This window comes from Lynx canadensis, chromosome D4 (genome assembly GCF_007474595.2).
Source record: "Lynx canadensis isolate LIC74 chromosome D4, mLynCan4.pri.v2, whole genome shotgun sequence".
Classification (NCBI taxonomy): Eukaryota; Metazoa; Chordata; class Mammalia; order Carnivora; family Felidae; genus Lynx; species Lynx canadensis.
This window is the reverse complement of record NC_044315.2, coordinates 20,835,008-21,123,365: the sequence shown is the minus strand read 5'-3', so window position 1 is coordinate 21,123,365 and position 288,358 is coordinate 20,835,008. Positions and strand designations below refer to the sequence as shown.

Sequence of the window (288,358 nt, the reverse complement as noted above, 5' to 3'; positions counted from 1 at the left end):
ACTGATAGGTAAAATGTAAAGCATTTTACAAATGTAAAGCATTAATACCAACATCAACAAAAACACGTCACAATGAACCTAAGAAGAATCCCATAAGGGACCTTTCTACATCATGAGTAAACACCCCACCAGCGGTGAAGATAGTTTTCCAGCTACCCTTTTTTAGTTAAGCGGGAATTTGCTGACCAGCTTCCAAACGACCACGAGAATAGTCAGATTGTCTCAGAGAAGTTAATTACTTCAGAATACTTGCACTTGTTATAGACAAGACTTTTTGCAAGAGCAAAAGTGAATTCTGAGTCCCTTAACTCTTTGGTATTTTCCTGCAAATATAGTGACCTTCAGTCCAGTGTTGCAGTCTCCCGTATGGGAGCCACCAGCCACATGCTCCTACTTAAATGGAAATTCATTAAAATTAAATAACATTAAATCTTCAATTGCTCAGTCATACTAACTGCATTTTAAGTGCTCAATAGCCCCAGGTGGCTAGTGGCTACAGTATTGGTTAGCACATATAGAGAACATTTGCATCACAGAAAGTTCTACTGGACAGTGCTATTACAGCATAAAAAATGAAAGGCTTTACTCGAAGGCAAGTGGAAAAGTGAAGATAGCCTGTGCTTTCAAGTTCAAGCTTTGACTCAACTCTGCCTTTTCTTGGCCAAATGGCTTAAAACGCCCCCTAAGACTCAGGTTTCTCCATCTGTAAAATGGGGACAATAATAGTACGGTTTGATAGAGTAACTGAAAATTAAGGGAAATAATACAGGTAAAGTATCTAGCATATTACACACGCTCTACAAATGTTATTTGTTACTGTATTTCAGCGAGTCTGAGATGCAGAACTTTTCACATTTTAACATATCTCAAATTCGTATGTAATTTATAGTCGGTGCCAAAACAAATTTGGCAGAGGAGTGAGTTGTGACATAGATGTCAATGCCTGCACATGTGCAAATTAGCATGTGGATGGGAGGTTATAGATTCATCTGAGTCTCACCTAAGCTGAGATATGAGCCTTGTTAGCATGACATGTAGTTGAACCTCAGTTTAAATCTGGGCCCTAACTGTCATTTAAAATGTCTTTTAAAAGAACCTATTAAAATTTAACAGGGAAACAAATAATAATTATCTTTGCAGAATAGAGTCATGCTCTACACAATACAATTAAAGGCAATAAAAATTGCCAAATGTCTCGGCATGGCTTTCTCAAAACTATAAAAATTCAGTGATGTCTGCTCTTGAATCCCAAACAGCTACCACTCTGGTACCAGCACCCATCTATCAGAAATCCCCAGTTGAGGGGCGCCTGGGTGGCTCAGTCGGTTAAGCGTCCGACTTTGGCTCAGGTCATGATCTCGCGGTCCGTGAGTTCGAGCCCCACGTCGGGCTCTGTGCTGACAGCTCAGAGCCTGGAGCCCGTTTCAGATTCTGTGTCTCCCTCTCTCTCTGACCCTCCCCCATTCATGCTCTGTCTCTCTCTGTCTCAAAAATAAATAAATGTTAAAAAAAAAAAAGAAATCCCCAGTTGATTCTTAAGAACTGTTTAATGTCCAATATATAATTCGGTGAAGGGGGAACATATAATCATGATTTTAACCACATAGGAACTGTTAATCCGGCCTGGAATACTGTGATACGCCTTTTGTTCTGAAATATGCTAAAGAGAACCAGATGATAAAAGAAGGGCCTGAGGTACAGTGGAGAGGTCACCATGACACTATGGGTGGTCTTCAAAATAGACCTAGGAGAACATTTGGATTTTGAATGTGAAAAAGCATAGGTTCAAATCAAACTTACGAATTGAGGAATACGTCTGGGGCACCTGGGGGGCTCGGTTGGTTAAGCATCTGACTTCAGCGTAAGTCATGATATCACAGTTGGTGAGTTCGAGCCTCACATCGGGTTCTCTGCTGTCAGCACACAGCCCGCCTTGGATCCTCTGTCTCCCTCGCTTTCTGCCCCCCCCACTCGTTCTCTCCCTCTCTCTCTTTCTCTCTCTCTCCCAAAAATAAATAAACGTTAAAAATAGATCTACATATATTGAAGAACATACGTCTATCAGAAAAAGAAAAGGGCAGCTGGATGGCTCAGGTAATTAAGTGTTCGACTTTGGTTCAGGTCATGATCTCACTGTGGGACGGTTCAAGTCCCTGTGGCAGGCTCTGCACTAAAGCACGGAGCCTGCATGGGATTCTCTCTTTCCTTCTCTCTCTGCCCCTCCCCTGCTCACATTCTCTCTCAATAAACAAACAAACAAACAAACATTTAAAAAAGAGAAAGGGCTGGGTGAATTTATGGGTGCCTCTTTTTCCTGAAAAGCTATGATAAAATTCACGGGGTATCCAACAACCTATGGTGTCTGGTGTAAAGGAAGTGTGGGAGTACCTGTTTCGCCCACCATCCAAAAAGAAAGCATCTCTCTGAAACCTTTGGTAAGCTGAAACGGCATAAAAAGAGCATCCTTCCCCTTTCCACGGTTTGCCACTTGGCTGACCCAAAAGACTTGCATCAGCACAGTAATGGCTTTTTTCCGTAAATCAAAAATCCGCTTCGAATTTCTTTCACTCAGTGAAAAGGAGGTACTAAGGTAGGTCTTTTCATACAAATGAAGTGCGTGTAGCGAACTTCCGAAAACCAGGGGACACCTGAATTAACTGTATGAGAAGAGCTGTACGAGGAGAGAAGAAAGAGACAAATCCCTGTATCTCCCGAACTTAGCTCTAGAGGATAGTTTTTTGAGTTTATTTTCCCCAGTGTCATTGTTGGTAGTATATGTCATCAAATCGAATAATTTAGTTGAAAAACACCATTATTTTAAAAGCCACTAAGAAAAAAAAAAACCTACCAATTAAACTGATAAAAGTACCTTCTTATCAGTTAGAATTTTAGGTGTAATATTAATACCATGATGACATTTAAAAAAAAAAAGCCCTTATCTTTTAGGGTTACATGTTGAAATATTTACAGAAAAGATAATATGAAATCTGGGATTTGCTTCAAAATAATGTGGGAGGGTAGACGTGAAGGGGGGGGTATGTATGTGTAATAGGCAGACTTCTAAAATAGTCCCCAACGATCCTCACCTTGGTAGTTACACCCTTATGTAATTCCCTCCCCTTGAGTGTGGGCTGGACCTAATGACTTATTCCCAAAGAACAGAATTTGGCAAGGATGGTAGGATGCCTCTTTTATGATTAGGTTACAAAACACTGTGACTTCCCTTTTAGCTCACAAGCTGTCATGTTGTGAGATGCTCTACAGAGATGTCCACGTGGAAAGGAACAGAGAGAGGCATCCCTTCAACAGCTCGTGAGCCAATGACTCCTGTCAACAACCACTTGAGTAAGCTAGGAAATGGGTCCCTCCCACGTGGGATTTGAGGTGACTGCAGCCTTGTGAGATAAGCCAGAGGATCCAAATAAGCCCTATCCAGAGACCTAATCCACAGAAACTGTGAGATAATAAATATGCAGTGTTTTAGGCCAGTGTTTTAGGGTAATTCATTTTGCCCCAATGGATAATATAGTATGCTACAAGATTGACCGTGGTCTGATGACTTTGGGGGTGAAAAGTGTACGGAGGTTCACTTTTTATTCTTTCTACTCTTGTATATGTTTGAGATTCTCCATAACAGTGAGTACTTCATGGGGCGCCTGGGTGGCGCAGTCGGTTAAGCGTCCGACTTCAGCCAGGTCACGATCTCGCGGTCCGGGAGTTCAGCCCCGCGTCAGCTCTGGGCTGACGGCTCGGAGCCTGGAGCCTGTTTTCCGATTCTGTGTCTCCCTCTCTCCCTGCCCCTCCCTTCATGCTCTGTCTCTCTCTGTCCCAAAAATAAATAAACGTTGAAAAAAATTTAAAAAAAATAAAAAAAAATAAAAAAAAAACAGTGAGTACTTCAAAAGCAATGAGTGAGATATGGTAATAACAATTCATTGCCTTTCCTGTCTTCCACCACTTAATGGCAGTACAGATATTTTCCATATGGCTAGGTTTTGTCTGTATCTTCTGTTATGATACGTTTCCTACTCTGATTTGTCTACCGGGCTCCATAAGACAATAAATATTTAGGGTCTGCTAAGTACTAATGAAAAAGACCTCACGCACCAGTTTAAAAAGCAAAAAAAAAACCTAAAAGACTCTTCTTCCATTTGTGATCACTTTGGAAAATGGCAACAGCATAAATGAAGTGATGATTAAAAGGATACGTAAATAAAGAAGGGGGAGGGGGGGGGAGGAAGGCGCTCTGGCATGGGACTAAGAAAACAAAGATGAAGGCAAATTTGTTAGTTCATTTCCCAGGCTGTGCATTAATTGGTGTCTCTGCTTTTGTTTTGTTTTGTTTTGTTCAATCTGCCTGACTTTAGACTATTACATTAGTTCTTAAATCTCTACCAGCAGGGCAAAAGGGAAAAAAAATGTAATGCAGCATTCGATATTCCCCTTGTCAACACATGTAGAAAATGTTAGAGGTGATGGAAACAAATAGCAAAGCTTAAACATTAAGTTAATTAACACAAATTAAATATGGAGTGGGGATTTGAATTCCTACTGATCATGCAGCTTGCCGATACATTCGTCTTAAGTTTATAAGGTCACATCTCGATAAAATTTAACAAGTGTTTTAGAAGAGATATAAAATGTTTTTTATCAAACCCACGCGCAATTTTCTTATCTTCTTTTGACAGGGATAATTTTGAATTAGCTATTTGCCACTTTGTTCTCATAAAATGATTATAGGATGTGACTCACTGAGGCCTAAATTATGTGAATGTGCTAGAAAGAAATCTGCTGAGCGTCAGCAGGGGACGAGTAACAGTTTAGTCCTTGGGTGCCGATTCTCTTCTGTTGTGATCTAGTCCCTATAGGGAGAAACTGTAAGTAGTTCAACATACAAATTCTTGGTGGGGCCACCTGGATTTAAATACAAGCTCTGTTACTAACTAAGGATATAAGCATAGGCAGGTCCTGTAAATGCTCTAAGTTTTAATGTACCCATCTTATCAGATGGTATGGTATTATCAGTATGATAATGTAGTTAACTTCTCTATTTGTTATAAGGGTCAAATGAAATTGTGCATGTAAGTGACACAGCCCAGGGTGGGACACCATAATTGTCCCTCAATAAATGAGAGCTATTATTGCTATTATTACCAAAACCAGCAGAAGACAATCTTAGACCCTCGGCCACCCAAACTCATAGTCTTAGGACGTGTGAGTGTAAATTATGGTACAGAGTGCCATAAACCTCCTACTCCTTTTCAGTTGATATTTTGATGTTAAAATTTGGTAGAAGGAAGTTAGGAGGATGGATTTATGCACATAATTTGCTTCCTTATGTTATTACAATGTAAGATACTTCTAGGATCATAGTATACCCCTAATTCAGTGGTTTTCAGCTGGGGGCAATTGTGCCCCCTAGTGGGTCCCATGGACAACTGGCACTTTGGGACGTCTGAAGACATTTTTTATTGTCATGAGTGGGAAGGTGTTGCCGGCCTCCAGTGGTAGAGACCAGGGATTGCTACTGAAAATCCTACAATGCACAGGACAGCCCCACCTCCACCACCACCACGAAGAATTATCCAATCCAAAATGTCAAAGGTGCCAAGGTTGAGAAACTCTACCCTAGCTAAAGCCAAAAGAACAGAACTGTCCTTTAGTTGGCCTTTAAAGGTTGGAGCACTTATTTAACAATAGCTAAGATGGCTTTTAAGCGCTTCTTACTTTCAGCCAATGGAAATCCTCATGACTCTTTAATCTACTGACGAGATTTCAGAAGGGCCTCTTCCTGATGCTGTTAATTAAACAGACTTTACTTCTTGAGAAGAAAGAAGAAAAGAATAGATATGCCACAAATAAGCAAAACTGTCATATTGTTCCTCATTATTGTGACCTAGAAAAACTGATACATATTATATTGTATATGTTATAAATATATGTGAGAGAAATAATTAGCATGGACCATCTTATACTTCCCTATACCAAGAGTTTGTGGACCAACCGACCCAACACTGTTGTATGTTAAGGGTGGGTAGGAGAAGGTAGCAATTGAGGCCCTGCAAGATTTCTTCAGTAGCTCTCATCTTCCAACCAACCTCCTCTCCACTCCAATCAAACACTTCTAACAGTCTCTGTGGAAATTCTCCACTAACAACGAACAACAGATCCCCACCACCATCGGCTACCACGGCATTTCACCCACCTATCATTATTAGAGCTTGAAACCAGGAGCCCGATTTTCCACACTGAAAAATATTGAATGGGCTGTCAAAAGACAGAAATACGCCCCATCCAACAGCAACAAACCCTGTGCAAACAAATCAATGGTGCAGAAATCCTTTTGCACAAGATGATAGGGTAAGGCCTCCATGCTGACACTGTAGGCGAGCCAAGTTTTCATGTACTTGGATGGCTGACCTCCAACTTCTGACATATTCATTATATTCCAGCATGTCGGCTGCAGATGCATTGAAGTGATGACAGCTACAAGACAGCCAACGAGGAATATGGCCATACTGGCAAACAGGTGGCCTTTCACTTGTACTGGGAAAGTTAATCTAGTTTATCATCAAAGTATATTATGTTCAAGGAGTGTCATGTTTTGAGAGCTCGAGTGACAGATCAAATAGAGAAAGCATTCTTCCGTGGAACGTGACATTTTGGGGAGACCAACCCTTTCAAACCACTTCATTGTTATGCTTGATTCAGGCTGTTAAGCTACTCCATTGTCTCAAGGTTTACATTATAGTTTCCAGCTTATGGATTGTGTTCCCCATCAAAGGCTGATGGAGGTGTCCACAATCTCACTTTTAATAATCAAATGCCCGGACTGCAAGGAATTTTCAATGGCCCTAATTTGTCAGTAGAAAAAAGTATACATGTTGAAGAAAAGGCCAGCAGCAAAGGTGTATTCGTATCCACGCAAAGTGACCATCATATTTCCTGGTGAATTTTCAAGTTACAGACATTCAAAACCAGCCTTGCGTACCCCCCTTCAGAATACAATTGTTAAAAATAATCATTGAATGAAATCATGTTCAAGGCTCATAATGGGAAACAATGGCCCCTGGAGGGTACTAACTTCTCTTCAGGTTTAACCTTGGATTTTGGCAGGAAAATTCCTCCCCAACCTCTCTCCCATTCCCACTAGAGTTGGAGATAAATGATACTAGATGGTAATATTTATTCAATCATCCCATTCCATGGCTGCCCTCCAAGTTGGATGATTATGTTTTGCTGCACTTTGGACCCTCATTTGAAAAACTCTTAGTACTTCTAAAACATGGGGAGGCAATCAACATTCTCATTTGCCTTGTGGAAAATAATTTTGATTTTCTTGAAAGTTCTTCTAGGCAATCTGGCGACTCTTTATGAAGAGTCTTTATGGAAGAAAGAACAGGGTAACACTCTTTATATTTTTTTCATTCTATGTGAACCTCCTTTTGCCCAGGACCAGTCAAGACATTTAATCTCTAAAAGCAAATTAGTCTCTTTAAGGTCCACAACTACTTCTCAGCATTCACAAGGATGGCAATGGTCCCATAAACATATATAGAGAAGCTATCTATTCATAATACTCTCTCATGTTCCTTGGACCGCACTCAAGGATCGAAGAGTAGGCATTACCTGACTCATCTCAGATGTTGATGATTCTGAAGCATGAACATTCCATCCTAGCAATCTGCAAGTACCGCTTTGGGGATTAGTCAAATTGAGCACACTTTGGACCAACAATCTCAGAACATGCGATTCTTCTGGATACTGAACACTTCAGAGAAAACAAAATATTGCCAAATGTGAGGAAACAAAAGTGACATGTTTAGTTTTATTCTATGACCATTCCAGCCACCTGTTACTTAAATATGGATTAAATACTTTGTTTAAATTCAAGAATCACTTACATAGCATTTAGTATGTAATAGACATGGTTCTCAGTACTTTCATAGACATTAAAGTATTCATCCTCATAAAAATCCCATCATGTAGATACTATCATTACTTTTTTATAGGTGAGAAAACTAAGGTGCAAGGGCATAAGTGATTTCTCCAGACCACAGACCTAGTGACAGTGCAGGGTTGAATCTAGTCAGCCTTAATCCAGAGTCCACGATATTACCACCATATTGTAACTGTCTCTACCAGCAACATAACAGTATGAATAACCCACAAAATTTAATGAGCCACACTAACACTGTGCATGTTATATTTAATCCTTACTAAAGCCATTGAGAAGGGTCCAATTGTCATCCCCATTTACACATGAGAAAACTGAGGAAGGAAGATTCATCATATTGTCCAAAAACTCACAGAACCAGCCAGGGGTGGAGCTTGGGCTAGATATGTGGAGGTAAAGAGATGACATAGAATATAATTTTGTTTTCAGGGGCCTGAGTGGCTCAGTCGGTTAAGCGTCTGACTTCAGCTCAGTCATGATCTAAGGAGTTCGAGCCCCACGTCAGGCTCTGTGCTGACAGCTCAGAGCCTGGAGCCTGTTCAGATTCTGTGTCTCCCTCTCTCTCTCTGCACCTCTCCTACACTCTCTCTCTCTCTCTCTCTCCCTCAAAAATAATAAACATTAAATTTTTTTCAAAAAAAAAAAAAGAAAAGAATTCTGTTTCTCTGGTTTCTAATAGTTTATAAAAGTAGATGCTCATTGGTCTGGAAGCATGGGGACATTTTTAGAAGTATAATCTTTCCTTTTCGTAGAAACAGAACATGACCCTCAAATTCTGGTTTGCTGGCCTTCCTCAGACATTATAGGTTATAATCCTAAAGAATTTGGGGATTTAGTTGTTACTTCATTAGTTTAATAAAACCCTAAATCTCAAAAATAACCCAAAGCTAATTCACTTATAAAAGGAAAATTTTTTAATTGAATCCTTTCACGAATATAAAATTATATTGCCTTTAAGAATCTCAGCATTTGTAATTCTTCTCTTTAAAAAATAATAATTAGAAACGCAAGATGTTGTCTTTAGAAGATGAAATGATGTCAAGAGATAAACCATTCTAGTAAATGTCATTGTTTTATCAGGAAGAACACAAGGTCTTAGGGGGAAAAACAACGCAAATTAAAAACAGAATAAAATATTAAGTTTAAAGACCACACATATGGTGAAATATTATGCAATCATTTAAAATTGTATTTTTATGGGCCTAGAATAATGTTTATTTATGTCAAGGGATAGAGCAGCATAAAATCTGAGTGTAAAGTACAATACAATTCTTTTTTTAAAAATTTATTCATTTAGTCATTTATATGCATATAATTTCAGGTAGTAAATGTACCAAAATATTAACAAAGGGTACCCCTCAAGGGTAGGATTCTGAGTGGCATTTTTCCCCTTATACTCTATTTTTAAACTTGCTACAATTCAATATATGTTTATAGTCAAAATAATAAAATAACCATTATTAGAAAACTATGGGATAACTAACTGCCCCATCTACACCGATCCCCATCTCCAGCATCCACAGCCCAGGTCACGGCAGACGAGACCAGTTCTCAAACTGGATTGAAATAAAGCCTATATAACTGAGGAAACACATGATATAAAGCAACATGGAAGTCATTGCTAAAAGAGCCAGAAAAACAAATGAAGTCAATTGATGGATGTGACGTCAATCACATGTGGAATCATATGTGGGAACCCAATAGTATCTACCTCGTGGGATACATGGAGCAAAGCCTGAAGCCTGGAAGAACAGAAACGGAAGAAGAGAGCTGAAGCAGAGTGAAAATAAGTTCAGAAAGAGGACAAGCATTGCAGACTCTGCTCAGTTCTGCTTCCCGAACACAGCCATGTGAGCCACCCCGCAGGAGGGAAGTACAAGACCAGGATAACCCAAGGACCGCCCTGTTCCCTGCAATAACATTAAATTCAGGGCAGATCTAGCCTCCCAAGGAGCCCCCCACCACCAGATTCAGGTGTGACCAGAACAAACATGGCGGGCCCAACAGTCATAGCTACTTTCGGGATGCTGAAATGACAGCGATTTTAAGACAACTAAAGGAAGAAAAGAATATCTTGAGATTTAGACATTCCCAGGAAAGAGTCACCCTTAAGTAATTTGCATTACATGCAGGAGTCTGTATGTTTCTATGAAATAAAACTTTTAAACTGCATTGTTTAAATCTTTTATACCCTGTTTTTTTGGCTACTCAGTCAATCCATTGATTTATCGGGGGAAACGTACTACCATCCACACAATGCCTACTAAATTATCCCTGCTCCTTGAAATTATTTCATGTCTTCTCTCTTAGGTTTTCATGTCCAACTTCCAATTTCCTGCTTCTACTGTGATCTTCCCCATCTCAGCGACCGACAACATTTATTTTTCCATTTCTCAAACTGGAGAACATGGGGCCATTTTTGACTCTTCGTTTTCTTCTGCATCAGACCCATGGGCTCTGTTTTTGAAATTACACCAAACTCTCATTCTCATCCTCTCTAGTGGTCCAAAGCATAGTCACCCTGCATGCAGATTATTGCAACAGCATACAAACTGGTCTTCCTGTTTATTTCCTTGCTCTCCTACAGTCTAAACTCTGCACCACAGCCCGAGTGATCCTTTCATTTTTTAAGCTTATTTATTTATTTTGAGGGAGAGGTGGGGCAGAGAGAGAGAGAGAGAGAGAGAGCTAATCCCAAGCAGGCTCCAAGCTATCAGCGCAGAGCCTGTCACTGGGCTTGATCCAGGAACCATGAGATCATGACCTGAGCCAAAATCAAGAGCCAGACACTTAACTCAGTGAGCCATCCAGGTGACCCCAGAGTGATCGTTTTAAAACAAAAGTATATCATGTCACATCTCTGCTCAAGGATATCCCGTCTCACCTGAAAAAAAAATCCAAAGTCACTGCACTGGCCATCAAGGTCCACACGACCTGACGAATTATTACCTTTCTGACATCATCTCCTGCCACTTTCTCCATTGCTCACTCCACTCCTATCACACTGGCCCCCTTGCTTTCCACAGACACATTAAGCATGGTCTTGCTCAAGGTCTTTGCTTGTGCTAATTCAATTCCCTGCTTTGAAAGCTCTTCCCCTATAAACCCATATTTATTATTCCTTCACTTCCTTTGGGTCTGAACTCAAACGTTATTTTTTTTTAATTTCCCCTTACCCCCTATCAAAAATAATATTCCCATATTGTTTCTCTTTCTCCCCTTACAATATTTTACTATTTTTCATAGTTCATATTACCTCTCCAAATGTGTTTCTTGGCTTAGTGCCTAATTATCTAACCCCTGCTCCCAAAGAAATTAGACTGTAAGTTTCATGACAGCAGAAATTTTTGTCTGTTTTATTCACCAGTGTGTTCCCCAGCACCTAGAACAGAGTCTGGCATAGGATGGCTTTCAGTTAATATTAAATAAATGAATGAGTGAAATTTTGAGAACTCTAAGAGAATACGGTATCGAATCACAGACTTCCTGGTGAGTTAAAATGGTAATGGTTATGTAGAAATCTCTTTAACCCTAAAGATGCTTTTGCCCTTAAATTTATTTTGTCCGGATTAAATATAGCTATGCTAACCTACGTTAGGTTAGTATTTCTGTGATGTAACTTCTCCCATTGTTTCCATTCACCTTATTTTTTTTAAGCCTTTTATTTAAATTTCAGTGTAATGTTAGTTTCAGGTGTGCAATATACTGATTCGACACTTCCATACATCACCGGGTGCTCATTACAAATGTACTCCTTAATCCTCATCATCTATTTCACACCTCCCGTCTGTCCATTCATCTTAAGTTTTAAAGATCATTTGTAAACAGCTCATACCTAGTTTGATATTTCTAGTGCAATCAATTAAATTCACACCATTTACGTTCATTTATTGGTATATTATTTATTTATTTATTTTGTATTTATTTATTTACTTATGCTTTCTATCTGTAATGCTTTTCCTGAATGTCTTCTACTGGTGCTTTTCAAAAAGTTTGCTGACCTTGCGTCACTACTTTTTAAGTAATATGTTTTTTTCTTTCTGGCTGCTTTTAAGATCTTTCCTTTGAAGTTCATGTTTTGTGTGTCTTACGGTGTTTCATTATGAAGTATCCTGGTGTGGGTTATATTTTAGTCATTCTAAAGTCACTTATTTTAAAATCTCCTTTTGCTGATTCCATTCCCTCAAATTCTTCAAAGTTTAATTCAGCTGTTTGTTGAATCTGCTGATTCTTATTGGGGGGGGGTGGTTTTTGCTTTTCATGTTTCATAATTTTGAATCATAAATTCATGTTCACTTAGACTTTATAGGTGGGACTGCTGAAGACATAGGCTGATGCTATATCCCTCTGGAAATAGTCTCTGTTGCTTCTGTCAGGCCACCCAAAGAAATTACCAGAAACAAACAAAATTTTGGAGGGGATGCTACCTTATAAAATTCTTGGTTTACAGATTACCAAATCATACAAGTAGTATAACAAACCCATGTGGGCTCAGATTCATAATTATCGTATCACCAGGAAGACTTTTCCTCCAACCGGGAACCCAAGTCAAAGAGACAGATAAGATCCGCCACCCACCCCCCCGCCCCGCCCTCCCCACCTTGCTAGTAAGTGACTTTTGGTACGATGTTCATTTGTTTGCATCCATACCTCCCATACTAATGTCAGGGTAATTTCTTTTAAGATCCTATATATGGGGGTTGGGGTAGAGTCAGTTTCTTTTCTAAGTCTTCTCATCACCCAGACCAGAGATTCCATTTCTATTTTCTGCCTGATGACCATTAAAGTGTTTGCCCACGGTCTTCAGACCCAGCACCCACCTCCATCACAAGGCAGATACAAGTTAACTCCCACGTCCAGCTGAAGTTCTCAGTTTCCTCTCCATCTTCGGCCCCTAGGATTTCTTTAACTATTCTGAAGGTTCAGCTCTCCATTTAGAAATGTGTCTGTTATATTTTACTAAGCCGATTCAGCTGTTTTGTTTCAGTCAAGATTTTATTGTTTTATGTCATTAGGCTCCATATATTTCCAGAAATTGAAATCTCAGTCACCTCTCCTTAAAATATAATATACCCGGGGTGCCTGGGTGGCTCAGTCAATTAAGCGCCCAACTCTTGACTTCGTCTCAGGTCATGATCTCATGACCTGAGTTCAAGCTTGCTTGGAATTCTCTCTCTCTCTCTCTCTCTCTCTCTCTCTCTCTCTCTCCCCTCCTTGCACTTGCAAGCTCTTTCTCTAAAAATAAGAATAAAAAATATAGTATACCCCTCCCTTTATAATCTTTTGTTACTGAAAATTCAAGCACCCTTTCACACGTAATTTACTATCAATCTCACCGTGGTTGGAGCTGGATCTTCTCAGAGGTGCACTGGGGTCTGGGACTCTCTTCCAGACCAGTGTTCCTTCCCTCCTTTTCTCCATCTTAAGTGTCAAACCCTTATTATGGTCTGAAGGCTTCTCCACCTAATCTGCTTCCTATCCTTTCACCATTCACAACATCTCCCCCAACAGGTCTCCAGTACATTCAATTCTGCCTTAGGGTCTGCTTCTCAGAGTCAAACCAGCACTCTCAGTAAAGATGAAGTCTGCCTTTACCATATTTTTGCATATCTTTGTCTCATAAAGTTCATGGTACTTTTGCCTAAATTGCAACAGGCTCTTTGAAGTTTCTGTCTCTCTGTGAAGGTGGCCTACCATTGTTATTACCCACTAACTAGACCACCACACTTCAAACTCTGATCTGAAGAAACCGGAGATCCTAAAAGACTTGTGACTGGTATGATGTCTGTGGGATAATCTTCCTGAATACTTGTCAACCTCATTTCAGAATTACCAGACTACAGGAATGTTCTAGAACCATCTATGGCCCAGTAAAATGAAAAGTCATTCGGGCAGAACACCATTCATGGTCTGTCCACATAGAAGAGTTGTGTTCTATACATTCCTCCCAGAAATTCTCCACACAGCCAGTGCTTAGGGAAATTTCGATAGGATAAAAATCTCTTTGCTTTCAGGAATTTTCTCTGACTTACTCTCAAAGCAGTTAGGGTGTTTCTCTCACAAATAACCTCTGGAAAAATTTCTCTGCATACATTATTTCTTTATCAAGTTATGTCTCATCACAGAAATTTGATTAAAAATTTGGAATTGAGGTAGTGTTACTTATTACACTCAAATAGTCCACCATCCCACAATTAAATCAGGGTTCAAAAAAAATAAATCAATCAAGGGACACCTGAGTGGCTCAGTCAACTGAGTGCCTGACTTTGGCTCAGGTCATGATCTCACAGTTTGTGAGTTCAGAGCCCTGCGTTGGGCTCACTGCCATCTGCACAAAGTCTGCTTAGGATCCTCTGTCCCCTCTCTCTGCCCCTCCCTGACTGAAGTGCGTGCGTGCTCTCTCTCCATCTCTCTCTCTCTCTCTCTCCCTCCCTCTCTCTCTCTCCTCTCTCTCAAAAGTAAATAAACATAAAAAAAAAAAAAAAAAAAAGAGGGGCGCCTGGGTGGCTCAGTCGGTTAAGCGTCTGACTTCAGCTCAGGTCAGGATCTTTCGGTCCGTGAGTTCGAGCCCCGCGTCGGGCTCTGGGCTGACGGCTCAGAGCCTGGAGCCTGCTTCCGATTCTGTGTCTCCCTCTCTCTCTGCCCCTCCCCCGTTCATGCTCTGTCCCTCTCTGTCTCAAAAATAAATAAATGTTAAAAAAAAAATTAAAAAAAAAAGAAAATAGTCACTTAAAAAAAAATCAATCAATCAGGTTCATATAAAAGATTCAACTTTTTTGTGTTTATGCCCTGCACTTTTCATTTAAATTGTTCTTTGAATGCTGTGAACTTATTTTGTATTTCTTTGTATCCCATACGACACAGATGATCATTCAATAATATATGAGATGTCAAATTAAAACCTAAAAAGGATTTACTTTCTCAGTGAATTACTATACCCTAGAGTTATTTATGGCTTGAAAGATTTATCAAAAACTTAACTAATTTTTTTAAAGTAATATATGGGGATTAAAGCATTTTTACTTAAAATATTCATGGATATCAACAAGTTCTGAAATACTGAAATAATTATTTTATAGATGATTCAAAATACAATCCTTATTTTTATTTTTATACAAATCAGTTTATATTTGAAATTACTGATAGATGTGGTGATCTTTGGGAAAAAATTAATCCAATATCTATTAGTTAAAAGTTCAGAAATTATATTCAATAAAATGATCAGTGATCACATAATTCCATTTATTTCTTCAAATTAAGGCATTTTTCCATTAAGGTCCCATATTACCTGACTACTCTTCAATTAAAAGAATGCATTTTTAATTGAGTAAACAAGAAATTCAGTTTCACCAACGTGCTCTATTAAATAGTAACACTATGGGGCGCCTGGGTGGCGCAGTCGGCAGTCCGACTTCAGCCAGGTCACGATCTCGCGGTCCGTGAGTTCGAGCCCCGCGTCAGGCTCTGGGCGGATGGCTCGGAGCCTGGAGCCTGTTTCCGATTCTGTGTCTCCCTCTCTCTCTGCCCCTCCCCCGTTCATGCTCTGTCTCTCTCTGTCCCAAAAATAAATAAAAACGTTGAAGAAAAAAAAAAATTAAATAGTAACACTATACACAAACAAAACAACAAGATGAAAGGAGTAAGTATTCATTAACCTTAAGTGTTATAATGAAGCAAATATTAGTTGGATTTTTAATATCATAACACCAAAAAAAGATTTATGTAGTTTTTTTAATTAACAAAAAGGAAATGATAAAAGGACTATGTGTTGGCAAAGCCTCTATTTGTAGAAAACTCTTCCTCTTAAATTCAGAAAAACTATGCACCAAGATGTTCACATCAGTCTTATTTATAATAATTTGACTACAACCTAAATATTAGCTGTGGCTTGAAACATTCAGCAAATTACTTAACATGGATGGAATGGAATTTAATGAGAAAAAAACATCTTAATTATATTCTAACCTACAAAATACAATCAGTGCTACATTTGTGGGATAACCTTCCTAAAACTCCCGGAACCTCTTTTCAGAATTACCAGGCTAAAGCAGCACTCTAGAACCTTCCATGACTTGGGAAAATGAGAAACTGATTTAGACCGGGCATTCTTTGCGGTCTGTCCATGTAGGAAAGCTTTGCTCTATAAATTCTCAGAGCAGGGAGAGTACAAATGCTCTCTTATCATAATAGGATCAAGGTCAGGATTATTAGTTCACATTGAAATAAGTAAAAATATTGAAAAAGAAGAAAGAAAATTTGTCAAGTAGACCCTAGGGAAGTTTTGCAAATTAAATAAATTTGGACTGTCATCCAAAGAGTCAAAAGCTCGTCTTCCTTCTCATCTCTGTCCTCCTTGAGCCCTCTGCAGAGCAAGCAGCAATCAGTCGAGATGGGGATTTTTGACATTCATTGGCAGGTAAAGCTTGTAAAATTGGCAAAGTCCAAGAGAGTTCTCTGAACTTCACTATTTCTATATTAAGGAGTAGTCTGTTCTGGGAAAACACAGGAGATGGGGAGAGAGAATCCTTGGCACCACAGATGAACCAGCTATGGGTTGGGGAAAGCAAAGGAGAGAAGGGGCAAACTCAGAGAAGAAAAGTACAGGGAACTGTGGAATGTTTTATTAGGTGCTGCCTTGAGGTGACACTTGCCTTTTGGTATTAAGACTGATGACCCAGACTGAATAGAAGCCAGCTATGTATTGACTCAGGTGACAAACATGTCAGAAGGTCCTTCTGGATCTGTGCATAACAAAAGATCAATTCACTCAAGGAATTTTCACTCTCTGTCTCCAATCCAGTCTTCCCATCTAGTGCTTTAGTTCTAGAGGTTCTTGTGTCATACAGGGTAACTAGATTAGGGTGTAATACTTGCCTTACCATCCACCTTCATCCTGCCCCACTCAATCTCTACAGGGTTTCAGTAATTACTAACTAAATCACTGCTTTTGGGGAAATGCTGATGGAGGAAATATCTGGCCCATGGAGAAGAATGGTCCCCTTTCTCCATGGTAACAGATAGATGTTAACCACACCTGTGGAGAGGCATTCATTTCTGTGAAGACCTATGGTCCTCTGGGTGTTGAGAAGTCTCTATCCATGGTTGGTTGACAAACCCACAGCAAATACAGTAAATGCAACATTTCTGAACTCCTACTTATCATATCTTCATAACTCAATAGCTAGAAATAACCCTGAGGGACAAGGGGGGCAGGGGACTAAATGAATTACAAATGTCAACAAAATTCATACTGTTCAAAGACATCAGGTTCAATCAAATAGCACAATATGTTTATTTATAAGCATGGTATGTCTTCCCACATAACAGAAGTATTTTCAGGTACACCCTTCCTGTATCAGTGCACAACTCACTCTCTTCTTTTGTGTAATATCAGGCTACTCAGCTTCACGGTCAGTGCCACTGAGGAGATGCTGGGGGAGAAGATAGGACCCAGAGGCCTAATAGAATGTGTATATATCTTTGTTGACCTATATAACTAAATGGTTAGTTGGTTAGTTACGCCATTTCCCCTCAATTTCTTCTGAGTCTAAAGGTTGGGGAATAGGAGTACAGCAGCAGGGCTCCTGGGTGACTCAGTCGATTGGGCATCCAACTTTGGCTCAGGTCATGATCTCACACTTTGTGGGTTCAAGCCCCACTTCGGGCTCAGAGCCTGGAGCCCGCTTCAAATTCTGTGTGTATGTCTCTCTCTCTCTCTCAGTCCCTCCCCCACTAGCTTTCTATCTTTCTCTCTCTCAAAAACAAATAAACATTAAAAAAAATTTTTAAGAAGCACCGCAGCACAATTGAATGTGATTTTCCAGTAGGTGAATTGCCACCTTCTCCCTTTATTTTACTACTGGAGACAGATTAGGAACATAAAATAAATACAGCAGAATTGCAGGGAGCTCCTCACAATTTCACAATTTTTCCTCAAATGTTTTTTTTTTTTACTTAAAAAAAAATTTTTTTTTTTAAGTTTGTTCATTTTTGAGAGAGAGAGAGACAGAGTGTGAGCTGGAGAGGGGCAGTGAGAGACGGAGGCACAGAATCCAAAGCAGGCTCCAGGCTCTGAGCCATTAGCACAGAGCCTGATGCGGGGCTTGAACTCATGAACTGAGAGATCATGACCTGAGCTGAAGTAGGCACTTAACTGACTGAGCCACCCAGGTGCCCCTTTTTTACTTTTTAAACAAACCACTCTGTTTAAGTTTGAACAAGACATGAGCAAGAAGACAAAAAACAAATCTCAGAAGAACAATATGGCTCTACCTACATATTATTTTAAAATTCTGTACCTACAGGGGCGCCTGGGTGGCTCGGTCAGTTAAGCGTCTGACTTCGGCTCAGGTCATGATCTCACGGTCCGTGGGTTCGAGCCCCGCGTCGGGCTCTGTGCCAACAGCTCAGAGCCTGGAGCCTGTTTTGGATTCTGTGTCTCCCTCTCTCTGTGACCCTCCCCCATTCATGCTCTGTCTCTCTCTGTTTCAAAAATAAATAAACGTTAAAAAAAATTAAAATAAAATAAAATAAAATTCTGTACCTAGAAAGAAAAAAGACTGGAAGGAAATACAACCAGATAACATTGGTTTTCTTTGAGGTTTTCTTTGTGTTTTAGGACTCTGGGTGACCTTTATGTCTTCTTTTCATTGTTCTGTTTGTCCTAAATTCCCTATGATGAATAAGTCTTACTCAAGGCATTTAATATTTTTAATAAAATGTAATAAACACTTGTTTAGAAACTAGCCTATGTGGTGCTTTCCAGTCCTTTTAATCTTTTTTTTTTTGAGAGAGAGAGAACATATGTGAGCAGGGGAGAGGGGCAGATGGAGAGGGAGAGAGAATCTTAAGCAGGTTCCTTACTGAGTGTGGAGCCCAATGGAGAGCTCGATCCCACGACCCTGGTATCATGACCTAAGCTGAAATCAAATGTCAGACACTCAACCAGCTGAACCACCTAGGCACCTCTACAGTCTTTTAAAATTGGTATTTTTAAGACCGTTTTTCTTTCAGGTGCCTGGGTGGCTCAGTTGGTTAAGCATCCAACTCTTGGTTTTGGCTCATGTCATGATCTCATGGTCCATGAGATCAAGCCCCATGTGGGGCTCTGCACTGAGCACAGCGCCTGCTTGGGATTCCCTCTCACCCTCTGCCCCACCTCTCAAAAAAAATGTTTTTCTTTATTAATAAGCAATCTCATTTTCATCACAATCTCATACATGTACTCTGAGAAGAATTCTGCCTCTTGGAATGAACACCTTTGCAATTTAAACTGGGCATTTCTAATGGAAAATACTGAAATTTTTTTTAGCAACCTTGTTCTATCTTGTATATATGTGTACAATATAGTGAAAGAGTTGCTGGGATTACATGAGAAAGCGTCCTTTCTGAGAATGAAAGTGTAAGTGGGATTCTAATGGCCTTATAGACCAATAGTGGCAGTGAACTATTCATGAAACGCCACAGCTTCACCATAGAATGTTCTTTTTTTTTTTTTTTGAGGGGGGCAGAGGGGCAGAGAGAGATGGAGAGAGAGAATCTTAAGCAGATTCCACAACTCATAAACCGGGAGATCATGATCTGAGCCAAAATCTAGAGTCAGATGCTTAACCAACTGAGCCACCCAGAAGCCCCAGCCATAGAATGTTCTTAAGAGTGCAACCTCCAGGAGTCCTGACCTACATGTTTCTCAAGTGTCACTGTTCATGGGAGCAAATGCTTTTTCACAGTTTGTTATAGGCAGCATATTAAATACCCAATCTCTGGAATACTAATTTAATACTGTGTGGCCCCGAGATTGTATATTGGCTTTGCCTTAAGTTTCTTTTTTGTTCTTCTTGGTGTAATTTTAATTCTCGGAGGTGTTAAGGGGATTCAATAAAGCCAAGGATATGTTTTTTTTAATGGTAGAGAGAAAATATAATTTTTTTTAGAAAGATCCCAGAGACCTCCAGGAGCACAGCCTCTCCCTTTTTAGATGTAGATCCACAATCCCAAAGGCTGGAAAGAATAGCATACTCCCAGAAGTATCCAGAGCAGTGATTTCGGCACTATTGTCTTTATTTTGCAACATTCAGGAGGCAGAATGGAAGGATCCTCCAATTATCTTAAGTCATGTCATAGAATTTTCGATAAATTATCAGAAAAGTGCAATAGCTCAGAGTGCATTTTTAAGAGGAGTGGTAAAAGGAACGCTCTAAATAGCCAGTACGAGACTAAATATACAAATGGAAAGTGGCCAGATCACATGTAAAAATGGTACTCTGAACTCTGACCTACAACCTTCAGAAACCCTGCCCAGGAAACCGAGCCCTCATCTTCAGAAAACAGCCCAGGAAACCAGCCTACTATGAGACTTGCCGGAAGTCGGACTGCTACCTCTAGTAACAATCCAGGAAGCTAAACAATAACTTCTGTAACAATCAGCCCCAAATGGCCAGATACTGATTAATAACTGACAGCTTCCCTAATTGCTGTCCCTGCTTCCAGTTTAGGAACAACCAGAGAAAGTCAAATATGCACCCCTAACCGGTCACATAGGATGCCCGCCTTCTGATTATCCTGCCTCTGGCTCCCCCACGCCAGCAGCCTCCAAGCAGGGCACACCCAAAGCCTTTTCTTTTTTCCGCTCTAAAGAGTTCCCACTCCTCTGCCTGCCTTTGAGTCTCTGCCAAACACAAGTGATGGTGGTTGACTTCCTTGCTAAAACATGCCCTAAATAAATAGCCTCAGCTCTTCTCATCTGATTGGTCTTCATTAATTTCCACACCATGAAAGAACAGGGAAAATGCCGTGACCAACTTGCAGAAGAATTCATAAAAAAGCAAAGCAAGTTAGTTACTGCAAAGTGTGTATCGTGGAATTTATACCTAAATATGACATGCATGGCAATAAGCAGTCAAGCATTAGAGAGCACCCCCTTTGAGAACCTCCATGGCATTTTTTTCCTAATATACCCGCTCACACACAGTGATCTCCAAGCATTCTTAATTCTGTACACCATTAATAAATGTTTGCAAGCATTCCCAAAATATAGATACCTATTTGTGCATTTTATACATGTAGAAAATTTAGACAATTTGAAGAATGATAGCAAGTGAAATAAAACTACTTTTAAACATTCTGCGAGGGGTGCCTGGGTGGTTCAGTCGGTTAAGCATTCAACTCTTGATTTCAGCTCAGGTCATGATCTCACAGTTTGTGAGTTCGAGCCTCTGCACTGTCAGTGCAGAGCCTGCTTGGGATTCTCTCTCTCCCTCTCTCTCTCTTCCCCTGCCTTGCTCATGTATGTGTTCTCTCTCTCTCAAATAAAATTTTTAAAAACTTCTGGAAATCATGATGACTTCACACTGTCAGTAGCTAATCCCTATGTGGCGAATTCATATGTGAAAATTGGTAAGTTTCAAGCTTTATATCCACTAGTCACTTGAGTAAATTGCTATTGTTTTTACCTCTTGAATGGCTAACCACACACATTAGGAATAGGTCTCTCTGCCATGTTCTTGATGTTTGTCTCTGCTTAATCATAGATACTATTTTATCTGTAGTGTCTTTCCAGGAATCTTTTTAGTTCACTTTCCTTTGAAAGATCGAGATTCAAGCAAGACACTACCTTCTATAAAACCACACAAACAGACCCATATAGGCTATAAAAAGTTTGCAGGAAGCTCGAAAACAAGCAAATGGTCAACCATCTACCAACGTCCAATCTTTTTGGAGTGGAACACTCCAAAATAAGGATGCAGGGTCAATCGATAAATTAAATATTCATAAGGCTAATTTATTTCTCACTTTAGATAATATGTTTGTAGGATTAGAAAATTAATAAATAAATAGAATTTCTAATATTTTCCTCCCACATCTCAATAGATACTTCTGTGGAGACCCGCTTTATAGACTAGACATTCTACTATATTATTTCACAGAGTTTGATCAACGAATGAACAATTATTTTTTTTCTTTTCTGGAATTATTTGGAGGGGAATAAAGGTGAGGAGGAAATGAGGTGGTATGTGTGCTTACATTTTGTTATCGTAAATTTACATCAGATAAGGGATTGTGCACAGTGTTTTGTGACTACTGGCCTTCTGAGCTATAGGAGAAGGATGGCCAATCTGAAGAATAAAATCATAGAAACCTTAAATTCTTGTGATTCCAGTTTCCCTGCTTTCCTTCTTTGAAAAGTGGCAATTCTAGAGTTCAGCGCATTTAGAGATTTAGTTCACGTTAAATCCGCACAATTATCTTATAAAAATTACGCATAAGTGGTTTGGTAAGCACATTAGCTGATCCTCACATACTCAAGAGGAGGCATGTCAACCAGATGTGCTGATATATATAACTTCAAATTTTCCAAGTACAGTCACTTACCTGCATTTTTAGTAGCCATGTTTGCAATTTTATTATTTATTAGTGATCTGAAATTCCCTTCTTTATGTCTCCTAGTAATGACAGTTTAAACACCAATATTTCAACCATTATAGAGTCATTCATAGGATGCCTATCTCTACTGATGACTGAACTTTTTAAAAACTTTTATCTACTTCTTCTCTGATATATTTGTGAAAGTCCCATTATCATTATCTCCCTCTGCCAACAAACTCCATTTGCTTTTTGGCTATTATCTTTTCCTTGTCAGTCATAACTAATGGGGCAGAATCTTGTTTAATTTTTTTTTTCATCTGTTCTATTCCTGTCACGTTTTTATTTCCCCCTACATATAGATCTTAAAATAAGTCAAAGGAACCAGTTCATTAAAAAATTATTTGAATGCTTCTCACAGCACACAGGCTTTCATTTGGGTGTCAGTTTAAATTCCTCATTTCATTCTTATTCTCCCAACTGGATCTTTCTCCCAGCACAGAATACAAGGAAACTCTTTAAAATAATCATTCTTACAATCTGATATCCAATGTTACGATCTGTAAAACCAATTTGAATGATAGTCGGCCTTCAGTTGGCCATGGTAACTGGGGAAATGTTGGCCTGTTATAATTAATTGAAGGCCCTTGAAAGGAGCCAGAATTCATGGAAGGCACAGCTGTTCACCAAACCTGCTCCAAATTATATGCATTTGAGAGGAGATATCCCAAACTTTCCCATCTATTTTCAGCAGGCATGATAATACACATTAAATTAATTGAAGGCAAAGGGTTAGCAACAATAGCCAAAAGAGCAATACAGAAAACTGACACCAATTCTTAAAAGTGATTACTTCTTGAAAGGCACGCATGCTGATTGGGGGAGAAAAAAGTTGAAGGGGCACTCCAGTTCTATGTACCCCCTTGTGTACCACCTTAATATTTTAGGGCAAAGCATGTACTTTCAATAGATTAAAATAATATAAAGAAAAAGAAGGAATCATATGAAAATTAAGCACCTGCTTGAGGGGCACCTGGGCGGCTCAGTCAGTTAAGTATCCGACTCTTGAGTTCAGCTCGGGTCATGAGCTCACAGTAGTGAGATCAGCCACGCTCAGCGTGGAGCCTGCTTAAGATTCTGTCTCCCTCTCCCTCTGCCCCTCCCCTGCTTGCACGTGCGCGCACACACACACACACACACTCTCTCTCTCTCTCAAAAAAAAAAAAAATTAAAAAATCACCTATTTAAGTGAACTGCTATAAAAACGCATTAATTAATTGCCTATATAATTAGCTATTTCCAGCAAACACAATATATTCTGAAGTTATGGTTAAAGTACAATTTGTTTCTGTGAATTAAATACAGCTATAATATATTTAAAATATATTAAATTTACATTTGTAATATGTAAAGTATACTTAAAATAATATATTAAAATGTATGTGTTTGTGAGGTGTTTTTTTTTTTTTTTAATTTATTTATTTTTGAGAGAGTGCAAGCAGAGGCGGGCAGGGAACCTGAAACAGACTCTGCACCATCAGCTCAAAGCGGGACTCAAGGCTCAGACCCACCAACCGTGAGATCATGACCTGAGCCAAAGTCGAATGCTCAACGGACTGAGCCACCCAGCGCCCCTAAAATGTATGTTTTTAAGTCAATTATATATTTTATATACATTGCATGTTATGTTTTAGGACCTTTTACGGTTGTGGTCTGAATAGGCAGTCGTCAGATTTCCAGATGCCCGTTCTAGACGTTCGATTCCCACCTGCTCCATCTGGGAAAGAATGGATAGGTTTATCCAGCTCATGTACACCAGCTCTGGACTTAGAAGTCCCAGGCTGAGCTGATCACTGGGATCATGCAGGAAATTGAAAAGACGGAGATGACAGTGAAAATGTACAGACAAAACAGTGATCTTCTGGTTGCCTTTCAGAACGCTGGCAGGCAGACTCGTAACCTGCACCCACGTTAGCAAAACATTGGAGAAATTTAGATGACCCAGCGAAAAGAGTTGGAGAACACACCCCCCCCCCGCCCCGCCCCGCTGCGAGGGCCACCATTGACAAAGCCCCACCACACCTGCGAAGCTGCCATTGACCTTGAGTGCCTTGTTCTCAAATATGACAGTTCAGCCAGAGATCACCAGGGTTCACCAAGAACAAATGTGAAAACCCAAGATCAATAAACAAATAAGAAAAAAAAAATTTTTTTTCTGCCAAAAAGTAAAGAACCCTTAAATAATTATAATACATTTTCAGGACATTAGAAAAATTCATACACATAGAACAAAAACAGAAGATGCTGTTTAAAAAGGACATGGATGGGGCACCTGGGTGGCGCAGTCGGTTAAGCGTCCGGCTTCAGCCAGGTCACGATCTCGCGGTCCGGGAGTTCGAGCCCCGCGTCGGGCTCTGGGCTGATGGCTCAGAGCCTGGAGCCTGTTTCCGATTCTGTGTCTCCCTCTCTCTCTGCCCCTCCCCCGTTCATGCTCTGTCTCTCTCTGTCCCAAAAATAAATAAACGTTGAAAAAAAAAATTTAAAAAGGACATGGAGAGAACTTTTTTAATGTTACAAATTAAAAACATGACAGGAAAAAAAAATGAATGATCTAAAAAACTTAACCTCCTGTGCTCATTTATTCAGAAATCAAGCAGATGATGTATTCCACCAAAATGAAGAAATAAACTAAAAATGAGAAATACCTGTCAGATCATCCATCTTTGTCCTGATTTACATGTATCTATCTATCTATCCATCTATCTATATATCCCTCTATCTTCTATCATCTTATTTTACATACTATCTTGTGGGAATGATGTTATACTTTCTATTCTGTTTTTTTTTTTATTTTTTTTAACGTGTATTTATTTTTGAGACAGAGAGAGACAGAGCATGAATGGGGGAGGGTCAGAGAGAGAAGGAGACACAGAATCTGAAACAGGCTCCAGGCTCTGAGCGGTCAGCACAGAGCCCGACGTGGGGCTCGAACTCATGGACCGCGAGATCATGGCCTGAGCTGAAGTCGGACGCTCAACCGACTGAGCCACCCAGGCGCCCCTCTATACTGTTTTAAAACTCATTCTCTCACAAAATAACACACCAACATCCTCTCGTGGCACTAAGTACAGATTTACAGGTTCTCATCATTATGTGAAACCCTGTCCAGTAAGGCCTATAAGCATCATTGCATTTTATGAATCCCAATTTCATCTATGCACATGAAAAAATGATATCAATATACATCATGGAGATGTTTTTAATTGGGCCTCCTGATGGATGTGAATGTGTGGGGACACAGGAATCATGGCGATCCCTCTGCTCTGTGATTTCTATGGCCACACATTGGAAACTACAACCTTGCAGGGAAAAACAAGCCCCTTAGCAGTGGGTAGGGATAAAAGTGCGTATGATGAAAGCAGCGTATGTCATGTCACTTACTCATTTATCAAATATTCATTGTGAACCTACTATGTGTCCCAGCACAGTGCACCTGAAGGCGGTAGGATCCACAGGACAGTCAGGTACCGTGAGCGGCTGGGGGCCGATGGAAGGGGCGGGAAAAGGAAGAAAAGAGCTAAAATAATAACCAAACCATAACTGTGTCAAACTTTTGTGATTTTGACATTTTACTAAGGGCCAGCTCTGCTTGAGACTGGCCACGTGGCCACCCAAATGACGTGATATTTCCTAGACTTTCTTCCTTCCTCAGAGGAGACAGGCATACTTTTGGACCAAACCCAGTGGAACATGTGCTACTTGTTATCTTTTTTTTTTAATTTTTTTACTGTTTATTTATTTTTGAGAGAGAGTGTATGTGTGTGTGTGTGTGTGTGTGAGAGAGAGAGAGAGAGAGAGAAAGAGTGGGGGAGTGGCAGAGAAAGGGAGAGAGAGAATCCCAAGCGGCTCTGCACTGTCAGCACAGAACCCGACACAGAGACCAATCTCATGAACCATGAGATCATGACCTGAGTCTAAATCAAGAGTCAGATGCTGAACCGACTGAGGCACCCAGGCGCCCCCATGCTACTGCTTATCTTCATGAGACCCTGCACCTGCATGGACTCAAGTCAGGATGTCTACAGTTCTTCTGGGAATATTTTATGGGCCGTTGGTATAACCACCAATATCCTAGAAGGAATTTTTTTTTTTTAATATCATAGAAGGAATTTTTAAAATATTTCCCCAGATGTCGCAATTCCCTTCTTCGGAAAAATTTTACAAAGCAAATTCAGCTGGGGGGAGACAATCAGGGGAAAGGGGCAATCAGAGAACCTCTCCTACTGTTAGTTGAGTTTTTGGAAAATGTTGAGTCAGACCTGGCCACAGTCCCGAGACAACATGTTTTGCGTATTTCTCAGCAACATAAAATAACAAGAACAAAACCTAAGTCAGAAATACGTGGAGCAAAGAGGGAGGCACTCCTCCTTCACTCAAAAAAAAAAAAAAAAAAAAGAAAGAAAGAAAAAAATTAAGCTCTGGCAATTCTGTAAATCCATCCTGAAAATGACATCCTTATTTTGATGAGTGACAAATAACATCTTATGACTTAGAGCAGAAATTTATGTATATGTTCCCAGGATTAAATCACTCAGGATACAGCATTTGAGAATTAAAAAAATTGCATCTCAGCCCCGTGCTCCTTATTAATTGCGTTGCTAAGTTTGACATCAGTGTGCCTTAATGTTCTTCAGTGATGAAGGGGAAATTACACTGAGGTGCATCAGGAAAAGTGTTGGCCTACTCTGATGGATATCAAATAGAAATTAGAACAATGTCGTCCAAGCCGTAATCAAAAAAAAAAAAAAAAAATCCTGCCTTTCCAATTGAGTTTCCCGAGAAAAAGACACTCTGATGATGAGAGCAGTTATTTAAAGACTGACTGACTGGAGGGGTTGGGAGCAGATACCATTTGATCTTTTGAACTGAGATGATTCGAGTAAAACTATCTGGCCAATGGGATCTTAGCCTGGTGCCTGCGTTTCTGTTTTGGTCAATCGATCAGTCAACATACCCTACGCCAAGCGTTCCATTTAATCCTTACAAACGAACCTATAAGCCAGGTTTAGTATCCCCACTTGCAAAATGAGGAGAATAAAACCAGAGAATTTAAATAAGTTATTGAATGGGACAAATTTAAGAAAGAGCCCTTAAATACTACCAACTTTCCCTTCCCTGACCCTTGACAATATTTGAGGCAGATTCCATAGCTTTCCAGTCATTTTTAGGCATTAAAAGAGTTTCGATTTCAGGTGTTAAGTCCAACCCGGTCCAAATCAAAAGGTCAATACTCAGGCTCCTGGGTGGCTCAGACGGTTAAGCGTCCGACTTGGGCTCAGGTCATGATCCCATGGTTCATGAGTTCGAGCCCCACATCAGGGTCTCTGGTGTCAGAGCAGAGCCTGCTTCAGATCCTTCGTCCTCCTCTCTCTCTGCTCCCTGCCCCCCCCCCCCCCACTTCTTGTGCTCTCTCTCTCTCTCTCTCAAAAATAAGTAAACTTAAAAAAAATTAAATAAAAAGGTCAATATCTCAACTTTCAATCTCTCAAAATGTCCCTCCCCCACCCCCCCACCCCCACCCCACAGAGATCACAACAATGGTCATTTTACTCTTCATGCATTTTAAGTGAAAATTCTAAGTGAAAGAAACCTGGCCATTGTAGGGAGTTGGGAAAGACTGAACTGTTTGGCAAACTTTTGGAGCAAATGCAGGCATGAAGCGGAGAGGTATTGGAGACATTTAAGAACTTCTCGCCTCCTGCACCACTAATCCTAACCCACGATTTTACAGACATGAGTGAAGAGGGAAGAGAGCATGCTCTCTTTTCCTCTCTTTAATCTAGCTCCTCACTTATTCATGGTCACCTCACCTCCTCCAAGGTCAAGAGAACTAACTAGAATAAGTGGTAAGGGACTAAAAGCTTCTTCTTTTTTTTTTTTAAATTGGTGCTTTTTACAGTTGTCTTTTATGTCTAATGGTCTTTGCAAAGCAGTCATCAAATTCTGGCCCTTCTATGGGGTTCACCGTCAGTTTTTCCAGGTCCTTCTCGGAGGCCTCCCATTGGACCAATCCTCAGGGCGGGGAGTGAAATTTCAAGCTGACCTCCTTAACTCCAGCTCTATTCCAGCCTCTGTCGGTACACCTCATGCGATCTCTTAATGTCAGGGCTGCTTCACCCCAGCAGACCGTCCTCCAGGACTGTATCCTTCCAACAGGGTTCACTCCTGGCTATCCTGCTCTGAGTCAACGTGGCCTCCGGGAAACTCTGGATGCTTGTCTAGCAAACAATGGAAATACAAGTCCCTCCCTGTCTTAGCCTAGGTTCCGCAAAAGTAGGGCCGGACCCAGAGGCTGGCATACGGGTAGTTCATGGACGGTCATGATGCCAGGGAGCCAGAGAGCTGGAGAACAAGAGAGCAACAGAGGGAGGAAATGCCTATACAGCTGCGGTTCATCAAGTTGGCCCCCGCGAAGGACAAAGATGTGCCTCCTGTGAGGACAGACCACGGACCTTTATGAAATGCATCTCGGAGCTGGGGGTGGGGGAAACTGAGGAAAATAGGAAGCATCTATCAATTGTCTCTCATCACCCACTGGCCAAGTGTGACCCCCACCGGTATCAACTCTCCAGTATCCCAAGATAAGCACAATGAATTCATGGCCATTATATCAGAGAAGCCCCAGGGCAGGTAGAGAAGGCTGTGCAGGGCGGGCCTGAGGCCAGGCCTTATCTCCCGCTACCTGCAGAAAACAGAGGAGACTGGAGCCAAGACTATCCCAAAGGGATTCGGGAAAGGTGCTCAGCACGCGTCCTCTAGTGCTCTCTCTCCTCTCCTGGGCGTTAAAGGACAAAATCACCACTCTTAACGCAAACCTAAAATGAACATTTGTCAAAAATGGTCCTTAACTCATTAATTAATGAGGGAACACTGAAGACATTAGAACCAGTTCATAGGAGTATCAAAAGTGCAGTTACATACGCAGCTCCCCAGAAATCTGGAATGAAAGGAATTTGCAGAATGGTTCTAAAACTGGTGTCTTTGGAGAAAAGACCAGGGAGCCAATTGAATACCCGTCAGACAAAATTCACTTGCATCTCTATGGACAGAAATCATTTGTATTACTACTAGTCAGTTTCCTGTAATTGACAGAAACTATAGAATTAAATGAGAACACAAATATATAATATAAATTAAATTATAAAGAGAAATTTTCTCTTTATAACTTAAAGAGAATGAAAACTTCAGATCCCAGAGAATCATATAACCTGGGAGAGTGTTCCAGACGATGCCTGGCTTCCATTTCAAAAGACTCAGTTATCTTTTCTGCCCATTTCAAGTCTTCCACAACTTTTCCTAACCAGTCCGTTATGGGATACTCTGGTCTTTATTTTCTCATATGCCCATCAGACACTCTACCAGAAATTCACTTGTGATCCAACCCAAACTAATAGGTAAATCTCTACATCAGGGTCCACACACTACAACCCACAGGCCAAATATGACCAGTAGATGTTTAAAGATGAAGTTTTATTGGAATACAGCCACATTTACCTATTGTCTAGGACTCCCATCCCTCTATAATGGCAGAGTGGAATTGTTGCAACTGGCACCATGTGGCCCATAACGCCTAAAATATTTACTATTTGGTTCTGTGTAGAAAAAAACGTGTCCATCGCTGTTCTAGGTCATCAAGCAAATAGCAGGATTGTGAATGTCAATTTTCCTTTCCATCAGTTGGCCCCTGTCTTTAACAATGATGTTCCAGGGTTTGAGGCCAAGAAGGAAGCCAGCATTTTCTAATCCCTCGTGGGGGAGAAAAACCCAGCATTTTCTAATCCCACGTGGACTCTTCAGAGAATTCTCCTGTTCTCTACCACATCAGCTCATTTTTCTCTTGCATAGACTGGAGCTGGGCAATGGGGACAGAGTTCAGAGACTAGTTTTACTACTTCCTAAAATATCTACAAAGAAATGTCTAGACCTTCCTTACAAAGCCTGGGCACCCATCATCTTCAATCCGTGAGCCTTAATTAAAATTCCAAGATCACAGGAAAGGTGATGCAGAACAAGTTGTGTCCTGTAAGTATCCAAAGACAAAACTGCTTATAAACCATTAGGGCTGAGATTCAAATCCAGGTCTGACCCGGCCCCAACGTTTCTCTGCTCCTGGGATAGGCATGACTCACAAGCTTAGAGTCCACGCCATCTACTTCCAGAGCCATTTTGCTGTTATTTTAAAAGACACTGGATGTGGCAAGAGCATTGGGGTGAGAAAAAAATGTTTCAGGCAGAATGTTTGATATCTCCTCGCTGCTTCCCCCGTCGTTCAGATGGGGAAGGAAACACGGGTCGGCTTCCACACCAGCCTGGCGGTGCAAACGGACATCTGTCTCAGGACGGGATTTCTTACTCTTGATGGCAGCCAGGAGTGCTTTCTGATCCAAAAGAAAAACTGTGCCCGAGCTAAGAAATATGAGATTAAAATTCAAGCATATTGAAACTCAACTTTGAATTAAGTTTCTTTCTTTAAAAAGACAAAACACACACACACACACACACACACACAACCCTGCCTCACAACAACAGAAAAAAATCTTCATCTTGCTAAAGCACCAGGTGGGATGTTCCTAAGTAGGTGTTGGACGGAAAGCATTCCGAAGCCAATGAGTGGAAGGTGAGAGGCGAACCACGCCATCGAGATGCCGCAACCTTACAACCAGCCACTTTTTTCTTTCTTTTCATCCACGCAGAAAACCACAACACGCTTCCTTGTTTCTCTAGTTCTACCAAGACAATAAGAGGCTCAGCTTTTCAGCTGGTTGTCTGATGCCACAGATGAGGACTGTCAATCTGTGTGTTAAGACTGTTTCTTGGGCTGATGTCTGGAGACCGTAAATGGTTTTCCTAATTTTCCGTGAAGGTCATTCATCCAAGTGTTTTCACTTAGGGAGGTGAGATGTCACATTGCCAGCAATTACAAGGACACTTTGGCCCACTCTTTCTTGACGCATCATGAAATCAGTCAATGGGTAGCATGCATCATTTGGGATTCGTGGTGTGCTGGAAAAATGCAAGGCTTCTGGCTTCAGATTTGGGTTCAAATCCCAGCCCCGTCATTTACGAGCTGGGTGATCTGGTGCAGATTGTCTCACATCTTTGAACTTGCACTTTCTCGTCTGTGAGTTAGGGATGATAATCACTCCCTAATTTTGTTGCGAGATGTGAATAAGAAAGGTTAGGAAAACCTTTGCACAGAGACTGACACATGCTAGGTGTTTTGATGTGTTCCCTCCTTCCTACTTCACTGTGCTTTACTCAGCAGTTACCATGCCTCAAAGAAATTTTATGAGTTTTGATATTGCTCCTACCCAAACATGCCCTCCACTGTGTTATTAATTTCTCCTGCCTATTTTCTATCCCATCCCTATCACAGATGCATTTGTGTTTCTCATCAGTTTAACTGGAAACTTCTTGACCAAGCAAAATAAAAGGAAACTCAAAGTAGCTGCCTGCAATAAAACCCGTCACTATGGTTGGGTGTGATTTAATAATTGGCCTAAAGGTCTTTGGTATTAAAATACCAGAGAGTACCTCAGGAGACACAGTTGAAGATGCTTAGTCCTGACTGGCGTTAGAGAACAGCAGAACGGGGATAGAAGAAGAGGATGGGAAGCTTTGTAAAAGTTAAGCACCTCTTTGTGTTTAACAGACCACCAGCTGCTTTGGTGGAAAACAATTTCAGAACAAAGCCGTTTGGTGTCTTGAGTTCAAAAGGAAGAAGAGTCCTAAACAGCATGCCAATAAAAGATAAAAAACAGGGGTGCCCGGGTCGCTCAGTCAGTTAAGCGTCTGACTCTTGATTTCAGCTCAGGTCATGATCTTACAGTTCGTGGGTTCAAGCCCCATATCAGGCTCTGTGCTGACAGCATGGAGTCTGCTTGAGATTCGCTGTCTCCCCCTCTCTCTGTCCCTCCTGCACATGCTCTCTTTCTCTCTCTCAAAATAAGTAAATAAACTCATAAAAGAAAAAGAAAAAGAAAAAACACCAAAAAGTCTAGAAGCAAATAGTCTAGGAAAAGATGTTGGCTGTTTGTTTTGATTTTGATGGACCTTTTTTTTTTTTTAAAGATGAACTGTTTTGCATTTTTTTTAATTTCATGTTGATTTTTAAGCTCCTCAATGGATCGAAAGTAAAAACTACGTGACAATTTAAAATTTGCTTTTCCACGTCTTTCCAAACCAAATAATTTTGCAAATTACATTAGGGTTAGAATTCTGGAAGCCAAGAATGTCTTTATACATAACCCAAAATAAGGCACAGTCTCTCTGCCCAATATAAATATCACCAAAGATGTCTGCTTTCAACTGCATGAATGGTTTTATGCTATTTTTCCTAGTTATTCCTCTGGAAAGTCCCTGTGAACATTACCAAATAACTCCAGTCCAAGAAAGAAGTCAATCAAGATAATCTAAAGTCCAGAAACCTGGCCCGCAGGGATCTGGTACAATCCACAACATGCGAGAGCCAAGTAGACCAGAGTAAAAGATGACACTTCCTAGTTCTTTCCCTCCTGGCATCTGCCTCAAACAGGTTTTCTGCCATTAATAGCTGTCATCACAGGGGACTTCCCAACTGCATCCTACCCCGTGCAATATGTGTCAAAAAGGGAAAATTATTTTCTCATCAATCATGCTACCTTAATACCAAGGATAAACAGATACTCTTTCCAAGTTAAGAGGTAGGAAAAAGTCTGCTGGCTCAAGCTGTTAACCAGTTTCTCAGTTTTTCCTAAACATTCGTCGTCTTCAGAACACATATTTTATGTTAATGTAAATTTATACAATAATATTTGAATTTCTGCGATGATCATTGCCAGTTGAAAATAAAATTCACAAGCATAAAACCACTAAAAAATGTTAAGCTATAACTGTATCCCTGGCTCTCAGAAGAATGCCTGGCACACAGAAGGCACTCAATAAATGCTTGTGGAGTTAATGACAATCCGCAAGAAATAGTAATTAAGCCCAGAGAGAGGATAAGATCACCCTTGGAGCGTGGGGAGGGAGAAAGGGAAAATATGGGAAGAAAAAGGAATAAACAGGAAGGAAAAGAGGGCCTAGGGAGTAACCATGGAAACCAGCAATAAGTAAGGGATGGACAGAGCAAAAAGTGGCAACAAAAAGACTGAGCCTGAGAAACCAGAGAGATAGAGAAAAGCCTCAAGACATAAGATTGTGGAGGCATAAACATTAACTTCGTTTAGGACGGGGCACAACATTGCCCTTGTCCACCAGTCTTTTTCTTTCTGTACAGTCTTTTTTTTTTCTTTTTTTTTTTTAATGCTTATTTATTTTGATAGAGAGAGAGAGAGAGAGAGAGAATGGGGGAGGGGCAGAGAGAGACAGAGAATCCCAAGCAAGCTCAGCACTGTCCGCATAGAGCCTGACTCAGGGCTCCAACTCACGAACTGTGAGATCATGACCTGAGCGGAAATCAAGAGTCAGACACTTAACCAACTGAGCCGCCCAGGGGCCCCTGTGCAGTCTTCTTAATAAACAAACAGATCTATTTTCAACTTCAACTTTTATTTCTGACCCTGTGTATAAACAAATTTAACATATCCATAATGTGACTCCAATAGAAAAGAAAGAAAAAGAAAGAAAGAGTAAAATAGAACTAATGTAGAAACATTTTCTCTCATATTAAGAGAGATAAATGATAGATGGATAGATGATTAGATAGATGATAGCTAGACAGATAATAGAGATCATGAGAGAGAAGAGATACGTAAATGGTTCATCCTTGAAGTATTGATGTTATTTTTTATGGAAAGTAGCCCGAATAAAGTAAAAGCGTCCCAGCAAACAATGCTGTCTACCTTTTTGCAACCAGCCCTGGAAATCACAGCATCCCTTTTAAATACTCTATTGTTTAAGGCAGTCACAAGTTCACCCAAATTCCAGGGAAGAATTAGACTCATCCTCTCGATAGTGGAACAGAAGGTCATACTGTTAAGGAGCATGGGGAACAAAGGCCATCGCTGTGGCCATCTCTGGAAAATACCATCTGCCACAATGACGGTCTGAAGCTTCAGGTGGGGGCAAAGGCTGGAGTCATCGTTACCTCTACAGGCTTTACCCCTCCTGCCTTTCACTGGGAGCGCCCCTTACACCCAGACCATGAATTCCTCAATTGCCGCAGACTTTCTTGCTCAGCTGGAGTGGCCGCGTTCAATACCATCAATTCAATTCCTCAATCGCTCAGTTTCCTGACCACGGGGGAAACAAGCACAACAAAAACACTTACTCTTCTTTTTTTTTTTTTTAAACATTTATTATTGAGAGACAGAGAGAGACAGAGCATGAGAAGGGGAGGGGCAGAGAGAGGAGGAGACACAGAATTGGAAGCAGGCTCCAGGCTCTGAGCTGTCAGCACAGAGCCCGGCGCGGGGCTGGAACTCACAGACTGAGTGATCATGACCTGAGCCCACGTCAGACGGTTAAGCTTAACCGACTGAGCCACCCAGGTGCCCCAAACACTTCCTCCTCTATGTTCAGGCCTTGTGGAAGAGAAAAACTACCATGGACCAAAACTCCTTCTTGTAATGACGGGAGCTTACGCTCTTCCCTGCTCCCAATCCCGACAGAATTAGGCCCCCCCTTCCCTTGCACCCTCATTCTGCAGCTCCTATCCTGGTCCTTACCAAACCGTACCGCAAAGCATGCTTTGATTGGTCTCCCAGTGAACTTCCCAACGAGCCCTTGAAAACAGGGATGATGTCTCATTCATCTTTGTGTGTCCAGGCCTCACCCCTAAGTAACCACTTCTGTCTTAGAAGTCATAACGCTGTAACATAAAAAGTCAGGACTTAGCGGCAGAAAACCTGGATTCCTATCCTACTTCTCCAGTGTACCAGGATGACACTGGCCAATTCACCCAACCTCTCTGAGCTTCAGTTTTCTCATCGTGGACATGGGGATACGGCTACCTCACTGCCTATATCACACGAGGGTTATTTTGAGAATCAACTAGATGATACGCTATAAAATTACAAGGCATTATTTTCCAATATTAGTTTCTAAATGAATATAGATCTTTACCCTTTATTGTCAAAGCTTACAAAATGTCAGTACTTTGCACTACATAGTCTCTGACACGCTGTTGACTTTAAGTGTTTAGGGTCATAAGTCCAAGCTACACAAAAACTCTTAGAAATGAATTTTAATGAACTGATCAAGAGGGTAATACAGATATATAAAGTGGTTTCTCCACAGAGTATTTCCATTTAAAGCAGGAAAAAGAAAAATAGATAAAGTATTTCTATCTATAAATAGATAAAGGATTTCTAAGGAGCACAGACAAAATGGAAAAGATACAGTGAGCCACTATGAACACACTGAAGAAATATGCAGCTTCTTCCCAAGAATTTGCTTGGCATTTTACAATCAGAGATAGTCTTTTGTTTTTTTAATTTTTTTAAAACGTTTATTTACTTTTGAGAGAGAGAGAGAGAGAGAGAGACAGAGCACCAGCAGGGGAGGGTCAGAGAGAGGGAGACACAGAATCCGAAGCAGGCTTCCAGGCTCTGAGCTGTCAGCACAGAGCTCGACGCGGGGCTGGAACTCACAGACCAAGAGATCATGACCTGAGCCGAAGCCGGACGCTCAACCGACTGAGCCACCCAGACACGCCCAGAAATAGTCTTCTTAAGGGGCACCTGGGTGGCTCAGTCGGTTGAGCGTCCGGCTTCGGTTCAGGTCCTGATCTCACGATTCATGAGTTAGACACCGCGTCGGGCTCTGTGCTGACAGTTCAGAGCCTGGAGCCTGCTTCGGATTCTGTGTCTCCCTCTCTCTCTCCCCTCCCCCGCTGGTGCTCTGTCTGTCTCTCAAAACTAGACATTAAAAAAAAAAAAATTTGTTTTTAAAGAAAAGAAATAGCCTTCTTAAAAGTACTTGCCAAGAAAACACATCATCGGCCGTCACTCGTGTACTACAGTTTTTCAGAGAAATAATTTGTCTGCAAGTCAATGAACATTTGCTACTCCAAAAGCAATAAAATTAAATCATGCTAATAGCTACTCCCTCTTCTTCCAGTCCTCACATCATACTGTTTTAACAAAACAAATACTTAAATATCAGAAAAATTCTGACTATTCCACACTAACACCGAACCGGTACGCTATCTCTCTGGGGGAATGCGCAAGGCAAAAATGTAAGCAAATATATGAAAAGTCAAACACAACTTTTGTAATCATTATCTCTAATGCAGAGAGATAGTGGCCATTAAATTAATGAAATACAGCTGAGAAAAAGAGTTTAACTAAGAATTACGTGCAATTAGTTTTCTCGGAGGGAGGTTTCCAGCCAATCTTAATTCCATCAAAGGGTATGATCCCACTAACACTGACATGGAGAAAACCTGAGGAACTGGATTTCTATCTCTAAGATTGATAAAGACTAGGCGTCCCCAGTCCTCACAGGGACCTAAGGAATGTAGAATATCACCAGGTGATTCGGGTGGTTAAGCAGGCTTGGAAACCATGACCTGAGTTACAAGCTCGTTGCCAGCTTCTTCCTGCCACCCCTTGGCTCTGTCTTCCAAAGTCTGTAGCCCCCATTTGGCTCTGTGCCTCTTTCTTCCCTCTCACTTGTCGTTCTTACTCACCAGTGATCCTGGCACCATAATACCCTGATATTGTCAGAGTTCACAGTTACCGTTTTTGACTCTTTGGGACCAAAAGGACCAAAAGTGATGAAATTCATCACGGTGCCAAAGAAGGACTTTGAATCATCTGTTTGCAAAGCTTTTGCGAGGGCAGGAGTCACTGTAGCAAGGGAGTATGGCCACTTACAAAGTCAATGTCAACTGTAAGCAACGCAGGTGAAGAGACCATGAGGGAGACCACTATAAATATGACTGTCCTTAGCCAGAAAGACAAAAGTTTATAGAAAAGCCCAGGGGGTAGGTTGATTGCATTTCTAGCCATCCCTACGTCCTTGCCCTTTGCCAGGTAACTGCAAGGCTTTCTGCTGTGGGCAGGGCGATCTGCCCTGGCCCTCCCCTTTGGGCTCAGCCACAGGACTTATCTGGGCCAGTAGAATGAAATATAGGGTTGCCAGATTTGGCAAATAAGAAATACAGGATGTCCAAGTTGAAAATAAGAGTGCCAGGAGCACCTGGGTGGCTCAGTCGGTCAAGCATCCGATGGGCTCAGGTCATGATCTCACGGTTCATCAGTTCGAGTCCCACATCAGGCTGTATGCTGACAATGCAGAGCCTGCTTGGGATTTCATGTCTCTTCCTCTCTCTTTCTGCCTCTGTCTCTGTCTCTCTCTCTCCCTCTCTCTGTCTCAAAAATAAATAAACTTGAAAAGAAAAGAAAGAAAAGAAAAGAAAAGAAAAGAGTGCCAGTTCCAAGAACTCGGCCTCAAGAGTTCCTGCAGATTTCCACCCACTTTTGCACCTGTATCTGCCCAAGCTAGCCTGCTATAGGAGAAGATTTATGTGAAACAGAGCCAGATCTCCTCCTGTCAGTCCCAGCCGAGGTGGGCCTAGATTGGCCAGCATTCACTCAACCTCCATTCAAGAGTGAGCCCAGCCAGATCAGCAGAACCATCTGGCCAATCCCCAGGGGAACTCTCTGACATATACATAAACAGCAGACATTGCCTCATAGAGGCCCCTGAGCTTGTGGTTGTTTGTAATGTAGCATGATGATGTTAACAGAGAGCACGGTAGCCCACAAAGTGAAGTATGCCACAGTGGGATTTGTGACCTGGCTGACTGGGGGTTGTGATTCGTTACCGGGGTGACCAGTGAGTTCCCTGTAAATGCCAAGGAATATGCACCTCTCCCTTCCCACCTCACCCTGTACATTGAAACACTGGGGCCAAAAAAGATAAAAATTAATTTCTCTTCCTCCCCTCAATGAGCTGAAACCCCCTACCCGCTCATGACCCAACCTGTTAGAAGTGCTGGCCTTGTCTAGGACAATATAAATATAAATAAAAAGGACTGGTCCCAACAGGCTTATTCTTCTGTGGCTCTGAGGTTGGCAGGCCCAAATCGTGTACCTCATGTCCCTGGGCAGGGGCAGAAAAGAGGCTCATATCTAGTTGAGGAGAACTACTTGGGATAATACGCACGACAGCGTGTTAGCGTTGAATTCTTCCAGCCTCTGCTTCTACAGGGTGATACAACGGATGTAATATGTCAAAGTGGAAGCAAGGTAAGACCTTCAGCTTCACATACAACCATTTGGAAAGGCCTCGAAAACTTGTCCCATGAATCTTGAAGCTTTCAGTCAGATCAAAAGTATAAAAGGAGACCAAGGAATTAGCAAGGTTTTTCCTTCTCTTTCCGTTTTTCTTTTCCTTTTCGCAAGAAGTGCTACCGTCTTGTGAACGCCCATCCTCTTTATCTGGGAGAGTGGCAGGGGTACCATCTTCCACCCTGAAGGGTGTAGAGCGAGAGGCTGCTAGAGAGTTTCGAGGACCCCTCAGAAAATTTGGAAATGGCAACGGCTATACAGCAAGGACCAGTTCCCAACTCATGACTAAGAATGCCAGGATGAAGCGTTACCTAAGGCCTGCCTTCTGCAGGGGCAATGTGTCCAAAGAGCAAGGAGCTGCCTCACTCTTCTGGTGCTAACGCTGGGAGAGTGCTCTGTGATGGGGTCAGCCCGCATCCTCAGGGCTGGCGGGGCAGAGGATCCGGCAAGGTGATGTGAGCCATGCCAGAGAGAGACCCAGCCCATCTGGCTGCCTACGGTAAGAACATCCCAGCAGGAGTTCACTGGACAGCCAGCAGCTAAGGGGAGATTCCACATGGCCCACTGGAACAGAGGTGAATCCACACGGGGAACGGAAGCTATGGGAGAAGAGCTCAGCGGAGTACTTCAAAGAGCCCAAAGACGTAGCCACGGAGGAAAGGTCTGTGTTAATCATTGGCAACCTGATTAGGGACGGTAGCTTCAGGCCCAGGGATAACTAAGCTCCCCTCCCTCCCTCCCTCTCCTCTCTTTGGTGTTCACAAAAGTATACATGGAGGAAGAGGTGAGCAAGGAGGGCAAGGTGAGCAAGGGAGGTGATCAGGGAGGGGGTGAGGAGGAAGGGAGATGAAGAGGGAGGAGATAAGACCAGAGGAGAGCAGGGAGGGGAGCAGAGAGAGGGTCAGGAGGTAGGGGAGGAGGCAGGGAGTAAGTGGGGAGGAGGGGTGAGGAGGGAAAAGAATGAGGAGAGAGGAAGGAGGAGGGAGGGGTGAATGGGGGGTGAGGAGGGACAGGAGTGAGCAGGGAGGGGAGTGAGCAGGGGGGTGAGGAAGGAGGGGAGTGAGTAGGGGTGAGGAGGGAGGGAAGTGACAAAGGGATAAACAGGGAGGGGAGGAAGGAGGGAGAGAGTGAGGAAGGAGGAGAACGAGAAGGGAGGGAGGTGAGCAGGGGGGTGAGCAGGGAGGGGATGAGTAAGGAGGGAATGGGAAGGGAGGGAGGTGAGCAGAGAGTGAGTAGGGAGGGGATGAAGGAAGGGGGGAGGGAAGAGAGGGAGGAAGGAGGTCTGGGAGGTGATCAGAGAGGTGAGTGAGCAGGAGGTTGAACAGGGAGGAGGTAAGGAGGGGAATGGGAAGGGAGGGGAGTGAGCAGGGGGTGAGTAGGGAGAGGAGGAAGGATGTGGGAGGGAGGGCTGGGAGGTGAGCGGAGAGATGAGTGAACGGAGGTTGAACAGGGAAGGGGTGAGGAGGGAGGGGAGTGAGGAACGAGGGGTGTGAGAGGTAGGGAAATGAGCAGGGATGAGTAGAAAAGGGAGGGAGGAAGAAAGAGAAGGAGGAGGGAGGGAGTGAAGAGGGAGGAGAGGAAAGGGGGAGGGAGGTAAGCAGGGAGGGGAGTGAGTAGGGGCTTGAGCAAGGAGGGGGTGAGGAGGGAGGAGAGGAGGGAGGGAGTGAACAGGGAGGGGTGGAGACAAGAGGACCACGCCTGAAGCAGGTCAGAACTGAAGGAAGTCAGACAATTGGATGCCTTCGCGTTCAAAGTTTTGATTAACATCTGCGCCATGACATTCTAATTACTGAATGGAGATTGTGTTTGTAACCTAAAGTGACCTTGGAGTATCTTTTATATAAGACTGGAGGCAAAAGCAGTAAAATGTGCCCGAGTTCACATCCCCGGGCAGGAGACAATTAATCCCACTGAATCAAGCTTAAAGGTTTGTTGGGGGAAAGACTGTCATGCTGTGTTTTGTTTATGTCACAAGCAGTCTTGTTACACTCACCAGTTACATATGGTTGAAGCTGTGTTTTCTACTCTTGATGATTTACACATGCTCTTTCCAGTGTCTTGCCCGCGCTCAGGAGTAAGTGAAATTCCTTTGTTTCCAGTCATTGGATCCGGGCGGCGATCAGAAAGAGCCTGTAGAAGATGAGAATTGTTGGGATCTAAACTGCACCCAGTGGACTGTAAGGACTAGGGGACATCTCACACCTCCGCCCATGTCTTTACGCCCTTTACGTCTTTCTCTGCCCACGTGGACTGAATGAGTCCTATCTGCTCTGGCCACCTACTTCCAAAGACCTCTCTTCTTCTGTGTCTTCCACAACCCACATGGCCCAGCTGGGTTCCCAGCAGCTGAGGAAAAACCCTTGCACCCAAGCCCTTATTTTTCATCTCCATGTGTTTTTATAAGATTTACGTACTACAAGAATTCCATTGAATAGGCAAAAGCCAGGCTTTCTTGAGAAAGTAGAGATGAAAATTGGTATCCGGATCTAGAGACTGCCATTTAACTAGGGGCCCTTCCAGATATGGAACATTCCATAGATCTTAAAACAAATGGCCAGAAATAATGAGAATACTAAGATAGAGAAGAATCACTTATTTTTGAACTATTGAGTCTTACCCTTAACATATACCAAATGATCATAGGTTAGTATTCTAAAACAGCAATGAGGGATGCCTGGGTGGCTCAGTCAATTGAGTGTCAGACTTCAGCTCAAGTCATGATCTCATGTCCATGAGTTCAAGCCCCGCGTCGGGCTCTGTGCTGACAGCTCAGAGCCTGAAGCCTGCTTCAGATTCTGTGCCTCTCTCTCTCTCTCTCTCTCTCTCTCTCTCTTACTCCCCACCCTCGCTTGTGTTCTCTCTCAAAAATAAATAAACTTAAAACAATTAAAGAAAACTTTTCCCCTGGAAATTGCCACCTTCAAGTCAATAACCACAAACCAAAAACAATTTCTAGCAAAGAGGACACAAAGAAAGCTACACCTCCCTTTGCCTCAGCGGGGATAAAAGTGGTGCCCGCCTCTGGAGGTGCTGTGAGGAATTAATGAGTTAAGACCAGCAGAGTGCTAAAAAATACTGTGTGGCACACAATAGGCGCTCGGTAAACGTGCACACAGGACGGCTGGATAAGAGGCCAGCCAGCCATCCCTCTGCGGTAGCCTCTGATTCAGAATTGACACCCAGAACGCTGCAGAATGGCCCGCCTGGGCGGCATGGGGCCGCTGCACGGGACCCAAGTCCCACCTCTCTGCTGCTAACCCAAAGCACACACCAAGAGAGACGGGAGGGCTTTCTAAAGAAGGAATTCCTCTGCAATAGCACGTCAGCCCCCCTTTGCACCCACAGCCACCTCTCGGAGCCATTGTAGTCGTGGTCACAGGTGTGGTCATGTGGCTTCGTAAACGACCACAGGTCGCACCGGTCTTCTCCTTGGCTTAACAGGCGCCTTAGGTGCGCCCACGCTCCCTTGCCTGGGATCACAGTGGAGGAGTTTGGAGAAGCTGTATGTGGATCCACTTGTGCACCTGCTGTGCTCACTCCTGAACAGAATGAGATCAGGGGGATTTGACTTTACCCTTTCTGCTTCAAGGGAACACATGTCCAGAAGGCTGCTCTGTAAAAGAAAACCCATGGGGCATCGGGGTGGCTCAGTTAAGCGTACCACTTCAGCTCAGGTCATGATCTCACCGCTCATGAGTTTGAGCCCCACATCGGGCTCTATGCTGATAGCTCGGAGCCTGGAGCCTGCTTTGGATTCTGTGTGTGTGTGTCTCTCTCTGCCCCTCTGTCTCTCTCTCTCTCTCTTTCTCAAAAATAAATAAACAAACAAACAAACAAACATTAAAAAAAAAAAAAAAAAAAGGAAAGAAACCCAATATTCCAAATGCCTTCCTGGGCATTTGATACTTTTCCCTTTCTCTTCCCTGGTTTCCTAGAAACTTCTGTTCCAGATCTGGAGATGAAAATGTGTCGTAAGGAAGAGAGAAGAGGGCCCACCTGTGGGGCCTCCACCAGGCACCCAGCACTGTTTTCTATCAAGTAATTCAATTAAACAGCACAACACATTATTAGAAATTCTCCAGATCTTCATGTCAGCTTCAGTTTCTACTTTCTTTTTTTTTTTTAAGTTTATTTATTTATTTTGAGAGAGAGACAGAGCAAGCAGGGGAGGGGCAAAGATAGAGGGAGAGAGAGAGAGAGAGAGAGAGAGAGAGAGAGAGAGAGAGAGAATCCCAAGCAGGCTCCACGCTGTCACCACGAAGCCGGAATTGGTGCCCAATCTCACGAACCGTAAGATCATGACCTGAGACGAAATCAAGAGTCAGACGCTTACCCGACTGAGTCACCGAGGCTCCCCTATTTCTACTTTCTTAAAGGAGTCTGGTTCTTAGCTCTTAAGCAGAATACATGCGATAAATCTTTAAATACATATATATGGAGACTAGGTCTGAGGGGAAATCTCTGGGGAAGGAGTTTCTGTTGGCCCCTGGTGACTGAGCAGGAGCACGTGGATGTCCATGTTACAGATGAAGAAACTGAGTCTCAGTGAGGTTAAATGACAACTAAAGGTCACACAGACACTAAGGCCTCAGGCCGGGAGGATTAGAACGGCTATGACCTCAAGTTCAGAGCTCTCTCCTTTCCACTCCACTGTTCTCCACTCTCAACCAGCATCTATGGTACGGGCAGGAAGTAAACAAAAGGCAGAACAGAAAGTGGCTACCAGAGCTCGTGTCCAGGGGTCCGCCAGGCAGAAGAGTGCAGGCCGGCAGCACCTGGCCTGTGGGTAGGTGGTCACTCCTGAAGCAGAGAGAGGGACTGTTTGAATTTTTCTCAGGTCTGCTTTGTGCAGTGTAAAGATAGACGGAGACAGGAGGTGAGCCAGCAACTCAAAGGCAAGACAAAACAGCAAAGTGACACTTCAGTGGTGAATCTGAATGGGGGTTCTCCGCGTCTTTCCTCCAGGCGGGGTGCACTATAATTCAGCCAGCACCACGGGGAAGCCCAAAACCGGGCGAGCCAAAACCCCGAGGCGGACGTCCGCTGGAGTCTTGGAGAAGTCTCCAGAAGGTCCGGCCAGGATAAAGCTGAACGTGTAAACCCCCGAGTGGGGCAGCTTCCGATGAGGCCTGGAAAGGGGAGGGCCGCCTGCTGCCCAGAGGCAGAGTGAGGTGAACGGGCCTTACGGCAGATATTCTAGGCAGAAAAGAGCTTATAGGTGTAAGAGTTGTGGGTATAGTCCTACCTCGTCTGTATCTACATATGGTTTTCCCTCTGCTAATTGAATTTCTTTCTGTAAACTTGCATTTAGAGTGCTGATACGTTTTCCCATCCCTGCTTATCTGTAGAAGATACTCCCTGGGAACGGGAGAGAAGATAATAAACCAGAGAGCGGTTCTGAACGGTTCACTTCTCCTGGCCTAATCCGGTGGAGCTGGTACTCAACGCTCTTTGCAAACTTTGATTTTCTTGCTTGGTGTGCGGCCTTGGACAGCTGCCAGGGCCTTCCCTCCCCCACGAAGAGGCAGCTGGAGCTGCAAATGGAAGCTGTGGCTCCAAAGCTGATGAGGGACATAATTGCTCACAACAAGTGGACTTTTCCAGGATTCATGAGTGTAAAAAGATGCAGCCGTCACATCCAGAAAAGTGTGCTTCCTGGAGAAAAGTGAGATAATAGATCATTAAAGCAGGTTTTTGTTTCTTTTGTTGTTGTTATCGTTAAGTTTATGTATTTATTTTGAAAGATAAAGAGGGAGGAGGAGGAGGAGGGAGAGGAGGGAATGAGTGGGGGAGGGGCAGAGGGGGAGAGAGAGAATCTTAAGCAGACTCCATGCTCAGAGCCAGACTCAGGGCTCAATCTCACAGCCCTGGGATCATGACCTGAGCAGACATCAAGAGTTAGATGTTCAGCTGACTAAGCCACCCAGGCACCCTTAAAGCAGTTTTATATATATATATTTTTTTTCTTTTCTAAAAACTCATAATGAGAGACAGCCCCGATGAAAATCTTGGTTTCCCCTTCCAGGCACTTTTTCTATTTATTTCCCTGTGTTATTAGAAGTTCAAGCTGTTGTGTATGAAGGCTGGAGGTCTTGCCTTAAAGGATCATAATTAAGTGAGTTCCACCCTTCTGTGGTATCATAGCTACAGCGTGAGAAGGGAAATTGCCTAGAGTTGAGACTTTTTAAATGACATTAAAAATATACACAGTATAAACTATCAAGTACAGACAGTATAAACTCTGAAAGGTAGTGGAGGGCAGGGAAAGTGCCCAAACTGTGATAAAACATAACGGGAAGAAATGTGAATTCTTGTCTTGTATAGATTGGACCACCATCTTTATTCCTTCACTGTTAGGTAATATTTCCTTACTGTTCCTTCCTGGTTTTCTTTCTTGCTGTTACTGCCAGAGCAGTAACATTGGAAAAACAACATCACATGGATGAATTTTCAACTATTGTATTTGGACCCAACATGGCTATTTGGGCTGGGTATCTCATTTTGCGTAACAGATGGATTATGTGAACATTCGAGGTAATTTGGACACAATATTATAAATGTGTAAGGAGGGGAGCCTGGGTGGCTCAGTCAGTTAAGCGCCTGACTTCGGCTCAGGTCATGATCTCACGGCTTGTGAGTTCGAGTCCCGCGTCGGGCTCTGTGCTGACAGCTCAGAGCCTGGAGCCTGCTTCGGATTCTGTGTCTCCCTCTCTCTCTGCCCCTCCCCAGGTTACACTCTGTCTCTCTCTCAAAAATAAATGAAGATTTAAAAAAAAAATGTGTCAGGCAGTGTCACTATTTAAAAGTATTTAGATACTCAGCAAATTATTAGGTGGACCCACCTCTTACTCTGCTTATTTTATAAAGGAATCAATCTTTTTGTATAGGCATTATCACTTTAAATATATCTGAATTTTCACATACCGAGATTTCCTACAGCAAGGCAGGACTGTGTTTTATAATCTCGTTACTTCTGATTGGCCTGATATTGTTTAAGAATCTTGTACAATTTGTATTGCTAGTATAAGATGTTAAGTATATGGGGCCTGACCCTGTAAGTGAGAAGAGAATAAATTGGAAGCCACTGGGGTACAATTTGGTATATTAACTCACCCCTGATCTAAATTTTAGCATAATAGAATGAAGTCACAGCTGGGTGGAGAGAATAGTCCCCCGCCAGTCAGGGTAGTGGCTTGAGAGAGAGGGACCACTCACCCCCCGGGGGGTAATAATATGGACACAGGGTAAAAGTTTCTGCAGCTTACACGTGGCCACACTCAGGCACACCAGCCCGATTGCATCCCTTAGGATATAGATCTACTTATAGATAACAAAGATCCAAAATAATGCACATTTTAAGAAAGAAATTTATTTCTCACACATAAATGGGTAATTCACGCCTGCCTGGTAGCTCTGGGGGTGCCCTGGTGGCTCAGTCGGTTAAGCATCCAACTTCGGCTTAGTTCATGATCTCACAGCTTGTGGGTTCGAGCCCCGCATCGGGCTCTGGGCTGACAGCTCAGAGCCTGGAGCCTGCTTTGGATTCCGTGTCTCCCTCTCTCTCTCTCCTCTTCCCCTGCTCACAATGGCGCCATTACCCCAGCCTTGCACGGCCCATTAAGATTTTTACAGGAGACAGAAATAAATTTTCTAGCTTTCCAGCCTCTGTCACTGGAGTCTCTGTTAAATGCTGATGCCACTACAACCCACCTAATACCCACATCTTACGGGAGCTTTCATGGGGGCTGGGGCAAGTTCAGTATTTTAATTACTAAGGTTCAGCGATTAGCCCCGAAGACTCACCACTGGCCCTTAGCATGTGCACTTTCAATAGCTATTTATCTAGCCTCCCATCTTCCCAACAGGGCTCCAGGCCCTTAGGGCGATGCGAAATGAATGTGCTCTGCTCTTTCCCTCAAGGAACGTCGTATCAAATTGAGGAAGGAATGAAGGGAGCAAATGTTACTGAATGCTACGAACATGCCAGGCATGGCTGTCGTTGTTTTCCCGTGTGGTAGATCACCTCACTTGCCCCCAACAAAATTTCTGTGGAGTTTCACATCGTAGATGTGGGTGCTGAAGCTGAGGGTTGTGGAATGTTGCCCAGAGCTGCACTTACAACAAGCAACGGGATGGAGATCTAGGTTTTGGCTCCTGACTCATGAGTCAAGCAGTCACCAGGCTGCTTCGGGGACATGCATATGTGGAACAAGAATGCAAGGCTCTGTGTGACAAGGGCCAAGCACTTGAGATGCTTGACCTGGCGTGTCCCTAACTCTTCTTGGGAGGCCACCCGCCATTACAGTTTTCTCAAGGTTCTATGGGACCATGAATAAGCAAGGAAGAGTAAGCCTCTTAAACATGATAGCGTTTACACCTGCATCATGGGCACGAGAGTGTCACCTTGCGGGTCTTATAACAATGACTACAATCCTCATTTTCTTTTCTTATTGGAAAAAATATATATATATTCGATGGACAACTTCCCTTCTGACCATCATCTTGCCTGCTTATCTACTCTGGACTCCAGCCTTTTTCACTCTGGGCATTTCCCTCTCCACATTCCACAAACATAAAGTAGCATTTGGAACCTGTATCCTCCTTCATTCAATGGGCTTATTATGCCTAACTGACCCTAAAGCATATAAAGTAGCCTGTCCAGAAATTTACAGAATTCTTATATCATCTCTTAAATCATATCACACCTTCTGCTAAAAAATACCCAGCTCTTAAATCATTTGCAGAGGTAAGCCAAGGTTCAAAATCCCAGACAACCATAAAGTCTGAATGGAAAGAAAAATTTAAAATCAGTTGAAGCATTTATATGTGCTCAAATTATAATTTTAACTCTGAATGATCACCTACACATGAGCAGGCCTGGCTTGCCTACCCATTTTGAGAGTAGTAAAAAAAAAAAGATGGCAAGCCTCTCTTATATACCAGGAGAACTCGTTCCAGAGAAGTATCTGAATTCAGCCCAGCAGAGGTCTTTGCCAGCAGTAGCTTTGCAGAAAGGGGCTGTGGTCCCTTACATTATTTATAGTGAAGGAACACTAGTTGATGAAACTAAAAACCCCCAGATCCTACTGGCTTCGTGAAATAAAGGCTTATTTATTTCTCATATCATCATCCTCTTGGGTTTTCAGCGGCCAGCCTTCACTGAGGTGATTTGAGGACCCGGGCTCCTACCATCCGCTTGCCTCCTCAGAACGGTTCCTCTGCTTTGGGCCCAAAGCCAAGGGAAGTCACAAAGGATGAGATACTGGGCTGCTCTTTTACGGCCAGGTCTGGACATCACATCATGTCCACCAGGATCCAGAATCCAGAATCCAGATTCCCTGACCCAAACCTAACTGCAGGGGAGGCTGGGGAACTCTGCCCCACCCCTGGGGGCAAGACTTTGGCAGCTGGCCTCACCACCCATGTCTCATGGGTGATATGTATTTTCTCACTCTGATTGCCTGGATGCAGGTGTGTCTGACATCTATGAGGCACTGGAATTCTGACACAAAGGAAGGGGCAGATCTTGGCCATGAATTTGTAACTACTAGTGGCTACCTTTTCAAATAAGCATGGGTTTCTGTTGGTATCCCTACCCACCATCCTCTACCCACCTTTACTGCCACCACAGCCTGACTTTCCCCAGTTCTGGGAAGTGGACCACTGACTATCTTTCCCTTCGGCCTCCACAACGAGCAGAGAAGGCCCACAGATAAGAGGTTTTACTCCAAGTATATTGCTTTCGTTTGGAATAAAAGCATCCTATCTCCAGAAGGGATTCTCTCTTAAGACCATCGAGAAAGACCCCTTTCCGGGGGCATTTGGGTAGTTTAATCGGTTAAGGGTCCAACTTCAGCTCAGGTCATAATCTCACAGTTTATGAGTTTGAGCCCCACAGTTTATGAGTCTGTGCCGACAGCCCAGCACCTGCTTCGGATCCTCTGTCCCTTTCTCCTTCTGCCGCTCCCCCCTCTCTAAAATAAATAAACATTTGGGGCACCAGGGTGGCTCAGTCGGTTAAGCATCCAACTCTTGATTTCGGCTCAGGTCATGATCTCACAGTTCGTGAGTTCGAGCCCCAAGTTGGCATCTGTGCTGACAGTGTGGAGCCTGCTTGGGATTCTCTGTCTCCCTCTCTCCCGCTCTGCTCCTCCCCCACTTGTGCCCTCTCTCTCAAATAAATAAAAATTTTCGATAAGTAAATAAACAAGCAAACATTAAAAAAAAAAACGAAGGCAAGAAGCGTTCCCAATTCGGCACTTTGTATCCTCATCAGAGGTAGACTGGCAACCAGGCCTTAACTGTGTGTTCTTCTGTGGCTCTGGACGGGAGAAACAGCGATGAACTCAAAATTTGGCCGTTGTCATACGGAAGTCATTAGGGTCATTGGGTCTGCTCACAAACATTCAGGTGCTCTTTCCAGAGACCCGGTACGATTGCACTTTCCTAACCACTTTGGTGGGTGTTAGCAGGGCCGCAGGGTTTCGCTTGGTCAATAAAGATGTGTTACTTCGACACACCACTTCCAGGTAGGAATTGGAGGAGCCAGGGCGTGACTTACTGTGTTGCTTTTCCCCTCCCCCCATCCCCTTAGTAGGCGATGATCGGGCGATAATTTTTCCCAAAGACATTACTCATAAGGCCCTTCCCATAGCAGCTCTGTCAGCCTGGGTCCCTCAGTCACCACAATAATCAGGAGTATCTGATGACTCTTGTTGGACACATAGCTGTGAAAGAAAAATAAACCTTGCTTCACTAAGCCAGTGTGAATTAGAGATGGCTTGTTACCCAGAATAACCTAATGGGACCTAACAGATACAGCGCTCGTGATTTCTTTCTAGGACATACCCTTTTTCCGGTTACTTTTACGGTGTTATGAAAAATTTCATGCTTGCAAATTATATATATACCACCTCTGTCTGATTTTTCACATGCACTCGTGTAAACATCATCCAGTTTCAGAAATAAAACATGACCAGTTCCTTCCAGCTCCCCCATGTGACTCTCCATTGATTACTCCCTTCTTCCACACCCACCCCTCCCCCGGCCCCCAAAAGACGACAGTTATCTTTTTCTTTCTGTTAATAATTCACTTGTGTTTCTTGATCATTTTATCTCTCATGCATATTGCTTAGCTTTGCATATTAGGTAACTTCATTCGACTGAAATCTTACTGTCAGAATTTTTCTGGAACTTGCTCTTTTGCCTAATGTTATGTGTTTAAGATGCATCCGTGCAGATGCGTGGAGCTCTATTTTACTCACTTTTGCTGCAGTTGTGTGAATATAACAATATGAATTCGCCCCTTCTCCCGGTAGATGGCTTTGAATGTCCCGTTCGGAATTTTTGCCGTTAGAAACTACGCTGATAAAAATATTCTTGTGTATATCCCAGTGCACATGTGCGAGAATATCTGTAGGATGTACACCAGGAAGGAGAATGCTCTATTTTACTCCATAAGATCACATTGTTTTCCAAAGTAGCTGTTGCAATTCATACCCCCACCAGCTTGTGTGAGAGCTCCGTGTATGACATTCCCACCAACACTTGTTACTGATGGCCTTTTTCTTTGTTTCACCACTGTGGTGGCTGTAAATGGTAACTTATCATGGTTTTAAATTTCTTTAAGGCATACTTTCATCACAGGTGATTTCAAGAAACCAAGATGAGAAACTGTTCAAAACAGCTTGTCATAGATATGTTTATATGTTTATATATATATATAGAGAGAGAGAGAGATTTATTTTTTAAGTTTATTTATTTATTTGGAGTAGGGGGAAGCGCAGAGAGGGGCAGAGACAGAATCCCAAACAGGCTTCATGCTGTCAGCACAGAGCCCGACATGGGGCTCAATCCCACAAACCGAGAGATCACGACCTGAGCCAAAATCAAGACGGAGCTTAACTGACTGAGCCACCCAGGCGCCCCGCCATAGGTATGTAGAAAAATTGGATAAACTTCATACATTAGGTCCCTTCTTATAGAAGAGGTCAAATAGCTGGAAAAGGCCCCATCGTTCATTTTTGGACATTAGAAAATACCAAAGGGTTTATGCTACTGTTTGCGTTGTAGGTTAAACAGCTATTTCTTAAATGGTTCCTTTTAGAGGGCTAACAGTATTATCTAAAGCCATGGGAGAAACAAATACATTTCAGGGAAATTATAAACATCTCTTTTATCTTACCAGATAAAGAGATTTAGTATAAATCCTAATGTACCCACTTGGCTGTACACAATTTATAGCAGATGAAGAGTTTGAAACACTTTTATGTAAACAATCATAAATTTTTTTTGAAGGTTGCTAAAAGGCTGTGTGACACTCTTTGTAAGTGGGGAGCATCTCAGAATAAGAGCCGGTTCTGGATAATATCAGAATTCATTTCCCGCTAGCAAAGCATCTCCATTAAGCACTTTCTTCATCTCTGAAACCTTTACTTTTATGTAATGTTTACATCATTGACACCTCCTCTTACTGAATCCCTAATATAAACAAGAGATGTAATAAGCCCTAATGTACTTTAACAAGATTTTAAGAGATGTGGCTATGAGATGACGATAACCAAATGGGGTGCAAAGTAAAGCGAAATTTTTATAACACCTCAAGCCCATCTGACATTGACAACTCTGAAAGTTAAGTCCAGGAGAGAAACATTGTCCCTGTGTTTACTCATCAGTTAGAATTTGACGAACTCCAAATGTTATCTGGCCAGCCAAGTTCTGTAACACAGCCTTTAAGCAGAAAATTAGAAACTCAGTCCTATTTGGAAGACAGACGTGAAAATAAATTTACTTTGCTCCATATCTATGTACTCAGGGCAACTGTGAGTTTCATGAACCACAACAGTAATGCATGAAAAGCAAACCTTTGTAATTCACCATCTTAATCCCATAATGTAAGAAGGCAATCCATCCAAGACTAAAATTTTGCCTGGTCTGTTTTAGCTGAAAAGCGTTCTTTGAAAGTGAGCTTAGTAACTGACCAGCCTAGGTAGAAGGTGTAGGGGTGGTGGGGGGGGGGGGGGCGGTGTCTGGTCAGCAATCATCTCTATGATTCTATTCTCTTCTTACAAGATCGGAGGTATTCCGTGGCAGAGGTCCGTAAGGTCCAGGCAGCAACAGCGATCGTTCCAGACTGAGGAAGGCCAGTGTACTGGTTTACATGAGTGACACTCAAAGTGTGGTCTGTGGAGGGGTGCAACCCTATGCAGCCTCCAATAAGAAAGGTAGAGAAGTTGAGAGTAAGCATCTAAAACTTGTATAGCGATGGACGCCCCTGCAACAGCATAGCAGGGAGAGCTGAATTTGTCTTGCTGAACAAGATGTTTTACAAAATAACGGGCTAGTGACAAATTTCTAAAAGTAGGAAAACAAAACACTTGCCTTTCATCACGGGTAGTTTGAGACGCACGGGTCTCAGGGTATTGTTAAAACTCAGACTCTCGATCGCCAATCCCAGAGATTCTGATTCAGGGATTTGAGGTGAGATCCGCGAACCTGCATTTCTAACAAGGACCGAGGTGGTGCCGATACTGCTGGTCAGGACCACATTTTATGTGGCGATGGTCTAGATCAGTCTTAATACCAACTGCTCCCCACTCTTCGTCACTGCTGACTCACAAACCTGGACATTTTAATTTTGTGGTCCCAGAAGGTAAGACCTTTCAGATGTTTCTATTTGGCACCTTCTGTGTGTTCAGGAGAGTGTGGGAGTTACCATTTGTCACGCTCCCAGTGTTCTGCTCTTCAAGACTTTTCCATGTCATCCCCTTCTACCCTCTCAGAACTGGCATTACGGTGACATTCTCCTGAATTTTTAGAGCTTCCTCTTTCGCTGTTTGAAAGCTTTGCCAATGTGTTAACAGCATACACATGCTGGGTCTCATAACCAGAGCAGGCAATGCCTTCTGGAAATAGGGATTATAACTGGCATCAGTACTGACCTGAATTTTAAGACAGACTCATAAAAGAAAGGAAAGGCTTGCTCTCCGGGACTGAAAACCCACAGTGCCTACCACCCAAGCTCCTCAAGTAATCTTTGAGGACTCGCCTGAGTCTCTTTGCTGCTGCTTCTAGAACATCAGCCAATCTAAGTTCTCTTCCGAATGAACAGAGCCTAGCACTTAGGAAATTAACTGTCTCTGAAGGCAGTTAGTCACCTTTTCTCCTGTGAATTTATAGGAAGAACAACTGGGAGCCCTTCCTGGGCCCTTCAAGACTTCCATCAGCACCCCTGCCATAGAAATGCAGGGGCTTTCTGCAGTGCAATTCTACAGCTCAATTATCACAGGGTGTGGCAGGCTTTTAGAGAGATTAAACTACCCTTTCTACCAGAAGAAAATGATGAATTCTCAAATGAGACCCCTGTAATAATAATCCATTTGCTCGGCTACGTTTACTCCTATTGGCCAATTATCTAGCTCGATCCCCATTGTTTGAACAGATGCCTTGGAATTCTGGGAAAGATGCACAATTCGGAGAGCCGCTTGTGCGTGCGAAAGGGGGCTGCGTCCTTAGAAGAGAACGTTCTCCAGAGTCTGAGAGATTGAAAGCAAATCTGTAAAGAGAAGCCATTTCAAGGAAGTTCTGAAAGAGCACGCTTTAAATTCTGAGTATATCCGAATTATGACAGTTTCTTTACTTTGACGTAGCTGCTACTAAATATCCACTGATGCCCCTCTGTGCTTCCACCTCATCTGTAAAATGGGGATAATGGTAGTACCTACACCATGGGGTTGTGGCAAGGACTAAGCGAATTCATATATATCAAGGCTTGAAAATAGTCCTTGGTGCCAAGTAAAGGCTGCATAAACTTTCCCGGGATCTCACCGTTATCAAGGGTCTTAATAACTTGGTGCACTTGGACCTCAGCCCACCCCACCCCATACCCACTCCTGGTAACTTGTGTCTCCTAGTCTAAATACTGATATTATCCAGGCTGGTATACACTGCTAAGACCATAGACCAACTCCTTCCAACAGAAATATAATATGAGTCCTACATGTAATGTTCATATTTTTTAAAAGCTAAAAGGGGTGGAATTCATTTTAACATTTAAAAATATAATAGGGGCGCCTGGCTGGCTCAGTCGGTTGAGCATCTGACTTCGGCTTAGGTCACGATCTTACGGTCCGTGAGTCTGAGCCCCGCATCGGGCTCTGTGATGACAGCTCGGAGCCTGGAGCCCGTTTCGGATTCTGTGTCTCCCTCTCTCTCTACCCCTCCCCCGCTCACACTCTGTGTCTCTCTCTCTCTCTCAAAATTAAAAAAACCTAAAAAATTTTGTGTATTTGCTAAGCAGGTAGAGCTCATCAAATGTTCAGTTGAAGAAGTAGTTTCACTGACCCGAGTTGTTACAAACATACTTGACACTTTTCCAGTATCTGAAGGGAGTTTTCCAATCACTGAATTCAGTATCAGTTTTTTTACGTTTAAACTGAATAAAATTATACATTCAGTTCCTCAGTCACACTAGCCGTATTTCAAATGCTCACAAGCTACCTGTGGTGAGTAGGTATCATCTTAGGTAACATGGGTGTAGACTTTGAAAACAAACAGGTCTCCCACTTCATGATACGGTCCTGGACAAGTCATAGGACTTTTCTTCTTTCTTATTTACAACTTACAAATCTACTAATTTGCAATAGAAGAAAATATAATCGGGGCGCCTGGGTGGCACAGTCGGTTAAGCGTCCGACTTCAGCCAGGTCACGATCTCGCGGTCCGTGAGTTCGAGCCCCGCGTCAGGCTCTGGGCTGATGGCTCGGAGCCTGGAGCCTGTTTCCGATTCTGTGTCTCCCTCTCTCTCTGTCCCTCCCCCGTTCATGCTCTGTCTCTCTCCCAAAAATAAATAAACGTTGAAAAAAAAAAAAAAAGAAGAAAATATAATCAATAAGTATATTAATACATTTATTCTCTTTAGTATTAGAGAGGTTAATATATCTAAAACGCATAGCACAGTGACAAACAGACTGTAATAGGGACTATCAGTAAATAGGGACTATTTTTTTCCTTAACATTTTATTAAGGAAAAATTGAAATGTCAGAAATGCTAAAATTGTACAGGGAATCCCCACATACCCACCCCCTCGATTCTATTAATTGTTAACATTTGGTTATGTTGCTTTATCACATGTTTATGATACCTCCATTTTGACCTCAAACTTTCTAATTGAGTAAGTTCTTTCCAGCTTATCTCTCAACTCAGGCAAAGACCTTACAGGCAAAAGCACACCCTGATGGGAACCAAAATTACTCCCTCCAACAGTAGGGACTGCCCTGAGCCAGCAAGCTCCTGTGTTATTAACCCCAAGACAGTGATCGACCTGACCTTTACTACCTACACACTCACCAACCTTCATCGCACAATCTCCTTAAGTAAACCTAGAAGTACCTTCAGTGCTTTGGAAACAGTCTTTGAAACATTGGTCTGCTGTCTTCCCCGTGTTGGCCTCACTGAAATAAAGTCCTTTCCTGTTTCGCCAGCACTGTCTGTCTGCCTTTGGATTTTTGTCAGCAGCGATTGGCCAAGCCTGGTCTGTTTGGGACCCCGGCACCGGGTGCTCTTGCCCCCCTGTGCCCCAGCTACATCTAGCTATGCATTCGTCAGCCAGCCTTACTTCTCATGTATCTCAAAGTAAATGCAGACATCAGTATCTTCCATTCTACAGTTCCAGCTTGTGTGTCATTAACTATTTTCTCTTTCCTCTCTCCCTCCCCACCCTTCCCGCCTCCCTTTTTCTGTGATTCCCTGTCTTCCTGCCTTATTTATTTTTAGGTGAAAATACACATAGTGAAATGCACCATTGAATGAATGCTGACAGCGCATATACCTGTGTAAACCAAATCACTATCAAGATACAGAACATGTACATTATCCCAGAAAGTTCCCTCACACCCCTTCCTCCTTAATCCTAGCCCTTCCTGTCCTGCTCCCTTCCCCAGGCAATCATTGTTCTGCTTACCCCCTACAGATTAGTTTTGCCTAATCTAGAATTTCAATCATACAAGATGTAGTCTTGTTTAAGGCTTCTTTCATGTAGCATAATGTTTTTGAGATTCATCCATGTTGTTATATATTTACTCCTTTTTATTATTGAGTACTAATTGTGGCTATTTTTTTTTATTTTTTTAATGTTTTACTTATTTTTGAGACAGAGAGAGACAGAGCATAAGCAGGGGAGGAGCAGAGAGAGAGGGAGACACAGAATCCAATGCAGGCTCCAGGCTCTGAGCCGTCAGCACAGAGCGCGATGCGGGGCCTGAACCCATGAACCCTGAGATCATGACCTGAGCCCAAATAGGATGCTCAACCGACCGAGCCACCCAGGTGCCCCTAATTGTGGCTATTTTTAATCAATAGAGCTCTTGACCTGACCCACTCCTCCAAGCAAATCATTCCATTCTTTTACAACTTAAAAAGTCTGCATCCTGTCAATCCAACATGGACCTCTCTAAGGCTTTTAATTTTTGATACTCAACCCCTTAGACTTCATGAAAGAAAGTCTTCTTCATATGACAGCCTTTAAAATGTATGTATAGTTGGGAGGTCTGAGCCTTCTATGGAGAAGGCAAAACCTTCCTAATTCCTTCAATTCTATGTACAATGATGTTTTAGTTTCTTTCAATGTCCTGGCCATTCTCTTGTGTTCACTCTCTTGGCATAATTCGTGATTCATATGTATTTGTTTTCTTGTTTATTGAATCTCTTCCCTAAGGAGCTGTAAGTTCCACTGGACAACATCTTGTCTATTTTATGCACCTGGATACACCCAGCACCTGGTACAACACCCGGTATTTAGAAGGCCCTTGACAAGTATTTTTTTAATGAGTAAGTGAATATATAAAGAAGGAATTCTCCCATAAGCATGTTTAATTTTTTCTATACGTTAAGTATATATGGGGACAGTAGACAGGCGTTATGGGGGGGGGGGGTGAACACTGGAGCTTGACGAAAACACAAATTTCCAAGAGCCATCCCTCAGGGAACGTGCCAGACAAGGGCACTGACTCCATTCCTGGCTGGAAGTATTGATGGGATTTTGGAGTGATGGGGGGGTTCGGAGGCAACTGGCCAAGAAAGAAGTCTTGAAGACATCTTTGGTACAAAAAGTTGATTTTATTAAAGCATGGGGATAAGACCTGTGGGTAGAAAGAGCTGCACTGGGGTTGTGAAGAGTGACTGCTTGTATACTGTGGAGTTGGGGGAGGTGAGGTCAAGAGGAAGTTTCTTGAAAGGATTTCCATATGCTAAAGAGGGTTTACAGATTACTGGAGGCCTAGCTATTGTCAAGCTAAGGTTGTTTTTCCCTCTAGCAAAGCATTATCATGAAGATAGTAGGGAATTCCTGGAGATTGGACTAGTGATAAGATTGCCCTTTTCTTGTAATATTACTAAGATATTTGTAAACTGATGGAGATTCTACAGTTTAACCATTTGTTTTCTGTCCTTTGCTTTGTGCTTAGGCAGCCAGGAGTGCCTGAGGAATGTCACACATATCCCATCTGGGTTGGGGCGGGGTGGGGGTGGTGATGGGTTGGGGGGTGGGTGCTAGCTTGTGCTTGGCCCTCAGCTTATGGCCCCTCATCAGTATGCCCTTGAGTCCCTGTCTCCATCTCTTCTCCAGTGAGCTGAATGGATAGCCTGAAACTCCCCTTAAAACCTAAACTCAGTCATAATTAGCTGGGCCCTTACTTTTATTTTCCAAGCCTCTGTAGGTCCCCAGCATTAAGCATATGCTGTGCTCTTTTCCTCATGCCCCAAGTCCAACTGTGTGAGATAATTTTTTAAAATATTAATTGGTTTTTGCCATTCTTGTATTTTTCTTTCCCCTCTTCCAAGCAGATAGCCAAGATGCTGTGTTCAGCTCCTTGCTTTAGAGGAGTTTGTGATTCATAAAAGCAGACATTGCCTTTAGACATCGTGATCCTCTGGCTTGTTTTTCCAGAAGCATAGGATTCCTGAAGGAGTCATCTGGGGGTGGGGAGAGAGGGGGGAATCTTGGACTGTTGCTAAAGGAAGCAGAGATGTTTCCCCCAGACTGGAAAGGGGTTGGGGTTGGTAGACCCCTCAAAGAGTATGACCCACACCCAGCTCTCCCAGCACCCTGGAGGGGGCAGCACCCCAGAAGGGAAAGGCTGTGGTGCCCTGGAGAGCCTAGACTTCAACCACCAGGCTCCCATGAGCAATGCTGACACTGGGTTCCTGCTTTGCAACGAAGAAGCTGCAGAACTGCCTGCCTAGCTTGGATCACCTAGCTTGGGTTGCCAGACGTCAGTCGTCAATGTGATGTCTGAGTGAGAGGGCCCTCTGATGCTGTGTAAGCTTTCCGATTTGATAAATGGCCCTAGAGAAAGAGAAGGTGGGAGAACATTCCATCTTTACACCCTTCTCCATAATAACAAAGATTGGATTTCTTGCCAGTGAGGAGAGATGAAGATTCAGGCATGCATTTGATTTGCTCTCAAAAAAATAAAGACTGCACTTTTTAAGCACTTGAGATTGTGCATAAGATTTCTATGAAGAGGAGAGAAGAGAGGAATAAGAGGGAGAAATTAGGCTGTATCAAAGGGAGGAGAACAGAAAAGTAGGGAGAAAACGAGGGGACAGAAGGCAAAATATGGCAAGAGTTCAAATGGAAGCCCATATGCCATAGATCTCAATAATTATAAGATATAAAGCAAGTTAACGAACTATTAAAGAATACATATTGTATCCTCTTCCTTGACAAGTAAGTATTCACAATGATAGAATGAAAATTCTTTAGAAGCTATGGTTTTTACATGACTGAAAGTCAACAAACTCTCAAAGACTGGATTTAATTATATTGTACATGTCTGAGTGTTTCCTTGATGGGCTAGTGATGTTTGATAAGTAATAAAATAACTCTCACTAATTCACAAATATATTCCATACAAATTTGCTTTTCTTGCCTTTGTTTCGCTAAAACACTAATTATGTTGTAATCCACACTTTCATGTATTTGTATTCTATTGACAGTAATGGTAAAATAGATACATTTCTTGAAATATTATAGTTCTAAGGTAATTTCTTTATTATTAATTTCTGTTTGGAGAACATTCACTCTGCTAAAGCAGTAATAACTGGAGTTGTTAACAAAATTCCTTAATCTATCATGCGCAACCATGATATTTGGATTGTGTCCAATAGATTATTGTTACTACAAAAATTAGAAATTTTTTTTAGCATTTATTTATTTTTGAGACAGAGAGAGACAGAGCATGAACAGGGGAGGGGCAGAGAGAGAGGGAGACACAGAATCCAAAGCAGGCTCCAGGCTCTCAGCTGTCAGCACAGAGCCCGATGCGGGGCTCGAACTCACAAACGGTGAAATCATGACCTGAGCCGAAGTCGGACGCTTAACTGACTGAGTCACCCAGGCGCCCCAGAAAAAATTTTTTTTTAATACTTATTTATTTCTGGGAGAGAGTAAGTCGGGGAGGGGCAGAGACAGAGGGGGACAGAGGATCCAAAGCAGGATCTGAGCTATCAAGCTGGCAGCAGCGAGCCCCACGTGGGGCTCGAACCCACGAACCATGAGATCATGACCTGAGCTGAAGTCGGTCGCTCAACGGACTCAGCCACCCAGGAGCCCCAAAACACTATATCATATTTTAATTTCAATATATTAATCGTCATATCATGGTTTTCACCATCTTTTTTTTTTTTTTTAATTTTTTTTTTTCAACGTTTATTTATTTTTGGGACAGAGAGAGACAGAGCATGAACGGGGGGAGGGGCAGAGAGAGAGGGAGACACAGAATCGGAAACAGGCTCCAGGCTCTGAGCCATCAGCCCAGAGCCCGACGCGGGGCTCGAACTCACGGACCGCGATATCGTGACCTGGCTGAAGTCGGACGCTTAACCGACTGTGCCACCCAGGCGCCCCGGTTTTCACCATCTTTTAAAGCAATATCTAGAACCATGTAATAATGTAAAGAAAAATACTTCTCACATTTTATCTACCTCTACATCTATACAGATGTAGTAGTAATTTGGATTATTTAACTTTCAGAAAATGTTCCACAGACTCTATGTGCTAGTGCTCTGAACACTGTGCTAATTTGTAAATACCTCTGGAACCACAAAGAGGAATAAGAGAGTGGATGCTCGGCACTAATGGGAAATGATATTTGATCGCATGAGACGCTATCACACTCATGCTATCAGAGAACAATAATTTGACAAGTGAATTAATTTGTCTTTTCTCTTACCTAAGTGCTTCTGCCATTCAAATCTTGTCACCAGGTGCAATGCAATGTTTGTTTCCGATGTATCAGCAGTACAGCCCGGAGGTCTTTATGGCATTTTGATGGAGTCCTCTTTATCATTTTAAGGGCATAGGGCAAAGATGGGAGGTATTTCCCGGGGCCTGAATGGTGTTAATACTGAGGGTGGATGTTCAGGCTTATGCTGACCCAGCACTGGACACGGGATCCCAAATGACAGAGGTGCCCCCGTGTTCTTTAATTCACTTATGTCTCTTTGAGACAAGTAGGGCTTTCTAAAGGGCGAGGCCCGAGAAGGACCACTTTGTTCTGGTGTAAGCTCAGTACTGATAAGGAGAAGGGAGAATGAAGAGAAGGGAGGAGACACAAGAAAGAAAGGAAAACAGGTGAGAAAATAGATGAGGAGGCCACCTCTCCCATCTCCAAGAAATTAAAGCCTCCCTCTGACTCAGTCGAAAATATTCCTATGTGCTAAGAGCATCCAGTGAAAACTCTTCAGCTCACCTCCATTCGAGAGCCTCTCTAAATAAATGCACATAAATATGTAAATACATATTCTCTGTAATTTTTACAAAGTACATATAATACATGATGTATTTTCTTCTTGTTTTTCTACAGCAAGTGGGGTTATTTTCTTCTTCCCAATTTTTCTTCTGCTTTCCCCTTCCGCCTAAGACTCTCTCCACTGATGGAGTTTGGGAGATGCGGGTGTAGGGTGGTGGAGACAAAAAACATTGTACGTGGCATTGCTGGTGGTTTCCAGAATCAGGATTTCAGGGAACAGTAGGAATTTGACCATTTGCCGAGGGGGAAGGGTAAAATAGGCCTTTAAAAATAAATACCAACCCTCTGTAATGTCCATCAGTTCCTGAGAAAGACATTTCTTTTTTTGTAAGTTTGTTTAATGCTTATTTATTTTTGAGAAAGAGAGAGAGAGAGAGTGAGGGAGAGCACAAGTCAGGGAGGGGCAGATAGAAAGGGAAACAGAGGATCTGAAGTGGGCTCTGTGCTGACAGCAACGAGCCCCACGTGGGGCTGGCACTCACCAAGTGCAAGATCATGACCTGAGCCGACGTTGGAAGCTTAACCGACTAAGCCACCCAGGCGCCCAGAGAAAGACATTTCTAACACAGATACACACAGGCATGAAGAACGTACACTTAGACGAAAGACTACATCTTTAAACTGGTTAGTTTTTTGTTTTTGTTTTTGTTTTAACTCATTTATTGCATCTGTGTATTCATCTGTGTGTGTGTTCAAAATCTGGTGGAAGCTTCTTCGGGAACATGAGCTGGTCCTCGGACTGACTTCGGGACCCAGTGCCTACATGTGTGCAAATGAGCCGAGTGAGAGAAGCCCTTGCAGGATCTCCACCGAAAGACCCCACAGAGGGTCTGATACCGCAGGACGCATCGTTCGTGCCCAGGTTGGTGAGATTATTGCCAAACTGATCAAAGTCTGGAAATCACCCAATATTATTCCTGGCATTGGCTTCTAAACATCCCTATGATGGTGGTTCCTGGAACGTCAAGCCATCAAGATGCGTTTGGCTTATTGAGGCTTTAAGCATAAGAAAAACAGCAGTGTACCCATCTCAGTGGAACCAGAGACTAGGAAAGACACACACACACACACACACACACAGCGGTCGCTGTGAGAAATATGGCCAGGGAAATAGCACAAACTCTCACCCTCTAAGGGTCCGAATGAGAGCTGGACGACGGCAGTCCCGGAAGAATAAACAAACACTTTTCGCCCACCCTGAAAATTGATAGGCTCGGACAGCGTTGACAAACGGCTTCTCTCCCCTCTGTAAAGCGGGTCTGGTGCCCAACTCTACAGCAGGTGGCTCTGGACAGAACTGCCAGCGGGTGGCTGGCTGCAGACTCCACCACTTCTCTGTACAGGTGCAGAGACGAAAGCCATACCCCCGGCTACGTGGCAAAGGCTCACTGGTCCCCTGGGATGATTAGACTCTCGGGGCAACCCCCAGGTGTGCTGACCGTGGGCTGGTGAGCTCCAGTTGGGTAGACTGGTCACACCAGCTCCTGGCTACAAACTTCGGGCCGATCATGTCACTTCCCCGAAGCTCCATTTCCCCGCCTTTCCGTTGGGCTGATACCGCCTATATGACTATGTTACTGTGGGCATTAAGTAAAAGGTCGTAAACGCAGTAACTTCTTCAGCAGACACTCCTACCTCTTTTCTAATGACATTATTTTCCTACCTCACCGTGAGTATCCCACAATTCTCCCCAAATTTCTATCGGCCCATCATCCCATGAAATGGCTACCACCGTCCAAAAATAAGGAGGAAGAGAATGCCTGTCATCTGGGAGGATGTGTTGTTGCCAAAAACTCACGGGGAGGGCTCCGAAGCCCTGTGACCTTCCAGAGCTCCCGGGCCTCCTCCCCGCACCCTCTCGCCAACCCCACAACCCTAGCCCAAGGATGAGGATTATTGCGATGGGCACATCCCCGCTCTTCAAGGAGCACGTTCAGAGGGTGGCTATTTGCTTGGCCCCTTCCTTCCTGCCGTCGCTACTTGCCAGCTCACGACAGCTGAGGTGTCCCGTCGAATACCCAGTGACCGCCTTCACACTCACGCGAAAAATCACACGGAAGCCCCCGCCTCTGCGGCATGAACCAGATTCCTTCTATTTATAAGCAGCAGCCCCGCGGGCAGGCTTCATTCTGTAACTTGCGGTTCTCAGCAAGCTGCACCAGAATAGAGATGTGTTCATACTTTCCAGTCACCCAGATTGCCACTTCAAAAAGAGAGTGATAGACAAATATGGTGCAACCCGTTTATAACATTTTCCCATGTTTAACTTCCAAATCTGAGAGTCTTGAGCACAGTTGCCAAAAGCGATTTTTTTTCTAAATGCAATATATATATATTTTTTCTTGGGCTCTTAAATGGTAACTGAGCTTTCCCCCTCCCCTCCCACCCCCCCCCAAGCCCCCTACTGTTTCTTCTTAGAGGCCAAGAGTTTTTCAATCTCGGTCTGCAATACCTTGCCTGGGCTATCACCCAAATGGCTTTCACACTTAAAGCGAGAAAGAATTAAGTGCTTCTGCGGTTGAAAAATGGTTCTGTCTGCCTTGGAGTCACAGAGCTCTCTTTACTGAACTATCGCTTTGAGGCTCCAAAGCCGAGTGTGCCAGTGAGCCCACGACGGTGCCAAGAAAGTACCCAGAGAATAAAGACAATCCCATTGTTTGTCCATCCGGAGCACATCCGGGTAGGTTCACCTCATTTTCACCCCCCCGATGTGTAGAGAAAGGCATTGTTCACAGCTGTTCTTTGGTTTTCCTACAGGGAGTCTAGTGCAAAACTCAAAAGCTCCCGTCTTCACATCATTTCCACACGGTAAGGACAAGCTGGCTGCTGACCACATTTTCCTAGTGAGTTAGTTACAAGGAGATCTCACCTGTGCTTCTAACATGACGATGAACTTATTTTTTTTTTTTTAATTTGATAGAGAGACGGAGAGAGAGAGCATGTGCACACGCACTCGTGGTGGAGAGGAGCAGAGGGAAAGAGAGAGAGATAGAGGGAGAGAGAAGAATCTTAATCAGACTCGATGCTCAGCGGGGAACCTGATGCGGGGCTCTATCCCACGACCCTGGGAATGCGACATGAACTGAAATCAAGAGTCAGACATTCACCTGACTGAACCATCCAGGCATCCCAACGCTGAACATATTTTAATGGCAGGAAAAAGCAGTCATACTGATCTCCATCAATGATTATTCCCTTTGGAAGGCTAAACCAGTCTCTTCATATCTCGAAAGTATATATTATCTGGTCATCCGCGTATATCTTTCATGAAACAAGCTTGCCAAGGGGAATAATTATTTGAATCAATTGGCCTTAAAATCTTTAACTATTTCACTAAGTGTTACTTATTGTTATGCCCCTGTAATGGTAACCTTATAAATTCTAAGTTTTGTTTAAGGTCAACCTTAGGGCTGCAGAAGGTGCCTTACTTGTAAGAAACTCCAAATTTCACTTCTTTGTTGCCGTGTTTTCTTTTTTAAAAATTAACTGTAAGTGTTCCAGTAATCATTTCCTTTAAGTGTTTCCCCTTACAGAACTACTAAGCAAGCTTAATGATGTTTTCCAAAAGCAACTTAAAAAATTCAACAGGGATTAGTGAGACCATTAAACAGTAAAAGAAGAAGAAGAAGAAGAAGAACAAGAACAAGAAGAACAAGAAGAACAAGAAGAAGAAGGAAAGAAAAAAAAAGTAGAGATCAGATCTATATTTGAAACTGAGAAAGGGACAGCCCTGAAAATCATAGAGTAGTCAGCTTAGTGTTCATACCTGGAAAAATACTAGAACAAATCATCAAAAAATAAATTTGCAAACACCTATCCGATCACAGAACACTAGGTAATAATCAACATTGCTTTGTAAAGAACAGTCTTGTCAGAACCATCTAATTTCCTTCTAAAACAGAGTGACAGGCCTGTTGGATCAGAGGAATCAAATAGGTGTAAGAGACCTTGAATTTCACAAAGCTCTTGATTCTGTCTTCCATGATACGCTCATCGACAGATGACTTCAAACCAGAAGAAATTTGCTGCACAGGTTTACTAAAAAAGCACAGCTCTTAGTGTTTCTGTACCAAATGGGGGGCGGGGGGGGGGTGGTTGGGCAGGGGATGTTGGGCACAGGATTGAGTGGCTCCTGGACACTTTAATATGCTCACCCGTCCCAAGCACAGCCCTAGCAACTCACAATGGAAGAAGGACGTGTCTCATGGCTGCTGCTTGGTGCATTATCATGACTCTCAAAGGAATGGATGGTCAGAGACCAGCATATTAGAGAAGACCACCTCCCTCTCCCTACGAAGAACCAGTTCCCTAAGAACAATATTAGGTAAGGGATTGACGTTGTTTGAGAAAGATTTCGTTACAAATGACTCTGAAGGTTTTATAAATATGCAAAAATAATGGTATACATTTCATTTTGGAGATCAAACTACATAAACTCAAACCTTAGAAAATGCAAAAGGAGTGGTCTATGAAATGCAGGGCAAGTGAAAAACATGTCATATTCTTGAAATATCTCTGGGGTAAAATTTTGAGAAAGATGAGGAGCCAGAACCCAGCAGTCAGGGTTTGAGAAGTGACTTGGCTATTTACTAATTATACAATGTTGGGTAAGTTATTTACTGTTTCTTGGACTTCCATGTCCTTCTATGTAAAACGGACCTCCTAAATCTTCCAGAGTTGAAATCATAAAGGAAATTTCATCGTATCTTATATATACAAGATATGAATATATAAATATATATTCATATATACAATGTGTTTAGATATTTAGGTATATAGGTACTTTCTCCAGAGTTAGGCATACCAGAGGCATGTAATAAATATTAGTTCTTCCATTCACATGCTGGATAACCCACCTCGAGAAACTAACTTATAGTAGTAGATTCAGTGAGATACATATCAACTTCTTATCTTCTGCCACCAATCTCAAGTGGCCAATGGCCATTTGATGTTTACCCCATGATTCTCATACTTCACCCCCAGTTTCCATATTTTAGATAACATACTCCACCTAGTGTTTGGCTTATCATATGGAAAAACCCCCAAATTTCCAGGGGATATCTATGGAGTTGCCTGCCCAATCACTATACCCTTCCCCTTTCTCCAAAGCCACATGACCATGACAGAAATGTATTATATCCTTGGCATCTTGACCACACCAACTCATCTGAATTGGGTATATGCATCAATATAGGCTAATCCTCACCACTGCAATTGACGATTCCATTGGTGAGTTTCTGAATGGGCCTTCAGAGTCTTTCTGCAGAATTGGATTTGAACTAGAACTCAGAGAATTTCAGATTAGTCAGCCTCTTCTTTGCTGATGATGTCTATTGGGCCAATGGAGGTGTTTCCCACCGCAAGAAAAATCCAGTGTGTCCTAAAAATAAGAGAATACTCTGAGAACAGCAAAGAAGACTGACAGGACAAGACCCGTCAACATTTAAACCCTGATTCTGGTTGTTGCAATTGTATCCCTGCCTTCCATAACTCAGTTCTTCTAACTTTTGGATTCCCTTAGCCAATAAGCTCTCTGTTTCTACTTATGCCTTTTTAGGTTGGGTTTCTTTCATTTTGTAACCAGATTTCAAAAATCACTGTAACTAAAATCCTTTAAAATTTTTTTTATTATAAATAAATAAAAACGTTGAAAAAAAAATTAAAAAAAATTTTTATTATACTGTCAGATATTTATGTAGAGTAAAATCAAAGAAATTGTAGTTTTGAGTCAAGGTTTATATATACTATCAAGATTATTTAAGCACATTTCCAAAAAGTCTTTCAGAAAAACTTCATTAATTTCAACTCCCCAACATATGAGAATATGTTATCTATATGTTCCTACCATTGGATTGAAAAAAATATATATGGTTTCCCAGTATGAAAGGTGAAGAATGGCATCTTTGTTTCATTTTTATTTGTTCAGTTGTAAGTGCTAATGATAGCTATTTACTTCTCATATTTGCAGAACGTTCATTTGTGTCATTTGCCCAATTTTCTATTAGTATGCTCTCTAACTGATTTGTAAAATCCATTTATATAGAGAGAGAAATATTAAAGCTTCGTCATCAATGTTGCAAACATGTCATGCTATTTTGTTATTTGCCTGGATACCTGTGCTTTTCTCCATTAAGGGTGAGTTGAAGGTTAAATAAAGACCTACAATACCCATTCCTTTTTTGAGAAATAATACTATAATTGCTCTTTCAGGGGATTCTCCAAAGCAACGATACCCACCAAGTTTTACATATATTAATTAATTTATTTATTTACTTATTTTTAATTTTTTTTTAAGTAGGCTTCACGCCCAGCATGGAGCCCGATGTGAGGCTTGAACTCACGACTCTGAGATCAAGATCTCAGGTGAGATCAAGAGTCAGAGACTTAACCGACTGAGCCATCCAGGTGCCCCTACATATCTTTAAATCATTTGAATATGATCAGAATATAATCAACACCTTAAAGTTTTCATTAGCCACTTAAAATCTCCAGATTTCTTTTCACTTCCACTCTCCCAGGGAAAAATAATGCAGTTGCCTTTTAAGAGCTGACCATTTTTCCATAAAGGAAAAGCTCCCATACCATTAGCAGGTTCTATCCAATCTTGACATCTTTCCTTCCTGACAATTGTTCTTCTTTCTTTCTAGCAGGTCAATTTCTTTGGTCCTCTTTCTTTCTGCATTGTAACTAAAGAAGGTCTCGTTTGTATAGCTTAGTCCTTTGATGTTAAAAAATCTATTTAACCAATAAAAATTCTAAGAAGTTACAGCTATAGGACTATTACCATTACAGAGAAAAAATAAACAAATTTGGCTAGAAATGAACAAGTGACCCTGAAAGTCATTATTGGTTTCATAACCGTTTGCAGGGAGATTAGAAATAAAATGCTATGTGAAGAAAACTGAATAATAGAGCTGAATTAATGTCAGAGGAAAAACATTGACAAGATCCAAGTTCCCCAACTCACACCTGTCAGAATGGCTGAAATCAAAAACACAAGAAACAGGAAGTGTTGGTGAGGATGCGGAGAAAAAGGAACCTTTCGTGCACTGTCGGTGGGAATGCAAACTGGTGCAGCCACTTTAGAAAACAGTATGGGGGTTCTTCAAAAATATTAAAAACAGAGTTATCCTATAATCCAGTAATTCCACTACTGGGTATTTACCCAAAGGGTACAAAAAACACTAATTCAAAAGGATATAAGCACTATTTTTATCGCAGCATTATTTACAATAGCCAAATGATGGAAGTAACCCAAGTGTCCATCAACAGGTGAATGGATAAAGATGTGATATAACATATCCAATGGAATATTACTCAGCCATAAAAAAGAATGAAATCTTGCCATTGGCTATAACATGGATGGAACTAGAGAACATAATGCTAAGTCAAATAAGTCAGTCCGAGAAAGACAAATGCCTTATGATTTCACTCATATGTAGACTTTAAGAAACAAAAGGGAAAGACAAAGGGACAAATCCCCAAACAGACTCTTAACTATAGAGAACAAACAGATGGTTGCCAGAGGGGAGGGAAGTGGGGGGATGAGTGAAATAAGTGAAAGGGATTAAAAGTATACTTACCTCGGGGCGCCTGGATGGTTCAGTGGGTTAAGTGCCTGACTCTTGGTTGTAGCTCAGGTCGTGATCTCATGGTCCGTAAGTTCAAGCCTGCGTGGGGCTCTGTGCTGACAGCATGGAACCTGTTTGGGATTCTCTCTCTCCCTCTCTCTCTGCCCCTCCCCCTCTTGTGCTTGCTCTCAAAATAAATTAATAAACTTAAAAAAAAAGTACACTTACCTTGGCAAGCACACCTGAAACTAACATAACACTGTAGGTTCACTATGCTGGAATTGAAATTTGTTTAAAAATCCAGGTTACAGAGAGCTTTGTGCTTAGTATCTCTTGCTGTACGACAGGTTACCTCAAAACTCTGTGGTTTAAAACAGCAAAAAGTTATTATCTCACCATATCTGTGGTCATAAATCTAGGAGCAGCTCAGCCAGGTGATTTTGCTTCGGGATCTGTCATGAATCCCCCAGCAATGTGTGACCTGGGGCTGTAGTCACCTGGGCTTACCCAGGACTGGAGCGCCTGCCTCCAATCTCAGTCACATGGCAGTTGGCCAAAGGCCTGAACTGCTCATCGCATGGGCCTCTCGATGGGGCACTCACAACATGTCAGTGGGCGGAGGGAGAGATCCACGAGGGAGGGAGAGAGAAAAACAAAAGCCACCGTGTCCTATAACCTAAAATGCCATCCTGTCTGCACATCCTGTTGGTGACGCGCATCAATTCCAGTACCATGGGGGAGAGCACCCACACACGGGTGTGAATACCAGGAGGTGGGGACCACTGGCCACCATCTCCAAAGCTGGCAACACCAGCCTGGGTCAAACTTATTTTACCTCTGTTTCCTCTTAGATCTGCCCGTGTTAATTCCGAAGATTCTGTCCAAGCTTGTCTTCCCTCTCATACTACACACTCTCCTTATACCCTCTTCTCCATCATCATGGATTCTACGACCATGTGAGTACCGAGGACTATCTCCTCAGCCTAGATATTGTTCTCTTGGTTCAGACATGGATTTTCACTCTCCTGCAGACCTCTTCATGTGTGTGTTTGATATGAAATGCCACTCCCCACTCCTCTCTTCAAACCTGCCCCTTTTCCTGTCTCAGGCGATGACGCCCTCATCCACCCACTTGCCCAGGTTGCGGACCTGGGCCTAAAGTTTCATTCCTCTCCCTGCCCCCTTCCATACTGTTGGGGCTACTGCTATGGTTGGCCCTCCTCCTTCCAGGTCACTGGTAAAAGAATATACCAACCCTGGCTGCTTGGGTTTTAGAGATGGGCTCTATGCTGGCCCATTCAGATTTCCTTTCCTGGGACTTTGAATTCTTTTTTTTTTTTTTTTAAGTATAACTTATTGTCAAGTTGGCTAACATACAGCGTATACAGTGTGCTCTTGGTTTTGGAGGTAGATTCCCGTGATTCATCGCTTACATAAAACACCCAGTGCTCATCTCAACAAGTGCCCTCCTCAATGCCCATCACCCATTTTCCCCTCTCCCTTCCCCTCCCCTCCCCATGAACCCTCAGTTTGTTCTCTGTATTTAAGAATCTCATGATTTGCCTCCCTCTCTCTCTGTAACTACTTTGTGCCCCTTCCCTTCCCCTATGGTCTTCTGTTAAGTTTCTCAAGATCCACATATGAGTGGAAACATATGATATCTGTCTTTCTCTGACTGACTTATTTCACTTAGCATAATACCTTCCAGTTCCATCCACGTTGCTGCAAAAGGCAGGATTTCATTCTTTCTCATTGCCAAGTAGTATTCCATTGTATATATAAACCACACCTTTTTTTATCCATTGTCAGTTGATGGACATTTAGGCTCTTTCCATAGTTTGGCTATTGTTGAAAGCGCTGCTATAAACATTGGGGTACATGTGCCCCTATGCATCAGCACTCTTGTATTCCATTGGATAAATACCTAGTAGTGCTATTACTGGGTTGTAGGGTAATTCTATTTTTAATTTTTTGAGGAACCTCCACACTGTTTTCCAGAGCAACTGTACCAGTTTGCATTCCCACCAACAGCGCAAGAGGGCTCCCGTTTCTCCACATCCTCGCCAGCATCTGTTGTTTCCTGAGTTGTTAATTTTAGCCACTCTGGTGTGAGGTGGTATCTCAGGGTGGTTTTGATTTCTATTTCCCTGATGAGGAGTGATGTTGAGCATCTTTTCATGTATCTGTTGGCCATCTGGATCTGAGACTTTGAATTCTGAGTGAATATACTTGATAAGTCAGAGATGATTGGAACCAACCCATTTTATGGCAGCACTCCAAAAAAAAAAAAAAAAAAAAAAAAGGCTCCTTGGGCTTTTGAAGATTCTGAAGAGTCAAAGCGCTCTGTTTCTTGGATCCCCAGACTGCTTGTTTAGCTCGCTCTTCTTCTGGTGACCTATACTGAGAGCCTTCCCAGAAATCGCATTTTTGCTTTAGTTGGTCAAAGACACTTTCTGTCGCTTGCCCAGTAGAACAGAAAAACAAACATAAAGACCTCATTCAGCATGCATGAAGTCACCCAGTCCTGGCCAGCTCCATCAATGACATCTCCAATGTCTCTAGAGCCCATTGACATCTCCATTGTCACTCTCTCTGTTCAGGTCACCATTGTCTCTTCCTTGAATCACCCCACTTTCCAAAGCAGTCCCTGACTACAGTCCACTGTCTTTCTTGTCTATTCTCTTCATTTCATAGATCCTCATTGCCCTTAGTGGAAAGTTGTAAGTGCTTACGTTGCTCACAAGGGGCTTCATGGTCTAACTGCCCTTGGATTTGAAGCACAGCAGCCATGCCAAAGGGCTTCTGAGTTCTTTGACGTCTCCATGATGTCACCTCTGGGGATTTCCACTTATTTCTTCTGCATTGAGTGTTCACTCATATATGTGAATTCCTTATCTGACCAATCCCTATGTGTTCTTCAGGTTTGGGCTTATATGCCACTTCTTCTGGAAGCCTATGCTTATCCTAACTTCCAGAATCTTACCCTGACCCTGTAAGTCTGGGCTATGTTCCCTTCCATGCGATCCTAGAGTGTTCTGAGTGTCCCCGGCATACTATCCATCCAACTACGTGGTAATCACAGAATGACTTACTTGAAGTTCTATTTCATTCCTAAGCTCAGTGAGGTCAGGGACCATCTCTTTTCTGTCCATTTCTGTATCTCCAGGGTCTAGCTCAGTTCCTCAAAACGTGGTGCAGCTATGTAATAAACATTTGTTGAATAAATGCGCAATAGGATTTTAACAACTCAGTTTCAGCAAACTTTATGTTTTAAAGTAAGATGTAATTTGAGCCACAAACATAATGCTAAAAGAGAGAAGCATCTCTTGTAAAGATATGTAGCAAAGAGGGTGACCTCTGAGTGAAAGACGCAAGTTTTTCCATCAATATCCCTTTAATATTGGGAGCTACACACATCTGATGGGGGGGAGGGGTGCATTTGCTTGGACATCAAGGTATGATCCTAGTGGAATAAAACCCAAGGTTTCATTTTTTAAAAATTTGTTAAAAAATGTTTGTTTTTTGAGGGAGAGAGAGTGTGGGTGTGCTAGCGGGGAAGGGGCACAGAGAGAGGAAGACAGAGAATCCAAAGCAGGCTCTGTGCCACCAGCGCAAAGCCCCAGGTGGGGCTTGAATTGCAAGATCATAACCTGAGCCGAAGTTGGACCCTCAGTCGAGCCACCCGGGCGCCCCAACCCAAGTTTTCTTTTAAAAAACTCTCCTCCATCTGCATTGTAAAAAGTTGTACAAATATATTTTTTTCAACACCGTTGCCAAACGGCTTGATTAGTGCCACATTTTGCGTGGTCACTTCTATACGTATAAGTTAAATCATAGCCCTGAGAGCAAACATCCACCGAAAAGGCTGTCTTATCACAGCATGAGGGAAGGTGGGTGATGCAAGGGGAGAGCTAACATTTACTGCCTCCTGCTGTGCCTGTCACTGGCATGGGATGCGATACATTATCTCCAAAGAGAGAAGCGAGCAAGGCATCTGTGTTCAGTTCCGGACGTAGCGATACCTCCCTGGACTGTTGGAGATTTCAGGGAGGATTTTTCAGAGACCACAGATGAACAGGATTATAGTTTTGCCACATCCCTAAAAGACGATCCTGAAAATACTTAAAACACTCATAGCTGCCCCGTTCTCCTCCAGGGAACCAATTATGCCCTTATCCAAACAGCTGTGCGTTTCCGCACTGGCCCTCCAGCAGCTCTTGTTTTTCACCGGAAAGCAATGCGGAGAGTACCTTAACCGGTCCAAGTTCTGTGATGAAATCTTAATTAAAACTCTGCAAAATCATCTCCCCGAATTCCCCAAGAATTCCTTTCTTGGAGGTCGAGAGCATTGACCTTTTTAATACAGGTGTGTGATATCCAGCACTCAAGAGTACATAGTCAAACTGTCCCCAGACTAGAGCAATAGATCAAAATGCCTTTTTGGGTCCAGAAGAGCGGCTCCTAGGATTTCAAGCAACGTGTGTCCTTTGCCCCGCAGTTCAATCTGTCCTGTGAGCACGACGCCTGTTATCTCAGTACAATTTTAACATGAACGTAAACAATTCTGCTTTAACTACCATGGTTGGGCCTTTATGAGCCCATGAATCAAAACACACACCAGTAATCAAAGAAAATCTTCCCATGTGGTCCATCTTTCAAACAAGACTATTGTGCATACCACAAAGTGCTTTCCAAAAATAAAAGAGGGGCACCTGGGTGGCTCAGTCAGTTAAGCCTCCGACTTCAGCTTAGGTCATGATGTCACAGTTCGTGAGTTCAAGCCCCATGTCGGGCTCTGTGCTGACAGTTCAGAGCCCGGAATCTGCTTCAGATTCTGTCTCCCTCTCTTTCTACCCCTCCCCTGCTCATTCTCTCTCTCTCTCAAAAATAAACATTTAAAAAAATTTTTAAAAATAAAACAGGGGCGCCTGGGTGGCTCAGTCGGTTAAGTGTCCGACTTCGGCTCAGGTCATGATCTCACAGTCCAGGAGTTTGAGCCCCACATCGGGGCTCCCTCTCTCTCTGCCCCTCCCCTGTTCATGCTCTGTCTCTCTCTGTCTCAAAAATAAATAAACGTTAAAAAAAAATTAAAAAAAAAATAAAAGAAACAAGGCAAAAAAAAAAAAAAAGGGAAAACCCACAATATTATATCAAGAGTAATACATAAGAATAACATCAAAAGTAAAAAAAGAAAAGTTTAACGTTTGGAAGAGAAAAAAAACCCAAACATGGTTTAGGACATTTCCATCAGAAAATTTGAAAGGTGCTTTTGACATCACATGCTTTTTGCTGATGCTTTTGTTACCATTAAAGTGGACCGCTTTTAACAATGCCTCTTGTCTAAAGATCAGACTTTTAGTCACATAGAAAATAGCATCAAAGCAAGAAGCAAACTTCTCAGAGCTAAGAGCACTAGAGCAAAGCCCAGGCCTCTCTCCACCCTTTTGTTTTGTTTTGTTTTGTTTTGTTTTTAAGAAAAAGTATGGGATTTTTCTCGGGCTTAATGAAAGTAGTTTTCAGTAACTGATCTGAAGAAAGGATGCAGAGAGCATGTAGAAGTAGCCTAACCCAGGGAACATTCTGGGCAACCTTGTTCCGGTCCCTGACGTGCTAACAGTGGGGAGACGTGAAGGACACTGGCTCTGGTGTCATTCAAGCCACTTAACCTCTGTGGATCTGATTTCTCATCTGTGAAATGGGGATAATAGGCCCACAAATCCCTTATTTACAATTCCAAGATGGAACATTCAAAGAATATCAGAATTTTTTTGTGATGCATTTGGAGCAAAACTGCCGTGAACAGAGTTGTGGGTGTTCATAGTCCTCACTTAACTCCGCTTGGTAGGAACATTCACGTTACCCTTAGAAATACGAGTGGGCTTCACCATGGAGCGCTGCTCATATGATGTCCTATATGATGCATGTAACATCTGACCTTTTCAAAATCCCAAACCAATCTCTATTCTCAAATATATGTGGACCCAAGGATTTCCAGGAAGTTTTGAGAACTCATGCCTTTGCTTCGTGGGGTTGTTCTGCAGATAAAAATGGGGTTCTGTGAATAAAGCCATTAGCTTCGTGGTTGGCCATGTGGTAAGAGATTCACGTCACTTGCTCTAGTTTTCAGTAAAGAAAATAAAAGCATAGATGCCACATACAGCACAGCAAGGTAAGTCTTCTTTTGACTTTCTGCCACCAGGAAAGTTTCTAGCATCTTTTGGGGCACCTGGGTGGCTCAGTCGGTTAAGTGTTGGACTCTCTCATGGTTCGTGGGATGGAGCCCCACGTTGGGCTCTCTGCGGGCAGCACAAAGCCTGCTTGGGATTCTCTGTGCCCCCCTCTCTTTGCCCCTCCCCGTTTACAACATGTGCACTTTCTCTCTCTCTCTCTCAAAATAAATAAACATTAAAAAAAGTAAAGTTTATAGCATCTTTTGAAGGCAATTAAAGGCAAAAGAGAAGTTCAATAGTTTTGGACATTTGCCCGTCTAAAAGGTTTTTCTTTTGAGTTTTGGTTCTTGAGTAAACTTCAGTTATTTGGAAAATTAAATAGCACGGACTTTTTCATTTTCTAAAATGCCAGGTAAATCACGATGCATTAAATCACTCACAGCCCAAAATGGAGAAATGTTAACGTTTTTGAAAAGATAAAGCTTGGGAGGGTGATGTCAGCGAGGTGGCCGAATATGTCCTTCACTTGTGTCCCACCCTCAACAACAACAGCTAGGCATCTATCCACAGACGGAAGTGCCTTTGTGGGGGCTTTGAGGTCCAGGTAGGAGCCTGGGAAACCCCGGAGCCGCCCAAGATCGAGGAGGACCGTCTTGAGAAGGCAGGTCGGCACCCAGAGGACTGCCGGGCCCATGGGGAGTCCTGGCAGCAGAATCAGCGGCAGCTACAGCCCCATTTGGCTTTGGTTCGGTCCCAGCGCCACCCAGCGACCCGGGAGGAGTTACGCCCACCTGTGCATCGGGTGATAGGCACGTAGACCTCGGGAAGTGGCCTGCGAACCAGCTCCAGCCACTTGGCTGGAGCCCAGGAACCCTTGGAGATAAGCCCACCCAACTTACTAGAATCTGAAAGGGCCCTGTAACTGGGCTGCATGAATAGTCCGGCTGCACCCCTGAAGGGCCTCATACAAAACTACCAGAGTATCCAGCAATCCTACTCCTGGGTATATGTCCAAAGGAGATGAGTCACTACATTTTTTTAATGTTTATTTTTGAGAGACAGAGAGACAGAGTATGAGAAGGGAAGGGGCACAGAGAGAGAGAGGGAGACACAGAATCCGAAGCACAACTCCAGGCTCTGAGCTGTCAGCACAGACTCTGATGCGGGGCTCAAACTCACGAACCATGAGATCATGACCTGAGCCGAAGTCAGATGCTTAACTGACTGAGCCCCCCAGGTGCCCCAAGATGAATCACTGTCTTAAAGAGACATCTGCAACTCCATTTTTATTGCAGCATTATTTATAATACCCAAGAAATAGAAACAACCTAAATGTCTGTCCATCCACACATGAATGGATAAAAGATGTGGTTTATATACACAATGGAGTATTATTTGGCCTTTACCAAGAAGGAAATTCTGCCGTTTGCAACAACATGGATGGGCCTCGAGGGCATTATTCTAAGTGAAACCAGTCAGGTGGAAAAAGACATATGCTGAACGATCTCACCTATATGTGGAATTTCCAAAAGGCCAAACTCATGGAAAAGAGTATAGAATAATGGTTGCCAGGGGCTGAGGGCAGGGTGTTGGTGGAAATGGGGAGATACTGGTCAAAGGGTACAAACAACTAATTAAAAGGTGAAGAAGGTCTGGGGACCCTACTATTCAGCATGGTGACTATAGGTGACAACACTGTCACGTACTTGAAAATGTGTCACGAGAGTAGATCTTATGTGTTTTCATCACACACACACACACACACACGCACGCACCCCATTGTAACTAGGTGAGGGTGATGTGTTAACTAACCTTATTGTGGTGGTCACCCCCTAATACATGCATGTATCAACTCATCAAGTTGTAGATCTTCAACGTACACAATGTTATAGGTCAATTATATTGCAACATAAGTCGGGAGGAGGGTAAGATGAACCTATATAAGCTCCAACACCAACCTGCCTTATCTTATTCGACCCTGCAGCTCTGGGATCAGGTTACAAGCTCCTATGAGTCTTACAAACCAAACGGCAATCAGTGTGGGAAAGACTCCGTAATAACACTGTTGTTCTCTGTTAACTCCCAGGAAAACAAATCTCCGGCGCGAAAAGCACAGATTCAAGCAAACACAAAATGCTGGGGGCTGGAGATGCCGTCTGCCAAAAGTCCGGAGGAGTTGAACTCAAGTCCGTTTGGACTCCAGCTCAAAGCTGCCCACACGGGGGGATGTCTGCAGAGCCACATGGGCCCAGACCAAGCACCTCTCAAGGGGAAAAGCAAGTCCGCCCCTGAGGAATCATCGCCAAATCCTTCACTTTTGGTCAGCCTGCGTCACCACTAAAGCTCCCATTGGGGGCACTTTCTGCCTTGTTTTTGAAGACCACAGCTCGGGAACGAGTGTCCGTGAACCAGGGCCTTTGTCCTCAGAGTAACTTTCACAGCCGATTTGTGCCCAAGAGGCTGTTCGTGTTCCACTAAAACACTGAGGCCTGCGGATGTCGTGCGCAGTGGCATTGACTGATTCTCAGCGTGGAAACTTGTGACTTTGAATTTCCTGACTCAGCCGTAAAGCCTGAAATCACATTTTGTTAACAGTGACTGGTCTACTTGGAGGAAAAACAAAAGGGGCTATTAATATCTGGAGGAGATTTAAGAACAAAATTGAACGGATGGTTTCTTCACTTACTCCAGAGACCATCTCGTCTTCGTTCACCTGGCAAAGACCAACTGGCTCTGGGGGAAGGTGCTTCCTTCTCAGCAGCACTAGGCTTTTCTGCATTAGATGCATGATGCTAAAAACTTGACTTCATAGACGTTGAAGTGAATAGTATTTGTTTAAGCTAAACTCTTGAGGCCAAGAGGCATCCAACTGAAGTTCTTCCAAAAACAGGAAGTTGTCCTAAGGAAAACTCCTTTGCTGGATGCCTGGCGGTCCAGGGGTCTCGCTCCAATCCCCGATGATGGTTCCTGCCAGTGTCTTTTCCTGTCCCTGTGCTGCTGGCCTTGCGAGGAGGAAGGGCACACGCTCGGCCTGTTTTCTGTGCTGGAGCCCTCGCGAGAGGGCCAGCAGCCTTCTCTTTGACTAAGATCCCACCATGACTCATTCTCTTGCTACTTTTCAGCCTCCTGGGAACACAAAATCTCTAGTTCAACTCACGCTTCCGGCCACATGACACAAGGGAGAGCCAGCGTGTGACCTCTGGTGGTTTCTTTTAGAAGCAGCTGTGGAGGTATCTGGTAGGTTGGGAAAAAGCCAGTGAGGTCTACCTAGGTCTGTGGAGAAACGCTGGGCCACTGAAAACCATTTGGGCATTAGTTTGAACTCCACCTCAATAGAGTTCAAAAATTTACTGCCTAAATTCTCAAAATTCAAATAGAACTCACTGGTACCTTCTGGTGTGTGTGTTAGTGTCGCTGGGCTCAAGTCAGTTTACGTCTTCCTCCGAGGTAACATAAAGCTTGTTAGTTATGAATGTTCTCATCAAGCCATGATGTCACCTTAATGGTGACGCCCAGGCTCAACAAGGTCATGAGGGTTGCCCTTGGGAAAGTCTACTCAGCCACAAGTGGGCTTTTGTCTTGCATGTACCACTCTCCACAGTAGGCACACACGTCCTAGGGACTCCAAAGATGATTTATGATTAAGGTTTTTTTTAATGTTTATTTATTTTTGAGAGACAGAGAGGGAGGGAGAGAGAGACACAGAGCATGAGTGAGGGAGGGGCAGGAAGAGAGAGGGAGACAGAATCTGAAGCAGGCTCCAGGCTCTAGCTGTCAGCACAGAGCCCGACACGGGGCTTGAACTTCCGAACCGTGAGATCATGACCTAAGCCCAAGTCAGATGCTTAACTGCTTAACAGACTGAGCCACCCAGGCGCCCCTGTGATGAAGTTTTCAAGAGATTCTGCGATGCCTAAATCCCAAGCCAGCTAGCTTGCGGGAAACTTGAAGGGCAGAGAGCAGCAGGTGGGTGGAGGACTCCGAATCTGCCACGCTGGGCAAATGGCACAGACTTCCAACTCCACGTCTGGAGCCTTGGGGTGGAGGTCGGCTTGCCCTCCTTGGGAGACAGGGGATTTGGACAAATTGTCTTCTTCTGCTTCTCTGGGTACTTTTGTGTAAATCCCGTACTCTGGCACCCAGCCTGTCGAGGCCGTTGTGAGGTCAGAAGGAACAATTTTTGTCAAAACGCTTGTACTCTTGGTTCTCCTCTGGGCTAAAGGCAGCCCTAGGAATTCTCCTTCCCTGCAGGCCAAACACGTAAGACCCAGCAGAGGATCTCCTTCCCGGGGGACCGGAGACATCCCCCTACTAATTCCTATCTGGGACCCAAAAGATGGTCACTTGCTGCCAAAAACCCAAACGAAAAGGAAACTGAAGTTTTGGATAGCAGCTTATAACGAGAGTTGGTTCGCACCATCAGGATAGCACTGTTGTTAAAATGTAACACGTTAGTGAGAGGTTTTCTGATGTGCTCGGGTTACCAAAACTAAGCCATTTCCATGGTCAGTCCTGAATCAAAGCTGACACCGAAAGGCAAATAAATACAATTAGCTCAGAAGAGGTATGGTTGGGCCCCGCTGCTTCTACTGCCGATGCCCCGGCGAGAAGTGACCCGGAGCTTGTGGGACGCCGCTCCACGGATTGCTCAGGAGCTGGAGGGCTACAGAAATGAGCCTTCAAAAGTATCGAGGCTTTTGTTTTGTTTTGGTACCGTTTTTATAACTGTAATTTCTCACTTAATGCTGGGCAAGGAACTCTACACATTTCCTTACAGCTGCCAAAAACACCCAAAGACAAATACTCTAAGTCGCATCTTTTGTTTCTGGGTTATACAGCTCCAGCGGAAGATCATCCATTTGAGGATGCAAATGGCCCGTGATAATGGAGGGGACCACCGATGGTCTAGCTGCTTACGTGGGCACGGCCTCTCTGCCCAGAATGCCAATGCCACCGTATGACCGTGGGGCATCAATTTCCCCTGCCCGTGGCTGTGATGTCCCGGGTTTCGTGGCTACGTGAGACGGTTTAAAGCTGAGTTTCTTGAGATCTCATGGCTTACAGGGCTGCAAGTTAGTGTCGGCACACACCCTCCAGAACAAGGCCAGACCTTTAGCAGCTTGTTGGACACGAAACCGCCTTGCTAAGAAGGGGCCCAAGAGTGAGGTGTTTCTCTGTAAAAACTTGAAAGATCTTGGACTTTGTCACGGCACGCTTTATCTGCCAATCTCGGGACAAAGTCTTGATGGCTTCTTCAGTCTGAGTTTCTATTTCTTGCTATTTCTACGTGAGTCAGCCTTCCAGTCCCACACCACTGTTCTTTCCCTGGAACCAAGTTTTCTCTGGTTCCGGGGGTTTCCCATCTCAGTAGTTCTTCAGACTGCCAGACCATACTCGGAACGAAAACCAACGTAAACCAAGGTGTAATTACAACATCAACATTTTTGTGTAGATCAATCCAGGCCTGAGATTTCTATCGAAGCCATAAAAATCTAATCTGATAAAACCTGGGCAAAGAGAGGAAGCTGATGTTCATTAAGTTTCAAAGGCTGAGGCTATATGTATGCATCCACCTCAACTTTTAATCCAGTAGAGAACAAGCCAGTATTTTGGATCTCCCTAAAGAGACAATTGACGAGCAGCAGACTTCACCACCCGACACCAAAGGGGAAATTCTACCTCCTTGAGGCAGTACTTTCTCCTTCTAGAGGCATAAACATGGTATTGTCATAGTCCTTGGACTCGAGGGATTTTTTAAAAACTCCGGACCTCTATACTTTTTAAAAAAATTTTTTTTTTAACGTTTATTTATTTTTGAGACAGAGAGAGACAGAGCATGAACGGGGGAGGGGCAGAGAGAGAGGGAGACACAGAATCGGAAGCAGGCTCCAGGCTCTGAGCCATCAGCCCAGAGCCCAATGTGGGGCTCGAACTTGCGGACCGCGAGATCGTGACCTGAGCTGAAGTCGGACGCTTAACCGACTGAGCCACCCAGGCGCCCCCGGACCTCTATACTTTTAAAGAAATCTTAGTAAGGCTGCACAGAAATGGGAGCTAAGAATCCTTTAAAATGTTATCATCTGATGCGGTAGCACTCACAGTACCCGCACTCCGAAGCAATGCTTCCAACCGCGTGGGGGAACACTGCTGAAATCTGGCACCTGAAGAGTCCGTCTGGGTCACAGGTGATCACTGAGCCCACTCCAGTCCACGGTGCGGCCTCCAACCCCAGCCTTCCTTCTACCCAGCGGATCCCTAAAATGCCAGGTTTTTGTGCCTCAGGAATTTAGAATTCTCTAAGCCCCTCCTCATGTCCAATGTTCACATGCCCCACTAGCGGCAGCCCGTAGGGCCTCATGCTTTCAACGACTCCCGTGTGTTACACCAGAAATGTTTCCCAAACCCAAGTGGCTAGACATGGTATGTGGGGGCTAAATCGAACAGTCCAATATGGTAGCCGTTAGCCATGTGCAGCTACTGGATCCTTCAAATGCAGTTAGTGTGACTAATAAACTTACACCCCCCCCCCCACCCAAAATTGATTTCAATGGAGTGAAATTTAGCCACAAACGGCTAGTGGAACCATACCGAACAGCGCAGCTCTAAAGCATTCGAGTAACACTGACAACGTTTCGAGAGACCGTATTTGTACAAACCAAGGAGACACTCAATAATTGTTTGGTAGCAACATGTCCTCGCTAACGTCCATCTGCTCTCCCCTCCCGTTCTTGTCAAGTGAAAATAAAAACAGAACTAAGACGGCGGTAACAATAAAGCCCACGCGACCCCAGTCTCCCTTGAATCAAACTAGTTAATTTTTAGCATATAGGAGTGGCAAAGTCACAGACAAAAAACAAACCAAAGTCAGCAAAACAAAGAATTAGAAATAAGCGTCCTAGAAGTTATTTTATGTTTAATGCTTAAAAGTCTGAATGCACAAACAATCTACCGTTATAGAAGTACTGGTGGTCAATACGATGCATTAGAACTATGTACAATGCACAGTTTAGTATCAAAATCTTTCTACACTGTAGAGTTTTACGAAACTGTTAATGACATCAAACACTAAGCACTTAAGACACCATTTTTTTTTTCTGCTACCACATTAGGAACGTCAATGGACAGTCCATTTCAACTTGCAGCATCCATCCATTTCTAGTATGAAATTAAGTAATTTTCTACTTGTACAATAAAGTTTATCTACACAGTTCTCTTGATTTTGATCCATAGCAGCAAAGGCACTGTACATCAGCAGATCCACAGACTTAAAAGATTTTTAAAGCATTCAAACAAAAAATAAAAAAAAAAAAAAAAAGGAGTCACATATCATAGTTGAACAGCAACAACAACAACATAAAAGATAACACAATGTTTCTGGCACAATGGCACAGCCCGCGTCCATTTCGGGGACATCCAACTAAGACAGGGAAAGAACCGGAGGTAAAGAAAGCAAGTCCTCCTCCCAGGTGAGAGTCCATTCTTTCTGGTTTTCAGAGGGAGGTCCTTGCAAATCTCCTCTGCTGTCCTCGTTTTGTAAAAGACTTGCCTTGCACAGCAGGAGGAATCCTCCCCTGAGTCTGTGCAGTTCCCGAAGAACATGCCAAAAAATAGCCCATAATTTCTCGTTAATGACAAAATTGCCCAAAGGTATACATCTCCCTTTGCAAAGAAACGTGGCAAAAATATCCGGAAGGGATTAAGTTCTCTCTTTAGGCCAGATTTAATTTGTTCATCTGTCTATAATACAATAAAAAAAGGAATTAAAAACTTATTACAAAGACACTTGTCAACGAGTCAAAAAAGAAAAAGGAGAAGTCCAATTACTTTTATCAAATAGAATCTAAAGCTATAGATATATTTGTTAAAGTTGTCCAAATAGACTCAAATGAATACGACGTGGCCTGTCAGGTTCTAATCGTTCAAATTTCCAAACATTTAAAGTAGAAAACAAAAACAAAAACAAAAATCTAACAACACAGCAACATATTGCTTCCATATGTAATTATACATTTCACGTCTCTATACAGTCCTTAGTCTACATTTAGTGACATTTTTAATCAATTATTTTAAACCTTCCTTTCCCCTCCTTTGCCAAAAAAAGGAGGGGAGGGGTATCAAATACAACGCATCTTCATTATCAATGCAGGAGCAGACAGCTTTATTCAGTCAAAGTTAGAAAGCCTTCTTTAAACAAAATAAATATATTACAGATATAATACATAATTCAAGATTCCGTCACGGTTAAGTATGGTTCTTCCATGTTCTTCCGAGTAGAGAGCTGAAGATTTGGTATCACAGGTTCTTAATGGGTATTCACAATTCAACAGCGAGGAGAAGTGGGGGTAAGAGGCGGGATCAAACCCCACAGCTGCAGCCAGCGTGTGGAATCCTTGGTTTTAGATGCAGGGGAAGAGGAGGACAGAACAAAGTGCTACAGGGAGAAGGGGTCCAGTTCGCATGAAGATTTGTCCTTAATAAATAACTTCATAAACCGTGGCCTTCTTGTCCCCAGAGCCAGTGACAATGTATTTGTCATCCACAGAGATGTCACAGCTAAGCACCGATGAGGATTCTTTGGACTAGGAAGGAAACAGACACAAAGGTCAGGTACTGAAGGACAAACCCACGAGGCAGGACTAGAAAACACATGGCGGAAGAGTGTGACACGTCCCGCTGTCCCGACGGGAGTGCCAAGGCAGGAAAGACGGGCCGGGCACCTCCTTAAATGGCAGGGCCAGGGGCACTTCTCGGGACACCGCCCCGTGCTAGGCTCCTGCACTGGGGCCGTGGGGCAGCAGGCAGGCCGGGTGTACGCACGGCGGAGCCGAAGAAGCCACGCCCGGTTCCCGATCCTGTGCTCCACACGGTCAAGGGTGGAAAACCCTCAACCTCAGTCAGTCGGCTTGGACTCAGGTCGAGCTGTGGAACACCGGACAAGTCACTCGACCCGTCTGAGCCTCCTTCCCTGACAAGCAGGTAAAGACATCTTGCCTGCCCGCCACCTCAGAGGGTTGCCTCAGAGTTCAAGTGGAAAATGGCATCAAAAACACCACATCTTTTGACATCGGGAACGTAAAAATATTTGTAATAGAAAGTCTCATTTTCTCCTGTGTGAAAAAACAATGCCAACTGTACATACTTAAGAGTTCTGGATACCGTCTTCAACTACACTACCTTCAAGGAGTTCAATGTCAACTTTGAACTGAACTGTGCTAAACAAAACCCCACAAGATTTTATTTTTTTTTTTAAGTTTATTTGAGAGAGAGAGAGCGAGCGAGCATATGGGGGAGGTGAGAAGGGGCAGATAAAGAAGGGATGGAGAGGGAGAATCCCAAGCAGGCTCTGTGCTGTCAGTGTGGAGCCCAACAAGGGGCTCAATCTCACGAACTGTGAGATCATGACCTGAGCTGAAATCAAGAGTCAGACACCGAACCGACTGAGCCACCCAGGCGCCCCTAAACTTCACAGAATTTTAACCAGAACTCTGAACACACACACACACACACACACACACACACTCTGACATGCAGATGCTAACCCATTATCAGTGTTTCTCAAACTTTTTGGACTGTAATCTGTAATAAATCCGTTTTACTTCACAACCCATTATACACATAAGATATTCACACACTTGTAAAAGATCCAGGCGCCTGGGAGGCTCAGTCGGTTAAGTGTCCGACTTCGGCTCAGGTCATGATCTTGCGGTTCGTGAGTTCAAGCCCCGCGTCGGGTCTGTGCTGACAGCTCAGAGCCTGGTGCCTGTTTCAGATTCTGTGTCTCCCTCTCTCTCTCTGACCCTCCCCCATTCATGCTGTCTCTCTCTGTCTCAAAAATAAATAAACGTTAAAAAAAAAAAAAAAAAGATCCACTCTAAGATTTTATAGATACACACATACACATATACACACACATACATATACACATACATGTACATATATTTAAGTCCTGGTTGGGACCACCAGAAAGGGTTTAACCCATAATACAAAAAAAACCATTGTATTAAATTATAAACTTCATGGCAGCAAGAACTAGCTGTTTTTGTCCTGTTGATTATCTTGCACAGTATTTTCACTCAATATATATATTTTTGGATTCAACTGCATTGATCTACTCTATGATGACTTAATACTACTCGTTCGAGAAAACTGCAAATGTTTCTATTCCTAACAAAAAAAAAAAAAAAAAATTCGAAGTACAGGTTAAAAAAAGGTGGTCTTCTTTAACTTGTCTATGAGAGTCACACGTAACAGCCAGAGAGCAGCGAGACCGTGCGTGAGCACACGGGGTACCATGCCTACCATTTGGTCCTCCTATAAATAATTTCACACTCTACACCAAGGACCACTGATTCAATAAGGATACACATTTATGAAATTAATCAAGATTTACTAAACTTTTCCGGAACACTCTTCTTTGGGGAAAAAAGCCCAAAGAAATAACAATACTAATAGAAGTATTCAAGCAATACGCTCAAACTTTTTAAATGTAAGCATTTTAAAGATGTAACCCCCACACGAAAATCACAGAAGACGTAAAACCTCTACTCTCGTGTATAAACGGGACTGAGGTGTGAAGAGTTAGCGAATCAGGCACGGTGTCTCGGCTCTGGGCTCACAGAGAACTGGAGACCATCCCCGCCCTCCACGTCTTGTGGCTAGGACACTAGCCTCCCTCACGCAGAGTATTCTGGTCTGTACGACAGGTGAATCACAACACCTGCCTCTTAGAACACTGAGGGGCCTTATTAACCTGACAGAACGCACAGAGCGAGCTTGGGTGAACCACTGCCATGCAGCGAGCACACAGAAGTGGGAGCTAAACAAGTTAATGTTACCTGGAATATACTGGCTCCATAAGGTGTTCTCCAGGCATTCAGAAGGTTGTCCTTTCCAGTGCTTACAAACCATTTGCCTACAGAAAGAGGGGTTTTGTTCATGTGATGTCATCAGATACCAGAGATGTGCTTTATATAGAGCACCCAACCATTCACAGAAAACCCATCTCATTTGCAACAAAAGTTTCTTTTCACGGGAAAAATAAAGCTCACTCTCCTAGATTTAGTGAGTTATTTATACTTACAAGAAGGGTAAAGTGGATTAGTACACAGCGTTAGAGACATAGCAAGTATGTATAAGAAAGTAATGTAATTTTGAAGAGGGACACGTTAATAAACTAAAGGGGTGGAGTAAAACGCATCAGCAGGAGGGCAGAAGGAGGGGACTACTCACCACAATGGGCAAACTTGAGCGACAGCACACAGCTCTCATGGAGATGTAGCTGGTATTTGTCTGGCTTGGTGACATGTAGCACTTCCACGTTACTGTTCTCCATCCCCACTGCGAGCCACTCTCCAGTTGGGCAGTAGCCGAGAGAAAAGATCTAGAATTAAAACAGGTGATAGTGACGGTGACTAGGGAAGAGCACCTCCTTTAACCGGGAGGTACTGTTTCTTCTGGGGATAGATACTACTCCAATTATGAAAGACATCAAGATAATTTGAATTGTATGGGAAGAAATCACAGCCAAATCCTAAGGTAATGCAATACATCTCCACAACAGAACTTATTAGCCATTTATGTAAAATCCAATATATTAATCCTTTAATAAAATATACACTATGGTATTTTGACAGAAAACAATGAAATTTTCAGTTATCTAACCTAGAGTCAAAAATGACTTCATCACCTGGTAAATGACTTAAACCTTAAGCATGTCCTATATTTCACAAGACCATGGCGTCTAAAAGGTCACGGGCACAAGACCAGACCTGTGAGGTGAAGTCATGCTGCTGTAGCTGCCGCCCTTCGCGCAGGTCCCAGGACCTGACCGTGTTGTCCAGGCCGCCCGTCCAGAGCTTGGTGCCATCATTAGAAATGTCAATACAGCTGGCCCCATCTGTGTGGCCCTGGAATTGCCTGAAAATGTCAAAATGGAGTGAAAACCCCTGAAAAGTTAGTTTTTAGGTGAACTGAACTCAGAGTTTGAAAAGTTAGTTTTTAGGTGAACTCAACTCAGGAGTTCGTCAGTGCAGCCACTGTGGAAAACAGTACGGAGCTTCCTCAAAAAATTAGAAGTAGAAACAGCATATGATTCAGTACTTCTACTACTACTGGTATTTACCCAAGGAAACACCAATTCAAAAAGATGTATTTGAATTGCAAATTCATCTGCAATGTTGATTGCAGCATTATTTGTAATAGCCAAGATACGGAAGCAGCCCAAGTGTCCACTGATAAATGGATACGATGTGGTATAGATACACAGTGGAGTATTACTCAGCCATAAAAAAGTCCTTACCATTTGCAACAGCATGGATAGAGCTAGAGTGTAATGCTAAGTGAAATAAGTCAAAGAAAGATAAACACCTTATGATTTCACTCATATGTAGAATTTAAGAAACAAATGAATGAACAAAGAAAAAAAAAAGGATGAACAAAAACCAGACTCCCCTCGCCAGAGGGGAGGTGGGAGAGGGGACAGATAAGCAAAGATGACTAAGAGTACACTTACATGATAAGCACTTAGTAACTGGTGAATCATTATTTTGCATATTGAAACCAATATAACACTGAATGTTAATTATACTTCAATAAAAAAATTTAGAATTCCTCAGCGATCAATATCATTGCCAGTCTTATAGATTTCATTTGGATTTACTGTATTTTCTAATTATTCAAAGTAATAATAAAGCATATACATAGATTGAAGTTTAGTTAAGATGTTGTATTTCCTGCACTTTTTATTTCTGAATACTTAGGAAGTACTCTTCATACCAAAAAACGATTAATATAACCAATGGGAAAAAAAATCTCCAACAGAAGTAAACAAAAGAAAACACAGAGCTACATGTATATGCACTAACCAAAAATACTTTAAGACCTATTATATCATTGTGATATGAAGGAAAGAATTAAAAAAAATTTTGTTAACATTTGTTTATTTTTGAGAGAGAAAGAGACAGAGCATGAGCAGGGGTAGGGGCAGAGAGATAGACAGGGAGACACAGAACCCGAAGCAGGCTCCAGGCTCTGAGCTGTCAGCATGGAGCCCAACGGGGGGCTCGAACTCACAAACCGTGAGATCGTGACCTGAGCTGAAGGTGGATGCTTAACCGACTGAGCCACCCAGGCACCCCTAAAGGAAAGAATTTAAGAAGTCAGGAACATCTTCCCTTCTACAAAAGCTATGAGGAGGGCAAGGGAGCAGCAGAGCGAATTTTGCCAGGGCACAACAACGCAACTGTACGAGGCTACGTAAGAAAAAACGGCCGTGCTCTCAGATAAGGCACATGGAAAGAAACGCAGTGTGGTTCAGCTGCCCCAGGAGCTGGTGGAATGTACAAAAGACACTGGGGGAAGGAGAGATTAGAAGCAATTTCTTGTAAGAGCCTTACCCAAGATGAAACAAATGACGACTACTTTGTTTTTGGAATCATACTTAGAGCTCAGTCCTGCAAAATATCTGACGGATGGACAGTGGAGGCCTCTTCTCCTGACACACTCCCTCGAACTCACGGCTAGGCTTGATTACAATCCTCTCACACCCTTCGGCGGATCACACCTCTTGCTTCCTGCTCTTGTGGGTGCTGACATCTGGAGACTCATTTCAGGGCTTTACCTATCAACGCCAACCCTATACAATTTCACTTCTTAAAACAGACATCTCAGTGCATCTATCCATCCTCAAACGTGGGACTACAGATAATCTAGACCATTTCAGAGCAAGTAGCACAAAGCCTGGGCCCACGGTAGGTGTTCGATGGTTATCCGCTGAACGAATGAATGTGTGGGCTACACGTGGCACAAAGGACAGTGCCATGTGCTGTGAATCTTCTCAGTGAGTGTCTATCCACAATAATGGCTGGTTAGCGAGCACAGATGGCAAATTACAGATGTCTAACGAGCTCGTGAGGTCATGGGAACATTATGTACATTAATTATGTAAAAATGACCTCATTTTTTAAAAACCCAACTTGGTGATGCTCAGGATAACATCCAAAAAAAGCAAAGAAAGAAAACAAGCCCTCATTTTTTAAGATCAGAAGTGTAGAAAATAAGATTCTACATTACTAATTTGTTTCCAGCATCTTAAAAGAGGCCTGTTCCTAACACTTTTTAGTACGATAATTGTTATTTCATCTTTTTAGATGCACACAGCTCTTTGGCCCAGAGTGGTAAAATCGGCTCCCCTCGTGCCCTGGTAAGGGATCTTGCCGACTCACCTCACCAGCGTCTGGTTGTGCAGGTCCCAGACCGCGATGTTGCCGTCACTGCAGCACGAGAAGCAGACCTTGGAGTCGGGGCTGATGGCCAGGGCGTAGCACGCAGGGGCCGAGGACGTCAGCTCCGCCTTGATGCGCGGGGTCGGAGCCGCCAGGTCCCAGATGGACAGAGTGCTGGCTTCCCCTCCCACGATGAGGGTGCGACCGTCAGGGAGCAATCGGCAGGAACGGATGTAGTTATCCCTGTTCTGTAGAGACAAAAACCATCAAGAGATCACTCATGAGGAAAGGAAAACAGCATTAACATGAGAGCAGAAATCCATAAAAGTATTGTGTTCCCTCCTGGTTTTAATGAGCCATTTTTACTTATGACAATGATAAAGTGGATTAATGCTAGAAAATTACATGAAATTAGGGAAGTACTTAAACTTGATCTACAAATTTAGTGCTGAGATATTTAATCTTAATTAGCATGAAAATGCAAAGATCTAGACCCAACTCCCACCACCACCAAATCACCCAGCTGCCTCAGTCATTTGCACACAAAGACACATGCACACAATGCGGGGGCCCTCACAATCCCGGAGCAGCCACATCTGGGGACCTGGGTCTCCTGGCACACTCGACCTGGCCAGTGAAATGTCCTCCTGCCACCGCCAGAGGGTCAGGGGTCAGAGACGTGGAGTCTCCTCCCTTCCGGCCTGCGTTAGCTGGCTGACGGGCGGCCGGGGCTGATCAAGCATCATCAACCGGGGGCAAGACTCCATCAAGGACTGTTAAGGGACAGGAAAAAAAGGCCCCTTCCAGCTAGTTAGGCTCTGGGAATGCTGTGTGCGTCAGGCATGTGAGGCGGACCTAACACTGCGCTGCGGCGAGAGCGCTACCGCCGGTCTAAGGAAGAACGTCCAAGTGAGGTTTCAAACACAACACAGGGACAGGTGTCCAGGAGACAGCTAAGGGGGTACTCTAGTCTCGTCTCACAATGTGACAGACTGAGAGAGCCAGGAGCATGCTCACAGAAACCCTCCCGGGCTTCGACTTTTCCTCACCTCCCTTACCAGACAGGAAAGCAGGTGGCGGGTCGGTGCCCGTGCACTGGGCCAGGTGAATGGAAGCTGCCCTGGGGCACGTGCCACCAAGACCTGCTGACTCTGCCCCGGGGAACTGAAAGATGCCTCCTCAGCAGCACTCTGAACCTCCACGCGAAAGGCCACCAAGCGGTGAGGACAACTACCCACTTGAGATCAACTCCGTGTGCTGCTTGTACACCCAAGTCTCTCACTGTCCCATCCTATTTCTGCATCAAGTTCGCTCACCAGACAGTCGAGCTGAGACACGGGGCTCTTGTTGCCGGGGTGGCTGATGTCCCAGACCTTGACGCAGCCCTTCCCGCCCGTGTACACGTGTCTCGTGGGGTTGCTGATGGTCACCGCGCACACCACCTCCCCGTGGTTCAGGGTGTTGATCTGGCGCGCGTGGCGGGGGATGCCGGGTCCGATGAGGGCGTCGGGGGGGAAAGGGACGGGCTGCATCTGACCGTCCGCGGTGACGTGGAAGGAGTATGCTCTATGGTAGTGGGGAGGAGAAAAAAATAGGAAGAGGGGAATGCAAAAAATGTTACTTAACTGATCGGCGTAACGAGATGAAAAATAAAACATTTGTGGTGCTACTTGTGATTTGCAAAGAAATCAAATTTACCTACTATAGTAGAAAGAACATCATTTTCAGAGTCACAGAGCTAGCTCTATGATCAAATTCTCAGGCCGACCTTTCACTAGCTGCTGTGTGACCTAAGTAGTTACTTAGCCTTTCTGAACCTCAGTTTTAAACTTCAAAAGGGGGAGCATGCTACCCACACTTCCTGGAGAATTAAACAGGACAGCCAACGTCTAGCATAACACCTACTCCTTCAGGGTGCTCAGCAAACCTGCACTGCTTTCTGCTATGGGTCATTCAGAAGCCTGTGAGAAGATTCTGCCTGTCTCTCAATTCGATCAAGTGGTTTATTAATGGGGATCAATAAGCCCAAGTTATCAAGCTTTAAGGAGTTAAGAGCATCTAGGCCTACGTTGTGAAATGACCGACGTGCCCTACACACAAACCACAGACTTGACCATCACTAATTCAAGTAATTCCCAAGGGAGCTGGAACCTGAAAAGGCACCCTGTGTGACCACCACAGAGGCCGACCTTGTGAGCACCTATCGGCAGCTCCTTTTCTAGTTCATTTCCAGGAAAAGCTCTATATGGGAAAGCATTTGGTTCCAAAATGCAACTTAAGTTAGAACATCTCCCTCACCCCTGTTTCTAGGGTACAGAGGTGAGGAAGGGCGCCTCAGTGAGGCTACTGTGAAGCAGGGGCTGGGGGGAGAGGGCTGGACCCATCCTCTACCACAGGCGATAGCTCATTTTGGAAATTATGTCATTCTACTTTGGCGTGAAGCTTTGGAATGCGCTCTGTTTATACAAAGAAGTTAACGAAAGACGTACCCAGGGAAAGCGTCTGTGGGTACACAAAGGATTGGAGCTTGGACCGATCAGGGAAGTTTTAGAATCAAGCCAGTTTATGGTTCCTCAATGCAAAAATCTACAGGCTAGTCACCTAAATTCATCAAAATGCAGCCCATTACTGAGGGGCCCGGAGTGTCCTCAGAAAGGATGATGCGAACATGTGGCCGTGGAAGATGTGGTGCCAGGTAGTGGAGGGCTTTTTCTTTCTCTGTAAACAACAGAGAAAGGCACAGGACTGGGTTGTAGAAGAAAAGTAGTAGGTCAGATTGCTGAGGGGGAAGGAAGCAGGAAACTAGGAAGACAAGAGACAGAAGACATTGCCTTGTCAAATCAAAAGGACTTGGGAGATACATAGGATGTGCAACCCGAGAGAGAAGTACTGAGGAGGGCTCTAAAGCTTGGAACCCAGATGACTTAGGTAGCCCACGATACATCAGTCAAGTGTCAGGGAATCATGACTGAAAGGTATGCACGCAGGGAGGAAAATGGTTTGGTTTTCTCTAACGGGAGGGCAGTCAGGAACCCTAACAACTCAGAAGGAAGTCAAGTAATGTGATTCAGGAGAGAGGTTAGGTTAGAAGGACAACACGTTAAGTTTTTTTTTTAGTATTTTTGAGAGAGAGAGAGAGACAGAGCGCAAGCAGGGCAGGAGCAGAGACAGAGGGAGACACAATCTGAAGCAGGCTCCAGGCTCGGAACTGTCAGCCCAGAGCCCTAAGTGGGGCTTGAACCCACGAACTGTGAGCCCATGACCTGAGATGAAGTCAGACGCTTAACCAACTGAGCCACCCGGGCGCCCCTGTGTGTGCTTATCGACTAAAAGTGACAGTTGAAACTAAGGGAACAGAAACAATAATCTTGCGGCAGATTACACAGTCAACAGACTACATGCGGGATCTAAGGGAATGCTTCCGTCTACAGAACCTTGACCAGCAAGAGCAGTCAGAGACGTGGATAACTGAGAGAGATGATCAAGGTCGGGGAGGAGAGGATGGTCAATCAAAGAGATTCAACCATTCAACACGGACTTTTTAAGTTTCTTTAATTTGAGAGAGACAAAATTCCAAGCAGGCTCTGTACCGTCAGCACGGAGCCTGACATGGGGCTCAAACTCAGGAACCACGAGATCATGACCTAAGCTGAGACCAAGAGTTGGATGCTTAACCAACCGAGACACCCAGGAGCCCCTCAACTCGTACTTCTTGCGTACCCCAGCACACCAAGCACCATGCTGGCCGGACTGGGGTTACAACAGAAAGAAAAAAGCCATATCCCCGGTTCTCCTGAGGTTACAGCCTGTGGAGAGTGGGCGGCAGGTAGGCAGAGGGGCAGGTTCATTAATGAGATATTCACATAAATAAGTATTAAAATGTTAGATGGTCAATGCTATGAACAGTGGAAGTGCATGGTACCGTGACAATCTGACAGAGTGAGGAAATGGTGTAAAGAAGACGGTGTGAGGAGGTGTGTGACAAACATGAAGGCCAGAGTGAGACCGAATGCTTATTATCTACTCGGAAACTATTAATTAAGTGCCTAGTATGAACCAGGTGCTATCAGGTGCTGGGGAATCAGAGGTGAATAAAGTAGACCAAGTCCCTATCCTCCAGGCCCACATCTAGAATGGAAAGCAGACATCATGTATAAGGAGATAAATCAGTAACCTCAGACTCCATCAGATGCCGACACACACACACACACACACACACACGAGCTGCACAGGTCTGGGGCAGCGTACAAGCACAGACATGAAGGAAGGACACAGGCCCTGTACACATCGAGGGGGGAACGTGCCAGGAAGAGAAACAAGACACAGTCCCTGAAGCAGAACCAAGTGGGAATGCTCGCATGTACTCAGTGGAGAGGGGCAGGCTGGAGACGGGAGGGCAGCGTTAAAAAGGGCCCGGCAGGCTGTGAAGAGGAGTGTGGGTGTTATTCTGGGCAGAAGGGGAAGTCACAGGAGACTCAGGGACAGGAGTGACAGGATTCAGTTAATGTTTTCAAGTGCCGTTCTGGCTGCTGGGTGAGGAGCGGATTGTAGGGGGCACAATAGAAAAAGGGAAACCAGACAGGAGTTCTGTGCAGTGATCTAAGGGACAAGCCAGTGGCTAGGGTGTGGGAGACAGTGAGACAGCTGGGAACAGATCTGCAACGCAAAAGACCACTCTGGCCAGGTGGAGGTAGAGAAGGGTGTGCTGGATGGGACACTCGGACTCCGGAGATGACACAGGGAGGGGCAGGGACGACATCTTCCTTGTGACCCTATAAGTAGGTAACTGAACTCAAAGGGAGAAGCTAGAGGGGACATGGTCCAAGCCACGAGACAAGGTTACTGGGGGTTGACCTTGTGAACACCAGAGTCACCTGGGATGATGGCAGGTTCCGAGTGGAGGAAGACCCTAAGCCAAGGGTCCAGTCTTTAATAAACTGGGAAAATCCTCCAACAAGGTGGAAGGGGGGGAGGGTACAATCCAATGGCACAAGCCTGAAAGGGTTAGAGTTTTCCCAAAAAGGTAAAGGAGTTCGGTTCTAGAACACACTGCAAGGGGTGCGGGGTGATGACAGCCTTTATTACCCCACCACTGGCCCTGAGGATTTTGGGATATGAAACAAATGAAGGCGCATCCCCTCAGAGAGGCTCCCCTTGGGAGAAAGCTGGGTGTCAATCAGGCAAGGAGGGAAAGGCAGCAATACTTGGAGAGAAAGGCTGAGATTCTGAGGGATGACGAAGGAGGAAAAGGCTAATTGATTTAGCAATTAAAGAGGTCATGAAGACTAAATCTTAAAAGAAGGCAGGGGAAGGTTATTCCAAGTTTAGATGGTGTTATACATTCTTAATGATAATTTACTTGAAAAGCCATCCCTTCTCTCCTCTCTAGTATCACTAAATGGTTTTTAAAGAGCTTTGAGAATTAAAATAGTTAAGAAACTAGGCACACAACTTCTTTTGAGGTTTTTGATAGGACATTCTTCAACTCAACCGCGACCACTCTGTGAGCACCTACTATGTTCCTGGAGATCCTTTAATAAGAATTTCAAGAACCTACTTGTGTTAAGGATATAATGTGGTCCTCTGTTTGCTGTTAGCACACGTAAGATACTCAAGACTGGAAACGATAAAACTCTAGTACACACTTATCAGATTTCAGCAAACTCTTTGATGTGTAGCTAGCAAAGTGTACTGAAATGTGTACTGAAAGCCAATCTTTCTAAAACTCAGAGAAACCCAGGCTTGAAGCACTATTCTTTCTCTGTCTCATTAATTTCATCAGTAAGGACCTTTTAGCCACATGCTTGGATACAGACATCATGCTAAGAATACAAAATCAGGGAAGGCACTGGTCTTGCCCACTAGGGGCTTCTAATCTAGGAAGTATGATGAGAAAAGCATAGAAGTGACCACAATACCAGGCGGAAGATAAGAAATACGAGGTTTTGTGGTGGTTCAAAAAGAAAAGACAAAGCTGACATTTCAATAGTGACACGGTAGTAGAGATGGGTTTTGTGGAATGGAAGGATCTCACCAAAGAGGGAGGAAGACAGAAAAACAATTCCAGGGGGTGGAAATAGCAGAGAGCAAGGGCTCTGAAAGGATAAGGTACAATGATGGAAATTCCTGGACTGGTTTTAACCCAAGGATTCATTTATTTAATAATGATTACACAGAGGAGTGGTTGAGGGAGCTGGCCAGAGTGCAGTCTGATCAAATGTGTACATACATGTATATATATTGATATGTATCTATATGTATAGAAACTCAATGTATCGACACCTAACGCTATAAAGGGGAGGGCCTAGAATGCCAGTCTGACAACTCGACAAACAGGATTCACTAAATTCTTTTTTTTTTTTTTTTTTGAAGTTCATTTTTTATTTTGAGAGAGAGGGAAAGAGAAAATCCCAAGCAGGCTCCATGCTCTGCACTGGGCCCAACACAGGGCTTGCTCTCAACCACCGTGAGATCATGACCTGAGCCAAAATCAAGAGTTGGACGCTTACCCGATGGAGTCACCCAGGCGCCCTTCACCACAGGGTTTTTGGAGCGAGAACAGGTAGGACATCACTGGGGCAACTGACAGAATAAATCTGATAGCAAGGAACACATGGGTAGGAGAAGTAAGAGACAATTATTCCAATAATCTAGATGCAAGGCAGTGGGGGACCTGAACTAGGCTAGGCTAAGGAAGCCACACTAAAAGTAACAGCGGATATAAAATTCTGTAGGACATAATGAATGAGATGTGAGGAAGGAGCCAATAACTGAGTTTCTGAGCTTAGGAAACAAGAACCAGAATGCCAGTAGTCCTGATGGGCAATTCGGGAGGAAGACCCAGTGTGGAGAAGCATCATGATACGATGGACTTGAAGTGCAAATAACACACTCAAGATGTCGGAGATGTCCGGCCATTAAGTAGCAACGTAGGGCCGGAGGGAGAGGGTACAGGGCACCAGAGAATACGGTGACCCGCACTCTTCCAAAACACACACACACGCATACACACATGTGTGCGCAGCAGGCAAAAGCACTAAGGACTAAGAATGGCTAAGGAAGACTGTAAGGAGAACAGAAGCAGCTTGGACTTTCTGACAGAACAATATACTTCGAATAATCAAGGCATCTGCAAATGGCTCTTTTTAAGACTTGTGCACTGAAGATGCTATTTAATCCGAATCACTACCTTTCTAGGAAAAAGCAGCATATTTAAAGAAGGTCCCTGGCCTTCCCACCCCCACCTCCCTGACCCTCTCTAAAAGGCCCAGTTCTGTAACGGCGCACTTATCTTTCTCATACTTTGCAACACTTCAAGTTTCCAAGGTCTCACAAGACAGGACTAGGCCTTGAATTCACAACAAAAGGTCTGGCCACTGAACTTTATGAAGTATGACAGAAAATCAGGTTCTAAGTAGCATATGAACCCACTAGTACGTTAGCCGACCAACAAATACTTGTTGGTGGCTTACTGTGTGTCAAGCATTGTTCCTATCTTGAAAAAGCCTGCTTTTATAAAAACAAACAAATACAACAACAGGGAAAGATTTCTGAGTTGTGAGCAGCCTAAAACCCATAAACCTGAGGTCTTCTGTCACCGCTACATTCACATGCCATAACTCATGATATAATTAGTACTATGGTTTTGACTGAATAGTTGTATGTATTTACAGATGTCTCCTTCAAGTAGCAGGTGAGGGAAAAAGTCCGTTTTGGGCTTATGTTGAAATTAAACTATGTTGTCGTTCTAATTACATATTGAGTGGAACTCCTGCGAATTCACCAGAATAGACAAGAGGACCCAATGTGAATTATTCGAGAAAAGCTACTTTATTCATTAGTTTGGAACATGCATTTAATTATAACTTTTGATAACATCTAGCAACTCATTCTGTAAAAATAATTAGGATAGAGATACACGACTGTTTTAAGTCTGTCTGGAGAAAGGCCATTTACTTTGTGTGTGTGGTAGGGGAAAAGCCTTTAGGTGATTTATTATGTTTTGTGCTCTAGCACAAAAATATGAGCTGCTTCTGTTGAAAAATAAGCACAAAACAAAGTTTCACAATTCTGTACCTTAAGATCTGAAGAGCCACCTAATTGTTACAATCATTTCTTCGGTAAAAAATCTGTATTAAAAATTTATTATCTCTATATGCATAAATGAACGTGAATTTACATGTCTTGACGCCCTCTTGTATAAAGAGGCACCAACTGACAGGGATGTGGAGTCTAATTTACTCAATCTAATCATCTTGGGCCACTTCTGCCTGCTACAATATGTTCTATTGCAGAAGCCGCTGAGAAACTGATAATACCCTGGGGCAAAGCTAACCAGGAAATGATGCCGCAACTGACTGAACAGCGGCCCTATACCAAACACGGTGCTAAACATACAACATCTTATCTTATTCCATCCTTACGCCCTGCCTGTCAGGGAGGTGCCACCCCTGGTTTACAGATGAGCTCACAAAGTTAACCAACTATCCCAAGGTTGCCCACTGGCAGAGTAAGAATTCAAATTTTCATCTGTCACACTCTACAACTCGCTCTGCTGACCACACCTTGCTCTCTCTGGGACTCCTAATGTCATTTGCCAATTGCATTAGATGTGGCTCTATCACCCCCAGGAACAAAACTTCACAACCATCCTCAAACCCATCAATCTGCCCCAAAGGATCCCAACAATTGTACAATGCTAAGAATCAAAATGAGGGGAAGGAAAGGAGCCCAGCTTAAGGCTCCGAAGTGCCTCCTCAATCAGATTAGCTCTAACTCGACAGTGGTTCCAACGGCCCAAACCTAAACCAAGACGGTCATCTTCTTTCTATACTCCTGACACACCTCTGTCTCCCTGCCATGGCCCCTGGGCAGCAGCTGAGCCAAGAAGAACCAGCTCTTCTGTTCCCATGGTGATACTCCAGCTCCGGTGCAACAGCTAGTTAACTAAGTGGTGACTGTGCGGTACTTGAACCTGGGATCACACCTTTTCCCTACAAAAACCTCTCCCATCTCCATGGGTTCATATGGAACTCATAGGTACTGGAGTTATTTGATTAATCCTATGACCCTGTTATTTAGTCACTGCTTGAAATACACCAAATTTTCACCTTCAAATACATCAGAGTTCTTAGTCAACAAGACTTGTAAGTCAGTCAACAACTATTTGCAGAACACAGGCAGGCACACAGAATTTTATGGTAATGGGTATTTATACCTTCGATTCTCAGGGAACTCAAAGTCTAATTTGCTTTGCCTCCCTTATTAATCAGTCAAATATTTACGGAGCAACTTGGCTATGGAGCCAGCATTGTGTCTGATGCAACAGGGAAGTTTAGCACAGATCTGGACAGAAGTAAATTATGCATGGGAAACAACAAGGTGTAAACTAAGTGCCTGAGTGTACAGGAGTGAATAAAGAAGCAATGGGAGATCAGAGAAGAAAGAGACCGGCTGGCCCACTTGTGCACTCTCTCTCCCCCGCACCCCCATTCATTCACTCATTTAAAAACTATATACTGTGAACACCAACTAGGAACCAGGTACCATTTCAGGCACTGGAGCTACTTCCGTAACTGAAGAGTAAAGCGTTCTGCTCTGCTCTCACGGAACTTCCATTCAAGCAGGGAGAGGCAGATGATGCCTACAGACAAGCATAAAAAAGGCAAGCAGTTGAAAAGAACAGTGATGGGGAGAGTAAGGGAGCGATGGATGCTATTTTAGATAGGGCTGTCAGGGCAGAACGCTCTAATAAGTGACATTTCAGCAGACACTTGAAGTTGAGACCATAAGCCACAGAAAAAGCACTGCAGGCCTTCCAGTAAGAGCAAATGCCCCGAGGCAGGCAAGCCACGAGGCAAGCCTCTGGGAGAAGGGACTTAGCTGCTACGGAGGGTCACGTGTGGACAGGAGAGGGCTGTGAGAAAGCAGCAGCCTGGGGAAGCAGCGTGTGCACGGCGTGGAGCGTCAGAGAGGCGGCCAACGGAAAGAGCCGTGAGAGTAAATACACACATGTGACTGATAAGGCGGGGAGGGTCCGCGGGGATGCTTCCCAAAGAGAGGACGGAGGAAGCAGGCTGCGATTTTAAGGAAGGAGCCAGTGTCATTTCACAGTAAAGTCTCTGTACCGGGAAGACGAAGCCAGAGAGCAGAGAGGTAGTGGTGCACAGGTAGTAAGAAAAAGCTACGCTGGACTGAAATGAAGGACGTGGAATGAGATAAGGCGAGAGAGTGGAACATACAAGAGGCCGGAAAAACCGATGTGTGCGTTTTGCCTTCGTAACTCAAGGGGCCTGTGAATACGGATGCTACAAATACCTCGCTCACGGGACAAGAAGCCAAATGAGCGAGCCACCTTTTCCACAAACACAACTGAGCATAAGACCACACTTCTCTCTTTTCACAGCCTTTGAAGTTTGGCACATCTTTTCCCAACACGCTCAAATTGTGAGCATCCAGGTTTGCACATAAGACGCTTTTTTTCAAGGCAACAAAAGAATTCAGTAACAGACGTGGAGAAGACCTGACTGCTGGAGATGCTTCGGTAATTTGCATTTCCATATTAGAAGCTCCAGATTTTAAATTGAAAATACAAAACCCCACCTCATTACTGCTTTCCTTGGGTGAAGAGAAAATGGAAAATTCTTCGCAAAAGCGTGAGCCTCAAGAACTCCCCCACACTGCCTAGCAGTGCTCAGTCTGAAGGGCAGGCAGGGGCCCGGGGCCCAGTGGGCACGAGGCACAGGGGTACTCACGGTTTTCCTCCCGGAATGCCGGTCAGGTTTGGAGGTATTGCTGGCACGCGCATGTGATGGTGTGGGTCAAACCCAACCTGCAATTTTCCCAGGCAAGACAACAAAAACAAGCACAGTTACATTAACTCATCTCAGCCTACCCGCTACCTCCCTAAATCCTGGGAGAACACAGCCTTTAAAATAGGATTTTAAAAATATATATGCAGCAACATCTACTGGGGAGAAGAGAGGATGTTTATGATTTTAGTGGTAATGTATCGGGGGGGCGGGGGGGTGAACCATACAATGAAAAAAAATTATTTGTGTAAGCTTTGAAGCTTATGATGGAAACAAAGGGTTCACTGCATTCATTATTATTTGCTCTGCTCTTGAGGGTTTAAAATTAAAAGAAAACATAAAATAACAAAGACAGTTCCTCACCTTAGGAAAGAAAATGGATCTCACGACAGAACTGCATGTAGTTTAATTTACAAGTATGACAGGTCCCCTTACAAATACCTCCACTTATATAGACCACGTTCACAAATCTGTCTGGCAATCCTAAGGGCTGAGGAAGAGCCTGATTCTGTAAGGGCCACACGCGTACCACTGGGGATCTCCCGTAGGCGGCGGCGGCGGCGGCAGCAGCGGCCGCCGCGCTCATCTGCGGAGAAATGTTGTGCAGCCCAGCATAGGCGGCGCCTGGGCTGGTCAGCTCCCCATTCATCCCAGCGTGGGGCACGATCCCAAACGGGGTTGGGTATGGACAAGGGACTGCCATCGGGGTCCTTAGGCTTGAGGCTACAGACCGAAACGGAAGGAGGGAAGAGAAAAACCAAGAACACAGATAACAGTAAGTTAGTAAAATGTTAATACACACGTTAAAGGAGCCAGGATTCTGTAATATTCTCAAAAACCAAAAGGCATCAAGGTTCAGATTAAATAATTCTAACAACCTTACAATGCTGGTCATTACTGCTCTGAAGGTACTGCACTCTTTAAATTGCTTTAACTTCTTTAAAAACAAGAAGCATAAATATACAGAAAACCTTTCTTCTTACTAACCCAGGGGGTCGACTCCTGGTGGTTTTCCAGGCACAGGCCTCAATCCGGGAGTGGAGTTACTGCCTGGTGTGGGTGCATCGGTTCGTGGAGTAGGGGTATTGGATTTTGAAACAGGAGTGGTAGATTTTTCATTCTAACAAGAGATGGAATAGAATATAGTGGCAATTAGAGCACAGTTTTAACAATGATGTTAAACATTTAAAAAGGCAAATCAGAAGGAAGAAAGAAATGGAAAAGGTTCTTCAGGTTGGGCCTTCACTTTCATAATTAAAAGGAGCAAACCAACAAACAAAAAACCACAAAACCTCACAAAACCAACGTTCAGGAGGACGTAAACTGAAGGCGAATTTAGGGCAGAGTAGATGATTTCTAGGAAACTGGTCTGAGCCAGACAGACGCTGACAAATCATGATGTCCTGACTGTGACCGACCACTTGCTGGTTGCTCTGATTTAAAGCTGGTTGAGCTGGGTTCCTGGTGGACTGCTCACGTCACAAGGTTTCCTGGCTAACGGGTCCCGTTAAAACAGACCCAAGCCTGAACTGTCACAGAGATCAGCACAGAGGAGTTGCCAATACAAGAAGGCCAGAAGGCCAAGAGGAAACAACAGAAAAAAAGAACTTAATATAGCCCTGTGCCAGACACATCCCCTAGGTTGCGGACACACTGAGGAATTTTCTTTCCTTTAGCTGTAAACTCAGAGGTTAGATGAAAACTGAATTTGTCTTTTTTTTTTTTTTAATGTTATGTTACAAGGAAATAACTGGTGAGGAAAAAGGAAGACATACTACACAAAAAATGCAATTAACTACACAGCCACAGAAGAAGGGGGTACGGAGAGATTATCCTGACTTGCAAGCAGTTTCATTTTTGCATCCATGATTTGTGGTGTGAGTCAAGGTAGACTTTTGTAAATGACAGATTACTTCTTAGATAGGAAGGGAAAATTATTGCAGTCGTATATAGCTTGGTAATTCAAACAAAGCTAGCAACAAAATCACATCTAAGCCAAAAACGAAATTTACCGTAAACCATAGGTGACAAAACCATCCCTGTAACCCCAGAGTGTATTTCTTCATCTTCCCTAAGACATGTTTCACTCAATTTCCCCATATCCCTCCCCTATCCTTGCAAAAAGAGTCATAAAACACACATCTATCACTGGTAAGTCAGTAAACCCATTCTGCTCCAAAAGTACTTTTGTCGATTAAATTTGAATACCCGGTAGAAAAAAAAAAAATCTATGTATGTTTATATATATATGTATATATGTGTACATATATATACACATATATACATATATATATATATATACACAGATATATACATATATGTTTAGAAATAAGAGTCCTATAGAAAAATATGAAAAATAGAAAATTTTCAAAATAATCAAAGCCAACCATCTTGAAAGAGGCAACGCCGAGAAAGATGACGAAGACCAGCTTACAAGGCTAAGCTCTTTGGATTTGGAGGAAGGAGTGCTGCTGGAGGATGCGATAGACGCTGGACTGATGGGGGCATCTTTCTTGAGCAGGCGCGTCTTGTCCAGACCATTCTCCCTCGGGGAATGTGCTGGGCTCCCTCGAGGGGAAGATGGATCCTACAAAGGAACATCAAGGGCATTAATGCAGGACGGCACATTTACAAGGCTGGAGTACTTGGGTGTGGACGTCTCTAGCGGAGAGCATGGGGAAGTGCACAATGTTCTGTAATAGATAATAAAAGACTCACCAAGTTGCTCAAGAAAACCTGGAACTGAGCTCAAAGAAAATACAAGATTTATAGTACAGTCACCCCTTGAACAACATGGGGGCAGATCTGTGCGGGTCCACTTATATGCAGATTTTTTTTTTGATAAATAACGGTACAGTACTATAAACGCATTTTCTCTTCCTTATGATTTTCTTAACATTTTTTTCCTCTGGCTTCTTTATGGTAGGAATACAGTATGTAACACATATAACACACAAAATATGTGTTAATCGACTGTTTATGTTATCAGTAAGGCTGCAGGTCAAAAGCAGGCTAAGTTTTGGGGGAACCAAAGTTCTACATGGCAGCATCATGTGTAGACTAATTGAATCACTACGTGGTACACCTGAAACTAATAGAACACTGTGGGCTAACTATATACTTAAATTAAAAAAAAAAAAAAAAAGGCAAGTTATATGTGGACTTTTAATATGCGGGAGGCTGGCACCCCTGAACACCCTCTCCACCACCTGCATTGTCCCCGGGTCAGCTGTACTTATTGAAAACAAGAATCAGTACCCTACACATCTGCAAGCTGCCTGTCCGCGAGACCTGCAGGCTGACCACAGAGGTCTGGTGTGCATTCATGGTGATAGCAAAAGGCACTGATACTTCATGGAAAAGAATAGCAATACAAAAAGGATTAAGACAGAAAACTAGTAATGCATAAATTTTTCACGTAAACAAAAAGCGGGTCCCTTTAAAAACTAGGCACACACTCTGCACAAGTCACTGGGACAGCGGGTGAGAGCAGGAGGTTGAACATACCTCATTGGAAACGTCGACCACCAAGTTGTCGTCGCTCTTCTCAGCGTCGCTGTCCTGCATTGACAATGGACAAGCATTACCTCCTTCCCCAGTGCCCAGGCACAAAGGACAGATTTACCCTAGATGAGTCCAGACTAATTCCTCACATTTTACAAAAATGAACGGCGCCAAACGGGGCTAAACACTTAACGACGTACTATGTTCTTTAATCCTCATGGTGATGTTATAAGGGAGGTAATATGATGATTCCGCTTCACAGGTAAAAAAACAAAAAAAACAAAACAACACACAACAAACTGAAGCTTATGGCTTGCTTGTTACTCCAGAGCAGAAGTTAGCACGGCCGGCTAAATCCAGCCTATAGTTGTGTGTGATTTGTTCTCTCAGTGTTTTTGTGGGTAAGTAGCTACTCTTTTAAAATTGGGATTTCATTCTTACTCGTTGCCAAATAGTATTCCATCGTGTATATATATACACATCTTCTTTATCCATTCATCAGTTGATGGACATTTGGGCTCTTTCCATAATTTGGCTATTGTTGAAAGTGCTGCTATAAACACTGGGGTACATATGCCCCTATGAATCAGCACTCCCGTATCCTCTGGATAAATTCCTAGTAGTGCTATTGCTGGGTCACAGGGTAGTTTTACTTTTAAGTTTTTGAGGAACCTCCACACTGTGGATGGAACTGGAGTATTATGCTGAGTGAAATAAGTCCGCCAGAGAAAGATATCAAATGTTTTCACTCATGTGGAACTTGAGAAACTCATCAGAAGACCATGGGGGAAGGGAAGGGGAAAAAATAGTTACAAACAGAGAGGAAGGCAAACAATAGGAGACTCTTAAATACAGAGAACAAACTGAGGGTTGATTGCGGGGGAGGGGGAAAATGGGTGATGGGAATGGAGGAGGGCACTTGTTGGGATGAGCACTGGGGGTTGTACCTAAGCGATGAATCACGGGAATCTACCTCCAAAACCAAGAGCACACTGTATATGCTGTATGTTAGCCAACTTGACAATAAATTATATTTAAATAAATAAATAAATAAATAAATAAATAATAAAATTGGGAGATGTCACATGAGAATTCAAGCTTGCAGCCTTGTCTTGAGGCCTACAGTCTTGCAGGGCAGCTCCACAGTGGGCAGAGAGGGGACTGCCTGCATCCGCCCCAGTGCCATCCAGCTTGTTCCCTTCACTATGTGCCCTGGAGGGCCAGTCACCGAAGAAAACTGAGCTTCACCCATGCTGGACACACATTTGGGTGCCTCTGCAAGTTATAGTCAACAAAACCTGCTTTATTCCTTAGCCACAAGTTCATTTTAGGCATTTTACCAGGTTTTCTATGATTTTATATTTTTCCTTAACATTTCTAGTTGACCAGAGAAAATCCAGCCACCTTGAAATACACAGAGGGAAGTAAATACATCTATAGAAATGATATTATGGAACACCTAAGATGTCTTCTATTAGCTTCCAGATAAAGCACTGTGTTCACTCACGACACGTGTGCACGGACCTGCACGCACAGAGGACTTCAGCTAGCCCACTGAGATCCAGCTATAAATGCAATCACTAGCTTCTTCTCCTAGTAGATGTTTTTTTTCTCTTGTGTTCTAATTGTGGTTGATAACAGTCAACGGGTAAAATAGCTGCTGATAAAAAGCGGAATAAACTGGCCTCCCCCAAAGCAAAGGTGAATGAACCTACATAACGAGCTGCGATTTCCTTTTCTTCAGTTTTCTGCTTTTTGCTATCAGAGGAGTAGTCAGTGGAGTTTCTGTGCTTCTCGGCACCTCGGAAACTGGCTGATGGGGATACTGAAGAACTCTGGAGTTAGAAAAGAAAGCAGCTTTCAGAAATGACCATCCCTTTAACAGTGAGTTCTTCAGTCACTTAAGACTTAATGTTCCTCTTCTTCATTAGTATACACTTGCAAAACTGTTAGGAGGAGACAGGAGAGAAGGCAGGAGGTGAAAGGAAGAAGGCAACAGAGGTGTAGAGAGAAAACCAAGGAGAAATGGAAAAGGGAATGAGGGATAAAAGGAACGAACCGTGTAGAGACGTGGCAGAGGGAGCCAAGGAATAAAAAAAAGGAGGCAGGGACAGCAAATCCAGAAGACAGAAGGGGTCTGGTCCAAAGGAGATGTTGATTACACTGGCAAAGCATCTTTAGAAAAGTGAGAAAGGAAGCGGATAGGGAAAAAAAAGAAAAAAGGAATGGGGCACCTGGGTGGCTCAGTTGGTTAAGCATCTGACTCTTGATTTCAGCTCAGGTCATGATCTCACAGTTCCTGACTTTGAGCCCCGCATCGGGCTCTGTGCTGACAGTTAGGAGCTTGCTTGAGATTCTCTGTCTCCCTCTCTGCCCCTCCCCTACTTGTACTCTCTTTCTCAAAATAAATAAACAAACAGTAAAAAAAGAAGAAGAAGAAAAGGAAGGAAGAAAAAGGCAAGCCACCCCCCCAACCCCACCAAGTTTGCTGGCTGATGGGAAGCCAGTATCTTAAGCCATTACAGATACAGTAAATACATTAGAGTTCAACCTGGAGAAAAATTAGTACATCTTCAAAGAAAAGGGAAGAGAGGTACTCTTTGGGAACTTGAGCACCCAAAAATGGTGATCATGTGACACTAAGGTCCTATTTACAGAATTTTGCCTCGTCCCTTGTCTCGTGGGCATGGAAGATTCAGAGTGGCAAGTAATAAGAACAGAAACAAAACATCTGCAAAAATGTTCACTTTGTTCCTTTCTGACTCCTACAGTTTTCATAAGCCTGCTCTTTTTTTTTTTTAAATCTCTGGAAACCCTGGAACCCCCATTAGGACCAGGTAACAGAGAAAGACAGTCCCTCCCTCTTGGGAACACGGTCGGGAGAGACCCGTATGGGTTCAGGTGATGTCCGTCATTTCTGCCCTTCCAAAGAGGTCCCAGGTGGAGGAGGCCCACACGCCAAAAATAAGCACTGAAAGCACAGAGAATGGATGTGTCTGCCATTGAGGCCAGGTGGCTACTGGGAGGCATATTTAGATAGTATGACAGCCTAAAACCAGATATGAAGAAATGAAGAAAGTGTCAATGGAACCGGGAAGCAACCTTACAAACTGGCTAGTGACTCCGCTCCAGACAGACCAAACAGGAGCTAGCTAGACGTGAAGGTGAGGTGTGAGAGAGGGAGCAGGGCTGACCTGTGGAGGGGTAGGTCGCAAAGGCCAGAGAAGCCAAGTCCTTCATCAGGGCACCAGCACAGGGCTCTGTGCGCTAGACTAACCCAGGCTGGACGGTGGAAAGAACATTTGGAGTTAAGAAAACAAGTTTTAGGAACAGCAAACAATCTCCACCAGAATATCTCCGCCTTGCCATCTGAATCAATTCAGGGAACTGTTCCGTAAAGCTCTTCCTCACTGATAACTTTTACTCTTCTCATATAAAACTAACCTTTGTACTTTTTTTTTCTCCTTTATCTTAGTCTGATGGTATTATAAAGATGCACAACACTGGAGCGCCTGTCAGCATGGAGCCTGCTTGGGATTCTCTCTCTCTCCCTCTCTCTTTGCCCGTCCCCCAGCTCATGCACTCTCTCAAAATACATAAACTTAAAAAGAAAAAAAGATACACATTTATAAGGGCTTTTAAATTAACTATGGGAGAGGGAGTGTGATATCCAGAACTTGTGGCCCTGTATTCCATTTCACTTCCTCCGAACCTTAACGCCACATTTTCTTCTGTGGCTAAACTTGCAAAGTGTGTTGTTAGAGGAAAACCAATTAACTTCCTCCCCCCCCCCCCCCCCCCCCCCCCCCCCCCCGCCAGTATCTCTACCAAGACACCACCCCCTAGTGGTCAGCTGTGCTGATGGCAACTCCACCACCAGCTTCAAAGGCAGGAAGGAGAGGGGGTAGGGGTTTGGTGGCAAAGGAAGACGAGAAGGACAGTGAGTGGGTTCCCAACGACAGGGCTGGGTATCTCTAAACCCTTCCTTCCTTTGGCATTCTCTCTCAGCGTTTTCAATGAATGCAATAAATTGTAGGCATCAAACCCTGTAACTATCCCTATTCATTCACCCTTAAGCTTAATGGCAGAAAAGATGGCACGCGTTACTCAGTAAGGCGGAAGGCTGAAACAAAACATTAGAAGCCAAATAATTTTTAAAACTGGACTGCTTCATTTTCACGTATTTCCACTCAGTTCCAACCCTCATTCCTAAGCTGTAAAGACTAGGTTCAATGCTTCTGCTTTATTTTCACACCATGACTAGGTTTTTATGACCATTACTCCACTAAAATCATGCCCGCAAACATCATCTGTGAGCCTCTACCTACCATATTTAATGTCAGAACCCCATATCTAGTTCCCCTGTCTCCAGTCAATCCTCCACATTTCTGGGGTTCGTATTTCCCCAAAGAGAGATTCAACCACTTCTTGGTCTTCCTTAAAAACAACAAATGGTTTCCCACTATCCTTAGGGGAAAACAAAAATCCCATATCTGAGCGTGGCTGTTTCCAAAGCCCTTCAGTCCATGCCCTAAACCAGAGCCCTGGCCTTAGAGCTCAGCGCCACGAGCTTGGTGTTGCCCAGTGCTCTGTGCATTTTCATTGTATCTGTAGCCTTTTTTCCTGGTTTATGAGAATGCCCATTTTCCCTCGGTATCTTTCTGTTGAAATCCTCATTCTTAAGAACCAGCTCTAATGTCACCTTTTAAAGCTCGCTCAGACACTGGCAGGCAGAATTAATCACTCAATTCCTCTTTGTTCCCTTAACACTTTGTTCACCCAGTGAGTAGAGCCCTCGCAATCAATATGTGGCTATTTGTTTACAAGGTTACTTCCCACCACGGTCTGTGGGTTACTTGGGGGTGGGGGCCCCCGGCACAGTGAGCAGCAGAGAACTGCCCAGAAATGTTTTTGAACATCAATGAGCAAATATCACTTTTGTGCTCCTCAATCTTAACCTAAAATTCAAGTGACACATTCCCTTTCAGAAGACCACTAGGCTGGACGGCTCCACAAGAAACCATTCATTGCAGTGAGAGCTGAGCAGTGACGCCCCTTGGAATTAGCAGCAGGGAAGTTCTGTGTCTCCTTCATCTCTACTCCTCTACCTACTCCCACATGCCTTCATCCGACTCATGTGATATCTTACAAAAAAAAAAGAAAGAAAAAAAACTCTACGTGTGCATGATTATCAACAATCTGAGTCTTTTGATTCTGAGACCCTCTACTGATAAAGTCATTTCCACTTTGTCCGAAAGGAAAAATTGATTTTTAAACAATTATGAAATGCTTTCTTAAAAATCAATACTTAAATGGTAATGTTTATTTATCTTTATGCTTTATACTTACTTATTGACATACATGTACAGACAGCTTTACTTAACTGGCTGGTTTCTGGCTCTGTGGGCAGTATTTTATTTGTGAATTTTACTGCAGAACAGAGTTATATGTTGGAGTCTCCTGGTAGAAGGATAAAGTAGTTAATTATCACTAGCATTTAAAGGTTAAGCTACACAATGGGCACCGGAGCAATCCGCGATGTCCCAATAACATAATTGCTCTGGAATCAAATTGGACTTGGCACAGACCGCCATCACGAATCTTACACCACCGTTCTGCCACTGGAAGGCCTCTTGGATCTTTGCTGAGCATGTGAACAGGAGGAATTAAATAAATACTTGCAAAGACAAAGTCATGCTTTCACTACGAAGTACTTCTGTTTCTCTATCACTACTTTACAAGCTTACCTACATTAGATTTCCCCTAGCTTGCTACACAGGAAACTTACTGGAGCTGCATCATGACTCTGTATAAATCTACAAACTCAGAAACATTTTCTCATTACTGTTTGATCATGTGAATGTATCAGCAAATTCATTAAGGAGGGTCATAACAATCAGAAAAAGTGGCCTTTTTGCCTCTCAGGCAAAATACCTTAAATGTGAATGCTTACTAAAAAGCTCTGTGTTCTTAATTTTTTAAAAAATCTTTATTTATTTTTGACAGAGAGACAGAGCACAAGCGGGGGAGGAACAGAGAGAGAGAGACACAGAATCTGAAGCCGGCTCCAGGCTCCAAGCTGTCAGCACAGAGCCTGACGTGGGGCTCGAACTCATCAACTGTGAGATCATGACCTGAGCTGAAGTCGGACACTTAACCGAACGAGCCACCCAGGCGTCCCAAAAGCTCTGTATTTTTAAAAACAAAACACTTGTGTTGGGATATTAAAAAGAACAATGTAGATGTTTAAGGAAAGAAAAGGAAGGGGGCAAACAAAAAACCAGGGGAAAAAATAATAAAAATCTGTAAGTCTTATGATATGGAGATCCCAATTGCTTTGGAAGCAAAAGGTAAGCTTTACAAGAGTTACTCCTAACATTATAAATCATATTTTATCCTCAAATGACAAAAATGATAGATCCTGGTTTGAAACCCAACCAAGACTTTACTAAGGTTATTACTGACCAAGTCAGATGGAAAACAGACACGTCCCTCAATTGAAATGGATGGCCCCGTCCCTTCACCTTTACTCCTCTGCCACTTCAAGGACGACCATGTATGACAAAGAGTTCTATAAAGCACACCACCGCCCCCCCCAAAACCCCACGAAATAGTGTTGTTACAATTAGCTAATTTTAATAACAGGTAGCACAGATTTTACTAGCAGGCAATAGCATCTGTCTGGAGTCAGACTGCCTGTCTGGATTTGAGTCTAGAGTTTTCCACTTAATAGCTGTGTAGCCCTGGGGATGCTGCCCAGTTTGTCTCTCTGTGGTCTGGGACAAGAACACCCCACCCATTTCCTCACTGGGCTGCGCTGAGGTCTAGGAGAAAGAACCTACGTAAAGAAGTACAAGGCAAGGTCCCAGACAGAGAACTGAGCCCCTCAGCAGCAGCAACTCGGCACTATGACGGAGAACTGCATGCTATTTACTACAGAGCTGGTGTGGACCTTCTATTTGGAGCCTCACATAAGGATTATTCTTGGCATCTGTGTAGCACTAGCCCTCAGCACAGATATACAGATGGTAATGATAGGGTTTCAATAGACTGCTATGAACCAAAACACATCTCCTTTCAACAAAGTAAAGGTTTTGGTTTGATACTGCAGGCAGGACTAGAAATACCACGTCCACGTCGGACTTTCTAATTTGATTTCAAACGCACATCAAGCCAAGGCTGCTTGCCATTCACGAAGTGCAGTGGGTGTATGTCCCTGCCCGCTTACAAGATTCCAACCAGAAGGAATGGTTGAAGAACCATGATCAAAAACTCTCAAACACATTTGATATGGTCTGTTCATTAGCTACAGCCTTCGAACACCCCATCTACTTGGTACCAAAGAGTAAAACCATCAGATAAAGGGGATAATGATGGGACAAGAGGGTACCATGAAAATCCGGCTGGGGTTTTGCCCCTACCTTACAACTGCTGTCCAGGCCTCCTCTACTCTCAAAACCAGCCCAGTTTAGACCATTAATTATACTGTTAGTCTGACTGTAGTTCATTCAGTATGGGAATTAGTTTAGATCAGGGACAATTCAGAGGAAGTCTGTTAATGGCAGTGGGGGAGGGAAAGATGGAGAAGTCAGGCTCAAGAGGCTGGCTGACCCTTCACTGGTGCCATAACTAAAGTCCTCAAGCATCATTTCCTCTGCCAAAAACAAAAGCAAAAAAACAAACCCTAGATGACTAAAACAGACATGAATATTGTTGACTTTCTTGAGTTGAGAAAGGCCAAGGTACTGCTGGAGATCAGCAGGGACTCTGCCCACCCCGCATCCTAAGCAGAAGGGCCTTCAGGAGGAGCCCTTCAATCATGAGTCACCCTGCCATCGATATGTTCACTAGTCCTCAAAGCATTTCAGAGTTATGAAATACTTTAAGTTCTGAAGTGAAAGTAGTATCCTGAATCACCTATATTTACCAAACACAGTACCATACCCCAGTGAATTCCTGACTGAGGTTTTATTGAACAGTATTACACAAAATGCTTATTATTTACATTCATACAGCTCTTTAAAACGGATACAACATTGTAACATTGATTATCCCACCCATTAGAAAAACAACCAGAAGAGATGGAGAAAATAATCCTCAATTTGGAAAAATTAAAACATAAAAAATATTTGGCTAAAATATACACATCTTACATACTGACTCATAACACATGCAAATTTATGTAAATTAGCTTAAAATTTATAGCATGCTGCTGGTGAAAGACCTGAATATGGTGGGGTTCTAAGCCAGTCACCGGTGTCAGTTTACTGCTCATTACAGTAAGACTTTTTTAAAATAACCTGCTTGATTAAGGAAGTCATTAAAAACACAATCTGTATATAACCCTCACAGAACTTGCTTTTTTCAAATTAGCATAAATCAAAATTCACCTTCAAAAATGACTGGGACTTTCTGAAGACCTGCCCTTGTTAAAGTATAATCTCCATATAAAGTAATGAGTCTGTTCTTAATAAATGTTTCACCTTCCACAACACGACAAGAGCAACACATTCCTTAAAATGTTCTATTGTTGTCTTTGCCTTTCTGCTTCTCTCCTGGTAAGAGATACCTGGGTCAAGATAAATGTCTCTGGCAGATAATCAAAACTCGATCAAACAAGGAGCTGAAAGAGGAAAGATTAACAAGAGAGGCGGTGTCCACAGTGGGTACGGAATGGGTCCTAGAGTCAGCGCAGGTGGGCCAAACCAGGCTGTACCGCCCGCTGTGTGACCTTGGACAAGTTAATGAACGTCTCTAAGCTTCAGTTTCCCAGTGGGCAAACCAAGGCTGAGTGGAGTCCTTGCTGGGAAGGCTGCTGCCAAGATGAAAGGAGAGTGCATGTTGTGAACGCAGTAGCTAGCCTGTGAAGGGCCGCTACTCCTATGCTAATGTGGAACCACCACACAAGGTCAGTGTGCTCATGGACTCTTTCGGCAAGTATCTGCTGAATACCCACTAAGCACGGACAAACAAAGATGGATGAAACCTACACCTTGCCCTCCAGTAAGGCCCCGGGAGTTAAAAATACTTAGAATACAAAAGTCCCACATATCTTTTCCTTTATGCAGTAAAATACACAGCACTTCCATATTCAGTCATTCATGTTTTGTTTCCATGGCCTCAGCATTATGTATTACTTGGTCAGGATAAAACGCTATAATAATTTATAAGGTATCAATAGAATTGATTTTAAATTAGGACATTATCTTAATGTCCTCCTGGGTTTTCTTGAATGTGATTTCCTCTTCCTGGAATAAAGCTGTTGGCTCCACCCCAGAAATTTCATTAAACACAGTTACTTTAGCTGGCGAGCTGAGCTGCTGCTGCTGTGTGATGCTCTGACACCAAAGACACAGGTCTGGTCCTTGTGTGGCCACCTCAGCTTCTCTCTCCGGACAGCCACTGTCTGCCCGTGGGCCAAACTGTGGGTTACATGAGGAAGCAACTGGGAGAATGAGAGGGGACAGGAGAAGTGAGCCCACAGATACTGCTCAGAAGTCCCATCTCTGATCCGGGCTGATCGCCCCAGAGCCGCCGCATGCCGTTCAATCCAATGGGCCTCCTCAAAGTTCACAAGACCTAACATTCTTACGCGCGCCTGTCCTCCGTCAAGAGTTCCCTTCCCTCGTAAACAGACAAGATTTATAATCTTGTACGCGCTCTGTAAACTACAGTCACAAGCACCTGCCACCTTCCTCTGGGAATTTTTTTTTTTTTTTTTTTAGTACCGCACCCACAAAATACATCCTAGATCATTCATTCACTGCTGCCTTATAATCAATGTTACCAAGTCGCGCTGACAACTACGACACGATACGTGAGTCTGACTGCCCTAAAAACAAAAAGGGGGGACTGGCAAAAATTTCCTTCCTACATTTTCTGGGAAGGTGACTGACTTTGGACCTACACTTGCACTGTGTTCTGTTCCTGAATCCAAATATCAACCGACTTCTACCAGCTGCTTTGAAAGAAGCTGAAGTAGAGCAGCTGCTCCGAGAAAAGAAGTGACTCAGCTCGAAGACTTGGCAAAAGCTATGTCTTAATGGACCAGAATCCTCATTTTAGTAACTATTAAAATTTATTGGAAAAGAAAGCCTTTTCATGTTGCTATTTTTTCCAGTAAACTGTTTTAATCTATTTCAAAGACTAAACCTTTTTTTCTTCCAAAGAGTGTTAACTCCACAGAGCCTCCTATATATCCTTATGTATTACGGATGCAAATATTCTCTACAACATCGGAAGGTAGTTCAGCAGGAACACGGAAGGAAACAACAGTGTATCAATTCAAAGGCAGGCTGCCTAACAGTTTTGAGGGGGCTAATCAGAAACTCCAGGTCTTTGTCTGCCACCTCAATACGGCAAAACAGTTTTCAGTGATGACTCAATTTGGCCGTAAGGTCCTTCACTAAAACACTCAAGTGTGTGCTCTAGAACAGACCCAACAAACATAAACATCATGTGAGCCACATACGTATTTAGACCTTTTCTAGTAGCCAGATTTTTAAGAATTGGAAACAGTAAAATTAGTTTTAGTCATACACCTAGTTAAACCGCTATATCCCCAAATACCATTCAACGTACAATCCATATCAAAACCAGCACTGAGACATTTTACGTGATTTTTTTAGTATGAGGTCTTCAAAATCTGGCACACGTTTCACACTTGCACCAGTCTCGATTTGGACTGGCCACGTTTCCAGGGCTTTAACAGCCACGTGTGGCTTGTGGCTACCATACTGGATGACAGAGGTCTCAAAGATCCTAAAGCCACAATGGGAATCATGCCAATTAATATAAGAATCTGGCACTTTACAGAAGTACAACAGGCCTGACCCGGCCACTGCCTCCCTTCTCCAATCTGAGCTCAGAGTCTCTTTGTCAGAGAGCTGGACATCCCATACTCTTTCATCCCACAGCATGGGCTTCTGCCAAGAACTCTTCCCCAGTCCAAGTGGCTGGCGTTTTTCACCTTTTATGTCTCAGCTTAAATGCCACTTTCTCTGAAAGGTCTTGTTGGTGATATTACCCAAGAAGATCTCTCCTGGAAATCTCTATCATAGCCCCTTATTTACTTCCATCCTAGCATTTATACTACAGCCACTATTTTCTTATTATTTTCTTGTCCCTTCTTATTTTGACTCGAGTTCCACGAAGGCAGGGACCATCCCCCTGGTTTGGTGCCTCAATGAATAGCTGCTGAACAAATCAGTGAGTACAAAACTTGATCTGTTCCTGTATCAACACGCATGCCTACGTTTGCTTGTTCCCATATTATTTTCGTGTTACCTGGAGAGAAGAAGTTGTGCGTTACCAAAGGGCAAAAGCTACTGTGCCTTATTACTTTGTGTTCTCAGCACTCAGTATAATGACTGTCACAGCCAGAAGAGCAGCTGCCTGGGGCCGGGGGGCGGGGGGACGCCAGTGCAGGTGTGGTGTGTGTAGGCACACCAAAGGAAGGAGGCAGCCCTTCAAAAGTCAAAAGTGGTAATTCTGAAAGTGATACAGTGACAAGACAATTTTCAGGATTATGCTGTAAAACTACTAACAGGAAGCAGTACAAAAATTAAAACTGGGACAGAGGGCGGAATGATGCCAGGTGGAAAGAGGGTCAAAGGTGGTAGCTTTACCCTGGTTATTCCCCACCAGCAAGGGTGCAGGATCTGACCTCTGGGTGAACACACAGGAAGTATTTGTTGTTGCATAAACGTGACACTATCAAGGCCACCAATTTTTCTTATTCTGAAAGAGATAAATCTTCTACACCAGGGAGACATTTTTCAACTGGCTCTCCTTCGTCTTTCATCATGTACTCATCACCTGCCTGTGACCAGGGAGAAACAAATCTTATTCAAGTCTGACCACTGAAAAGGCAGGATTTAAATGAATCCTGCCTGACAGACCGACCACAAGAAGAATGCAGGCATCAGCAGTTTTTCTGTGGCTGCTCATTTAGAGAATAGTGATCCCTGGGGATCTCCTAGAAATGTTTATCTCCCAAGGAGGGATGTGGTAAAAGGAAGGGGAAAAAAAACCACCTTCAGTCCTCATGTTTTTTTAATGGATAGTAAGTCACCACACACAGGTGATGAAAGAAACAGCCCCGTATAGGGCAGACAGACATAATACTTGTTTTTTTAAAAAGAGCTTTACAGTGGCTGATTGTTCAGTCACAGATGACTAGAGTTTTATGTAAATTTTTAGCATGTAAAGCAACATACAGCATGAGTATCAATCAGCTTAACAAAGTGATTTCAGTATACTGACGAATGAAAACAAAAGAGACACAGACACTCGGAGATACAATTTCCAATCTTTCCCAAGAAATGATTTCAAGCAGCGGCTTTCATTTGACAAGCAGATCTAAAGATGCAGGGCTGACAAAATACATAAAACACTGGAGAAACAGGTTGATTCGCCAAGTGTGTGCCAAGCAAGATGAGTCTGGTCTAACCAGGAAACCACACTCCTTCCACTAACCAGCGCTGAGATGCCGGTCGAATCCCACCCCCTCCCACCACTCGATCATAGGTCAGAGAGCAAAACTGTAAAGGGCCTTACAGAACACGTCTCAGAGGTGTCCACTTGCCACCGCAAACAACTGTGGGTGCTGGACCCCGGCTCCTGTTCTCTGACCTTGACTTTTCCTTCCCTCCCACTCCTCACCTGGTCCCTGCCCTGCCATCAACACCTCTGTCAACGCTTAGTCTTGCTGGTGGCAGCGTGGGCTAAAGAGGTTGTTGACCCTTATTCTAACATGTCCTTTTAGGTTAATTACTTTTGTATACTCGGTGTACCCAGTGACATTTAATCACTACGGCACTACTCGAGTAAACAGAAGTGAATGGAGCCAACTGCAATTTGGCATCGAGCTAAATGGTGCGGTAATAGCAGCTTGCTGAAAACGGACCGCGAGAAAATGCTCTCACTCACCACGGTGAGAAATGAGGTGGACACCATTTGATCAATCGCTATTTTATTAAAAAGCAAGCACACTAGCCCAGTGGTAGGCTTTTGCTATTTAATACTAAATACGGCTTAAAGGAATCCTGCACTTTGTAACATATGGACGGTCCAGTAAGTGCCTGCTGACTGCCTGGATGACGACAAAAGTAACTCAGAGTGTGGGTGTGACTTTCACGGTATGGATGTGCCCCGTCTCCCCTCCACAGGCACCCACGCATACACTCAAGCACATGTGTCCCGTGGCAGGATAGCCCTCTGCTAACACAGTCAACCGTCTATCCTCTTGCTAGCGTTTGGGTTTGTAAATACCCGGGGCACAGAAGTTAGATGCAGAATGTCCTAGAACTCTGCATATACATCAAAGCATCCAGTACTAGATTAATCAAATGTCATGCCATAGACCGTGAGCCACTGAAAGTCTGCGAAAACACATGGCCAAGGACTTCTACTGGGAACGGAGAGTGGGTCAGAGAGGCCATCCGCAGCCCTGAACGGAACCAGCCAGAGCAGAGGGACGGAGGGTGATTTTGTCGAAGTGCTTTCAATACTGGCTGGCAGATGAAAACATGAGGCCTTACTCCTCTATCTAAGGAACAACAAAGACTTCGCAAGCACAGTCTCATGTAGCGATGCCAGTAAAATCCCACAACGTTAACCGAATGCTCCTTCTGTACCGGCAGTGTGGTGAGACACTGGGGACACGAAGTGAAGACGGCACCAGTGCTTCGGTGCTGTCGAGTCGAGGGAAGGGGATGGAATGGAATAATCACAAGCTGGACAGAGAGAGTGCTCTGGTTTCAAATCTCAGCTCCAGCAACTTATTAGCTGTGTGATTCTGGCAAACTAACCCCGAGGCCTCAATTTTCATCCCTGTAAAATAAAGATACCTGTCCTACCAGATTGTCATGAAGATGAAATGAGATAGCCACATGAAATGGCAAGCATACTGACCTTTCTTTCATGAGTATTTCTGGCATCTGCCCGAGAAGCCACAGGCCAAGGCTTCGCCAGCAGCCCAAGCAGGCAACGGGAGGCCTGGAGCGTGGCCGCACTGTCTCCTACTGGCCTGCCTTTGACAGAGGCAAATGGGCAGTTCTTCAGGTTCTGGGCAAAGGCCACCCCACTACTTGCCCAGATTCAAACATTTCAGCCAGCAGATTCTCTAGTTTGGGCATCTACCTGCCCTACTGGCTTGGTGCCCTCTTCAGAAGTTCTGCTCTTTTCTCTCATTCGTAGGATTCATGTCGAGCACACCTTCTGACATGACGTTGAGCCGGGGTAGTAGAATAAAGTCTACACTTGCAACCCCAACCTCACCAAAGTTTGACAAATGACCCTAAGGTGAGTAAGGCGTCGGGACTGATGGGGTGGGGTGCGCCAGGCACTCTGCTGGACTGTAAGGCACTGACTGAGCACACATTACCCCTCAGAGCACCCCTGTTGTAGTAGGGGGCATCAAAATAAACTCACTGATATAGTAATAAAAAATTAGTAAGTGCCAACGGCAACATGTTACAAAGGAGATAAACAGGATGCTAACCTTCAGCGTCCTGACAGGGTGGCCAGGGACTGGTTCTCAGAGAGATGACATTCAGCTGACAGTGGGAGCAGAAGCTGGAGCCAACCATGTGGACGGCCAGGAGAACGCTGTGGACAGAGAGGCAGGAGGCCTGGGTGCCGACCCTGGAGGGACAGCATGAGGGGCTGGTGCCGGACAGCGGGAGGGCTGGGCTGTGCGGGGCTCAGCAGGCCATGGGGAAGTCTGTTTAATTCTGAGTGCCACTGAGGAGAATGGGGGGATGACACATGTTCTCAAAATCAGTCAGATCTCTGGAAAGTTCTATGTTAGAGGGGGACCAGAGTTAAGACTTTTCAGAGCACTTAAAATCGGAAAAGACCACCTTGCTTACTTACCTCCACCCCCTGGTAATTAAAAATAAAAACAATACTAGGTGCACAACATAAACCTTGCAATTATACTAAAATTAAAACAACAGCATTTTGCTTCAGATCATCAAAACTGAGCTTTCATCACTTCTGTGTCCCTGCTTTTACCAACCCAGTTAGCAGGGAGGCAGTGATCTAGGGCAGATGCAGGTGATTCGGACTGGAGGGGGCACTGGAGAAGGGGTGAAGAGGATGGATGAGAGAGATGGGGAGGTATGACCCGGCGACTCACTTCACGCGATCGTGTATGTGTGGCACGCAGAAGTATGTGTATGTTGCAGGGTGTGTGTAGGTATATATATGTATTTATAGAATCAGAATGGAAATCCAGCTTGTCCACATACTTCACTCATCTTCACTGTGATATAGGTTTGTACTGGAAAAACAAAGAGCTCCTGTCCTTTCCCAGGTATCCCACAAGAATGCGCTTAACCTTAAGGTGCTCATGGGACGACGGGGAAACATGTGAATGGCGTCCTCCAGGTTGATCACGGAAGGGGGGTGGGGTGGGAACACACAATTGATCTAATCAACCAGAATTACATTTCCACAAAGCGTTACACTAGATATTTGAGAGAGACGCTGCAGAATAAATGCTGATCGCTACTCAAAGAAACTTAGAAAGAAGGAAGACCTGTATCTGTGATGAACAGAAAACCGGATTATAAGAGCATGTGAGACATTTTGGGGGGTGAGATCTACCCACTGAGACTCCTATGGGAGAGTAGGCCAGGCACTGCCTGGAAGGAGGAGACAGTGCTGCCAGGGTCCACACCTGGGCTGAGGGGATTTCAGGCATGGGGGGAAGGCGAGGCTAAGTCCAGGAGGAAGAGGAGGAGAGTAAGACACAGAGCAGCGAGGACAGAAAGGTGCCCTTTCTCTGGGATAGTGTCACAGGATGAGACAAGCGGGTGGGGGGCAATTCAAGGACTAGGCAGTGGTTCTCACCCTGGCCTCATGACCGACTTGCCCAAAGAGCTTAAAAAAAAAAAAAAAAAAAAGCCTCACCTGTGCCCTGCCCTGGAGCAAAAGAGTCAGAATGGGGAGTGGGCCTGGCCAATTTTACAAGCCCCCCGGGTGGGTGGCTCTATCTTTGAGAACCTCTGACCTCAGGCGTATTCAGATAATCAGCAGTGCTGCGACTGCTGTCAACTAGTACTCCTAATCAACTAGAACCACCTACCTATTAATACCAAGTCACCTCCAGCCCTTTCAGAGGGCACAATTAGCCCAGCGGCAGCAACAGCATCCCAGACTTTATCTCCCTGTGGCTGTTCTTGCCGGGATGACCCACATTTAACCGGTAAGAAATAACATATTTCAAAATCATAGTTTGGAGCTGGGAGAGAGAAAACAATCACAACTGTGTCACAAGATGAGGCGACATGCTCTTTACCCATTTCTGAACGCCTGAATGTGGTGTTCCCATGCATGACTCTACAATGCTGACAAAGTGATGTATTTTGAGTGCCATAATTAAAACGATAATCTCAATAAAGTGGGCATTATGAGATAATTGGCCATCCTCAGGTATTAAGTAAACTGTGGTAAAAGCCAAGGATACTCATCGCCAAGGTCAATTACAATAATTGCTAATCTGAATCACATTATGCTATTGTAAACCCCGCTTGATTTAAAACACACACACACACACACACACACACACACACACACACACACACACACACCAAAAACTGATTTAACACACACCACAGGGAAATGACCTGAGAAGGAGTTCTTGTTGTTCTTGTTGCCTGACTACTGGTCACTGAAGAATTCGTATAACCAACTTTGTAGGGTCCCCACTTACATCCTATCCCTTTAAACCACACCTGTTTCCTCAGCTCTGCAGTCTGAGCTCATTAAGGAAATGTGCCTCTCAGACGTTAGGTGGCTCAGAACGGTAACATACAGGAAGATAGAGTGGCTCTAAATTCATAATAAAATTAGTCCAACAGAAAAACAAATACCCATTACTCCTTGAGAGTAATTTTCCCTGCCTCAGCACGTTACAGGAAGTCTTCACTGACTTCTGCAGAAACCGAGTCTCTCAGATATGATGGGTTTTAGCTTGTGGGAAGTTATTTCACCCTCCACATGCCACTGTCAGCTTGCCTAGTAGACCAACACTCAGGCTCAAGTAACCAATGGTCAACCAGAAGTCAGGAAAAGCCCGGAAGACAAGAGGGAAAACAGAATGTGTGACCTTCCTTCGGCTAATTGGAATGTGTTTGGCAATCGAAGAGTATAAAACTTCTTTTTTAAGCTGTGATTAAACATCAAGACTTTGATGTTTTATACGGCATTCTTCCCCAGTAATTAACTGCACTAATGAAGTTAATTAGTGGGGAAGAATGCCGTATAAAACATCAAACTCTTGATGTTTAGTGTCACCATCAGTTCAACTAAACAGTAATAAAGAAATAATTTCTTAAAGCGCATTTATGCATGCTCAGCACTTCGGTTTACAAGCTCCGATTGTAGGATAGGAACATTTTTCAAAATATCCAAAGATGCTATCCACGATGCAATCCAACTGCACTGACAGCAACAACATACCATTTAATGTAGTGTAATTAAGTGGCCAAGAACGCCACATAAAGCAAAAGAATTGAGACATTTAATCATAGTTATGAGGACAGTTATAAATCTACCATTACTGTGAGATGAAGGAATGGGGAAACCCAAGGCGAACAGCCACACGAAGAACTATGCAACCTGAAGGCTGATGCTAATTAAGCAGTGGATAGTGGGTTTACACAAGGGATCAAGACCCCATGGAGAGTGGGTCTAGACAAGGGATCAAGCTATCAAACAAGATGTGCAGACAGCAGGTCCTTTCAAGCACTCCTGGATGGCACCTCATGTCCTCTGCCCTTTGGTGGAACACAGTGAGCGGGGATAGCAACACTGGGATGTGAAGTCCACCGTGGGCCTCCTCCACGTGAGGCTCACGGCCGCGACAGGCTCTACCGAACAAGGCTGGTAAGTGCTCCTCTTTAGGGGACATCATCTAGTCCCCTACTATCTTAAGTATGGCCCACTGTCCAGCACCGTGGAGATCCCCTTTGAGAGTCTGTCCCAAATACACTCCTGACGGCCCTGCCCTGTATCTAACTAAATCTGCAGTTAACTCACATGTCTGTTTACCCTCATTAAAATATTTGACAAGCACCTGTCTACTTCAACCTCCCCCTCATCTCCTTATACAGGAAGAAACTTGAATCCCTAAGATGAAGGAGCTCAAACTAACAGGGAAGATACTGAAAGACGACCCTCTGATTTTAATAGGAGGCCCAGGAAATGGTGCATGTGTGCTGCGTCAAAAGAAACCAACCTGTATACAGAGCAACAAGGCATCATCAATAAAAGAGGACAGAAGGAGTCAAGAGAATGACAAAGGGGATTGCTTCATTAGGTAGGACAGGTCTGGGTTCAAATCTATTCTACTTGGGCCAAGCAGTCTATGAAACAAGTATGAAGTGAAAATTTACAAATTCTAGAAATATAAAAGATGAAAAGGACATTAAAATGTGTATTGGGAAAGAAAAGCTCTAGAGAAGGAAAAGTTGTGGAGTCTCCACTTTACTTTTTTGAAGGGCGATGGAGACATAAGAGGAAACGTGGCATCTGCGGGGCCACCACACAGGACTGTGGAGAAAGCGGATGGACCACCCCGGGCACCATGAATTGTGCTCCTGCACAACCGTACGTCGCCACACAAACTCACGAGGCGATGACAAGGACGCGCAGATTGTCGCATCACCTAAGGCTGCATTCTTTTTTTTTTTTTTTTTTTAAATTTTGTTTAAGGTTTATTTTTGAGACAGAGAGAGACAGAGCATGGGCAGGGGAGGGGCAGAGAGAGAGGGAGGCACAGAAGCGGAAGCAGGCTCCAGGCTCCGAGCTGTCAGCACAGAGCCCGACGCGGGGCTCGAACTCACGAACTGTGAGATCGTGACCTGAGCCGAAGTCGGACGCTTAACCGACTGAGCCACCCAGGCGCCCCCCTAAGGCTGCATTCTAAAGGTCAATCAGGATTCTAGACAATGACAAAAAAAAAAAAAAAAAAAAAAAAAAAAAAAAAAAAAAAAAAAAGAACAAGAAGGCAGGCTACATAAAAGTCACTGAGGCAATTTCATCATTAATCATAGAATGAATGTCTCTCTCCCCAGTGAAATGTGAGCTCCGTGAGGGTGGATACTGGTCTTTTTCAATACTATATCCCCAGAGCCTAAGTACGGTGCCTGTCCTTGGCTAGCCACTGAAGAGCAAAATTTTAACAACATTTAACAAAGAACAGTCCTGAGGCTTATTATGTGGAGATGCTCACTGTATTAAGCATCATCTAGCAGTTGCTACACTGAGTGATGGGACAAAACTGACAGATAAACTTAACTCTTGGAGGCTACATTAGTTTCCTAAGGCTGCTGTACGAATTCCCACAAACTGGATGGCTTAAAACAACAGAAATGGGGGCGCCTGGGTGGCTCAGTCGGCTGAGCGTCCGACTTCGGCTCAGGTCATGATCTCGCGGTTCATGGGTTCGAGCCCCGCATCGGGCTCTGTGCTGACAGCTCAGAGCCTGGAGCCTGTTTCGGATTCTGCATCTCCCTCTCTCTCTGCCCCTCCCTCACTCATGCTCTGTCTCTCTCTGTCTCTAAAATAAACATTAAAAAAAAAAAAAAAAAAAAAGAAAAAACCCACCACCAACAACTGAAATGTCTTCTCTCATGGAGGGGGAGGCTAGAAGTCATGGTCAAGGTGTCAGCAGGGCCATGCTCCCATTGAAGTCTCTAAGGAAGAATCCTTTGCCACTCCAGCTTCTGGTGGTTGCTGGCAATCCTTAGTACTGCTCTATCTGTGGCTGCGTAACTCCAATCTCTGCTCGTCTTCATATGGCCTTCTTCTCTCTCAGTTTTTGTACTTCCCTGCCCCCACCCTCTGGAACAGTGGCAATGTCACTGAAATGTCTCAGGAACTATCCTGTCTAGATGACTTTCTCACCACAAGCACGTGGTCTCAGTGTCAAGGCAGAGGCACTGGCTTTTTAAAGGTTTCCCACCTCCTCCTAATTTCTTTCAGAGTCTTGCCTCATCTCCAGCATTTTAAAGTACTAAGGAATTCAACCTGTAGCATTTCTCCAAAGGAACAATATTTATATTGCAAAATGATGAACTTGGCCCTCCAAAACATCCTCTTACTCAAGAACTTGAATGAATGAGGGCAGCAGCAGACAAGATGCAACAGACCCATAAAAACACTCCTCGTGTGATGCAGACACAGGGCTACTGGGTTGAGGGTGAACTAAGAACGTATGAGCCTTTTCCTTTAAAAAAAAGTTTTTAAAAGATTAATGATATGTCTAAATAACTGACTGATATAGAAACTTCCTGGGGCGCCTGGGTGGCGCAGTCGGTTAAGCGTCCGACTTCAGCCAGGTCACGATCTCGCGGTCCGTGAGTTCGAGCCCCGCGTCGGGCTCCGGGCTGATGGCTCGGAGCCTGGAGCCTGTTTCCGATTCTGTGTCTCCCTCTCACTCTGCCCCTCCCCCGTTCATGCTCTGTCTCTCTCTGTCCCAAAAATAAATAAACATTGAAAAAAAAAATTAAAAAAAAAAAAAGAAACTTCCTAACAACGTGGAAGCCAATAGCTCAAATCAATAAAGTCTCAATCTCTGAGATCCTTTGGACTTGAAAATACTTTCTGGTAAGTAATAAGCAAACTCATTTTTAATTCAAGCCAAAGAAGCAAAAAACCAGAAATCATGCTCCCTTACATCCTAATATGCTGCCAAGTAGTTAAGTGTGATAACTGACATTCAGACATATGACCTTCTGTTCAATTCAAATAAGTTATCTTTAGATGTTTTGTGACGACTATTCTTGTGATTTAAGCACCTCATAATAAAATCCATCTTTCATTTTGCTTTTGTTTAGGAAAGGCTTGAATAATACCCTTACAACAGTGTTCTGGCAAACACTTTTAAATTATGTAATTCACCAGGTTCAACTCTGCTGGTACAATCACTTTCAAAGAAGATGGTTATAATACATTATCATTACAGCTAGCTATACAATCCAAGTTGAATTTTCCTTGGCTGAATTCCTAACATTTTAATGCTGAAATTGATCTGTTTTAAAAACATCATGTGAAGGGTTTTTAAATACCATACATGCCCAAGCTCTTTATTTTAAATGCTTTAGAAATGAGCTTGCATAAACAGAAGAAAAAAAAAAATCTGTTCTCTAATCTAGCATTAAGCATATTTTAAAGAACAACAGGCATGTTTCCAAACAAACTACTGTAGTATACAAATTACCCAGCAGGGATGAGGATAACAATGCTTCTTATGTGGGTTTAGAACCTAGAGAAAGCTGACATTTCATCAAAGTTGTCTTGGAAACAATATTCTTTGTATTATTTAAAACACATGAGGTGCGCATTTGGGCGTGGGCTATTTCTTGCAAAGCAGATTGTGAGGCTGCCAAGTTTCTAGTACAGTGACGAGGAAGAGGAGTTTGTAAGCACTGAAATTATGTAAGAGGTTCACAAGAACACAGGACCGCCAGGACTCTCGCGTGCTATACTCTCTGGTTCCCACTCGGGAAGATTTTCCTTCACCGTTAAGACCACTGTGCAGACGTGACTGCAGTACTGGCCACAGCTTTCGTACCTCCTCGTATCCACATTTGGTAGTGCCTTGTCATACTGATGCTAGATTCGGTCGTGTGAATTGCTTTGGTCAAGAGCACAGTATCAAACTTGATGCAAAGAACCCTACTCCTGCCAGAAAAAGAAGAAAAAAAAAAAAAAAAAAAGAACAAGGCTTGGCTAGCCTCCTGGATGGCTACAGGCGACATATGGGGAGCACCAGGTTATCTCAGCTGAAGACATTCTGGACCACCCAGCTGACTTCAGACACAAGAGCAAATTTGGACAAGCTCAGCAGACCAGCCAAGCCCGGCCAGGGTGGAAGAACTTGCCCCACAGCTAACACAAAGACTAAATTAAAGAGAAATGACAAATAGTTTTCACTTTAGACCACTAAGTTTTGGAAAAGATTATTACACAGCATTGCTAACTGATATAACCATTTAATTAAGAATTAGCACCATAAGAATATATGCCCCTTTCACTCTTTAAGCTATATTAAAAATAGATGAAAATAATGGAAATTAAAAAGCAAGCTCATTCCTTTCTGGTTCCCAGCCTTATCACTTCTAACACCTTAAGAAATGAATCAACATATGTATCAATGGTAAACTCTCATAAATTCATTATTGCTTCACCAATACCAACCAACATTTGAAAATCACTCTATAATTTTCAAATCATTTCCACGTATATCATCGTATTTGCCCTCTCCAAAAGTTTGTTAGGACAGTATTATCACCACCATGTTAGTGATGAGCAAACAGAACTCTAGTGAGATTAAGGGACTGCTTGAGGGCACACAGCTAGACACAAGTACAGCTGGGGCCGGAATACAGGGCTTCTGACTCTAGACTGGAACTGATTTTCACTAATACCCTGACACGAAGTCAGGAGAACAGGACAAGGTCAATGAGATTACTCACACTTGATCAATTCATGGAGTAAAAAGGCAAGACACAAAAAACTAGATATTGAGGTAACTGAAACAATTTAGGAAAAAAAACCAGAACAGCTCACGGTATAAATCCTAAATTACACTGATATTCCAAGATTACGTAAGTTAGATATGTATTCAAATGCCATTTCTTTTCACAGCAATAAATATTTTCCCAGGTCATTATTTTTGAAATAGTTCTCAGTATTCAGATTGCGCGCACAATTTTGTGAATCAAAGGAATTTCGAAGATAAAGGGACCACGGTAATGATACCTCCATAAAGCTAGTCAGGACAGGCACTGTGGAAGCTCTATAATTGGTTCTCTCCACATCTGAATATTAAAACAACTCTCAACTTCAAGTTTATGCTCAGCTTACTTCTACATCTCATCTTCATTTAAATTTCCTCCTGAGGAGATTTTCAAAAGGAAATAAAATAACCTTTTAGAGTTACCATTTCACAGACACAAAAAGTACCCCGTAAGCCCTAGGAAGAAGGACCGTGGAGTCCACGGACTCCTGAAACCAAAAAAGAAGAGGCAGAGAGAAGCAAAGGATTCATCTGAAAGACAGGGAACAGTGAGCTGGGACTTAAATTAATGGTCTATATCAAAGGTTGGCCAGCTTTTTCTGTAAAGGGCTTGCTCCCATCATTTTAGGCTTTGCGGACCACATAAGGTCTCTGGTGCATGTTATTTGTTTACAACCCTTTAAAAATGTAAAAAAAACAGTCTGAGTTCATAGGCCACAAAGAAGGAAAGGAAAAAGAAAAATAAGAAATGAATTTGGCTACAGTTTGCCTGCGTCCTCGTCTGTATAACTGCAAGAGAATGTGGTGTATTCCTACATTTTTATATGACCTGAAGCATATGACCACAACAATCCTATCAAGTTTCCAGCATTCTCTCCCCAGGGAGAGAGATGGGGTCTGCATGGTATGACCAGCTGCTCCACCTGGGGCCGTCCTGCCACTCTGAGATGCCTGGGCATTTAGATTTTTGTTATTTTAAATACAAGAAGAAGGTCACAGGTGGTCATGTTAATAACTTCAGTTACCAGTCAACTCAGTCGCATGGCTGCACTTACTATGCCTGGGGACCCTGGACGGAAGCCCCTGGCGGACCAGTCTGGAGGAGAAGGAGACCAGTTGCCTCCCTTCACTGGTTTATTCGAGACAGTAACAAAGAAAGGACTGCTGTGACAGAGGCACCCTGAGAGCAATCCCGGAATGCTCAAAGCCGAAAAGGACAAGGTCTTCCCCCTCAGAGCATTCTGTCCCTGGAAAAGCTCGAGATAAGATAAGCACACAAGTTCTAAGGCTGCACTTGAGAGCCTGCAAGTCAGGAAACCCTTCGAGCCAGATGTGCTTTCAAAGTCGGTATTCGGGCAGTTTGAGAAAGGCAGTATCATACACTTACTGTACATGCTCTGGGATAACAGCCCAAGGCCAAACATTAATATTTCTATCGTCAACTCAGTTTTGTTACCAAATGAGACACAAAGAAACACTTTTTTTTCAGAGCTCTTTGGATTTCGGGGTAGTGGGTATGGAACTGTCGTGGATAAGGGTAAGATGAGGCCTAATCCCAGAAGAGTCTGTAAACTTACTTTTTCTTTCTCTTTCTTGGAAAATAAAGTTTTAACTTAAGAAAACCACACAATATGGTGATTCCAGAGCCAAACTCGAAGCAGCCGTCAACTTCTGCTATACCAGCACAGCCTTCTTTATGGCACCAGATCTTAGCAAAGACAACAAGTTACCTGAGATGCACGTGAGGGGAGTTCAAGCTCATCGAGATTTTACTCTTAGTAATGTTTTCTTGCATACTCAAAATCTATTAAAAAAATCAGACCGAAAAAATACATAAAATATTCCCTAGGAGGTAGTTAAGGAAAGAATATCATTTTCTTAATATATTATCCATCAAATCACTAAGTACCCGTGGCTATGTGGCTAGAAAAGGTAATACACTTCTAGAACGGGGCCACTGTAATGTGGACATTCGATCTTCAATTTCCAAGAGAACATGCTCCAAAACCCAATAATATGAAAGCTAGAGATCTTCTGACCTTCTCAGTATGTATGTCCTGTCATTCTATGAGGAAAGAGCCTATGCCCAAATGACCTTTGCTTCCGCTACAGTGCCCTGTATGAAGCAAGCCCTTTGTCAAAACCTAACAAATCTATCCAAGCGATTTTCATTTGTACATCTAAACATGAAAAACAAACTATATTGTTCATTAAACCGGCAGACGGCAAGTTCTTTTCACCACAGTGGACGGAGTATATCCAAGACTCATTTGAATACATCGATACATTATTTTCCCCAGAATGAATCTGGTTTTTTAAATGCAGACAACAGATTTAGAGGACTCCTGGTCCAACTACTTTGGTTTTAATACTGAAATAAAAGCAGGGAGAAGGACTTGTCTGAGGGCCTATAACTAGTAAGAGGAGAAGCTCGGGCAGAATGAGGTCTGCATGTGGTTTCTGATTCAGGTAATGAAAATCTGCTGATAAACAAGGATGTTTACCCAAGACAATGTGTACAGATTAAAGCCTACACATTAGTTCTGGTCGTACTGCATTAGGCTCACAGAGGCAAGATTATGAGGAAACAAAGCTTCTAATTATCAAAGAGGCAGGTCCACACACAACTGGATGAAGCTCGTCACCCCTGAACTGAAGCATCCTGATCCTGGGCAAAGGCTGTGCCCAATTTCTTTCCTGCCTTATTTCATGTATTTCAGAATATGGCTAACATGATTTCCTGCTAATTTCTCTAACAAATACGAGGACTTTATACAATGTAAAACAGCTCTCTGAACTTGTGCAGCAAGTGCATCCCACTCACTACTTGCTTTGCCAACAAGCTTCTGATTTGATCTTCACCTTTATATACAAACAGGCATTCAAAAGAGAAGAAAGCAATTTTACCAAGAGCACCTGATAAGGTTAATCCCTCATTAATCTTCCTCCTTAAGTTTCTGAGTTTGGCAAACGTAAGGATCCTCCTCCTACACTGCCCACTTCCGATTGTATAGGCAAAAGAGTGCCCACCACTGGACCACATCGATACAGAGGTGAAATTAAGGACAAAATTAAATTCAAAACCCAGAGGGAGTTTAATTGTGAGGATGCCACATCTTAAAAGTTTGGGAGGGTAGAGGCTGGGTGTAAGTTTGTTTCCAGAAAACAAAGTAAAAAATTAAATCTGGCACTGGTCATATATAAATTGAAAATATAGAAGTGTCTTAAAAAAGCTTAATGAAGAAATCAGGTTATCAGGACCTGTGATTATCAACCTAAAAATTTTTTGTTTTAATTCCTGCCATGTCGTCTTGTCTCTGCTATTACCATCGTCTAGTCCTTATAGGTAATTAAAATTAACATCTTGAAGGAAAAGAAAGGACACCCTAAAACGAGATAAAGCAGGAGAAGCACGTGGCCCACTAGTAAACTAAACTGGGGCTTCTGCACCATGGAGTACTGCCAGCAAATTGAATAAACAAATCTGAATAAACAAAATACTTCCACATATACGATAAACAAACTTCACAATACTTCATTACACTTATCATATAATACGCCATAAACGCTAGGTCTTGAAGAACCCAAGCAGTCATGCAATGTGATGGCAAAACTGAGGCTGAGAGAGAATAGAGGACACCCCCAAGGTCAGATAACAGGAGCAGAATCCCTGAATCTCAGCCCAGTGCTCTTTCTACTGTATCACCAGTTGGCTTTTTCTTTTTCTTTCTACGTATTTTATTTTAAAAAATAATAAAGTATACTCAAGGAGTTAGACTTCTGAACCAAAATAGTTTCAGCAGTGACAAAAGCAATAATTTATTTACTTTATCTGCTGTATCCTTTGCTGGAAAAGACCTTGGGGAGCAAAAACAGTGAAGAATCCCATTAATTAGAGTCTCTAAAACAAACATCAGTGGCAATTAACAGGCCATCAAATATGGCAGTAGAATAAAACAGTATAAAATAGTGTTCCTTCACTGCCACTCTACCAGGGAAAACTAGCTTTAAGCATCTTGCAAGATGACTGGGACCCAATCACATCAAAGTGGCCGGTGTAGGACGCTCAAGCACCATCTATCTCTCCTCACTGCAGTTCCCTAATGTAAAGCCAAGATTTGTGTTCAAAAGAAAAGCAGAATGACTAATCAGGGTGGCATAGACAGTGCTTCATAAACAAAAGAGGGATCCTGAAAATGATTCAAGCCCCCAGTCATAAATAGCTGTTAATGATGGGGCGCCTGGGTGGCTCGGACAGTAAAGCGTCCGACTTCGGCTCAGGTCATGATCTTGCAGTTTGTGGGTTCGAGCCCTACGTCGGGCTCTGTGCTGACAGCTCAGAGCCTGGAGCCTGCTTAGGCTTCTGTGTGTCCCTCTCTCTGCCCCTCCCACGCTCATGCTCTGTCTCTCAATAATAAATACACGTTAAAAAAAAAAAAAAACAAAAACTGCCCATAAATAGCTGTTAATGAGTCCCCCACTGTGGACTGACAGGATAGCCTTGTATCATGCTTTATTTTCATTTTAAATAAATAAATATAGAATAAAGGAGATTCCATTTCTGTTAATTCTTTTCAAGTGGATCCACAAATCGACACAAAATTGCTCTTGTCAGGCCGTGGGCCCCCTCCACCCCCCCCCCCCGGGGGTTTGGTATTTAAAAGCAGAAATCACCAGCATATGCAGCCCCCCAACTTAATTCTCCGCATTATCCTCAACAAACTGATACAGCACTGCAATAAAGCATTCATTCCCCCATGGTTCCTAAGCAAGTGTCCCATGCGTTCTGTCCTGAAAGTACCAAGTCATCCTTTCCTGGAGGGGGGAGGGGCAGCAGCAGAGAGAAGGAAAGGACTGGAAAGGAAAACGCAGAACAGTCCAAAGAGGCCAAAGGGGCCTCTGAGTTACGAAATACAAGTGGTCCTTCCTCAATTTGTGTCATAAATCTCCAAGTCAGCTGATGAAAATAACAGACAAAACAGTAAAAGCTTGAGCATTTGTGCATCAATTAAGGAGGAGAAGTAAGCATAAATAGATTTAAAAATTACAAATTATTGGGGTGCCTGAGTGGCTCAGTCACTTAAGCAATCCGACTTCGACTCAGGTCATGATGTCATGGTTCATGAGTTCAAGCCCTTCGTCGGGCTCTGTGCTGACAGCTCGAAGCCTGGAGCCTGCTTTGGATTCTGTGTCTCCCTCTCTCTCTGCCCCTCCCCTGCTTGTGCTCTGTCTCCCTTTCAAAAATAAACAAACATTAAAAAAAAAAATTACAAATTATTACAGACATTTAAGTTAGGAAGTACTGTATCATCACTAAATGCAGTTAGTGGTTATGTTAAAAAAAAAAAAAAAGCAAAACAACCCTTGCTTCTCCATGAAAGAAAAATGACAACAAACTATAAAACCCAAATTAGGGAATTCTATGACTGCAAGAGTATTCCTGTTAACCCCCAACAAGAGGATGAGGTGACAAGTTAAACTCTTTCTCCGATTTTCATCTGCATAAATTTTAATTAGTCAGATAACAGATTCTGAGCTGTAAGAGGAGGAGGATACATCTGCTGAATATGAGAAATTTAACAGAAAAACACACACAGGATTGTGTGATAACATTCCAAAATGTTGAGAAACAAAAATGGCCTCAAATCACCATTATTAAAAGCACATACCTTCCCCTGGTGAAGTGCTTACACTCCTAAGGACATATGACAGCTAAGCCACACAGGCGAACACATCACAACAGCATCATTACACATGCACAAAATCACATCTATTTAGTGTGGATTTCCGTGCATGTGACAGACAAGAAAGGGAAGAAGCTCAGGTAGGAGTCCGGCTGTCTTCCTAAGGGGCGGGCACCGTGCCGGGTCTCCTCGAACGCGTCTCTAATCCTCATACTAAAATCCTACACCAAGAAAGGTACACTCAGATGAGACTGAAACTGACCCTAGTGCAGAGACGAATAGGATGGGCCCTGGACACTAACCTGATTCTAATCAGCTCATCGGACAGATTACATTCCAGGTGACCATGGGCAAGTCTCTTAGCCTCGTTGTGTCCCACTTTCCTCAGCCTGTTAGGACTAAAGCAAAGGATGGGCGCAAGGTAAGGACTCGGCCAGCACGGAATAAACACACCCTCAGTGCTCATTATTTTTATTATTATTGTCCAAGCTCACAAAGCTGACAGGTGGCAGAGTTGCCTCTAGAACCAATGACAGTGGCTACAAAGCCCGGGTTGCTTCGCTCTATACTAAGCAGCTTTCCGGCAATTTTCATAAACACGGAGAAGAGCAAAAGGCCACCTCCCTCAACAGGAAAGGAAACCTGAGGCATGTGTCCTATGAGGGGACTAGAGAAGGTGAGGGCAATTAAGAGGAAGATTCCAGGGGTGATGGGCCCAGGGACAGCCAGAGGCAAGAGCCAGAGCCAGAGCAACCAGAACTGCCCAGTCTCCAAGGCCATCTCACTGAGGAAGGCATACCTGGCCAGGATTGGAAGCAACGGCCACCAGGGCTCAGGGGCAAAACCCACTCATGTGTGACGATGACCATTCGCCATAACTACATTTTGAGTCTATGTCTTGTTTCACATTTACTGCTTTGGAGCAAGATGCAGCCTGTGGTTTTGGTGGCTGACAACGAGTAAAACATGAATTATACTGCAACTTTAATTTTTGTACGGGGAAGTTATTCATGAAAACTTTTCTAGATATAAAAATTAAAAAAACTAAAATATGCAAAGTAGGAAATCAGACAGAAACATTTCACTTGAAGTGGAATCCTCCCACGAAAGCAAATACTTTGATATGGACCTACGCATAAAGTTATCTGAAAGGGAAACCACACTTTAAAAAATCATGTAGTATATTCTAAACGCAAACAAACATTTCTGAAATCACTCACGGCCAATTTACATACATGGGATTCCATGAGGTAAATCATGAAGGAAAAACCTCTAAGACTTACCCACATTATTTTGCCTTAATGGAACTGGGTTACATTTAATATTGTTTTAAGTAAGTGGACTATTGGTTGGGGTCTAGAAATTGTTTGGTTGTAAGGATATTTTTGTTGTAATGGTATTTGTTATCATCAGATCTGATTAGCACATCTCCCAAAACAAATGTTGTGACAACCACCACCAAAAAAAAAAAAAAAAAAAAAAAAAAAAAAAGTCAGGATCTCAGGCCAACAAAACCAGCACTTTAAAAATTTCCTTCCTTGTTGGATGCAAAGACTGTACAATTCTGATATTTATTCTGAATATTTCAGTGATGTATCCTGCACGTATTTGAAAGCCAAAGGCACATAATTTATAGCAGGGTTTCTGAAACCGTGCCCTTTTCACTGGTTGCTGGCATTTAAAGCACGTTTTCACACATCTTGCAATGTTCTAAGACTATCCAAATTGATTGGAATTACATTTTTAAAGCATTTTTAATTGAGTTCCTGGGCTGAGAGTGTTCTACACCCCACCTGCCCTCACTCGCACTTGTTTCTATAACAGAAGTCAAATGTGGCTGTAGAAAGTTTCCACTTAATCGAGTCCTTCTTCGCCGAGTATATTCCATTTTCTTATCTTTTAAATAAAATAAATCTCTACAGAGAAACACGGTTGCTGTTCAGTTTTGATAACCAGAAAAGTATGAATTCTTCTTAATCAAATTTCAAACCTGAGCTAATAAGCACTCAAAAGTGGCATTTCGGGGAGGAAAAGGTAAAAAGACCCAAGAATTCTCGAGCATAGCTGATTCTTGAGCCTTCGTGGAGACATGACTTTCCTAAAAACAAAGGTTTGGTAATTAGGAAGAATGGACTGCCTCAACTTTGGCTGATGGCTCCCAAATCCTCTGTCTCACAGGCAACAGATTATCCAAGAAAATGGCTCTAAACATCCAGATGGGGTAATTCTCTAGAAAGAGTCATCTGAAAGACACCTTCTAAAGCTTTGTGAGACCAGCCGTGACCCCTGTGGGGAGCTAAAGTCCTGTCTGCTCAGGGGCCCCTCACCTCCATCCCCAGTGGGAGACCTGCCTAGGCCAAAACTCTCCCCACCAGGGCAAGCACCACCCAATGCCCAGTTGTTACCTTGCTTTCCAAAACTCTGGCCCTTTTGTCATTGCTATTAAGAAAATTCAGAACTTGCTTGAATCCTGGTAGGACTCTCTGAGTAATGTGAATTCACAGTCCGGGCGCCCTCTCCCCACAACGGGAGGGGTCCCTCATTTTTGCAGGCTCTGGAGGACACGGGACACGCATGGCATCACGGAAAGGGCACGTACCAAAAAATAAACAGGGAAGGTAAAATACTGTTTCAACCGCCTAAAAAGCACAGGCTATACGAAAGCTTCTAGACTAACGTTCCAGAGAAACTGAGGTGAATCTACTCTCTCTACTGAAGACACGGCAACCAGGTAGCATACTGAGCCTCTCTCTTCTCAACATTTGCCATTATGAGAGCACTTCTCAGATACGGGTGGTGGCAGTCCTGGACCTCCCTCGCTGGACCCAGGCCCGCCGTCCGTCATCCCCCAGCACTCCGAATGCCGCTAACATCCTTTTTCCCCCTCAGATGCACCCCTGCCAAAGCCCATACCAAGACTGACTCTTGTTGCCTCGTGAGATTTCTCTGTTAACTCAGCCTGCAGACAAGGAGCTGCAAATAAATCAGTATTATAGTGCAGGGATGTGTGTTCCTTCCCCGAACAGTCAACCTTATTGACAGGGATTAGGTGTATGAGTAGTAAAATAATGAAAAGCAGCAAGAGTCTCTCCTGCTCCACAAGCATCCACTGGGTATACTCCCTCTCCCCACACAATTAGAGGAACGCCGGAATTGTTACGGTTTACAACACTGGAGGGAGAGGTCCATTTTACAGATAATCTGACATGAAAGTAAAAAGAGGCTCTCTATAAAACGCAAGGTAAACCTCGGGACCACCGTCCTCAGGCCAGCCCTTCAGTGCTTGGAAGGCTGGTCAGGAATACCAGCAGAGTCACGTTGCGCTGGGACAGTAAGGGAATGCCTCTTAAAATGAGGATTCAGGCTGACAGGAACCCACGAGGTTCTCCCCACTTGGTCTCCAATTTCATCTATTATGAGTGGCAAGAGGTTTTTGCTGTGAAATACATAAAAGTCACGCTCTCAGCTGAGGTTGAACTATACCGAAACACGAAATCCCCTTTGGAATTAAATGTGTGCTCAGATCAGCTAAAGTTAATTCTCAACCATCTGCACGTACAAGATCCATTTTGTAGATTTTTTTGCAGCAAAATTTTAATCCCAGAATAATTTCCCCCACAGCCTAACACATTTCTAGTTTGCTGCTTTCTGCTGTCAGTCTAGTGTTTGCTTGCGAAATGCAAGTTGATTTAAATATTAAATCCCAAAAGAATAAATGAAACTGAGTCATTTTCAAATTTTCCGTATTGTGCGCTAAAAAAATACTAACGGTAAGATTCACTGGGTGCCTACCAAGTGTTAAGCACCCATGAACCTTTACCACTACATTCACTTTGTGTCCCAGGAATTGGAAGACAGAGAAAGAGGTTGCAGAGAGGTCACAAGGTTGGTAAGTGGCAGAGGGCAGTGTTTGAAGCCAGGGTATCTGACCCCAGAGCTTAAGTTTCTAACCGGTATCCCTAACACTGCTTTTCACCTGTGGGATGGTTAGAGGTCACAGTGTGTCACACGCACAGATGTGGACAGGTCCCAACATACACCAGCTTCCCAACATGAAGAGATGTGGTTCAAACAGTGTACAAAGAGTCACCCTTTATGAGGATGTTATTTCAGCTTTAAGAGCACAGCAGACATGAACGAGGGGTGGGAAAGGAAGAGGAGGAGGGAAGACTGAGGCAGAGCTGACTGTAAAAAATGTCTCTTCCCAAATACGCTTACCCCTGCGGCCCCTCGGCCACTGCCTGAGGGATGCAGTGTACCAACCTACTTGTTTCAGCCTAAGTCAATTTCTCTTGAACTCCTTTCACTTCACTTGTGAGTCTTTTATGGTGTTTCTGCCCAGGTCTCTTATAATTTTGGAGTCCTGTTGAGTCAAGTCTGTGGAGTCCAGGTCTCTCTCTTTTCTTCTTCCAGCTTGTGAACGATGGTAAACTTCTTGCCTTCTTGTCTTTTCAAGTTTTCTAACCTGCATGAAGTCCCTGCCTCCTCCCTGGAGGACTAACCTCTGTCAGAAACCTCAACTGCTCAGGTTGGAGCATTTCCCCATTTCAGGGGAGGCATTTATCCCCACTCGATACCAATCCTTTCAGGCATTTCTTCCTTGCGAATTTCACATCTAGGTCCCTACCTTTGATCATCTCTATTGAAATAACCAAATATCCAGGAGGTGAAACCTGGAGAGCATCTTGCAGTTCTTTTTCGTCAAGTGCAGAGCACCATCACGTAATGCACTCCATTTTCCTTTACTCACAAAGTCCCCTCCGCTTCTCAAGTGACCAGACATGCTGCAAAGACAGAAGCAACCTGACATTCTCCCTTTTAACGTAAACTCAGTACTTGCCTAGTCTTTCCCACCAGAATTCCTTATGATTTGATCATGAGGTACTGGAACAATTACACAAAGGTGCAATCCATTCTTTCTGTCACTAGTAGGGGAGGGAAATCAGGAGAACAGAACACAGAAGAAGAAGCACCATTCTCCTTGCCCCAACAGCGGGTGAAGCGGTAACAACAAAAGGAGGTCTTAACTCAAGGTGCCCAGAGCACTTCGGACCAAAATGAAGGACCAGACACACAAAGGCATGGCTTAGTTTTTCTGACCATTCACACACACTTTTAGTGAACTTTTCAATTATCCTACTGCTGAAATGCACTGCCCCAGAGGGCATCTGAACTTCCTAAATACAGTTTCTGTCTCTCCCTGCTCAGGTTTTATAGACACTTTTCTGGCCTATGTATTCCAAACCCTCTGCTTGCCAGGGAAGGCAAGTTCGGCAGCGTCATCCGTCAACCATATTGCGGTCAAGTTTGCTGGTTGGTGCTTTTAGACAGCTCCCACGGACCTATTTAGAGAGACCTTTCTCCCAAGCACACCCACCTCGACTGACCATCTGGCCACTGAAAACAGTCCACAGCTTTTGAATCAATACTCAAAGGGAACCTTCCCTTCCAGATATTTTTAGGGGAGAAAATGCATACAATCCTCAGCCAAGAAGACTTTGTCTTTTGGTTTGTGATAGGGAAAATACATGCCCAAATAAGCCTGAGGAAGACTAAATGCAAAATGAAATCATCGAGCAGAAGGACAGCGGCTTCTCCAACACTCAATCATTTCCAGTCACACTATGTTGTCCAGTAACCTGCATTGATAATTCCTCATGAATAAAATGCCAACATTATCATCTGCAGCTATGTTGTTGACATGCTTTTGCTATTTCACTAAAAATACCATTAATTTTCTGGCTTCACAACAGCTGAGCTACTCCCCATTTGAATATACAAAAGAGTATTTTGTTTAAACCAAATTAAAAGCGTTCCAGTAAATGACTTCCATTTTGCTGGCTATACTATTTTAGCATATACTGTTCTTCTTAATCCTCCCCACCTCAACGTCATGTCTGTCATCTCCCCAATCCAATATACTTCCACTATTAAAAGTGTCGTTTTTTTTTTTTTTCAAGTTGGGAAACAGGGAGTCTAGAAACTATTTGGGTTACGGCATTCCTGACCAGCAAAACGGCTGAAGGGCAGTGGTCTAGTGTGGTTTTTTTTAAGGTTTTCTAAAACATGGGGGCCTCCTTAAATCTCTCACCTCTGTGAGCCAAGGTACATAAACAGCAAACTATTTTCCTGTTTGGGATGTGAAAAGAAAACTACACACACACACACACACGCGCGCACACACACACACCTTCCATTTCGCATCTAGATAAGTTCCGACAGCCCCGACAGCCCCCATTTAAGTCGGAATGAAAACCTCTACTCCTGCCAAGCCCTCCTGGCATCTCACCACTTTATTTGTTCCCATTTGTATCTAATGCTTTTGTCAACAGTTCAACAAAAGTCAAAGCAAACAACCCACTGCAAACACTGGGGGTAACAGCAACAAGCATGAATCCTTCACAATTATCCAGCCCAGCTGCTCCAAAGCTCTTCCGGGCCGCTTTCATTTACAACAATGTCAACAAAAGGCTGAAACCCAATAACCAGATGGGTCAATATGGCCACTGTGTACCCTCTGGAGGAGGAGACTGAGCTCCTCCTTTGCTGCTTCGGCAAACATGTAGAATAATTCAGTTAGATGGACAAGCGCTTGTCTAATCATTTGTTATGTGAATTATTCAATGACTTTCCACGTAAACTACTAAACAGGGCTCTTCAAATATTTCCGCGGCGCCTCCAGCTGTCCGATGCAGAGGCACATAAAGGAACAAAAGCGGATGAAAACAGAAATCATGACCCGAGTGAGTTCCCAGTGATAATCTCTAGTCTAAGAAAGCCAAGTCTTTACAACTAATCCTTTTGGGTCTAACCTTGCCTGGCATTGTCACTGGAGGCCTAAGCTTCACTAGGACCCAGCCTGGGGGTAGAGCTGAGCAGAAAGCCACTTGACTCAGCCATTCAGGGCAACCCAGGACCGACCATCTATCTTTGACCTTGTTCAACTTTAGAAGTTTCCCCCTGCCTTTCAGAACCACTGCCGAAAGGTACAACATGCATTTATGGTTTCTAATGGAGTATTTTAAAAGCATAATTAGAAGTGTATTAACAAGCTGCAAAGCATAGTTTAAAAGTACCTGTTCCTAAAGACTGCATCTTAGAACATCAATGCCCTGGACTAATTTTGATAAAAATGTGGACGTTTATTTAACAAAGAATGACTCTGAGATGTAACTGTTCCAAATCCCCACTTTTCCTTTCTTTTGTCTTAAATGTATGGCTTATAAAATCACACAAAAACCAAACAGCCCGGCAAGAGGGAACCCTGACTTGGGGTCTGGGCCCTAATCCAGCTGAACACCTCCCTCAGGACCAAAGGGACAACCCCCCCCCCGCCCCCCCACTCTCTGACCTCCTCCCCCCTCCCCCGGCATGGGCCCTGAGCTGGGCACTAGGACCCCGAAATTCCTGACCCTCATACAGGGTTTACCGAAGTCTTCTTCTTGGAGCCCCTCAAGGGTAGACTAAATTGTCAGTCTGAGCATACCTGGACCTGAGGGCAGCCACTGAGGTGCAACGTTTTGAAGTGACAGCTGGGGTGTCTACTAGAAAAGCACACGTGAGGGGCCCATGTGGTTCCAGCATTGAACTCCAGGGGGCCTGAGAACTTTAAATTCAATGCTGGCCTTTCACATAATCATGAAGGTGTATTTATTAACTGGATTTATAACTGTTAAATATTTAGACACGTATTAGACATTTGCACCCTTTCCCAGGCCCGACAAATGTTCGGGGCAGGCCCAACAGGAAGTTGGCATGTAGTCTGGGGAACCCCATCTTTTGAAGAGATCACTTCTACCACCAAACACCTCACTGCAATGCACCGAAAAACCATGCGAGAATTTTTTTCCCTTAAAAACCTTTGGATTTTTACAGATCCAGACACAATCCACAAGTGGAAGGAAAGTACTGATATTATTTCTATAAACGCTTTAAAAACACAAAAAGCTGAAGAGTTAAAAATTCAAGGATTATGTTGTTTGCTGGGCTAGTCCATACAGTAAGGAGGCCTTTTCCCTTCTAGATTATTTGTATTTGCTTTCCTTTTCCAGCCTTCAAATACCCAGGTTATAAAATTACTGCTTGTAACACACTTGGTTAAACACAGGTGAAGGGAACAAGAGATTCAAACTCGTGTCTTCTGCTCCCAACAGCCAGTGGACTCACTGCCATTTATTACTCTACTGTGGGATTCTCACTTCTTACCAGAAGTGTCTAAGAATTTTTAGTTCTCGGCATAAACAACTGTGCTTTCAAAAAATAAATACTAGTCCGGAATATGAAAAACAACTTGAGAATTCTACTTCCTTCTAAAGATCTTTAATAACCCCCATAACTGTTGTATTTCTGAGGCTGGCTTCCACGTATCAACTAGAAAGTTGGTAACTTTAAAAGATTCCTGAAAGAAGACCATTTCACCTGACCTGAAATGGAGCTATTTACTGGGAGCAGCAACAGAAAACTTTTTTTTTTTTTTTTTAAATCAGAGAAACCACCTGAAAAGCAAGTTGAGGGGGCTCAAACACCACGAGTCTAACGATATAATGTTTTAGCCCTACAGTCCAATTGCTTTGCTGATTCCTACAAAACTATCGAAATACCAATAAAAAGGCACCATCATCAAGGCTGGGAGTCTACAGAATATTGCCACTGGCAATGCTGTCAGTGTCTGCGGGAAGGTTCCAGGTTTGCATGTGTTTGCACATCAGCCCTGGCAGCTTCCTGGGAAGAACGCCTTCAAAAGCTGTCCTCCAATCATTGTAAACTAGTTTTATATGCACATTTTAAAAGAATTCAGGACCAACCGGAAGCTCAGAGAAACGAAGGGGAACTGTCCAGTAATATATTTTACTCTACTCAGAAGGCAGCATATCTCAGTCCCATACTTCAATAGGAAAACAACTGGAGGGGAAGGGATTGTATCTAATCTCCACCACACACCCCCAAAGGCGCAACGCAAGTCTATTTGCCCTCCAGCTGCCAAATCAATACCTACCAACAAACTTTCAATATTTTATTTTGACCGCATTGCTCAATTTTCAAGCTCATCTATCAACACCAACACCAACACAGGTTTCAAAGTCAGGAACCATTAAGATAATAATTTGGGGTAAGCTGTCAAAAGAAAATCAGGGAAACTGTCCAGCTACAGAAGTTCAGCTGTGCGTTTTTAATATCCAAAGGCAAACATACCCAATGACAGTTCTTTCTACTTAGATGACCCTCAATATGAATGACAATCAAGCAAATCATATGGACTAGCAGGTACCATGGACTTTTATCTTTTTTTTTTTTTTTAAGTTTATTTATTTATTTTTGACAGAGACAGTGGGAGCATGAGCTAGGGAGGGGCAGAGAGAGAGAGGGAGACACAGAATCCAAAGCAGGCTCCAGGCTCCGAGCTGTCGGCACAGAGCCCGATGTGGGGCTTGAACTCGTGAACCACAAGATCTTGACCTGGGCCAAAGTCGGACGCTTAATCGACTGGAGCCACCCAGGCGCCCCACCATGGACTTTTATCTTAACACACTTATTAAAGCAATTCCTCACCCTACATACTAAGCACAGACTACATCCAACCTGGGACACCTTTCATATGTAGTATTCTTTCATTCCTCCCCAGGAAGGAAACAGGTGGAGCCACAAAGAAGAATGGAGGGAGACCAAAATGAGGGAGAAGGAAAAAAGGAAGAGAAGAAGGGAATTGAAAACGACAAGGGTGAGCCAAACAGTTCACAAGTGAGCATCTGGCACTGACAGGAGGAACTGAGCACAGAGTCTGCGGAACGTGCTACGATCTGGAAGGAGGGCGCCAGTTTGAAGATGGGAAGAACTGAAGACAATCCTGTTAGGATTGGGGGTGTAACTTATCTAACCAAAGGATTATTGCTGGACGCCCCACTCTCTAATTCTCTATTAGTCATAGTTTGCTCGATTTTCCCAAGGGCAAAAATGTCACCAGCTCAGTTTAAAATTTCCTAAATAGGGGCAGACTAGGTTACTACCAGATTTTATTATGAAAACAGATTCCAGCCTAAGCACCCAATTCGGGAGCCTCCCTCTGACTAGCCCAATATGGTTTGGTTATAATCCCCGGGCAGAGGCTCGGCCTGAGGCTAGGGCAAGGGTGTGGGGTAACTCAGAGGCCGGTCAAGTCCTGATCACTGTGGTATAAACACAAGCGATTATTTCAATTTTCTCCAAAGATTATTTTTTCAGGGCAGCCCAATAAACCCAATAATGCCCAGATTTACTAGAAAATTTTTTATTCATTTCCCCATGCACCAGAAAGTAAGCTAATAACATCCCACCGAGAGTGCTGTCAGGCCAAATCCCTCTGCTGCTGAATGCACTGGCAGGATCAATCTCCCTTCGCTGGCCATCCCACCATCCACTTTAGGGCAAGACCCTGGGGACCGCTCCAGATTACCCCTCCACACACAGTGTCACAGGCACAAGCCAGAGTGGCCCAATCAGTGCCAAGAAAAGAACAAACTAAAAAAGATTAATTCACAGATGTTCATGCATTTCACATACACTGTGCCCCATGGTCCGTTGCTAGGGCAACGGGAGACCACCAGTGCGAGCTTTATTGGCTTTATGAAGTGCGTCTCGGGGACTATAGTCCGAGAAATGCTGCATAATAATAGTGTGGCTTTTCTGAAGCCTTGTTTTGTGCTTATCCACATTTAACCTTCTGAGCATTATGAAGAGGCATCGTTATGCACGGCCTTCAAACCCTCCCACCACCACCACCAAACTGCCCCAACTTTCTATCTAGAAGCATTAAAATGTATCTCCTGGGGGTCCATTTTGGGAAGATCCACGTTAAACTGCTCAACCAGTTGCACTAGGGAAAAAAAGACCTACAACCATTTAAAAATCCCTCTATTAGTAGCGCCGCCGACCACACCAAGGATTTCTGAGCAGCACAGAAGCTACTACAAAAACCAAAACGTGCATATGCCCCTGACTTCCTATGCTCGGGAAAGACCCTTGCTGCTGAATATCACAGTTGGTTTTAACCAGCAGGACCAGCAAGCCTTGTCAGGCCAAAGTCTCTTCCCAGGGGAGAGAACTTTCTGCAGTGATGGGACCCTTCCACACCTGCACTGGGAAGGCAGTCACGGCAGCCACATCCGCTACTGAGCACATGAAAGTGTGGCTAGCTGCTGCCACGAAGCTAGTTTTTAAAATTTTATTTCATTTCAACAAATGTAAATTTGTAATGCTTCACGTGGCCAGTGGCTACCGTTTTCAGGCAGTTTTAGAGGCTTACCGAAACAACTAGGTAGGTTTTAAAAAAGTTCACGAAGTGCTGTCTCTTCACGCTTTCAGTTTCTGCTTAATTAACACAAATATGACTCCAAGTAAACGTACACAGCACAGCATTCAGGGCTGGCCATGGCTCACTGTGCTGGCTCCAAACAGCCGCCGGCGGCGGCCTAATCAGCCCTCAGCCCGGTTCTTTGTCCAACGGGCCCGGGATGGAGACTGACATCCCCTCCCCCCACACCCCACCCCAGGGCGGGAGGTTAAAATCACAAATGTCACAACTCTCAGAGCAGTAGCACAGATCAAGTGTTAATCTAAAGGGAAGGGGTGGGTGAGGGGGAGAATACAGGCTGGCTGGGCGAGGGAGGATCTGGAATGAAGAGGAGAAAAATAAAGCCAGTGAATAGATCAATAGAAGCAACAGCTTACATTCAGATTCACAGGAGAAAGAACACACCGAGACAATCATTTCCTGGGAAAAGCTCAAGCCTAATGAGAATTTACTCTGCTCCTTTATGTGACAACCAGCCCTTTTGTGGCACGGGCTTCCTGACTGACAGGAACCCAGGGCCCCTTAATAGGATTTCCATATTATTTCCAACACCTGCCCAGAAGTTATTTGTTTACATTGAAGGAGGCAAGATTCTCAAATCAGACATCTGCTTCTAGTTCAGGCATATCTTAGGAAACCATCTAGAAAGCAGCTTTGTTACCATGGTGACATTTTTATTTTCCGCCTTTAGTTGGCTCAAAACATTAGCATTTCCAATTTTATTTTGTTGTTCAAAAGGCCAAATGTCGCTCAAGAAAACAGAAGTTTAAAGAAAGATAAATGAAGAGACTACTCAAAAATTTCTAGAATTAAAATGACCATAGGAAAGAGTAAATCAAAACGAGGCGTCATTACATTGCCTACTAGCTTCTCTCATTGGGTGGCATCGCTAAACCTGTTTACCTTCCCCCTCCCCTCTCCTCTTCCCCTTAAAAATCTGAATACTCAGCAACTTGGAAAGCACCAATTTTGAAAGACAAATTCAAGAATCCTTAGGGTGTGATACAATTAAATAATGAGTCCATTTCCATGAAAAAGAATTCCCCTCGCTCGACCCTATCACCGTCTTAAGAAAGCTCACTTACAACAATAATGCTTAAGACATTTTAACTTCCACCTCACTGCAATTCAGTACGGGGGCGAGGGGTGTGAAGGAAAGGAAAGTGTAAGCTTTTCTTGAACATTCAGAGGTTGAGGAGGGGATGGAATATTAAACAGCGAGGGAAGAGAGGTAGATGACGCAGGGGTGGGTTTCGTGCAAGGGCATGCTGTTGTTTGCAGCCTGCTGCTGAAGCTGCACGACTACGGGAGGCACTGGACCCGGGGGTGGGGGGGACCGTGTTTATCCACCACCTTCAGCCATCGCAAAGAAACAGGAATCTAACTAACTTACGGGACTAGTGCTGGAAGCCGGACATGCTTTCTAAAGCATACAGAAACAACTGGATTGGTTCCGAGTAATGCATCTGATAAAGCTAAAGTAACGGTACTTTTGTTCACTTTTTAGATTCAAAGGAAAACAACGAAGCAGTTCAACGCTAACATTTAAACTTCCGATCTGGCAGATCTAAGCAGCATTTACTGAGTCTCAAAATATGATTTTATTACTGTCATTTAATGACAAGCTTATTTAAAGGCATCTAAAATTCTTGCAGAAAGCGCTTCTCAGCCCTCAGCACCCTTCCTTTCTACTCCTCTGTCACGACACCAGAATGGTGTTCAATCCTGCCCCAACGTGGCTGGCATGGCCATAATTAGATAAGACTCCTCTCTACACCTGACATTACAACCCTTAGTAGTGATGGCCCTCAGGCGTAGGGAGTCTTGAACTCCAGACACACATGAATTACTTTAAACCACCACAGAGTAAAATACGGGAGTTGGATACAAGTAAATACAATGATTTCCAGCAAAAATGATTCAACAAAGCCTGAGAGGCAAGAATGCACAGCCACCCTGAGTGGTTTTGTAATTTTGCCAGAGTAGGTTATGGGTGTTACTGTAAAACACAAAAAAGATGGTGAACAATTCTTTGGAATACTTTTTTTGCAAGAACTATCTACATTTGAAGAAACAAACACTTTTGAAATTCAAGGGCCAGTAAAATTAATCTCAGGCCCTTCCACAAAACTGAAATGTTAGATATTAACTTTTCAAGAGATGAAATGCATTCTAAGTAAGCAAATTAGACACGTTAAACATCAGGATGAAAATGTCTAATAACGAAGAGGGATGGTTCACGGAGATAAAGAAACCACCCTTGCCAAAAATCAGCTGGGGAAGAACCCCCCCCCCCCCCGTAATTATTCCTTCTGCCTGGGTGATCAGGGGAGGAGGGCACAGCAAAGGAGCGGCACCTCTCCCCAGTCACATCATTAATCCATTTGTGCCTGCCACCTGAGGACCAGCTATGCCCTAAAGATATTTATTCATCCGTTCGACAAACAAACAATTACAACATATTTTCTGGAATTAGGGCACCTGTTACATTTCACACAGCTTACACGCCTGGAGGCAGGTATCAATTAATACTGAACAAATTACTGCATCATAAACCCACAGAACAAAAGTTCCCTCGATAAGGTAGTAACTCTACATAGTAAAATGCACATTAGAAACAAATACTTCTACAAAGAACAGAAAAGCAACAATGATACTCAAACATTTCATTACAAATTACCATCTTATTTTGGAAAACTGAAGAGTTAAACATTAAATGCTTGAGAAGCCTACTTTAAAACACTAAACTATCCCTTAGGCACCCCACTCCCAAAATGAAATAAAACTGCCACTTGTATTTATTTGGCTAATGGTGTGACCAACTTTATTAATGAAACATACCCTATGGTATAAGATTTTTATTGTAAAGTTCACTTGTAGGGCAGAATTAAATCACCTAAGAAAACATCTACATTCCAAATGCTTGAAAAAAAATACCTAGCAGAATAGCTTTGCGATCCAGGGACCTGCCACTGTGACACAGCTTAACCTAGAGGGAGAGAGGATTCCTAGCAGGGTCAGGATTTTCCTAACTCTATTACAATTCCCTTCTTAACTAATCCTTGATGTGTCATCCTATACAGTTCCACAAAGAAGATTAAGATTTTTGCCCTCAAGGAGCTAAAAATTTAGTGGGAGAGAACTTTATTCTGTTGGAGCACAGGGCATCTAGGACACCATGCACAAGGAAACAGATGTACTTAACATATTTTAAAAATCCTACTTAAAAACCTATTTTTGAAAGCCCATCTTGAGTCATATTTACGTTGGGAAAGTGGAGTTGGATTTCAAATACATCACAGTGTGTGTGTGAAGGTTAAAGGACACAAAGAGAATTACATTTATCAACGATCAGCATCATTTGTAATACACCTTTGTGTATTAATAAACCTCATTAGATTGGTCATCGCCAACACGTACACGCAAACCAAGGGGTCATTCTTCTACCCATTCTCCCATGGTAAGAAAAAGACATTTCCCGGTACGATTCAGCACAAAGTATTCTTGCCACCACCAGGAAGCACAAAGAGACATTTAGAATATGGACCATTCTACAGGAAGCCCAGGCCAGGTTCGTCAACCAGTCAGTGGCAGAGGGAAAATTTTAAAAGTGAAGGAAACACCTAGATTAAAAGAAACCTGAGGGTATTACAACAAAATGAAATTGATCCTATTTGGACCCCATTTCAAGCAAATAAATTATTGGAAATCATCAAAGAAGTTTGCTTGTAGGCTGGATATTAGAAGCTATCAAATAATTATTTTTACCGAGTGATTAAAGGCATTACGGTTACCAAAAACATGTCCATTATTTAAAGACATGTGTTCACTTTACACGCTGAAGTACATAAAGGCGAAGGCATGCTATCTGGGATTTGCTTTAACATACTTCAGCAAAGGAGGAATAGATTAAAATGTGGCTGTAAATTGACAGCTCTTATACCTCCATGTTAAGTATATGGAGGATCTTTGCACTATTATCTCTATTTCTAAGTTTTTCAAATTTTTACTAGCAAAAAAGAAGGCACAGTCACCCCAAAAGCTTCTTTTTTGAGGATGGCACTGCCTATGTGACCTTGGACAAGGCCTTAGCACCTCCTCACGTCTGAAAGACGAGCATATGCCAGCCTCCCACCTTCGCCGCTGAAATCTAAACTGAGCTGCACGTGTAGCAGTGGGACTGGGTAAGAATCCACCGTATTTTTCCCTAGGTTAGAGCGGATAAGCTGCAGTGTCCGAGTTACAGCCCTTATTTAGATACATCCTTTTCTCAGAGTACTGATGCCTGAGAGGAAAAGAGAAGACAATGCAAGCTCCAGTAGAGTTTGGTTTAGGGCTGGTGTTTTGTTTATACAGTCTCGCTAGTGTTTTATAGATTTCATCCACTCCTCTTTTTAATCTAGTCTCCTATCACTTTATGCCTTTGTCTTTCTATAACATGTCCTTCTAAAGTCTACAGTAATGAAAGATGGGAATCAATCCCATCAAGCTTTCTCCCACACGGTAAAATGCCAAACATTCCCATCTTAAACAGGTGCATAGGGGCGGGGAGGGGGGGCAGCGTTAAAAACAAAACTGACTGGGCCATTGGGTTATCCCCTCTCGCACTGGTCCCCCTTTCTTCTTTCTCAAGTGGCTTCTTCTCCACTTTCCCCCACACGAGACATGCCAAAGGGTTAAAAGTATAAAAGGCACACTTTTTTCAGACTGATACTCCTTTGAGACAGGAAAAAAACCCATCATCAAATCATACAGGTCACACAAGATCCTGGAACAGAACCTTAACCATTAAGTCTTGGTGTACCAAGTAAAGTGGCAAACAGAAGTAATCATTCTGTTAATTCAAGCTAAAAGCCCACTTTCACCTGTAACACCCAACTAATGAGGTAAAAGTGCTTTCTTGGCCTGAATCATACACTTCAATTTTTATATAAAAACAGTCTTAGTCTAATTCTCCATTGACAAACCTTTACTGCCAACAGGAAAGAACTGGAAGCAAGAAGAAAAGCAACGTATGATGTTTTAATCATCTACATAGAATAAACACCAAAATATAGCAGAGGCAGAATACACAAGCATTGCCTTAGATACGACTAATGAGCAGATCATTCTGAAAACCGTGAAACAAACAAACAAAAAGAATTCACGTAGGAAATGGAGGGAAAACACAGTATATGCACTCACAGAAAAGCATTTTGGTTGAAAAATAACTACATGTAAGTTTAGAAAAATAAAGTGCACCACCCATACTTATGCTAGCAAGACTTACAAAAATTGTAAGTGCCATATTGGCGGACTGTGTGGAAACATAAACACGGCATTTTAAGATGGTATGCTGTTTCTGGAGATTAATCTGGCAGTGTACAAGTCACTAAAGATGATCATACTCTCAAGATGAGCATGGCATTTTGGGGAAAACAATCCAATGAAAACAGTAAGATAAAACCACCACCACCTTTGGAGGAAACAAATGTACTTGTGCTATATTTTACCAAAAAACATGGCAAATCCTTCACAGGTCTGACTCGAGGAGGTTACTGCATTTGGGATACATAATATATATTAAAAGGACTAATGAAATCACAAAGTTTGCACAATACCAATTTGAGAGGGGCCATGGAGTTTACCAATAGTTGGTGAGAGTGAATTTCGCTATTTTTCTATTTCTATTTAAGCTGGTCTTGATTTGGGGATCTGTCATTTGCGAGACGGTAGCAGAGTTGTATAGACATTTGGGGGTAATAAGACTAATTGATCAACCTCAAATTCCTACCAAGTTTTGGGTAACTTGGCCTTCATACCTCTGATTCATCATCCTCACCATCAGCCGCTCAGATAAAAATGGGAGAGTGATGTGAGGAGCCTAATGATTTCTCTTCATGAACTGGTGCCACCAGCAACTGGGCAGCTCCTGGCAGGATACGGGAATGCCACTTTGTAGCCAACCAACTTTTACCCCTTTACCCTCAGGAGGCACGGGCAGTGCGAGGTTCCACCACACTAGAGAATGTTCCCTTGGTTTCGCTTATGATGCTTCAAGGTATGAGAGAAATGGTACCGTATGTGCCGGAAGATGGTGAAAAAGCCCCCGGTCAGGAGAGAGAAGTGGGAGCCCCACTGCGGGAGCTTCTTGGAGAGCTAAATTTGGGCCTTCCAACCTACCCCTAAGGATAAGAGTGGATCACGGTCTGTGTTTCTGGGACCCAAGCTTGGGCATATGGAGTTACAGAGAGCCAAATGAAAAGCAGGTGCCCTGGACCCTCGCATCAACAGCCCTACAATACACCCCATTCTGGTTTCTTGTCACCAAATAGACCGATTCTTGGGCTTCTACAGTGCTTTCTCGTTTAGGTCCATATTTACCTTCTCCACCCTTGTTGAAAAACTTCAGATACAGATCTGTAAATAAAAGGCTTAGGAATGAACTTGGCTACTGGAGCTATAGGAAAACAAGATCAATAAAGCCAATAGCATAGGTTTAGTGGCCATAGAACCTCCAGGAAGAGAAAGGAAAAGGAAGAAAAAGGCCCAACACTTTCACAAGTGAATTTTTCTCATTTTACTCGACATCTAAAAAGGTAAGGCACCTTAATTATCTGAATCTTTACAGTAAGTTTAAATTACATTTTATGAGCTATTCTGAAATCTGCCCTGTTTAATAATCTGTAACGTCAAGAAAACATTTTAAAGTGTCTCTCACAATTAAACCCGTCCACAACCTTGTATAAATCAAAATTTTGCTACCATATCAAAATGTTACACTGGGGCTGTATAACATTGCCCACATCCTCATTACATGCAACACTAATTACTACCAGCAGATTCAGAATTTTCTGCACATTAGAGGCTTTTAGAGGAGCTATAAAAAATTTCAGGCACCATTAATTTAAATTTGTATTGAAATTTCCTTTTGACAGATGGCCAAAAATTACTTATTATTTAGAGCACCAGAGCTGCCTGTTTGCACATTAGAAGAGGAAAGGGAAAAATTAAAAGCAAGAAGGAAATTTATGTCACGTTCATTACCTGTTAAATGTTAAGGAGCATTATCCTGCATGAATAAATTATTTCATACAAGCCTGACTCCAGCTGCAGGCAACTGGCATGCTCCGGCTGATAAAAAACCATCTCGAGTCACACAGCAGACAATCATAAAAAGCCCCTCTTAACCAGGAGCCACTTAAGGGAGGATGAGGACGATCAATGGAACAAGCAACTAACTTTCCCTGAGCATCACAGAACACATTGCCGAAAAACGGCAAACTTGTTTCACCTTGCAAAGCCACAGCACAACCCCAAAGCTGACACAACTTCCAATTTGAGAACGGTAACCGACAAGAAACATCTATTTATAGCTACCATTCCATAATAAATCAAGGAAAATCATCCACTTCTATTTGCTTTTTGTTTTCCCCCTGGCTGCTGGCTATATAGACACTCACTCCCAGACTCATCCTGAATGATAATAGATGATTTCAAAATACACCCTACTCTGGCACAAGGGAATATAAAATGTAATTGACGCAAAAGTGTGCACTGGAGTATAAATATTTTCATAGTCTTCTGAGAGTGGGGCAGGACAGGAGCTTTTGTTTAGTTCACTGGCCTGCCTGAAGGTATGTATTTATCATAAGAAGGCGGGAGTGTTTATATGCCTGGCCTCAGAATAACTAGACAGGCTTTCCAAGGGCTGCTATCAGCTAATGCTGGTGGATGCATTTACTCACTACTTCTAAGTACATGTGTGTGGAACACTTACCACACTCAGATTAAAACTGCTCTTTTAAAAAATCTACATACTGATATGCATATTCTACAACAAAATACACAACTGTAAAAGCGTAAGTAAATAATTCAGTGTGTGCAGTTTCAATTGTAAATGTTGACATTTCTATGGGTGTACAGATGCCCTTTCAAATTACAAAGACTCTTGAAGGGTAAAATAGATACACTTAATTTTTATTTTCCATTATGTAAGGGTTTTGGAAAAAAGGACAAGGAGTCAAGAGGCGTTCAAAGGGAGAGCACATGCGGTTTCAGGGGAAGATTTTAGTCTTCATAAACATAACTTCATTAAAAACTACAAGAGACAGAACTGCTTATAATCCACAACAATCAACTGCTGCAAAATATAAGGAAAAGAACTGACAGCATCTGTGCATTGGCCGATGCTTGAGAACTATGCTTTCCTTCTAATCTGTACAAAATACAATACATATTACATATATAATTATGCGTAACACACGGGCATATTTACACCGTGGCTGGCTCAAAAGTGATCGAACAATTTTCGTATTTTCCTCATGTCCTGCCGTGGTGGCCTGTTTTTCTTGTTTGCTTACTATATAAATTCAGGCATCCTGAGTATATCCCATTCTGGGGTTACACAACCACATCCAAATTATTAGGCCCCCAATACTTTTCCTCTTTCCCTACAACTTGTCTATAAAGAGATATAGAGGCAGATAAGAGAGATGCAAAACTTAAGGAGAATACCTTATTATACCAGGAAACAAGATGTTATTCAATGGGGTCATACCTTTTAGATCTAAACAAAATTTTTTAAGTTTATTTATTTATTTTGAGAGAGAAAGAGAAAGAGGGAGAGAGAGAGAATCCCAAGCAGGCTCCACGCTCAGAGCAGAGTCCAAACGGGGCTCGATCCCACAACCCTGGGATGGTGACAGGAGCCAAAATTAAGAATTGGACGCTTAACCGACTGAGCTACTTCAGGCGCCCCGAAGAAAAACGCTTTAAAACAAATGTTTTGTTTTGTTAAGGAGTTTTGTAGGATGGAATTGTTTTCTAAAATGAGACTAAGGTACATTTCTTATCAATCAATTTATTTACTCTTCATTATTATTTATCTTACAGCCAAAGCCTAAGTGAAAAGAAGTAGTTATTCTTTGTCCCACAGCAAGACGTAATAAAATGAGCACTGCAAGCCAGATCTTCTGTAGGACAATCTTGGTCTATAAATCAGATTGTGACAGAAAAGTAAGACTGAGATTTTCAAAAACCTCCCACACACAACTGAAAACAGTCAAAAAATGCAGCTGACCACTATTTGGTAAAGCCCACCACATCATTCTGTACATTTCGAAGACTCCATTTCTAGATTTATTCAACTCATTTAGAGACCTAGTAAGCCATTCCTTAATCTGTGGGTTTGAGTCCTACCTTGATGGAGTCTCTGTCTACAGGCAAAACGGCAGCAACACAGGTGGGAAGGGAAGAAGGGAAAAGAAAAGTACCAGTTAGTTTACATAAGATCATCCATTTATCAAACTTGATCTCTGCTAAATAATAAATGGCACAGATGGCAACTTTGCATTCAAGTTCATTATTAATGCCATTCGACCAGATCCACACGCAAAGTGCCAATCTACCTTTGACACAATTTCAGAGGCCAAAGCTGGATACTCAGATTATTTATACTCCTTATTGACTTGTCCACTTACAAAGATGTTTATAGTCACGCTTCAGCTCTGCATCACAGCATTTAGGTAACTGGATGACAATATTACAGTGTTTCCAACATCAGAGATGGGAAATTTATGTTTAGGTGATAAAAATCATTTACCCAAGATTATAATTCATGGTAATGACACTGAAAGACGAGTAGATATGAAGTTTTAATTACAACCACACCCTTCTAACGAATGAACCACCCTTGTGCTAACTAAATTCCCACAAAGGAATGCTGGGAGAAATCTCCTCGTTTGCTTTTCTGCCACTGACTAATAAAAATTATCGGTAAGCACCATACAAACAGACGGTCACATCAAAATATCTCATATACTTTAACGGAGGGAAGAAACCAATCTAGAAGGAGCACAACTGTCCTTTAAATCAATTATTTGCATAAACAATTGTGCTGTTCTTCTAGGAAGAGATGAGTTCATTTCATGCTTCCAGACAGCCTGTGTGAGAGAGGTAGTTAAATCAACAGATTTAATTTGGGCTGCACTTTCTCAAGTACTAAGACTACTAAAATTGTTTTCTCACCTGCAAGATTTTTATCGCACCAGATAGGCTGATCTGATTTATAAGTAGTAATTGGCTCTGTTAAATTATCAAGTAGTTTCTACCAGTAAGTCTTTTCCCAAAACAGAGGAGGTCAAAATGAGCTATTAATGCCACTCACTATTTCAAACATGGAGCACTGTGGGACTTCATTACTGATCTAGACTTGGGGAACATAGGAGGTAGCACGGGGTCAAAGGCAGTAACCAGGAAACAGGAGCCCTTGCCTTTGGGGACTGCATTAACTCTTGCTAACCGCTAGGGTATCATTTGGAAAAAGACTGCTTGCAATCATTAATTTCCCTTCCGGCAGAAATCCTTTGTCGAGTCAGTCACTGGTAAAGTTAAATCCAGAGCCAGAATGCACAACGGTATCCAGAACCCACCCTCAGTGGCAGGCAGGTAACAGCAGATTGACATCTCGAGGGAATCACTCACCTCTTTGGTGATCATTGTCATGGTGCTTCTTCTCATCTTTAATTGGAAGGTGGGACTGGCCTCCCAGGGCACTGGAGAGGGCCAGGAGGCCAGCGCTGCTCCCAATGGGAGGAATGGCAGGGGGCTGAAGGCCGGAAGGGTGTGGGGTCAGAGGCACCGGCAGACCATGTCCATGTGACAAATGCTGGGCCTGGAGTTGTTGCTGCTGTGAGAAATGAGACACAGATATTGAACTTGTTCCCCACCTTCACGTCCCCCCACCCCCTGCCAAAAGAAAAGAGGTGCAAACAGATCATGGAAAACCCAGCACCCATGAAGGAAAGGTTCCTCTTTTGTATACCTATTTTTTAGAAGGGGAGGGAGGGAGATGTATACTGGAGAAATGCCCTTAGATTTGGGGGTTTTGCACTTCACTGTGAAGAACTTAATTCTCACTGAAATTAGCTAAGTAACTTTTAATAGCCGAAAGTCAGATTTCTTCAAAATGTTCATATTTTGTTCTCCAAAACATAAGGCCTTGCTATCATACATTTCTAATCAAAACACATACGTGACTAACTGTTAGAGCAGTTATGGTGAACCAAAAAAAAGCTGAAAATTGAGAAAATTAGCGTTAAACAGTTCTCCCAGAACCGCTGCACAGCATGCAGCAAGAGTTAATTTGAAAGAGAAAACCTGAATTAACAACCCAGAAAAGGAAACTGGTTGCAGCCACCGTTTTAAGCCCTTTAAGTGTCCTCAGCGGTACTTGAGCAAATTACTAAAGAAAATCTAATGTAGCAAGGCCTGGGTCCTCCTGTAGGCTTGCTCAATAATGCTGAAATAATTGGGCACTCTGTGCACGTTTAGTGATGCTCGAATGGAAAGCTAGAGGCCTGCCCTTGTACTCTTCTCTAGCGGCCGCCTCTGTGTTGTGACAGGTTTATCTGAGGGGGACTGTGATGCATGCACCAGTAACTGTGCTGACAAGAGTTTAAAGTCATTTTTACCAGCACACTGGCAACACATGGAGAAAGCCCTCGAGAGGCTGGAATGGGAGTGCTTGACCTCAGCAGAGGCCACATCAAGCTCAGCTACAGGAACTGCTCTGGGCAGGCCTTGCTGCCTCCCAGGAGTGGGGAGGAGGAGGGGGAGGTGACAGGAGGGCGTGAAGTTAAACATGTCCCTCAACAGGAACCCCCTTCCACTGGAGACCCTGCTTAACAGTGCTGGAGGAGAACAAGTGCTGAGAAATTCTCAGACTAACTTCTGTAGTGATTACATTTTAATTAATGCCTCTAAATAAATCACTTGTCAGGTCTATCCTATGACAGCCAAAGAGGCTTCTATAATCTTTCCAAGTAGGACTGCACAAAATAGCTTTTAAAAAAATATGTGGGGCGGTGTATGCTGCTGCCCTTCGCTGGCAAAAAGGATCCTGAAATGCTTTTTTTAAAGTGTGTATGTGGAGCGCCTGGGTGGCTCAGTCAGGAAGGCATCCGACTTCGGCTCAGGTCATGATCTCGCAGTTCACGAGTTCGAGCCCCGCGTCGGGCTCTGTGCTGCCATCTCAGAGCCTGGAGCCTGCTTCGGATTCTGTGTCTCCCTCTCTCTGCCCCTCCTCTGCTTGTGCTCTGCCTCTGTCTCTCTCTCAAATAAATAGATACTAAAAAATTAAAATTATGTATATTTATATATAAAAAAATATTTCAATGAAGAAAGTATTTTTTTCTCCTCCCCAAGTGACTTTTATTTCCTTCCTCTTCCCCTCTACGTGTCTTCCTGTGTCTGACCATAAAAGTCAAAGTATAGCACTAATTAGCTCTTTTCTCCAATTGACCCACAACTATTTTCTGGCTACATGCAGTTAAGATACAATCAATAAAGTAATGACACTTTCAAAGCAAGTTTACGTGTATAAAACAAAAAACCGGAGCAGCATTCCAGACTTTCCACCAACTCACACCCACCCTGTGGTCTTGCAAAGCACAAACTGTCTGGACAGTTCAAAGTAATGTATTTTTTCATGTGAGTAGCCAAAATCATGTTGACTCTTTATGTACTGTCACTTAGTTGTGACCAAAAAGTATGAGCACACGATCATATGTTCTAGATGTGCAGGAAATAATGTCTATGATGAAAACAAGGCCTTTAGGTAAATATATGGCAAATTTATTTCAAAACCTCATTCCACTGAAATAACCACACAATGCTCCAATTCCCTTTCTCCTCTAAATTGCCTAATACTTCGTGGGTATGGGTCAGGCGTGTAGCCACTTTCTGCCTCAGATCAGAGTTCAATTGGCAAGCATTTATTAAGAGCCTGCAAATGTGTCTCTCTTCTCACCTTCCCTCGACTCTGAACTCTGGGAGTCTACATCTGACTCAAACCCTAGCTCACTGCAGGCACCCAGACTCAGAATATCTGGGCAACTTCAAAATATATATGTCTATTTCATTAGACAAAAAAAAAAAAAAAAAAAAAAAAAAAAAAAAAGCAAAAGCAAAAGCAAAGAAAAAAGCCCTCAGTCAAAAACAAACCTTCAAAGGTGCAGGTGTTTCACTGTTATTTTTTTCTTGCAGGACAAAATAGAAACACTATCATCCTCATGTTTCCAGTCAACCAGGAACTTTTCAAAGGCAGAAAACACAGCCCTAGAGGCTGGTGCACAATATGCACTCACTATTCTACCTCAAAGCAGCTCTGATACCACCTGATCCTCCCTCCTCCATGTCCCATCTGTGAGGAAGGAGGGGCCCTTTTTCCTTCCAAGGCTGAGACCCTTCCCCACTTCCCCAGGCCATCAGGTTGTGGTCGGCCCCTCTTCCCTTCCATTGCTGTCGATTCTCCAGCCCCCTCCCATACTCCTGCTCTGGTGGTTCTCTCACCGATCTTGTCCTTCTGCTAGCAAGCCGGGTACCAGCATCCCTAGCATTTGGTTTAAGATGAACTGCCCGGTGAACGCTGAAAGAACCTGAGGTAGCGCTTTTTCAGGAGGGAAAAAAAACACTATATTTTAATCACTTTTTGTGGCCTCCATTGCCCCTAACACAGTGCCCTGCACATAACTGGCACTTGATAAATGTTTGTTAAATTTAATTAAAATAACCTTCTTTTGCCCTCTTCAGCTGCTGGCCTGTATAGATATATCCTTGATTTTGCACAGCCAAACTTCTCTAAAAACTAGTGTAAATTTGCTCTCTCCACTTCTCAGCAACCCCCTCCTGTACACACATACACACACGCCCTCTTCCTCCTTAACCCCTATAATTTGGATTCCAGGCCCACCCTTCTCATACAACTGACCACCTAGATAGCAATTATTTCAGGATTTTACAATTTTCTTTCTCTCTGACACACATGCAGCCACAGACCGTACACCCTCCTTGCTGAAACCTTCCTTTACCTGCTTCAAGGAATACTGTAATGACCCCACGGCCTCTCTTCACCTCTCTCAATGCTCAGCCGTTAGATTTCCTTTTCAGCTTTTTCTTTTCCTGCTCACTAAAGAGAACAGTCCGCAACTGTCTGTTCCTCTCCCATACTCTGGTAGCCCAGGTCTAACTTCTTGCCAGACAACTCTACCTGACAGTCCAATATTCCCGGAAAATAAAAATGTTCAACACAAATGCCCTAGGTAACTTCCGCTGGCTCAAGTTCATCAACCACCATTGATTTGTTTTTCTTCTGTGCGCCTATATCCATTATCACCAAATCCTATCAATTCTCAAATAATTCCTGGGGCGCCTGGGTGGCGCAGTCGGTTAAGCGTCCGACTTTAGCCAGGTCACGATCTCGCGGTCCGGGAGTTCGAGCCCCGCGTCGGGCTCTGGGCTGATGGCTCAGAGCCTGGAGCCTGTTTCCGATTCTGTGTCTCCCTCTCTCTCTGCCCCTCCCCCGTTCATGCTCTGTCTCTCTCTGTCCCAAAAATAAATAAGCGTTGAAAAAAAAATTAAAAAAAAAAAATAATTCCTTAAATTTCTACCACCACCATGCTCGGCAGACCCTTACCATACTTTGATGACAGCAAGCCTCCATTAGCTCACTTGAATTCATCCTGCATCACCACTGGCATGTTCTTCCCCTCAATTCCTGTCATCTCCCATCTCTTAAAACCACCTCACCCTGATTTCACCAAGTTGTAGTCAGTCACCCATCCCAGCTCACCTCCTGTTTCACCTGTTCTTCAAGGGCCTCTCAAACGTTCCGTGTCTACTATCTCACAAGACTCCCTGCATCATTCACTGCGTGGGCTGCCTCGTAAAGGTACTGTCATTCACCTTTTTATGGCTAAGAAGACCTTGGGCTTGCCAGCGAGACTGAGAAGTTCTGCAGAGAAGAGACCAGCCTCAAGCCTCTGTACCCCTGGCACCCAAACTCACCCCTGCTGAGTCACAGGACCATACATTTAAAGCTTTGGATAATTAGATTTCCACTACATACGAAAAGAGTTCCTACATACCTTTGACCTGGCTTCCGTTAAAGTTGATAACTTACATAACCACAGAAATGATCAAAACTAAAAACTTAACGCAGTAGTACTACATTACTATTAAGTAATTCCCATGGTACTACTGTTACTATCACGGACTTGGTTCAGATTGCTCTGGTTTTCCCACTAAATGCCATTGTTGTGTCCTAGGATGTCACATTGCACTGAGAAGTTGTGACTTTTCACATGTCAGCATACCAAAATTACAAAGCCCTTTCAAAGATCCTAAGAATGGCAACATTCAAATTACAGTCACGTTGTTGACTAGAATATGCCTGGAGAGTAGGAGAGAAAAAAAAGAATGAGAAGGGGCTACCAGGAACCCATTTCACAAGTCATCCACTAGCCACACAAAATATCAAACAAAAAAAGCACACTCAGTAGGGTACCCTGTAGAAAGGTGTGATTTTAAGCAAGTGTTTAAAATACAAAATTTTAAGACAAAAAGGAGATTAAATAAGTCACCCAAAGATACACGACAAAAATGTAAGACATATGCAGAAATAATACGGTACGTTTGAAAATGTTTGCATCGATGAACAGACCACTTTCTGTATTAAGCGGTCACGTTTAGGCTTCTTTCTGAGTTCACACTTAGAAACTACCCTACAAGGAAGTGGAGTGGCAGTGCACACTGACACGAGTCAATAAAACAAACATACAAGACACCGTCTTCTTTAAATAAAAGCACTGAGTCACCAACCAACCAACCGAACCACACCCTTTCCTCGATTAAAAATAAAATGGCTTCAATCTGTCAAATTTCGAATAACATTCAAGAATTCAATACAAAAAAGAATCTCTTGTCAAGTCTTCTCATCAACAGAGGAAAACTCAAAGCAGATTCCCAGGAAGAGACCTCAGGTTTCACTGGATATTATTCCAGATCTGAGAGTTGCATAACCTAATGGCCCGCCCTACAACCTGAGCAAAGCTTGCTGATGGGGAATCCACGGCGTCCTCTGTCCTCTGATCTCTGCCCCATCCATGTTAATTACAGAGCAATTAACCTGCAAAGGTTTACTACTTTATCCTACAGTCATGCTAAGAAACGTAAAACTTCCTTATTAAAGACAGAATGAAAAGAAATGTATGTAGAGTACATAGTTCAACACTGACCTGTCGCTAAAATAATTTAAGATAAATCACCATTCTAATTACAAACAAAAGTTGAAAAATAACGACTTGTAAGATAAAAAACAGTCAAAAATCAAAGAGAAGGGCATAGACTATAGTACCAATTAAACATTAAAGAAAATATACTCTGTGTAACCATTAACTGAGAAAAACGTATGGAGAAAGATACATATCTTGGAAAAATTCCTCTCATAGAGCTCTCTAGACTGTTACTATCTTTAAGTTGCTTATTTAAAAGGGGGGGGATGGGGGTGGCGGAGAGGAAAAAAACAAACAAACCCAAAACACTCTTATCTCAACCACAATACAAAATAAAAATCCTCCCCCCCTTCCCTTGATGGGCCATTGAAGAGAATAAACGTTAAAATGGAGTGAACTTTAAACTTAGACAAGTAAGCATTCCATTAAGATAATTAATTTAATTTTGCAAAATAGCCAGTAATTACTTCTGAAAATATACAGCAATGAGGTGGTAGACACAGCCTCAATTCCGTTAATAGCTTTTTACTGGAGTTTCTGTAACAAAGAATTATTTCCCTGCAGTTTCAAGTTTGGAACGAAGGGTAGAAAGGGACTTGCGAGGGAATCAAGTTCACAGGAAATGTCTTTTGAAATGTTGTCCTACTGCAAAAAAGGAGTTATTTTAATCAAATGACACCAGCTGCGGGAGCACCAGGGTCTGACAGGCCAGTGAGCAGGTAAGTCAGAGCCTCCGTGCAACACAGATCCCTGGCAATCCTGGACAGCTCCAACTGGACACCAGACAGTTTTCTTATCCACCACCCCGGCGGCAATGAGCGTACTTAGTGCCGTATCTTCATTTCTTTAAAAAAAGAAAAAAAAAAAAAAGTGCATGGCGAGCCCACTACTGAGCGTTAAGAAAGCTACCTAAATTAATGGGGAGTGACAACTGGGACAATGAGCCAACTAGGTTTTGTTCGGCTGGCGAAAACTTGAGGCACGTAAAGCATTATAAAGAATAATAATTGTAATAGATTATAACACATCTTAAAAAACAAGTTTCCAGGAGTGGGGTCCTCGGCACCCAAAGAAAACAGGTGGGGCTGGGGGTCATTCTGGGGCCCAGGACTAGGGAACGGCTTCCAAATTCACAACATCCTTCCTCCGGCTGGCCAAGGTGTGTGCAACGGAGCAGGTGTGACGTGAGCCAACCAGGAGCCACTGTGCTGACAGAGAAGCAACGGGGACCCAGTGACCTTGAGAGAAGCCTGGGAAGGGGAGGCAGCAGACTGAAATGGAGCGAGTCTAGGGAGGGGCCCAAGACTGGGCTGGTGTCTACATTCTGTGAACTGTGAAGACGCCCTTCTGTGAGGACACTGGCTTGGGGGCTGGGCTGAGTCTGGGAAAAGAGATCCAGAATGGCACTCAGGGATGTACCACAACGAGGAGGCATCAGAGCCACCCAGCTGGGATCACTGCCATCTATGGAGGCAAGGGCCAGCCACTTAACATTTCTGAGCCTTAGTTTCTTCACGTAAAAAGTGGGAACAGTTTTAAAATCTATCCCCTGAGGGTGCTGGGAAAATTCTATGAGGTCATGCACATAAAACCTTTAGCACAGTGCTTGGCAAGTAATAAACACTCAATAAATGGTGACTGCTATCACTGGAAAAAGGTATCCAGAAGTCCACACACACACACACACACACACACACACACACACACACACACGGTGGGGTGGGGGGATTCTTTTTTACAGAATATTAACTTACAAGGAGAAAGAATTTAAAATTTACCATTTTGCCACTCCAAATGTGTTAACAGCATCAACAGAGGCTAAAGCCAATGGGTAAAAAATTGTTGGGGGGCCCAGTGACTCAAGTGTCAAGCATCAGCCCACAGATTACTGAGCTTCCCCAATAAAGTGATACAACTGTAAATATACAAGAGCACCTAGGTAGTATTTTTACTAAAAATACTTAACCTGAATCTAAACATGAGGAAACAATCAGACAAATCCAGATTATGAGACATGCCATTAAGACTGGTCTAGAATCTTCCAAAATGTCAAAGTCACAAAGTAAATGGTTCAGGGACTGCTGTACCTTAGAGAAGATGGTAACAAAGACAGCTGTGAGTATTGAGTCATAGACTGGGGGGAAACTGCTAGGAAGAAAATGTGCTACCACAGACGTTTTGTGGATGACTGAGAATTAGGAATACAAACAATACACTAGATATATACAGACGTGTGAACTGTATCGCCCTTTTATAGGAAAATATCCTTGTTCATACAAGATGCACGCTGACATATCACAAGGCAAACCGTCCTTGTGACGTTCGGCACACACAAAAAGGCAAAATGTTAACTACCGAGTCTACGCGATGAGTATACGGTGTTGACTTAACTATTCTTTCCACTTCCCTGTAGTTGTTGGGGTGGGGACAGTAAGATGTGCCCTTCTGGCCAAAAGATGGGGAGTTCTTGCTTCCAACAAGTATCTTTAGCAAAAGCTTGTAAGTGAATACGTGGAAAGAAGCAAGAATAAAAAGAACAAAAGAAAGAACTTTTCAACCGGAGTTTATCTGTAACTGACTCCAACGACTTAAAACATGAATGAGACTTACTGCAGTGGAAAGAACCTGCATTGAGAGCAACCCAAGGAAGATTATCACTGTGACGAGGATGTTTCTCACGGTCCCTGGGCTGGTCTTTAAGGGGAAGACACGTAGCAAGCAAAGCAAGTAATCTTGTGACTCCTGTGCCAAGGACTCTATTGGATTACCTTGTAGTTTCACTCACAGACTGATAACGGCAAGAAAAGCAGGGGAAAAATCCCCCAAATCCGATTTATTATGTTAAATTTCCCATCTGAGATCCTGTCAGAATTTTTTCTGAATTGGTCCAAAGTTTACCAGGAAAGGTAATTCTAAGCAAATTAATAAGAGAAATATAATTTCCTGGAGACTTCTTTAAGCTTTTGAAAGAATTTTTTTTTAGAGATTTTTTAACGTATTAGCTCAATGAAACCAATGATTCTATTTTGTGTTTTAGTCATTAAAGTCACCAAGCTAGGGTGTCTTGCTCAGAGGAGTTTTCTTTAGTTATTTCAGAGTCCTTTTAAAAAGTCAAGCTGTGTTTAAAAAGCGATACGCATTAGGTTCTTCAAATAATCATGCAATTGACCTTCAAAAGTAGAATGAATCGCAGATGATACCGAGATGTGCTGCTCTCCAACATCTTGACCAAAGCTCCTGTGTGTGCTATTTACATGTGTACACACGTGTATGTGCAGGGAATATACACATAAAAGAAAATTTTAACAAACAATATCAAATAGTATGTGTAGCTCACTGTAATATTTCTGTTCTCTTCTACTTCTTAATAGAAAATGTTGACTATGGTTCACTGAATTGACTTCACTGCACACTCAGTCTGACTCACAATTCGAAAAACACTGAACCAGGTTCTGTGATATGTGTGATATTGTGATTATAATAAGAATTATATATTTGGTCTCTGTCCACTATTTCTGGCACAGAGAATCCTTGAGAGATTTCCTAAGCAAGGAGGCTGCAGCCAAGGTGTCTTTTGTTACGTTAATGAGGTGACTTTGGGAAACCACCTAAAGATGGATAGGGGTGGCTGCTAGGAGAACCAACCATGTGATCAGAAGATTAGAACTTTCAGCCTCACTCTCTGACCCCAGGGGAGAGGAGGGGGCTAGAGATGGAGGGGGGCCTCACCAGGGGCCAATGGTCTAATCAATCATGACCAAGCCTCTGTAAAAAGTCAAAAGGATAGGGGTAGGGAAACTTCCCAGTTGATGAACACATGGAGAGTTGGAGAGAATGTGCACTAGGAGAGGGCATGGAACCTCCACACGCTTTCCTCATACTTCGTCTTATGAATCTCTTCTATCTTTCTGTCCCTGAGTTATATCCTTTTATAATGCACGGGTAATCTGGTTAGGTAAAATGTTTCTCTGAGTTCTGTGAGCTGCTGCAACAAATTAACAGAACCCAAGAAGGGAACTATCAGAAACACAGGTGACAACCTGGAGAGGGCAGTGGTGGAGGGAAGAGGTCTTACAGGGCTGCGGCGGGAAGCTATGTCCAGGTAGACAGTGTCAGAAATGAATCGAACTGCTGGAGAATCGCTTGGTGGAGTGGGAATCCTCCCACCCCACTGGAATGGGGTATAGAATTTTATAGGCCAACACCCACACATGTGAGGCCCAAGGTAAGTGTCAGTAGACTTTAGTGACCAAGGAAGAAAATGAAGTCTGGTGGGGAAGCCCAGTGAGCAAGGGAGAAGTAGGATAGAATGTAAATATGGGAATCAGATCATGGACAGAAAGGACTTCAGACTTTCACATAAAAATAAGGAGAACTTGAGGCTGTGATGAGTTTTTTTTTGGTTTTGTTTTGTCTTTCAAATTGAACTTTTAGTTTTCCTTAATGAGCATAAGCTGGCTTGTAATCATTTGGTGGCTACATGTGCTGGCCAGTACCTTCTCTCAGTTTCTGGGCGTGGCTTTCCATTTTAAGATACCTTTTAATACACAGATGTTTTTCATTTTAACTGGGTAACATTATCAATCTTTTTTTCTTATGGTTTGAGCTTTCTGTGACCCATTAAGAAATATTTCTCTACCCCAAGATAAAGATTCTTCTTGTTTTTTTCCCCAAAGTCATCAAGTTCTGTCTCTAATAAGCTTTTTGGATCGACACTGCAAATAATAAGTGGATCCAAGTTCACTTCTTGTACAAGAATAACCAACTATCCCCCCTCAGTAATACTCACTAGTGGCCATCTTTCCCCTCATGGATCCGCGTGGCCCTCTGACGTATATGAATGGATCGATTTCCGAGTACTTTATTCCACTAGTCTAAAACAAAGACTAATCAGTATTGCAAGCCAGAGTATTAAATAATTTGAAAATGTTAGAAGTGCAGAATGCTTCTGTGAGACTGTGAGAGTGGCCACAATGAAAGAGAGACCAGCTGGGAGGTAATACAGGGATTCAGATCAAAAAGCAACGAGCGTTGCGGCAGTGTCAGCTGCCAGGAGTAGAAGGAGTGAAGATAAGGTGAGGCAGCACTGCAAAGACACGGTTTTGGAAGGAGAAGGGTGCGAGGATAACTGACGGAATCCAGAATCCCTTGTTAACACCAGGCCCCTAGTGACTGGGTGGACGATTGGCCTGTTCACTCAGATGGGGCGGAAGTGACGAGGGGCGGGCCTACAGATACAATTTTACGATGTACTTTTTTCTTTTTTAATTACTTCATTTTCATAAAGCAATTTTAGGTTCACAGAAGTTATAACTTCTTTAGATTAGAACAGTTTTGTGCATGAGGAACACAAGCAGAATATAAAAAAATTAAAAGTCATGCAAAATCCTACCAGCCAAATTATGGCTAATGTAATCCTGAGTCCATCTAGTATTTCTGTGAATGCATATATAAGCATTTTAAAACACAAAGAACACCATGCTATCTGGAAGTTTAAAGTTCTTCTTTTCCTATTTAGTGTGAATCAAACAACTTTTTCCCATATCCCTACTTACTGTTTTGACTGCATCACTCGTAATGGCCACATAGTATATGTCACTGCATAGCTATAGGAGAGTTCACTTCAGTGATCCTCATTTGTTTGGTTAAAATTTAGGTTGTTTTCGATTTTGATGTATATACGGAGTCACCATGGTATTACAATGTATCAGTTAAGACAGTTCCTCTGCCAGTCATGGAATACCCAAATCAAAGTGGTCTGAATGACAGAGGTTTTTATTTCTCACTTAACAAGTCCAGGGTCAGCTGGATCACCTGGCAATATCAAGGTTTTGAGTCAACATGTCTCTGGTTCTCACGGCCTCTCTCATATCCCATTTCCACACCAAGATGACTGCCAAAGCTCCAAGTGTTATCTCATCCTCACACAACCATGTTCAAACGCAGAAAGAGGGCAGTTTTCTCTTTCTGGGTCCTTCTGTTAAGGAGAAAAAGATATCTCCTTATATCTCATTATATCTCACGGCTGGACTTGGACAGGGTCACTGGCCCACAGCTGGACAGAGCACCTAGATGGCGTAGCCTCCACAGCAGGAGGCAGGCTGAGCCTTCAAGAAACAACCAACAAAACCCGCCTTGACATCTGTCTTTACTCACAGGCTGGTCTGTGCCTATTTGCTGAAAGAGACCCCAAACCACCCAGGTAGACAGCAGCTGAAACTTCTCCTTGCAACGGTTCTTTCTCCCAGATATTCGTTTGTACAGAGATGCGTCTACAACCAAGAAACACCCGGGGTGAAAATACACGACTGCCACTTTGCTTCGGAGCCACAGCGGCACTGCCCCTGCTGGTCAGAGAAGATAATTCGGGTGCCCGTATGAACTGTCACCTTTTCATAAACCCGCCAAGGGAAAAAGATGTATAAAAATCACAAGGGACATAGAACAGCTGTGGAGCTGCCTTAAAAAGGGTTCAAGAATGTACCATTTTGAGTTTTCCTTAAAAGGTTTGTAAGGGTCAGTGCTAACGCTTGCTTATTAGAGCAGCACGATTATTTCAGTGTGGAGTATTATGATACCTCATGAAGCCGTTACTGTTCACAAGCAGAATGGACAAGATTTTCTCCAGATGGAGAAACGAAAGCAGAAAAAAAAGTACACGGTTTATCCTAAGACATTAAAAAATTTCAAAAATAGGACTCCCCCAAATATACTGGCAATCCCTATAGATTCTTACGTCCCTCTGCCTGGCCCTCCTCTGCCAGTACCCCTTCCTTCTTCACTCACCCATGGCTGCCTATAGTCCACTTAGCCTCACACATCTGCTTTCGCTGGGTAACTGCTACCCCGATGCTTGGTTCATTACCCAAGATTAACATGATTTATCCATCTTTGGACATACCCCTCCCATGAAATCATGAGCACCAAAGAGGCAGGGACCGATTTTTAATCGTCACTGTGTCCCCGGAACTTGAAAGGGTGCTTCTATGAACAGGAAACAAATACAGTATTCTGAAGGAATATTTACTTGCCTGTATTTTTTTTAATAGGACTATATGAAGGGAGCTGCTAGCTCCAGTTAATGCCTCTTAATATAAACAATATTCCAGGCAGTCATTATCATTAACTGTCTGTTAAAGCTAAAATGTTAACGTGGCTAACTTATTTTCCATATCTGTGATGATATCAACAAAATGTAGCTTTGTTTTCTGTTGTTTTGTTTTTGTCTTTAAATTTGAGTGAGAGGAAAAAAAAAAAACCATGAGCGGGGGAGGGGGAGAAAAGAAGGCGGGGTGGGGGGTGGAGAGAGAGAGAAAGAGAGAATCCCAACTAGGCGCCGTGCTCAGTGTGGAGCCCGTCACAGGGCTCAATCCCATGAACTGTGAGATCGTGACCTGAACCAAATCAAGAGGCGGACGCTCAAGTGACTGAGACACCCAGGTGCCCCTTTTTGCTTGTTTTTTTAAACCAGCAACAGTTCAAAAAAATTCCCCCACCCCCTGGGCAATATGAGAAACAAATCCAGTAGAAGCTAGCTCCTGCTCTCCAGGCTTCTGAACAATTGTCTAGCAATGTCTCCTTTTATGTCTCCTGCTACAGACAACTGCATGCATTCTGCCAGGTACTTTACTATTTCACATCAGGATTCTGCATGGCTCCACTCCCATTAAAACATAGGCTCACACATTTTTTGTGTCATGGGACCTTCTGGGAAAATAAGCCCAAAACTTCTCCTCTAGAAAATGTACACATATCCCATCCACCCACCCAGAACTGTGTCAAAATTTCAGGGAGCTAATGGACAGCCCATATCCAAGAAGATCCAAGGACCTGGTTTAAAATACCTGATTTGGTAGTGGTGTTCATAACAACTTTGATTCTTACATGTGAGAGTACGTTACAAACAGAGAGGGAGAAACACCGGATGAGTCAGGAGTAGCCAAATAATCTGTGCAACTAATACACTTCGGACAACTTAGACTAGCCAATTAGCATGTGCATCAGGCACACCCCATTTCCATTTCCCTCGCTGAGCTCCGGGCACTGAACACTGGACAACCCTATAGTGGATCCTGGGATAAAGAGACCATTGATCCTAGTGTAAAAGAAAGAAGAACACAGAGTTGAGGGAACAAATAAGGGACAAGGTCAGATGTGTGAGCTCTGAAGTTGGTCTAAGTTTGGAGCCCAGTCCCACCACTTCCTCTCCTGTGCGGCCTGTAGAAAACGACTTATCCCTTCAGAGCCTTGGTTTCACTTTTGGTAAAGCTGAGAGAGGGTAATACTATCTTCCGCATGGGGTTGATGTGAAGATTAAACAAAATAATCCATGTGAATCCTTAACGCAGTGTTAACCCAAGACAAATAAGAAACACTTGCTATGTTTTACTTATCTGTCTGGGGAAAAGAATATAAGCCTAGGGATGTAAATCTAGAGAAATCACTATGACTCAAAAGGCCTTCTAGTTTTAAAATAAGAAATCCAGTTACCAAAAAAAAGCTTAGAAACCATACATTAGAAAACCAGAGAGTGTTTTAGTGGCTATCTGCTCCAGCCATGCAGCCTACAGGTGAGAAAACTGTTAAATGAAATTCCTAAGAGCAAATTACGAGTGACACTCAGGATTGTGTATTTTCTACCAGTCGGAGAGATAGGGGTCAAAACACAGAAACTGCTCAAAATGGAGCATTTGTTCACTTAACAAATATTTATTAACCAGATATTTATTAAACATAATAAACTGCTGCATGTTTAGTGAACAAATAGTTACTGAGTACTTACTGTGCAAATATTTATTGAACACGATGAGCTACATTTGTTCTAGGCAACACGGCAGGAAAAGTGAACAAGATCTCACTTGCTAGTGAAGGGAGAGTGATGCATTCATGAACAAATAAACAGTAAATGCCGTGACAAAAATAGAACCGGCTAACGGGCCAGAAAATGAGCTGGGTAAGAGCTACTACAGCCTGCTGGCCAGGGAAGGCCTTTTTCAGGAGATGTCTGAGCTAGGACTCTAAGGTGCACGAGGACGACCATGTCAGGACGTGGAGGGCAGGCCTTCTAGGGGGTAAAAGAGCTGATGCACAAACACTCAGTCACGAAGCAGCTGGGGTGACCCAGGGACAGACAAGGCCAACGTGGAAATGTGGGTGGAAGACAGTCAAATGAAGAGAATGAGCGCTATGTGAAGTCATAGAGGTGGGCGAAGACTCAGCTCACACAGAGCTTTGTAGGCCACGGGAAGACACTTAGACTTCGTTCTAAGACAACCAGCAGCCCTCCCAGACACGTTTTAAGCAGGGGGCAGCACAGGATCCAAGCTGTATTTCCGAAGATCACTCCGGCTGCCGCAGGAAGAATGAAGTATAGACAGACAGATATGCAAACGAGAAGCCCTACTAGCAGGAAGCTGCAGGAGTCTAGGAGAGGGATGCTTGGGACCAGGGGAGGGCAGCGAGCGCGGTCACCCTTGACAGGACAGTCTGGAGGCAGAATAGACACCATTTTTGACAGGAGAGGTTTTTTACTGAGCTTCGATTCTTTCCATTCTTCCCTCGGCCAGTCTCTAGGACACAGATAATAAAGACCTGAGTTCTGAGGGGTACTGGAAAGAGGGCAAACAAGAACAGCAAAGAGCAGGCACAAAATGGAATGGCGAATATCAATAATGAAAGCTACAGACATCAAGACAGTATGTCATTGGTGAAAGAACAGACAGTTTAACAGAACTAAATAGAGTCTAGAAGTGGACCCACGCACATATAGTCAGTAGATCTTCTATAATGGTGCAATGGCAATTTGATGGAGAAAAGAGTTATTTTAACACATGTACTAGAACAACTGAATCAAATGTCCATCAGAAAGAAAGAAACAAACAAACAAACTCGACCTATATCTCATACCATAAACAAAACTAACTCAAACTGGATCATAGGCCTAAACATGCAACTTCTAGAAGATAACCTAGAACATTTCTCTGGTCTTGGGTGAGACAAAGATTACTGAGAGACAACACCAAGTTAAGAGTCATGAAAAAAAAAAAATCATAAACCAGACTTCACTAGTGTTAAAAATTTCTACTCTTCAAAAGATACTGTTAAAAAAGATGAAAGGATGATTGCAGATTGGGAGAAAATATTTACAAAATATATAAAGGACGTATATCCAGAGAACTTTTTTAAACACTCTCACAGCTTACTACTAATAAAAACCCAGACTCAAGGAAAAAGTGTGGCAAGGTATGAGCAGAAACTCCTCAAAGAAGATACAGAGATGGCAAGTGAGCACCCAGGCCCTCAAACAGCAGTGGCGGTTATGGAGACGCATGAAAACATGAGGGCCACCATCACTTTTCAGAAATGGCTAACAGGCTCCAAAGCCTACAGTTCCTCGTGCTGCTCAAGAGGCAGAGCAAAAGTTCTCTCACATAATGTACTCGTGGGACTGCAAGACTGCACGGTCACTCTGGAAAGCCCTAGTGCAGTTACTTTGAAAATACACTAACCGTGTAACTCCACAATCCCGCTTCTAGGGATTACCCAGAAGAGAGGAAAGCTTCTATTCACTTACAAAAACTTTAAAAAGTCAGTATGTTATTACTAATTGGGACCTTGTTCACAGTCACCAAAAACCACAGCTAACTGAACTGTCCTTCAAGGAGTAAATGGCTAAGCAAACTAGTCCACCGGTACACTAGAGTATCGTTGGGCCATGCGAAGGGAACTATGGACACGGCAAGCACACGGACCAACCTCCAACGCGTTATGCTACATGAAGACGAAAATGGAGAAGACCACATGGTGTACCTACATAATTCCATTGATAAGACATTCTCAAAAGGTTCGCTTTGGGGGAAAAAATATCATGGGCACGTGCCAAGGGCTGGGGTACGGAAAAGAACTGGCTATCCAAACAGAACAAGGGAATCTGGGCAGCAGGGCAGTAGGGAAATATTCTCTATTTCAATAGTGGTGGTAGTTCCATGACTGTATTCGGTTGTCCGAACCCACAGAAGTGTATGTAAATTAGTGGAAAGATTTATCAATAATGAATGTGGATTGCTAGATTCCTAATTCCAAACATAAAAAATATAAACTTACAGATGTACGCAGCCTCATTTTTATTATGTTTTCTCCTATGTTTCTCTTTATTCTGTTGTCCTCGGAAACTCAAGTGTCATTAAAATTAAAATGTGTACATTAAAAGTTGATTCCGTGTAGTAAAATGTAAAACCAGAAAGCTTACAACTACCAAAACCTTCTTAATAAGGGTGATTGATTCAAATGTAATTTGAGGACCATTTCAAAATACACTTCAGAAAACGTTTAACACTATCATTCAAAGAGAACATAAAATGTGCTCCTTTGATACGATGTGGTGAAGGTACTCAGCTATTCGCTGAATGAATGGGGGAGCAGATGTAATCATTAAATTATTCTCACCATTCAATAAAAGGTTCTAACCTTTAGAAGAACGCTTAAGTTCACAAATGCATTCTCAGGTAGAAGGTTCCGAAACGGAGTTCCTAGGGAGCTCTGAGGAGGACACAGAGCAATAGTCCTTTGAAGTCTAAGTCCTTAAGCCCTTGAGGTGCCTGTTTGGGGGGAGCCTGCCTCCTCTCCCCCCAGCTCTGAAGGCACAAGCTCTGGCTACACAGGAGTTGACGACGCTGCTTGTAGGGTCGCTACTGGAAAGACGTCAGTAAGAGAATCAGAAAAAGGGATGCAAAACAGCAAAACAAAACAAACCACCGGCCAATAAACAGGGAAACCCAAATGCAAGCTTGTAAGCCGCCTCCAGTGAAACCTGCTCTTCTGTGTAACACTTCCACCCACACGCTGGACCTCTGCACAGGCTCAGCCTACTGCGCTCGGGTGTGCTGGGTGTGAATGAAACGCGGCCTCCCGGATCTGGGAAGCTCCACTTTCTCCTCAGTAGTGGAAGCACCAAGCCCACAGGCCTTAAGCTAAGTTACATGCACCCACTCAGACATTCTGCAACTCTTGTCACACTTTTGCTGAGCTCTGCCTTGAGCGGTGGAAACACATATATTAACAGGACGGATGGAGAGAGGGGCTCCTTCCTCAACAAAAAGAAAAAGAGTGGTAGCCCTTCTGGTTGCCAACAAGGAGAAAAAGGGAAAAAAAGGAAAAGAAAGAAAAGAAAAGAAAAGAAAAGAAAAGAAAAGAAAAGAAAAGAAAAGAAAAGAAAAGAAAAGAAAAGAAAAGAGGCTGAAAGAAAAACCAACTAGCTTCCAGAAATGTCTCCCAGTAACAGAAATGTACAAAGTATACACCATAAATACAAATTAGAAATCTTGTTCTTTATCCAGGTTTCTCAGGGAGTTCTGAAGTGGAGACAGAGCTAAAAAAATTACTTAAATATATGAGAGTCTTTGCTATGAGAGAAGGGAAATTACTGCCTCTTAGATCCTCATCAAATTGTAGCACAAAGATTAGATTATGACTGCATCGCTCAATAAGGTAGCCCCCTGATCCACAGTAAATGAATCAGTTAAAACAAAACAAAACAAAACAAAACAAAACAAAACAAAAGGCGAGGGGCAGGCATACCACCATAAGATACAGAATGTGTAGACTTATAAAACTGCTTCGGCTGATGTGCAATCATGGGTTTATCACACTTGTGAGAGCAGGTGAGCAAAGCCCTACAAGGGCAGAAAACCAACCTCTTCCCCCCAGGCCCCAGCAAGTTGTGTCCATCGTGCAGTCAGCGTATTTTACAAAGTCTTTAAACTCCAGGCACACTCTTTGGTAAAGACTGTAACAAAGGGGGAAAAACAACCTCTGATGAAACACAAATCTATTTTATAGCTTGTTTTTAACTTTATTACCTATTATGTACGTTTAGAAAGTATCAGCAGCAATCAGCTGGGAGAAGAAAGAGAAAAGGGAAGCTCACCTATAAACTTATGGGAAAGTATTTACTTAAAAAACAACGTAAAAGCCAAGGTGTTAAGGAAAATGTTTTACGCACAGAACTCAACGTCAGAACACAAAGCAGGACTCCGGCACCTGAGAACATGTGCCTACCTATACCAGAAAGCCCCTGGAAGAGTGTGGGCCTATGAAGTGAGTATCCTTGTTCATCCAGGAAGGTGGACAGACAGGGCTCTGGCTGCAAGTAATTTTGAGAAACGATCCCAGAACAGGAGAGGGACCTAGGGCAAGTGAATCAGGGAAGAAAAGAAACTCGTAACTAAAGCTGTATTCTTGAGTAGCTGTATTCTACCATGGGCGGCTAGCTGAAACCCCGTCCTGGCGCCTCAAAACTGCCCACCAACGGGGCAGGAGGGGGGTCATTTCACGGGCTGTTTGCCTGTGGGCCCAGGACTACCCCACGGCGGTAGGTATCAATACCTCACCCTCTCACACTGCACAGGCATAAGTGAAGAGTGGATTCCCCACAAAGAGCACTGGGAAATGCAAGAGGTCTGCAGTGTCTGAGGGGAGGCGCTGTCAAACCCTGGGAAGCCTGTGGTTGCAATGGCAATGGCAATGAAAACGCCAGAAAGGAAGGCTGACCAGGGGAACGTGGTAACCCTGGAGGGACACCACTGCTTCGGCACTGCGGGGCTGGCTATCTGTGTCCAAAAGAGGACAACAGCACAATTCCTGCACAATTGGCAGTGCCTCTAGAAAGCCCTTTACTGGGCAAAAACAGAGGGAGGATGAAAGCATGGCTCCTGATACTTAATACAGTTTTGCGTTTGTTGAGAAAGTGAAGCCTCTTTAATTTTACTTCAAATTTGTGTTACTGGAGGCTGTGATATAATGGGCAGGAACAAACGCACACACGTTTTTATAAATACCCGCATATTTAGATCATTCAGTTTTTTGCCTAATGCCCAGTTAGCTTAAAAAGACAACAAGAGGGGGCACCTGGGTGATTCAGTTGGTTAAGCATCTGACTTCGGCTCAGGTCATGATCTGGCCATTCTGGAGTTCGAGCCCTGCATCGGGCTCTAAGCTGACAGCTCAGAGCCTGGAGCCTGCTTCCGATTCTGTGTCTCTCTCCCTCCCTCCCTCCCTCCCTCTCCCTCTCTGTCTCTGCCCCTCCCCCGCTCATTTCTACCTCCCTCGCTTAAAAACAAATAAACATTAAAAAAAAAAAAAAGCACAAGAAAAATTACCACAACAGCATGTCTAAATGCCTCTGAAACTTAAAATGGCAGTTTTGAAATCTACAATGGAAAAAGAGGGATATACATTTTAAAACTGTCATACTGTAAGACCCTCTGCCAAAATGCCAATCTGGAATATGTGTATGTGTGTGTGCACGTATACGTGTGTGTGTGTGTGTGTGTGTGTATAATTTAAGGGCCAATCATATGACAAGGACGATAAAACAAAATGCTAAGAGGTAGAAAAAACCCTTGAAGGTATTGTCTTCCTTTTTTTAAACTAACTCAAACACATAGGATGGTAAAGGCAAAGTCATTTAAATCATTTCCTTAGTAATACAAGTAATATTTAAATAGATTTAATAGTGCTGCTCCAAACCAATGAATTATGGGTTTAAAACCTATTAAAATGTAATGTTTTTTTCCTGAGCTGAGAGGAGAGAGATTTAAATCCACTGAATTTTAATATTTCAGCTTGAGCTGCAGGAGGTAGAGAAAGTCCAAATGAACTATTCCATCAGCACCATTCAAGCATGAACATTTTAATCAGTTTTACTTCCTTGGAGTTCTCTAACACAGTTTACGCTGTCATTCTGAAAGCACTTAACACAGAGAGTGTGAAAAACCACCAAGGCTTGTTATTGCCTTCACAATTGATGGCAAATAATTTTGCAGACTTCCTATCATTAAAATGTCACTGCTAAAAATTGAGGTTCAGCATTTCTTGTGCTAAACTGCATTTTCCTACAAACACCATGGCATACCTGTTCTTAAGGAATTTTTTTTAAGAGGGTGGGTTGTTGTTTTTTTTTTTTTTAAATGCATATTTCTACCTTTTTTTCCCCCTCAAAGAGGTTAAAAAGAGGGTGGAGGGAAATCCAAAGGAACCCCACTTTCTATTTTTACAAGCCAAATATTTTCTTCTCCAATGTTCATACTAACAAAACTTTTTTTTCCCCTAATGGTAGCTTCTTTAGTGAAATTCTTCTGAGGTTCCAAGCCAGTCTCCTTTATGAAGCATAAACCACATTCACACAGCATGTGCTGATTATATAGTGTAATGGATTTAAAAAGCATTTTAAGACAGTCAGATGACTCAATTTAATAATACAGGAAATGAAAACATCATTTCTAATTAGATCATATTACTGATTTAAAACTACAATTTGTGTGCTGTTCCAACAGTGTGATCTCGCAGAGATTCTAATTTAAAAACACAGTGGCTAGTAGGACACATGACAAGATCAAACTAGATACATAACATTCCCTCAGCCCATTTAGGGGAACTCCGGGAAAGCTTCAGGGAAATGTGAGATATGACCAACTCAAAACAAAACACAAAATACTGACTGTAAAATACAACACAGGAATTTTCCTGGGTTTTTTCCTTATAAATAAAAGATAAATGATATTTAACTTATTTCAATCTATCAACAGTTTTAAACTGAACATGACCTGTGAAAGAAATCATTATAACTGTGTTTCATTCCATTAAACACAACTAGCTTATTGTCAAGAGAACAAGCCGCCTCTCCAGGTTTCGGGCTCACTTCAGCATTTTGCATTTAAACTGCATGGATCACTGGTTTGGCTCATTTACCAATGAAGGTAGAATAATATTGCAGAGTTAAAAAGGTGCTTCATCAGATTTCATTAAATCTGGGAACATTTGCGCTTGTCTGGATGGTGTGCATACATATAAAACAGATACATACGTAGTGATAAACAAATGAAGGTCTGTCTGCAGGGGCTTTAGATGGGTCTTTGCCTCTTGAGAGGAAAATTTTCATTCCCTCAGGGGAGAAAACCATTGCCGACGACATTCCCAAAACCAAGTACAAAAATCTTAAGATTGACCCCCCTCATCACTTTGGGTAGCAAGTCAAAACAGCACCACCTAACAACACAAGCCATGAGAAGGGCAGGTGCACTGCGAATTCCACAATGTTACAAAACTGAAAACGACTGGACTGAAGGCACCGGCAGGGCTGAAATAGACAAAGACCACACACCTCAGAACAGTAGCAGCAGGAATGTATCAAGTCAGTTTGTAATGGGGCTCTTCCTTCTCACTTGGGTTGTGGCTCCCTAAAACTGCTGGGTTTGTTTTTCTATTTCTGCAATCTATTTTTCAGAACAGTCATATTATGTGACTGTGACTCCACTTCCTGCTCAAACACAAATAATCTGGAATCCTCCCCGCCCCCCAGATTCACAAACCGCTCGTGCTGCTTTGACAGCTTGCCCCTCTGAGTTAGCTCTTCAAGTAAGTTTTTAGGTCACAAAATTAAATTTGCTGTATTTTAATAATTGGACCCATATATATACAATATGTCTGTCAGTAACTTGACTACGGTCTAATAAATCATCCTTTCCCTGAGAAAAGGCAATCTGCCATCCCATTCAAAACAAAGTATGTAAAATGAAATAGATATGAAACAGTATTAAAACTATACTTGATTTTGCACTGAAGGGAAAGGAACTTGTTCTGACTTTTAGATCTTCCCTCACATTTTTAAGCAACATTCAACATAAAACAATGGGTTTTCGATTTAGATTAATCTCTCCACTGTACAGACGGCAACTAGTAAGACCGGAAAAAGAAACCAAACAGCCAGAAACAGCTGCTGCCAACCAGTCCTAAGTAAGGTAAGATGGCTACCTGCCTTGTAGCAGTTCACAGGGACAATGAACACTAAGCCAGAAGTGACCCAGCAGGGCCCCCGCCCGGAGTCCTCCCGCAAGCATTCTCTCCTTCAACAGCAGACAGTGGTGGAGTGCGTGAGAAAGGCAAGCTCTCTATCCCTGGTGACCTTAGGAGGTCTGGTGACCAAAACACATCCCAATGGGAAGCCCACGCAGGCTTCAAGCAAACACAACTGGAATATACGTATGTACCTAACTTTAACGCTTCTTCAACTTTCTAAAAAATGTGACATACTGCTATTTTCTGGAGATTTAGGAAATAAAAATTGTAAAATGTATTCATCTCTTCCCCATCCCCAGAGCTAGAAAATGTGCTCCAAACAAATCTACATGGCTTGTTCTGATTCAGCCTTCTTTCCGAGAGGGCACTTCCGAGGAACTAAAGGTTATTACCCCTTCCCATTTACTGTCTTCCAATTTACTACCCGTATTTTCTTGTGGTCAGAGGGACACAAGGTAAGAGCTCAAAATAGGCCATTAAAAAACAAGCTCCAATCGGACTAGTGTTCCACCACCATCGCCAGTGAGCCCAGAGTTCTGATTTCCTTGTTAAAAGACAGAGGCATAATTGAAGCAATATCTTCACTCCAGATTGATTATCAGGCGACCCTTATCCGCATCTTCACTCAGCAATTTGAATTTTAATGAAAGTAAATGGAATAATTAGCATTTCAAAGTGTGTTTGATACACTGAGAGGAAAAAAAAGAGAAAAGACTTTTGTGTATAACCTATACACAAAAGAAGTATTTGGGAGGGGGCAGAGAGAGGAAAGTATAGTTGTATTGTCTTCATTAGAATAATCTAAGGAAAGGCTTGTACCAGCTGCATAAATAGAGATGGATACTGTGTGCTTTTCAGCTAAGAGTTTCACCTTTATTATCCCTTATGCTGTAGCACCTTGTTTATTATGTTACCTTAATCCGAGAGAACAAAAATCTAAGTGGAGTCGGAGTGACTGTCCAAACTCATGAATTCCAGTAGGATTTCTATGCAACATTAATGCTACATTCGCCAGGAAGGGTTTTCTAACGGGGCCACGGATTCTGCCTAAAGGTGCACCTTTCACCTACTATTCCTACCACAAATGGCCGCTAGCCCTGAAGAACCACTCATCACAGGGGAGGAAGAGGAGCAGGGAGATTAAAAAAAAAAAAAAAAAAAAAAAAAAAAAACGTACAATTTATTTCACCTAAAATGGTATTAGTCTATATTTGTGGAAAGATCAAAGAAATCAATCAGGTCATTTTAACATCAGGGCAATCTCCATCTTTTTTTCAGGCCTAGCCCAGCAACAGGAACTGATTGCAAAGGTAAGAAATATTATGAAAAAAGAACTACCCAGGCTCCTTGGGGAGAATTTCTGCGAACATGTCCACTGGAACTGGTGAGAATGTGATCCAAAGTTTCTGAGGCAGCCATCCAATTTCACGAGACAGAAGGCAAAGTGCTTAATTCCACTTTGTGGTCCTCTATTGCCTTTTGCCCTTTTGATGGCACAAAATTTAAAAAGAGAGAGCAAGCGAGCTGATGACACACACTAAGATCAGAGCTAAAATGGAAAGGCCACGTACCCCAATGATGGCGTTCAGTTCGGCCATGGTCACCTGCTTGGCCCGTTCCACAGCCTGCACCACTTGTTGCTGGTGCTATAAATGAAGATCAGAAACAGAATACAATTATTTGCTTTCTAGTCAGTCAAGAACAGCTTTTCCTAACGCGTCCTCTAACTTCAATTACATGCAAAACAGGCTTTAGGGGTCTCCATACTTCACATAGAAGCCCTGTGGGGGCGGCTGACTGGACGTCTAGGGCAAGCTGGGTCTCTACTGCGGAGAAGGAACCGCAGGAACAGGGCATCTGACTGCGCCCCTACTACGGATAGAAGCAGCTTCGACTTCCCTCTGACGTCAGAGGTGCACTGTGACCCAACGTCTCCCACTGGCGCCGACAAACAAAACACACCCCGTCCCACCTGCTTTCTTTGTGCCCCCTTTTCTCTGCCCTCTACATAAAAAGTCTGAAAATATTTCCTAGCAGTACTTATTTTTAAAATTTCTCCTGGTATTTGTTACAGTAAGGACTAGAAGGCCACTTAGAATTAAACGTTTATCTTCTGGAAATGTGAAAAGTGTTCACGTTTTAATTTCTGTCGTGAAGGGCTGCATATTTATAAAAGAGATTAAAAATGTACAGCTTTGACTAGCAGTCAAGTTTAAGGACTTCAGGGGTTGCTTTCACCTGCGATAGAAAAACTAAAACCTACAAGTGTGTTATTTTTCTTTTGGAAAACAGGATGGAAAGTAGAGGAAAATCACTCCATCTAGCCATGGTTCAGTTCTAAAGAGAAGGAGCAGGACCAGGGTATTGGTAAGTTTTGTAATATTAAGAAAAATTAAGTAGAACAGGAGTCCCTGCACGAGGCGCTCGCTTGCATCTGGACATTCACGAGTGCTTGCACAAGTACCCCCAAATATAAATACTATTCTCCACCAAATGCACTGCAACACTCTAGTATCTACACACTCGAACAGGTCTCCTCTGGACTATTTTCAACTAGGTTTAGTGAATGAAGAGCCAAAAAGACTGTGCTACGAAACAGGCACTCCTCTGCATGGCTAGGGAGAATCTGGTCCTGTGGGACCCCAGGTGAGAAATGTAGCTGAAATGCACAGGAAGCTTAGCTAACCTATTGTCACAATACATACAAAGAGGTAAGCCATCCATTATATATGAAATTTCCCTTGGGCTACCTGGTACTACATTCCAAAACTCTCAAAGATGCAGATACTGAGATTAACTAGGGTGACCAATATTTCCACCTCCCAGCTGTGTAGGGTTAAGGGGAGGGTGTGGGAAAGGAAACTGCCTTAGTTATCCACATGTAGTGTTTTCACCCTTGATTTCCTAACGGAGATGTATACTTTATGCCTATAATCTAATGGAAAGAAAATTGTCAAAAGATCACTGCATTTTAAGATTTTACTAAACTCTGAACATTAAACTATGTACCTTTGATTTTTTTTAATTGTAAGAGTTTCAAAACAAGGGCTTAAGTTACAATCCCAAAGTCTTTCTAGATATCTCCATCCACTCTTACTGTTGAATAAAATATCTGCCAAAGTGAAATCATTGATTTCCTTCTTTCTTTGAAGACAGTGAAAGTCCTAAAGATTTATAAAGACACAGGAAGGAACAGAGAGGCACACTCAATAAAATGACCGGTAACAGCAGTTTTTCCTTGAAGCTAGACTAAGCAGTGTGTTAACCAGTCAGCACAGAGCTCATGTCTAGATTTAAAGCAATCCAGTTGTCAATGTCGGGAAAAAAGCAGTACTTGGAAAACAGAGAAAAAGACAACATGTAAGACGACTCTGGGATTTTTCTCATACTCAAAGTGAGCATACAGACAGAAACTATTATGGGATTTTCCACCTTTTACTTTCCAACATTCAATAACGGCTGCTCCGAACGTCCAAGAAACTGAAAACCAAAGGACCACGCGAACACACATCCAACCAACCACATATCATTCATTCCACTCATGCAACCATCCACTCAACAAAAGCCTTTTAAAGTGCTTACTCTGTGCAATTTCTGTATATTACTGAACTACTTCCACATTAGTGAAATGTCATCTGCTTTTTGTTAAGCATTCAAAGAACAGTTCTGGAAGATATGCAGAAAATACATCTATTTAGGGGCCTTTCTACCATGAAGACTGTTCAACTCTTGCTTCATAAACTGGATTCCAACTGCCAAGATGGGCAAAGATGCCTTAGGCAGTAGGGAGATCTTTCTGGCTCAGCATTAAAATATCAAGTGCATTTACTGAGAAAACCAGAAACACAGCAGTGAACCGTAACACTGACATCTGATGCTCCTATAGAAACTCTTGCTAAAAAGCTAAAATGACAATGGAAGTCATGATTCAGCTCCTTCGTTTTCTCTCCTGACAGTGGCCATGGGCTAATACCACATCTGAACTTTACCTGTCGTTCGGGATCTTACTTCCCTATTTCTGCTTACAACTGTGAATCATCTGCTGTTTAAGGACCTTTTGAACAGAAGCTCCCTAAGGCAAGGAGTGCCTCCTCCCCATGGCTCTGAAAGCACCAGAAACACCTCCACTTCGACATAGCTCACTCAGCCACATGGTAATAACACCAGGTAAGGTGAGAAAATTAAAACTCAGGAAAGAAGGGGCAAGCGATCACAAAAGAAAAAAAAGGAACACTGGAGGAAGAAGCCCCAGATACCCTCAGAAAGTGACCCAGAGGTGGCATTTTGTTTTCCGTTTCCAAATTTCAACAAATAAGCTGACTCAGAAAACAGAGCGAGTGTTCGCATCTTAGAATCCTGATGGCTTTCCCGTTCTGTGTGTCATCTCCTCCCCTTCTCTTCCCCTTCCCCGTCTGTCCCTCTTCCTCCCACTCCACCCGCCATCTCCTTTCCTCTCCCACTGCCTGCTTCCCCTCTGCCACCTCACCACAAGTGATGACACTGCCTCCAGCCCCAGGCCGGCCTGCAGAAGGCATCAGCGCTCTGGCCTCTTACTGCTCGAACTGCTCACTCAGGGGGGCTCCCATCGCAACCTTCTACAGGCACCACCAAATAAAATGCTAAGGCAAATACATCGATAAAGTCTAAGGCAAGGGGGGGAGGGGGCTCTAACTGGGATTTGCAAGAGAAAAAAAATGCCCAATTATTTATTCTTTACAATACTGTGACTTTTAATTTTAGAAAAGAAATCCTTAAAAAAACAAAACCTATAATGTGATATGGCTGTGTGACTCTAAATTTACTAAAAATCATTGAATTGTACACTTAGAACAAATGATGTGTAAGTTACATATCAATTAAATACCGTAATTTAAGGAACACCAGCATGGATGGGGGGAGGGGAAGGCCACGAAAATGAAATTCGATACATTAATCACCTGCCTACTTAACTTTCATCATAATTTTTTTTTTTTTTTGCATTTGTCCAGCAAAGTACTGAGGATAACTTTTTTTAACAAGAAAGAGACTGAAACAACAGAAGTCCTAAGTCCAACAAGGCCTGCTGAGAAACAGACCTTAACAAACCACGGAGATGTGTACGATAGATATTTAACGTATGTTTTTGGGAAGAGACTACAATGACAATGCCCGCCAGGCCAATACTTTAGGGTATGGCGATAGATGTAGTCCTTCTAATAACAAGAAAAAAACCCTCTACATTACAACTGAGAATTTTGTTTTAATACTCACCCATCCTCCCTTACCTCCCTTACTAATAAGGGTAGTGGGGAGTTAAAGGCAGAGGTGTAAAATGAAGTAGGATTCTTCCAATGAACCACTGACATTCCTGACACGTGGAGATGCAAAAGTGAGCAACTGAGATAATGGCCCCACTACTGCTCGGAGAACTCCCGGGCATGGAGCATCTTATACAACACAGGAGAGCAGGGTAGAAGGAATGCCTAGCACACTTCCTGGAGCATTGGGAAAGGCTTTGCTTTCTTATTCACTCATTCAATTCTTTATTAAGAACCTACTGTGCACCAGGCAACTGGGGCAGGCACTAAGACAAGAGTCATGAACAAGACACTTGGTGAATGAGGAACACGGCGCTTGGTAATTACAACCGGAGAGTAATTTCCATGACGAAAATTACAGGATGCTATGCAATCACTTAGTGGGGAAATATCTCGTGGGATCTTAGGGCTGAGGGAAGATTCCCTATGGAACCGAGACGTGAAGGGTGTGCAGGAGTTCTGTGGGGGAAGCAAGGAGAAAAGAACCCCAGGCAGAGAGAAGAGCATGGGCGAAGTCCCTGAAGGAGAAAGGAGTTTCTCGGTCAAGGAAGAGAATGAACGTGTGGCTGCAAGAGAAGAGTAGGGTAGGGGAAAAGTTGGGAGAGACAAACGTTAAGGTAGGATTTTGAAAGCCTTCTTGGGCCTGGCAAGACACAGGTGCAAAACTTTCAGGTGGAAGAGGCATCCACAGAAAGAGCCGAGGTCAGCACCCAGAGTCACGTGAGGACAGCACGGGCATACCGTACCGAACCCCCAGGGAAATCTGTAAGGTAGGAGGAGCCCAAAACGCTGCCGGGCTTTGCCTGACATGCAAAAAACTTGGGACTTTATTCTGGTTATTTAAAAATCTTAAAGCAGCTGAGTGCTATCAGTTCTGCTCTTTAGGAAGATGGACCCGGGATAGTAAAGAACAGTAATGAAGCTGGATGACAGGGAGGTGAACCAGACAGGAGGGAGAACAGGTAGAAGGCTAAAGCAATTCTCCAGGGTGAAAGAGAAACCCGAACTTGGACCAAATGCCCCTCCCGCTCATGAGACTCATTAGCCACATGTACAGAGAAAGCCACTCAATCAGAACTAGAAAAGGCCTTCAGAAATCATGGACCCAGAAGGCTGTAGTGCCCCAGGCACTGTAACAACAAACCGACCCCCTTTCCCAAATGCCTACAGATTTCCAAATGCTGCCCCGGCGGAGGGCATCCGGGTGGTAGCGTCACAACTGTCAACCACAACCCAAAAGCACTTCCTCTGTCACACCCAACAAGCAGTCTCTGCTTCATCATATCCTCTGGAAGGGACCTCACTACCTCATGCACAAGCTTCTCCCACTTGGGGATAATGGGCTCTAACACTCATTAGAAATCTCTCCCTCCAGGACTTCTTCCCAGGGGACCCAATGTTGCCTCTACATTCTCCTCCCCTGGAGTGCACTTCAAAGTCATGAAAACGACATAATGGATGTTCTCACTTTCTCTACTCCAGGTTAAACATCTCCAGGCCGCTGGCTCTAGGCCACTTATCCTCTGACCACGCCTCTGGTCACGTCCTAGGTGGCAAGAAAGAATAGTCCAGGTATGGCTAAAGGGGTCAAATCTGAGTGAAAGGGTCACTCCGTATCCAGTAAGTCAGGCTAAAATCCTACTGGGCCTTTTCAGCAACTCTACCAAGTTAACTAGCACAAATAAGCTTTAACTTCAAATCAGCCTTTCCTCAATGGTAGCCCAAGAAATGTTAGTCCCACAAGAAATTAGGCATTACTTGAAACACCTGTTTAATTTGGCTAATACCTGGTGAATGGCAGGTCTTCCCTGAGCTGCGAATCTCAAAGAGAGTGAATATACATGCAGGGTTTTCCAAACAATTTTGGCTGTGGAACCTGGGATTAAAGCTTGGGAAATGCTGCCCAAGGCTTTTTCCTACTGACCATTTAGCCTAACCTTCTCCGTTCTCAGCCACATGAGGACAGAGCATTCTTCACGGACCTGTCCAATAAGTTCGACAGTCCATACTTTCCACCGGAACTTTCTGCAACGTTGGAAACATTCTAAATCTGTGCTAATAACATGGTAGCCACTAGCCACATACAGATGGATACTGAGCACATGAAATAGGGCTAATGTGACTGGGAAACTTAATTTGTAACCTTATTTAACTTTGATTAATTTTAATTTAAATCTAAATAGCTGCATATGGCTTTGGCTACTATATTAGACATTACAAGCTCTATTTAAAGTATTATAAAGCTTAGCTCCAGTAACAACCCAATCACTACCTACCTGAAAGTCAAAGAAATGAGGTTTCTCAAATGCACCTTAATTTTTTTAGACACACACAGACATAGAGCTTGGCACTGTTGCCTTTGAAAGGAGGCCGACGTGGAAACCTGCAGAAAAGTTCTCCCTCCTGGGAATCATTTACTTGCTGAGGGCAAGCAGGCCATAATGCCACCCTAAGGATCTCACCAGACATCCAACTGTCACCAAAATGCATGGTCACACAGAACGAGCCAACTGGTCAAACCGTGGAACACGGGACAGCATTATAATCCCTGATGCCTCATTCAGTATTGTGAGGAAGGAAAAACAAAACAAAACAGATTTTAAACGAAAGGCTGTCCAATGTGAGTAATCAGAAAGCGAGACAAAATCCAAAGTCCCAATCTAGGCAGATTAGTCATTTTTGAACATTCCTTATATATACAGCACTGTCGTAACACGTTACCAGCACTGACAAAACGGCCCTGACTGGAAAGCAGACATGTCCTGTGAAGGCTGCTGGCATTTAATGAACGATCTCTGAAGATGGTCTTACGGGTGTCACATACTTATCAGGGGATCTCTGGTGATTTCAGCCAAGCTCACCTACATCAAACCATGTTATCACAAGCCACTGATTCCTTACAAAGTTAACAAGCAATAAGATGAGTTAACCTGGTGCCATTATGAGGCGAGAACACTGCCACCAGTGCATGTAACCACTGTATTTTGTTCATTTCTTCCCTGAGGCGCAATATGAAAGTGACTGATCACATTTTTCAACTTCCATTTTACAATTATTCTATACATGCAAAATGTGGTTCAGAGTAATTCAGTCCCCTATTAACCCAGGTACCAACAAGACAGCATTTGAGAAACACTCCTATCTCATACTATAGAAGGGGTATGTTTTCCATTAAATCAAAAGGACCAAATTTATGGCATGTCCAAAATAGAAATTGATGCATCATGGCTATTCTTGCCTTTTGGAATTGGAATTTAAATCAACACGTATTATCACTATTATGTAATTGTATACTATTTTCTACTATTTAAGTGCAATGAGCAACCAAATAAATCTACAGAATTCTAGAGGAAAACACTATTTGGTTCTACTCATTAGATAAGCTAACAGGGTAATAAAAACCAAGTTATGAGTTAAAATTAAATTTGCACCAGAAAGCATTCAACTTGGAATGGTCTCTTTTCCCTAGGTAAAGAGAAGAATAACAATAAAAGGTTGAAAAATTTCACTCTTAATTTCCCTTTTATACCCTAAAATTTCCAATGACCAGAGAACTCCTGTCAAATGTGGTCAAAAGAATGATTTAAATTCTTTATTTCATTTACTAAATCAAAATTTTCACACACAAGGGAAGAAACAGCCAGTTGCTGGTAAGCCCAGGCCCCAAAGCCGGGCTCCGCCATGACTTCGCCTCAGCTTGGAGAGGACGAGTCCACAGGGGTCCTCCACCAGCCTTCTAAGCAGTTCTGCTCCCACTTAAGTAACTCAAGAAACAAGAAACGGGGGTTGAGAGAACGGGCACTGAAGGGGAGTCCGAATTTACTAGCATCTTTCAATGTTGCTGAGGCCCCGTAAGATCTACAGGTCTACAAGATAGCTCCTGAAATCACTGATGAAGACAGAGTCCACCCATAAGCTACTCATAAGAACAAAACTAACTTCAGCTAAGCAACCAGGTATTTTGACCATAGCCAGTCCCCAAATGGACTGACAAGTTTGTTTTCTAGATAGCTTCGCAGGTGAAATACAGACCCCGTCCAAGACCACTGCGTCTCTGGAGGTGAGTCTACAGGTTAAACTCCGTTTGGATCTTTGCTTGCTGGCTGAGAAGATTCGGGTGTTGCTAAACTGGAAAATTAATTTTTGGAGCTAGAAGGGAATTACCCTCGGGGCTACCTAATATGCCTCACTGAGATTTTTAGCTAGTTGACAGCCCTGGGTTCGGTTTTAATTTACATTTCTTTTCCTCTCTAAGAAGGACATTGGAGAGGAAGATAACTAACTCATTCTTCCAAAAGGCAATGACTAAACGGTGGGGGGGGGGGGGGGGGGGTTTGGTTCCAGGTCTTCTCAAAAAGGAAACTCAGAGCTTTGCTGCTCTGCTGCACCGATCCCTACTGCCGCCCAACAGCAGAAGGGGTTATGGTGTGCTAAGCTGAACGTGGGTAATCCCAAGTAATCCTCGCGGTGACGGCATGCCGCCCAGGCTATTATTAACCTCATGTACAGATAAGGAAACTGAGGCTTAGAGAGGCGAACCACTGGCTAAAGGTCACCCAGCTTTACTTGGTTAGAGTAAGCCTTGCAATTTGTAACAGGGAGGCCAGGACTCAACCCAGATCCAACTGTCATCATTCTGGCATCTCCTGCTGATGGAACTGCCAATGGGGAGTTGATTATTTATAGCTCCTCCCCTGCAAATGAGACCCAAAGCGGGAGAAAGAAGAACTTCCTACTTACTACACTGAGGTCTGCCTTTTAAAGAAAAAACTTGTAGGCTGGAGAACAGAGATCAGTCCTACCCATTTCTAAGAGCCAAAAGAAAGTGGGAGAAAAAAACAGCTTCAGACAAGTGAGGACTCACTCATAAGCTTTCCTTAAATTCTGGTATTAAGGCTCTTACAAAATTTTTAGAACTTTTATGTGATAGTGACTCACTTTAATGACAAAAGTTGGCAATATCTTTGTCTAATGTCTGGGACTTCGGAAGTAGTCGTATATGATTGCAACAAGCACATCGTTAAAATATACATTGGCTGTAACTCTAAAAAATGTTTTTGTGAAATCTAACAGGAAAATGTTTTTTTCTGTGATTGTTTCCTGCGATATGTAGACACGTTTCAAGTGCTTCTGAACTACAATTATGCAACTCATTTCTAAAAAAAAGGTCTTGCAGGGGCGCCTGGGTGGCTCAGTCGGTTGAGCGTCCGACTTCAGCTCAGGTCATGATCTCAAGGTCTGTGAGTTCGAGCCCTGTGTCGGGCTCAGTGCTGACAGCTCAGAGCCTGGAGGCTGCTTCGGATTCTGTGTCTCCCTCTCTCTCTGCCCCTCCCCAGCTCACGCTCTGGCTCTCTGTCAAAAATAAATAAACATTAAAGAAAAATTATAAAAAATAAAAAAATTAAAAAATAAAAAAAAGTCTTGCAGTTAAAACTAAATGTATTTAATAACTGCCATTCAGTATTATACGTGTGTTTTTAAATTTTAGAAGATGGGGTACACTAGCCACAAGCAATAAATATTAAGCAGGTACACTAATGAGCATGTGGGGGCTAAATTAAAAACAGACTTCTCAAAGTATGTGAATTTACCTCTTGTTCCTGTCAAACTCCAAAAAAATCCTTTCAGCTACCGTCCTGTAGCTTATGTACTAGTCTTCAGGGAATGTTTTTCTTTTTTTCTAAATACAATCATTTAATTTTTAAATAAAAACGTTTTAAAATAAATTCTAATGCCACAGCTGCCGTTTTGGCAGTGAGACTGTCACACAGAGAGCCAGTGTTAAAAGATCAGATTAAGAGCCTTCAGTCCTGGCACCGAGTGACGCTCGCAGCCATGCAAGAGTGATTTTCCATGCCTCTGAAGAGACAGGAAATAGAATTCATCTTCCTCTAATAACCTGCCTCTTCCCCTCCCTCCAGATTACGGTCCATCTGGCCTCAGGACAGAAGCGAGGAGTCTGATGCTCGCAGAATGCCCAGAAGATGAGACAAGGTGGGCAATGTTCAGACACAAAACATCAGAGAGGCCTGGGTTAGACAGGAACAAACGTGTCTGTGGCCCACACATGAAAAGATAGACACACACCGTAAGGAACTGAAAAGAGAGGAGCCAATTAAGTCCAAAGTAAGCAAAAGAAAAGATACACACAGAATTAGGATTCAGAAAATTATGACACACGTCATTCATTACACACAAGTCAAGGATTTCAACCAAGAAATGTGAAAAGTTTCGGGGAAATAAACAGTAAGTGGTGAGATCATGATGCTGTCTCCCCAGCTAAAGCAGAGAAAAGGAGTTGTGAGTAGCTCCCCATGGCTTTCCTCTGCAGGGTCCCACTTCCTTGGCCAAGTGATTCCAGTCCAGTCTTGCTCAGAACCACTACAATTACACACTCCCTTCCTGCTGGGCCCGCTCACACAAACACCGTAACTCATATGGGAAAGCAACCTATTTGCAAATGAGCTCCACCAACACCCCCACGACCTCGTTCCACGGCTGTGTATGAGCCCACAGATCCTGCAAAAAGGCCTCGGGAATAAGCTCCACCAGTGATTCTATATGGGGGTGTATGCCTGCAAAGGCCTCAAGTCTAATAGTACCTCGGGGATAGTTCAAACTCTCCCCTCTACCTTGGGGTGGAAGACCTCAGTGTGGCTACAGCTCTGTGGGTTACACATCCTTCCCCTCCCCCACCACGAGGCAGAGTGGCCTCCCACACTGGTCTGACTCTGCTTCCTAAAGAAATGCAAACAGCCCTCTTGACTCTGCCTCCCACTCCACCCAATCCAGTCACAAAAGCAAATCCTGAGAAGAAATAGGTAAACGGGGATATAGCGGGCAGTGGTTTTGTGGTCACAGCGAAAGGGGGAGAAAGACAACTCATCCTTTGTTGTTTGTGGTCCAGCAGAGCATTTGAAATCAGGATATTAACTCGGGTCCACGGTTTGTGAACATGAGCACCTCCGTGGGATATGTATCCGATGAAAGGTACCCATGGTTACCGAGGTCTAACCTAGTTCAAACCAAGTAAGAAGTCGCAGAGGAATCCACGTATGTATGATACACGCCCATGCGCAAATGCCCGCCGCACGCCAACATCAGCACGTGCCCACTGGTGGGCAGGCAGAGGGACCGCTCTCCTGGACAGCAACGCCACAACACATCCGGAAAAGTGAAGGGTGGGACAGTGCTCCTAGCCCACAGCACAAAGCTCAGTGGCTGCGAGACATGCAGACAGTCCATGAGGTAGCTCCTTGCCTTCTGACGGCTGAGCTGACCCGAGCAGATGAAGGATTCAGTAATCCCGAAGCGAAAGTGATCTCTTTCTAGCACTTTCACCTCAACTTTGCTAACTACCAAAAGCAAGCGAGCAAACCAGAGGAGGGGAAAAAAGCCACAAGGAAGCCACCGCGCACTAGAAATGCACCTTCTTGTTCCCACACAAGCGTGTCTGCGGACAGCGTGCACTTCCACGGTGGTGAGCAAGAGGAAGCGTGTGAGCCATCCAACAGGCCGTGGCCATGCATGAAGGCTGCGGTACCCAGAGCACGGAGCCCACGGAGCCCATCCCGTGCATCTTTTTCCAAGTGCACACACGTTGCTAAGACTTCATCGGGTAAGAAGTAACTTTTGAAAAGCAGCCGGCCAAAAGTTACATTAGTTTGTCTGCTACGGAAAGCACTTTCTACGGACAGGTCTTCCGCCGGCTCTTAATGCCCGGTGACAAAAATGTAGGACAAGCCCTTCTGGGCGATTTTTCAATCTACCCTGTTAGATGCCATTATGAAAACCAGTCATAATTCTGAGCAACACTATATCGTCCAACGACAGCAACACATTTTAACAATTGGATTTTGCTTCACACATTAGAAAATGTTCCATTATATGAACACAATTATATTCCGCTGAATGTTAATAAGATGTAGAAGTTGGAATGTGAACACTGTATCTTAGAAATGTGCCATACAAACACCAAGAGACTGACAAGGCCAAAGAGACAGTTCCACAATCTCTTTTCTGCAAAACCACTAAAATGGCACCTTCTAGCCCAGCGCCTCAAACCAACTGCCTTACCTCTTGGGACAGGAAGGGAATGACTTGTGCACAGATAGCATTCAGCCTCTTGACAATCTCTGCCTGTATAAAAATAAAAATAAAAAATAAAATAAAAAGGAAAGGAAAGCAATAAACAGAACAGTCAGCTGGTTACACATTCCCGAAATATTAACAGGATGATATTAAAACACACTTTATATTCTGGCTGGCGTATTTCCTAAGGAAGAGGAAAACTCTCATCAGCGAGCCCATTAAAAGGAGGCAGTGACAACAGTGCCACATTAATAGCACGATTTATTAACCAGCATTCATCTTAAAAAGTCAACCTTCAAGCACCAGGACAACATAAAAAGGAATTTGATTTTCATGACTGGGAATCAGTTTTCAAAAGTCTTCAATAAGACCCTTGTTCATTCTGATGTGTTTATTCATAAAACCTTGAGTTTTTAGAGTTTTGATAGTAAAGATACATTCTTCCCTCCATCCCAATTTCTCTCAGTTAGTAACTCACTGGATTTCTACAGCTGTGGTCTTTGCTTCAAGTCCCCAACCTCCCAAAAGAATAGCACCCAACCAAGTCAGGTAAGTTGATTAATTCAGATCCTTAGTTATAAATTCTTGGGAAATAGTGTATTTTCACCAATCATGAAAATTTCCAAATGTGTCCCGCCGCCTGGGCTTTCACTGTGCAGAAGTGTAGAACACAGTAAAATTTTCCTAGACTTAGCAGAAAGCAATTTGTATGTATATGAAAACTAACCTTGCGAACGTTAATTATTCCTATACTATAGAGCTGTGAAGTTCCAGCAATATCTGGTAATATAGTCGAACCTCTAATAATTTAAGTATAGAAATTTTCTATCAATAGGATACTACAGTAATTAAAAAAAAAAAAAGACATACCCCCCCTCCCCCCGCCAACTTTTCTTTAAAAATTTACCCAGAGCTTCACTCATGTTCATCTTAATTTGTATTATCAGATGGCTCCTTATACAGTTCGGTATGGGACATGTAAGCACAGGGTTTTGTACACACATATATGCAAAATAGCTTATATTTTAATAACGGGGTGGGGTGAAGGACAGGAGAGAAGTGTTGAGAGGCAGCAAATGTAAAGCAATTACTATTCCTGAGACATTCTTAAAATACATTCCATCCAGGGTCAGTTTCTCATTTTATAAGAGGACAAAAATGCTCTTTTTCTTGCGAAGTCATTACCAGAATGACAGCGACACTCTACTTGTGCAATCTAGGTTTCCTTCTTTCATCAGCAACCCTTTTGACTTTGCAGCTATGCAATCTTTTAAATGCCAGCACCTTAAAAACTCTGCCAGCCAAGAGAAAACACAAATTCACCATGAAGGAAGTTTCAAACCTAAGCTTTCCACCCCAGCCTGCATTCCTAACAGGATGGACAAAAACCCAGCACCAATATGCAGCAGTGAATAAGGACCCAACTGCGCTGACCTGATTTAATTTACTGCACTGGCCCCGTGGAGCATTTAGCTACCCTTTAAGAATGCTTAAACCACCATGAAAAGCTGCAATGGGAATCACCAAACCACTCTCCACCTGGACGGACATACCACAGTGGTTATGGGGTGAAATTCCTGTGTGAGCTGAGAAAATAGAGTAGCATTCACCAGACCGAAAGCATTGCATCTCAAAGGCATTTGGTTGTTAAGCTTTTTGTAGGGAGAGGTGGAGGGCGAGAGAATAAAAGATAATGAGACACTTTGGGGCAGACCAAACTGATGATTCTAATGCTTAGAACCATCTGCCAAGCATATTTTCCTCATTATGTTGTTTACATAAATAAAATAGTCCCTTGCTAGGAGGGTTTAAAAATGTGTGGGCACATAAGAAAACTGAGTTCTTTAGTTTGCCTACATAATCTAGGCAATAAAAACTACTCTAAGGAAACTTACCCATCAGGCAAAATAAAGACCAAAAGGTATTTATTTGGCCTCTTCAATTTTGGACCCAGGCTATTTTAAGTCTGAGCAACCTTGGGAGGAAAAACAGCACATTGAGTATTCTTAAGAATAAATTTAAAAAGTTCATTTATTCCCGTATATTTAACATACATAACAGAAAAAGGGGAGGATCTTCCAAACTTTTTCTTTATAGGTCTCCTTTTGTTCAAAAGACTTCTTAATTTCTTTTAAGTTGTCATGCCAATGGATTTTTCATGGTCAGGCTAATTGGCAGCGGGGGGGGGGGGGGGGGGGGGGGGGGGAATGTGTGTGTGATTTCATAAAATTAAGCAGGTCATTCCTCACTTTGAAAGCTAAAGTTGCCTCGGAAACACTGCTGCTTCCATGGTCAACTAATTTTGTCTCTTTTGTCCCACAGGACCCAGCTTTAGGGAGGCATCATTTATTTACAGGCCTTTCCACTGGGCTTCAGTGATCAGCCAATAATACTGTGGACACACACTTCTAATGGCCTGTGTTTTGAAACTGAGTCTAATCTAATGGCGAGGGGCCCAAACTCCTTTTCCAGCACAGCCATTAAAGGATGTAGGTTATTGCTGTTGTCACCATTGATATTTGTCATTGTAATGTAATTAGGGCCCTAAAATGATGCATTACAGCCCTTGGCACAGCTTCTATTAAAATCTTTTCTTCTGCTCACTGAACTGCGACCTGCTTTCTGATGAATAACAGACAGACAGCTTTAGGGTAAGGAGCAGATTCATCAAAGAAGTATTTTTCAGCTTTGGGGAAAGAGAGGGAAAAAAAAAGGCAACCTAGGAGGAAAAGCACTAGGGGAGGAAAAGCCACAATACACATTTGAATTTCATCTGACCACTTGAAATTCTGATTGCGTCTGATGAATCTTGCTTAGACAATATATCCCCAGTCTTCGAATCACATGGTTAATCAGGGCTCTAATCTGCTATCCATCAGCCTACGCCAGGGCTGCAGCTTCCAATCAGATTGATAGGTGATGTGGCTCATGCTTCCCTGAGCAAGTACATTCACAGATAACCCATTTCAACAGGCAAGATTCTGAAATACTGCTGTCAGGGCTGCTGGCTCTGTTCTCGTGGTATTCGAGGCCTTACGGACACTGCCAGACTATTGTCTGTAGATGCCCACAATATTCCAAAATGGCATTAATGGCCCCAGTGAAAGGACGATTGTGCCAAAACAAGACAAAATCATTTGTTTTCACAGCCATAATTTGTGAAATCCATTAATAATCTTTGATACTTCTATATTATGTCTTCCTCTAGCCATCAAGACGGTCATTTAAAAATAAGTTTTACATGTATTTTCCTTCTCTCAATTCACTACCATTCTATGAACTGCCCCTGTAATTTCCCACCTTTATGCCACCCTCCAATAAAAAGAACCAACAAATGACCACCCCCCCACACACACATGCACACAAAACCAACAAATTGGGCAAAATATTTTAGAAAAGGGCATTCTATGAAAATACCTTGGCTGCGCACTCAGCGCTTGGCACATGAATGCTGACAGTCTAACTAAGTAGTTAGTAATGGAACAGAAAAACACAGGCAAAAAGCTTTCATCCCTTTTTCCTTCACACTCCAACTCCGTAACTATCGGAGGATGTATTAACTACCTTGCAACATGGGAAAGCAACATCAGGCATTGAAAAGAATGCCACATTTCAGTCATTAGATTAAAAAAGTAACAAATCCTGGAGAACACGATATCAAATACATATTTTCTTTATCACTTACAACAAATGACATTAGTCATTTAAGTGAGACAAAAAAACTGGCTAAGCCTACCCTTGAATTGAATTACATTCCCTCATAGTTGTAACATAATAAAAATCTAATTTTTATTTAGATTACTTCCGCCTAGATGATTTCCTTAAAAAATTAAACAAATTTTATTTTTATGACATAATAAACTTGAAAGAAAGTACAGATAACTTTATTTTAGTAATCAAAGAGATGTATCAGAAGCAATTATTGGCTTAAAAAAACATTTCTTGGGAGTTTTAGTCTCTCATCAAAATAGGAGCCATACTACTACCCAGTACTGTTGAAATAAAACAGAATAACAAAACATTACTAAGAAACCATTTTAGCAGCCCAATCAGAAAACAACAACAAAACACAACCAATTATAGTTTCAGAAAAACATTCTTGAAGAATAACATTTCACAATTAATTTGCTTTCTACACAGGTTTCTTCGCCAAAAACATTTTCAAGAGAGACTCCGTTTTTTTTAAGTTTTTATCAGGAACATACATTCACCAATTAAATAAAACACTTCTAAAAAGTGATGAAAACGTTCTTCTTATTCCATCTGAAATCCTTTCTGGAGTATGTACAAATAATCTTGCAAGCCTCTCCTTCACCCAGAACCAAAGATTGTAATTTTTTATTTCAATCAGAAAATCAATTATCTTCATTTGTTCATTGATCTGTTCCAAATGTTCTAAGAAATGGCCTAACTTCGGGAACTGATCCTGCTTGCCCCTAGATTAAAAAGTCAGAGGACTAATGAGAAAGTCTTTCCGAATCACTAAAAATCCAGACTAAACATAAGGAAAAATACTCAAGTAGGACTATTTCTCTAAACTGACAATCCAGGTTTGATCTTGTCATCAAAACTGAACTTTACGTACGAAAGAAAGAACATATAATGGACAAAACTAATTTTATGGATTAAAAAAAGAAAAGCCAGATTGGAATAAGGCATAGAGATCTAGATCAAAGGTACTGTCCATGTTGCTGGCAAGCTGGTAAACTAGACGGCTAAGTTTTATTTTCGTTCACGTACTTATTTTGCACAAAATATTTTATACTGCTTAACAGAGCAATAAATGAAGTGATACTGTTATAAGAATCAAGTTAAGGGGCGCCTGGGTGGCGCAGTCGGTTAAGCGTCCGACTTCAACCAGGTCACGATCTCGCGGTCCGTGAGTTCGAGCCCCGCGTCGGGCTCTGGGCTGATGGCTCGGAGCCTGGAGCCTGTTTCCGATTCTGTGTCTCCCTCTCTCTCTGCCCCTCCCCCGTTCATGCTCTGTCTCTCTCTGTCCCAAAAAAAATAAATAAACGTTGAAAAAAAAATTAAAAAAAAAAAAAAAAAAGAATCAAGTTAATAAAACATCTATCAGTTTCCATAAAGGGCTGATTCAAACTAAGACTTTTTTTTTTTTTTTTTTTTTGGTGCAAGTATTAAGACTTTTAAAAGCTGTCATCATCCCGCTTCCTCTAACAAGAAAGAGGTACTATCTTGGAGTACTCAATTAGTCTTCCCTTGAACGATATGAAAGTGCCAATATTCAACTAATTTTTAGCCACCACCCAACCTCCGCCTCCCCCAGGGAGTTGAACTAAAGCAATGATTCTACTGACAATAATACCACAAAGCGGTGTCAATCTGCTTTGTGCTTTGAACTCATATTTATGCTAATTTACTGAGCGCTAAGTATGCTATAAAGTACCCAGTATGTTGTTCAGTTAATTGCATACAATGAAGTACCTCATTTGTTTGTCCTAACAAGATATATGGGTGCTACCATTTGTGGCGCCAGTACAAGAATACTCAGGACAATGCCTTTCCTGAAGAGTATGGCGGTATGCCTGTGTTTCATGAAAACTACTCCAATCTGTCCCTAAAGGCAAGGCTGTATTTTATTGAAGCTTTTTTGCAATGATTAGAAAAAAGTGCCCTTTCCTCTCATCTCTTGAGCTTTCTAGGTCTTTAAGGGAAATCCAGATAGTTGCCTATTATCCTTACTACACCTTCTGGGCTCTCGTTATTGTGTTTAAATACTACTCCGAGCGTTGAGAGTGATGTATTATCAAGGTTAAGAACAATGATCGTTGTGCCAGACATCCAATTACTCCTACAAGGTCAAATCATTTCGGCTCTCAAGTCTGAAAAACACTGTAACCAATGTTATCGTGATTATGTTCCATTCCACCAGAGGGGAGCGGCAGGGAAAATGGGGGAAAAAGATGGGAGGGAAAAGTGGGATGTCAGGAGTGGGAAGAGAAAATGACCTTCCCTGGTGGGCTTAACTTTAGCCTTCATGGAACACGGTGTTGCTGGTCAGAGAACCTGATTACTCTGAGTCCTATGACACTCATGTCAGTGTGTCATAGCAAAGACATGCCTGCTACTTTCTGATTTCTTTTTTCTCTTTCCCTGTTTCCAAATCAATCTCTCACACGCGCTCTCTTTTCACCTTACTGTTTCCTACTGACATAAACATACAAATACCTTCATAAGTCGATTTACAAGTAAGCGTTTTCATACTTAGTGATAATGTAAGGGGACAGATATTCCTCGTGCCCATGGTAGGTGAGTATCATTTACCTTGAGTTTTCCCAACACTATCTATGTGATTAAACGGTATGTGGGAAACTTTGGATACTGGAATAAAACCAGCAAGACAAATAAAAATATTAATGGTTCTTCAAGTTCTCATCAAGGATATGTACCTCCACGAAAGCAATAAACCGCCTTTCATACACTGAGAGCCATGCTCTGCTTCTCAGTCTATCCTCTTACGTTAGACTAAAGGCTTCCTGGTCTGTTTTCTTTACCTCCATTTTGCATAAAATCTGTCTATATCTACGTTCTTCGGCATTTCTTTTTCTCTCATCCTTTCAATTCTAGCACGGCCTCTACTGGCTTCCCCTCACCCCTCCCAATCATATAAAATCTCAAGTCTCTGAAGCCATCACTGTCAAGATACCCTTCTAGCCCCTTAGACTCTTTTCTTGCCTTGATAAATAGCCAGTTCCTATCAGAACCAGGATGCACTCCTCTGCTGTTTGCACTCATACTGCTCGGCCAAACACCCCCACTACCAGCCGGGTCCAGGCAGAGCAGGCAAGTGAATCCATGGGCCTCTACCTGGCTAGAGCAGAAAAGAATAGCATCCCCAAGATGGGGGTGAATAACCCATCCAAGGATGAGCGAGAGACCCCGTGCCTGAAAGTCCCAGGACTCGCTGCCGACTCACCTTTTCTGTCTCAGCCCAAAGATACCTCTGGCATCTTCACTCCCCATCCTCTGATTCCTTCTCCCAGTCATTCTCTGGCCCACTACAGCCCTTTCCTCACTGCATTTATAATCATCTGAAATCATCTCACATGTTTTTGTTTACATGCAGGAGAGCAGTGCTCCTCAAACTTTAATGTGCATACTAATCACCCAGGAATCTTGTTAAAATCCAGGCTGGAGTGAGGCCTGACCATCTCCACTTCTAACAAACTGCAAAGAGACACAGGCGCTGCGGGTCTACAGGCCGCACCCTGAGCAGCAAGGCTCTCTGGGTGCGGTCTGCAGGCGGACCGCAGGCTCAGGGAAGGCAGAGATCTCGGTCTGCAGCCACCTTGAGGAGCGAGCAGAAGGCACTCACAAGGATCTGCTGAGTGGACAGAAGCAACCGCAGTTGAGTCAGGTGGCGGGATCTCCTCAAATCTCTGGCAAGCACACTAAAGTTGAGAATAGTCAGGAGCATTTCACCCACAAAGGAGTATCTATCTGGAGGTCCTGCTTATACTCTGATTTGGTTTGTTTACCTTCCCAACACACATCTTTTCTGGCATTCAGGATGCCGCGCTGCTCAAAAAGAATAATAAGTAATCTCGGTGGGTGACAAGAGGAAATGCAAATCCACTCTGGACAATTCCTGGCTGATAAGTAAGTGACTAAAACTTCCATTCCAAAACCTTAGCAGGATATGTGTTTTAAAAGGTATTTGAGAAATACGATAAAGGCGATGCCACTCAAAGCTCCCTCCTGAGATTACTCACACCAGACTGATCACCTCACCCAGCTGAAATAGGCTATTTGTTAGACAGCACAGTGGGGGAGCACCTCGTATGCGGAGTTGGGTTAGATCTCCACAATGGTATCTTCAGAGTAAAACAGTGTGATAACTCTTACAGTCCAAGGAAGGGCCCAGCCCGAGCCAGGCACTGGCAGCCATGCTCTCCAAGGAAGTAAAAGAGCAGTTCCTGGTAATCAGCGCATAGCTGGTCACACGCACCCTCCCACACGTGCAGTGCCGTGCACACATGCCGACCCCACCCAGAAGGAGGACAGTCAGAGCCAAGCTTGGGGAGCCACGGTCACAGCCCCAGCACGAGGGCTCATACAGAGACCGCACCACTGGAATGCCTTCCAAACAAGGGCCAGAAATCCCGGGGATCCATGCATAGTTTCAAATATGCAAATCCCCTCCCCACCTTCCCTGACAAGCCAGTTTGAATACTCTCACTGGAGGGGGGATGTTGTTCCCCTAGAACCTACTAACTCCTGACACATTTTGTGTGTTCTTTGTCCTTCCTGCAATGTATCCCACACAGAAGTCCACCATCACTCAATGACTCCTCACCCAAACTCTCGTAATGACTCACACAGGTGTGAACCCCACAGGCTGGGAGAAGCCACAGTGGTAGGCTGGTTAAGAAATTAAAAAACAAAAACAAACAAAAAAAAAAGGAGTCCCACAGACTGTTGTTTCTCTATACTCAGAAAAATAGCATTATCTCTACAGTCAGGCTCATATCTTTAAAAAAAATTTTTTTTAATGTTTGTTTATTTTTGACAGAGAGAGTGGGAGAGGGGCAGAGAAAGAAGGAGACACAGAATCCGAAGCAGGCTCCAGGCTCTGAGCTATCAGCACAGAGTCCGACACGGGGCTCGAACTCACGAACTGTGAGAATGTGACCTGAGCCAAAGCCGGAAACTCAACCGACTGAGCCACCCGGGCGCCCCTCTTTCTTTTCCTTTCTAATACTTTACTAGACAGGTTGAGAAAATTAAAAGTACAGGAAACTCCTACCATCCCCTTTTGCTCCAGTATCCCTAGTTACTTTTCAAATGTATTTCAAGCTGCTTTTAATTAAATTGTGCAGGCAGTTTAAACATTTAAACGTGTACCTTAGAAAAAGCCAAACCCACAAATGTATGGCTGCCTTTCTGTCCATTCAACAAATATTTGTTAGGCACCTACTATTTGTCAGGCCTATTTTAGGTGCTGAATGGAGACACGGGGGTGAACAAGACAAGTAAGTTCCTGCTGTCATAGAGTTCACAGTGCAGGAGGGGGAGGCAGAAGCAAACATAAAAGTATATGGAGAGGAGGGGCGCCTGGGTGGCGCAGTCGGTTGAGCGTCCGACTTCAGCCAGGTCACGATCTCGCGGTCCGTGAGTTCGAGCCCCGCGTCGGGCTCTGGGCTGATGGCTCGGAGCCTGGAGCCTGTTTCCGATTCTGTGTCTCCCTCTCTCTCTGCCCCTCCCCCGTTCATGCTCTGTCTCTCTCTGTCCCCAAAATAAATAAAAAACGTTGAAAAAAAAAAAATTAAAAAAAAAAAAAAAGTATATGGAGAGGAATCTGAGAAACAAGAAGTGCTGAAGAAGGTAAAATGGGGGGGGGGGGTCTAAAAGAGAAGCCTGGGATGGGACGTGGATCTGCTCTGGATGAGATGATTAAAGGACAAATAAAGAACGGACTTGAGAGCGGGGAGATATGGCTGGAAGCAGCATCGCCCAAAGCAGGTTCCACACGGAGTCTGGCAGATGTTATTAACAAGTGTTGTATACATAAAGCACTCCCTGACCAGATGACCTCGTGGAGCTCAAACAAAGTGAAACAGGTTCCTTTGCTGTTGGGACATCTCAGACCTTTCATTTGATAGTGTTTAGTCACAAAACTTTGGAAAGGAGGACAGAAAACACACGGCATTGATCAGACCTGTTTGCGGAACCCTTTCCTCTCAAAGCTCTTAGAATGGATCACATTTTGTGGGAAACACTGAGCTGGTCAAGGATTTCCAGGCCTGACTTTACACTAGCATTACAAGTGGATCCTTCACAAACACCAACGCCCAGGCCTCACCCTAGACCAATGAACTCATGCTCTTGGAGGGTAGAACCCATGCTTCAGTATATTATTTTACAGCTCCCCAGGTGATTCTAATGTACAGGCAGAATTGAAAACCATTAAGCTAGAGCACAGGATGCGTGAAATAAAAAACAGAGTGGAAAATAAGGACAGAAAGGGCTCATGAGGTCAGACCGTGGAAGGTCCTGAATGCCACACTAAAGAGCCTGAACTTTATTTGCAAGGCAGCAAGGACCTATCAAGGGCATTTCTAGAAAAGCTGTGATAAATACCAGACAGGAGGTCAAGACGTGCCAGTGCATTTCTGCCCTCCACCCCTTTCTTGCCACTGATTATACTTGAGTGGCTGTGGAAGGATAGAAGAGATTTATAACCACAAAACATACCACAAAAGGAAAGATGGAGGATGAAAGATAACTTCAGAATGGGAACAATATGAATTCCCACAGCACCACAAACTTAGGAAATTCAACAAGACATTTTCAGATACCAGCTCATCCATTCACTCCTACTCTAAGCTAGCAGCTGTGGTAGAAACAGCAGAGAATGCTGAACTGATCTGGACTCCAGTGTTTATAACCTAGGAAAAGCAAAGACCAAATGGAAACAAACATGGTAACAGACAGCATGGGGCATCTAGGTGGTACACAAGAGAGCCCTAGATACGCAAGGGTGAGGACGGAAGAAATCCCTTCTGGCTGAAGTCTTTGAGGAAAGAGCCGCATGTGAACCAGGTTAATTCCACAGTTCTCAATACCGCTCTGCTATCCTACCAGGCACTGTGTCAGACACAGTCTGAGAAAAAGAGGAGTGAAACAAGACAGGATTTACAGAGCCCATAATCTAGCAAATGAAACAGACACTGAAAAAATACAAAATGCAGGGCATTTAAAAATGCTTAACAGAGGTCTCTGTTTCCCTGAGTAACTGAGGGTGAAATGAGTCTTATAGACAAAGGAGAGAGAGGCAGGGAAAAGGGCGACAACATTCCAAAAGGATGGGCCTGTGGCACCCATGTGGGACATTCATATTCAACAAACGGGACAAGGGAAAGAAAGGGGGCAGCAGCAGCACAAGATGAGGCTGAAGAAGCAGATCCAGAACAGCCCAGCATATTGCGATTATCTCCACCCAGGTTAGCCTGTCATGAAAGTCACATATGGAGGCTAGATGTGCCAATCACGATCATCGTTGTCCTAACATTCACCGAGTTTCCCCTGCACCAGATACAGATAGTTCACGTCAGTGCAGAACAATTCTAAGAGAACTACTCTGTCCTCATTTTACAGATAAAGCCAAAGAAGAACAACTCGGGTAAGTAATCTACCATGATCAGATAGCTGGAGAGAAGTAAACAGATGCAAGAATAACTGAGGGCAGATTCCAAGAGACTGGCTGGGTGTGGCTAATGAGCAAGAAGGAAAGGCAATCATCACCTGCCTCCAGGTTTCTGGCTTGGCAAACTGGGTGGATGGTTCTGGCATTTCCTGAGATAGAGATCACTGGACCACGAGCAGGCTTGCGGGGGAAGATGTCGTTTGCAGACATGTTGAGTTTAAGTACTTGTGAGACACTGAAGGGAAATGAGGACTCGGTTACATACAACGGTCTCAGAGGAGAGATCCAGGCTGTAGAAAAAAATTGGGATTCGTCTACTAAGCAAAGTGGACAAGGTCACCAAGGTAAAGGGTAAAATGAGCAAAAAAGAGGGTAAGAGCCATGATGGGAATACCGACTAGATTTCCAGGAGTGGAGAAGGGCCCCTAAAGAATAACCAAATACGGGGGCACGTGGGTGGCTCAAGTCGTTGAGCATCCGACTCTTGATTTCGGGTCTGGTCATGATCCCAGTGTCATGGGATCGAGCCCCAGGTGGGTCTCTGCACTAAGTGTGGAGCCTGCTTAAGATATTATGTCTCCCCCCCACCCTCTCTGCCCCTCCCCAGCTCATGTGCATGTGCTCTCTCTCAAAAAAAAGAAAGAAAGAAAGAAAGAAAGAAAGAGAATAAGAAAAAGAGAAAGAAAAAGAAAAAGAAAAAGAAAAAGAAAAAGAAAAAGAAAAAGAAAAAGAAAAAAAGACCTAATATGAATGGATAGACATTCAAGTCTCCCTGAGTCCCATAAGCCCCCATAAGGCTTGGTGACGGTGGGAGGAAAGGAGACACACTGCAGAGGGAAAATCAGCAGCATGCTGTGACTTCCCTAGACCTGGACAATGAGAAGTATGGAATCCATGACTCTAACATGTAAAGCCTGGGTATGGAGCTACCACTCATTAGGGTAGGGAAGTCTCAAGGCTAGTTTCAAGGTTTGTTGTGGGGGACAGTTATGAAAGGCAAGGGGAAAAAGCTGAACTCAAATGACAAAACATTCTGGAAAGCACACCGATACTGTGAATGATACAACTGTGGAGTCCCAAATCCTAAGATGACTCTCTTTACTAGTCCAGCTGAACCATGACTTTAAGCAAACCCCTAAGTGATCTGGGACTCCGCGTCTACACCCATGAAATGGGAAGAATACCCGCTGCCCATATCTGGTGGGCAGAAATATTTATGAGGATACACTTATGAATAAAATCCCTTAAGGTAAGTAGTTCTGTTCTAAAACAGAACTGAGATTAGATAGTGCTACAAATCGAGTAACTGTATTGTTAGGTATCGATTCAAGCTTAGGCTCTTCCCGTCCCTCAATTAAGAAGCCATCCCTCACTAATTTATACTACACCAGGGAAGGGCTTCGGATCTAAAGGGGCAGGGTGGGGGGCAGACTCAATGGCACAGTAATAAGAGAATAGTGCCTCCCAATTGATCGGGAAGAGGAGAGAGGTCACAAGCCCAGCCCCAGAAAATGTGCTGCTTCTCCACTTTCTTGCACTATGACCCAGAAAAGACATTCTCAGTATTTATGTTTCGCTACTGGCAAAGGATCTCTCTTCCTCTTTTCTTGGTAAACAGATACTTGCCCTGGATGCAGTAAATTTTATATATAGTAGTAAAGAGTAAAGAATAGCAGGCTGCAGGGAAAGGAGGAGAGGTGGAGGGGAAGTCAGGCTTAATTTCAAAGCTTCTTTAATTTAAGACTACAGAAAACAGGTGAGATTTATAGAAATATGTTATTTCCATTAGATGATGAAAATGAAAAACAAAAATTCTAAGTTATTAAATTAAGAATTCAGAAGTACTCAGAAGAATTTAAATGAGTTTTGCATTAACCAAAGCACAAACTGCAGTGACTGAACGGCTCCCCACTTGAGAATCTGTGTCAACTGCCTTGACTTAACTTACTATTTTTGCACATGTCCCTAACCAGCTTGAACTTGACTTTACCTTTCACCTAACTTGCTTTTAAATTTACTTTTTTTTATTTTTCAGGTTACACCTTCCTTTATCTTACGAACTCCAATTTTCTAGTCCTAATAAAACCGCCCTGATAAACCCACTGATTAAATATTGTAAAGCAGTGCTAATGAAAAGTAGTCAATCCTCACATTGTTATCCATCATCAAGAAGACAATGGTCTTGTGCCAGAATTAAATCAACTCAGAGTTGAGTTCAGCTCAACTAGGTGGAATTTCTGTTGTCGTCCTTTGGTTTTTTTGAACAGCGAAGACATTCCCAATGAAGAAAGTAGTGTGCTGATTTACAGTCTGGTACACACTCCTTATTGTTAACGCCCATCTGTGGCAAACTGTTCGCAGACCTGCACCAGTCCACAGACCACATGCACTAGCACTGTTCTAAAGCAACACTCCCACTTGCAAACGATAATTTCTTATTGCCTGGGACTTTAGAAAAAGCGGTAAGTATATTCCTTCAAGGCAACAAAATTCTCCGACAGAGCCCTGAAAAACGGAGCATTCCTTGATCCCTGCCTGTGTTACGTGGAGAAGCTACGTGTCCACAGTTACACTCACTGGCTTAATGGCAGGTGATGGCCTAGAAATCAGTTCTGCAGACACCCTAGACCTCAGTGGGGTTTTCCCACTGCATCATGCTGCCTGCTAGTCGGATGCTATGCTACAGCCAACTGTAAAGGACTACAGTTATAAACAGTACTTTTTTCTTTCTAAATGACAGGGCTAAAGAAGACCATGGCAAACACTCAAGGATGTTTGTGCTTCTTCCACAACAAAATACACTTCAGAATTGGGAGTTTTGCTTGTTAAACTTAAGTTTGATAAATTTTCTGGGGACGCCTGGGTAGCTCAGTCGGTTAAGCGTCCGACTTCGGCTCAGGTCATGATCTCCAGGTTTGTGGGTTCGGGCCCTGTGTCTGGCTCTGTGCCGACAGCTCAGAGCCTGGAGTCAGTCTATGTCTGCCCCTCTCTCTCCTTCCCCTGCTTGCGCTCGGTCTCGGTCTCTCTCTCAAAATAAACGTTAAATAAATAAATAAATAAATAAATAAATAGAATTTCTGCAGAGAATGTGCTCACACGACAAATCAAGTTAAAACAAAATGTACTACTTCATGACTTTTTTTTTGCCCATTTACCTAAAATACTGCTCAGGAATTAGAGGTCAATATGAGCAGGGCAGACACTGGAGGATGAGAAGAAAGAGGACAGAATTTGAAAGTGTAAGTACCTGTCACAGTGGGGTCTCAGAGAGCAGAGGAGGGAGAAATGGAAGTGTCTCCCTTCTCTGTAACAAGGTACCAACCCCACCCGTGACCAGCTGGAGTCCAGGCAGGCTACCTAAAACAAGGTACTATTAAAACGACTTCAATTTGCTGACCTGTTACAGAGACGCGGGTCTGGAACGTAAGCAAGGCCAGGTTATGCAGACACCACACTACCTACCTATCAATCCTCACATCCTAAATTGGGGGTGTCATTCAAGCAGCACATGGACTCCCCCACGTACGACATAAACTACATCACGGAGACGGTAACAACGAAACACAAGAAATTTTAAACATTCCTTGGCTCCTTGCTACTCAAAACGTGGTCAGTGGACCAGCAGCATCGGCATCACCTGTGCATCAGAAATGGTGAGTATCAGGCATCACTCCAGACCTGTGGAAACAGAATCTGATTTTAACATGATCCTCAATGACTTGTGCACACACCGAAGCTGGAGAAGCACCACTTTAGTTCACTGGTCCTCAACCCTGCTGCACGTCGGAATCACCCTGGAGCTTTTAGAAAAATGCTGATGCCCAAGTCCCAGGTCGTGGGGCCTGGGAACCAGCATTTTATACAACACATTGGTCCAGTTCTATCCCCTCGTTTTATAGGTATGGATGAGAACCGAGACTCAGAAAAGTTAGGTAATTTACCAAGATCACAGAAAGTTACCAGCTGAATTTAGAGGAAATCCTAAAAAAGTATTTAGGATCATGCTGCCCATAAAAATGATGAAGAAACCATTAAGTTAGCAATAAACCAAAATTAATTTTAAAGAACTAAGGTTTCATTTTACTACACATATACTTTTTGGTACTTTTATTTTTTCATTTTGTTAATGTTTATTTTTGGGGGGGGGCACGAGTGGAGGAGGCACAGAAAGAGAGGGGGACAGAGGATCTGAAGTGGGCTCTGCGATGACAGCTGCGAGCCTGACGAGGGTCTTAAACTCACAAACCGCAAGATCATGACCTGAGCCGAAGTTGGACACTCAACCGACTGAGCCACCCAGGCACCCCAACCGTTTTGCACTTTAAAAAGAAACTGAACATATACCTGTCTATTTTATGTATCTTTGAACCCCGCCCAGTATTTTTTGATGGTGGGTAGGCAGACATAATTTTCCATCGGCCACAGAACAACCGGTAGAGACAGTGAAGCCTCAGCCTTGGTTGGGCTTCTGCCTAGGTCAGCAGTTAGCTTCAGAGTGGAAGGATCATGTGTGATTCTTTTTCTAAAATGTCTGTAATATGAATATACTACTTTTTTAGCAAAAAAAAGAAAAAAAAAGCAAAAGCACTTTGAAACTGCCTTTTAAAGGTCTTTATGTTACTTACATTGAAAAGTTCAAAAACAAGGACAGTCGCTATGTGCTGATTATAAAAGTTTCCAAAAGCACAGCACTGGCTCGGGGCACATGGGAGACAAGAAACTTTTGCCACAACTGCTGACCCCTCTGGTGGTTGATGATTATGTCATGACATTTCACCCATAAATTCGCACAAGATGCGTAGAGGTGTGGTGGGAGGTGGGGGTGGAGCGGAGGAAATTAAAAGCTGTGGTCAGACTTGAAAAAAAAATTACCCCAGAAAAGCAACGTATGTTTCTGACAGTTGAAAACAGACTGCATGACAGACAGCAAAACCACATTTCCGCATTTTGTTTTTTTTTTTTTTGGAATGGATCTGTGGTTTTATGCCACCAAGCAATATTTTGGTTTACCAAAATGTACACTATGGCCTTTTTAATTTCATGTTTACTTAACTTTCCTTACTATCATTGCTGTTCTCACTCAACTACAGCAGTTTAAAACAAGAGTCTGGGGCGGGGGTTTAAACTACAGAATATGCCACATTACAAAAAAAGAAGAAAATTAACCACACACATTAATTTGCACTGACTAAAAGCATCCATTGTAATTTCAGTATTTAGCTCATACATAATAAACAATGGAGATAATTACTTGTTTTGAAATACAGTAGTTTCTCAAGACAATTACAGACTCAGCCTCACGTTTCCACGAAATTTCTCAAGACAAAAAGGATATGGAATCACCGACCTATCCAGTTGCTGGCCAAATGATATAAAAATTGAAAGGAAACAGGAAAAAAAAAAGAATGACTGGAGCAAAGTCTCCACAGCTGATGCATAATTTAGAAGATTCTGTACCTATTTTTAATGTTTAAAAAAAAATTTTTTAAAGGAAAAAGTCAAAAATCAGGTAATTTGCAAACTCCCACTATTACATCTATAAAGGTAATGGCAGTAATCAAGCAAAATGATGAAGAACAACACTCGCTCTCATACACTGACACAAAGGTCAAACATGTTCCCTAAAATGGTAAGTTCCTAAACCCACTGTCCACAAAGAGCCGCCTGGCAAAGCCCATCGCGGCCTGGGTATAGAATAATAAGGCACAAATACAAGTCTTATGAAAAAGAATCCTTGAGGTTCTTGGCAGGAATACAGATTTGGCAGGAGATGAAGGGAAGATGCGGCTATGAAGACATGGAAGGCCAGAGAAGCAACAAACTCACTTTTCTTTCCTCCTCTTCCTTCTAGCACTCCCTCCTCCCTAGGCGCCTCACTGCCAGCATAATCAAGAGCAATTCCCCTCCCCCTCCCGGAGGTTTCCTTTTCTACCAGTGGTACCATGATTCTGCCAGGCTGCAGTGGTCAATGTCTTAGGAACGAATGCATTTACACACTTGTCGTCCAATGAACTGCTAGGTCACTTGGGTTCCTCCTTGCCAGTCCCACATCCCTCCTCAACCCTGTCCCTCTCCAGTCCTGTGCCTCTCCACTCAAATCATTTCAGCTAAAATTCATTGAACATCTGCTGTCAGGGCCCCTGCTAGCTGCTACACCCTCGCCCTCCTGGCTGATTAAAACTTCTTTTTGCCTTCGTTCAACAGCTCACATAATATACTAGTATTCAAGGCCTTCTGTAGATGAATCCCAAATCTGCCTTCTCAACCATTCTCTCCCCCTATCCCAACCAAGCTAGAAATGCTAACCAGAACCTGAACAGACACGGCCCTTTCCCATCTATGTATGTGGCTTCCACTTGGAATCATCCCCTTTCCCTTCTTCTTAGGTGCTCCCCCCGCTGCCCCCGAGGGCCAACTGAAATGTCCCTGAATCTGTCTCAAGAACAGCGCTCTTAATCACTCCTGACTGCCCCTCTTCCGTCTCTGTCAGAGTGCCATGCCAGAGAACTTGTTTTGTTCACACTGGTCCAAATGCCATAAAAAGATTAGCATCTCCACAGAGGCCAGCCTATCCTCTCTTCTAACTCCCTAGACCTCAAAGTGTGCCCCGCAAGTAGTGGGAGGTCTATTAGCATTTGCTCAAAGAACAATTAAAAGCCATCAGGGCTTTTGCCTTAATTCTGAGGTCTCTTGACCAAGTAGCTCTCTCAATGTAGGAAGAATAAAACAACCTCAAGAGGGTTAAGTTCTTGCTCAGGTTTAAAGTCTTTAGATTATCATCTTAGCTTCTGTAGGTCTGGTTCTAGATATCTCTATTTGAGAAGCTACATATTTCCATTTCAGATAGTTAAAGCTTGGGGTGCGCCTCAAACAAACAAATGTGGCAAAAGTATGCCTTCAAACTGGAAAATCAAATACAGGCATACCTCATTTTACCATTTTACCATGCTTCAGTTTCCTGAGTTTCGCAGATACTGTATTTTTTTGCGAGCTGAAAGTCTGCGCCAGCCCATCAGGAAACTCTATCAGCGCCATCTTCCCAACAACACTGGCTTGTTTTATGCCCGTGTCACATTTTGTTAATTCTCCCAATATTTCAAACTTTTTCATTATTCTTCTATTTCTTAGGGCGATCTGTGATCAGTAATTACAACTAACTGAAAACACAGATGATGGCTAGCATTTTTTACCAAAGGTGTTTTTCAATGTAAGTATGTGCATGGTTTTTTCAGACATAATGCTACTCCACACTTAATAGACTACAGTATAATAGGAGCCTAATTTTTATATGCACTGGGAAACCAAAAAATTCATCTGACTTGATTTCAGTATTTGCTTTATAGTGATGGTCTGGAACTAAACCTGACAATACCTCCAAGATAGGCCTGAATCAAAGAAAAAAGTGGGATGTATAAATCTAAGTGGGGAAGCTGGCATGAATACCATCTAACAACCCAAAAGCAACAAAGATCTTACCAGAATGTTTTCTATATGCATCCAAAATTGATGCAAAATATTCTGAATTCTTGCTTCGATTGTAAGAAAATCCTATCAGTTCTGCTTAGATCTGGTTACAATAGGTCCCAACTACGAGCCATCTATGAGCATTTGGAAATACACAGCCATACTAAAAAGCCAGGTCTTTGTACATAAATGTATTATGCCTGACCCAGCCTCTCCTAAATCTGCCACCTTGTAAATGGAAGGAAAGGCTCACAAGGACACAGAGCTGCCAAACTGTCACCTCCACATTCCCGGAACCTACATAAAGGTAAAAGCTTAAGGAGGACATTCTGGAATTTTGCAGGGCACAATTTCTCCATTAAGAAGCCCAAACAAGGATTCTGTGTTCTCCAAGTTAGCCAAAAAATATTCAAGCAAGTAAAACTGTGGAATTGCCACCATGTTTTTTATTGGCCACTTTAGGTTAACTATATTTTTTTGAGGTTAACCAATGTAGATGTACTTAGTGGTAATAAGCCACACTCCAAAACAATTCTATGTCCCAAAAAATCAAAAGCCTTTAAAATAGTCACCCACATTCACAGCACAGCTCAACGGAATATGGAGCGGGGGGAGAAGTAAGCCCAAAGTAAAACTTTGGCCCACTGACCAGTGCCGATGCATTCAAAAATAAAACAAATCCAGTTCGGGACTCATAGGCTACTGAGAAAACTCAGGGTTCCGTTTTGTTTATTACAATGTGAGCAGGACTAGACAAAGACAAGATAATGCCCTTTGACCTCAGCAGGAGACGAAGTCAAAGGGTAGAAGGGCTATTTTCCAGCAAGATCTGCCCTGATCCCTGAACTGGCACAGATCAAGCCAAGGTATCGTGCTCAGTTCTCAAGTGGTTCCAGTCCATCATATACATCTTGGTACCAACCAGACGACCGTCCAAGAGAATGGCTGAAATGACCGACAACGTTCAGCATGGACAAACACGGGCTCACAAAGGACAAAACTATTCCCTGCGAAAGGACTAACACTAATTCTGGGGCCCTCAATGGGTAGTCAGGACAAACGGGCCTCACCTAAAGCCAATAAACTTCGACTAGCCCAACAGTCCCAATGAAAAAGCCTCCTTCTAAGAGAAAAGAAAAGAGAGTGGTTTACAGAAGACCATGTAATATCCCCATTCAGAACCTGAAATAAGAGCCTACGACCACCCCTACTGTGCTTGTCATCACAAGAAAATCTGAAAAGATAAGCACGGCTTGACACGTTCTCTCAAACTGACTGAAGTAACTAGGGGAGCCAGGTAAGGCTGACTCTTGGCCTCTAGCCATCCCACGCCAACAGCGCCCCTAAGTTGTGACAACCAGAAACACCTGCAGACACGGCCAAAAACGTCCTTGGGAAAAAGGAACTGCCCCAGTTTGAGACCACTGCTCCAGAGAGTAGTTCTCAAACTCTTTCATTTGGGTCTGGGTTTCCTCACTGGATCGGTGGGTGCTTATGGACTCTTCTCCCACAGAAAAACTTCTGCAAAGAAGTTCAAGGACCATGTGGATCCTTTAAAACCCAGTCAAGGACTCTCCATCCCATTCTCACCCCAGGCTGGCTCTCAGTGCATTAGTTCTCTGAACACTCCCATGTGGTTGTAAAAGGTACCGTCCCTGTCCTAGAGACTTCATAGTTAGAAGTACAAAAAAAAATCAATTGGCCTGTGGTCATCAGTCCATGAACCAGCAATGAAAATCTGCAATAAACATGAACCGATTGGTTCACTAGCCCAGTGCATGTGTTCACAAAAAAAAAAAAAAAAAAAAAAAAAAAAAAAAAAAAATTGTCGGAGCACCCTGGTGACTCAGTCAGTTAAACGTGTGACTCCTGATTTTGGCTCAGGTCACCATCACACAGTTCATGAGGTCGAGCCAGGTGTCGGGCTCCACGCTGACAGTGTGGAGCCTACTGGGAATCTCTCTCTCCCTCTCTCTCTGCCCCTCCTGCAGAGAGTATGCCCTGCTCATACTCTCTCTCAAAATAAATAAACTTAAAAAAAAAGCACTGGTATTACATACTTTTATATTATGTGTAATAGTAATATTACATGAATCAGTGAATTCTGACCAATCCACTAATTAACTGTGGGACTTAATCATTTGACTTTTGCATCTCATTTTACTCATCCACAGGATAGGGAAAACGCTTTAGCAAACATTACTGACTTAAATAATGGATGAGAAAGTACCTTGTAAAATATATAAAGTACTACCTAAATTTAAATATTCATTCCGACTCCTAGTCTCATCAGGTTAATTTTGGGCTAAAACAAACAAACAAATTCAGAAAATAGATGTTTAAAGAGACTTGCTAAGACTAAAAAGAAGTGATAGTAAATCTCAATTTCTAGTCATACGGTCACAGAAACTAACAAACCAAAACCAAAGGGTCATTTTAGACCAAAGGAGCTAAAAGGGATCTCAATGTTGTTTTCTACTAATTGAAACTGAGAAAAGTGTGGTCCTAAGAAGTTAAGGTACTCAGCAGTATCACACAGATGGTCACTGGTAAGGTGAGAACTAGAACCTGAACCCCCTGAGTGGGTCAAGTATTTGGGGGGTGGGGGAGAGAAAGAGAGCAAGAGAGGAGAGAATGCTGGTAATAAATAAGAGTATTCCAAACCCAGCGTTTGGAATATGGCAGAAATATCTATTATACCAATGATCTGAAAACGGAGCCAAACCCAGGACCTATTTCACTGGTTGGTTGATCTCAAGAAGTTACTTGATTTCTGTATCTCAGACTCTTCATATATAAAATGGAAATAATAATATACTATAATCTCATAAAATTATTGTGAGATTAAGTGAAATATTATTCACGCAATAAGCTCTCTAAAATCACTTACTGTTACAATCGTGACTCTTTCAGTAACACTATACCATCTCCACTAATAAAAAACTAACATGTCTTTAAAGTTCCTTGTCCCTGGAAAAGAACTAGACACTGGCATTTTTACGGACTTGGAGGGTAGTTAGCTAAGCATACCACAGTATGGTTCAGACCCGTATCTCCCCACACTCATTCAAACCACATGTGCACAGACTTATTAATAGTAAAAAGGATTCTCCAGATTAACACTGACTAGTGATATAGTGATGTTCAAACTGAATTTTAGATTCAGTTGGGACGCATTCATGTTTTCATCTTTAAAAAGGCAGATTCCACATGCTGAAATACATATATTCTACTTTATCCTAACTCGCTCCCGAAGGGCACGCCGAGCTAGGCCGCTTTTACTTCCCTTTCCGTCTGTCATTTTTTCCACGAACTTAACAAGTAGGCACCACAGGCCTAACTAGGCTTGGAAACTCCACTTTTTGTTATCCTGCAACCTAACTATTAGGCCTTAAAAATAGGAGATCACACATATTCTTGGCTAACTCAATCTGAATGTGAGCATTCCCTCGTCACCAGATATTTCTTGAGCACCTTCTGTGTGACAGGCACAGTTCTCAGTACCAGGGACACCACGGAGAGTAAACACACTGTTCCCATGAAGCTTACATGCTAGTGGGACAGGGGACACTGGCGAGAAACAAGGCTGTATCAAGTACAGTGTGTGTGCATAGCATATTTGAAGAATGCAGGAAAAGCCAGTTTTATTAAGCACTTTGCTAAAAGTGGATCTGGGCTTCATACTTTAATCTGCGATGGTAAGCCTCCCTTTGGGCAAGGCCCAAGCACTGGAAGGGTAGAGAAGAAAAGAGAAAGGCTCTGTACTCACACACAAACGCCCAGATCAGATCTCTAGCTCGAGAGGACCCCTAACACCCCCTGGAGCCAACAGCATTCCCGAGCTCTTCCCGCTGCATACAGCCAAGAACGTCACAGGAACAGCACACTATCTGTTGTCTGGAAACGGCACGGTCAGTGAAGGGAGCCCTGGAAGGGAAGTCAAGAAACCTACTTCCTTTTCTGCCAGTTACTCTCGCTATGCGACCTCAGGCATGTTCACCGACCTCCGTGAACCCTAGGCTCCCCGCCCGCGTGCTGATCCTCCTGTACTGTGACACTGGGCTAGTCTCTTAAGCCCTTAAGCCTTAGTGTCATCTGTTCAAGGAGGCCAGCGGAATGACACTGCTTGGCAAACTGTCGAGTACTCCACTGACAGAAGCTATTTAAATAAATACACGGATCCAAAGCTTGCTACTTGCTGTACAGGAACATCAGGAAGATTAAGGAGAACATATAAAATGCCTTAAGCTCTCTGTAAAGAGAGAGTGTTACGGGGTACTAGTGCTCATAATTTCTACAATTACTATTCTTTCCAGTTATATTTCCTTGTATTTTCAAATTCCTTAACCAAAATCATCCACAAACCCAGAGACGCAGAATACAGAGCGAAAATAAGAGCAGTGTCCTAATTAGAATACTGCTAAGTGGAATAAGCTTGCTAAGAAATCAGGAAGCAGATACCCATCTTCCCCTCCGCAACCTCTCCCTGCCAGGGCCGCTGCCCAGGCCGGGTCCCCGCAGAGGTCCCAGGTACACCGCGGCCACCCAGACCACAGCCAGAGCCGGCGTCCCGAGCTGGAAGTGCAGCCACGCTTTCTTTCCGAGAAATGGGAGACGCTCCCTTCGCAACACAAATCCTGAAGTACCTGTGAACAAAGTCCTCAAAAATAATGACCAAGGGACACAACTCACCAGAATACTGAGTCCCTAAGGGGCATTCAGGAGCATCGTCTTTCGCTTCTCTGACAGTCCAGTTAAAAAACCCACACCTTGCCCTTCATCCACCTGCTGGATGGAGCACAGGCAACACAATGAAGCCCTCCGGAGAAAGTTTTGGCCGGGTGGTAGAGAACCAGCAAGGGCCTGGCACAAACACTGGGTCAATTCCAATGAAAATAGAGTATATAGATTTGTGTTGACGAATGCTGGCTAAGTCCCTCTTTACAGATATAAAGCAACTACCACTGACAGCTGTTACTGAGGCAAAGTCAAAAACCTGCAAAGCCCTTCTCACTTAAAGTAGAGCAATATTAATTTCATGAATTCGGACTGCAGTACACTTGGAACGAGTCAAGTCCTAAGCCTCACAAACTGTCCTTATCAGTGTAAACACTCTGATTTACAGAGTTGCTTCCCCCCCACCCCCACCCCACATGCTGTCTCCTGCTCTTCTCCAGTAGCCCAGTTCACAAAAGTGATAACCCAACCACAAGACTACTGGATGTGCCTCCCTTGCTGGTGTGCTGGGGCTTTTTAAGGGGAGGTGTGAAAGGGGATCGAGCCAAAGTACCTTCTAAAAATCACATCCCCTTCACTGGCTCCATGGCCGTCAAATACCTTCCTGCCATCCTGACGTAATAAGCCAGACTACCCAGTCACGTCAAAGGTAGTGAAAATGTCCTCGTTAAAAAACAGACCAAAAATAAATAAATAAAGCCCACAAATAACTTTTCTAAGTCCACGTTTTAAACACCTAATTCCCAACGTACTTTACCTACTCCGTAACACAAAAAGAAAAAAAAAAAAAAGTAAAAATTCTAGGAGAGAAAAGGTGGAACCGAGGTGTGAGCACAATGGCCGCCGCCAGCAGGGTCTGACTTCACTAAGGCTGCAACATCACCTCAAGGCATGAGATAGTTCAACTCAGCTCAAAGGTATTATTACTTAGGTCACAAAGAACTCTGCCCAGAAAAACAAAAAATAAAATCAATATCCAGGAGGGATTAAGGGGCAGTGAGAAGGAAATATCCCTTTGTTTGAATGCTCTAAAGAAAATCTCTCACCAGTAAAAGCAAAATATTTACCTTCATTTAAAAGTTTTGAGTTGTATGTGATTTCCTGCATCTAAGAGCCTCTTTCTGAACTACAAAGAGGCCACAAAACATCACATTTTCCCCTCCCCATTTTCCCCTTCGAAAACCCACAAGATGGTGATTAAAAAACAGCCCCTTGTCTTCAGGCATAGTTTTAGAAGCCACAAGGAAAAGATAAAAGTTAAATGGAAGAACAAGTCTGTAAACAAATGAGAAATAGGTTGCCCACGGAGGAAGCAAACTCAGTCTTGATAAGCAGGCAGCTCTCCTTGCTCCATCCATGGGAGATTCCAAGCGAAAGAGACCCTCACCCCCTCACCCACTGACAGAGTCTGAAGGACGCTCCAGGGGCTCTGGGCATGAGCCCGGAAGTTCAGTGACTTAAGGACAAACCCCAGGACTACACCAGTCTCCCAGGCGCTCTCCATTCCCAGAAGGACCCGAGGGCCTGACCTATCAGGGCCTGCCAACCCAGGGCAGACCTACCTCCCAAGAAACATCCTCCCAGGTAAATTCATCTGAAGTTCTGAATCCACTACCTAATAACTACATCACCTTGTGCAGATCTCATCCTGTTTAATCACCCTTTGATTGGACATAATCCCTTTCTTAGGATCATTGTGAGAATAAAGAATTCTGGCAGTGTGCCCAGATAAGTGCCCATGCCGGATACATAAAAAACGTTCACTTCCATTGAGAGGAAATCCCAGTTCCACTCAACGCTCACTACTTTAGGTGAACAATCTTCAGATACTCTAGAAGACCTCAAAAAAGAGAAAATTCAGAACTCAACACATGAGAAGATGAGAAAAGAAAAAGGGGGAACCCACACCATTCAGAAAACACCCCTCATTATGCACCTACCCTGACAGGTTAAATTTCCTCCTCATACATCTGCTTCTCTTCAAAGCCCTGTGAGAAGTAAAGTGACAGCTTACTGGGTCCTGCCCAAGGCACTGCCGCTTGTATCAATTGTCCTAATGCTAGATCCTCTCCGAGTTTTGGAAAAAAATACATAATTTAAAATCTACAGACATCTAGATTTACTAAGTAGGGCTGAAGTTGGGTCCTTATCCCAAAATGTCCAGATCAGACAGGCAAGGGGTAAGAAAACACCACCATCTGCTTAATATTAATTGCGAAGTATTATCGAAGTATCACTGAAGGCTCGGTAACCCTGCACTAGAAGAGGTGGCTTTAAGCCTCGATGAAAAACACACACAAAATCACAAGAAGCCCCTCCCCCACCCGAGCATGCACATGCTCTTCTAATTGTATCTGGAGGTTTTCTGCACCATCATCGAAATCTCACTTGTAATCTCTTTTGAGATTTTCCAGCGCCATAGTGTCCACCCACTATTCACCAACCTCTAGACTATTACCCTAATGTTGATACAGCAAAAGAAAGCTCTGCCAGTAAAATTTTCATCGGCTTATTCCTTTCAGCTAGAACATCCCACCTTTCGTAATAGTTCACTTTCATTAGTATACAAGAGTTCGATCATTCATTTCTGGAAAAAATAATTAGTCACTGTGCGGGAAGACAAGACACATTTTTGCCTACATTCTCAAACACCTATTCGTGCACCTAATCCTCCTAATCCAAGCGCTTATTGTCCAAGACAAAAGGTGTGTAAGAAACTAGGAATATTTTTAAAAAATACTTTTCTTATGGCAAAGCTGCTCTAAGCAGAACTTTAAACAAATGGACCTCCATCGCAAGCACTGTTCCTAAATAAATTTACTGCACCCTCGCATCAAGACCACTCAAGGCTGGAATGTGATGCCAGTCATATATTACTTCAACCTCAATAAATCTCTTTTTATTCCTCAAATCCTGGGCTACTTTCTCAAATAGTTCGCGAAAAAGCACCAACCTAATTAACAACAGCTTCCTCTGCAACAGTGGCCTTGATTTCACTTATTTACACATTAACTGCAGCCTCCTTTTGGCCAATCCAGTCTATTCTCTGTACCATGCCGAGCCTTTTATCTGCCCTGGACAGCATTTTCTCCAGCAGATGAAGTAGATGCCGATTGATTTGCTGTCGAGCATGGTAAATTAATAGCAACAAATTGCTGAGGGCCCGTCTCGCTGCTCCACCATGCTTCGGCAGTTTTGCTTTATTTGCTCCATGATGGGCAGCAGTCGGCCTCTTCAAGTCAATTTCTTCTTAACAACCTGCAATACTTTTCAATGGTGAAAATAGAGCTGTTCCTTGTAAGTCAGAAATCAATATCCTATTGCCCTTAGAAAATGCTAAACAAGCAGTATTGGCAATCCACTTGGTACTAGAGGGTATCAGATATAATGCAAATCCATACTGCTTCCCTCCTTGTAGTTATTACAGTTTGCTAAAAGGTTCCTAATGTCATTTATCATCATTTACCATCGACCAGAGAGGCTATGATTATGATATCCTATCAGTTGGCAAGGCCCTTTCATTTCTATTCAATTAATATTTTAGCAGCACTCAAATGGTTGTGGCCCAAGTCTCATAATAAAATTTACATGGCTTGGAGTGAAACAGGAATTCTCCTGCTCTGATTAAAAAATAATAATTATATTTATATATAAAAATACACACACACATATACACACATGCACAGAAACACACAAATGTGTATATTGAGAGCACAGTATTTACTTTTTTAGGTTCTAAGTGTTGTAGATTTCCAAACTTTTCTAATTCTAAAATTCAAATACTAAGCTAAGTTTTTTTAGAAGCAAAAAGACCTTCAGATTACAGAAGACTGACTATGAGAAAGTCACAAGATGTCCTCAAAACGTGGTATATTCATCTCCGTTCGCAGCTCCTCTCGGTGGAATTCACATACCTACTGTTCCTAATCAACATCCAATATTCACTTTTTAAAGAGGTAACTGCTGCTGTCAGATTACATCAGGGAGGTCTTCTTTAATTACAGCATTACAGGTGAAGGATGAGAATGAGCAGCATTTAGCAATGTTATCAACTGCATGCATCACCCTGCTGTGCCCACGGTCACTGACCCATTTAGAAGCCACACTGCATTTATAAAGAGGAACAATCAATGGGGTGCCTGGGTGGCTCAGTCAGTTGACTGTCCGCCTCTAGGTTTCGGCTCAGGTCATGATCTCACCATGGTTTCGTGGGTTCAAGCTCCACATGGAGCTCTGTGCTGGCAGCTCAGAGCCTGCCTGGCATTCTCTCTCTCCCCCTCTCACTGGCCCTCCCCCATTCGTGCTGTCTCTTTCTCAAAATAAATAAAACTTAAAAAAAAAAATCATCAAAAATAGTAACAAGTAAACCGTGAGCCAACTGTCCCATCCACCCCAAAAAATAAACACAAAACCCAAAAACCTCACTGGGAAATCCTTAGGGAACACAGGCCAATGTTCTTTCATTTAAAAAAATTCCATTATGCAGACATCACAGTAAAACAACGTGCCATTTCTAACTATGTCCCATTTGTCATCTTCGTGTTCATGCTGGAACTTGAGACAGTGGTGAAGCATTAATTCACATTATGGCCTACAATGCTCCATTCTAACTTTTCTGGGTTTGTTTCCAGCTTCCTTGGCTCAGCTCTATCGATCCTACTAAAGAGTAGCAGAAATTAGATTCATATTTTATGCTCTAATTCCATGTCATGTCACCCAGTTCTCCTTTAAAAAAAAAAAATCAACTAATTCTACCAGACTAATGCTATTTACTCAGTTACCAAAATTTAAATTAATTATGTTCTCAAACATAATTGTTAAAAATTGGCAACATTATGCAGGCTTAATTAAGATTAAATCCAATTTACTAAATGTACTTTAATTGGTACTAATTACATTAGCTTTCATTTCAGAATGACAAATTCCCCATAGATTTCACTCTATAGTCTTCTATCAGAATCAACACAGGGTGACTGACAACGAACATCATACAGAAAGGGGAGGGGCCATAATACCAGACCCCCACCCTGTCTGTCACCGCTCTATGCTTTTATCCTTTTATCAATTTGCTAAGTCGCAGAGTCATGACTCCATCACAGCCATCATTTTCTGTTCCAATGAAAAATTTCTCTAAAAATAAATACTCTGTGGCTGGCAGCAGCCAAGAAGAACAGGAGCGTTAACCAAAAAATACACAAAGGTTTCAAATATCAGGGCCACCAATTACTAGGGTACTTCCAAGGACTCCGGGGACTCCTACTCTTGAACCCTTCAGAGACACAAATCTAATAAGTGAATAAGCCTAACCCGATCTTGAGAACTAGGCCCAATTATGCCGCAGGGCAACTTCCCTGCATTATTGCTGCTTTCCATTACGAGGGTATCCAGCGAGTGCATCTGGAAGAGAGGCCAAGAGGAACCAAGGCTGTCTGCCTAGGAAAACAAATAAAGACAGATATGCCTCTGTGCTTAAGGGGGGAAAGAAAGAAAATATAATAAGTAGGTGGTTTGCAGGGCTGTCTGTATTTCATAATGTGATAAACTGCCCTCAGGATTCTTGATATGATTGAATTTTAAAAGCAAGGGGAAAAAAAAAAAAAGGGAAAATGTACTCCATTCTCAATTTTAAATGGACGGCATGTGAGGCCACCTGGACAAGAGGATGACAGAATTACGGAGGTACAAAATGTGTAAAATTAAGGGATCTCACACACAATCCCCCCCTCGCCAAAGAAATGCATACAATCAAATACAAGCTCTGGGTCTCTCAGAACTGTAAATGTTATGTATAAAGAGATCTGGAAACTAAGTGTTATGGTAAATAAAACACAGGAGGAGAAATAAAGGAACATTAATCATCTGGTTCAATCTTTAAAAAGACACTAATTAATCCTGGGATGGTGGGGTGAGGACAAAAAAAAAAAAAAAAAAGACACGTACAAGATCCAGACCTAAAATGACACATAATGAGCATAATTAACAAACAATCTCTCTCATATAATTTACTCCTATAAGGTACAGCTAAGAGGAGTCCATCCATAAGCTTGATGGATTTTTTGGAGGGGATATTTTAACACGCAGCAAACTATATTGTGTTAATACTGACGTACGTAAACAGCATATGATAAAAACAAAAGTACCTGAAATCAAGTCTTCAGCTTAAGTAACAACTCCCTTTTTCCAACTTTCTGTTTTCAAATACTGTCTATCTGATGGCTTTTTTAAAACACGCATCTTTTAAATATCTACTACCTGTAAGTATGTGATTATATCCAGAAAGGAATCCGTAAGTACTAAAAGCCTAATAACATGTGACCATTTTATAGGTTATAAACTTAGAAAATAAGGATATCTACCACGAGCATCAACAAGAAATGAAGAGCATTAAGTTTTCCCTCATCTTTTCCCAGCAGGTAAACACATACACACCTATTCTAAAGTAGCTGATGAAACAGACCTGAAGCACTTTCACCAGGAGATAACTAAAAATAAATTATTGCTGCCAAACAATATTTTTTACATATATGCTATTTTTCTATCTAGAAAATTTAAACCAAACCATTTAATTCAGTTGCCTGCATTTAAAAAAAAAAAAAAAAAAAAAGCTGTTTGAGTCATACCTCTCAACACTTTCTGACTAATCATTATGGTTTTTGTTTTGTTTTGTTTTGTTTTTTGGCTGAACTAATTACTAGATTTGAAGACTCAGTGGTGTTGAACCTGATCACAACCTCCTATCTGGCTCAATTCACTGCACAAATTTTGGAAGTACAGTTACAATTCCTAGTAAGACCCAACTAAGTAGCCTCGGGGGACTGGTACAAGGATTTTATTTTACATCAATTTCTTTTGTAGCGCTACAGATTTCATTTTGATCCTCCCAGCTCACCCTCTATCCATTCTTTCACACCAAGCCAAGGAAGGTTCCACACGATTTACAGTTTTCTTTTTAATATTCGCTAAGAAAAGCCCTCTCCTAGGACAAGTTTGCAATGCCTGAAATACACACATTAACTCTTTCAAAAGAAAAACAAAACCTATTTTAAAATTTAGCATCCTGCCTTTGAAAGTGTACAAAGTTTAATATGAATTCAAACACTTTAAGTCATGTTTTTAAATGATTAAAATTAGGGGAATATGCAAAAAGGATGGGGAACCACACCTGAAAAGATAGCATTGTTTCCCGTACAGTCTTTTAAAATACAGACAGCAACAAAAACGTGCAGAATAAAACTGCGAAACATACAATTTTCTTTCTAAAGTATACAGTATTACTGTCATTTCAAATGGTATAAAAAAGTAACTTACCTGCTTGTGCATTTCTATATTCAACCCATAGGACATCTCATAATACTGTCAAAGAAGGGAAAGCAATTAATTTCGTGCTTTTCATTGGTCTCCCTAGTTTGTTCCCAATGCTCCAACTGTGTTTAAAACAAACGTAAAAGCCTCACCTAAACCAAAATAACCATAATACTTATGCTGCTAAAGAGGAACACTTAGCTGAATAAACTAGAAGCCACCCTAAGACACAGACTCTAGGAAAATAACTCACAAAAATCAAGTTCACACATAGCATTCTTAACATCGCCAGTTCTCTTTATACATCACAAACAGATGTATCAAAAAGGTCTGATGAAAATTTGGTACCATATGGACTCTAATTCCTAGGCACAGCGGGCAAGTTAATGGCAAGAGTCTCCTACAAACGCTGACGCTTTGAAAGAACTGTTCAGAAATGTGATGCTACTTCAGAGTTCTCTCATTTTTAGTGTACTGCTCATGTTCATACATTCAAAGGAAAAGGGCTTGATAGGAAATGAATGAGTTACTCTGAAGCCTTTATGAACAAGCATAAAAACATGCTTGGTAAGACTTCTGAAAAAGCAGATCTGATTTTTTTTTTTTTTTCTTTTTTGGACGTGTAACGTAACTGTCATTACAGAAATTCTGGCAGAACAAATCAGTTATACAGGGGCCGACAACACTCCTCAAACCAATGGAACACCACAGAAATTGAAAACACACAAAACACATGCAAAGACACACAAACTAGTAACCTAAAAAGCGGGAAAAATTTGAAAAGGTGTCTGGTGTCTGGGTATCTGTCATTCTCTAAGAGAAATGAAACATTAAAAATATAACTGTGTACGGAAAAACTGGTTAAGATTGTTTGGAACAAGAACAATAAAACAACAAAGAAAACCACTAACAGAGAAACATTTTGCCTGTGACTCTACACAAAACATAAAGGAGGTTTGGGTTTGTTTGTTTGTTTTTTGGGTTTTTTTTTTTTTTTCCAATCTATAAAAACAAAGCCCAGAGGATTATACCCCACACAGCTGAACTTTCTGAAAATGAAATCAAAGCTGGTTGTCAGAGGCAAGTTCTAACATCCTGGAATTACAGGTTGCTAATGGTCACATTCCCACAACCTCAACTACACTGGCACTGTGACTGGGATCTATCCTACAGCCTCCAGCAATCTGAACATACCCTTCTTTGCTTTTGGTATCCTAAACTAATAGGCACTTTGAATCTGTGACACAGTTTTCTTACCATGACATAATGCCGCTGCATCTCGGTCTTCTCACTGGCCAGTTTCTCACATTCCAGCTTCAGGCTGTTCAAGACATAATGAAATCTAAATACAATGCAGACCTTGACTTACGTTCTTCAAAAGTAAACACGCATTCCCTCCTCTAAACCATCACCTACAAAGCGCCAAATCAACTATCTTAAATACCGCCCTCATTACCGAAGGAGAGAAAGGGGTGACTGGAAGGAGCCTGGACTTGCCCTTTCAAGAAGGACCAAAAGCGGGGGTTTTGTTTAAGAAAAAAATCCTCTGGCCCATTTAATTCCAGAACCGCACTGAGAAACGAACGTTCACTAAATTCATTTAATGAAAAAAGAAGAAGAAAATAAACATCAAGAATGTCTACACACCCAAACACAAATTTAAGTCCCCCAAAATGTCACAAGGGGTTTTTTTTCTTTCATGTTCCGCGAAGAGATTAACGAAAATATGAATCAAGCATGTCTTATGAATGATGTCTTATTTGTTCCCTCCAAAACAGAGACAAGTTTAATACCACCACCCAGGGGCAAAGTGTGGATCGGGTTCAGTGGCTTGCTTAGGTTCTTGCATTTAAGAAAGAATTCCACGTCATTAGAAAGCCAGTGAAAGAAAAATATTTCAAAGGCACTCCAAGTCCAACGGTCGTCTCTAAGAAGAAAACATTTTTTCAGCATAAAAGTAATGAAATCGCTCACTTGCGACTTCCCAGGGCTCTCAGCTCTCGGTATTTCAGTGGAATGGCAGAAAAAAGTGAGACGGAATCAAGCCCGGAGTAATAAAGAACCAAGGAAGTCAAAAGGCCCCAGAATCTTCCCAACCTTCCATTCTCCTGGCCCCAATAAATCAATATCGAAAGTTTGGCCTCAGCATTTTCCAAGTCTCCCCAGTTTCGATTGTTCTGCCTCCTTTTTATTTATTTATTTACAGAAAGGAAGAATGCTTAATTTCTTTACACCTGCCTAAGGAAAAGAGGCCTTGCCTTGCCCTTTCTGCCCACAAGTAAAAATGATAATACCATCCCCGCGGCGGCCAAAAAAACAAGGGGGGGGGGTGTTTGTGTGTGTATGTGGGGCGGAGGGGGGGGGGGGGGGGGACAAGAGCTAAGCAAACAGGAGGATCAGCTAAAGTCAATATCGTTACCTGTGGTATTGAGCCTGTAAAAACTGAAACTCTTCCTTAATCCGATCACAGGACTCGGAAATTGTAAATTTAAAGGGTTGAGCAGGCTGATGCGGTGCCTAAAGAACAATAAAATATTTAATTAGCCCACATCACAGGCGAGGCAGCGATGGAGAAAACACACCACGCGGCGCTAGCGGGGGTGGGGGGGGGGGGGCACCGCGCAGGCAGGCAAAGAGCGATTAAAACTCTCATCTAGCTCCCCCACCCCACCCCCGCCTCGCCGCACCGCCCGCCAGGGGCCGGTTTCGGGGTGGCCCCGGGCCCCCGCGTCCGCCGGCCCGCCCCGGACCCTGCGGGTTCGAAACCCCGCTCCTCTCCCTCGGCCACCGCAGACGCCCCCACCAGGCGTCCGGCGCGCCGCGCCCACTCCCTCCCCACCCGGAATCGAAACTGGCCCGTCGGGGGGACTCGCGCCATGGCGTCTGGCCGCGGTCAGGTCGGGGGAGGGGGGACGCAGCCGCCACCCTCCGCGGCCAGCTGGCGGGCTCGCTCGCGCGTCCCCGGGGCCCGCGGCGCGAGGGGCCGGCGCCCCGCACTCTCGAGCCGCAAGCGGGACCAGCCGCGCCGCCGCCGAGGGCGCCCTCCCCGCCCCGCCGCGGAGTCGCGCCTCCTCCATCGCTCGCCACCCCCCCCTCCCCCGGAGGAGTCGCGGGGACGGCGAACCGCTCGGCGCGGCTTCCAGGGGCTTCAAAGACAACAATAAGAAAATGGCTACAACTCAATTGCCTCTCCGCACCCCCTCGGAGAGTGCCACCGCGCCGGGGGGTAGGGGGGATGACGGCGGGCGGCTCCCCGAGCGGGCCGCGGGGCGCGGGCCGCCCTCCCCGCCCCTCCGGCCCCAGACACAACTCGGCGCGCAGGGGGCGACGCGGGGAATCCCCCCGCGCTCGGCGAGCTCGCGCCCCGCCGCCCGCACTCACCGGGTGTCTGGTCTGCGGGTACATCTTGCTCAGATCGCGAATCATCCAAACCGATTTAGTTGGCTGCGCTGGGCAGAGGCGCGCGGCTCATTGGCTTTAATGGCCCCGAGAAGGAGGAGGAGGAGGAGGCGGCGGCGGAGGCGGCCGGCCAGGTCCGAGGGGCGGCTCGGGCGGTCCCGGCCCCCGCCGGGTCTCGCGTGACGCGGGCGGCAGGAACGCGCTGCGGCGGTGGCGACGGCTGGGTGCGGGCGGCCGGGCCGCTCGGCATTCCTCGCGGGCGTCACTGGCCCGCCGCGGGCATTGTCCGGCGCGCGTCTCCCGCGGCAACGCTCCGACGTTCGCTCCGCCGAGGCGCGCCCGCCGAGCCCGGCGCCGCGGCCGCGCCGCTCCCCCGGGCCGGGAAAGTGCGAGCTCCGCGCACCAGCGCCCGCCGGCAGCGCCGCCCGCCCGCTTGCTCGTCCCACTCCAAACTTTTTTTTATTTGTCTTTTAATTGGTTGTTATTCCTCCGAATGAATGATCTCTCTCTTCTTTCCTAAAAGCAAACACAAACTCCTTTGGTTCGGAAGAGGTCTCGGCGGTGCTTTTTGGTTTCTCTGGAGATTTTTTCACTTCACAGCAACGATCTTTTAAAAGGCACCTTTTAGCTTCTTTTACCACATCTCATTTCCTTATTTTTCTTCCTTCCTGTTTTCTTGTCTTTTTTTTTTTAACCCCAAATTGAAGGGGATTATAAAAATAAAAGAGAGTGAAACGCTTGCGGCTTTTTTTTTTTTAATTCTCTCTCCTTTCAAACTCTGCGAACACCACCTCAAAATAATATACAAGTGTGTGAGAGAGGGGGAAGAAAGCAGCCAACAGCCCAAACACCCGCTCAGAACAGCTCTAACAACACGCTCTGTGTAGGTGACTTCTTTGACCAAATTTAGCAGCAGCTAATCATTAACATTCTGATACATATTCACAACCGTCCGTGGAGGGACCGCAGAGCATCCCGGGAGATGTAGTCCACCCCCAGCGACCTCGGTTGAGGATTCGGCCAGATTGACTACAATCACCGGCCCGCCACGCGACTGCTCTGGGGCGCTCTTCAGGCGCCCCGCCCACCCTCGGCGCGGTAGGCGTCTCCAGCAACCAATCAGAGGTGGCTGAACATTAATCGCCGTTCTGTGTTACTGCCCATCATTTCACTGCTGACAAATGGCGAGCCAGAGGGGAGGAGCAGGCCGGGCTGGAGCCCACGTGGGGGCCGGGCGTCGTTTGCGGTTCGGGCCAATGAACGGAACGGGATGGGGTTAGCGGAGGCGGAGCGGAGACGGCCCGCCCAAGGCGGAGCTTCGCCTTGGCTGACGTTCCTTAGCGCGAGCGTTCGAACCGGGGAAACATTTGTTCAGCTGTCAATCAAAGTAACGTGGGCCTGGGAGTAGCGGCGGCGGCGGCGGCGGCGGCGGCTGCTGCTGCTGCTGCTGTTGCTGCTGCCCTGGCTGCATCTTCAGAACTGGGTGTTGGTGGCGGTGGTGGCGGCAAAATAAAGAGGGTGGAGGGGGCGGTAAGGCTAGAGGCTGGTCAGAAGATCTCCTTCCGAGTCTAGTCCTCCCTTCCGCCCCCCTCCAACCCAAACAACCCTCGGCCCCTGCTCCTCGGCCTCGCCAGGAATGCGGACTAATTAGGGTCCAATGTCTCCTTAAAGAGACAAGCTCGGCCTTGTGTAACGCGCCGAAACCCCTGTTGAGACAAGAGAGGGAGGATCACACCGATCCCACTTCGTTCGGTTCACATCAATTTTACGCGCCGCTGGAGCCGGCATAATTTTCCGTGTGAACGCGGTCTCGGGCCCCTGTTCTTGTTTAGAGCAGGAGACGGAGCTGCGAGACGCTTACTGGGGCAGGGGGCCGGGGTACTGGTGGGGAGGGCGCCCCTCCGAGGCCCGAGGGGCTGTGATTGTCGTTTAACCCCGAAGTGGGGCCGATTTTCTCAAGCAACTATGCGAGGAAGCGCCCCAAGTCGCTCTCCTCGAGAGCCGCGGGGGCGCAACCGTGGAGCCTCGGGGTGGGGCTGGAGGCCCGGGGGCAAGGGTCGCCAGATTCCCAAAAGAACTTTGTCGAGAGGGCCACTCTCACTCCGCAGACTGCAGTCGGTCAGCACTATGGCAGTGTCAAGGGGGTACCAGACGCAGGTACTGGGCAGAAAACGCCCCTGCGCCCCTGAGATGCTCCTTCCCCCCGGATCAGTAGGAAGGAGATTGCCCCTCTTTTTCCTGCTCTTGGGAGGAGCAAGTCAAGCTTGACGCGGTTGAAACCCGCTAGGAGGCCAAGCGGACCACGAGAGAGGGTGGGTCGGCCACCCCCGGAACACGGTCCGGGAAAGTGGGGGTGGTGCAGGGGCAGAGGCCGGGGAAGGGGCATTTTTAGGGAAGGAGCTAAGGAGGAGGGGACCGACTCTGTGACAAGAAGGAGGGGGCCCGAGGCAGACAGCGCCTTCTTAGTCCTCATCCAGCTGGGGTTGCTCCCTGGTTTAAGGGTTGTCGGTGAAGCTGGTAGCCTTTCCTAGTAACCCTCTAGCCTTTTGGGGGTGTGCAGGAATTCAGAAAAAGTCAGATTGAGGGTTGACTAATTTAAGGGTCTGTTTTGGACGTTCATTTCTGAGTGTCTTTTGCCTACTCTATCTTGAGACGTTGGCAGAGATGGTTCAGCATTAGTGGAAAACCAGTCTTCTTAATGATATCCCACGCCTCAGTGGACAATCAATGACTTACTGTCCAAGTTAGCACATTCTATGGGCTTCTTCCTGTGCGGGCAGTGTGGAAGGCTGGTGCAAAGGAAGGCTTTGAACGTCTTCACAATGTAAAGTCCATCCCCAAACACTTTCAGCAATTCAATTCAGCGAATACTTTCTCCGTCCCCCAAAATAAGAGGATGGGCAGTTTTCTGAACCTCCTCTGTCCGATGTGTCCAGTTCAAAATGAGATGTGCTGTAAGCCCACACACGAATTCTGAAGAGTTAATTAAAAAAAAAAGTAAAGTGAAATAGCTTAATAATTTATGATTACATGTTGAAATTCTAATATTTTAATATGATTGCTTAAACAAAACATGTTGCTATAGTTAATTTTTGTCTGTTTCTTTTTTACTTTTTTAACCCAGATACTAGGAGAGTTTCAATTACTTGATGGAGCCCACATATTTTCACTGGACAGCACTGTTTTTGAAACATTCCTAAGAACCCATAGTTAGAAGACTTAAGTGATACAGTTTCTACACTAGGACAGTGAATTTTCTAAGAACACCAGCAACAATCACGTTTTATTCTACGGTTGGTTATTTTCTCCCAGTGGAGCTTTTCAATAGTTGGTTAAATGACCCACAGCGCCTCTGTAGGAAGTTCCGTGCTATCTGTTCTTGCCAGAATGTTAGCAAGTTCCATAAGAACAAGAATTTGGTTATGCTCACAACCACGCTCCAGATGCTGTCCGGCACATAGTTGGTGCTCAGTAAATATTCGCTAATGGCATTAATGAGCAAACCCCAAGTTGTATCAGCATGGAAAGTTTCTGTATCTTTTGGGCCATATTTATTGAGATTCTGTGCAGTTATTTCCTAGTACGGGGAATGTGAATCCTAATGACGGAAACTGAAAAGCTCGGACAAAGGGAAACTGCTCTGTTAGGAAATCTCAAATAGCTTATGGCAGGGACCTCTCTCCCAAACTCTCTCAATAGTTCGTGTCAACAGAAAGGTGATAAGACATCAGGATGTTTCTTTACTTTTTATTAAGTGCAGTTTTAGAATACTGCCCTTGGATATGTTTCACGTTTTGCTCATTTGGCAGATCTACATGACAGCGATGTCTCAGAAAGATGCCAAATGAAACAACTGGTGACCCGGCAGAACACAGAAAGCAGGACACAAAAACAGCTGCTTTTGTCTCTTCTGCTCTCTGCTTGTGCTTCTCTCTCTCTCTCTCTCTCTGTCTCTCTCTTTTAAAGTATATTTAGTTATTATTTATTATTTATTTATTGGAATCTGTACACCCAGTGTGGGGCTCAAACTCACGACCCTGAGATCAAGAGTCACATGCTCTTCCAACTTAGGCAACCAGGCACCCCTGTGCTTCCCTTGATTGCACTTTTTTCACAAACTGTTAAGCAAGCTGTGAAGTGGCCTGGCAGGGGTGGGGGTGCGGGGGGTGGGGCTCGCCTTACACACAGTGCTGAGCTCCGGAATGTCTCTGTGGGCAGGGCTCAGCACAGCATGCCTGTTGGAAGCTAGGCCTGGAGGTTCCAATCTTAAAGTGATACATGCAAAGCAAGCACATTATTTTCTCTTATGTTATATGTTATAAATTATGTATTCCTCCTTCAAGCACTTATTGAAATAATTTTTTTTTTTTACCTATTATGTGCCAGGATAAGGGAACTGAGCAATAAATGTGGGTATTTTTTTTAATTTATTGCCTCACAGCTTCAGATTCATCCTCGTTGCCTGCTGTGTGAAAATAGATCTGGGCCCTTTCAACACTTTTCTTTGCCAGCTGGTACCAAAACTTTGTCAATAGAGGGTGCTGGGGAGACATTACAAGGGGAAAGGGTTTTGCTTCCTGGTTCTGGTGTGCAGGCCAGGCAGATTGCCACAGCACAGGTGACAATCCATTGCACCCAGCAGCCAGGAGCTTCTTCCAGGACTCTCCTCACGTAGTTTCGGACCAGAGTGCCTCTGGGGAGACATTCCCTGAAACAGCTTTCTTTGGCACCCCAGAGGATGGATTTCTAGTAAGTTCTGGAGTGTGGATTTCTGGCAAGTTCCAGAAAGCAGACTTCTATCAGGGTCCACCCGCTCCAGCTGTGCCATTTTGAGCAAGGTCTGGATTTCAGCCATAGGGTGTGTGTGGGTCCTGGGGAGGCTCCTGCTTGAGTCCTCTGTCTCAGCCCTAGAGGTACTGGCTGTTCCTTATATCTGCTATTTGTATATTCTTGAGGGTTCTCTTTACCACTTACTCACCACACCCTCCTTACTCCCATGCCCTGTCATAATTAGTAAGTCTTTATATTGAACTTCTCTTGTTCAAATTACTGTGTAATTGGACTCAGGCTGATGCAGTAAACAACATATGCAGAGTCTCTCCCCTTCGGGGACTTACATTCTGATTGAGAGAGGCAAACAGTTGAACGAGTAGCAGCATGCTACGAAAGCCCCAGTGTGTGCTATGAAGAGAAATAAAGCAAGGTGGGCAGAGAGGGGTGACTGCAGTAGTGGAACCAGCTGGGATGGCAGGATGCTCCCCAGAGGAGACAGTTAAGCGGAGGCCTGAGTGCCACGAAGGAGCCAGCCATGGCAGGGATCACCGAGCAGCCTTCTTAGGGGGACTACGAAGTCCCCATCTGCAGAAATGTTGGTGAATTCATTGGGATTTCAAAGAGACTGGTATGTGTCAGGGTAAAAATAGTGTAAGATCAGGTCACAGCCACATCGATGGGTCCGGATCACATGGAACTTTTGACATCTGGCAAAGGCATTTGTTTTGTATTCTGAGCGTAATGGAAAGCCATTGTAGGAGGAGGAAGGATGGTAGGAGGGAGGGACGGGATGATTACAAACATGAATGTGGTCTGTAAGTGCCCTCATTCGCTCTTGGCCTACGATTGAGAAAACATCCTTTTCCATATGGAAGAATACCTACTACTTTTATCTGGGGCAGCTAATACAGACTATGGAGATACACATCCCCTTGGCATTGGCGCTGCCTCCCCCCACTGTCGAGTGATGGGTAAATTTTAATTTGAATAGAGGCCATTTATGCAATTCAGAAATGTCAAGCAGAACAGCAATAGTCATAGAGAATTAAAGACATGGAGATTCATTTCTAGATCAGCAACTGATTTGCCTCATAACTGACTTGTCACCACCCTCCCAGCTATGATAAGATGGGCCTGACTGTATAGTGCACTCCTTATATGAAAAGATTTAGTCTATCACTGTCAAAGAGAATGCCAAATTTCTGAACTTGCCTGGTGAGGTGGAGCCTTTTCTTTGCCAGCTGCCTTCAGGTTTACTGGTAGAGACTGCCAAACTACCTTTTTGTTGTGATGTCTTTTCTCAACTTGGTTAAACGGCAAGTGGGCACCCATTGCTTTTGGAGGGAAGGGTAGCACTTGGCTGAGGAGTAGGGTGGACGAATGCATATAGGGACTAAGGAGGTTTCCTGGGAGAAAAGAATTCTTCTTATTGAACTGCTACATTGTTTGAACCCCTTCCGATGGTCCCTGATTACGTTTATTGGCAAGAAGGAACACTGAAGCCTTTCTCTTCCCCCCCCCCCCCCAGGGGTTGGGGCACAGACACAGTGGGGTATGGGGCGTTGTCTAGAACTCACCATGCAGTCTACAGAAGAATGGACCAGTGACCTAGGTTTGGCATCAGTAGCTACAGAGGCAGGGGGTTATGGGTCTTTCTCATTCTGAAAGAAGCCTGGGTCAAAGACAGGAATCATCCCCTTTGGCTTACTCATACTAGCACTAATGGAGTGCTTTGGGATAAATGGCTGTATGAGGATGACAGAAGTCAGTAGAGGGCCTCCTTATGGCAGCAATAGTCCTGAGTTCTGGGAGAGAGCCTGGACTTATGGCTAGTCTGAACAATGAACAATTGACAATTTATCTGAATATTTAAGAGGAGCTGTGAATTTATTTATATTCCAAGCTGATAAAGCAAACTATATTTAAGAAATACACTATTAAAAATGACCCTCTTGGGGCACCTGGGTGGCTCAGTCCATTAAGCATCCAACTTTGGATTTTGGCTCAGGTCATGATCTCGCAGTTCGTGAGACAGAGTCCTGAGTCAAGCTCTGCGCTGACAGTGCAGACACTGCTTTGGATTCTCTCTCTCCTTCTCTCTGCCCCTCCCCTACTTGCACGCGTGTGCATGCGCACTGTCTCTCTCTCTCTCTCAAAATAAATGAACATTAAAAACAATTTTTTTATGACCCTCCTGCTCAAGAAAGTTCACATTATATTTACTTTCCTGGAATCTAGAAGAGACATTTAATAGATACATCTGTTCCATACCCCTGCCTTTAAGCAAATGGGGTATTATTATCCCCACTTTAAAGATTAATCGGCTGAGGCTCAGAAAGAAGTTACTTGCCTGAGGTTATACAGTTTACAGGTACAGTGGCAGAGATCAAAACTTCTGTCTCCTGCCTCCTTATTTCAGACCTGTCTAAAACCTGTTTTCCACAAGTGGGCATGTGATTTAAGCACTACCCATCTCACCTGCATGGTTTACTCCTTTTCAAGCAGAGGTTTTCTTGCTAAACTGGAGGTGGAGGGTGAATCAGGGAGATGACTGTGTTGCAGCTGCCAGTGGACAAAACTTGAACCCGAGGCTTCCCATGGATGCTTGAGGAGAACCTTGCTCCCTCCTTTCCTCCAGCCCCCACCCTCAGAGTCTCTGCAGACTGGAGAAGCACAATTCGAGGGAGATCAAGGGTGCTGAGGCACAAGTCGTTCTCCACTTCCACAACAGCAGGGTTCACGGCCACTCAGCTTCTCCCGCAGCCTCCCGTAGGCCCCCCACTCGTGCTATCACAGCAGCCTGTAATGCAGATATTCCAGGAACAAAAAACGGGTTTACTTTCTGAAGCGGGTGATACGGGAATGGGGTAGGTGTAGGAAAGTATAACTAGATACCATACTGCTTTGTATTAGAAAATGATTCATGAAAATCCAGTGTTCTTTTCACAACCAGGGCTCAGTTTACAATTTATCGTGATCTGGTCCACTTTGGTTCGTCCTTTCCACCTTTCTGATTCCATCTGTATGGCGTCTCCTCCATTATGCAGGGAAACATTTCCCCACTAAATGCAAACGTTTGCAGCCCCCAGAAAGTTTTATATCATAATTTGGGAGTTGCGTGGATCATACAGAATCCCCTGCTAAGCATGATCCCCTGCTAAGCATGATCCCCTGCTAAGCATGATCACTTTTTCTTTCCCCTTCTTTAATAATTTCAAAGAAACGAACTTCTGGAGGGAACGTTTATTGGGGGAAGTGGAAGCCGACACGTTTTGTTGAGAATCGATTAGTTGTCTTATAAAGTGACCAAAACTGTAAGGCTCTAGAATCTTAATGCCAGTATGTTGGCTCCCACTGCTATAATTTAATTCAGGACTTGTCCTCAATATTATGGAGCCTGGAACAATTCTGGTAAGTCACATGACTTCCTTTAACAGAAATCCTTGTAAAATAGTGTGAAGGAGCCATCATTCATAGTGTAGTATCTAGTCTAGTGCACAACCACTTTTAGGAAAGACTAATTCTGGGAAATTTTCATTCATGGAGACACCTTATACATAACCACCACTGCTTGGCTTTATATAGAACGAGATTTAAATGGTTTTATTATGGATTTTTATTAAATATGTCCACAAGAGAGACTATTGGATACCTTATTTCTGTATGGAGCACAAGTGTTTACATAGTGTTGTCACACATTATTATATCTGGTAATATGTAAAGACACTGAGAGATGGGAAGAATGGGTATTAAAACCCCCATTTTACAGACTAGGAAACTGATGTTCAGAGAAACCAATTGCCTCTTGAAGATTATACAACTAGTAAGCACATGGGACTCAAACTCGAGCTTTCAATTTCATTCTTCCCACTCCACTCCACAAGAGCTGCCTTTCAATATCATAGGTTAATTATAAGGCTTTGTGCTTTCCAAAGTGCTCCCACGTGCCTCTTCCTTCCTTACAAAATGCTGGTAGGCAAGGAGGGCAGGTATTGTGACCACCTTACACATGTGAATACTGTAACTCAGAGAAAAGTGACGGGCTTGACTCATCTGTGTATAAATATAGGTACACGCCAACTCTACAATGTAAATTTTTATGTACAGCCGTATATAATAACAGTTAATATCCTGAAATATATACAGCTAGAAAATATACAGGGGTGCCTGGGTGGCTCAGTAGGTTAAGTGTCGGACCCTTGATTTTGGCTTAGGTCATGATCTCATGGTTTGTGAGTTCGAGCCCTGCATCAGACTCTGTGCTGACACCGTGGGATTCCCTGCCTGGGATTCTCTCTCTCTCTCTCTCTCTCTCTCTCCCTCCCACCTCAAAATAAATAAATAAACTTAAAAAAAAAAGAAAAGATATAGAAAGGTGTTATCTGTATAACCCATGAATCAGCTAGCCCATGTCCCTATCTTGCAGACTGCTGGATTTCTTGCTCTTATAGCTTTCAACAGGAATGATCCACCACCAACCCATGTACAGTAAAAAATTCAGCATCCTTCTCAGTAGCTCCAGGGATGCTGGAGGGTCTCTGTTTCTCTTTACCATCACTGCTGAAAGCTTGATCTCTATGTGATGCCTCCTGCTCATCTGTCCCTTTTCCACACGAGGCTATCCTTCCGGACATCCTTCAGTCTTCTGAAGTACCCTTGACACAAGCAGTCTGTGATGAACACTTTTACTGAAGGTTTGGGTGACAGAGGGAGTTAACAACTCAGTAGGGCAAACAAAGGAAAATAGAGTATTAACCATCCCTGGCCCTTGGTTATCTCTACCCCCTTGACCAGCTCAATTGCGGACACCATCCAACTATTGTTCAGTCTAGCAATTCTCCTTCCCTCCTCCTGCCTCATTTCGTAGGACAGGCAGTGATAGCATGGTTGGCATACCTTTCCCTAGTATAGTTACCACTGTGTAGCATTTTCACACTGGAAGGTTGATTTCTGAACCCAATTGTTGCAACATCTATGTAGGAAAGAGAGATGCGCAGGAATAACTCATTCATTCTTCTCTTGATTTGTAACCCAAACCGAGGCACCTTTTTAAAAATAATTCAGTGAGAAATTAAAGCAAAATTAAGGCTTGTGAAAGGGAAGCCGTGCTGGAAATAATCTTATAATCTCCAGGAATGACATTCATCAAGGATTTAAACAGCAGCATAAACTATTTCTCCTCTACAGGCTTACGAAATTTGGTACTTAACGCTTTCTTGAAAGGAAACTGTTTTTAATTCCTTGGAGGATTTTATATTCTGTGAAAATTTTAAGATGTGTAATTAATCATGCAGAAAATGATTTATTATGATGGTAATTGTCATGTATAAGTATAGTTTAATAAGACATTGAAAATGTAAACTAAAGAATTGTCAAATATTTATTACAAATTGTGTTCAGGAGCATTTTTACAACATTTAAATTGCTATGCAGCCCTGTTCCCTAACAACTTGCTCCAAAAACAGTAAACACGTGAAAAAATTAGTCAGCTTCAGAAATCAACTCTAAGCTATAAAAACACTGGATGGTAATAACTGTACTGGCAAAAGGTATGCTAACTGTACAATTCCCATCAATTCTCAAGCAAACTGTTTACGATAGCCTAACACAAACAACCAGATTTAGCATTTACCTTTTGAAAATTTGCTTTCTGTTGAATGAAGTATGTTAGTCACATACATTTTTGAATTATTTATGCAATGCTTAGGAAACTTTATAATCAAAGTTGCATCAAAGTAAGTTTAATTAAATTTTTATTATCTGTAAAGCTACTGCATGCACAACTAGAACTTGACTAATTATTAAAGCCAAACATATACAAAATCATAGCTTAGAGAGGAAGCATAGCCAAATAAAATACTCACTAGTCAATTCAACTGAAAATTTAAATAGTGATCAACAGGGATGTGTATTTCGTTTTTGACATCTCAAGTATCAAGACTTCCGGTGCTGGAAAGCTACTGATTTCTCTTATGAAACTTGCCACATGGCCTTCTGTTATATCTTAAGAAGGACCTGTATTTATTTATTCCACAGCTGAGTTACATGTAATCGACCCCCACTGGTAGCTAATGTTTACTTCTCAAACCACATTCTTTGAGAAGTCCCACGAAGTGTGCCCAACACTGTCATATAAATGATCTAATACAATACCTTAAATTCCATCTCCTGTTTATTTTAAAGGTGAGGCCATAGACTCTTGAACAAGTTCTCTAACTTGCATAAGTTCATCCAACCTGCAAATTGCACAGAAAGATTCAAACTCAAGACCGTTTCTCTAGACAGTTTTTCAGGTTTGTGGGTTGGTTTGTTTTCTGCTGCTTCCGAACTACCCTTTTCTAGGTCAGAAAGGAGTAAGACATTTAGATACATACTTGTGAAATAAAATATCTTTTGTTTTCTTCATTTTGTTTTCAGGGAATAAGTTGTGGCTAACAATGCGTTTTATGTGTCTTTCTGTATTGTGTGATCTTCTTTGGAAGAATTTTGATGTGAACCAATGAGTCAACAAATGTTTGCTAAGTTTTTATTTCCTCAATTGAACAAGATTAAATCCTAATTCATTCAAATTGTTTTGATGTTCCAATGAATAATCAAATGACCCATTCTCTAAGCCCATCAGTTTTATTTTTAATTCTTGGCAGAGGAATAATCACTAAAATTAGTGTTTAAAATATAGAACTAGGAACCACACTTAAGTAATTACCAAAGCCTATTGTCAACATGGTACCCTGAGAATTTCGGCATATTTTAAGTTTCAGGCGTGATAGCATGCAAAAAATCCAGTCATAAAGGAAGTTATCATGAATAGTAGAGACTAACACAAAAAGACACACATATACATGTGAGTCTCAACAGTTGATTTCATAAATAATTTCCTGCCTGCTGATGACTGCACCCAAATCTTTCTTTAATTATAGAGGAAAACTGATAATAGTTAATAATATGGTTTCATTTGCTATCTTTCTTATATTTAGACTAATAATCAGTGTTCTAATATACTTGTTTTGATTAAATAAAAAATAAGCAAAGCAAGAACAAGGCATTGTATTGTTTAAGAAGATCCTTGACATATTTTAGGTTAACTGTTTCAAAAAGATCCTTTTTTCTCAGCAAGGTTCATTTGAGTCTACTGAAAAGAAAGGAAGAAAGAAAGAAAGAAAAAAGAATATCATATTCATAACTGTTTTGTGCTAACAAACTTAAATTTATGAGAGCTATAGATGTCAGAAAAATCAAAATTTCATATCAAAGTCGAGGACAGAAATTCAAGTGTTTGTTTTCTGAAGGGCCGCTGAATACATTGTCCAGATTGTACCACGGAAGGCTGAAAGCAAAACACGGGTGGGTCTATCAAACAATCCCTGACTCTGTTTATAACAACTGAAGCTGTGCCTTTCATATCAGAGTCCCATCAGAAAGGGGAGGGGGAGGAAGAGATAAGCTCCTGAGTGAAATAGTAGCCTTTAACAACAACCAGTTACTTCCTGCAATCAAAACCATGCTAGCATGTGGCTTGTTCAAATAAAAATTACTGGACTGGGGCCAAACAAGGAAAAAGTAATTGATAATGTGTTTTTTTTTCAGAAACCATCCATCCATCAAATGTGTCAGTCCTTCATAATACTTTATTTCCCTTCTGAACAAAGATCTTTAAAATTCATTGTGTGCACTTAAAAACAAAGTGTCCTTGTGCTGGTTTATAAAGATTCTCTTTTAGTTTGGGTTTGTTTTGTTATTTGATTACATTCCCTCCCATCCTGCATTTTTTTTTTTTTTCCAGATAGTTGCTGGAAATTTCTGCCATTCTTAAACAAAGCATCTTTGTGCTGTATCAGCTTGCATTTTCCTTGGATTGTATTTGGATGATGCCTTTTCACTGACTTCAGCACTAGAGTATTGTGGCCATAGCTTTAGCAAGTAGATTGTAACAAACAGATTCGTGGGCCCTTTTTGTGTGTCGCATCCTATTAACCTGCTGGTAGGAAATGTTACAGAAAGTGAGGCACAGGAGCGATTACAGAAAGAACAAAAACCTGATGAGGAAATACTGGATTATACTTGCAGCAGGAGAAAGCCATTAACAGTTAGTTAGTATTAAAACATTTTTCCCCTCACCTCAAGCAATCCCTCCAACATATGGAAAGATCTTCTAACTGAAACATTTCATTCATTGTCAGAATCCTAAAGATCAATTTGCAAAATTAACAATAGCTTAGCTCACCATCAGTCTCCCAAAGAAATTTCTATAATGTGAATTTCAGTGACATTCACTCACTTCTGTTCTTGATGACTTCCATATTAAAGTCAAGTGTAGGGGGATTTAGTGCCACACACACACACACAATTTTGCCCTAATGGTAAAGATTGCACTTCAAAATGCATATTTAAAGAAATATGACAGTTCCCCTTAAATTATATTTTAAATGATGGTTCCGTGATTAAAACACTGCAACTGAAAATATGAGAAATAATTAATGAGGCTTTTGTGAAGAAAAATACGACGGAAAAAGTCTGTGGGGTTCTGTAAGTTTTTACTTCATTCAACTACCTATTTAAAGTCAATGCAATCATAGTATGCTCTCTTTTGTATTCTTGGAATACTCTCGACCACTGACCTGCAATTACTTTAGGTTTCTATTTAGATTTTGTCACCAGTGTCTTGGGACAGGCTAGCCAGGAGAGAGGACCTTCGAGATAGTTGTTCCTTGTGCAGCCAGCTAAGGCCTGGCTCCTATTAGCTCACCAAGCATCTCAATAAAGTTTCCTTTTAAAGAATGCCAGGAACAAAAAGCTTCAGTAGTTGCACAAAAGCGCTCCATTACACGAAGTCTTGCCCCTGGAATTACTCTTTGGGCCTTCTCCAAAATAATAATAATAATAATAATAATAAAAGTAATATTTATACAATATAATAATAACCATTTTCATGTGTAAACTCTACTCCGCCTATGAGATACCAATACTAGAATAGCAAAAAGAAGCAAATATTCACTCCTCATCCAAATATTGCAACACAGAGACGCACAAAAGTGTATAGGGCCTCAGGGTTATTTTTGGTGGGAGAGATATTATCAGTTTGGAAATGGTAAAGAGGTCAACTACTAAGTCAACTTCCACTGTGGGTCCCCTGAAAATGAGGTCTAATTTAGCTCTTTGTGGGAAATTGCCAAAAAAGTCAATGATACAAATTCTGCCTTCAGAAGTACTCATAAAAAGGAGCTTGGGGGCCAAGAGCCAATATTTTCATTCTTTGTTTTTCTGCTAGGATTTACTGCATATCAATGTCGCCCATCGCTCCATGCTAGGCCTTGTGGGGAGATAAAAATGAGAGAGCATCATTTTTTGCTAATATTTTCACGTGCTTTGATTTTTTTTTCCCCCTCGTTTGTTTTATTTCCCTTAAGGGAACTCCTCCCATGTTGCCACAGACGTTCAAAAAGCTCACTTCCTAGAAGTTTAGGATTGTTACAGAAATCTTTCACAATGAAAAAAAAAGTTAATATTCAATTGCTGATATCCAAAAGAAGATTTTGTCACAAGTCAATGTAGACTTGAAAGCCAGGCTTTGTTGAAACAGAAAGGACTTTCCAAATTCATTGTACCATTGTATCGAGAGCTAGGCTTGGCCGAATAGATGAGTCTCTTCCATGGGAGGGGAAGCCAGGCAGTGATGCTTACTGCCCCGAGGTAGCAGGACAATGCAGTGACAACACAATTCCCCAAGCTTATTCCTGTTGGCCTGAGGGTTGTGGAGAGAAGGAAGTGAGAGAGGAAGGTTGGTAGTGGTCAGGCCCATGACTCCATCTTTGTTCTTGGGCTAATGTTCTGTCGACAGGAACATATGTTACACACATAAATCATTCACTCATTATGCACATATTTTCACCCTTTTATATCTCTGAAATCAGGACCTATCAGGATGTGTCATATCTTCCAAAGAATTCTTTTCTTTTTTTTTTTTTTCGGTGGTATATAGAACATTGGTATATCATAAAATCAATGGCATTGTGTATTCAAAGAAATGTTCTAAGTTGAAGGAAAAGGTGAAGAGAGGTGCTTCTCCCCTCCTTTCCACTTGTGGCTCTGTGAAGACAGAGCAAGGATGGCCGTAGTAAAGTAAACTCACAGATACCCCAAAGTGAGGCAGAGGGCAGACCTCTTGAACCACTGTCTGCTTCTCAGTGGCATGAATGAGACCCAAAGGAACCAAAGAGAGGGAGTCTGAAAAGTTAAGGGAGAGTCTGACAGGAACTCTCTAGAAGGAGGAGAGCCACTGTGTCAGGAGCAGCGGTTGAGTTCTGCCTGGTGGACTGGCTGGGCCAGTATTTCTTGGGGAGTCCTCAGCACTAGCAGAGCAAATGTGGGAAGAAGTCACCAGGGAGATGGCCAGTCCAGATCAAGAAAGAGAAGACTGACAGTCAGTTGCTGTAGCTCCCTACTCCAGGATGGCTTCACCGTAGAACCTCCTGGAAGGAGAGCCACTAACCCTCCGTGGTCATCAGTTCCCCGGAGAACTCCTTTCAGTCCCTCCGCAGCAAACCTCATGAGGATCCAAGATAGACTCTTTTGATCTGAGGACCTTGTCACCCCACTACCTCCACTAGCCACAGAAACCCCGGGACCTCTCCACAGGTACTCAGAGGCCATCTTGGGGAAAACAGGGAGAGGAAGCAGAAATCTGAAAGGTGTGGAGCATTTCTTCCAAAACAGGCTGAACCGGGAGGTAGAGAAAATGTCACAATTAAGGAAGAGGATGAAATGTTCTGGGTTGTTAAAATAAAATTGTTTTTTTTTTCTTTTTTTCCTTGCTGATCAATTAGGCATTTATAAAAGGAGATGAGTTAACAGGAAAATAAAAGAAACTGTACATTCCATTAACATCTGACTTGTACTGTGAGTAAATATGTGGCTCCAGGCCCCAGAGTAATGACATCACTGCCCTCAAGAAGTCTAGAATCTAAAGAGGGATAATATGGGAACCTACGTAACACAAAGGAACCAGTCACATAAGAGTCTATGAGAGATACATCATGTTTCAATTATGCATAAATTAGCAAGTTGTGATTCTATGACCTGTATTGTAATATTAAGGGTGTTTTAATTGAACCAAAGGATACTTTCACTATTAAAATTGTTTATACATATTAATATTATTGATCCTGATTAAGAAAGCAGCAGATCCGGGGAGCGTGGGTGGCTGTCAGGTGAGTATCCGACTTAGGCTCAGGTCATGATCTCTTACAGTTCCTGGGTTCGAGCCCCACATTAGGCTTTATGCTAACAGTGTGGAGCCTGCTTTGGATGCTGTCTCCCTCTCTCTCTGCCTCTCCCCAGCTCGTGCCCTTCCTCCCTCCCTCCCTCCCTCTCTCTCTCTCTCTCAAAAATAACTAAACATTAAAAAAATTTTTTTTAAAAAGAAAGCAGCAGATCCTTTGACTAACAATAGTCAAATATACGTGAAAACAGACGTATCAGCATTGGAGCAGATTATCGTCCACCTGTTACTGGGCCTTTTCCAGAAACGATACAAATTAGTTCAAGAAAAAAAAAAAAAAACCAGCAGATGTCAGGGACACACGGACAAGTGGTTTTGAGACCTGGACAGCAGCACAGAACGACTTTATGGGAGGAGGTAAGAGGGCCTGGGAGGGAGACAGAAATGGCACGGACGTTCCTCTGGGATACATCAGCTCAGTGACCTACCCCAGACATCTGAAGTCCCCACCCATGTCCCCGCTCACAGCTGTGCTTCAAGGAGAGGCAGGCAGGGGCCCATGGCCTGCCACTCTGGGACCCCCCCAGTCTCAGCGGGGTCTCACCAGCTACCAGGAAATGCTTCCTTGGGCAGTGAATATAGCCTGCTTTGTTCTTCCCTCAGCCCAGGACTCCAGATTTCTATAGCTCTCCCACCACCGCAAAATGTGAGGGTGCTGGGTGAACAGGGTAGCTGCCCAGTGGACGGATCATCCTGTCACAATGAGAAGGGGCACTCTGAACATCCTTTTTAATGCAAATGAATCCCCTCTTTAGAAAGCTGGGCCTATTGACTAAAAACCATTATCACGGTGAGAACAAATGAGAGGAAGCAGTTAAACATGTTCTCCCCCCCCACTTTGTGTTTATAGCTGCCCAGAAATGAACATCAATATTTAAATGTCTGAATTATCTCAGGCTTGTAAAAAACCAATTAGCTGCTCCACGGGCCCAGTGTTTGGGGCCTCCGCAGGGCGTAGTATGGGGCTGTTTAGTTCTTGCGGTCAGAGGCAGGGAGTTCCAGGACAGGTCAGAGTGGCAGGGGTCATTGCTGGGTTAGTGGGGTCCCCAGGGACCATCTGTCCTAAAGGGGCAGGTCAGGGTGGGGTCAGGAGTCTGCAGCAGCCCTTGTAAGGCTGTCAGGAAGGATCCAGCAAGATTGTTGGCAACACACAGCATTTGACCAGAATGGCTGCATCCCGGAAAACACGTCACAGACGGGTGCCTTCATTCTGGGCATTTTAGGGCCATCCAGGAGGAAACCTTTAGGCTTAGAAGACCTCAATTCACTATAGTAATCCTGGTTCCTCTGAAGAAAGGAGTCCAGCTCTCCAGCCAGAGCTTCTATGTTTGGGTCTGAAAGTAGCACCCCATCTTCAGACTTCACACATCCTCTGCAGGCACATCTTGCTTGGCCTGGGGCAGAGGGAATGGGCCATGGGGCCCGAGGCTCGTGTGTATTAGATCTCTTTCCGGCAGACATCATTGGTTGTCTACTCGATATCTATTAACCCACTTTTTCCTTACTCACAGAACCCCTGTCTGTTTGTGGCAACAGAATATCCACACCTCTGTGGGATACATGATTTCCCAACCTCCATGGCCACTGGGGGTGGTGGTGAAAGAGAAGGAAGTAGGAGATATTGGGACAATGGCTTCTGAGAAAGATTACCCCCTCCCCGAAGAGGACAGACACTGTGGGCATGGCTCTTCCAGCTTTGAACTCTGACATGCTGTCTGGAGCTGCACTGGGATCTCCATGTGGCTGATTAGAGCACAGAGGTCAGAGGTCAGTTGGATTCCATGCCTGCATTTCCTCCACAATTATCTATTGAGCACCTGCTACGTTTCAGGCTCGATGCACAAGACACAGACACATACGTGTCTGTGGTCCTCACTCATTACTTCTATCAGGTATTGTATCACCCACGGCTTCTGTTTGCAATAGATTTATTGCAATAAATACTTTAGAATATAAGATGAAATGGGGGAGGGGATTCATGGAAGATACTAGATAATGAGAGTTTCACTGGAAGACTGGAAAATGTGACTTGGAAAATGGACGGAAGACAAGGAGGAAGGCTGGGCGTCAGAAGGCACAGCCACGGTCGTCCCCAGGAATGACCAAGTCATAATCAAGCCATGGCCACCTTCACAGTCTCCACTGAGTTTGTAACCACATCTTCCAGGGTTGCTGACTTCTGCCTGTATTCTAGAATTCTAGAGCCAGTTTCTCAGGAGCAGGCATCAGGTTCTGCTGAGCTTTCTCACATGCCTGCACACCGGCAACTGCAGAAATGAGTGGAAGCAGGATCCAATGCCCCCACTCTTGTCCTGTTGTTTGTGGGCAATTAGTACCTTAATCACCCTCCTGCAGAGGCCACACTCACAGTGCCTGAGGGCAACTCCCAAAGGAGACTGGGACACTCTGGGAAGAAGGACCAAAGCTAGGGAGCCAAAATAAAAAGGTGTATGATGGTAAGAATAATTTACATAGAGTATTACAGTTTCCAAAGTGGAAAACAGTAAAAATAGCTTTCATACACTATTTTAAGGTTTTCAAAGTACATCTGATCTTCACAAGACTGAGATGCAGGCAGAGCAGGTATTATATCTGAGCTTCAAAAAGATGAGATTGTTTTTATAGAATATAAGGTGTTCAGTGATTACCTGACTTTTTATTTTAAAAGAAAGCGATGTGTAACCTTAAGTATGTGACAGTTTCAACTGGGGATGACTTTAGCATATTTAGAGTGCAAACAAAATCTTCTGTCGACAGTGTTGATTTATATATACAAATGAACTAGTTTTCTGAAAAATGAAGGTCTTCTATTTGGAAGTTAAGGCGATTATTTTTCATATTGGACTCTTCTCAAAGTTTCTCTCAAATGCTTATCAAATTCTCAATTCTTATCTTATAAAGACAAAGCCACATAGCAGACCTAATCTTACATTTAATTGGTGTAGACCAAGGATGGCAAAACATGACATGTGTCTTGTTATTCTCCTATCTCTTGACCTTCACAGACATAACTAATTAATCATGGCATTCTTTCTCATAGAGTCAAGGCATGGTCTCAGAACTCCTTTCAACTTGGCCCTAAAAGCAGCCCCTGCCAATCAACCCACCAACCAATCCCCTACAGGAGCGGGGTTCAAAATGGAGTTGTAGTCATCAGAGATTTCTTTCGTTTGCCCAGAATATTGATGTTCCGGGAAGAGCACACTTCTTCCTCTAGAAAAGTCTTCCAAGCGTGTGGTTCAAATCCTGGGCTCTTATGTGGGTTTGAAGGTTTGGTTAAACTGCAGCCTGTGGTCTCTTGGCATTCAAAACCCATCTCCATCAAGACTAAAGTTTTAGAGGATGTGATAGAGGATATCATGATAGTGGAGTGTGGGGCTTCCTCTTATGGCACTCGGCATGGTGCTGCAAGAGAAAGACATGCTCTGCCCCTATTAAAGATTGAGTAGCAGGAGAACAAAGTGCTTTTGCTAAGCGAATCCATTTCTGTCCTCAGCAGAGGGCCTATAACTGCGAAGGCCTGGTATTCAAGCACCGGTGAATTGCAAAAGTCTTTTTCTCAACCCAAGCTAAAGTGGGAGATTGAGGAAAACCCAGGGAAACAAGGAAGTCTGATCTCCCAGGCCCTCTCCCCAGCATTAGCTAAAGTTAGGGGAGAAAATAGTTTTTGCCTCCCTTCTCTACTCACCCCTCCTGACCACAAGACAGAAGCCGAGATCTATGACTTTAAACTGAAATCTAGGCAGATGGAGGGTAGGAGGAAAAAGTGATGGTGATGTTTAGTTCAACTATCAGGCTGGACCACAGTTCTGGCGCTGGTGACTGGGCCATTGTGATGTTGCCAGACAAATTTCAAATCTGGACACAGAAGCCAGTGATCGCTTAAGCACCAAGAAATCCTTACACCTCTAGGTGGGTGCCAATTGTAGGGATGCTGGATGCTTGAGGTGTCGAAACGTCCCCAAACCTCTCTCCCTTCTCTTGGGGATCCTGCTGCTGAAATGGAGGGGGGAAATCACCCAGCTGGCAGAACCCGAGCTACCAGATTGGCCAATTAAAGAACCCAACATACTGCCAGGGAAATGGTTCAACACATAGATGCCAGTGAGACCTACTAAAGCCATCATTTATCTTATTATGCCTGACCAGCAGGATTTTTTTTTTTTTTTTTTTGTGGATGGAAAATGCTAGAAACACTCTCCTGCCAAGGCCACACACATACAAAGACTGAGAGCAATTCCCAAAGGAAATTGGAGCGCTCTGGGCCAGGATCAATAGCAATACTCGATGCTGGGCCGCATTTGCCCCTGCATGTGGCTTCTATATCTACTATTTCTAAGTGGAAACTTTTGATTAGCAGTATCTTAATTTTCTGCCACCATTAAATATTAATATCAGAAAAGTCACATTTAAACTTAATAAATAAGATCAGATATCATCCGATACTACACATTCAGCTATTTGCATTGAGATGCGCTGAATGCATCTGTGTTTGTATGTGGCATTACTGCCTTTGTAAACCGGTGGCCATATTGGTTTATCTATCTCCACAAAAAATATGTTAACGTGAAACCACAAAATTCAGTGGCTTAAAACAACAACCATTTTATTTAGTTTATGAGTTTGTAGGTTGGTTGGGCAGTTCTTCAGTCTTGGCTAGGCTTGACTGATCTTGGCTGAACATACTCCTGTGTCTGCAACTTAGCTGGTGGGTTGGCCAGGGGATGCCTGGTCTAAAATGTCCTCACCTACAATGATCTGGCTCTGCCTCTAAAGTCCATCATCTTCCATCAGACTAGCCGGGGCTTGCTTTAGTGTTGGTGGAAGGTTGTAATATAAAGAACATAAGCACATGGAACCTTTTCAAGCCTACGGTCAACTAACCTACTGTTATTTCTGTCCTATTTTATTGGCCAGAGCAAGTCATGGACCAGCTCGGGTTCAAAGGTGGGGAAATAGACTCCACCTATTGATGAAAGCTGCTGCAAAGTTACATTGCAAAGAGTGTGGATAGAGGGCAAAGGGGGAATTGGAGCTATTTTTGCAATCAATCAACCACAGAGGCCGTGCGGGAAATTATTTAAATAGGAAGAAGAAGGTATATGAGAGAGCTAGGTGCCTAAGAGATGGACAGTGGTAGTGATTTGTATCTAAGATCTGTCCAGCGTTCTTGTATTCTTACACCTCCTGTTTCCTAAGAAATAATTGTTTTGTGGCCCCTCTGTGGCTCAGTTGGTTAAGCATCCAACTTCAGCTCAGGTCATGATCACACAGTTTGGTTCTTGGGTTCAAGCTCCACATCAGGCTCTCTGCTGTCAGTGCAGAGCCCACATCGGATCCTCTGTCTCCCTCTCTCTCTGCCCCTCTCCCACTTGCACACACATGCACACACACATGCTCTCCCTGTCTCAAAAATAAAATAAACATTAAGAGAAAAAAGAAGGGGTGCCTGGGTGGCTCAGTCAGTTAAGCCTCCGACTTAGGCTCAGGTCATTATCTCGTGCGGTTCATGAGTTCAAGGTCCACATCAGGCTCTGTGATGATAGCTCCGAGACTGGAGCCTCCTTCAGATTCTGTGTCTCCCTCTCTCTCTGCCCCTCTTCCACTCACACTCTGTTTCTCTCTCTCTCTCAAGAATAAATAAACATAAAAAAAAAAAAAAAGAAATGCTTGTTTTAACCGTAGGACGTACTTAAGAGAATGCTGACATCTTCCTATTGACTCTGCTTCCTTGACCATAGTGATTAGGTAGAGGTGGGTCCTGTTCCAACTTAGGTTAATCAGAGTACTCCATATCTTGCCTTAGTGCTTGGTCTAGTTGTGGACAAGGACTAATTCAGGCTACTCGAAATGTTTCCACAGGTGGGAGGGCTGAACATCTATGAATGTAGGAACCTGTGACATCAGCCATGGCAACATGAACAAAGGAAGCTTATGGCAATGCAGTTGACATTTGGGGAGAAGCAGAAAGGAAAGGAGGAAAATGGGGGCATTCCAGTTCCTGGTACAGTTATCCCTGAACCCTATCACATTCATCTTTCCTATGAGTTGGTTTTGGAAGAGAACTCTTTCTATTTTTTTTTTTTTAATAACTCAAGTTAGAAGTTGGTCCATTACAACCAAAGTAGTCTACTATAGTTGAAATTTGGGAAATAGCTGTACCCCAAAACTTGCTTTTACCCCCTCACAACTAAGACCTAGGCAGATAGAGTTGCCATTTTCTTTGCTCACAATTCATTCTTTGGGTTAGGAAAATGTATAAACTGGAATGAGCCATACACTTTGACACCTCCATATATAGCCTGGAAGGGTTTACCTTGCAAACCTGTTCTCACATTTCAACACTCAGAGCAATGCTACCCACATTTTAAAGCTTCTTTCCCTCTTATTTTTCTGCCACTCCAAATTCGTGGACATTTCCCATTTGTGCTCCCCAAATACTTTAGATATATTTCTAGAATAGCACTCATATATCACATTCTATGCTTATAGTTCTATAGGCATCTCCCTAGTTAAATTATGATTCCTTGCTTTAGGCTAAATGTTATTTAAAACTTCTATTTACCTTTGTAATTTTGCATTGCTTTTAATAAAAATGCGAGTATTCTAAAGGTTAGTCTATTAAAACTTTAAGCCATTAATATCTTAGCTTGAATTCATTGATAAACATTATTTAAGAACATACTCATTCAACCATCAGTTCGAAATCTTGGCTGCACATTAGAATCACCTAGGGAGCTTTTTAAACATATTGATGCTTAAGCCTCACCCCAGACCAATTAAATCAGAATTTCTGGGATAGGGGCCCAGGCATCAATATTTTTAATAGATTTCCAAGTGGTTTTAATGTGCAGCCAGGATTAAGAACTACTGTCCTATATGTGGTTTCTATCTGTTACAAAGAGCTAAAGCCAAAGGAAAGATTCCATCTAGTTGGAAGGAAGCCTTCATGAAAGTGATGGCTTTTGAATTAAATCTTAATGGATGGGTAGAATTTCAGTAGGGAAACATAGGGAAAAAAATGGAACGTGGGAACATGGGGGCACCAGCTATGTATAAGAAATTGTACGTGGTACATTCAGCTTATCAGTTGTACAGGAGCATAATGAGAGACAGCGTTTATTGAGTATTTACTCTTGTGCTAAACATTTTATACCCCTTTCTCAATTAATCCTCACAATTACTTTCTGAGGGAAACAATCATTTTGTGGATGAGAAGACTGAGGCAGAGACAATTTACACACTTGCTTAAGACCACACCACTAGCTGGCGGTAGATCTGGGACTTAAGCCCAGGCCCACGCTTACAATCCCACTCTGGAGCCGGAATCTATTGGTTGCACATGTTGACACCCACCATATTTCCCTGCCTCTCCTTTTCTCCAGCTGAAGGTAGAAGGTACTGAAGTGCTAATGCGCCAGGCTCAGGCCCATCGGACTTCTTGAGTGAATATCGACAAGGTTAGTGCATTTGGTAGTGACCTGTGTTCCCCTGCCAGGTGAGGCTCAACATGGCTGCTCTCCAGAGTAAGCTCCGGGGGCCCAACCAAATGACTAGCTGTCTGCCTGCAACCAGGCAGGACCAATGGACTGGGAGAAACTAGCTTAGCCTTTGACCTGTAGTGTCACTGTTACTCCTTTTGATGACCCAGATTTCCCAGAATGATGTCTCTGAAGTATTTGTTTTATGTCTCTAATTGTCTCTAATTTATTTTACTCACGATTCTAGAAATGACCATAAGGCACTGCTCCCAGCCACCACGCTGTCCTCTCCCAAGCAGGCCATGGCCCTCTGACCGCTTCTCACTAAGTCCTGTTTGTTCTTCCTCCCAACTGGCCTCATGCTGCTAAACCACATGCCTGAGCCAGCCAAGGTTAGGCAGAGAGCAGATTGTGCCTGTTAGGCTAAGTACTGAAGAATCATTGTTAAATGTTCTTGAATAGGAGAGTGCTAGATCAAAAGGGAGATCAATAGCAGGATTTTTCTAGAACCAGAAGATGAGAATCATTGTAGATAAGAGATATATTGTTTAGAACTCTCTTGTTGCATGTGACAGAAAATCCAATTTAAACACATTTAAGCAAAAATAAGAATAAATTAACTAATATTATTGAAAGTTCAGTACTTACATTTTTAGGCATGGTTTGATCTAGGGGCTCAAACAGCATTATCAAGGATCAGTTTCTTGGCTTTTTCTGCATTACATTCATGGGCTTCATTCTTGAATTCTATAAAGATGCCCTATAGTTCTAGGATTATATCATTGTTAGTGCTAGTCATCTGAGCAGGAAAGACTTTTCTGGTGTACCCTCCCCAAACTCTTAATTAACTATAATTGGATCAACTTGCATTTATGCCTGGCTCTAAACCAGTCAGTGTGCCAGAGGGACGGAATTTTGATGCTAGGACAGGCCTGGTTCAAGAATCCACATCTGAACCAATCAGTCTGGCTAGGAAAATTGAGTGCTGGGTCACGTAATCTGTCTCAAACCACTTGATCTGAGTTCGGGGATGGAGTAGCTTCCCAAAGGAAATGTGAAGTATTGTAACATGGAGAAAAAGAACAGATACCAGAGAGGCAAAAATAACAAATGACCATGACAGGAAACGACTTCAGAAGTCCAGGTCTGGCCCAGATAGGCTTTTCTAGTATGTAGCAAAGGCATGAGGTATTACAGGACCATGTTCAGCAGCCTACAATTCACATATCTATGCTAGTACATACTGGCACACAGCCACAAGGCGAATCAGATCACTGTGGAGCCAATATCTTCCTTCTCATCTTTTCTGCTGAAACTACAGGGCAGTCCAAGCTTTAGGAAATTTACAGCAACTTCTTAGCCTTCCATGCTAATGGATATCAGGGATAATTGAATCCTACTGTCAACCTCCAAATGTCACCTTCCATAAATATTGTAATGTCACCACCAACCTTTGTGTCAAAGCTGTTAACAAGTCCTTAAATTAACTTACTGAAGGGTTCCATTTTTACATATTTTTCAGGACTATCATCCAATAAATAGAAAAATGAGCCAAGCAGTGCAGAGATGGAGAGCTATCAAGCGTCAATAATCTATAATTGCCTATTTATTCCTTGATCTTCCAAAGTAGAGCAAGAGTTGTTTATTTACAATGTTTTAATGTTTTGAGCATTGAAGCCTGTGAAGTAATATGGATAACCCTTGGTTGTCTATATTTGGTTGTCCATATGTGGTTTGGTTGATCAGAATGTTTTACAAAAGCAGCTTAATATATTAGTGATGCTGTTCACACTGATAGATGCAATGTGGCCGTATGCACATTCCACAGTTTCATGACATTTCTCAGAATTCCACTAAACAAACCTGACACGGGATAAGTTTAAGGCCAATGGCAAAAACATTCTTTTACAGCTTTGTATGTAGGACCTTAATACAGATTCAACAAAACAACCAAACTCGGCTCCCAAGTGTCCAAAGCAATCATTCAGGAAGGGGAAGGACAGACATTCCAGTGGAGATGGAAAGGTGCAGAACAGAACATTCATGAATGGCAGGAGCCAGCAAGTAGATTGAGGTCTGTGTAGAACCTTCCTCAACTGACATTTCCCCTCAGCTCACTCTGCCTCTGATGTCTTTTCTTTTGTTCTTCCTTCATCTTTACCATCTTGCGTTTTATTTGCTGAGCTTTCAAGCAAAAGATTTTATTTATTTATTTTGAAAGAGAAAGAGAGCACGAGTAGGGGAGGGGAAGAGAGAGAGCGAGAGAGAAAGAGAGAATCCCAAGCAGGCTCTGCACTGTCAGCGCAGAGCCCGACGTGGGGGCTTGAACTCACAAACCGTGAGATCACGACCTGAGCCAAAGTCAAGAGCTGGAAGCTTAACCAACTGAGCCATCCAAGCACCCCTTGCAAGCAAAAGTTTTAAAGAACCTCAATCATCTCTTCCAATACTAAAAAAAGGGTATAATGCAGTGTTTCTGGACAGGAGACGATAAAGTGTTTAAAATTTGGGGCTCTGTAGTCTGGGTGTCTCCAAAACCCTAGTCATTTATTTCTGGTGATGTGACTAGAAGAGATTAATGATCTTCCTTGAACCTTATTTCTTCTCCCATACAGTTTTAAAACAGAGACAATAAAAGCACAGGTACTTGGGCACCTAGTAAACATTCAGTAAGCGATAGCTATCGTCATCGCCATCACTATCCTCACTATCCCCACTAACTTACACTTCTAGCAAAAAAAAAAAAGGGGGGGGCATTGTTCTGGGGGAAATTTGGAAATCCAGAGAGCCTCAATGAGGGGATAATAGTGATTTATTAATTTTATATAACATATATTCTCTCTATTATATAAAAGCTGATTAGGAGAGATTTTTAAACAAAGTTCTGACTGCGAGTCTTCTCCTTTTAAGCTCCACGAGCTCCCGCTATTAACGCAAAGGAGAGCACAGGATGTCTTGGGAACATTTTATTTTAGTCAAGCAAACACAGCATGAGCACCGTCGCACATAAGGAGAAATAAACATGTTTATGCAATGCTCTAGGTTTTCAGAAATGCCTTTGGCCATATTTTTCTTCATTAGCATTAGCCTGAAGCACTTAGCAGGTACCCGCACGTGCCCCCTTGCGTAAACGCACAGATCGCGCTTCTGCACTGCTACGGGCCCCTCCTTCTGCTTCTCTTCCACCTACCCCTCCAGATCCACGTTCCGCACTTCTCTGGTCCCACTCCGGCCTGGGAAGCTGACCTGCACCAACTAGCTCCCTTGTCCCGTGGCTGCGATTGGGGTGGACCATCAGGGCGCAGGCGCCGGAGGTGAGAGGGGCAGGAGGAATGTGAGGTCCAGGTGTCTCTGTCTCGGGCTTCCCCACCAGGATGCTGTGCCTTTGGTGCTTTAGTTGTCTGTCTCCGTCAGTAGCCGTTTCCCTTGGGCTGCCCAACCTGGGTCCCTGTGACTACTCAGTCCTTTGTTCCTTCAGGCCCGATGATGACAACAGCACCCTCTCTGCTCTCCCTCCTCCCCACCAGGACTGCCATAACCCTGCCCTCACCTCTGTAAATAGTCTAGTAAACTCTCCTCAAAGGTTCGCTTTGGGCTTGTCCTCTCTTTTCTACTGAGACTCTCCCTGTTCCCTACGTGTTGCTTAGACTTATACACTCCACTGACTGGAGAGTTCTGATCGAGCAACATTTCTCCCACACCAACAGGTTAAAAAAAATTACCAAAACAAATATTTTTCTAATTCTTGTGGACATAATTACTACCATTTCCGCAGACCCATCAGCACGAGCTATCTTAAAATACTTATCTGCAATCTCATAATGTCTATCAATAGTGGAAATACAATATTAACGGAAGTCAAAATAAGGAAATAATGCATTCATGATTCTATCACCCCACCTGCTAAACTTTTTTTTTTATTGTCTACTTATAGAAAAGACATAGTTTCTTTTATTCTTATTTCACATAAAGCTATATCATGAATTTCTCTCAGATTATTAAAATGTTAAATGTCTTTTAAAATTATTTTTCCATTGAGAACATGTGGTGTGCCTTCTTTGACATTTCTCCTCTCACTAGCGTGAAGGTTGCGAATTATTTTTATTTAGGGATTGCTATGAGATTTTATCATAGAACCAAATATGTTACTTTGGAAACAGGTTCAAAGAATTCATTATTGGACTCAGATCTCATAATTGGAAACAAATTCACACATATCAAATTCCTTAATTAGCACATGCCAAACTTTCTCTCGTTTTCGTTGTTGGAAGTAACTTCAGTAATATTAACTTTTCATGCTCTCATAAGCTGATCTCCTTATGACCTTTCTACCTGATCTCACATGCCTTTATACTTTGTCAAAAAATTATGCTATAGAACCACTAGAATAGAGTGGGGAAAATTATTCTTGAGAATAAGCCAAAGAAGTTCAAATTTTGAGCTAAGAGGAAACAAAGGAAGGAAAAGTATTTTTTTTTTTTTCTGGAGAGAAAAAAGTGTAGCCATCTTTAATCTAGAGTAGATAAGTAACAATCTGGTCGGATTAATACCTTGCACTGGGTTGAATCATGGACTATTTGTCAGTGTTCTTACTGAAGATCCCGACTCTTGTGTTTAAACTTATAAATTGGCAATAGGCTATATGATACAGAGTTCCCAAACTGATACCCATTTCTTTTTCTGGTTAGTAAACATGTCCCTAAATTCATCGGGTGATACTGAGAAATTCTGAAATCACCCTTAAATTGTCCAATATGAAGTTTGGGTCATTTTTTTTCTAAAGATGTAATAAAAACTTATTTACAGTAACAAATCCTTACCTACCAATTGGCTGCATGCCTTAACACAATCATCATAAGCGTGATCAGCCTTTTTTAGATCCTGTATTGTCTAGACCCCTGCTACTCAAACAATGGTCTGCTATCACCTGGCAACTCATTAGAAATGCAGGGTATCAGGCCCTACATCAACGTAATCAAAACCTGCAGTTTAGCAAGATTCCCAAGTGTACGTTGAAGTTTAAGAAGCGCTGAGTGTACTCACATTAGTCTAATAAATGAATGAGTATGTTTCTTACTTATTTTCAGACAGGTGAATCGTAGATGCATACAGGGATGTTAGAAATGATCTAGCCCTGCATTTCCCCCTGTGTATTTCATGGAACACTCATTTCACAGAATGTCAATAGAGGTTATGCGGAAAAAATTTAGGAAATACTGCTAGTTAAATAATGCAAATAATTTTCTTTACCACAGGATTTCTCAGCGTCTTTAATAAACTTATGTGCAGTGCGACTCTCCAGGGAAGGAGACGGAATCAGATTTATACAGTGAGTTGTATTGCAGATATATTTGAATAAGGAACATTATTTTCACCAGATACAGCACTAGCGTGTACCCTGATACATTTTGAAAATATTTATCTAATTCAATCCCCCATTTAACAGACTCATATTCTTTATTTTCATCATCTTATTTGGCAAAGATAAGGTAAGCGACTCTAATTTCTTATTGATTTTTCAATGGGAATGTGACTGCTGCTATATTAGTTCAGGCTCTAAGAAAAAGACCTAAAACGTAATGGTTTGCTCAGTTAAGAGTCCAGAGTTTCTGTGGCGTGAGAGAGTGGGCGGGTATTAAGAACTGTAAATATCTGGTCTTACCCCATGCATAAGCTTATGAGGTAGCTAGCCTACCACGGTTTCATGGAAGCTGGCAGAAGACACAACTTGTGGGTTGGTGACCCGATTACTCATGCCATAGAAAGTGGCGTGAGCTTTATGTGTGTGTCATCTCTCCATGTCCTTCAAGTCTCACAGGAGGACAGAAAGTATCCAGTGTGAACACTGCGTATAAAGCAAGTTTGAGTCAAAGCTAAGGATCCTTGAGCTTAGGGAACCTGGCTCTTTTATAATGAGCCACAAGCAAAACTGCCCTTTCCCCCCACGGGAAGATATGACCTTCACCATACCGGACGACAAAGCAAAACCTGCCCTTTGCTTCTCAGGGAGATGCTATCTCTGTCTTCCAAGGCTGTGTTCACCGTATCGACGTCCTTGAAAAGATAGTCTGAAACACAGAGACCCAGTGCCTCTGCTCACAGGACATGCAGAAACATGAGCAACCCAAGGAGAATTGCCATCCAACATTCCTAGAGGGAGGACGGCCGTAGGTGTTGTACTGCACAAAGGTATTCAGAAATCCAGACGGATGGTGACTCGGGTATGTTCGCTGTGTGGCCTCTAAGGTTACTCTAGGGAATGGGGATGCCACCATCCCAGAGAGCTGGAAGGAGAGGGGTTCGGAGGCGTGCACATGGGAGGTTTTAGGAGGTAAGGTTGATAGTGGTGCACACCCCTTCGGAACGTTCCACCCCTAGGACTTGGACACCTGGCCGCGCCTCACTGCGTTAGAGGAAGAGATCCATAGCCTAACTCTGAGATATGTAGCCCTATTCCAGGAAGAAGGGGAGAGCATGTTTTGGAGGATACCAAGAAGTCTCTTCTATGTATTCAATTTTGACAGTGATTTAGCTACAAGCTTCTCTGTTTTTATCTCAAGTTAAGATGAGCAAGTATACACATACATGCCTGGGGCTGGGACTTTGTATTTCCAGCATCACTGACTTTTAAAATTGGAAGGGCCTTTAGAATCATTAGTTCTAGCCACGCCTCTCCCTTCACTTTAGGAGTGAAGAAACTGAAACTCAAAAGCTAAATGGCTTAGCTATATGACTTACTAAATATAGCTAGCTAGCTGAGTTGAGATTTTCAGATCTCTGTTCTATAGCCCTTTAATGTGTATCAAACTGGCAAGCTCATAGCACCTTTTTGGTTTTTTTAAATTATCTTTCCCCAATTACCTGTTTTTTATATTTAGAATTTTGTTTATTAGGATCTCTAAAATCACTGAATATATGGGGCACCTGGGTAGCTCTGTTGGTTGAGCGTCAGACTCTTGATTTCGGCTCAGGTCACATGGTTTTCATGAGTTTGAGCCCCAACTCAGACTCTGTCCTGACAATGCAGAGCCTGCTTGGGATTCTCTCTCTCTCTCTCTCTCTCTCTCTCTCTCTCTCTTTCTCTCTCTCAATAAATAAATAAACTTAAAATAAAATAAAGTCACTGAATGTCTACCTGAACTGTTCATTCATTTATTCATTCCATAACCACTTACTGAGCCCTATTCTGGGCAGACATTGTTCTAGATACTGGGAATCCTGTTGTGATGGGCCAGGTAGGGTCTCATTCTCACAGAGCTATTATTGGAGTGATATTCCACGGTTTAGAATATGAGAGACATTACGGCTAGTTTATGATACAAGCTGTTATGTACGGATTCCAAACAATGTACAGTTCTTATTGCCAGCAAAAATCAGAAAGCACAGACTTTATAGCTTTTAAGTTTCTTTACAATTAGTTTATAGCAAGATTTCCTTTTGTATTTTATATAACAACTAATCTTTTAAAATAAGCCTTACGCATTACGCCTATAACAAGTTATTATTACTTTGTTGTTGCCTTTGGGTTAACAGGTTTTATTATGTTAAAGACAGAGGTTTATTTCAAGCCTCAAAACAGATTGGAACATTTTTAACAGAAATTTCTTTCACATGTTTTGATTTATCAAAGCATTTTATATTTACTTAAAAAAATTTCTTTCTGCTCCCTAGAGAAGTCCATAATGTACTCAGTGCAAATTGAACATCAGAAATATAATGTAGTCAAATGACAGAGTAAAATTCAAGAGAAACTGCTGAAGCTTTGCTCTTTAAAAGAAAAATCTATGTTTCTATGTTACATCGTGTGTATGTATTATGGAAATATCTGAAAGATATACAGCGCCCCATGCACACAACTATTGTTTATGAACAAGTGTATGTAATGCAGCTTATTGAGAAAGGGTTCAATTTAAAGTAATAGTGCATGAAATAAGTATAATGTGGCATGTTGCAAAGAGGTCTAGATTGTGAGCCTCAAGAATCAGGATCTGATAGTGATGGTGCTTAAAAAATCTAAATGATATAAATATTTGTATAACATTTTATGGTTGTGAGAGGTTGGTTTTTTTCCCCCCATTTAACAATAGCTAGCAGTTACTGAGCCCTCACCACGTGCCAGATGCGGTGATGTCATTTAATTCATGTAACACCTCTATGAGGTAAGTGTTTACTTTCTCTTCAACACCCTACTTTCCAACCTTACCCTCCTGGGGGATTATAAGGTCAGACTGACCCGAACAACTGATTGGCTGGAAGCCCCCATCCCAGACTGGGGCTCTAGGGTGAGCCTCTGCTCCTTCCCTCACATGGCTCCCTCCTTCTGGGACTCGGATCCAGTATGTGGTACTGATTAGTTGGCGAGGTGAGTAGGCAACCTAGAAACACAGCCACATTATTTTTCAATTTTTGGATCTTACCCGGGTCGATGGGACAGGTCGACAGTTCCTCCAAAGTTCTCCTCTCTCTCTCTCTCTAAAAATAAATAAACTTAAAAAAATTGTATAAAGGTTGAAGTATTTCCTTCCCATGGTATCTTTACTATTTTTTCTTTTTTCTCCCGTCCTCATAATATTTTTAAATGCCAGCCTGATTTTCTTCACTTATATCCATTTATTTCTCAATTACCATTGGACCACCTTTTATATTATAAATCTTTTCCCTTTTCCCCATAATATTACGCTGATTCTAAGATGCATACTGTTTTTTTTTTTTTTCACATTTTAACATTTTGAAATCAGCATGCATCTCACGGTGTAAGATTGCCATCTTACAATTAATTATAGCACTTTTAAAATTCCTTTGTGGAACATAAAATAATGGCTCATTTTAAACAATCTAAAGTCTCTTAGATTTGATAAAGTAAAGCTAATACAATCGTAACAAATGGAGATTCTGCAGTCTATGGAGGCCAGTCAACTTGCCCAAGAGCACGCACTGTGACAGGTGAAACTGAGCAGGACTTGTCCCTGAGCGAGCTGACCTTGAGCCCTTACTTTATGCTCTGTACTGTGGGAGGTGTGAGGTTCAGAGAGGCGAGTGACTTGCCCAAGGGCACCATGCTGCCATGGGATAGAATGGCTCTTTCTTTCCATTGTAACACACTAGTTGGTCCTCTGACATTGAAGGTCACTTAAGGTCACTAATCTTCTGTTATAACATCTTAAATTCAGGAATTTGGCCTAGAAAAGTCTCTAAGGTCCCTGCTACTTCTGATATTCTGATTTGAAATAGAGCCAATTCTATTTCTTAAATGTTTAAAAAATATCATCTGGTGCAGGTAATGTGAGTATGTGGCACAAAATATAAAAAAGGAGCAAAAGGAAGTATAAGGAAAAGTTGTTTTTCCCTTTCATGGACCAGCCACTCAGTTGTACTCCCTAGAGGCAAAAACCGTTATGACTCTCCTGTGTGTATTTCAGAGACATTCTATGCATACCAAGCAAGTATATGTACCATTTGCACATTATCAACCATGACTTCACGCTGATATCTCCAATCCTAACCCCATAAAACATGGCACATTCTAGTTTTCTCCTTTTCCAAATTTTAATTCCCATTTCTAACACTATCCTCAATATATTTCCCTATTTGATCAATTGCCTTGTAAATGAACAATCCCATCATCCCTCTACTTTAGGGATGTCCTTGTTATTTTCCTTAGCTCTAATACCATGTGTTAAACTGCCCCTTCCCCATGTGGATGTCCTTTTCATCTACATTAGGTTCTGACATCCCACACTGGTAGTGTTGGCAAATAAAATATAGGACATTCAGTTAAATCTGAATTTCAGATAAACAAAAAATTTTTGTGTAAGTATATCCCATGTAATGTTTGGGATATACTTATACTAAAAGAAAAACATTCAGTGCTTCACTGAAATTCAAACCTAAGTAGGCTTCTCATAATTTTACTTGCTAAATTTGGTAACCTCACATGCTGGGTCACCAAGCATGACCATCCCCCAGTGTAGAACCCTCCTCACCTCACTGGAGTTTTGACAGCCTTTGCTGATTGTCTCCTCCCCCACTATCTGATAGCTTTTGGGCTGAACTGTCGGGGAAGAAAGGGAGGAGAATGGAAGGGAAGGAAAAGGGGGAAGAGGGAAGCTGGTAGAGAAAAAGAGGCAAGAGAGAAAAAAGGAAGAGTATATTAAACTTCAAAAATTTACATTTATGAAAATAAATTTTTCATTTGCCTAAACCATTCAAAGTCTAATGATTAAAAAACAAAACCCACATGGGGGCATCTGGGTGGCTCAGTTGGTTAACCGACCGACTTCGGCTCAGGTCATGATCTCACAGTTTGTGAGTTTGAGCCCTGCATCGGGCTCTATGCTGACAGCTCAGAGCCTGGAGCCTACTTCAGATTCTGTGTCTCCCCCTCTCTCTACCCCTCCCCTGCTCATGCTCTGTGTCTCTCTGTCCCTCTGTCCCTCAATAATAAATAAATGTTAAAAAAAAAAACCCACATCGACAAAAATGCTACCTACAGTCAAGAAATACTAAGCTGTGTTAATCCTACATCAGCTAATACTAAGTTAATGAGGTCAACAAGCACTATACCAATGAGGTAAATTTGGAAGTTCAAGAGGATTATCAAGCCCTGCTTTGTACAAAATTAGGTGGGCAAAATTTATTGTTGGTGCTTACTACCTCTCTATTCAGGAAAAAAAAAGTCTTATGCAGAAAAAAAATCTCAGAGCAATTAGCCTTTTCTTTTTGTTAAGTTTATTTATCTATTTTGAGGGAGTGACTGAGAGGACACTACTGGGAGAGGAACAGAGAGAGAGGGAGAGAGAGAATCCCAAGCAGATTCTGCACCGTCAGCATGGAGCCCTATGCAGGGCTTGAACTCATGAACTGTGAGATCATGACCAAAGCCTGAGAGGCTCAACCAACTGAGCCACTCAGCCCCATAGCCTGGAGCTGGGCACCCTAAGGTGCCCCATAGCCTTCTTTTGATTATTGCAGTAATGGAACACTTGCCTTGTAACTAATATAGAAAGAAAGAATTTGTAAAATTCCTCGAGCAAAACTTGCTACTGTACAGGTTGAATATTATGTTTAAAAACAGTAGGAATATGGGACACCTGGTGGCTCAGTCGGTTAAGCATCCGACTTTGGCTCAGGTCATGATCTCCTGGTTCATGTGCTAGAGCTCTGTGCTGACAGTTCAGAGCCTGGAACCTGCCTCAGATTCTCTCTCTCTCTTTCCCTCTGTCTCTGTCTCTCTTTGCCCCTCCCCCTGTCTCTCTTGCTCTCAAAAATAAATAAAACATTAAAAAATAAAACAGTGGCAATAAAGGAGCACTGAGGGGCTGACTCAGTCAGTGGAAGCATGTGACTCTGTTTGTTTGTTTGTTTATTTATTTATTTATTTATGTTTTGAGAGAGAGTGTGAATGAACTGGGGAGGAGCAGAGAGAGAGGGAGAGAGAGAATCCAAGCAGGCTCCACACTGTCAGCATAGAGCCTGCTGTAGGGCATGACCTGAACTGAAACCAAAAGTCAGATGCTCGATCGACTGAGCCACCCAGGCAACCTGAGCATATGACTCTTGATCTCGGAGTTGTGGGTTCAAACCCCATGCTGGGTGTAGAGATTACTTTAAAAAAATCTTTTTTAAAATTCTTTTAAATGTTTATTTTTGAGAGAGAGACAGAGTGTGAGCAGGGGAAGGAGCAGAGAGAGAGGGGGGCACAGAATCCGAAGCAGGCTCCAGGCTCTGAGCAGTCAGCACAGAGCCCGACTTGGGGCTCGAACCCATGAACTCTGAGGTCATGACCTGAGCTGAAGTTGGATGCTTAACTGACTGAGCCACTGAGACACCCCAAAAAATAAAATCTTAAAAAAAAGCCCAACAACAACGAAGGTATATTCAAAGGGAATGCTTACTTGGGGTGTTTGTTTTTTCTTGTTTTCTAGCTCGAAGTGGACAGCCAGCAAGTGAAGATGCTCACACAAATGATCTGAGGTCAGAAACAGGATTTGACAGGACATCCATAGCATGTGGAAATGTTGAAAAAGGAAAAAAAGCAAAGACCTGCAGAGAGCACAGGGGGCAATTGCATATAAAACCCCTTGGTTGTGGTTGTGCTAAGAGTTAATAATGCAAGCTCGGGGGAAGCCGGAACTTACTGGAAAAAGCATCAAAGGCAAAACGTATGTGGGCAGATTGCAGACTTCCAGGCATTATGTTGTGTGTGGAACAGTTGGATGTTCGCTTTGTACCCCTCTCAAAGAAAATGTTCCGGGGGCAACTGCACAGGCAATGGCTCCATATCACTGCCTGGGCCCTAGCTGGGAACCACAGCTTAAGGAGTTGAACGGTTTTTCTAGAAAAGGAAGTGCTCAGACATACACTATGTTCCTTTACATACTTAAGGATGTATGTAACCCTCACACTAAAGAGCTGTGGGAAGTTAGGACCCTGATGGGAAGGAAATAGCTTGGGAACTTGACCTGTTTTGCTTAAAGTCAGCTGTGGGGGAAAGGGAGCTGAGGTGAGAAAAACAGGGGCTTTTGAGCCCAACACAATCTGGCCCCAAAGCTTTGTTTTCTACTTACTAGTTGACCTAGGCCAGGGGACAGGTTACAAAGTCCTCCAAAAGTGATTTCCTCTTCTGTTGAATCAGTACCACCTTCCAGGTTATTGAGAGGAGCAAAGGGTACAAAATAGGACGACAAGTGATTCTCTAAGTATGGTCCCTGGCCCAACAGCCATCAGCCTCGCCTGGGCTTTTGGTTAGAATTGCAAATTATTGGCCCCACCCCAGACCTGTAGAATCAGAATTGCTGATTCTATGGTTTAATGAACCCTCTAGGTGATTATAATGATTGGAGAACCACTGAATAGGAAATACTCCCGGCCCAGTGTTCCTGTGCAAAAGTGGTAACTACGTTTTTGTTATTAGAAGATATTCGTGTTGCCTTGGGTCTTCTCTCTTATAAGGAAAGGAAGGCTGAGAGCAGAACCTGGGGAGAGGCTGGGCTGCCCCAGTCAGACTCACCCCTGGGGGACCCTGACACCCCCTGATGCTTTGTAAGTCTCCAGGACTCCCGCCGCATGCCCCCACTCTAGGTCCATACGCCAAGCAACCACCTCTGTGAAACCTCAAAGGAGAGGAGAAAGAAGCTTGCAGGGAGACTTGTTCTCAGCACCCAGCTGGATTTGTGACATTGCCGCCATCTATCCTCATCACTGCAGCTAGGTCATCTCCCTAAGGAAAAGATAACTGATCATGTCACTCCTCTAGTAAGACGTTCTGTAAGCTTCTATAAGATTTTGCCCTTAAGATAAAGCCAAGCTCTTGAGTCTATCGTGTAAAGCCCTTCCCAGTCTGGCCCCAGAGGACCTCCTCAGCCTCATGCATTTCTACTTCCTGTACACTCTCCTCTCTCTAGACTCCCCCACCCCCCACCCCATTCTTCTCAACATGTTCAGGCACAGGTGCATATATGCTGGACTCGGCCAAGCGGGAAAGCCAGTGTTAAGAAGAGGCTTCCTGAAGGATACTACCCTTGAGCCGAGCATGAGAAACAGAGAAAATATTCTAGGCTAGAAGAATAGACAAGTGCAGCATCGTGGGGAACCATAACGTGACATTATGGGGATTATTTCTAAAGCGTAATTTATGAGGGGAGGTGTGGAGACGGGTGAGGCTGGAAAAGCAGGCTCAGGGCAGTTCTTTAATCACATGCTAACTCAGACGCCCAACAAAACTCAACATGCACACTCATACGCAAATTTCAACGCGTTGCAGACAGGATACTAGTTGGATTTATATTACTTTTATTTAGGCCTTGGGTAGAAGGATGTGTTGTTATCTCATTCAACAGCGAAAGAAACTGAGACTCAGAGAAGGTAAATCACCAACCCACTGAATGGTCACACTATAAAATCCTGAGGATATGCTCCCAAGTCATCACGAGGCTCCCAACCACTGCTCTGTTCTACATCCAGGGCTTTGCCTGGCCCTTTAAAAACCAGAGACTGACCTCCAATTTGGACAAACCTCTAGCTCCAACTCCAAACCTTATCATGGAGGTCCTCAATTTAGAGGAATTACTTTTTTGACCTTAAGAGATTTATTTCCTGGTAAATTGGGGTCTTAATTGTTTGTCATTATTTACTCCTTAACAAGACTGTCTAGGAATATTCTGGGATTTGCACTACGATTTATTTTGGGGAATCTCCTCGATAAATTCTTGATGGAGAGCCTCCTCCGTCTGCACAGCTGGTATCAATATCCATAAAAGGCCATTTATGCAATTTGTCAGTTCTGTTAAGTGTCAATTTCCTAGAGTGCGAGTCTTTAGTGGCCTCCACTTATGTTTGAAAATTTTTTATGAATGTATTTACTTCTAAATTCCTTTCTGAAAACATGTGGGAAAAACAACCTTGAAAATAATATTTCATTCTTGTGGAGATGGGCCACTGTTCCCCATCTTTCAGGAGATGGTTGAAGCCCACAGAGGCTCAGTGAAACCTTGAAATGGAGGAAAAAAACAGAGGACTCCGTGTGTCAAACTGCCAACCAGACTTAGCCAAAATCACCACAACAAAGATAATATTAGTAGATATAATATTTGTTTTAAACATTTTCTTTTATTTTTGAGACAGAGACAGTGTGAGTGGGGGGAGGGGCAGAGAGAGAGGGAGATTCAGAATCCCAAGCAGGCTCCAGGCTCTGAGCTGTCAGCTCAGTTATATCACGTGTCACATGGTTTCAATTTACCTCATTACTGGTGATGTTGACTTTGATCCCTTGAGTAAGGTGATGAATGCCAGATTTCTCCGCTGTCAAGTTATTTTCCCCTTTGTAATTAGTAAACGTTAATAAGGACAGAGCTAGGATTTGCAATATGAATTTACATCTCTATTTATTGTGTAGTTTGGGATAGCCTTAAGAAAGCACAGTTGTTTTTTATTCTAACATAACCTCTATCTACCCAGATATGGAGGCCCTGTTCTCCTTTCCTCTTTCTATGTGGTATCTCAAAGTTAGTTCCCTCCCCCGCCCTTCTTTCATTTTTCTTGTTCTCATGTGATTTTTCCTTTTATTATTTTTTAAAATCCAAGTCCTTGAAAATACAGCAAAGGCATACAATGAAACAATGGGCGGGATGTGAGAAGCTGTGATATACTCTCAACACATAAGAGAACCCTCACACTTCTCAGAATATATGATTTCCTAAAATTGCATAAGGCCATCTCTCTCCCTCATGCTCCTAGTGTATCAGTTGGGTGTCACCCATGTAACAATCATTCCTGATGCCCTTCTTTCTTGCTAAAAGAACCCTGTTTTGTTCAGGTACAGCATAAAGATCCCTGGATCTCTGGGAGGCTAGAATCCTACCTCAGTCCCTAGAGTCGATTGGTTTATTTGGGCCAAGTAACTGTATTCCTCCCGGCCTGTGATTAGTTTAGGAATGCGCATGTGATTCAGTTCTGGCCAATGGGGCGTAAGGGGAGGACTGCCGGAGAGGATTTTCCTTCCTGAATAATAAATGATACAAAGCTGCTTGAGAGACAAGCTTTAGATAGTATCTAAGGGTGCAATGGCATCTTACAATGGCAAGGCGACAGCGCGAGGATAAAAGCCAGCTTTCAAGAATGGAAGCATGAAAAAACAAGATCCAGGTCCCTGATTCATTGTTGAACTGCTGACTCAGTGCCAGCAACTGTCTACCTTGGGGGTTCTTGTTATAAGAGAAGAATAAACTGCCTATTTGTTTGAGTCTCTGTAAATCAGGTTTCTGTTATCTGCAAGCTGTAGCCTTTCTAACTGAAACCCTGATTAAAGAACTCTGCTCTATAGTCCCAATCTCCGCTAAAAAATAAATAAATAAATAAATAAATAAATAAAAATAACTGCTACTATTATATCCTTCAGTGTAAGATAGGAACTGGAGAATTTAGGGGAATAGGTAAAGGAATCTTTTTAAAAAACAATAAAGTCAATGCAAGTACAGAGTTCGTGTCTATCTGTTACTTTTGTGTTTAAAAGAGGTTAAATAATGTATTCGTATTTTTTGTACTCACATAAAGATGCACATAAAGGACACACATGCACACAACCACGTAACTAAGAGGCAAGGCAGGGAAAGGTGGGGTAGATTGGGAATGACCAATAAAAACTAAACAAGAAATAGAAGAATAACTTAGGTTATGGGAAATTTGAAAATTGTGTTTCAGAAAAATACTTAAAAAATACTTATTTATTTTGAGAGAGACAGAGAGAGAGACAGTGTGCGAGTGGGGGAGAGGTAGAGAGAGAGAGAGAGAGAAAGAGAAAGAGAATCTCAGGCAGGCTTCTTGCTGGCAGCACAGAGCCTGACTCTTGGGGCTTGATTCCACAAACTGTGAGATCGTGACCTGAGCCAAAATCAAGAGTCTAACGCTTCACAGACTGACCCACCCAGGCACCCCCAATCTAAAACTATACAAGTCTATAATGTATCCTTCAATTATATCATCCCATACATGGTTAAAGTATTAAACTTAATAATTTAAATTTTTCTAGTTAAATTATTCCAGCTGGAAAGTCTCACCTGGACAACTGTTGGGAGCAAATTTGGAAGGCAGCCTGAGGATGGGTCAGATTAAACAATTCTGACTTGTTCCCATCGCTAAACATTAAACTTATTCACACTAGTTAATACTGGAACCTCCCTTCCTTTCCTCTGTCTGCCATTCCTGATCCCTGCAGCCTACCCTCCTTCTCTTCTCCATAGCACTTGTGTCTTCTAGCATCCCCAATAATTAACTTATTAATTGTGCACTGTGTTAATGATCTCTCTCCCCACACTCTCAACTGTGCTCACTGTCTATATCAACTACTTGGCAAACAGTAAGTACTCAACAGGTATTGGCTGAAGAAGTGAACACATGAAGTCATGGCCGTGTACCAGATCCCTCTCAATGTCCAGACAAGCTTTTATGTCTTTGGGAAGAGCAGTGTGAAAGATAGCAGCAAATCATCAGGTTTTCACATCGGGATGGCTGGACAGATTGTCAGGAAAACACAAAGAATCTCGATTTGTTTGTTCCTACTGCATCTTTTGCAACCGAAAGTTACAAAGTACAAGTAGGGATTTTAAGAACCCGATAATAGAAAGCAGATGTAATAGAGTGGTGTCTTCCATAGTAGTGTTAACTCAAATGTCCTCAGGTGACCAGAGTGCATGGCTCTGAGGCTGAATCACTTTAAGACTACTCCTAAGTTACAGAATTCAAGAGCGCCTGAACTGCGAAGACAGAAACTCAGTCCTTCTGTGTTCTTGGGTCCCAGTTCAGGCTTCTAAGAAAGATGAACTCGTGGGAAATGCTCACCATCCCCTGCCTGCTCCTTGCTCAGCCTGTCCCTCTTGGTGGCAGAGGGATGGGCTTTGAGGCCACCTGGCTGCTGATGTCAGCTGGATCCTGTTTTTTCATGCTTCTGTTCTTGAAAGCTGGCTTTTATCCTCATGCTGTTGCCTTGCCGTTTTGAGATGTCATTGCGCCTTTAGGTATTATCCAATGTGTGTCTCTCAAGCAGCTTTGTATTATTTATTATTCAGGAAGGAAAATCCTCCCCACCATCATCATCACCATCATCATCATCATTCTGGATCTAGCTGGACTTCTGCAACCCTAGATATCCACCCAAACTCAATTACTTGATCTTGCCAACCCAGCAAGCACATTATTTAGTTTCTTTTGGGGGAGAAGTTTTTAACTTTATTAATATCTTTCTTATTTAAAGCTTATTTATTTATTTTGAGAGAGACAGAGAGCAGAAGTGGGAGAAGGGCAGAGAGAGAGAGAGAGAGACAGGGCGAGAGAGAGAGTCCCAAGGTGGCTTCACTCTCAGCACAGAGCCTGACCTGGGGCTTAATCTCACAACCGGAAAATCACAACCTGAGATGACATCAAGAGTTGGACACTAACCCAACTAAGCCACGTAGGTGCCCAGTAGTTTTTAACTTTAAACAAAATTACTAATTAATCAGGAATTTGAAAACTTAGAAGAATGTGACACAGAAAAAGTATTGCTTGTGATAGTTTGTAACTCAAATAGGTATTGGAATTTACCAAGATTCCCCCTTAAAAAAAGTCATATGTAAAAGATAGTCTTAAACTTTAATCATGAAAATATCTAGAGTTAGAGAAAATCATAGAAAAAACATGAAACTGGCTGTATTACAAAACTCCAAAGCTGACAAGAAACACCTCTGATATTATTCCTCTCTTCTGCCTACCATCTAAGGGCTCCTTCTTTAAGTCCAAACTGTAGAGGAGGAAACAAAATTTTTAGGTACAATGTCTCAAATTAAAATACTAGGTATTGTCTAGGGATTTAAAAATTTCTGTTTTCCTAGAGGGGACAGATATGATATGTGGTCATATTGAGAACATTTATAAAACTTTAGATGGATATTTGGAAGGTAGCCTCACCGAGAAATATTGGAAAGGGCGGAAGACTGCCAAAATGATTCTCTGAGAATCTAGAAATCAATAAATTGAAATACAGAAAAGTGAACATAAATTTGGAACCCAAATTTTGACATACATCTCCTGGGAGACAGAACTGGGTAAAATACACAACTGTTTTCCTTGTTATGTTTTGATAGTTTAATACAACCCTGAATTATTTTTTGTAGGCTTTATGGACCATTGCTTCTTAAATTTATGTGTATGTGTTTTGTTTTGCTTTTTAAAGTCATGGTTTCATGTCCTTTTATTGAGAAGTGAGGAGAACTGAGTTTTTCTTTAACTTTTCACTTAGAAATGATTTTAAAATTATAGGAAATGTGTAAAACAGTACAAAGATCTCTGATATACCCTTCAATCAGGTTCCCAGATATTTACATTTTAGTACATTTACTTTATCACTCTTTATCATGCACACACACACACACACACACACTATACATATATGTACACATTACAGTATATTTTTCTGAAGCATTTGAGATTAAGTTTCAGATATGTTACCCCGTTACCCTTTAATACTTCAGCGTAGGGTGCCTGGGTGGCTCAGTTGGTTAGGCACCTGACTTGGGCTCAGGTCATGATCTCACTGGGTTCAGGCCCCACATCTGGTTCTGTGCTGACAGGTCAGAGCCTGGAGCCTGCTTTGGATTCTGTGTGTGTGTCTCTCTCTGTCCCTCCACCCCCCACCCACCCCTGCCGCAAAATGAATAAACATTAAAAAAATACTTCAACATACATTTTCTAAAAATGAAGACACTCTCCTACATCATCCCAGTCCAACTTTTAAAATCAGGAAATTGAAATTGATAAAATATTACCATCTAATCCGCAGGCCCATTCAAATTTTGCCAATTCTCTTAGCAAGTTTCTTTATAAAGTACAAGGCCTAATCTAAGATCACATGTTGTATTTAGTTATATTTCTTCTGTCTTCTTTGATCTGTAACAGTTCTTTAGTCTTGCCTTATTTTTCATGACCTTGAAAAGCTTGAAGAGCACAGGCCAAGTTTTGTAGAATGTCCCACAATCACGGTTTATCTGATGTTTGCCTATAATTTACGGCCTTTGGGCAGAAGCATCATAGAAGTGAAGGGCGTTCTCAGTGCATCATTTCTGGAGGCAAATGATTTCCATGTCCCATTCTTGGTGCTATTAACTCTTCATTTGCCTTAGACGATATTTTCCAGATATTTCCATGGAAACACTTAATATGTGTTTTGTACCTATTAATTGATAAGTAATTAACTAATTTGTGGAGAAAAATTTGAGACTATGTAAGTATCTTGCTCCTTATCAAATCTTTACCCACCAGGTTTAGCACCCTTTGATAAATCTTGTTAAATCAATTATTTCTATAATGGCCAGCAAATGGTGATATTGTAAGTTTGTTCGTTTAAAATATGTATGTCATCCTACTGCATGATAGAGTTTTCCTTTCACCATAAAAGCTAGATCTATCAAACTATCATGTATCTCCCTACCTACCATCTATCTATATGTCTTGGTGATCAAATTGTCCCTGTCTTAGCCAATGAAAGTCCCTCCAAGCTGGCTTCTGTGTCCTTTTGGCATAATTTTTTGGACATTATTTTACTTTTATGGCACAAGATAGTCCATACTCATCTTGTTTCCCTGTCCCAACCCTACAGACAGCCATTTCCCCAGGACCCTTGGTTTCTTTTAAAGTAGAGAAAGCTACTTAGGAGTCAAGATCTGAGTATCTTGGATGCTTGTTGTTACCAGGGTGCCATTGCATCTAGGCCCGTTTAGCAGACAGAACTAAGGGTTATGTGCATGTATAAACACACCCACACATGGCTGTATACAGTTATATCTATTTCTATTTATGTATATTTAAAAATCATGACTCCATACCAACACTTCCGATTTCAGTTTAGGACTACAATGTTACCTCCAGCATCCCCCCCTTTCCATATTTGTAATTCCTTTCCTCAACAGTGGGAAATATGCTTCCCATTATCCTCAGTTCATTTACTTATGTATTTGTTCAGTACTCCTAGATAGCCAATATTCTGATCTCATAGGCTTTTCCCTCGGCCCTTACCATGACATCCAACTCGGGCCCACTGAATGCACCGAGGGATTGCTCAGCTCCAACAAAGGGGAATGGGAAGGAGGTTGGAAATGTTATACCTTCTGCATTATTCGTTAACAATTTTACATAGAAAGAGGATAAAGAAAGAAAAACCTAAATGCCAATAAAAAAATGTTCAGACACATCAAATATTAAACCAAATATTTTGCCTGATTTTTGCTAAGCATGATATTTTCTTTGTTATATAGGTTTTGGAGCTAGTCTACACTTAAATAATCTTCATTAGCAGTATAAATGGCAATTTAAACACATTTAAATTCATCCTAATAATTTTATAATCCAATTTTTTTCACGTATGATTGACAGATGGACTTATTCGGGGCAAAAACTATGATTTCAGTGTTGTAAGTGATTATGAGCACTGGGCAAAGTAGGGCATCTCACTGCCTTCCAGAAATATGTAAGTGCTGTCAAAGCTGTCTGCTTCTTCCTTCTCCTCTGAAGGAAACGTACTTACACCATAAAGTTGAAACTTGAAATTCTACTCGTGTCTTTTTTTTTTCCTCCTTACGAAGATGTCTCTCTTGGGGTGCCTGGGTGGCTTAGTTGGTTAAGTGTCCGACTTGGGCTCAAGTCATGTTCTCGCAGTTTGTGAATTTGAGCCCCATGTCGGGCTCCGTGCTGACAGCTCAGAGCCTGGAGCCTGCTTCAGATTCTGTGTCTCCCTCTCTCTCTGCCCCTGCCCCACTTGCTCTCTCTCTCTCTCCCCTTCTCCCTCTCAGCAATAAATAAACATTAAAAAAATTTTTTAAACAAAACAGAACAAATAAACAACAAAAAACCCCACAAAGGTGTCTTTCTTTCTAAGCATGCGGTGTGCTTAAGAATAGGAGGCATCTCCTTAGGACGTTCCAAAATATACTCTGTGTATCTCTCTCTTTTGTAACTGGAGTTGAGGTTCTCACTTATTCAGTGTTTGCTAAGGATGGTGGAAGATTTAAGGAGAAAAAGCATTTTCACATCTTTCCCTTCCCCTTTCTTCATTTTAGAGTGACGCTAACAGGGAAACAAAGACGGTGTCTAGAAACTTCGATGAATAAAGGATCATATCACACAAAGTAAATCTGTGAAGTAAATATTTTCTGGAGACCTACCCCTTCCAAATCACAGTCATAGTATGCCAAAAAGCTAGAGAACATTAAAATGCTGTGATGACTGAGGGCCTCTGAGTAAATGATCACTTTATGGAAGATTTTATACAATCCTGTTGACAAAATCGGTATTCATGTGTTCATAGTCCTTAGCAGCAGAATAATTACACAGAAGTAGTTTCATCTTACAGTGTCATGATGTCTTTTTAACTATTATTAACGATTTCAAGGAAATACAATAATGATCCCGCATCCTCACGTTCACTGAATATTAGTTTTTTCTAGTCAAATCTGTTCAAATAAATTGAGTCCTCACAACAGGAATGACAATTATTATGAGTCTGTTATTGTAATGCTTGATTTTTTCGTGTTATTTTTACCCCTAATATTCTGAGAACCTCTTGGTTCTCTGAATTGGAAAATCTAGCTCTGGAGAATGTATCAATGCACCCAAGGAAATTTGGGTACATAATTATAAAGATATGGCTTGGTCTTTATCTGTTGTAACATCTACACATCGTTATTTTGTTTCAATATTGGGGTACATAGGGGAATGCATATTGTAGAATTTAGCTAATAGAGAATCTCTCAGGAATAGATTAATTAGTATCCAAGAAAGACTTGGAGATCTTTAAAGAAACAGGGCTCCAGATTACAGGTTGATCACTTGATGGCATATATACTTGAAAGGGTCAGTTGAGAAATGTTCCGTTAGTCAAGAAACAAAACACGTTGGATACAGACACTCTTATGGATCACTGGAGGGGATTAGATAGAATAGTGTCAATAACTTCTATTTCACTTTCTTTACTTGCAATAACAGTCCAATACATGAGTATTTATATCATTGTTGTGTAACATACATTTCATATACATTACCTTGTATAAGTCTGCAAGAGCATGTTTACAACAGGAAAAGCCAGAACCTTAGAAAGCTTAAATTCAAACAGAAGGATCTCCAAAGTAATATGATAATTTATGCTTACAAATCTGGGATAGATATAAATGTTTCTTAGGGGATAACACATTGAACAAGGCTATAAGAATAGCAAAATAAAGAATATCAGTTTAAAATATTTCTGTTACTTTTTTTTCTTTCTTTCTTTCTTCCTTTCTTTCTTTCATGGTGTGCTTTCTTTTGTTGACTTCTAATTGAGTTTCAGATACGTGTTGAAGTATATAAGACTTTTACAAAGGGAAATAGATAATTTTTCTTAGCAATGACAGAAGACGGAAATTAGTTTGGGAGGGGTTTAATTTGTTGTTTTTTGTTTTCTAATAAGTGTTGAAGAAATGTTTCCTCCGTAACTGATCTCTTATGGTTGGCAGTTTCATAACTTTTTGTTTTGCCAATAAAAGTGAAAATCAGATGAAAGTATGATGGAGACACGGTGCCATAGTGCCCAGGGCGCAGGTGGAGGCACAGAGTGATTGAATATTTTACGGATCGGGCTTGATCATCTTGGACAGTGGCTGAGCGGTCTTGGTACAGTTAATTGGGTGGAAGAGACTTGGAGGCCACGTTTCAAGGAAAAGATTCCAGAAGTTTAAAATGAGCAGTTTGTTCTGTTTTTATTTTACTTAAGGATGCCTGGTTTCCTATTCCTTGTGCTATAAATGAGAGGCTACAAAAATTTCCCAATTAAATAGAAAATGCTCAGGCGGAGTTTATGAGTTTATTTCTTTTTTCCCCTTTATACTAACCTGACTGTCTCCCTTACCAGACTATAAACTTCTTCAGTTTTCCTATCTTACCTACTGCTCTATCCTTCATGTCTAGCATTGTGCCTAACCCATGTCGGTAGTCAATAATTATTTGCTGACTCAATTGGTGAACAAATTAGCGATAGTTTTGTTTTTCCTTGCTTTTCTTTTGGTCCTTAGTTCTTACACTGAGATGATCAGTGGACGTAGGGGAATTGTAGTAAATACATTTTCATTCATCCAGACAAATAATGTTTCTGGAGCACCTCTTATGTGCCAGTCAAGTGTATAGGCTGAAAGGACGAGCAAAACATAGTCCCTATCCCCAGCCATGCCTCTATATAATGCGAGACACCAAGAGAGGAAACTTTAGCTGAATCCTAAATAGAGAATGTAGTTGCTATCAGGAGAGAAGCAAGCCACAGCCTCCGAGATGAATGGAAGCCTGACATGTTGAAGAAACTGCAAGGAGGTCAGTATGGCGGAGTTGTTCAAACTGCATGAGGGTTGTAGGGGAGGGGGGAGCATCTAGGGAGGAGAGAGGCCACAGAGGTATGTAGACCCTAGGACCACACAGATCTTGGTTTCTGTATTAAGGAGTTTGGGCTTTATCCTAAAAGCAAACCACTACATGGATTCATCACAACCATCAACAAGAGAAAGTTGTAGGTTCACAGACATGTCCTCAAAGCGCAGAGCCAATGCCTCTGTTTTATCTCCTGGTGTGCAGATCCATAGCTGAGGAAGACTCAGAAAACTCTTAGCTATATTTGTTCCCGGGTATCTAAGCCTTAGTATTCTATAAGAGATATGGAACTGAATGCTAATTATTTTATATTATTTTATTTTATTTTATTTTATTTTATGTTATGTTATGTTATGTTATGTTATTTACTTTTAAAGTTTATTTTGAGAGAGAGAGAGAGAGAGAGAGAGAGAGAGCCGGGGAGGGGCAGAAAGAGAGGGAGAGAGAATCCCAAGCAGGTTCCGGGCTGTCAGCGAAGAGCGTATTGCAGGACTCGAACTCACAAACCATGAGCTCGTGACCCCAGCAGAGAGCCCCACGCGGGGCTGGAACCCACGAACCATGAGATCATGACCTGAGCCGAAGTCAGACGCTTAACTGACTGAGCCACCCAGATGCCCCCTTAAAAAAATTTTTAATGTTTGTTTATTTTGAGAGAGAGACAGAGACAGAGACAGAGCCTGAGTGGGGGAGGGGCAGAGAGAGGAGACACAGAATCCAAAGCAGGTTCTAGGCTCTGAACCATCCGCACAAAGCCCCGTGTGGGGCTTGAACCCACAAACTGTGAGATCAAGACCTAAGCCAAAACCAAGAGTCCAACTGAGCCACCAGGAGCCCCTAAAAGAGGTTATTCTTACTGACCCTACATCTGTAGAATGTCACTGGATGCTACTGATTCACAAATAGATACTGATTATTTTGCCAACATATATTTCTGATTAACATAGAGGCAAAAATTCTAAACACAACTTCTGTAAATTAAATCCAGAAATATATAAAACGAATAAGAGAAAGCAAGTTAGAGTTTTCCAGTAATACAAGTTCAGTTTAGCATTTGAAAAATCAATGAAATTCACTTACTTAATTTATAGAATAAAGGAGAAAAAGAACATGATCTTCTCAATAGATGTGTTACCATTTGATAAAAATCCAGGGTTGATTCATAAGAAAAGCTCAATAAACTTGGAATAGAAAAGAACTTCCTTGACCTGATTATAGATATCTTCAAAAACATGCCACCAATAATCACTTAAGGTTGAAATATTAAAAGCTTTAACCCTGGGTTTTGGAAAAGCATAAAGATGTCAATTATCATTTCTTTTATTCACCATTGCACCAGAGGTCCTAATGAGCCAAAAAAAAAAAAAAAAAAAAAAAAAAAGAAGGTAGAAGGATTGAAAAGAGGAGTAAACCATCTTATTTGAAGATGACCTGATTGTGTACCATAGAAAATCTAAAAACATACTCAATAAGAAATTATTGTATATCTATATGTTAGCAAAAAACTATTAGTTATTAAAATTTTTAAAAATACATGTACAAGAGCATGAAAAATAACAAATACCAAGGGATATATTTAACAAAGATGTATAAAATCTCTGTACAGATCACTAAAACAATTTTTTGAGACAAAAATTTAAATACCTAAATAAATGAAGGGACATACCATTTTTAAATATTATAAGACTGATTATTGTTAAAATGTGAATTCTTCCTAAAATTATCTAGAGATTCAATGAAATCCCAAACAAAATCCCAGATTTTTTTTTGTGGAAATTGACAACCTGATTCTAAAATTTACATGAAGTGCAAATGGCCAAAATTAGCAAAGATAATTTTGAAGAAGAAGGAGAAAGAGGTCCTATCTAGGTATTTACAAAGACTACATTAACAAAAACAGTATTGACACAAAGATGGACAAAGAAATCACTGGAAAGAACAGAGTCCACACACAAATTTACATAATAGGATTTACAACAAATGTGCTACTTCAATGTAATGTAGAACCAAGTTATTTTTCTTTCTTTCAAAAAATAGTACTAAATCAATTTGATATCCCCATTAAAAGAATAAATGAATCTTGACCCTTAACTCATATCATACACAAAAGTCAGTTCCATAAGCATCACAGAAACTAAAGGAACAAGTGAAAATCATATAGCTTCTTAGAAGACACAGAAGATTTATTTTTATACCTTGAGTTAGGCAGTTTTCTTAAATAGAATGTAAAGAACACTAGCCCTAAAAGGAAAGATTGATTAATTGGACCGTATTGCAATTCAGAATCATAATTCGTGAAATGACATCACCCAGACAGTGAAAAAGACTAGGGAGACGGTGGACAAAGATAATTGCTATTAATGTATTTCCAACAAAAAATTCTCTCCCTCCTCTATCTTTCTCTCTGTATATGCATATATACATACACACATATACATTATTATTGTACATGTACATATATATGTTTATATCTGCATATATATGTTTACATGTACAAACTATGTACATCAATAAGAAAAAATAGGTAACACAATAGAAATGGGCAATAACTTGAAAAAAAGCATTGTATCAAAAAGAATACATGATCAAAAAATATATGAAAAGACGTTCAACATTGTTAGGTATTTGGGAAATGCAAAGAGAACCACACTGGGGCAACACTACACCTTCACAAGGATGACTAAAATAAATGCAAACCAAAACACTCCAGAATATATCAAGTGTTTTATGTGTGTAGAGTGATTGAAACTGATTTGGGAAATTGTATGGTGGTACTTTCTAAAAATTAAAAATGTGCTTATCCTATAACCTGATAATTTCCCTTCTAGTTATACACCCAACAGAAATGTTACATGCGTGCACCAAAACATGCACAAGATTGCTCATAACAGCCCCAAATTGAGATCCAAATGTCCATTAAAAACGAATGGATAAATAAACTGTGATAAACTAATACAACGGAATACTATACAGCAACAAGAATGAATGAATCACAGCCAGCAACAATGTGGATGAATCGCACAGACAAAAGACTGAGTGAAAGAACGCAGACACAGATGAGTCTACATTGTGTCAACACATCTGTAAGAAGTGAAACATAGGCAAATGGACCTTTGGTAATAGATCTCAGAGTTTCTTTGCTGTAATGGGAATGAAGTAAGTAACCAGTAGAAGAAAGTATGAGGGAGGCTTCTGATTTGCTGGTAATGATTTTTATCTGGGTTGCGGGGTGGTTATGTTTCTTTTGTAAAACTCATTACAGTGCCTACGTTAGATACTACACTTTCTGGTATGCATGCTACGCTGTAATGGAGGAAGAAAACAAAACAAATCTGTTGTTGTCTAACTAGAATGGAGGCATGCATTTGGGATTCCCTCCTATCCTACTTACTTGCTACTTTATTCTGTCTCAGAAGTACTTTTGCTAAATATGTAGGTAGTGAATAGTGTAATTAGTAGCTACTTTTCTTATGACAGGGTAGCTGGTACCGAAGAGAACACTGGGAGGCCAGGATCTGTCAAAGACTGGTAGCAAACCATGCGATGCTTGGCTCAGTTTGAATGGTGTTTGTCAGGCAATTTATTGATTCTCTTGAGTATCTAATTCTGTTGTGGCTTCATGTTTAGCTGAACAACTTTGACTCAGAATAGCATATAATAAATGTATTTGTAAACATGCCAAAAGAGGGGCAACGGTGCAAGCAAGACTTGTAGGAGGGTTTTCCGATTCGAGGTTGATAATGGCTTGAGATGTTTTCAAAGGACAAGCTTACAGGTGGGGAAACAGAGGGTAAAGTTCAGCCCACACCAGCATGGGCAGAAGCCCTCAGACAGATAAACATCCCTGCAGACAGGGAGACAGACTGCAGCGGTGTGGCTCCTACCCAGAAGAAACGATGTTGAAAGGTATGTGATGACTTCAGGGAAGCTGACGTGAATGGATCATCCATTCATTCATTCAACAAATATTTATTGAGTGTCTGCTCTGGGACAAGGACTATTTCAGGCACTGTGAATGATTGAACAATTGCCACTTAGGGACCACATCCTCAAAAGGGCCATGCCATGACGAACATGGAGGTACTGATTCACTTAGCATTCCTATTTCCAGGAATGTGTTTCCTGTGCTAATGAGAATATGCCTATATTTACTTAAAATATACTGAAATATACTTAAAATTTACTTAAAAATTTTTTAAAGATTTTATTTTTTTAAATAATCTCTACACCCAACATGGCGCTTGAACTCCCAGCCCTGAGATCAAGAGTCGCACGCTGTTCTGACTGAGCCAGCCAGGTGCCCCTATATTTACTTTTTTTAAAAGTGTTATCTTTATTTGTAAACTTCATCTATTGCTGACGTGTACAGGACACATGGCGAGGGAGTCTTGACTGAGTCATCTGCATTCTTATCTTGTCTCTCTATAGGCAACATTACACATTAGAAAGACTTTTGGACCACAAACTGTGGCCATGAGTTATAGTAAAATGCATCAGCTTATATGTGACCTGTACCAATGCCAACCGAATGCAGGACTCGCCTGTATAGCACAGAATGGATTATTCAACAATTCTGTGTTAAATGGCCATTTTTGGAATCAAGTCTGTATATTTGAGATTTTGAGATTTTTGCATTTTAGGTGGCAGACTTAATTTGAGCCTATCCTGAAATTATAAGTGCGATTCTGACATGTGGCCTTTAGCAGAGGATGTACACTTATGTATGCAAAATGTATTTTAGAATAACAGAATGACTCCTCTAAACACATGCATATACCTACACATACATCATACTAAATCGTTACCGTATAAATATATTGTGGCAATCCTGTCCACACTGCATATTCTGAAATATAATCATGTCTGAGGTTGCAGAGATTTTAGAAGTAAAACATAGGCTATAGGTGGTTTTTCCTCATTACAATATTTTCAAAAATGTGTGTGTTTAATGGATGTGTTGAAGCAACTCCCAACCACAAGAAGCAAAAAACTAGAAATATAAAGTGATGAACGTGGGCTGGGCTTGCAATCAGAAACAGCTAGGCTGTTCACTAGCCATGCAGTTTTGGCCGAGTGACGGAACCGTGCTCAGTTAGGCTCCAAAGGAAGCCTCCATTTCCTTCTAGGTGAAACGGGCGCTTTGACAGCACTCACCTCACAGGGTTACTGGGAAATTTAAATAATGTAGACAGAATTTCTGTCTCATAATCTGCATTTAAAAAACTATTAACTTTTAGGAGAAACTTCTATGCCACCCCGATTTATTTTAACACTGTCTGCTGATTTTAAGTGTTTCTTTTCTTTAAGGTCCAGTTATGATAAAATACTTCTAAAATGCTGTAGGACATTTTCACATTTCCCCTAGGAGATGAAAGTCCTTGTTGTCACATAGCCACTCCTAGCCTGTGTCTTCTGGGGTGTCTCTATGAGGTTTAAATGAAAAGAGAAGAGGGGCACCTGGGTGGCTCAGTCAGTTAAGCATCAGACTGGCTCAGGTCAGGATCTCCTGGTTCGTGAGTTCAAGCCCTGTGTCGGGCTCCGTGCTGACAGCTCAGAGCCTGGAGCCTGCTTCAGATTCTGGGTCTCCCTCTCTCTCTGTCCCTCCCCTGCTTGTGCTCCGTCTTTCTCTCTCTCTCTGGCAAAAATAAACAAATAAACTTTAAATGAAAAGAGAAGATATTTTGTGCCACGATATAGTATATTTAATCACCAGGTGAACTGATGAAATCGATTGAAGGGGGTGGAGGCATTGTGAACTATAGTTAATCAAAATATATACCCTACCGATGTCTTTGGTAGTCAAGCCTGGAACTTCTTAGGAGCCAATTTTTATATTTTGAAAAATTTAACCACTGATTTCTGATTTAGGGTTCGTAGTTGACCCTGTAGATAAAATTTAATCGGCTCCTTTTTCTGGGCTCCCAGTAATCTATCCCTTCCTGTGTTCTTCAACCACTTTGCATGTATCATCTGAACTATTGTGTTTAAGACGAATATTTGGATCCTAAATGAATGGGGGAGTAGAGATCTATTTTTTTTTAAGTTTATTTCTTTATTTTGAGAGTGGAGGTGGGGGGGAACAGGGGCAGGGAGACAGAGAGAGAATCCCAAGCAGACTCTGGGCTATCAGTGCAGAGCCCAATGCAGGACTCAAACTCAGGAACTGTGGGGACGCTGAGCCACAATCAAGAGTCAGATCCTTAACCCACTGAGCCACCCGCCCCTAGAAGTCTATTTTTAAAATGAATTCTCCGAATTTATGCAAATACTTTTCTCTGTATACTTTCTGTTCAATCTTTTCAATCTAATTCCTCTGTTTTCCTTGGTTGTTGATTGAAACCTGGAAACGTTCTAGAATCTCTCACCGAATCAAAAAACAAAGGTGGGGGGTGGGCAATTCAATAACTTGCTCCTGGCTTCTCTAAGCTTATCTCTATGCCGACAGAAAATACTATCGTTAGGTGTGTTTTAGTCCATTCAGGCTGCTATGACAAAAATACCATAGAGTGTGTGGTTTCAGTGACAAACATTTGTCTCCCACAGTTCTGGAGGCTGGGAAGTCTAAGATCAAAGTGAGGCAGATCTGAGGTCTCCTGAGGACCACTTCCTGGCTTGTAGATGGCCACCTTCTTGCCGCTGTGTCCTCATAAGGGACAGGAAGAGGGGGGAAGGGAGGGTGGAGGTAAGGGAGGAGGGGGAGGGGAAGAGATAGGGGAAAGTCTCTTCCTATAAGGGCACTGATGTTATTTTGAGGGCTCCACCCTTCTGACCTAATCATCTCCCAAGGCCCTGTCTCCAAATACATCGCGTTAGGCATGTACTTAAGCTCCAACCTATGCATTTTGGCAGGACGCTAACATGTGGTGTGTAACAGGAATGTTATTACCCTAATCGCTTTCCTCAGGTTCCCACTTCCCTATGGCAAAATAACCAAAATTTCAAGCCACCCCTGCCGCTAATACACAAAGCACAACAAAAAGTGATAACACGATTCTTAGCAACACTTGCTCGCTCTCCGCTGTTCAGCTTGTTGGCAAGTGGAGAAAGCAAGAGACACAGATAAGTAAATTATGTTTGAAATAAAACTGCCTTCCATCTAGCGAAGGCTTGTCAGAGACGGTGTATTCTTTCTCTTGTTCTCATTCACCCAGAGTTTTCTCTGCAGTCTGAAGATTACCATTTGAAATGCTCTTTGAGTGATGTAAAAGCAACCCCGGGGATCCAAAGCTGCTTTGATGTGTGTGAGGGAAATGCTGGCATGCTGGAGTTCTAGAGGGTTGCCACAGAACGTGGACAACTCCAGCCCCAGCTCCAGATAACCTTAGCAAAAACTCAGAGAGGAATTAAACACAAAGCAAATGCCTTTGGTAAAACCAAAAGCATTAGTATCTTTCTTAAAGGCTCGTCTGGAGGATTTTTCAGCCCTTCTTCCTTAAGAAATATGTAGGCATTAAATTCAGTTCTTATTTCAAACAAAACATTTATATGTCAATTGCAAGAACTATGGAGAGGGGTGCAGTTGACTTTAATATCTTATTGAACAGTGTGACAAGAATCTTTAAATGTACAAACTAACCACGGGATGACCTTTCAAAACTGAAATGTATAGGTGTGGATGACATTTTCTCATTCAGTTACTTATTTTGAAATCTAAATTAAAGCGCACACAGCACCAAATTAAATATCTCCTCCCCAGAGTGAATATCCCAATTATTTATAACTAAGCAACTTAAACATCCAGTAATCAACAAACATTAACATGTAAATACTTTGTTTTAATAAGCCATAAACATTAATAAGCACATGGCTGAAATTACTTCTGCTGAAATGATTCATCTGCAACCCAAAATATCAAATAAGGGCTGGAGAGAAATAAAACTGTTAAATTTGATTCTGAAAACATTCATGTGAGTTTGCATAAATCCTCTTTATTTTCTAGTGGATTTTTTTTTCAAGATTTTTTTTTTTCCCTCCCCCTGCTAGGAGACTTATGAAACGGAAATGTCAAGTGAGGGTTGCTTTATATCATGTTCTGTCAATCAAAGGCAGGGAGGCTTTATGCATCTGTTGCCGGTATATTGGCACTTTTTGAAGAGTGTTTCGGTGGGAGCGAGAATAAATAAAGATCCTTCAGGCACTTTCTCATTTATGGATGAGGAATCAAAGCAGTCTGAAACTTCATTTTCAGCCTGATACCCTGAAGATTGTTGGCTGATAATTCTGGATGGAACAGCTTATCTTGGCGGATTAGGGAGAACATGGCCTTCCTATTACTTCTGGCTTCAGCCTATTCAGCTGGGTAGACTTTGTCACACAGTATCTGGGCCTTTACATATGTCACTAATCTTATCTATATCTTTTCAGCTCCTTCTGTTGGAGCTGTGGTTTCCCGTGCCTAAACCTCCCATTTCTTCATTACACCGTCTGTATAGGCATTAGCTTTCACTAACGGCCTTCCTACACCAATGCATTCAGTAATGGCCAAGTTTTGCAGATGTGCTGTTTTCGCGAGCAGTTTGGCACAGGATTTTAGCCCGAATCTACACACTCTCAACTGCAGGTATATTAAAAAGCTCCCCGTAGTCTCCAAACAAACTCATTTCTCCCCTTTACCCAATCCGCTTAACTCAACGAAGTAATCTCCACAGTGTATTATCTCTGCCATCATTAAAGATAACGTGGACATTTCCCTCGAGGCCCTGCCTGCCTGTGTCAGGTGTGCGGCTGACCTTCTCCTGTGACGCCAACAGGTGAACTCCTAGTGTGTGCAAGACATCCGGAGGCCACAGGGCTTCATAAGCGACTCTGGCCTCAAGATGCCCACAATCCACCGGGGAAAGGTGAATTCACAGGAATAACTATGAGGCAAGGTCAAAATCGTGCATACCCGAGAAAGGTACATAAAGTGCTTGGATAGTTCACAAGGGGACAAGTGAGACAAAGAACGAACAAGGCTGAGTGAAAGAGGTGGCATGTAAAGCAAGGTCTGAACTGTTGTGACGGGAGTCAGGGTTCTTCGACTGACCGTTTTCCTGGTGTCTTTTAGAATGAGGGATCTAAGTCAAAAGTGGTAATGGAATTCGCGTCTGAGGCCAGAAGAGATCTGTGTCAAAGACAGCTCCCTGCCCATCAAATCCGCATTCTTCACTTCACTCTCAAATTAACCTAACGTGCAGTTGGGCACACTTCTTCCTTGAATACAGACCCTATTTGTCAGTCTCCCTTGCATCCGTGTGTGACCATATACTTGAGATCTGGTCAATGAGATGCCAAGTGGAGGAAACTGTCTTTAAAGGCAGAGGGTAAGCCTTTTTATTCCCTTCTGCCCTTCTGGTTCTTGGAATGTGGATATGAGGGCTGGATCTCCAGCAGCCATTTGGAATGTGAGGGCAAAGACCAAACCCTAAGGATAGTAGAGTGAAAAACTGGAAGAAGCCTAGGTCTCTGACTGTGGAGACACCACACCAGCCTTGCCTTGGTGATCCAGCCTGCTTCTGCGCAAGAGAGAAGCGAACTCGTGTCCTGTTTTAGGGATGATGTTTGTTTGTTTGTGGTAATCCTAACAGCCAAGCTAATCACAACGAATATAGTCTGTACTCACTGCTAAAATCCTTGTCTCACGAGCACGTATCATGTAATGAGACCAGATAAAGTTTCTAGTTTCCCAGCATAGCATTAAGATGACACGATGCATCAGCCACAAAATATTTATTGGGTTCCTGCAGTATTCAGGGCGCTTTTCTAGGCAACAAAAACAAAATGATGGGGTTTGATCCCAGCCTTATGAAACTTAGATTCTACTTAGATTCTACTTAAAATATCCTTGCTAAGGGAGAATTACTCAAACACAGTTATTAAATACAAGTACTTAAAGGAGGACTACAACCAGTCCGCAGCATCGTAGGACTTGAGAGAAGACAGAAAACAATGAAAGCAGGGGTAGATAGGGCTACTGGATGAAACGGAATTTCAGATTTAAAAAATATTTTTTAGTATAAACATATCCCAAATATCACATGGAACACACACACACACACACACATATATATATATATATATGCACACACACATATTATTTTTTAAATGTTATTTATTTTTGAGACACACACACACACACACACACACACACACACAGAGTGCGAGTGGAGGAGGGGCAGAGACAGAGGAAGACAAAGAATCTGAAGCAGGCTCCAGGCTCTGAGCTGTCAGCACAGAGCCTGAAATGGGGCTCGAACTCAACGAACTGCAAGACCATGACCTGAGCTGAAGTCGGACACTTAACCGACCGAGACACTCAGGCACCCCAGGACATGCTTATATTTTAAGAAAATGATTTCTTGCTTATTTGAAATTCACATCCCAAATTGAAACTAAAATTGTAAATTTCAACTGTCCAAACTATTTCTGGGGCTATGCCTACGCCACAAAATTATTTTTCTGAAATTCAGATGTAACCAGGCATCCCGTGTTTTTACTTGCCTCATCTGACAGCCCCTAGCTACAAAGCTTCTGTGATGTCTTCCCAGAAGAGGTGGGAAGTAAGCTGAATGATGAATATAGTCAATGGAGAGGTAGGGATGGGGCCATGCTTTTAATGAGACTCATGAGCTACCTACTGTACTAACGGGCCACCTTTGGGGGCCATGCTTTTTATAGAGCCCAGGCCAGGGGTGTCTGGGTGGCTCAGTCGGTTGAGCATCCAACTTTGGCTGAGGTTATGATCTCATGGCTTGTGGGTTCAAGCCCCATGTCAGGCCCTGTGCTGACAGCTTAGAGCCCGGAGCCTGCTTTGGATTCTATGTCTCCCTCCGTCTCTGCTCCTCCCCCGCTCATGCTTGGTGTCTCTCTCTCTCTCTCTCTCTCTCTCTCAAAAATAAATAAACATTAAAAAAATTTTTTTTAAAGAGCCCAGGACAGAGCATCAGAAAAACATGACCTCATTTTCCTTCAGTGTCAGTTTCACTGGGGGTGGGGTGGGGGGAGAAACCAAACAAAACTGAAACAAACATGTCAAATAACATTATGCTCAACATCGAGTGGAATGCAAAATAAATCTGCATGAATTTTGATGTAGAGCAGGGCTTCTTAACCTTGGTGCTGTTGACATTTTGGGCTGGATAATTCTTTGTTGTTGGGGAACCGACCTGTGCTTTGTAGGGGGTTTAGCAGCGTCCCTGGCCTTCACCCCCTGGAAGTATATGCTCTTCCCAGTTGCAACAACCAAAAATGTTTCCAGATGTTGCCAAATGTCCTCTGGGGGAGGGGGCCAAAGTGATTCTTGGTCGAAAACCACTGGCATATGGCATGACACTTGCAAAACATTTTTGTGGTTGTGATGGATTATTTGGAGCTTTGTCCCCCTCCTGTCCATCACATGCTTTCGCCCTCCTTGTCACGGAGGTTCTTTTATGAACAGTTTCATGATGGTGAGACAGGTAAGCACCTGATGATCAATTTAAGCCAGGATGTTACTTTTCCTTCTAATTCATTAGCTTTTTTCCTCCAATTTTCCTGATTGTAAGCTCCCCAAGGCCACGAATCACCTCTCCAAGCACCTAACGCCTCCTACACCACAGGTTAGTCCATCAGCATGAACTGAATCATGGAATAAAAGTTTTTATCTTCCGCTTTGAGAATCCCGGGAAACAATGAATGAGGGTGGAGAGGGGAGAGAGGAGCCTTTAAAATGACCTCAAGTGATATGCTAGATGAGGCGACACAATATCAGCAACATGCAGAATTAATCTCAGCAGTAGGACTTGAACTTTGGGACCACCTCGCAAGTAGGTTCCCCAGACACGTAAACTCTTAATTTGGCATCACCCACAGCTGTCTGCGCTTCCTATTTCCGCAAGAAGATTTTTCTAGCCTCTCCCCACCCAGTCAGTAGCAATGTTCCCACTACGCTGTGGGCCATGGAGGCCACACCAGCCCTCAATTACCACTTCCAGCCCTCAATTACCTATCTGTAATCTGCCACCCACTCAGCTCTCCTGGCAACACTCGTGCCTAAAGTGAAAGTAAGCTTCTAGGCCGGCACAGCATACTGGTAAGAAAACAGCCATGTTTTCAGCCCCAGGGCTGTGCAACCAATTCCTCCCTCAACACGGGAGAATCCACGAGAAGGATGATGTTTCCAAGAAGTGTGAAAATCTGGGGGCCTGGGTGGCCCAGTTGGTTACGCGTCCCACTTCACCCCAGGTCATGATCTTGTGGTTTGTGGGTTCGAGCCCCATGTTGGTTCTGTGCTGACAGCTCAGAGCCTGGAGCCTGCTTCGGATTCTGTGTCTCCCTCTCTCTCTGCCCCTCCCCCACTCATGCGCGGTCTCTCCATCTCTCAAAAATAAATAAATGTTAAAAATAAGTAAATTAAAAAAAAGTGGGAAAATCCATGAGGAATGGTGAAAAAAGGTAAGACCATGTGTGTATTTGTGTGTGTGCATGTGTGTGTAGGACTGTTCTCCCACACCTTGAGAGAATGGTGCAGGCACCAGAGATTTTTCCCTTAAACCTAGTTTATCTAAGAGCTGTTCCCATGAAGATTATGGACACAGAGAACGAAGTTTGCAGGTAGGAGATGTGCCTGAAAACGGTTCCTCTTGCTCAGGTGTTCCTCTTACTCTTTCCTCTTCTTTTATTTTACTTAAGTTTTATTTTAGAGAGAGAGAGAGAGAGAGTAGGTGAGGGGGAAGAGAGGGGCAGAGGGAGTGAGAGAAAGGATCTTAAGAAGGCTCCATTGTCAGCGCAGAGCCTGACTCAGGGCTCGATCCCACCAGCCCGGGATCCTGACCTGAGCTGAAATCAAGAGTTAGATGCTCAACTGACTGAGCCACCCAGGCGCCCGACTCTTTCCTCTTCTGCTTCACTGTCAGGTCTGTTCTTTTTGTGTCGATTCCTTCCACCCACGCTCATGCACAACCCACCTTCTGGCCATCATTTCTCTCTTTCTTAGTGCAGACTATGAGGGTGTTCTTCCTGGCCTGGGCCACGGGCACTCCCGTGTGCCTGAACACCTGGTGACCTCAGCCCTCCAGCAACTGTGACACTGAGGGCAGGTCCTCCGTAGGTCTGGGGAGGGCCAAGCAGTAGCTTCTAAGCACCTGGCTCTCTTTCCCTCCCGGGCGCATTGTAGACATTGTTCACGCTTTTTCTAAACAGGGCTCCCCTAGCAACGAGTACAATTCGGTTGGAGTTGGTACTCCAGATAAAAGTCCTTTGTCATCCTTTCCTGAGGTAGCAGGAAGTGGGATGGGATAGGAAGGGTGGAAGAAGTAACCAGGAATGAGAGACGTGGGTGGAACAAGGGGCCCAGAGGCTAAGAGAGTGAAGCACGCAGAAAACTCTAGCTGTGGAGGAGGCCGACCTCAGAACTGTGTCTGGAAGTGAGCATGTGTGACTCTTGGCATGAACTGTGCTGTGTGACTACATAGGTCCCGATATACGGTGCACATGAAACTACAGGACGTTAACAAAGGTAACATAGGTTGACATTGTTATAGGTACTGGTTAATTAATAAAGGAAAGACAAATTATGAAATCTTGGCTTTGCCACATTAGTTTAATAATAATTGTAGCCACGCACGTGACCCGCTTACTATCTTTGTTTTACTCCCCGTGCAGCGTGGCAAATAATAAGCATATCATTGATGGTGTAATCCGTTAACTTTGTGGTGCGTTTTACTTGATGACAACATTGAACTCACACGATACAAAAATTAGATAAAAAGGCATTTATAGTTCTCAGTAGTTTGCTTGGTGACAAAGCTTTGCTTACCTTATTCACTAGGGTGTTGCCATCTGTTCAGAGAACGTGGCCACCAGTTTACAAGTTAGAAGAGAGCCTAACAGATTATAGTGTCTCTCTCATGAAACAAAGGAACGAGATGACAATGTAATTTTCTGCAGTTGGAATCTAGCCTCCAACTGTTGCTGGTGAAGTCCCACCCTGCCTATGAGTCCACCTTCACGTTTCGACAGAAATGTCTTTCAAGTTTATTTGGATTTTCCCTGGCCCTTTCTCAGGGGGACGCTGATAGCTTTTCTGGCTAACTCACTGTGATGCAAGAAGACTGGATCTAGTCTTTTCCATCCCACTGAGGATGCAGCAGGACCAGGACCTGTGGGAGCAGAGCAGACATAGGTGCCAGGATGGCTTCGGAGCTTAGGTAAAGAGTTAAGGTTGGTAAAGAGTTAAGGTTGCATGAGCTTCAGTTCAAGAACATTCCTCTTTCTTATTTCCATTTCTTCCCCCTCTCTAATTCAGACTCTGGTTCGTTTACTGCGAGACTTCCTTAACTCTGTCTGTAAGATCTGACATTTCAATTGGACAAGTATTCTCAAAGCAGGTGGCAAGCACTGAGAGCACCCTAATGAATAGGTATGGTCCTGGCCCTCAGCAAACTGATGGTGGATTTGGAAAATAGTACTTAGGTATAGTTTTCGCTGTACATGATAAGTGGTAAGATAGAGGATCATGTAGGAATACAGACATTTCATCCTATCTCAATTTCCCATAAGACACTGCTTCTTTCATTGGGATGGATCTTGTCAATGGCATATCCAAGAGTCATCACTATACTTCCTCCTTGCTAATGGAATCTTAATTTTGTTTGGACCAAGGTGACAAATGATCGCTATGGACTGAATGTTCGTGTCCCACCTAAATTCATACGTCAGTGTTTAAATTCCCAATGTGATGGGTGGAGTCTTTGGAGGTAATTAGATTAGGTCATGAGGGTGGAGCCCTCATAAATTGAATTACTGACCTTATAAGAAGAGACACAGGAGAGGTGATTGCTGTCTGCTCTCCATTATGGGAGGACACAGCAAAATGAGCACTGTCCGTAAACCAGGAAGAGGGTTCTCACCAGTCACTGGATTGGCTGGTGCCTTGATTTTGGACTCCCAGCCTCCCGAACTGTGAGAAATAAATTCCCTTTGTTTAAGCCCCCTCAGTCTATGGTATTTTGTTATAGCAGCCTGATGGCAAATGATGATTGGCGTAGGCCAATGATGACAATTGCATTTTCCTTTGCAATGCAAAGATGTGGCCATATGGCCCAATTTTATCCAAGGGGTAGTCTGCTAAAGGGCTTTGTCAAAGCATTTGCTTTCACACAAAAGCGAATGGGACAGGGGGAGTTCCTGGTGAACAATGTTCTCCTTTCATGCTGGGGATGCTCCGGTGAGGACATGATGGAGCCATAGAAGCAATCTTAGGACTGTGAGATATCAAGAATAAATGTGGAAATTCAACATGCTATGAATGAAGAAACAAAAGAATGGAAAGATTCTGGGTCCCTGATGATACTCTTAAACCTCTGAGCAGACTTGGAATCTTCCCATTCAGATTTCTTGTTAATTGTACCATAAAATTGCCTGCTTTCCAACCCAATGTTACCTTTTTTTTGGTTTCTTTGCAGCCCAAAGCACTCCAAACATAGTCTTGTAATCCTCTTGCTAATAAACCTTAGTGACATTGTGTTGCCCAGCAGACACTGAGTGAGTCAGCCACTTCATTATTTTTCATGGCTTCCTAGTGAGGATCTGCAAACCACGCCCTGGGGGCCCACTGCCTCGTTTTGGATGCCCTGTGAGTTAACAATGGTTTTTACATTTGTAAATGATTGAAATGAAAAATCAAAACAAGAATAATATTTTGTGATATGTGAAAATGATATCAAATTCAAATGTCAGCATCCGTAAGTAAAGTTTTGTGGGAATTCAGCCATGCTCATTTATTTACATGTTGTCCATGGCTGCTTTCATTCAGAGGTATTTGAGAGAAAACAGATGGGCTGCAAAGTCTAAAATATTTGCTCTCTGGCCTTTTACGGAAGAAATCTGCAGACCCGTGCTCTACTAAATGAATCCCCACTCAAGTCAGCATGGTCAGACTGTATTTTAGGGATGTCACTCTCTCTCTCCACTCCATGCCGTTGGCCATTTGGATTCCTCCACTGAAATTGCCCTTTCTCTATTCTCTCTGAAAACTTCATATTCATTTATTGCTATATTGTGTTGATAAAAACACTTCTACAAATACTAGTTTATTTGATTCTTACAAACAATTCTTTGAGATGATAAAGCAGAGATTATTACGATCTTATGGAGAGGAAACAGATGTCGGTGGGGGGGGGGAGTCCAATGTCAAGGATTTGGGAGCCAGACTGACATAAGTTGGATGTTAAAAACTCCACCCAGTAGCTGTGTGACTTCAAGTAAGTCACTTAATTTTTCCGAGCCTCAGATTTTCATCTATCAAATGTGGATAAGATACTTAACTCACTCAATATAAAACTATTACGTGACTGGCACAGGTTCCCAGAAGTGGAAAGAGCTAAGACTGGAAGTTGGAATCTGGTTGATAATCTTAAACCATGTACAAATTCACAGTTGGCTCTGAGGAAGATAAATGCCTCCTCAAAGATGACGAGGAATACACCTTAGAATTTCCATTTCTTAGACTGGAACTGATAAAACGGTTAAGAAGCTACTCGCTTGCCCGGAAAAATAGCACCTTACGAAACAGAGAGAAAGGGAGAGAGGAAAGAGAATACGGTGTTCTCTTTCAACCAAAGTATACGTGCCTCACATAAATCAATCAGTGGTCCTTAGTGGTTTTCCAAAATGGTGTGCATACAAAACCCTCCAAGGCTTCCAACATTCCTTCTTCTGTGGTTGTTCTAGTTAAAAAATACAGCAACATAAAAGAGCTCACTCTTCCACTGAACTCCTTGGCCCTGAGACCTCTTTCTTCTTGCCTAAACTACTTCTCTGTCTGCCGCTGGGTGTCTTCTAGCTCCTACAGCATATTTTGAAATTGCATATTTCAATCACCAATACGAGCTAACTGCAGCTGAGTAATGAGTGTCTGGAAGGTTTGCACAAGGTTATTAAAAGTTTCTTAATCTGCCACCAACTTCTCTTTTAATATTGTTTGTGGATTTCCTAAAGCACAGGAATAAATTCCCTTGACCCTCTTACTCATTAACTTGGAGAGTATGGCAGAAAATCAAAGGTACAAGGCTGTTAGGGTATTTGGTCCCTTTTAATAACCTCATGACTGTAGCATTGAGAAGATAAGGCTATCATGGCTGTTGATCAAAAAGGCAAGAAAAGGCAATGAGAGCAACAGACACATCATTATGCAAATAGTGGTTTTAAAACCATTGGCTCTCAATGCATTTTCCTAATAGTATCCTTTAATTAGGGGGCATTTTAAGAAAAAAAAAATAAGATAGAGAAATGGCAGCTTTGGAATGTCTTTGTACTAGGAAACTTTGGGCCGACAACTTATTAGGGGTAACAAGGGATAGATTCATCTGAAAGGGGCATGTGCGTAACAAGCGCAGGGCTTTTACTTAGATTGTTGCTACTAGGGGAGGAAAATAGGAAGAGGTGAATTTTAAGGCAGAAGAATAGGGTTCATTTCTACTACTTGTAAGCTGTGAGTACCTGAACAGGTCATTTCATTTCCTTGGGATCCCATTTCCTCATTTGTAAATGAAAAACAACACCAAAATTAAAAATAGTCGCCACCTTTCCTTGAATACCAGTCATACGCTTTAATTCAATCATTTCAATAAGACTAAGCGACTATCCCCATCGTAGACCCATTGTACACACATTGTACAGCGACACTGGGACAGCTCCACTGTGGTGTCCAAGTTTATATGGCCAGTAAGTGCTGGGGTCCAGACAACAACTCCTGGGTCTGTCCAACAGAGCTGTGGGGAAGAGTCTAGTGAGAAAACCAACAAACAAAAAAGAACAACACAAAGGGTGCCTTCTCAAACCCAAATTGCCAGCCCATAGCTCCTTTCTCAGAAGCACCCTCCAGAGAATTTTGCCTAGAACCTTCAAAGAGAAGGCGGTTAAACAGTACATTCTAAACACATTCACATTTTGGGGAGTGCAAGAAGGGAGGCCTGTGTGTTCTTTTAAATGTGTAAGTAATAAAGAATAAATAGAACATGTCCTTTTGGTTTGTTTAGTTTTCAAATCATTCCAGCGCAATTTGCAGTAAAAACTGCTTTCATTTTTATGTGATCAAAGCTGGTGCATGATCCAATCAGGTCAACAACTCTACAAGCCAGAACAATGCAAACATGCCTAAGCTCCCTGTTTACTAAAGATGTCCGCAGCAGATAATAATGTGCCTGTCCCAGGATATTTAAATAAAAATAAATACAAACTGAAGAAACCCGCTGGAAGAGGACTCTGGGCAGTCACGCATCTGAAAGACGTAATTGTCATTTACTGCCCTCCTTGTGGTCAATTAAGATAGAGAGAAGTAGTTGGAATTCCTTCTTCCCTTTCTC

At 42.8% G+C, this 288,358-nt stretch overlaps 1 protein-coding gene across 8 annotated transcripts; it reads right to left on the bottom strand.

The window, feature by feature from the left end:
* Positions 1-81,026: 81,026 nt before the first annotated feature.
* LOC115500078 (transducin-like enhancer protein 4) lies at positions 81,027-222,926 on the bottom strand. 8 transcript variants are annotated; one of them, XM_030294415.1, is made up of 20 exons: positions 222,573-222,926; positions 221,611-221,708; positions 220,449-220,512; positions 219,198-219,242; positions 188,507-188,569; positions 176,705-176,779; positions 152,692-152,896; positions 151,408-151,424; positions 104,399-104,518; positions 102,687-102,740; positions 101,614-101,766; positions 100,167-100,299; positions 99,709-99,902; positions 99,123-99,199; positions 89,685-89,934; positions 88,369-88,616; positions 85,915-86,062; positions 85,376-85,526; positions 84,982-85,058; positions 81,027-82,725 (listed from the first exon to the last, which is right to left on the bottom strand). In XM_030294415.1, exons 1-20 carry the CDS (start codon positions 222,615-222,617, stop codon positions 82,618-82,620), a joined length of 2,325 nt encoding a protein of 774 aa, XP_030150275.1. In that variant the 5' UTR covers positions 222,618-222,926; the 3' UTR covers positions 81,027-82,617. The 8 variants fall into 8 exon arrangements, with proteins under 8 accessions (XP_030150275.1, XP_030150276.1, XP_030150279.1 ...); XM_030294416.1 differs by having other exon boundaries at positions 152,692-152,893; XM_030294419.1 differs by lacking the exon at positions 176,705-176,779.
* Positions 222,927-288,358: the final 65,432 nt, after the last annotated feature.

What these genes read in the sequence shown, in the direction of transcription:
- LOC115500078 (XM_030294415.1), bottom strand. Translation starts at nt 222,617, where the DNA reads ATGATTCGCGATCTGAGCAAGATGTACCCGCAGACCAGACACCCG. An exon ending in TTCCCTTCCTGTCCCAAGAG is followed by an intron (nt 176,780 to 188,506) that starts GTAAGGCAGTTG and finishes CTTCATTTATAG; the next exon opens with CACCAGCAACAAGTGGTGCA. An exon ending in ATGGAGCCAGTATATTCCAG is followed by an intron (nt 82,726 to 84,981) that starts GTAACATTAACT and finishes TTTCCTTCCTAG; the next exon opens with TCCAAAGAATCCTCATCGGT.